General features: G+C 39.7%; 1 protein-coding gene, 1 non-coding gene and 2 pseudogenes across 5 annotated transcripts; 3 read left to right on the top strand and 1 right to left on the bottom strand.

The window, feature by feature from the left end:
- Positions 1-2,037: 2,037 nt before the first annotated feature.
- Positions 2,038-3,266, top strand: LOC142433984 (actin, cytoplasmic 1 pseudogene; annotated as a pseudogene).
- Positions 3,267-33,525: 30,259 nt separating this feature from the next.
- Positions 33,526-191,640, top strand: PHF8 (PHD finger protein 8). Of its 4 annotated transcripts, none has more exons than XM_075539672.1 (22): positions 33,526-33,747; positions 35,358-35,536; positions 70,683-70,768; positions 71,143-71,251; positions 73,892-74,052; positions 75,372-75,513; positions 77,534-77,720; positions 79,457-79,619; positions 113,023-113,110; positions 113,464-113,570; positions 114,644-114,735; positions 118,048-118,137; positions 120,536-120,838; positions 121,530-121,630; positions 142,183-142,361; positions 142,655-142,740; positions 143,225-143,355; positions 143,952-144,262; positions 166,929-167,024; positions 183,774-183,883; positions 187,869-188,196; positions 189,098-191,640. In XM_075539672.1, the coding sequence occupies exons 2-22, from the start codon at positions 35,439-35,441 to the stop codon at positions 189,184-189,186; spliced, it is 3,057 nt and encodes a 1,018-aa protein (XP_075395787.1). In that variant the 5' UTR covers positions 33,526-33,747; positions 35,358-35,438; the 3' UTR covers positions 189,187-191,640. The 4 variants fall into 4 exon arrangements, with proteins under 4 accessions (XP_075395787.1, XP_075395786.1, XP_075395789.1 ...); XM_075539671.1 differs by lacking the exon at positions 33,526-33,747 and adding an exon at positions 33,826-34,459; XM_075539673.1 differs by lacking the exon at positions 33,526-33,747 and adding an exon at positions 34,643-34,799.
- LOC142434681 (mortality factor 4-like protein 2) lies at positions 170,869-171,682 on the bottom strand (annotated as a pseudogene).
- A 23,950-nt stretch (positions 191,641-215,590) lies between the features above and the next one.
- Positions 215,591-215,717, top strand: LOC142435379 (small nucleolar RNA SNORA25). The gene has a single exon (XR_012781444.1). It is a non-coding gene; the product is annotated as a small nucleolar RNA SNORA25 (small nucleolar RNA).
- The last annotated feature ends 11,897 nt before the right edge of the window (positions 215,718-227,614 follow it).

Below are 227,614 nucleotides of genomic sequence, written 5' to 3'. Positions count from 1 at the left end.
GAGTCAGAATTTTCACTACTGCTTAGCAGTGACAAAGCCATCCTCCCCCATCACAGTACCAGTAGTGGCTACATGAAGATCAGTAACAAAGCAACCCTCCCCACCTCCAGCCACAGTGGTATCAATGGAAGCCTAATAGGGACTTTAAATTCTATTGCCATTTGGCAATAGTAAGGAGCACCTCACGATTGCCCAGTGTGAAAGGAAGCTAAGTGGGAAAACTTTGACTTCTACTCTCAGCTAGGAGCATTGATACAGTATCCCCCTTCACCAATCAAAGCAGCATCAGAAAATGTCTGTTAAAATATAATACATAAGTAGGAGCCAGAATCTTAAAAATTAACACCCCAAATGTGCAGGTTTCAATTGAAATAACCTTCATAATACCAACATCCAGAACAATCTCAGAGTGAGAAAAACTGTCAACAGATGGCAACTTAAGATGAAATAAATGTTTGCATTATTTTACAAGGATTTAAATAGCCATGATAAAAAATGCTCCAAAGGGCAGCATTGAACATGGATGAAACAATTTTAAAGTAGAAAGTCCCAGAAAAGCAATAAAAGATATAGAAGAACTGAACAATGTGGAGGAGGAAACAACGAGACTGACAGTTCCAGGGGGACATGGGAGAGGGGGAAGTTGGGGGAAAGGTAGTGGTGTTAACAAACCCAGGGACAAGGGAACAACAAGTGATCCAAAAAGGTGGTGAGGAGGGCATAGGAGGCCTGGTAGGGCGTGATGAAGGGTAATGTAACCAAGTGGAATTACTGAAACCCAAATGAAGGCTGAGCATGACAGTAGGACAAGAGGAAAGTCAAAGGAAAATAAAGGAAAGAGCTAGGAGGCAAAGGGCATTTATAGAGGCCTAAATAAAGGCATGTACATATACAAATATATTTATATATGAGGATGGGGAAATAGATCTATGTGTAAATATTTATAGTTTTAGTATTAAGATAGCAGAAGGACACTGGGCCTCCACTCAAGTACTCTCTCAATGCAAGAATACTTTCTTCTATTGAATTAGCATTCTATGATGCTCACCCTCCTGACACAACCACTGAAGACAAAGTGGGTGAATAAGCAAATGTGGTGAAGAAAGCTGATGGTGCCCAGCTATCAAAAGATATAGTGTCTAGGGTCTTAAAGGCTTGAAGGTAAACAAGCGGCCATCTAGTTCAGAAGCAACAAAGCCCACTTGCAAGAAGCACACCAGCCTGTGTGATCAAGAGATGTCAAAGGGATCAGGTATCAGGCATCATCAGAACAAAAAATTTTATCATAGTGAATGAGGGGAGGAGTGCGGAGTGGAGACCCAAAGTCCATTTGTAGGCCACTGGACATCCCCTTACAGAAGGGTTGAGGGGAGGAGAAGAGCCAGTCAGGGTGCGATATAGCAACAATGAAACAGACAACTTTCCTCTAGTTCCTAAATGCTTCCTCCTACCCCACTATCATGATCCTAATTCTACCTTGCAAATATGGCTAGACCAGAGGATGTACATTGGTACAGATATGAACTGAAAACACAGGGAATCCAAGGCAGATGATCCCTTGAGGACAAGTTGTGTGAGTGGCAATACTGGGAGGGTAGAGGGAGGGTGGGTAGGAAAGGGGGAACCGATTAGAAGGATCTACATGTGACCTCCTCCCTGGGGGATGGACAACAGAGAAGTGGGTGAAGGGAGACGTTTGACATTGCAAGATATGACAAAATAATAATTTATAAATTATCAAGGGCTCATGAGGGAGGGGGAGGGGAAGGGAGGGGGAAATGAGGAGCTGATGCCAGGGGCTTAGATGGAGAGCAAATGTTTTGAGAATGATGAGGGTAATGAATGTACAAATGTGCCTTACAAAATTGATGTATGTATGGATTGTGATAAGAGTTATATGAACCCATAATAAAATGATTAAACAAACAAACAAAAGATATAGAAGGACCAAATGCAATCAGAAATAAAATAATCAATGAATTAATTAAATAGTAGAATGGAGACAAGAGAAGCAATAATCTGTAAACTTCAGCCAAAACCGTGTCCCTCTCGCGAGCACAAGCTTCTCGCCGCCGCACAGTCACCGCCGCCAGTTCACACTCGCCACCCCCAAGCTCACCATGGATGATGATATCGCTGCGCTCGTGGTCGACAACGGCTCCTGCATGTGCAAAGCCGGCTTCGCGGGAGACGACGCCCCCCGGGCTGTCTTCCCCTCCATCGTGGGACGTCCCCGGCATCAGGGCGTGATGGTGGGCATGGGCCAGAAGGACTCCTACGTGGGCGACGAGGCCCAGAGCAAGAGAGGCATCCTGACCCTCAAGTATACCATTGAGCACGGCATTGTCACCAACTGGGACGACATGGAGAAGATCTGGCACCACACCTTCTACAACGAGCTCCGCGTGGCCCCCGAGGAGCACCCCGTGCTGCTGACCGAGGCCCCCCTGAACCCCAAGGCCAACCGAGAGAAGATGACCCAGATCATGTTCGAGACCTTCAACACCCCCGCCATGTACGTCGCCATCCAGGCTGTGCTGTCTCTCTATGCCTCTGGGCGTACCACTGGCATTGTGATGGATTCCGGCGATGGGGTCACCCACACTGTGCCCATCTATGAGGGGTATGCCCTCCCCCCCGCCATCCTGCGTCTGGACCTGGCTGGCCGGGGCCTGACCGACTACCTCATGAAGATCCTGACGGAGCGGGGCTACAGCTTCACCACCACGGCTGAGTGTGAAATTGTGCGTGACATCAAGGAGAAGCTCTGCTACATCGCCCTGGACTTCTAGCAGGAGATGGCCACCGCCGCCGCCTCCTCCTCGTCCCTGGAGAAGAGCTCCGAGCTGCCCGACAGCCAGGTCATCACCATTGGCAACGAGCGTTTCCGCTGACCCGAGGCCCTCTTCCAGCCCTCCTTCCTGGGAATGGAGTCCTGCGGCATCCACGAAACTACCTTTAACTCCATCGTGAAGTGTGACGTTGACATCCGTAAGGACCTCTACGCCAACACAGTCCTGTCCGGTGGCACCACCATGTACCCTGGCATTGCCGACAGAATGCAGAAGGAGATCACAGCGCTGGCACCCAGCACAATGAAGATCAAGATCATTGCTCCCCCTGAGCGCAAGTACTCTGTGTGGATCGGCGGCTCCATCCTGGCCTCGCTGTGCACCTTCCAGCAGATGTGGATCAGCAAGCTGGAGTACGACGAGTCTGGCCCCTCCATCGTCCACCGCAAATGCTTCTAGGCGGACTGTTCCTTAGCTGCATTACACCCTTTCTTGAGAAAAACCTAACGCGCAGAAAAAAAAAATAGATGAGATTGGCATGGCTTTATCTGTTTGGTTTTGTTTTCTTTCTTTTTTTTTTGTTTTGTTTTTGTTTTGGCGCTTGACTCAGGATTTAAAAACTGGAACGGTGAGGGTGACAGCAGAGGGAGCGAGCATCCCCAAGTTCTACAATGTGGCCAGGACTCTGATTGTACATGATTACGTTTTTCTTTTCTAAAATAGCCATTCCAAAAGCCGTGCGATGCCATGTGACGGGAGACTCTTGTCCTTCTCCAAAGCCGGCCCCACTCCACATTTCCCGAGAAGGGGTTCCAGCCCTTGTCCCCTCCCCTCCAGACCCATGTGAGGTTGCAAGGGACAAGAGCATTGGTTTTGTGTAAATTATGTAACCCAAGGTTTTAAAATAAAATAATTCCACCGCCTTAATGCTTTTTTTTTCTGTTTTTAACGTTTCCTTTTAAATGGTCAGCCATTGGGCACCCCCTCCTTTTCTGTCCCCCCAAATTTAGAAGGATATGAAGGCTTTGGGTCCCCTGGGTTGGTGAGATGTGGAGGAGCCAGGGCTTTACCTGTACACTGACTTGACCAGTTCAATAAAAGTGCACACCTTAAAGAAAAAACAAAAAAATAATAATGTGTAAACTTGAAAATTTTTTTTTCCAGTTGCCATCAAGTCAGTTGCTTGCTCATGGTAAACTCATGTGTATCAGACTACAAATGTTCCCAGGGATTTCATCAGCTGATTCTGAGATGTTACTGCATGTACTAAAACCACCAACTTTTGATTAGAAGCTGAGCATATACATGAAGCCTTTGCACTACCCAGGATCTCCAAACTTGAAGATAGAATAATAGAAATAATCTACTCTGAATAGCAGAGAAAAAAATAAACTCAAAGGGGAGAAAAATGAACAAGCATGTTCATGTAACTACTACATATATATAATCAGAGTTCAGTGAACAGGAGAAAAAATATACATGAAAGATTCTCAAATTTGAAAACAATATAAACCTACAGATTTAAATCTGCCTTAGTCTAGACAGAAAGAGCTATTTCTTAAAAATAATTTTTTTTACTAAGGAAAACCTTATGAATAGTGGTGGAACATTTTCCAATATAGTGCCAGAAGATAAGCCCCTTAGGTATGAAGCTACTCAAAATATGACTGGGAAAGAGTTGGCTCCTCAAAGCAAGACCTTAATGACTGGGTGGATAAAGGATTTCAGGACCTTTATATGCCAATGTGGCTCAACTCAATATTAACTGAAACAGGTTTAAACATCAAATACTAATAATGGAATTTATGAATCATAAACTAGGAAAAGTGGAAGTTGTATAAAGAAATGAGACATTTGAAGATCAATATCCTAGACATTAGTGAGCCGAAATGGACTGATGTTGACCATTTTGAATCAGAGAATCATATGAACTATAATCCTAGGAATGACAAATTGAAGAGAGACATTGTTGAAAAGAACATTTCATGATCTATCCTGAAGTACAACATTATGGGTGAGAGGATAATATCCATACACCTATAAGGAAGACCAGTTAATTAATCAATAAGTTTGCCATTGTTCAAATTTATACACCAAAAACTGTTGCCAGAGATGAAGACATTTACTAATTTCTACAGTCTGAAATTGATCAAACAAGCAGTCAAGATGCATTGACAATTACTGGTGATTGGAATGTAAAAGTTTAAATTAAAATGATCAGCAATTGAAAATATGACTAAATATCACATAACAGGGTTTTGCAAGACTAGACACCTATTCATTGTAAATACTATTTTTCAACAACATAAATAGTACATGCAAACAATACCAAAAATAATATGGAACACCTGAAGAACAGGAAATCTAACGGGTTCGAGAGGGGCACAATCTGCAATGAGAAAATGTAGAGATAAGAAAAAGGATAGATGCAATTGAAGCATATGGGGAGGCATTATAGAACTCAAGAGCCCCTAACTTTATTAGAGGCAGGGTTAAATACTTCTCCTGCATGTAGCCTGCAACTCTTGACAGGATTACACAATGAAACATTTCACAATTCTTTGAAGGTTTACAAAGAAGCATTAATACATCAACCAAGTTATTCACAGACGGACGGGGAGGATAAGGTTGGGAACATGAAGTGACTGATAAATTTGCAAAGTGCTGCCTTCTGCAGTTTTAGTCAGAAACAGGAGACAAGTATCCGTTTATCTAAGGCAGAGAGACGGGACAGCCACTGCTTCATCAGCTCCCATGGCTGAACCATCCAGATTCTCCCACAGGCTGTGAACCACGGAAGGTGATAATCCTGTCCGGTTTGACTACAGAGCAAACAACGTTACCTTTTTAATTTTCTAAACAGAGTCAAATTGATATGGGTTGCATTCACACTGATTGTACAATCCAATAGTCAAAATGACTTAAAACACATTTCAATAAAGATGCAAGTAATAAGTAAGAAAATTCATAAGAAAAATTCTTCAACAAAATCCAAAACATTAAACAAGAAACATTTTCAATTTCAGGTGGCCATCTTGACTGACTACGTTGCAGATGAGTTTTGGTTTTCCACTGTACTCCACAACTTTTCACAACTGGGTGTCTAAATTTTAACTTTGATACCTTTTGCTTTGACATATTCAGATAACACATGCTAGAGTACTTCTTCCATATGGACTTAGTTGGGTCCTTGCTAGATGGTCGCTTGTTTGAATAAAAGCCTTTAAGATCTCAGATACTATACTTATTGATAGCTATCTCCACCACATTCGCTTATGCACTCTTCTCTTCAGTGATCAATTCAAGAGGTTAGTATCATGTAAGGTCATGTTTTCAGAATAATTGTTCTTGTATTGAGGCTAGACTTAAGTAAGAACCCAGAGTCCATCCACTTCTTTATGGAACATGCATACTCAAAATAAGAATCTATCTGTATAAAAGTTTACACTCAAAGTACAGTTAGGACATGTATACACTCTACACTCCAAACAAATGACATTAAATGTGTTTATTTACTATAATGTTTTCAACAGCAAACTAAATTAAGATTTGTTACCCTCTAGTATATTCTTTTCTAATCAAATTTAAATTGATATGAACTGTTTGTTTGGCCTCCACATGATTTAATCTCTTCCAGGGGATCTGAATTTCTAGGAAAATAATAAACAATACAATTACTAATGCAATTTCAGATGAACCTATCCTTTGCACCAGGCTTTGCCACCGGTCATGAAGGTCGTGGTTCAGGGATAGAATTCTCGCCTGCCATGCAGGAGACCCGGGTAATTCTTCATCAGTCTGTAAAATCAAATTATTAGCAGGATCATTCTCAAGAATTTCACGAAAAGATTTAAAGACTTCATAATGTCTCAATGTCTAATGTTACATTATCTTTTACATTATTTAAATGAATCAAGTTCCAATCATATTTGCTTTTCTTGTATGAGTATGGTGTAATACAATAATCAGAAACATTCTAATCACATTTCAATGACCTTTGTTTTTGTAAATCCAAACGTTGATCTCCCAGCCATTTCACGGCTTGTTGCAGCTCAATGACTTTTCCATTTAGTTCATCATCTACTCTAGCTTGATTAGTCCACATTACATGAGAATCTTTTTGCCATTTCTGCACAAAATGTTAAGTTTTGATGGATTCTTGTGGTGCAGCCCCTGCTACGGCTGCAGCAGTGGTGATGACTATTAACCTTAAAAAAAGCAACAATTAACATCCCAATAAGCCTTTTATGTATTTTCAGGAGTTATCCCCAATACCTTAGTTAACACATTTGTAATGGGACCTTCTTCCCAAGGTCCAGACATTTGCAGTGGCAGCCACACTCCTAGATAAGACTTCAATATGATAAGACTTTCTTTGTTTAAAGTCACCTGCATAGAAGTGCTAATACAAGTATACAATCTACAATTGTTGCAAGTTCCTGTTCTCATTGACAAGTTAATATTTGAATGTCCAAACGCAATCACATAAAGCAGTTGTACACAAGAGAGTTTCATTTTAAGTGTAAAGTTGTATCTGGAAGGTGAGCAACTTGTGCCTCCAAATTCTCCAATATAAGAAATAAGCTATGTAGCTACAGGTAATTTCCACAAGTCCCACTGCTCAGGTCCAATAGATGGAAAGAAAAGATGAGGTTTAGGAGGCCTAACCCACTCTCATATCATGCCATCAATATGAATCCAATAAGAAGATCCTGTATAATTCAAGCTAGTATTGTGCACATAATTACAGAAAGTTGCATTTATATCCTCAGAAGAGTTTGAAAATTTCCATGAGAACTCCAATCAACAATAGTGACAGTAATTTTCCCATGGGCTCATTGATGACATAACCAACACAACTCCTTTTGTACAATTTTATGATAAGTGAAAAATTTGCAAAATCCATTATCCCCTTACCAAGTTGTATAGTGTTATTTTCATATTCAGCAAAAGTAATTCCTGCTAAGGAAAAAAAATCTATGATCCATCCAATGAACAGATATCAAACAGATAACCAAGACACCCACATTTGCATTTTAGATTTAAGATAACCTTTTGCAAATCTCACACACAATGCCTAAGAGTCATAACCCAAAGTAATGTTCAATGCACATCTTTCCTTATTGGGGACTTTTTCCCATCACCTCATGGTCCTAGAGTCCATTGAGTGTTATTGGAGAAAACCATAGTGCCTGGCAAATACCATTCAGCAAATTGTAGTAATTGTGGATGAGGGATGTAAGTCCAATAAGAGTGATCAACTCTTACTTCAGGGAAATAACAAGCACTGCCAACATGGCCAAAAACATGTGTTCAGGAGTCAAATCAACAATGGTGGATGGCAATAAATCAAATTGGCGCCTGCATTTCTTTGTAATGGCAGCTGCTAGGACAGCTCTCTGCAAATCCATGGAAACTCCATGCTATAAATTTTCTCTTTCTGTCTGCATCTCACCCTGTCCCTCCACTAGCCCACAAAGCATGGTGTTGCAGCTAATTGGAAGATGAGAGACGAGCCCTGTTCAGTATCATTCAATCGTCAGAAATAAGCCATTCCTTTTCATCTAAGGATTGCATCAGTATTAACACAAACAAATGTAACTCCAAAATTAACTAGTGCCTGTTTAATTTATATCAACAATTTTAAAGAAAAGTTATTATGTCTAACTCTCTTCATCCCTTGAGGGTTATTATTATTAGGTAAAGGTTAATAACAGTCACAGGAGACACAAAATATTTGTAAGACCTCTTCAACAAGAACTCTTTGTTTCACTGGATAACACCAATTCCTTCTGGCCTGGGTGTAAAATCTATATCTGTACAAAATGTGTCTCTAATATCTTTTCTTCACTGTCACACAATACTTGGTTTGTAAGACTCAAGGTTAAAACTTTAACTTGGATGGCTTCCAAAAATGAAGCCCTAGCTGTTTTTGATGGAAGAGAAAAAAATATCCAGGAGTGTCCTCCTTAGAAGATGTTCTTGTACTTTTTCTTAGTTTTCTGAAAAGTACTTTCATTTATTTCATAATGACAGAGAATTTTGTTCTGAATTATGCACAGATTTACCTTCACACTTTCCTTCTTCCAAGCGCAATGGCTCCAAAACTACTTTAACTAAAGTCTATAAAGACCAAGTGTTACAAGATACATGCTCTCCCTACAAATATGCAGCTTCCTTGTGAGAAAAAATTTGTTCTCTGCTTAGATAAGTCAGAAAAATGATTTAAAAATTAACTGTTGTACTACAACTATTCAGACACTGCAACACCCACTAAGTTAGCTTATCTGTTATAGCTAACAACCAGAGCAACTTTTTTCTTATATCAAGTAAAAAAAAATCTTTTAAGTTTCTTCATTGTGCTATACTTCCTTTCAGGGACCAATTATTATACTCCCTAAAAAAATGAAAGAAATTTTTATTCCTGCACTGTGTCCCCGCTTTGCCTAATCAAGAGAGAGAAAGAAAAAAATGCTGTACACTGCTATCTAGCTACTGTCTTGCATCATAACCCCGTGATATGCCCAAAAGTTCCCCTATTCCTCATTTCCCTTATTACTCACAGAGCTCCTTCCTGGGGGCTTGAGGACCACAATGTTTCTTCTAGTTACAGTTTCCTTAATTCAGTTTCACCTGGGTAAATTCCCCCCCTTTTATGGGGCCTTCCTCCTGCCCCACAATGAGCACCAAATTGTAAGATAATATACAGACCAGCTCTATCTTACAAACCTAACAGTTTACAATGTTTGGTAAAGTGGAAGGGTAGCAAAAAAGAAGACCCTTGATTGACACTGTAGCTGCAACAATGGGCTCAAACATAAGAACAATTGTGAGGATAGTGAAGATTAGGCTTGTTTTATTCTGCTGTACGTAGGGCTTCTTTTATTCTCAACAGTTTAATTGGCATATAGTTCACATGTCAGACAATTCAATAGATCGATCACATCAAGAAGAATTGAACAAGAGTCACCACAATCAGTTTTTGAACATTTCCTTCGTTCTGTACTCATCTTTATTAGCCCCCATTTACCCCCACTTCCCCTGCTACACCCCCAAAGAATCATAAATCCAGTTACTGTCCCTATAGATTCATCTATCCTGAATTTCAAATACAGAAGAACATTTTTTAAAAAACCTAAAAGTACCAAAGTAAAACAGTCAAAAACCTCAATCTAAAAGAAATAAAATATTAAAAACTAGAACATATTTAAATGGATCATAAGGGAGGTCAAAATGATAGGGTGCTAAATTTTAACGTAACTCCATCTTCAACAACCCACTTTCCAAAGCATTCTGCATAATAGCAAGGCTATTCACAAGTCCATCTGCTTGGTCATTCCACCTCCCCCCAAAAGAATTCACTTCAGAGACAGCACTGAAGCTACAGCTCAGGGAGAGGGACATGACTGATCAGAACACACAGGAACAAATGAAGGTAAAGTAAGAGACAGTAGAACACACCCTGGCCTGGCCCACCAAGCCCTGTGGACGATAGTCCCACTCGGCAGACAAAGCACAGAAAGGACCATAGGGTCGGCACCACTATGAGACTCGCTGTCCCTCACTGACCTATAGTGCTATGAGGGACAACACTGGAGACACAGTGCAGAAATTGTGCCTAATCTGACCCCACCACATTGAGGCTAAACACTAAGGGTGTGCAACAAAACAGCAAGGGGAACAGAGTAACAAAGTCCCCAGGGAATACCAAAGATAGACTTTGGGGCTAGGACATGGCAACCCATCAGACTCAACCAGAAAACACTCTTAAAGGTTTCTTTACTTTTTTTGGCGGTCTTTTTTGTTGTTCTGTTCCGTCTTGTTTTTTTGTAAATATTATTATCTCTGTGGGTCTATCTAGATAAGATGGGTGTGATAAACAATCTGGAGGAGAAAACAACAGGACCAACAGTTCCAGGGGAACATGGGAGAGGGAGAGGTGGGGGAAAGGAAGTGGGTATTAACAACTCCATGGACAAGGGAACAGCAAGTGATCCAAAATCGATAATGAGGAGGGTAGAGGAGGCCTCGTAGGGCTTGATCAAGGGCACTATAATCCAGAGGAATTACTGAAACCAAAATGAAGGCTGAACATGATAGTAGGAGAAGAAGTAAGTAAAAGGAAATAGAGGAAAGAACTAGGAGGCAAAGGGCATTATAGAGGCCTAAATACAGGCATGTACACATGTAAATATATTTTATATAGATCTATGTACATATATTTACAGGTTTCGTATTAAGGTAACAGACAGACATTGGGCAGCTAATCAAGTACTACCTCAAAATAAGAACACTTTGTTCTGTTAACCTGGAATTCCATGATGCTCACCTTCCAAACATGATTGCTGAAGACAAATGGGTGCATAAGCAAATGTGGTGAAGAAAGCTGATGGTGCCCAGCTATCAAAAGATATAGCATCTGGGATCTTAAAGACTTGAATATAAACAAGCGGCCATCTAGCTCAGAAGCAACAAAGTCCACATGGAAGAAGCACAGCAGCCTGTGTGATCATGAGGTGTCCATAGGATCAGGTATCAGACATCAAAGAACAAAAAAATCATAGCATTGTGAATGAGGGGGAATGTGGAGTGCAGACCCAAAACCCATCTGTAGCCAACTGGACATCACCTTACAGAAGGGTTGCGGGGAGAAGACGAGCCAGTCATAGAGCAGTATAGCACTGATGAAACACACAACTTTCCTCTAGTTCTTTAATGTTTTCTCCCTTCCCTCCACCTCCCCCATTATCATGATCCCCTGGACAAGATTGCTTCACAGGAGAGTTCTATTAAGCACTCAGGGAAAAATTAACACCAAGCCTACACAAACTCTTCCAGAATATATAAAAAGATGGCAAACAACCGAGCTCTTTCTATGAAGCTTGTATAACTCTGATAGCTAAACCAAGTGAGGATCCCCAAGAATTGAAAATTACAGACCAACATCCCTAATGAACATCAATGCAAAAACTCTTTAAAAATACTGGCCAAATTCATGGAGGTCTAGACAAAGACATGTACATGCAAATATATATAGGAGGATGGGGAAATAGATCTATGTGTCTATATTTATAGGTCACGTATTAAGGTGGCGGAAGGACCTTGGGCCTCTACTCAAACACTCCCTCAATGCATGAATACCTTCTTTTATTAAATTGGAACTCTATGATGCTCACTCTCCCGACACAACGGCTGGAGCCAAAGTGGGTAAACAAGTAAATGTGGTGAAGAAAGCTGATGGTGCCCGGCTATCAAAAGAGATAGTGACTGGGGTCTTAAAGGCTTGAAGATAAACAAGCGGCCATCTAGCTCAGAAGCAACAAAGTCCACATGGAAGAACACACCAGCCTGTGTGATCGAGTGGTCCCAAAGGGATCAGTTACCAGGCATCAAAGAACAAAAAATCATATCATTGACTGCACACCTCCATGATAGGATCGCTGAAGACAAATGGGTGCATAAGCAAATGTGGTAAAGAAAGCTGATGGTGCCCAGCTATCAAAAGAGATAGTGTCTGGGGTCTTAAAGGCTTGAAGGTGAACAAGCGGCCATCTAGCTCAGAAGCAAATAAGCCCACATGGAAGAAGCACACCGGCCAGTGCGATCACGAGGTGCCCAAGGGACCAGGTATAAGGCATCATGCAAAAAAAAAAAGATATAAGTGTGTGTATGTATGTGTATATATGTGTATATGTATATATGTATATATATATCATATTAAATGAAGGGAGAAGTGCAGAGTGGAGACCCAAGGCCCAAGTGTCGGCCAATGGAGATCCCCTCATAGAGGGGTTTAGGAGAGGAGATGGGTTAATTAGGGTGTGAGGTAGTATCGATGAAGAACACAGCTTTCCCCAAGATCCTGGATGCTTCCTCCCCCCAACTACCATGATCCGAATTCTACCTTGCAGGGCTGGATAGGACAGAGGCTGTACACTGGTACATATGAGGGTTGGAGGTACAGGGAATCCAGGGTGGATGATACCTTCAGGACCAAGGGTGTGAGGGACGATGCTGGGAGAGTGGAGGGTGAGTGGGTTGGAAAGGGGGAACTGATTACAAGGATCCACATGTGACCTCTTCCCTGGGAGAGGGACAGCAGAGAAGGGGGGAAGGGAGACTCCAGATAGGGCAAGATATGACAAAATAACGATGTATAAATTACCAAGGGCATATGAGGGAGGGGGGAATGGGGAGGGAGGGGTGGAAAAAAAAGAGGACCTGATGCAAGGGGCTTAAGGGGAGAGCAAATGCCTTGAGAATGATTGGGGCAGGGATTGTATGGATGTGCTTTATACAATTGATGTATGTATATGTATGGATTGTGTAAGAGTTGTTTGAGTCCCTAATAAAATGTAAAAGAAGAAAAGAGAAAAAAATGATTAGGGCAAAGACTGTACAGATGTGCTTTATACAATTGATGTATGTATATGTATGAACTGTGAAAAGAATTGTATCAGCCCCAATAAATTGTTTAAAAAAAATACTGGCCAATAAAATACCAATGTATAGAAAACAAATAGTTCACCATGACCAAGAAGGATTCATACCAAGGATGCAGGGATAATTCAACATATAAAAGACCAGGAGAGGGGAAAAAATGAAGAGCTGCTACCAAGGGCTCAAGTAGAAAGAAAATATTTTTTAAATGATGATGACAACAAATGTACAAATGTGCTTGATACAATGGATGAATGTATGGATTGTGATAAGAGTTGTACGAGCCCCAATAAAGTGATCTAAAAACAAAAACACACGAAGTACCATTAGTATCACTCACCACATTGACATGAAAAACTGTAAGCCCCACATGATAATATAGATAGGTGCAGAAAAAGCATTCGACAACATCCAACACCAATTCCTATTTAAGACACTCAAGAAGATAGGAATCAAAGGAAAAGTCCTCAAAATAATATGAGCTATATATAAAAAACCAACAGCCAACGTGGGAGTCAATGGAGAAAAGACCAAAAAAATCCCACTGAAAAAGGGGACCAGACAAGGATGATCCTTGTCCCCACTCTTATTTAACATCATACTGAAGGTCCTAGCTAACAGCGTAAGACAAAGAAAAGATATCAAAAATATTCGCTTGTGGAAGGAAGAGGTGAAACTATCGTTATTCACAGATGATATGATTTTATATATGGAAAATCCAAAAAAGCTCCACAAGCGGAGTACTGGAAGCAATAGAGGAATGGCAGAGGGGCAGCATACAACATCAACAAACAGAAGTCTGGACTTCTGTTGGACTGCTATACACATCAGACAAGATCCCAGAAGAGGGGATAAAAAAGGTGGTACTCTTCACAATAACCAAGCACAAATTCAAATATTTAGGGATATACCTGACTAAAAAACAAAAGATTTGTATGAGGAAAACTACAGAACACTTTAACAAGAAACCAAGAGTGACCTCAACAAATGGAAGAATATGCCATGCTCATGGAAAGGAAGTTATGTAAGGTCTCTCTCTCTCTCCGGGACTAGATTTCAGCCTCGGTCCTTGTCTCCACGCGAGAAAGATTTCACGCCAAAGCCGGGCTCGTGATCCAAGTGAGTTTAATGAGAGTTAAAAGAAGTTTCAGGTTTTACGCGGCACCCATTAGGATTCCTTTGACCATGCGGCCTGGCAGAGACTGCCCCAGGTCACGCAAGGATCTCTCCCCTCCCACGAAGACGACCAGACCGCCCAAACAAGACCCTCTCCCTCTCGGTTCCTGCCTTCTTAAGGGTTCCCAGGGGAGGCGTGGTGAACGACCCCAGGTCGATCCCATTGGCTGAATTGCAGTCACCTGGCCCAGGTGGGCTGCTCCAGGTGTAACGCCCATCTGGGCCCACGGGCGGGAAAATCCAGCTTTGTCCTTTGCTGGCTCTCCTGGGCATGCGTAAATGGACTTCCCAATTCCCTAAGCTAAGCTGCCTAACAGTTACAATGTAGTAAAGATGTCAGTTCTGCCCAAGGCACTATATAATTTTAATGCTATAACAAACCAAATACTTTCATCTTTCTTCAAAGAATTGGGAAAAACTGATTACCAACTTCATGTGGAAAAAATATGCTAAGTGAGGTAAGCCAAGCACAAAAGGACAAGTACAATATGAGTCTGCTGAGGGAAGCTTAAAAATGCAAAAGGGGCATAGGGAAAACTCTACTGTATGCATATATTCCTGGAATTAGGTCCAGGTAGTAAGGCAGGGGCCAGACCAAATCCAGGGATACATATAGTAGTCAACTAAAAAGGAGAGATTGGGGGGGGGGTGTTGGTAGCATGCTAACAGAACACTAACCCACCCAAGGGGAGGATGCTGTTTATATCTCCACAGGGAAAGAGGGAACAGACTTTAACCTGCTGCTCCAAGACATGAATTCAACATACTGGCAGGAAGCAGGGAACCAATAGAGAGGTCTGAGGTGCCGGCCTCAATCCCAACTACATGGACACCCCTCTTCCCACAGAAGAATTCACTTTAGAGGACATCACTGAAGCTACGGCTCAGGGAGAGGGACAAGTCTTATCAGAACACACAAGAACAAATGAAGGGGGAGGGAGAGAGAGAGAGTGGAGCACATCCTGGCCCACCGAACCATGAGGACTATATTCCTGCTCATAGAGTCGATGCACAGAAAGGACCGTAGGGCCGGCCTTACCACATGACATGATGTTCCTCACTGACTCATAGTGTTATGGGGACAACACTGGAGACACAGTGTGGGAATTGTGCCTGATCTGAACCCACCATACCGAAGAGAAACACTAAGGCTGACCATCCAAGCAAGCCACTAGGCATAGCCCATGAATCAGTATACAGTCTCACATCTGGCTATTTTTCCTTGCAGGCAAACTGAATGGCCAGGAGCACTGCTTGAAATTCTGCCCATTGGGAGGATTTCCCTTCACCACTGTCCTTCAGGGAGATCCCAGAAAGGGGCTGTAGTGCTGCTGCTGTCCACTTACCGGTGGCACCTGCATATAGTAAACCAAGCATAAATTTTTTTGGTCTTCAGTTAAAGTATGGTAAGGAACTCCCTAGGAGACCATAGGTTCAGACTGGGAAAAGGAAGGTAATGTGACAGGAGAGGATACTGTGGGCATTTTGGGCCACTTCTTCATGCAGTTTACTTGTACCTTCAGGCCCTGATTTGGCCCGATCTCGTATATACCACTTCCATTTAACAATGGAGTATTGCTGCACATGTCCAACTTTATGATTCTGTGCGTCAGATAATACCCAGTTCATGATGGGTAGTTCAGGCCTCATGGTGACTTGCTGGCCCATGGTGAGGCGTTCAGTCTCCACCAAGGCCCAGTAGCAGGCCAACAGCTGTTTTTTAAAGGGGGAGTAGTTGTCTGCAGAGGAAGGCAGGACTTCACTCCAAAATCCTAACGGTCTACACTGTGATTTACCAATAGGGGTCTGCCAAAACTCCACACTGCATCTTTATCTACAACTGACACCTCTAACACCATTGGGTCAGCTGGATCATATGGTCCCAGTGTCAAAGCAGCTTGCACGGCAGCCTGAACCTGTTGCAGAGCCTTTTCTTATTCTGGGTCCTAGTCAAAATTGGAGGCCTTTCATGTTACATGATAAATAGGTCAAAGTAGAACACCCAAGTGAGGGATATGTTGCCTCCAAAATCCGAAGAGGTCCACTAGGCATTGTGCCTACTGTTTAGTTGTTGTTTTGGGGAGGGGGGGTAGATGCAATAGCTTATTCTTCCCTTTAGGAGTATCTAGACATGCCCTATACCACTGAACCCATAGAAATTTTATTTAGGTGGAGGGTGCCTGAATCTTCGTTGGGTTTATTTCCCAACCTCTTGTACGCAGATGTTGTACCAATGAATCTAGAGTCTTTGATACATCCTCCTTAGTTGGTCCAATCAGCACAATGTCATCAATATAATGGACTAGTATCACATTTTGTGGAATAGACGGGCAATCGAGGTCCCTTCGGACTATGGCACAGGATGGAAGATTTGATGTACCTCTAGGAGAGAGTTGTGAAAGTGTATTGTTGCCCTTGCCAGCTGAAGGTAAACTGCTTCTGGTGGTCCTTTGAGACTGGTATCGAGAAGGTAGCATTGGACAGATCAATAGACCAAGTACCAGGAGAAGTATTAATTTGCTCACGCAATGAAATCACATCTGGAATGGCAGCTGCAATTGGAGTCACCACCTGGTTACGCTTACGATAATTCGCTGTCATTCTCCAGGATCCATCTGTCTTCTTTATAGGCCAAATAGGTGAGTTAAATGGGGATGGGGTAGGAATCACCACACCTGCATCTTTCAAGTCTTTGATGGTGGCACTGATCTCTGCAATCCCTCCAGGAATGCGGTACTGCTTTTTGGTTTACTATTTTCCTAGGCAATGGCAGTTCTAATTGTGTCCACTTGGCCTTTCCTACCATGATAGCCCTTATTCTACATTTCAGGGATCCAATATGAGGGTTCTGCCAGCTACTGTTTGTCTGTTCTACTGATGCATTCTGGAACTGGGGAAAGAAGCACAGGATGGGTTCAGGGGCCCACTGTATCCACAGTGAGGTGTACCTGAGCTAAAACTACATTGATAACTATATAAGCCCCAACTCCGACTGGTGGGACATCGAAACACTTTGGGTCTCCTGGAATTAGTGTCAGTTCAGAGCCAGTGTCCAGTAATCCCCCAAAAGTTTGATTATTTCCTTTCCCCCAATGAACAGTCACTCTTGTGTCCCTTTGGGGAAAACTAGAAGAAAGACCAACAGTATAAAACCTTCCGTGATGCAGCAGGGTCCTCCTTCAAAGGGACACAACCTCCCGCTCATAGAAGGGGTTGTGGGTCTGTAAACTGGCTCAGGTCTGGGAATTGATTGGGTGATCATGACTGTCATACTGCTGTTCACTTGATCTAGCATTCTTCCACCTGTATAGATCACATAACTATTTAGTATGTTTCCCATCTATTTCACTCCTAGGGACACTATTGCTAAGTAGCCAATGCCATAATTCCAGACAAGACAGGTTACTTTGATGACTACAGAAACCTTGCTGTCTATTATAACCATGTCCACCCTGTCTTGTTGATTCAATGCTGACACCTGCCCTCTACCACCATGGGGCCCAGTCAGCCCCATTGTGGGCAAATGTCGGGGTTTGCCTAAGGCAGTTCCCACTGTTAATCCTGGTGCACATAAAATAGCAATTAAGGGACTCTTCAGAGATGCTGGGGCCCACTTCACAAACTTTTTCCTTATGGTTGTGGTGAAGGGTATGTCCTTAGGACACCCCCTTTTTGTGTCTATGGGAATATCCTGATAGATCCAGTCCAACATACCAATTTCCCTAAGCTTTTGGATGCCTTCTTCTACAGTGTACCAAGGTAGGTCAGGTACCTCAAATTGGTCGAATCTGGGCCATATGGCAGTCCATGCTTCATCAAACCAACCAAATTAAAGAATTAGATCCTCTCTCCGCCTCTCTCGCTGAAACATTGAAAGAAGAATCTGTGGTTAGGGGTCCCATATCCAGAAACTCAGACTGGTCTAATATTACATTTCTTGCACCAGTATCCCTCACCCTCAGTAACCATTCCCACGGATATTCCCCAGGCTTCTGCTTGTACATATTTGAAAACTCAAGCAGATCTTTGTGAATATAGTTCACTTCTTCTTGGGTAATCATCTCAACCTCACTTTTAGGAGCTTTCTAAACCTTAATTTTAGTTACAGTTCTAGAGGAAATAATGGGTGGTGAGGGTGTTTCCTGGGTGCTCTCAACAATATCTTGTAATGCATCTCCCTCAGGCAATGCTACAGATGCACTCCCACCTGGCATCCCAGTCTGAACAGTTCGGCTAATCTGCTCAGATGTGGGTTGTTTTATTGATAGTGGATTAATACCCTCAGCTGGGAGGGGTGGATCCATTGACTAGGCTAGGTCAATTGCCTCTAGGGGCTCAATATCCTCCTCTTCTGGATCATCAGCACACATGTTCCTATCCCATGTTTTAGGGTCCCAACTTTTCCCTATCAATGCCATCACTTTGGTATCAGACACAACTCTAGATCTGCAATTCAGCTGATGTTGTAATTCAGCCACTCACATAATGAGACTCTGGACCTTGTTCTCAACAATGTAAGCTCTATTCCTAGAGGAGAGATGGCTCTCCTTTGTAGACCAGGCGGAAGCTTTCAAATCTGTTAGTCGGCACCTGAGGCATGCTTCTGAGGCTCTGAGACCATCCCTCTCCTTAATCACACTTTCCATTGTAAGAAGGACCAGCCAATCAGCTTCCTTATACTTCTCATCCTGACAAAACTGCTGGAAAATATCAAACATACAATCACCCAGAGTCTCTCCTCTAACCAGCACCTCATCTATCGGTGGTGATACTGTAGATATTAGCTTTGCTATTTCACACCATGGATTAGTAAGAGTGGCAGACTTACCCATGCCTTTGGGTGTAGAAATAGCATTATTAGTGCTGTTAAGACTAATAAGGCTGGAGAGCCAATTTAAGAAGCCCATATTTATGATTTTATTTCTCTAGAACCACTCTCAGTACCAATTATGTTAGACAGGGTTCTCTAGAGAAACAAAACCAGAATGCTAATAATTATATATATATGTATATATTTATATAGATAGATAAGAATTAAACAATCTATTAAGCAGTACAAATGGCTCAGTGCAACTCACTCCCATGAGACAGCTGTGAGATATTGGCAGTCCTTCAAGTTTTGAGGGCCACCATGTAGTCTTCTGTAGAGCAATTGAGGCAGATAGGTCACCAACAGTCAGATGACAGGATGCGACAGTCCCCAGCTCAAGAAATGTACATTCCAATAGTGTGGCAAAGTAGGTCTTGAAGGAACCTCAAATTACAATGACATAGTCTACAGGTTAGGTGTCTCACAGGTAGTGTAGCTTGCAAATTGAGGCACAGAACAAGCAAGGCAGCCGCACACTGGTCCTATGATCAAAGAGCAAGAGACAAGAAAGGCGAGGCTTGCCAACCCATTTATGTCTCTGCCCTTCAATTAATCCCACATGTGTTCATTGACCATGTGGGCACAATAAATGTTAACTATCTCATGCATATTTTAGGGTGTTAATAAGCCTTCTTCCAAACTTGACACCACATTCTGCTTCAAATAATATATATTCTCTGATTATTTGCTCAGATACAGACTGAATAAGTATGGTGAGAGGATACAACTTTGATGCACACCTTTCCTGATTTTAAGCCATATAATAAGCCTTTGTCCTGTTCTCACAACTGTATTAATCCAGTGTTCTGGAATTTCAATTCTTCTCAAGATAATCCATAGTTTAAGATCCACACAGTTGAATACCTTTGCATAGTCAATAACACAATTAAATATCTTTCTTGTATTCTCTTTGAGCCAAGATCTATCTGACATCAGCAATGATATCTCTTATCCCATATCCTCTTCTGAATCTGGCAGTTCCCTGTCAATGTACTCCTGCAAATGTTCTTGGATGACCTTTAGCAAAATATTACTTGTATGTGACATCAAAGATATTGTTCTATCATTTGGGCATTTTTTTGTCTTCTTTCTTTGGAATGGGTACAAATATGGATCTCTTCCAGTCAGTTGTCCAAGTAGCGGTCTTCCAAATTTCTGGCAATAGATAAGTTAGTAGTGCTTCCAGTGCATCATCAGTTTGTTGAAACATTTCCATGGTTTTTCCATCAATTCTTGGAATATTGGTTTTGGCTAATGCATTCAGTGTAGCTTGGACTTCTTTCTTCAGTACCATTCAGTTCTGATCATATGCTACTTCTTGAAATGGTTGAATGTCAGCTAATTACTTTTAATACAATGATTTGATCTATCTTTTTTGGATGTTCCTGCATTGTCCAACATTTTGTCCAAAGAATTTTGCAGTATTGCAAGTTTAGGCTTCTGTTTTTCTTGAATTCTTGAGCTTGTTCTTCCTTTTAGGTTTCCATATCTAGGTCTTTGCACATATCGTTATAATATTTTGTTTTCTTGAGCTGCATTTTGATATTTTATTTTAAGATCTTTATCATTTCTTCCATTTGTCTTTGCTATTCTCAAGAGTAAGTTTCAGAGTCTCTTCTGACATCTACTTTGATCTTTTCTTTCTTTACTGTTTTTAATGACTTTTGATTTCTTCATGTATGATGTTCTTGAAGTCATTCCACAGCTCATTTAAGCTTCTGCCATTAGTTCAATGTCTATCAAATTTGTTTTCAAAATTCAGGTAGGATAGACTCAAGGTTGTAGTTTGGTTCTTCTGGGCTTCTTTCATTTTCTTCAGCTTCACCTTGAATTTATATATGAGTAACCCGTCTGCTCCTGACCTCTTTGTATTCCATCTGGAGAAGCCTCTTATGCTGTTGAAAAAGGTACTGACAATGAAGTAGTCATTGGTCTCCCAAAATTCTATTATGCAATCTCCACCTTCATTTCTATCACCAAGATCATAGTTTCCAACTACTGCTTCTTCCTGTTTGCAACTTTTGCATTCTAATTGAAAATAATTATCAATACATCTTGATTGTATGTTTGATCAAGTTCAAACTGAAGACATATATACAATTTTCTTTTAAAAAATCATTTCATTAGGTGCTCATACAACTCTTAGCACAATCCATACATACATTAATTGTGTAAAGCACATTTGTACATTCATTGTCCTCATCATTCGCAAAACATCCGCTCTCCACCCAAGCCCCTGGCCTCAGCTCCTCATTTTTCTCCCTCCCACCCCGCTCCCCACTCCTTCATGAACCCTTGATAATTTACAAATTTTTATTTTGTCATATATTGCAATGTCTGGCGTCTCCCTTCACCCACTTTCCTGTTGTCCGTCCCCCAGGGAGGAGGTCACATGTAGATCCTTGTAATCGGTTCCCCCTTTCCAACCCACCCTCCCTCCACCCTTCCAGAATCGCCACTCACACCACTGGTCCTGAAGGGATCATCCGCCCTGGATTCCCTGTGTTTCCAGTTCCTATCTGTATCAGTGTACATCCTCTGGTCTAGCCATATTTGTAAGGTAGAATTAGGATCATGATAGTTGGGCGGGGGGAGCATTTAGGAACCAGAGGAAAGTTGTCTGTTTCATTGTTGCTACATCGCACCCTGACTGGCTCTTCTCCTCCCCTCAACCCTTCTGTAAGGGGATGTCCAGTGGCCTACAAATGGGCTTTGGGTCTCCACTCCGCTCTCACCCCCTCATTCACAATTACATGATTTTTTTGTTCTGATGATGCCTGATACCCGATCCCTTTGACACCTTGTGATCGCACAGGCTGGTGTGCGTCTTCCAGGTGGGCTTTGTTGTTTCTGAACTAGATGGCCGCTTGTTTACCTTCAAGCCTTAAGACCCCAGATACTATATCTTTTGATAGCTGGGCACCATCAGCTTTCTTCACCATATTTGCTTATTCACCCACTTTGTCTTCAACGATTGTGTCAGGAAGGTGAGCATTATATAATGCCAATTTAATATAAGAAAGTATTCTTGCATTGAGGGAGTACTTGCGTAGAGGCCCAATGTCCTTCTGCTACTTTATAATAGGAAGGTTTTAATGAAAACAACTGGGAATAGAAATACCACACAACACATCAATGTCTTTGCTGGGCATATAACCCCCCTCCCCAAATAAGAGACAGACAAGACCAGATATACACTCTCCCATGTTCATTGCAGCATAGTTCATAATAGAAAGAAGCTGGAAACAGCTCAAAGACCCATCAGTAGAAGAATGGATAAAGAAACTCTGGTACACACACAAAATGGAATAAGATGAATCCCTGAAAAACAGCAATGAACCACAAAACACTGGATGACATGGATTTAACTGGAATCCATTATACTGAGTGAAGTTAGTCAATTACAAAAGGACAAATATTGTATGAGTCTACTATAGTGGTTCTCAACCTGTGGGTCACGACCCCTTTGGGGGATCGAATGACACTTTCACAGGGGCTACCCAATTCATAACAGTAGCAAAATTATAGTGATGAAGTAGCAATGAAAAAAATCTTATTTTTGGGAGGTCACCACAACATGAGGGACTGTATTAAAGGGTTGCGGCATTAGGAAAGTTGAGAACCACTGGTCTACGATTATACCTTATCCCTTTGACACCTCATGATCACACAGACTGGTGTGCTACTTCTATTTGGGCTTTGTTGCTTCTGAGCTAGATGGCCGCTTGTTTACCTTCAAGGCTTTAAGACCCCAGACGCTATATATTTTGATAGCCAGGCACCATCAGCTTTCTTCACATTTGCTTATGTACTCATTTATCTTTAGCCATCATATCAGGGAGGTGAGCACACAAGGATATGATTGTTCATTCTTTGATGCCTGAAACTGATTCCGTTGGCACCTCATGAGCATGCAGGTTGGTGTGCTTCTTCCATGAGGACTTTGTTGCTTTTGAGCTAGATGGCTGCTTGTTTACCTTCAAGCCTTTACGACCCCAGATGCTATATCTTTTGATAGCTGGGCACCATCAGCTTTCTTCACCACATTTGCTTATATGCCGATCGTGTCGCAAAGGTGAGCTTCATGGAATGCCACTTTAATAGAAGAAAGTATTCTTGCATTGAGGGAGTACTTAAGTGGAGGCCCAATGTCCACCTGCTTCCTTAATACTAAATCTATACATATATGCATATAGATATATTTCCACATCCTCATATATAAATATATTTACATAAGTACATGCCTGTGTTTAGACCTCTATTAATGCCCTTTACCTCCTAGCTCTTTCCTCTATTTCCTTTGATTTTCCTCTTGTCCTACTATCATGCTCAGCCTTCATTTGGGTTTCAGTAATTCCTCTTGGTTACTGTACCCTTGGTCATGCACTACTAGGCCTCCTACACCCTCCTCACCACCGATTTGGATCCCCTGTTGTTCCCTTGTCCCTGGGTTTGTTAACACCACTACCTTTCCCCCACCCTCTCCCTCTCCCATGTCCCCCCGGAACTATTGGTCCCGTGGTTTTCTCCTCCAACTTGTTCATCCAGCCTATCTTATTTAGACAGACCTACGGAGATAGTAACATGCACAAAAACAAGACAGAGCAAAACCAATCAACAAAATAAAACAAAACAATAAGCCTATGACACAAAACAAAACACAACCAGAAAGAAAAGCTTGCAGTTAGTTCAAGGACTGTTTGCTGGCCTTTAGGAGTGTTTCCCGGTCGAGTCTGATGGGGTGCCAATCCCTGGCCCCAAAGTTTATTTTTGGTATTCCCTGGGGACTTCGTTGCTCTGTTCCCCTGGCTGTTCTGTTCCACACCCTTAGTGTTTTGCCTCGTTGTCATGGGATCAGATCGGGTGGAATTCCCACACTCTGTCTCCAGTATTGTAGGGTTATGTGTTGTAGGGTTATGTGTCAGTGAAGCATGTCGTGTCTCATACTGGGGCAGGCCATATGGTTTTTTTCTGTGAATTGGCTGCTCTGAGTGGAAATCTCTTCATCAAGAGTTGGTGGGCCACAAAGTGCTCTACACTCTCTTCTTCTCCCTTAATTTGCTCCCATTTGCTCTGTTCAGACATGTCCCTCTCCTGGAGCTGCAGCTTCAGTGCTGTCCTCTGAAATAAAATCTTCTGGGGTGAGGAACAGGTGTCCACATAGTTGGGATTGGCGTCAGCCCCTCAGACTTCTCCACTGGTTCCCTACTTCATGCTGACATGTTGCAGTCACATCTTGGAGCACTGGATTGAAGTCTGGTCCCTCTTTCCCTGTGGAGATATACACAATACCCTCCCCTTTGGTGGGTTAGTGCCCTGTGCCCCTGCTACCCTTTTCTTTTTTTATCCCCCCTCCCTCCTTTTTAGTTGGTTACCATATGTATCCATATATACAATTTTTCAATGTCTGTAGCATTAGCTTTCATGGTTGGTGCATAAATTTATATAATAGGTATATTATATTGACTGGATTTCCTTGTATGTGGATAGATATCCTATCACAGACAGTACTGTACCTTCAAGATATCTCTTAAAATATATTTTTGTTGATGAATGCAATGCTATTCCTCTTATGTAATTACCAGCATAGTAAACTATGATTTTTCTGATTCAAAATGGCCAAACCAGTCCATTTGAGGTCTATAACGCATAGAATATCAATCTTTATGAGGGCCATTTCATTTGTGACAACTTCCAATTTTCTTAGATTCATACTTTGTACATCCCAAGTTCCAATTATTAATGTAGGTTTGTAGCTATTTCTTCTCATTTTAAGTCATGGCCAATCAGCAGATGAAGGTCCTGAAAGCTTTATTCCCACAAGGCTTTACTCCATCAATGTCATTATGAGAAGGTGACTCTTCTTCAGCCATATTTTGAGTGCCTTTCAACCTGAGATGCTCATCTTCAGCACTATCTCTGACAGTGTACTGCAGTTATTCATTAGCTTTTCAGTATATGAACAATGTTTCACTATACATAAGGTTTTCAAGAATTAATTCTTCTGAAGTGGATAACCTAGTTTTTAAAATCATTTTATTGAGGGCTCTTAAATCCATATATCCATTGTGTCAAGCACAGTTGTACGTATGTTTTCATCGTCCTTTTCAAAACATTTTCTTTCTACTTGAGCCCTTGGTATCAGCTCATTTTTCCCCTCTCTCCCCGGCCCTCCCACCCTCATGAACCCTTGATAAATTACAAACTACTATTATATTTTACACCATCTGCTGTCTCCCTTCACCCATGTTTCTGTTGTTCATCAGCCTGGGTGGGTGGGGGGTTATACGTTGATCATTGTGATCAGTTCCTCCTTTCTCCCCCGACCTTCCCCCTACCTTTATGGTGTCACTACTCCCATTATTGTTCCTGAAGAGATTATCTGTCCTGGATTCCGTGTGTAGAGAGCTCTTATTTGTAACAGTGTGCATGCTCAGGTCTAGCCGGATTTGTAAGGTGTAGAACTGGGGTCATTATAGTGGGCAGAGGGGGCATTAAAGAACTAGAGGAATGTTGTATGTTTCATCGGTGCTATATTGTACCCTGGCAGGTTCCTCCTTTCTTTGTGACCCTACTGTGAGGTCTACAGAGGGGTTTGGAACTCCAATACATCCCCTTCCCTCATTTGCATTGATATGGTTGTCTTTTGAGTCTTCTGATGCCTGATACCTGATCCTGTCTACACCTCACGATCACACAAGCTGGTGTACTTCTTCCATGTGGGCTTGCTGCTTCCAAGCTACATGGCTGCTTATTTATCTTCAAGCCTTTAAGACTCTAGATGCTATATCTTTTAATAGCTGGGCACCATCAGCTTTCTTCACATTTACCTACGCACCCATTTTGTCTTCAGTGATCGTGTTGGGAAGGTGAGCATCACAGAATGCCAGGTTATATGTTCTTGCATTGAGGGAGAAAGTGAACAACCTATTACTTTTCCATAGTCTGTTCTTAGTCTGGAAGCTCTGCTAAAACCTATTCATTTTGGGTGACCCTGTTGGTATCTGAAAATACCGGTGACATAGCTTCCAGCATCACAGCAACATATAAGCTCCCATGGTACCACAAACTAACAGGTAAGTGGTGGAATTAGTTTAATATGTCATCAAAATTTATATTTTTAGCAACTTCATTTTCAATCAAATAAAAAAATAATAGTCACAATGTTATAAATAACATTTGATAACGTTGAGAGAAGGATGTTTGGGCTGATGCAACTGTTACTAGAGCTGATAATATATTTTCTAGGCAGTAATAGCATTGGTATGAATTTCTGATAAATTATTTTAAAAAACAAATTTTATAATATCTAGAATTGTTTATTCTTGTGAGAACTTTTTTAAGACATTTATTTTTTTTAAATTATCTTCTCATAAGAGTCAACTTCATCTAGGTCTGAGTTTAATTTTAATATAAAGTCAACAATAACATTTTAATATATCAACTGATTTTCCTATAATTTGTGGTAATCACAGTGACATCATGGTTTGTATATAATTAAAAATGCCTGCTTATGTATTCTTTCACTGTATCATTTTTCTATGTACAGGAAAAATAATTTTAAAATGCTCTTTCTTAGTAACTTGTTCATTCAAAGCCTTTCATCAAATGTGTCTGTGACAATCCTTAAATATAAAATCCATTTCTAAGCCTGTAGACAGTAATTTTGCAATGTTGTAGCTTATTTTAAAACCAGAGATCCTAAACTCTTGGTTTAGACATCTAGTAACTCCCTGATATACTCTAATGCAATATTTATGTGTATATTTTTATTTTGTAATTTATTATCAAAGTTTACTGCCTGAACATGGCATTTCCTGTTCATGTACTCAAGCCAAGGAGATATTTCGATAGACACTACAGGGATAGGCTCTGGTGACAGAAAGGCAAATGGACCTCTCACTGGGAATCCAACACTGCCCCACTACAGAGCCCCTCCTCCTCTTTCCCAGGACCACAACCACTGTTGTCATTGCTGCTGCTTCTGCTACTGCTGCCATTGTGATAATTGCCAACCTAGGTCCCAGCACTGGTCAGGCATCTCCCCCTCAGTTCCCCTAGACTAACCTACCTGTGTGGCAGGCAGTCTGATCAACTCCTCAGCCTGTACACTATCTGCTGTGCCAATGGGATGTGCGGATTGCCAACCAGTGTACTTTTGCTCATGTGCATGCTCCATTGTCTCATTAGACTATACTGAAAAATAAAATTATTAGGAAATTCAAGACAGCTGCAACATATCATGAAACCAACTCCCAAACCTCTCTGGGGTCATTGGCCATAGACCAATGGGGCATCGAACCCTGGATCATCAAAAGACACAACATACTCCAAAGATCATACCAGAGGAATGTGATGTGGAAAGTCCACTAGGTGAACTGGGGTGTACCTCAAACACAATTGTAGCCCAAAGACTTAAGGCCGAATTTACATGGAATGTGAAGAAGCAGAGAATAGCTATACCAAGATTATTGATCTGTCAGTAGGCAGACTAACTTACAAGTTCAATGCCCTACTTGTTTTATTAAGATATGCAGTATTCTGGCAGACACTGGATATTATTTTGTTTGACCGTCAACTCAGATTGTTTGTGTAAATAGCATACAGTCATGTAAAGATTTAATCTGTGCAATTCAGTAATTCATGTATTGTGATTTGTGGTTAACCTACACTTGATTAATCTCCCTTTCTCTATTCTGTTTTGAACACATTACCATGGACTAAGTCAGTGACACTATAAACAGAAGAAACGTAAGCTCCAGGGAGATGATCGATAAGATTCTCTACCAGTAGATGACAAAAATGTCTCTAAAGAAAACCAGAAGCAGATAGAAAACATAAATTTAGGTATGGATTTTTGGCTCCTACTTATTCCTAGCTCCTATCAAAAAACAATCAGTTCCTATGGCATGACCCTACCTTATATGTGCCCTCATGAAGGAAACATGTAAAATATGGGTGCTATAAGAAAATGTGAAGAAATTAGATGGTACCTGGCTATCAGAAAGAATAGCATCTGGGGTTTTAAAGGCTTGTTTTCAAACAAGCAGTCATCTTAGTTAGCCCCATAATGCCTGAATTTTTAATTTCAGGATAAAATATTTTTATTCTTTATTTTCATAGTTATCAATATATGTATATATATACACATTTAATTAAATGTTATGAAAACGTCACGCTCAGCATTATAGGGTTAGATGTCAATTAAATCCACATGGAAGAAGCACATCAACATCTGTGATCCAAGGTTTGTAAATGATATAATCCATATCTGAAGGAGGGTATCAGAGATTAAATTGTTAATTTCTGGTTTTCAGAAGGCTATGGAGGACAGTAGAAGCCCAAAATACATTGGCAGGATCTACACATGGAATAAGTCTGTGCTTATTAGATTAAAATGATAAAATCTGACTTGAGTGGTCAAAACCTTATAATTTGAGCTCTCTTTTGGTACATTTTGAGCTTGAACTGGTTTTTAATATTTCCTGCTTTGAGGGGTTTCTTTCATATTGGGCTTATCTCTATTGTCTTTTGTTATTGTTTGTAATGTTCTTGACTCTCTTTTATGTATCTTTCTATACTTTTTGACATAGGAAACCCAGGTTGGGTGAATCTATATAGACAATAACTAGAATAAGGTTCCCTGGGGGATATGGTTGGGGAGGAGGTGTAATGGGGAGCTGATATCAAGGAGTACACGAAGGAAAATGATTTGAAAATGATTGTGGTAGCGATTGTGCAATATTGCTTGTTATGACTGAATGGTATGATGTCTGGATTGTGTCATAATAAAGTGATTTGAAACATAAATAAAAGATAATGATATTTTACACACACACACACACAATGGGAGTAGAGCTCTGCATGAGTGGCACATTCATGAAGATGGCCCTCGAGGAGTGGGTAGGTATACCCAACTTCTTTGTTTGGTGCCTTGGGGATCATCCTTTCTATCCCAATGTTAGTTAATATTTTTTTCCAAGTGGGTATAAACCCTAATTTGCTTCTGTGATTCAAAATCTGCAAAGAACCATCAACTTTCTCAATTGCATTCATCTTAAAGATACCAGTTGCTGTTAAATCTACACTAGTGATACAGTGAAGTTAAGAACTTGCACTTTGAACTTGTGTCCTCAAGGAACTGCAGTTTACATATTTACCAGCTATATGACTTGAGAAAGTAATTTAAAGTTTCCACACTCAGTTTCCTTATCCATAAACCATAAAATAGGAATAGTGCTAGTACTTCCATCATAGGTTTGCTCTAATGATCAAGTGAATTAATGGATGTAGAGTTTAAGATGGTATTTGGCACACAGTACGTTCTTAGATGTTACTTATCATCATTATGCCTTTTAATTCCCACTGTCATTATATATTCAAGTCTGTTTTGGAGCAAGCCTCTCCTTTCACATATACTTACCCCCCTGCCCTTTTCCCTTCATTCTTTTTAATCTCATGTATTTTATACTCTACTGTATCCCTCATCATTTTTAATCTCAACAGTTCTATGTACATATACACAGAGAAACAAATTGGAAAGATACTGCTAAGGTTCTCTCTAAGGAGGTAAGCAGTGATTGAGTTGATAAGGGAGAACTTTACTTTTAACTGCTTGAATATTTGCAATACAAATGTGTTTGCTACTGCTTGCATACTAAAAGGATAAGCCCTGCTGGTATAGTGGGTTAAGTGCTAAGTTGTGAACATAAAGGTCAGCAGTTCAAACTCACCAACCAGGCTGTGGGAACAAGATAAGGCTGTTCCCATAGAGATTTCCAGTCTCAGAAAACCTATGGAGCATGGAGGGAGGGTGGGGTGGAAAGGGGGAACAGATTACAAGGATCTACATATAACCTCCTCTCTGGGGGATGGACCACAGAAAAGCGAGTGAAGGGAGATGTCGGACAGTGTTAAGATATGACAAAATAATAATTTATAAATTATCAAGGGTTCATGAGGGAGGGGGGAGCAGGGAGGGAGGGAGGGGAAAATGGAGAGCTGATACCAAGGGCTCAAGTAGAATGCAAATGTTTTGAGAATGATGATGGCAACAAATATACAAATGATGATGGCAACAAATATACAATGGATGTATGTATGGATTGTGATAAGAGTTGTACGACCCCCCCCCAATAAAATGATTTAAAAAAGAAAGAAAGAAAACCTATGGAGCAGTTACTATAGGGTCACTTAACTACAGTGGATGGGTGTAATAAAATAAAATTAAACAACCGTTAAGTAAAGGTTGTATGAAGGAAGGAAGCCAGGGTAGCTTTGTGCTGTGGTGGCCAGTCCAGATCATGTACTGTATCCTGTAAGAGACATGACCAAAGCACACATTTTCAAGGCAGCAGCTGGCTGCTTCTCATCCTTAGTAGTTCCTTGTTTACAAATCTGAGTGCCCAAGGTCCAGCCCCCTGACAGTTTTGCCATTCCCAGAAACTTCAGTTCCTCTTCCCTAAATTCCAGGAGCACTAAGATTTTCTAGGGTGAATGGGGTAGGCAACACAATGTCTAGGTCAAATGCCACCTCTTGCGAAGCTTTATCTGACATACCCACTAAAATAAACATATTTGAATTAACTATGGCTCCTTCTTTGAGATCCCCACCCCACCTCCCACAGCCTTGTTATTGCTTATTACATCTTTGTCTCTTTCATTAGACTGTATAATCTTAAAAGATACATATATCATGTGTGGAGCCTTCATTCCAACCCCTAGACCTGTACCCTGTCCAGTAAAGCTCAGAAAGTATTGCTGACAGACTTCTGCCATCATTTAAAGGTTTTTGCACTTTTTATTCCGTTTGCCTTTTGTGTTAGTTAACATCCTGTTACTCAGGTCTCAGCTCACGTCATCTTCTGAGTGGCTTTCCTTGACTATCCTATCTGAAGCAGAATGTCTTTCCTCCAAATCATTCCCTATCTCATAGCTTGCTTTATTTTCTACATGGCACTTATTACAATCTGAAATTCTTTCGACTCACTTCATTCTCTCTTTCTTACTGGAATCTGAGTCCAAGGAGAGCAGAGACCTTGTTAATAGGTATGTAAATGAAAATTTATCTGATTATTGATTGATTTTCCAATACCATGTCAGTTCTGTAAAAGCCAGGTTTGAGTCTACTATATTCCTAGCACACTTAGTACAATGCCTGGTGTATAGCAGCAGATGCTCAATAAAAATTATTGGGCAAGTAAATTTATGTGCTTAAGCATATGCCTCAATGTAACTCATCCAAATGAAATACCGTCTTCTTCCTGATCAAATCTGCTTTTGCTATTGTGTGTTTTGGCACAATGACAATATCATCTACCCTGAAACCCAACCCAGACATGAACTTATATTCATTTTCCTCATTTACCCATTCACTATCATTAGTCTCCAAACTTTGCTTATTCAACTTCCAAATTATCATACTTACCTGATCCTTTTCAACACCAAGCTACAGTTATTCTTATTAAGGCCTCATATATATCTTTTCCAGATTAGTGAAACAGCCTCTTGCCTATTTGTGAAACTAAGAAAGCTAGTTATAGGATCCATATAATAACTCTTGCCATGTGGTCTCATAGGCTTACAAAACACATTTAATCCAGAGTTGGTTAAAATTGCTCTTTCCACTGAGATTTTCCCTAGGTCACAATTTCCATTGTATTAGGTAATGTTGGAGATAACAGGGTGAGTCAAATATATTGCTTCAAAATAATAAAATTATTTATTAAACTAAAATAGCAAAATGTGAAGTTATTGTTTCTCAACATATCCCCCATTTAGGTTTATGCACTTCTGAAGGTGGTGTTTCCATTTCTCTAAACCTTCCCAGAGAATTTTGTGCTCTTTGATTAACCAGTGTTTTCCAAAGAGGGTGGTACCACTCCCTGTGGGGGGTGTGTGTGCTAGAATGAGTTGGGGAGGGGCTACAAAAGCAGATACCTATACTTTATTTTGGATTATGGGCTATAATACAAGTTTTTCACTGCCAGAGGAAGCTAAGTAACTTTGTCTCTTTCTGAAGAGAAGGCAGTAAGTAGGCCAAGTATGTTCGGGAACCTGTAATTTACATTATTTAAAGCAGCAGTTTTGGCATCCCTGAGGGACTCAAATTGTGTTTCTTTTAAGTATTCTTTGAATTTTAGGAAACAAAAATAAGTCTGAAGGGGAAAAAGCAGGTTGTAGGGTGGATGGGGTAAGGCTTCCCAACACAATTCTGACAGGACAGCTCTTGCTACCCTCAAAGACTGTACAGGTACATTGTGATGAAAAAAATTCCTTGGTACTTTACTGGCTTTTTTTTTCTCTCACCAATGCAGTTTTCAAGGAGCCTGGTGGCATTGTCAGGTTAACCACAGGTCCTTCAGCCACTCTGAGGGAGAAAAACGAGACTGTCTGCTCCTGTAAAGATTTACAAAGCCTCTGAAACTCTATATGGGTCGCTCTGAGATAGAACTTACTTGATGACAGTGGTTTTGGCAGTGGCATGCTGTTTTCAATTTTCTTATAACTTCCTAATAAACTTTTATGATCTGTGCCCTTTGAGACCTGTATAGGGCAGAGCAAAACTGTTGGGCGAGAATTTGAACCACCAACCCCTTCTGTTAGCAGTCCCATGCGTAACCCAGTGCAGCAGCAGGGCTCTTTCCTAAATGATAGGAAAGAGCAAATTGGGGATACATGATTGCCTTGGCGGAACTCATTTTGATTACATTCCTCAACTGTCATTTCTAAGCATGTGCATGTAACTCAATTAACCTGAAAGCTATTGTCAGAAAATCTTGGAACAGGTACATGTTAATATCGCAATTGTATTTGAAGTGAATCGGAGTGAAACAGTAGGATCAAAGAAGAGAGGGTCCCAAGCTTTGTGAAGAGTCAACAGCAGCTTTATAGAGAACTACAACTTAAGACATAGGGGTAGTAGCTGGCACAAGAATTCCCTAGTCCTGAAAACCAAGTCAGTTGGTTCCTCTTAACCTGTGTCCATATTTGACAAAGTGAGATAATAACAGAACCCTCCCACAAAGTAAGAAATATCACAGAAAACGAGTGAGAGTCTGCTGAAGGTGCTCGGCGAATGAGAACTAGTACGCACAAAGTCTCAAGCGCGCCTGAAACCCGCCCCCTCTGCCACTTAGTAATTACGCATTTTTGAGTCACAATGTTTACGTAGTCTCATTGGAGGAAAAGGCTGGGGAGGAGGAGGAGCTTGGAGAGCTTAACTCCATGCTGACCCGGAGGAGGGAAAAGCTAGGTAATTTCTGGCCCCACTCAAAATGGAGGCAGGAGACGGCCTCGCCTAAGATGGCGGCTTCTCGGCTCAAGGTTTTCAACTTCGATTGGTGCCTTAAAGCTCCAAGTTGGTCCCAAGATAGCTGAGCTCCGCCCTGGGATAAGAGATGTCCGCTCTTCCTTTCCCGGCCTAAGCCGTGTGGTAACCTCGAGAGCTCGGCCCTCCTAAGATGGCGGGTGAGTTCCCTGCCTCCGCCCTCCCCGCCTTCCCCGCCCCCGCTCGAGGCAGCGATGCCACTCTCAATATGGTAGCTGTTTACCCCGTATTTCCCCTCCTCTCGCCGCCTCAACTTCCTCATTGTTTTGAATAAACTTTATTGACTACCACCACCTCCACTGGGTTCCTCACGACCACTTTTCGGGTCGTTTACTGGAGACTGGCCGCCGGTTCACCTCGTTCCTCGTGGGCCGGCTCGCGGCTGTCTCCGGCTGGCCCGGCAACAACAGTGCTGGTTCGTTCGCGCGGTGGCCGCCGGCCTAGGCCGATGCCGATGCCGGCTCTCCAGTAGGCCTAAGGGCCAGGCCGCTGGGAACGCCGTGCAGAGAGCTCTGCTTACAGCACCTCCGGCGGCCTGAGCAGCGCCGCGGCGGGGGGTTCAAAGGGAAGGCGAGCTGGTTCGCAGGCGGACTCCGACGATCCCAGAATTCGGCGCGCGCCGCCGGCGGGGCCGGAACTGCCGGCTGAGCCTCTGCTGAGCGAGGCGCCGGGCGCCCCGAAGCTGCCTAGCGCTGTGGGGTTGTTGGTGCGAGTGAGACCTGCCGGCGCGAGGAGTCTCTGCAGCTTTGGGCATGAGGAGGTTCCTGTAGGGCTTGGAACTGAAGACATTGTCGTCAGGCTTGGGGCGTGAGGAGGTTCCTGACAGTTTAGGAGGCGTCAAGCGATATTCTCGTAAGTTTGGGGCGCTGCTGGGAGATTCCTGTCTGCTCTAAGCTCTATGATGAAATCGCTTGTCAGTGTCGGGGAACTGGGGAGTCCTCAGTTTGAGAAGACTGTAAGGAGATACCTACGAGTTTCCAAGCGGTGGGGGTGGGGTGGGGTTGCGGAATCCTTTAGTTTCAGGAGCGTGAGGAAATTCTAGTCTGTTTCGGGGGATTTGAAGAGGGTCACGAGAACCCGATATCTTTGAAGTAGAGGGAGATCTGTTTAGTTTTAAAATAGAGGTTTATTTCACTTGTGGGGATGACAAGACCCCTGATTTGGCGTGGAAGAAGTGAATTTGAGAGAGAAGGTAAACATCATTTAAACTCTCCAAACATGGCCCCAGACTGTGATTTGACTTGGACATTTGGTCTTGTCTACCTTGTCCCTGAATAGGTAGTTTTGGAGTAGGCTTACAGACTTTCCGGGATCCCTCATTTCGCTCTAGTTGCCCCTACTTTGGGATGAGGGAGACTTTGGTACCCCTAGCTCCCCCTCTAAGCTTAGGGTTTTCGTCATAATAGAGGGAGCCCTGGGAAGCAAGATAGTGTAAGCAAGGAAAAGGCTCAGTGAGGGATTAAAGTCGCTTCCCGAAAAGGCTTCAGCTATTTCTCTGAAACCCGGAAAGAACTTATTTCTGACTCTAGGGGCCAAAGAAGGGGCGGCGGCGGGGAGAGGAGCCTCAATAGCAGAACGCCATCCTTTATTTGTTAAAAAAAAAAAATTCTGAAGGCTGAGTGGACTCATGTTGCCCCCTAAGGCCCATTCGGTTGTGTTGCATCCTGGCCTTGATAACTCCTCATTTGTGAACTGAGGCTTAGTATCCCAGGGGACCTGATTCACTATAAAAAGTGTTGTTTGTGCACAGCCAACGTACGTGTCGCCACGGTCCACATCTTTTGATACCCCGAACCTGGCCCACCGCAGAACACTCCAAGGCCGGGCGAAGATGGCCTCTGTGCCTGTGTATTGCCTCTGCCGGCTGCCTTATGATGTGACCCGCTTCATGATCGAGTGTGATTTGTGCCAAGATTGGTTTCATGGCAGGTAAGGAGATCAGTAGCCAGCTGCTCACTGCTCTCTTTTTTTTGGCTTTATTTTGGGTTCCCACTTTGAAACTTTTTTATCCTCCTCTCATCAAGAATTAACTCTAACTCACCTCACAGACCCAAGTTCTTTCTTTCTTTGGTAAGCCTTTGCCTTTGCCTTCTCCATTTCACTCCCCCCCCAAATTTTTTTCTTTTCACCCTTCCTTGTAATTTAAAAGTTTATAATCCCCTTACTTTCCTATTACAAAAACTGTACAAGTTTTTATGTTCTGGCAGTTTTGTTCTGCCTTAGGTGCTGACTGGGGAAACCAGTACTGCATTTTTAGATATATGAGTTCAAGGGAGCACTATATTTTTGAGATATTTGAACCCAATACACATGGGTCAGAGTTTTGGCTTTGCAGCTTACTACCAGTGTGACCTTGAACATGTTGCTTTGCCTCTCTGAGCCTCATTGTCTTAATTTGTAAAATATAATAAATACTTACTCATTTTGCATACACTCAGTAAATAAGACAGAAATGCAATATTTCATTTATACAGTTTTTCTGCAGTGCCTTCCAATGAAATTAAATTAGTAAGAGAGAGATAAGTGAAATAGCAGAAGTAAAACAATTTAAGAATTTCCCCCAATTAACGATGTATGCACGTATTAACGATGTATGCACGTAAACAAACACAGGTCACCTAAGATTCCAGAGAGATTAGTGTATGAGATAAAACTATAATGACCTATTGAGATTCACATCCCTACTATTGAAAGACAATTATGGGGGAGATTTTAACACTGTAGTACAACAAAACAGTACAGGTGCCCTCCTCCTGTTTGTTACATGTTAAATTATAGAATTTTCAATGTCATTAGTCTCTTCCAAAGGAGTCATTCTTATTACTAAGCCCCAGATAAAACTGAAGGTAGTAGTGCTGCCAAAATTCTTCTCACAGCAGGCACTGCAGTTTGTCCACAAGAGAGTCAAATTCATATTCAATTGATTGTATTCAGTGTGTACTGTGGTCCTGATGCAAAATTACATTCATGGTCTCATGTTATTTCATATAAGGGGAGGCAGGACAAGAGGGTGAAACATTTTCTTTTTCTCTGGAAATTGGTAAGGATTAAGATGTCATCCAAGGAGTGTTGGTAGTGTACTGGGTTTTGCATTGGGTTGCTAACCACATGGTCAACGATTTGAACCCATCAGCTGCTTCATGTGAGAAAGATGAGGCTTTCTGCTCCCAAGAAGATGAGCAGCTATGGAAACCCACAAGGGCAGGCCTAGCCTGTACCATCTGGTCATTATGAGTCGGAATTGACTCGATTTCAGTGAGTTTGGTTTAAAGATGTCTTTCAGAATTCTTGGTATTTTTGCTTGTGCTGATAAAGTCATTCCTGGGCTTCCACTACTTCTTTCAGTAGTTCCAGGATAAAATTCAATTTCCTTTGTTTGACATATGAGACCGTTTGTGATCCATTTGTCTCATTTCTTGCTATTCCTCCTCTCTTGTTCTTTATGTCCCAGTAAGACTGAACTATTTTCTATTCTCATACCACTGAACTTTCCCTATACTATTCCCACTAACATATTCTCTTGTGCAGCTCAAGAATACTCTTCTCTGTAAAAGGCCTACTTCCTTCGGATTCCATTATACATTGGAATCTATCCTTACTAAACTAACAGTTTCATTTAATCACAGCCAGAGCTCAATGGTGGTAGAGATGTCATCTTTTCATTGTTGGTAACCTCAAAATTTAGTTCAATGTCAGTGATATAATAGATTCTTAATACATTTTTTGAAGGAATGATTGTTCTTGTTAAGAGCCATTGCCTATGACTCTTGCTTTGTATGGTTTGGCTGTGTGTAGTTTCAGACCTGGGAAATGGGCACCTACTCACAGTAAACTCACTGCCATTGAGTCATTTGTGACTCATAGTTACTCCATAGGATTGGATAGAACTTCCCCTGTGAGTTTCTTAGACTATACATTTTTATGGTAGTAGAAAGCCCTGTCTTTCTCTCATCCACAATATTGAGAGACCTATATTTTGTATTCTGGGAACAGGTAATAGGAATGACTGCTTCCTGACAGGGACTTTTTATAAATTATCTTATTTAACCCATACCCAAACTTACAAAAATCACCTGAGTTGTAGTGGGTTACGCATTGGGCTGCTAACCACAAGGTCAGTAGTTCAAGCTTACCAGCAGCTCCACTGGGGAAACAGATTTTCTACTCTTGTAAAGATTTGCAGACTTGAAAACCACAGGGCCAGTTCAGCTCTGACCTATAGGGTCTTTATGCATTAGAATCAGCTCTATAGCCATGAGTTTGTTTGGTTTAATGAGCCTTACTATCCAGCACAATTCACTGGTATATTTTTTTGTTACAATAAAGTTTGTGTATTTACTTTGAAAATAAACATATATGTACTTTTACAAAATGGGACTCTATTATATATATAATTTTTAAAATAAATATAATTTTATCACTGGTATTTCACCCCACTTAACACTAGAATGTATTTTCTCAGACCATTAACTGTTCATCAGAAAACTCATTTGATACTTTACCATTTGTATGTGTCATCAGTTACTTCATTTACTTCTATGTTTGTATGCTTAGGTTATTTGTACTTTCTGTGTTATAAATAATGTGATCTGAGAGAAAATTTAGGACTTCTGGAAATGTTTTGTATGTATTGTGGCAATTTCTTTCGTAAGAATGAATACCAGACTAGTTCTAAAGAGTTGGAGATTAAAGATGTCCCAAATGTCTAACTCTTCCAAGATGCTATTCTGCTCTAGTTTCCTCTCCACTCTCCTTTGAGTATATTCTGGGATTCAGTGACCCTCCCACAGAAACTCATAAAACATTGAGGAAATGTCTCGTGGTGGTGGGTGCTGTTCAGTCCAAAATCCAAGGGTCAAGCAGAGGCGACCAATGCAGGGTCTAGAGCCAGAAGCCAAAAATGCCTAAAAGCCACAGCAGATCTTCTGTCAGAGTGAAGCTAGGAAAGTAGCAGTCTGGTTTTTTAGGTGAGGCAGTGTGTGAAAAACTGTATGGTGGCACTATTGTACATCTAAAGAAAACAAAGGGTGTGACCTGGTTCACACTTTCTGTTAAGGTGGTGGGGTCTTAAGGATGTTATCAAGAAAAGAGAGTGTGGCATGGTTCACACCCAGGACTAAAGTGGGATCTTAAAGCTGTCCTCAAGGAAACAAAGGATGTGGCTCAAACTACACCCTCCACCAAGGTAAGGTCTCACTCCCACCCCAATTGTCTATTAGCATGGTAGAGAGTGCCAGGCAAAGTGGGGCCATAGCTATAAGCGTGTAAAATCCAGAACCATAATATATAAAGAACCATGGTTAGAAGGGCCACATTAATTGACCATAACTCAGTTGACAAAGGGTTATGTTTTAAATAACAAAAAATTTTTGAACAATTTTATGTAGTAGACCTTTGATATTTATAAGGAACACCACTAAGACCTTTAAGAATTTCAAATTTACCAAAAATGGACTTTGGTGCCAGGGCATGCCACCCCATTAGACTTGACTGGAAAACAGTCCTAAAGGTCAACAAACAGACCTTGATATTTATAGGCTTTTCTTTTTTTGTCGCTGGTTTTTGTTGTTGTTGTTTTATTTTCTCTTGTTGCTTTCTTTTGCTCTGTCTTGTTTTTTGTGTACATTATTATCTCTGCAGGTCTATCTAGATAAGATAGGCGGGATAAACAATCCAGAGGAGAAAACAATGGGACCGACAGTTCCAGGGGGACATGGGAGAGGGGGAGGCGGGGAAAAGGAAGTGGGCAACCCCAGGGACAAGGGAACAACAAGTGATCCAAAATTGATGTCGAGAAGGGTGTAGGAGGCCTAGTAGGGCTTAATCAAGGACAATGTAACCTAGAGGAATTACTGAAACCCAAATGAAGGTTGAACATGATAGTGGGACAATAGAAACCCAAATGAAGGTTGAACATGATAGTGGGACAATAGGAAAGTAAAAGGAAATAGAGGAAAGAACTAGGAGGCAAAGGGCATTTACAGAGGTCTAGCTACAGGCATGCACACATGTAAATATGTATATGACAATGGGGAAATAGATCTATGTGCATATATTTATAGATTTAGTATTAAGGAAGCAGATGGACATTGGGCCTCTACTCAAGTACTCCCTCAATGCAAGAACACTTTGTTCTGTTAAACTGGCATTCTATGATGCTCACCTTCCTGACATGATCTCTGAAGATAAAGTAGGTAGATAAGCAAATGTGGTGGAGAAAGCTGATGGTGCCCAGTTATCAAAAGATACAGCATCTGGGGTCTTAAAGGCTTGAAGATACACAAGCAGCCATCTAGCTGAGAAACAACAAAGCCCGCACGGAAGAAGTACACCAGGCTGTGTGATCACGAGGTGTTGATAGGGTCATGTGTCAGGCATCAAAGAACAAAAAATCATATCATAGTGAATGAGGGTGAGTGCAGAGTGGAGACCCAAAACCCATCTGTAGGCAACTAGACATTCCATCAGACTAGATCAGAGGATGTACACTGGTACAGATCAGAGCTGGAAACAGGGAATCCAGGACAGATAAAACCCTCAGGACCAATAATGAGAGTAGAGATACCAGGAAGGTAGAGGGAAGGTGGGGTAGAAAGGGGGAACCAATCACAACCATCTACATATAACCCCTTCCCTGGAGGACGGACAACAGAAAAGTGGGTGAAGGCAGACATCAGGCAGTGTAAGACATGAAAAAAAATTATAAATAATCAAGGGTTTGTGAGGGGGGGAGGAGTGAGAGGGAGGGGAAAAATGAGCTGATACAAAGGGCTCAAGTAGAAAGCAAACGTTTTGAGAAGGATGATGGCAATATATGTACAAATGTGCTTGACACAATGGGTGTAGGTATAGATTGTGATAAGAGTTGTATTAACCCCCAATAAAATGATTTATAAAAAAATTTCAAATTTTTAAATACAGGAGTATATGGGCCAGACCTCTCCTTAATCATTTTTCTGTGTAAGTCCAGTGTTTCAGTGCATACTCTAATGAAAATGTATCACTTTAATTTTTTTTCATGAAAAAACACAAGTTTTTATTAATTTTGATGTTTCTCTCTTTATATGGGCTGCCAGAGAACAAGGAAACTGGCTGAGAATTCTTTGGTTGGTGGTTGTTCTTTTACATTAAGTACATTATACATATGTATGCAAAGACAACATGTTCAGTCATAGTGCTTCATTTAAGTGTACTTCAGCATAATATAAAATCGCTAAATATTGCAGACTTTTCATGGTTGTTTATAATAGTTTAACTCACAAATTACAAATGCACAAGTGCCTGGTGTGATATAAACTTGGAAGAGTTATTCGAGGGAGGCAACTTTCATTTTGCTGATGAAAATCTATAACTCATGGAGGTTAAGTGACTTTATGAACATAGATACAAATTTAGCATTGTCACTTAGAGCTCAGGTTCTAAAAAATGGGTAAAATATAGCCCTATTCCTCTGTTAAAGGACTCGGTTCTACAAAATACTTTGATTTATTGAGCAATGGTTCTCTGACTTTTGAGTATATCAGAATTGCTCGGATGACCCAAGAAAACACAAGAATGGAAAGCCCCACTCATAGGTTTTCTGATTCAGTAGGTGAGTGGGGATTATCAAGAATAAAAGATTAAAAGCCGTATCCTGTCTTGATTCCTTCCTCTTCTGTGGAGTGTGACAATTTCTGATACTGGGAATGGGCTGCTAAGATATTACCATAGTGTGATATTTAACTGTCAACTTGTTCAAATGCAAAACCTTGGATTAGGTCTGGAATCTATCACTCTGTATTTTAATAAACGGGTAATGCTAATATAACCTAAAGTTTGAGTGTGCACTGTTAGAGAATGCTAGTTGGCAAGTGTTTATTGATGTCTGGGGCTTTGCACAACTGTTTAAGTGCTCAACTACTAACCTAAAGGTTGATGTTTTAGATTTTCCCAGAGATACCTTTGAATAAAAGCCTGGATATCTGCTTCTGAAACATAACAGCTGTGAAAATCTATGGAGTACAGTTTCATTTGCATTATATGGACTAGCCATGAGTCAGAATTGACTCAACAGTAACTGGTTAGGAGTTTTGTTATTTGTGTGTGTGTGTGTGTGTGTGTGTGTGTGAGAGAGAGAGAGAGAGAGAGAGAGAGAGAGAGAGAGAGAGAGAGAGAGAGAGAGAGAGAGGGCGGGGGAGGAGAGAAAGAAAGATTTTGGCAAAAACCAATAGTTTTCCGTTCTGTGAAAAATAATTGTTTGGCACATCGTTAAGTTTAAACTCTAAATTTTAGAGGATATAGCCCTGATTTCCTTTAAAAGATTTGGGCTCAAGTTCTGAATCTGCTACAGATTTTTAGTAAAGAATTTCATCTCTGAGAAGCCTCTGTTTTCCTGAGGATAGATATAAAGACTTAAATAAGATAGTAACAAATTACTCTGTTATGCATTTTGACAAATTATCTTTAACCTTTTTGAGGATTTTAGAATTATTATTTCAATTTATGTAATAGGTATAGGTTCATTTAAATTATGTACTGTATATTTCTTGTTGTTAAGTGCCATGGAGTGGATTCAAACAACCTCAGTCTTTTCTGCATTCATCATGGTGTCTATTGGTCCAGTTGTGAGGATTTTGGTTTTTATATTCAGTTGCAATCCATCCTAAAGGCTTCAATCTTTTATCTTCATCCTCAAGTGTTTGAAATTCTCTTGAGTTTTGAAAGATTTAATTGTGTTCCTGGGAAACCTGTAGGAGCGGACCTAAAAATATTAATGAAAACCCTCATATATAGACCAAGAGGCAGTAATTCTAATAGAACAAGGGGATACTTTAGGTCTCTGTGTCAGGGTCTTATCTTTTTAGCATTCTTTTTCATTTCGTGTGTATGATGAGCAAAGAATCCAAGAAACCAGACTATATGAAGAGGAATTTGGTATCAGGATTGAAAGAATACTGATTAACAACTTGTGATGTGCAGGTGAAACCCAAGAGAACTGAAAGCACTTGCTGATCAAAGACTACAACCTTCAGTATGGATTATATTTCAACATAAAGAAACCACCTCTCACAACTGGAACAATAGACACCATCATGAAAAATGGAGAAAAAATTGAAGTTGTCAGGAATTTCATTTTACTTGGATTCATAATCAATGCCCATGGAAGCAGCACCCAAGAAATCAAACAAATTGTTGTATTGAGCAAATTTAGTACAAAAGGCCTTTTTTTTAAAAAAATCATTTTATCAGGGGCTGATACAACTCTTATCACAATCCATATGTGTGTCAAGCGCATTTGTATATTTGTTGCTCTCTTCATTCTCAAAACATTTGCTTTCTACTTGAGCCTTTGATATCAGTTCCTCAATTTTCCCCTCGGACCCTGCTCCCCCTCCCTCATGAACCCTTGATAATTTATAAATTATTATTTTGTCATATCTTACACTCCGACGTCTCCTTTCCCCCACTTTTCTCTTGTCCATCCCCCAAGAAGGAGGTTATATGTAGATCCTTGTAATCGGTTCCCTCTTTCTTTCCCACCTTCCCTCCACCCTCCTGGTATTGCTACTCTCACCACTGGCCCTGAAGGGATCATCTGTCCTGGAGTCCCTGTGTTTGTAGTTCCTATCTGTACCAGTGTACATGCTGTGGTCTAGCGGGATTTGTATGGTAGAATTGGGATCGTGATAGTGAGGGGGAAGAAGCAATTAAGAACTAGAGGAACGTTCTATGCTTCATTGTTGTTACACTGCACCCTGACTGGCTCCTCTCCTCCCTGTGACCCTTCTGTAAGGGGATTTCCAGTTGCCTACAGGGCTTTGGGGCTCCAATCTTCACTCCCTGTCATTCACAATGATATGATTTTTTTGTTCTTTGATGCCTGATACCCGATCCCATTGACACCTTGTGATCACACAGGCTGCTGTTCTTCCATGTGGGCTTTGTTGCTTCTCAGTTAGATGGCCACTTGTTTACCCTCAAGCCTTTAAGACCCCAGATGCTGTATCTTTTGATAGCTGGGCACAAGGTCTTTTTAAAATGTTACGAAGCAAAGATGTCACTTTAAGGACTAAAGTGTATGCAACCCAGGGCATGGTATATTTAATAGCTTCATATGCATGTGAAAGCTGGACAGGGAATAAGGAAGACTAGAAAAGAATGTATGCCTTTGAATTATGGTGTTGGTGAAGAATATTGACTATACCATAAACTGCTAGAACAAACAAGTCTGTCTTGGAAGATGTAAAGCCAGGATGATCCTTAGAAGTGAAAATGGGAAAACTTCCTTTCTTTGACACTTTTGGCATGTTATCAGAAAGGACCTGTCCATGAACATTACCATGCTTGGTAGAGAGCCATTGAAAAAGTGGAAGCCCTTCCTTGTAATGGATTAACATAGTGGCTATAACATTGGGCCCAAACATAACAATGGTTTTGAGACTGGCAAAGGACAGGGAAGTGTTTTGTTATGTTGTACATCATTCTGTTGGAACCACATACTGTGGTTCAGAGCCACCTAATAACAACACCAGTATTATATATTGGGTGTGTTGTGGTAGTTTGTTGTAAAGTTCAAGGAATGCAGGATTCTAGTATTCTATATTTTTATTTTGTAGGCTCTATAGTGATATTTCATTTCTTATATTGATAATTCATGTCTTTTCCCCCTCTGTTAGTCTTGCTAGAAGTTTGTCTATTTTGTTGATAGTTTCAAAGAACGAAACCCCTCTGCCCTCATTGGAACAGTTAGGAACAGAGTTACAGGCATATTTTCTTTTTTTGATCAGTAAACATAATGTTAAGCATTTTTCTCAATGGTGAGGTGTCACCTATTTACCCATCAAAAGTGTAATGACCTTCTCTGAAATAGACATGTCCCCAAGCCCTCTCTCGATCCTAGTTCTCAGTAAGGTTCACTAGTTATTCTTGTATGAGTGTCTGTTGACACTACCAAAAGTTGTTAGGTGCTATCAAGTTGGTTCCAACCCATAGTGACCCTATACACACAGAATGCACAATCTTGCACCATCCTCTGTAATTGTTTCTGTATTTGAGCCTATTGTTACAGCCACTGAATCAATCCATATTGTGACATTCCTCTTTTTTGCTGCCTCTCTACTTTACCAAGCATGATGTTCTTCTCCAGGGAATGGTTTTTCCTGACAATATGTCCGCCCCATCCTTGCCTCTAGAAGTACTTTGTATTCTTCAAAGACAAGAGTTGTTTGTCCTTTTTGGCAGTCCATAGTACATTCAGTATTCATTACCAGCACCACAATTCAAAGGCATTGATTCTTCTTCAGTCTTCCTTATTCAGTGTCCAACTTTCACATGCTTATTAGGCAGTCAAAAATAACACAGCTTGGATAAGGCCCACCTTAGTCCTCAAAGTAACATTCTTGCTTTTCAGTACTCTTAATATGTGCCATATGTAGCAGATTTACCCAATACGATGGGTCTTTTGACCTCTTTACTGCTGCTTCCATGAGCATTGACTTTGGATGAAAGTAACATGAACTCCTTGACAACTTCAATCCTTTCTTTGTTTATCATGTATCTGTTGGTACAGTTGTGAGAATTTTGGTCTTTACATATTAAGGTATGCAACTTTTGTTCAGCAGCAGCCACCAGTGTTTCAAGTCCTCCTTACTTTCAGCAAGCAGTTTTTTTTTTGTTTTCTGCATATGCAGTTGTTAATAAGCCTTCCTCCAATCCTGATGTCACAGTCTTCATATAATCCAGCTTCTGTGATGATTTTTTTTCAGCATACAGATTGAATAATTATGCTGAGAGGATATAACCCTGACACATACCTTTTCTGATTTTAAGCCACGCAGTATTCCCTTGTCTGTTTGCACAGCTGCCTCTTGATCCATGTACAAGTTCTGAAGGTGCACAATGGAGTGTTCAGGAATTCCCATTCTTCTGAAGGTTATCTATACTTTGTTATGATCTATGTAATTAAATGTGTTGGCATAGTCCAGAAAAAAACAAGTAAACATCTTTCTTTGCATTCAGCCAAGTTCCTTCTGACATCAGCAATGATATCCCTTGTTCCATGCCTTCTGAATCAGACCTAAATGTCGGTCAGCTTGCTGGCAACTTCTACAACTGTTGTGGATGATCTTCACCAAAATTTTGTTTTCATGATATATTAATGGTATTGTTCTATTACCTGAGCCTTCTGTTGGATCATCTCTCTTGGGAATGGGTACAAACATGTATCTCTTCTAGTTAGTTGGCTAAGTAGCTGTCTTTCAGATTTCCTGGCACAGACAAATAAGTGCTTCCAGTGCTTCATCAGCTCGTTGAAACATTTCATTTGTTATTTCATCAATTCCTGGAGTGTTATTTTTGGCTAATGTTGCGTTTGATGTAGCTTGAACTTCTTTCAGTACCATTGGTCCTTGCTAATATACTACCTCTTGAAATGGTTGAATGTTGACTAAGTCCTTTTTGTACAGTGACTCTGTATTCTTACCAGCTTCTTTTGATACTTCTTGCATCATTCAATATTTGGCTCATAGAATATTTCAGTATTACAACTCAAGGCTTGATTTCTTATTATTTTTATATTTTAGTTCTTTCAGTTTAAAATATGCTGTGCCCTTTTTGGTTTTCTAACTCTAGGTTTTTGAACATTTCATTAAAATGTTTTACCATTTCTTCTTGAGGTGCTCTTTGAAATATTCTTTATTTGGTTTTTTCAATCACTTTATTGGGAACTCATACACCTCTTTTCAGAATCTATACATCCACCCATGTGTCAAGCACATTTGCTGCCATCATCATTTCAAAACATTTTCTTTCTACTTGAGCCCTTGGTATCAGCTCCTCATTTCTTCCCCTTCCTTCCCTCTCCCACCCTTCTTCCTCATGAACCCTTGATAATTTATAAATTATTATTTTTTCATGTCTTAAACTGTCTGATGTCTCCCTATACCCACTTTTCTGTTGTCCCTCCCATTTCTCCCCCACCTTCCCCTTCCCCTCCTGGTATGGCTACTCTCAGTATTGGTCCTGAGATGTTTATCTGTCCCGGATTCCCTGTTTCCTGCTCTTACCCATACCTGTGTACATGCTCTGATCTAGTCAGATTCGTAAGATAGAAGTGGGGTCATGTTAAGTGTGGGGCGGGGGGTGGTGGTGGTAAGAAGAATTAAGGAACTAGAAGAAAGTTGTGTGCTATACTGCACCCTGACTGACTCGTCTCCTCCCTGTGACCATTCTGCAAGGGGGATGTCCAGTTACCTACAGATGGGCTTTGGGTCTCTACTCTGTACTCCCCCTTATTAACAATGATATGATTTGTTTGTTTTGGGTCTTTGATGCCTGATACCCGATTCCATCGACATCTCATAATCACAAAGGCTGGTGTGCTTCTTCCATGTGGCTTTGTTGGGCTTTGTTGCTTCTCATCTAGATGGCCGCTTGTTTATCTTCAAGCCTTTAAGATCCCAGATGCTATATCTTTTGATAGTCGGGCACCATCAGCTTTCTTTACCACATTTGTTTATGTACCCACTTTGTCTTCAGTGATCGTGTTGGGAAGGTGAGCCTCATGGAATGCCAGATTAATAGAACAAAGTGTTATTGTGCTGAGGAAGTACTTGAGTAGAGACCCAATGTCCATACACTATCTTAATACTAAACCTATAAATATATGTTCATAGATCTATTTCCCTATCACTATATATATACATATATATATATTTTACATATGTATGTGCCTGTATTTAGACCTCTATAAATGCCCTTTGCCTCCTACTTTTTTCTTCTATTTCCTTTACTTTCCTCTTGTCCCACTATCATGTGCAGCCTTGATTTAGGTTTCAATAATTCCTCTTGGTTACATTGCTCTTGATCAAGCCCTACCAGGCCTCCTATACCCTCCCTCCTCACCATTGATTTTAGATCACTTGTTGTTCCCTTGTTCCTGGGTTTGTTAACACCCACTTCCTCCCCCCCCCCCCCGCCTGTGTCCCCCTGGAACCATCAGCCCCATTGTTTTCTCCTTTGGATTGTTTATCCTGCCTATCTTATCTAGATAAACCTGCAGAGATAATAATATTCACAAAACAAGACAGAGCAAAACAAAGCAACAAAAAGAAAAATCGACAAAAGCCAACAACAAAAAAAGAAAAGCCTATAAATAGTTCAAGATCTGTTTGTTGACCTTTAGGAGTGTTTTCTGGTCAAATCTGATGGGGTGCCATGCCTTGGACCCAACGTCTATTTTTGGTATTCCCCAGGGACTTGGTTGCACTGCAACCCTTGCTGTTCTGTTGCACGCCCTTAGTGTTTCTCCTCAGTGTGGTGGGGTCAGATCAGGGAAAATTCCCACAGTTTATCTCCAGTCCCTGTAGTGCTACGGGGCAGTGAGGGACATTGTGTCTCATGGTGGGGTTGGCCCTATGGTCCTCTCTCTGCATTGGTTGCTATGAGCAGGAATATAGTCCTCGGGTCTTGGGCCAGGATGTGCTCCACTCTCTCTCCCTCCCCCTTCATTTGCTCCTGTGTGCTCTGAACAGGCTTGTCCGTCTCCCTGAGCTGTAGCTTCAGTGCTGCCCTCTGAAGTGAATTCTGGGGAAAAGTGGGCTGTCCACATATTTGTGATTGTAGCTGGCCCCTCAGACAGCTCTATTGGGTCTGTACTTCATGCCGGTATGTTGCATTCACGTCTTGGTGTGCCAGGTTGAAGTCTGGTCCCTATTTCCCTGTAGAGCTATACACAACACCCTCGCCTTGGGTGGGTTGATGTCCTATTCTCCTGCTACCAATGTATTTTTTTTCTTTTTTTACATTTTATTAGGGACTCATACAACTCTTATCACAATCCATACATATATCAATTGTATAAAGCACATCCATACATTCCCTGCCCCAATCATTCTCAAAGCATTTGCTCTCCACTTAAGCCCTTTGTATCAGGTCCTCTTTTTTATTCCCCTCCCTCCCCGCTCCCCCTCCCTCATGTGCCCTTGGTAATTTATGCATCGGTATTTTGTCATATCTTGCCCTATCCGGAGTCTCCCTTCCCCGCCTTCTCTGCCGTCCATCTCCCAGGGTGGAGGTTACATGTGGATCCTTGTAATCAGTTCCCCCTTTCCAACGCACTCACCCTACACTCTCCCAGCATCACCCCTCACACCCCTGGTCCTGAAGGTATCATCCACCCTGGATTCCCTGTGCCTCTAGAACTCATATGTACCAGTGTACAACCTCTGCCCTATCCAGCCCTGCAACGTAGAATTCGGATCATGGTAGTTGTGGGGAGGAAGCATCCAGGATCTGGGGGAAAGCTGTGTTCTTCATCGGTACTAATTTGCACCCTGACTGACCCATCTCCTCTCCTAAACCCCTCTATGAGGGGATCTCCATTGGCTGACACTTGGGCCTTGGGTCTCCACTCTGCACTTCCCCCTTCATTCAATATGGTATATATATGTATATATACATACATATATTCTTTTTTTTTGCATGATGCCTTATACCTGGTCCCTTGGGCACCTCGTGATTGCACTGGCTGGCGTGCTTCTTCCATGTGGGCTTTTTTGCTTCTGAGCTAGATGGCTGCTTGTTCACCTTCAAGCCTTTAAGACCCCAGACACTATCTCTTTTGATAGCCGGGCACCATCCGCTTTCTTCGCCACATTTGCTTATGCACCCATTTGTCTTCAGCTATCCTATCATGGAGGTGTGCAGCCAATGATAGGATGATTTTTTGTTCCTTGATGCCTGATAACTGATCCCTTTGGGACCACTTGATCACCCAGGCTGGTGGGTTCTTCCATGTGGGCTTTGTTGTTTCTGAGCTAGATGGCCGCTCGTTTATCTTCAAGCCTTTAAGACCCCAGTCACTATCTCTTTTGATAGCCGGGCACCATCAGCTTTCTTCACCACATTTACTTGTTCACCCACTTTGGCTTCAGCAGTTGTGTCGGGAGAGTGAGCATCATAGAGTGCCAATTTAATAAATGAAAGTATTCATGCATTGAGGGAGTGCTTGAGTAGAGGCCCAAGGTCCTTCAGCCACCTTAATATTAAACCTATAAATGTAGTACACTTAGATCTATTTCCCCATCCTCATATATATGTTTGCATGTACATGTCTTTGTCTAGACCTCCATAAATGCCCCTTGACTCCCAGCTCCTTCCTCCATCTCCCTTGACTTTCCTCCTGCCCCACCACCATGCTCCGTCCCCACCTGGGCTACAGCTGTACCTCTTCTCTACTCAACCTTACCCTTGATCATTCCCCATCAGGCCTGCCACTCCCCCCCTCACTACCATTTTGGGTCCCATGTTGTTCCCTTGTCCCTGTGTTTATTAACACCACTTCCTTACCCTCATCCCCCTCCCCCACCCGGAACTGTCTGTTCCCCCGGAACTGTCTGTCCCATTGTTTTTCCTCCAGATAGTTCATCCAGCCTGTCCTATTCAGACAGTCCTGTGGAGACATAACATGCACGAAAACAAGACAGAGGAAAACAAAGCAACAGTATACAACCAGACAACAAAACAACAAAAACAAACCACTGACAAAGAACAGAACAAAACACTTCACAAAAGAAAGGCTTGTAGTTCGTTCAAGGATCGTTTGCTGGCCCTTAGGAGCGTTTTCCAGTCCATTCTGTTGGGGCACCACGCCCTGGCCCCAAAGTCCACTTTCAGCATTCCCTGGGGACCTTGCCACTCCATTCCCTTGCTGTTCCACTGCACTCCCCCAGTGCTTTGCCTCGGTGTGGTGGGATCAAGTCAGGTGCAATTCCCACACTGTGTCTCCGGTGCTGTCCCCTGTATCGCCCTTAGTCACTGAGGGGCATCATTTCTCATAGTAGGGCCAGCCATGTTGTTCTCTCTGTGGACTGGCTGCTCTAATCAGGAACATCATCCTCACGGCCTGGTGGGCCAGGCTGTGTTCCACTGTCTCCTCCTGCCCCTTCATCTGCTCCCGTGTGCTCTGATCAGATATGTCCATCTCCCGAGCTGCAGAATCAATGTCATCCTTTGAAACAAATTCTTTTCGTGGGGAGGGGCAGGAATCCACTTAATTTTTTCTACCAATGTATTTTTTTTTCACCTTTTTAGTTGGCTACCATATGTATCCCTGGGTTTGTTCTGGCCCCTGCCATACTATCTGGCCCTCACCCCAGGAATGTATGTATGCTGTAGGTTTTTCCTTATGCCCCTTTTACATTTTTAAGCTTAAATCAACAGACTCAGGTTGTACTTGTCCTTTTGTGCTTGATCTACTTCGCTTAGCATAATTTCCTGCAGTTCTTCCCATGCAGTGATATGCTTCAAGCATTCATTGCTGCTTTTTAGGGATGTGTAGTACTGCATTGCATGTATGTACCACAGTTTTTTAATCCATTCGTCTGTTGATGGAAATGTGGGTTGTTTCCAACTCCTTGCAATTGTGAACTGTGCTGTGATAAATATTGGAGCACAGATGTCTGGCCGTGGTTTGTGCAGAACTGACATCTTTACTATATTGAAACTTCCTTTCCAAAAGCATGGCATATTCTTCCATTTGTTGAGGTCACTCCCATTTCTTGTAATAGTGTTTTATAGTTTTCCTCGTACAGGTCTTTTGTGTTTTTAGTCAGGTGTTTGCCTCAATATTTCAATTTGTGCTTGGCTATTGTGAAGGGTACCACCTTTTTGATCCCCTCTTCTGTGGGCTTGTCTGGTGTCTGTAGCAGCCAGATAGACTTCTGTTTGTTGATCTTGTATCCTGCCACTCTGCCATATTCTTCTATTGCTTCCACTACTCTCCTTGTGGAACTTTAGGATTTTTTATATATACAATCATATCAGATGCGAATAATGCTAGTTTCACCTCTTCCTTCCCCAGGCGAATACCTTTGATGTCTTTTCTTTGCCTTATGCTGTTGCTAGGACCTCCAATACAATGTTAAATAAGAGTGGGGACAAGAGTCATCCTTTTCTGGCACCCTTTTCAGGGAAATTGTTTTCATCTTTCTCCATTGACTACCAGGTGGCTGTTGGTTTCTCATATATATCTTGTATTATAGTGAGGTATTTTCCTTCCATTCCTATCTTCATGAATTTCCTAAACAGGAATTGGTGTTGGATGTTGCCGAATGCTTTTCCCACATCTATTGATATTATCATGTGGTTCTTAAAATTTTTCATGTCATTGTGGTGAATAATAATAGTCTTTAGTATATTGAACCATCCCTGCATGCCTGGTATGAATCCCACTTGGTCATGGTATGTTATTTGTTTTATAAACTTTTGTATTCTATTGGCCAGTCTTTTGTTAAGGATTTTTACATCAAGGTTCATTAGGGATATCATTCTTAATTCTTGTGGTATTCTTGTCCGGTTTCATTATCTGAGTTATACACCTTATAGAAAGAGTTCGGGCGTTTGTCTTTTTTTCCCTTCTATGATCCGGGAGAGTTTGTGTAGAATTGGTGTCAGTTCTGCCATGAATGCTAGGTAGAATTCTCCTGTGAACCCATCTTGTCCAGGGGATTCTTTTGGTGGTAATCCCTTGATAACCTTTCTATTCTATTGCTGTGGGTCTGTTAAGATTATTGACGTCCATCTGGGATAGTCTCAGGAGGGACTGTTTTTCCAAGTATTTATCCATGTCTTCCAAGTTGTTGAATTCATTGGATTACAGGCCTTTGTAGCACCATGTAATTATCCTTTTTATTTCATTAGTGTCCATTGTAATGTGCCACGTTTCATCACTCATCCTGGCTATAGAAATTTGTTCCTTCCTTTCTTTGGTTCGGTTTGCCAGTGGTCTGTCTATTCCGTTAATCCTTTCAAAGAACCAGCTTTTAGCTGCATTTTCTCCATAGTTTTCTAGTTTTCCGTCTCATGAATGTCAGCCCTGCTGTTTATTATTTCTTTTCTTTTGCTTTTAGTAGTATTGTTGTGTTGACTCTGCTCTAAGTTATGTAAGTTTTGTGTCAGTATATCAACATAAGTCTCTTCCTTTTTCATGTGTGCCTGTATTGCTACCAAACTTCCTCTGATAACTTCCTTTACTGTGTCCTAAAGGTTTTGGTACGTTGTATTCTCCTTCTTGTTTGTTTCTAGAAACTTCCTAATTTCTTCTCTGATATGGTCCAGTTCCCACTCCTTTTCCAGTAGAGAGTTGTCATCCTCCAATTGTTTGCCCTTGTTTTCTTAATTTTCCTTTTGTTTATTTCCAGCCTTATGGCATAGTGGTCAGAGAGAGAAGTCTGTATGATCTCTATGTGGTGGAATTTAGAGTTTCAACTCATTTTCCAACATGTGGTCTATCATGGAGTATGTGCTATGTGGGCATGAAAAGAATGTTAATTTGTTTTCATTTGGGGAGAGCTCTAAAAATGTCTTATCATTTCAAGTCATCTGATTGTAATGTTTAGATCTGTAGCCTCCTTGTTAAGCATCTTTCCCTGTAATCTATCTTTCTTGGAGAGTGGTGTATTAAATTCACCTACTATAATTGTTGAGCCTTTAATTTCTTTTTTCCTCTTTTGGAGTGTTGATTGACAAATTTCATGGGTCTCTCGTTGGGTCCATATATATTTATTATGCTCCCTGGTTCTTGGTCTACTGTTAACTTTTGCATTATATAGTGCCCCTCCTCTTCTTGATATGGCTTGTACCTTGGTATCAATTTTGTGCAAGATTAGCATTTCATCCCCTGCTTTTTTTAAATTGCCATTTGCTTGGTATATTTTTCTCTAGCCTTTGATTCTCAGCCTATTTTTGTCTGTAATTCGGAGGTGTTTCTCCTGTAGGTAGCAGATTGACAGGTGTGTCCCAAGCTAGTCTTCTAACCTTATCCTTTTAATGCCCAAGTTCCTTAAATTGATATTCAGGGTTATTACATCCATCTGTGAACTCTATGATGTCATCTTATACCTTTTGTGGTGTTGGTGTTTTCTTATCAGTATGTTATGCATGTGTGCATCTTTGTGTTTTTGTGTGAGTGGTTTTTTCTTGACTTCTTTCCACCCTTAAGCCAATGCTACCTTGGGGGCTGATTTCTCTTTATTGACCTCTGGGTGGGGTTGTTCTATGTGACAGTCTCTTATTTGTGCTTGGTGAGTGCTGTTCTTCTGCCCATACTGGGACGGCAAGGATCTTTTCTAGGGCTGGGTTTCTTTTTATGTATTCTTTGAGTTTTTCATTTTCTGGGAAGACTCTTCCTTCTCCATCTATCTTGATAGATCATTTAGCTGGGTAGAGTATTCTTGGATTTGTGTTACTTTCCTTCAATTTTTGGAATCTGTTACTCTACTCTCTCTTCTTCCTCGTCGTGTCAGCTGATAGGTCTGAGCATATTCTTAATTAGGTTCCTTTATAGGTGACTGCTTGTTTTTCCATACCTGCTCTCCTGATTTTCTTTAAACTGTAAGTTGGGAAGTTTAACTATTGTGTGCCTTGGTGGCTTCTTGGAATTAATTCTAGCTGGTGTTCTTTCAGCCTCCTGAATGGTTGCCTGGTTTTCATTCATAAAGCTGAGGAAGTTTTCCTTCAAGAATTCTCTCGCTGTTTTTGCCCTTCAAGAATTCTCTTGCAATTTTTGCCATTGACTTCTTTTTTTGTGTCTTCCGCCAGTAATCCAATTATTCTGATGTTCTTCCTCTTCATAGCATCAGACATAGCTCTCAGGTTTTCTTTAGCTTCTCTCGTCATCTTATTGGACTTGTTTTCATGTTAAAGTCTGCTTGGCTGTCTTCTAGTTCACTGGTGCGATTATCTTTCTCCTCCAGTCAGTTGTCGAAGTCCATGAATTTGGTACTGCTTTTGTTATTTTGTCCCTAAGCTCTTGTTTATGGTCTTTATCTCCTTTATTATTTCATCTTTTTTTCTATATTGTTTTCCTCATATCCTGTATGACTCCAAGCAGCATTCTGAAAATTTCTTTCCACGGCAGATCAATGTCTGCTTCTATGCATGCCAGAGTCAGGATTTCTTCTGACATTGCCTTTTTTGGTCCTGTTTTTTCGTCGAGGTCATTGGGGCTGATTGCTGTTTGCATTGTGTTGTTTTAGAGGAGCCTGGCACCATTTTCCAGAGTTTCTGGAGAGTCATAGGAATGCTTCTTTGAACTGCCTGCAGCTAATTGCACTATGGGATTGGCCTACCACATTATCCTCTTGTGGCTTCACTCTTTCCCTAGCCTACCAGAATTCTGTTATTTGGAGGTCAAGTTGGATGATCCTCTCGGGATGCTGGTTAGCTGGTTATGGACCCACAATGATGGTGCTGCACTGTATGATGTCACAGTAAGCCATGGCCTTGTTGCCCATGGCAGTTTCAGGAGCCGCATAGGGCATGGGGGGGGGGGTGCCTGCTGCAATAGCAGCTTTTGTGTTGAGCAGAATTGCCCTAGTCAGCTAGATCACTATGGAGGTTGGGAAGAGGTTCCCACAGCTGTGTGGAGCACTGGAGAGTGTTGGTGGAGCTGCCTTAGGCAATGTGAGGCACTGTGGCATGCAGGAGGAACTTCCCTTTGTCACATGGGATCACAAAAGACAAGAGCTCCCCCTGCCACGCATGCAAGATTACCTCCGGAGTATGGTGTGTGGGCTTCCCTCAGCTGCGTGTTAAGCTGCAGAGAGTTGGCGGTGGGATTTCCCCTCGAGTAATGTGGTAGGGTTTTCCCCACCACTTGTTAACAGTGCAGAATACAGACGGGCAGGTGGGATTTCCCCCGGAAGAAAGTGGATGGACATTCCCTAGCCACGTGTTATGCTTTAGAGTGTGTAGCTCCCCTAGCTGTTTGGAAGGTGGGCATAACTTCCCTAGGCTAAGTGGAGTGGCCTGGAGTTAGGCAGTGGTATGTGAGAGAAAAGGGAAGAGGGGGAAAAAAACAACAACCAAAGTGTGAGCTTGCTGAGACTTGGAGGAAAGAGAGAGAAACAAAAATATATACCTGTGCCCTGATTGCCTGACGGTGGGGCTGGAGTGGTTTAAATCCTGTCCAGAGGTTGCAGCACACTGTGGCTGTGTTGAAGTAAAGGCTTTGAGTCAGCCAAAGAACCCCAGCTCTGGCCAAGACTGTATAGCAGGGCCACGATTAAATCTTAGCTCGCCTCCACACTGGTAAGACAAACCCCACAGCTCCTCACAACCTAGTGGATCTTTTCTACTTATCTTTATGGTGCTCCTCCGGTAACTCAGCAGCGTGGAATTTCCCTCTCAGTTGGTCTCCTGTGCTGTTTTCTGTGGAGTCCCTCAGTCACCATCTTGCCAGAAGTTCTGCTCTTTGAAATTTCCTATTCAGCTCTTTGACTTTATCCTTTCTTCCATTTGCTTTAGCTGTTCTACAAGAATGAGTTTCAGCCTCTTCTGACAATACCTTTTTTTCTCTTGTCTTTTAAATGATCTTTTGCTTTGTTTTTGATGTTCCCACAGCTTATCAGATGTTCTGTTATTACTGTTCAGTGAAGCAAATCTTCCTTGAGATATTTTTTTATTGAGGTGGGATAGACTCAAGGTGGTATATTGGCTCTCATGGACTTGTTTGAATATTCTTCAGCTTTTACCTGAACTCATACATGAACAAGTGATCGTCAGTTCCACAGTCAACCCCTGGCCTGGTTTTATCTGCTGACATTGAGCTTCAACAGCTTCTCTTCCCACAGATATATTCCATTTTATGTCCATGTATTCCATCTGGAAAAATCTCCTTTTGTCTTGTAAAAAGGTATTTGCAATATTTTATCATGTGATCTCCAGTTTTATTTCAATCACCAAGATCATAATTTCTAACTGTGTTTGTTCCTACTTTGTTTTCAACTTTTGCGTTCCAATTGCCAATAATTATCAATGCATCCTTATTGCATGTTTGATCAATTTCTGACTGAAATTACTGGTAGAATTCTTCAATTTCTTCATCACTAGCTTTTGGTTGGTGCAAAAATTTGAATAATAGCTATATTTATTGGATTTCATTGAAGATAGATAGTTGTAATTCTCTCAAACAGCATTGTACTTCAGGATAGACATTGAAATGCTGTTTCTTCTGATTGTTTCATTACTGGCATAGTAAATAATATGATTTTCTGATTGAAAAATTGTCAATACCAATGAAGTTCAATTCACTAGCACCTAGAATATTGATCTTTATGTGTTCCACTTCATTTTTGAAGACTTCCAACTTTCCTAGGTTTATACTTTGTATATTCCAGGTTCCAGTTATTAATTGATTTTTGCAGCTGTTTCCTATTCCCTTGAATTGTGCCACATCACCAAAGGAAGATCCTGAAGGCTTCACTCCCCCACTGACTTAACCTTTCATGTCACCATGATTGACTCTACTTTGTGAAAGCAGCTCCTCCTCAATCACATTTGAGTGCCTTCCTCCATTCTGTTTCCGACAATGTTCTCCTTCCATTTATTATCTGACAAAGTTTCTTAGCTACGTATATAACATTTTCAGTGGTTACTTCCTCTGAAATGGGCAGCCTAGTCCTTTTTAGTAGTTCTTATTCTGGAAGCTCTGCTGAAATCTGTTCACTTTGGGTGACCCTGCTGGCATTTGAAATATGAAGTGTCATAGCTTCCAGCATCACAGCAACACACAAGCCACCACAGTATGGCAAACTGCTAATTGGCAAGAATTATTTGATCTTCTCCTTCTCCCTACAACATTGGAAACTCACCCATTTGGAGTGAGGCCACCTCTCTTGAGCTGTTTTTTAAGATTTTCAAAGAAGGGGGAGATATAAAGCTAAGGGGACTAGGCAGGGACACTACTGTGTTGCTTGGGGGACCAGATTAGAAGTCTACATAACCTCAAAACAGAAATCTGCCTTGCTCTTGGTGTTTATTTTTATAGTAGTGGACTCAAACAATATTTGTCCTTTTGTGATTGATTAGCTTCACTCAGCATAATTGTTTTCAGGTCCATCCATGTTCTGGGGTCTTTTATGGTTTCATTACTGTTATTTAGTGATGCATGGTATTCCATTGTGTGATTGTACCAGAATTTCTTTTCCTTTTTTTTAAATATCAAACTTATTTTATTCAGGTTTGATTTTAACAAATGCATCTAGGAGAGGGCCTGCAGGAAAAAAATGAAGCCCATAGGGTCAGGGCCCTCCCCGATGCCTGAAGGGGGTGCAGGTCCCCTCCCTTCACCTCTTCTTCCTTCCTCATCTACAGGGGGCTTAGGGATATAGGCAGGGGAGGGGGCTGGTCTCCTGTGTGGGGGTGGTGTTTGGAGGGAAAGGGATACAGAGAACAGGGGACCAGGCCAGGGACAAGAGAAGGAAGGGCAGTGGAACATTTTCCAGAATCCATAGCATTCTGATTCTAGATTGAATTTAAAAACAAAACAGAAACTAAGCCATAAGCAGCACCTTCCCCCTTCCTCCATCCAGGGCTGTAGTGCAAGGGGAGAAGAGGGGGGCAGCTTCATCAATGCCGTTGCTTGCTCCTGGCCAAGGGTGATATGTAGGGGTTCCCCATCTAATGGGAGAGGGTGAGGAGAAAACAAACAAGCAAATTAAACATCAAATAAATCATGTAGGAGTCCAGCCAGGTACAAGGCCAGGGCTGTGTAAGGCTAGGGGATGGGGTGTCTGCAGGCTCCAGAATCACTGCTGCCACTACCGCCACTTATGGGACTAGTTATTTTGCTCTGTGTTGATTGCAGCAGCTGCCTCTGTCATGGCAGATTAGCACTGTGATCAGCATCTGTTTTCTACAGTCATACTTCTGCTGAACCTCCTTGCCACAGTCGCCCTTGAGCAGACAAGTCTTCCTGTACCTTCCACTGTCCTGGAGCAGTGAAAGATATCCATCCTGAATGCCAGTAAGATGGAAGTCATTCCTTTTGATGTGGAGACATCCATATTATAAGTTGAGGGGCAGATATCATCTTCTTTCTTCCCATTAAATATGTCAATACCAGCAAGGTAAACTTTGGTATAGCCATGGCTTGCCAGTCTTGGAAGCAGACAATCTTACACGGCCGACCTTTTAGCACCACAAAGCTATACTTATGTAATGCTGAGCCACTGCATTGGGAAGGTGACAGAGCCCCTTGCATCTCCTGTCTGGAAGTCCAAATCATTTGCCATTTTAAAAGGCTTTGATTCCACAAATGCCCTGACTTGCCCTGCTTGCTTCCAAACCCCCTGTTGCCACCACCACTGCTACTCCAGAATTTCTTATCCGTTCTTCAACTGATTGGCATTGAACTATTTTCAACTTCTTTTTATTGTGGACTGTATTGCAGTGATAGAGAGCATATGTCTGTTCATGTACTCTCTTGATTTCTTTAAGATATTGATATGATCTCTCAATCTCTCAGCAGAGATAATCAGCAGAGATGTTGATATGGTACTGATAGGTATTTCTATTCCCAGTTTCTTCAGGAAGCGCCATATTGCTTTCCACAATTGTAGTTGTGCTGACTTAATTAATGTTCTGTAATTTATCTCTCTAGTTTTTAGTATCCACTGCAATGGCTACACAGGAACTCACAGATAAAACTCATGATTTAAGCATTTATCGGGGAGTTAACAATTTGTAATGCCAAGAGAAACATTTACCAGGATAGTGAAAAAGTTTCAGCTCTGTTAATAAATGCCCAAAGGGGCATACCATTCTACTGGCCCCCTTAATCCAAAGGCATTCAGCTCAATCTCTGTGACTCAACAGACCCAGCTCCTTAAATTAAGTGTCTGAAGACCCTCCACTACAGTAAGCCTCAGCCCAAAGTTCTGTGGGTCAATAAGTCCAACTTCACCCAATTAAGTGCCCATAGGTATCCCACTCCAAAAACCGGCCTCTGGCACAAAAGCACTCGTGATTTGATCCGTGGATTGGGAAATCCATCACTGTGTATCATGCTCTGACTTCTGATACTGCTGCTGCTCCTGTGATGGATCCAGGAGGATCCAGGAGGTTCACTGTGCAGAGATCTTAGATCCAGAGGTCATGCTCCATGCCTTGCTCTTACTGGTAATGAGATCCCTCATCCTGATTCCAGAGGGCTCATTTCATACACAGCAAGATGCCACTCCAGAGAATCCTATTTGCAATTACTGATGAATTCTACCAATATTTTCCCCTCTTTCTTGTCAGAATTGGGAAAGGCTATTTGGTGGGAGTTAGAAACTGGCTAGAAGAGCCATATTAAATAATTTACTGCCCCTACAGTAATAATAAGTGGGCAGCTGTATAAGCCAACAGATTTGTAAAAAATAATAGGAAAATGTATTTTCTGAGGAATAATTGGAATTAATAAATTTCATGGAAAGATACTTCATGAGGATAAAGCGAGAGCTATGTGATCACGAGGTGTCAATGGGATCAGGTATCAGGCATCAGAAAACTCAAAGCAAGAAATCATATTGATGTGAACAAGGTGGGTCAGAGTGGAGACCCAAAGCCCATCTGTAGACAATTGGACATCCCCTCACAGATGGGTCACAAGGAAGGGACGTTCCAGGGTGCAGCATAGCACCGATGAAACAACATTCCTCTAGTTCTTTAGTGCTCCCTCCCCCCACCACTATCATGACCCCAGTTCTACCTTATAAATCGGACTACAGGGGAGCATGTACACTGGTATAGATAAGAGCTCTCCACACATGGAATTCAGGACAGATATATCCCTCAGGAACAATAATGGTAGTAACAATTGATACCATGAGGGTAGGGGGAAGGTGGGGGGAGAAAAGAGGGAGTGATCGCAATGATTGACGTATAACCACCACCACTCCCAGGGGGACAAACAACAGAAACATGGGTGAAAGAAGACAGTGGATGGTATAAGATATGAAAATAATAATTTATAATTTATTGAGGGGTCATGAGAATGAAGGGTGGGGGAGGGAGGAAAAAAGTTGATACCAAGGGCTCGAGTAGAAAGAAAATGTTTTGAAAAGGAAGATGGCAACAAAGGTGCTTGATGGTACAAAGGTGCTGGCACAATGAATGTATGATTATTGTAAGAACTGTAAGAACCCCCAGTAAAATGTTCTGATGATATCTGATCCCTTTGACACCTCGTGATTGCACATGCTGCTGTACTTCTTCCATGTGGGCTTTGTTGCTTCTTAACTAGATGGCTGCTTGTTTACCCTCAAGCCTTTAAGACCCCAGACACTAGATCTTTTGATAGGCAGACTCCATCAGCTTTCTTCACATTTGTTTATGTACCCGTTTGTCTTCAGCGATTGTATCGGGAGGTGAGCACACAATGTTATGATATTTTGTTCTTTGATGTCTGATCACTGATCCCTTTGGCACTGTGTGATCATGCAGGCTGGTGTGCTTCTTCCATGTTGGCTTTGTTGCGTCTGAGTTAGATGGCTGCTTGTTTACCTTCAAGCCTTTAAGACCCCAGATGCCACCCAGTGGATGAGAGTTCCTGTCTCCCCACAGCCCCTCCAACACTTGTTGCTTTCTGATTTTTTGAATTGGGCTATCGTTGAGTATGTTAGGTGTTTTAATTTGCATTTCTCATATGGCTAAAGATTGGGAACATTTTGTCATATGTTTATTGGCCATTTGGATTTCTGCCCCTCAGTGGGCAATTAGTTTTCTTTTTGGAAGCTAGCAGAATATTGTAGATTTTAGTAATAAGGCCTTTGTCTGATGTGTCATTGCTAAAGATGTTTTCCCAGTCTGTGGAATCTCTTGTTACTCTTGGTGAATTCTTTTGATGTACACAGATGTTTTATCTTCAGTATATCCCATTTGTCAATTTGTGCTTCCGGCTGCTTATTTAACTTCTAGCCTTTAAGACTCCTGAAGCTATACCCCTTATTATTTATTTATTTATTTTTAGTTTTTTTTAAAAAAATTATTTTATTGGGGGCTCATACAACTCTTATCACAATCCATACATACATCAGTTGTATAAAGCACATTTGTACATTCATTGCCCTCATCATTCTCAAAACATTTGCTCTCCACCTAAGCCCGTGGCATCAACTCCTCATTTTTCCCCTCCGTCCTTGCTCCCCTCTCCCTCATTAACCCTTGATTATTTATCTTATTATTTTGTCATGTCTTGCCCTGTCCAACGTCTTCCTTTACCCACTTTTCTGTTGTCTGTCCCCCAGGAGGAGGTTATATGTAGATCCTTGTAATTGATTCTCCCATCCTCCCCACCCTCCCTCCAACCTCCTGGTATCGCCATTCTCACTCACCGATGGTTCTGAAGGGATCATCCACCTTGGATTCCCTGTGTTTACAGTTCCTATCTGTACCAGTGTACATCCTCTGGTCTAGCCCTATTTGTAAAGTATAATTGGGAGAGGAAAATTGTATGTTTCATCATTGCTACACTGCACTCTGACTGGTTCATTTCCTCCTTGCGACCCTTCCAAAAGGGGATGTCCAGTTGCCTACAGATGGGCTTTGGGTACCCAATCTGCCTCACCCTCATTCACAATGATATGATTTCTTGTTCTGATGATACATGATACCTGATCCCTTCGACACCTCATGATCACATAGCCTGTTGTGCTTCTTCCATGTTGGCTTTGTTGCTTCTCAGCTAGATGGCCGCTTGTTTACCTTCAAGCCTTTAAGACCCCAGATGCCGCGCTTTTGATAGCCGGGCTTCATCACCTTTCTTCATCACATTTGCTTATGCACCTGTTTTGTCTTCAGCAATTGTGTTGGGAAGGTGAGCATCATGGAATGCCTATTTAATAGAACAAAGTATGTTTGCCTTGAGGGAGTACTTGAGTGGAGGCCCAGTGTCCATCTTCTACCTTAATACTAAACCTATAAATACATGCACAGATCTATTTCCCTATCCTCAAATATAAAAACATTTACATATGTACATGCCTTTATTTAGACCTCTATAAATGTCCTTTGCCTCTTAGCTCTTCCCTCTATTTCCTTTGACTTTCCTCTTGTCCCAGTATCATGCTCATCCTTATTTAGACAGACTTGAGGAGATAATAACATGCACAAAAACAAGACAGAGCAAAACCTAGCATCAAAAGAAAACAAAACAACAATAAAAAACCAATGACAAAGAAAACCCCACAACAGCAAAAAAGAGAGAAAATCTTGTAGTTAGTTCAATGACTGTTTTTTGGCCTTTAGGATTGTTTTCCGGTGGAGTCTGATGGGGTGCCAAACCTAGCTCCAAAGTCTATTTTTAGTTTTCCCTTGGGACTTTGTTGCTCTCTCACCCTTGCTTTTCTCTTGCGTGCCCTTAGTGTTTTGCCTCGATATGGTGCTATATCTTTTAATAGTTGGGCACTATCAGCTTTCCTCACCAAATTTGCTTGTGCACCCATTTTTTCTTCACTGATTGTGTTGGGAAGTTGAGTATCATACAGTACCAAGTTATTAGAACAGTGTTTTTATGTTAATGGAAGATTTAATGGCCCAGAGTTCTTCTGCTATCTTAATATTTTTAACATATAAATATATGTACATAGACCAATTCCCCTATCTTCATATATTAATATATTTACATATGTATATGTCTATATTTATAACCCTTATATAGTTTTAACCTCCCAGTTCATTCTTCTGTTTTCTTTACTTTCTCCCTGCCTCACTATCATGTTCACCCTTCATTTTACTCAGTAATTACTCTTTACTACATTACAGTTGATCACCACCACCAGATAATCTACACCCTCCTCGTTGTCGCTTTTAGATCCCTTATTGGTCCCCTGTTCCTGAGTTTTTTTGGATCATTGCTCCCTTCCCCTCACCTTTTCCTCTCCCATGCTCCCCAGGAACCATTACTCTTGTTGGTTTCTCCTCGGGATTAGTTATCCTGATATATATATGGTAAAAAAAATATATATATATGGTAAAATATATATATATGGTAAAATATATATATATGGTAAAAATAAAGAGAACAGTTAAGATTACCCATGAAAATTGCTTAAATTGTCCATAAAAAATATACATGAGTTTTATGTCTAAAACCCTGTAAGAATTCTACAGTGCTCCTGCTGGTGTGGCAGGCTGACTCTATCCCACCTTGCTAAGTATTGCCTATTGCTTTAAGGCTCCACCAAGAATGTCCTAGTTACTAGGAGGACTACTTGGATTGGGTGCTCAGGTTGGCCAATTGTAAGGCAATATGGCATGTCATTACTGTGCCATGTACCCAGAAGAGACTGGATACCTGCTTCCACTGGGTCTGGTAGAGACTTGCCCAGGCAGCCCTGCGATCCTCCATCTCAATCTAAGGGACAGATATGGATCCCATGGGGAGTGGGGTGCGGAAGATACCACATTCCCGAGGTCCTCAGTCCTGCTGGCCTAGGCAGGAATATATTGTCTGTGTAAGGCCAACACCCCCTCAGGAAAGGATCCCCAACCAAGCTGACTCACAGACCTGGTAACGACTCTAGGCTTGGCTACAACTGTCTTAGTGTCTTAGGACTGCCATGACAATGCTCCACAAACTTGTTAGGTGCCATTGAGTCGGTTCCATATATACAGCCCTGATCATATGTACAACAGAATGAAACACTTCCCGGTCCTGCGCCATCCTCACAACTGATCTTTTGTTTGAGCCCATTGTTACAGCCACTCTGTCCATCCACCTTGTCGAAGGTCTTTTATTCCCAATGCCCATCTACTTTACCCGGCATGATGGCCTTTTCCAGGGACTGGTCTCTCCTGATTGATTACACATGCAAAGTATGTGAGAAAAAGTCTCACCATCCTTGCATCTAAAAAGCATTTTGGTTGTACTTCTTCCATGACAGATTTGTTTGTACATCCATAGTGTATTCAATATTCTATACCGTTATAATTCAAAGGCATCAGTTCTTCTTTATTCATTGTCCACCTTTTGCGTACATGAGAGGTGATAGAATATACCATGGATTGAGTAATACAATGGCACCTGTATCTTCCACTCAACATATTTTCTTTCTAACACTTCAAGAAGATCTCTGGAAGTAGACTTGCCGAATGTTATTTGGTTTCTTTTTTGTTTTTAATCATTTCATTGGGGGCTCATATAATTCTTATCACAATCCATACATACATCCATTGTGTCAAACACATTTGTTGCCATCATTCTCAGAACATTTGCTTTCTACTTGAGCCTTTAATATCAATTCCTCATTTACCTCCTACTTCCCCATTCCCCCCTCCCTCATGAACCCTTCATAATTCATAAATTATTATTTTGTCATATCTTACACTGTCCAATGTCTCCCTTCACCAACTTTTATGTTGTCCATCCCCCAGGAGGAGGTTATATGTAGATTCCCATAATTGGTTCCCCCCTTCTATTCTACCTTCCCTCTACTCTCCAAGTATCGCCACTCTCACCGCTGGTCCTAAAGGGGTCATTTGTCCTGGATTCCCTGTGTTTCCAGTTCCTATCTGTACCAATGTACATCCTCTGGTCTATCCAGATTTGTAAGGTAGAATTGGGATCATGATAGTGGGTAGGGAGGAAACATTTAAGAACTAGAAGAAAGTTATATGTTTCATCGTTGCTATCCTGCACCCTGTCTGGCTCATCTCCTCTCCACAACCCTTCAGTAAGAGGGTTTCCAGTTGCCTAAAGTTGGGCTTTGAGTCTCCACTCTGCACTCACCCTCATTTACAAAGATAGGATTTTTTTGTTCTTTGATCCCTTTGACATCTCGTGATCGCACAGGCTGGTGTGCATCTTCCATGTGGGCTTTGTTGCTTCTAAGCTAGATGGCCACTTGTTTATCTTCAAGCCTTTAAGATCCCAGACACGATATCTTTTGATAGCCAGGCACCATGAGTTTTCTTCACTACATTTGTTTATGCACACATTTGTCTTCATTGATCATATTGGGAAGGTGGGCACCAACTGATAAGAATTTTTGTTCTTTGATATCTGATACCTGGTCCCTTCTACACCTCGTGGTCACCCAGGCTGGTGTGCTTCTTCTGTGTGGGCTTTGTTGCTTCTGAGCTAGATGGCCGCTTGTTTACCTTCAAGCCTTTCAGACAACAGGTGTTATATCTTTTGATAGCCAGGCACCATCACCTTTCTTCACCACATTTGCTTATGCACACATTTGTCTTCAGCGATCGTGTCAGGAAGGTGTGCATCATGGAATGCCAATTTAATAGAACAACGTGTTCTTGCATTGAATAAGTACTTGAGTGGAGATCCAATGTCCATCTGCTGCCTTAATACTAAACCTATAAATATATGCACATAGATCTATTTCTCTATTATCCTATATAAATATATTTACATATGTACATGGCTGTACTTAGACCTCTATAAATACCCTTTGTCTCCTAGTTCTTTCCTCTATTTCCTTTTACTTTCCTCTTGTCCCACTATCATGCTCAGCCTTCATTTGGGTTTCAGTAATTTCTTATGGTTACATTGCCCTTGCCTCTCACCCTCTCCTTGCCACTGGTTTTGGATCACTTGGTGCTCCCTTTTCCCTGCGTTGGCCAACACCACCTCCTTACTGTTATTTGGTTTCTTAACTGCTGCTTCCATGGGCTGCATTGTAGGCCCACACAAACTCAATTCATTGACAACTTCAACCTCTTCTTCATTGATTATGATGTTGCCTATTGGTCTGGTTTTCTTTACAGTGAGGTTTAATCCATACTGAAGGCTGTAATCCTTGCTCTTACTCAGGTTTCACATCCTCTTCACTTTCTTGTATGTGCTTATTCTTCCTCCTTTATTTTTTCTACTTAGCTTTTCTTGTTTATTCAAATTTAATCATTTTATTGGGGGCTCTTACAGCTCCTAAAACAATCCATACAGTCATCCATTGTGTCAAGAATATATGTATATTTGTTACTATCATCATTTTCAAGACATTTTCTTTCTACTTGATCCCTTGATCTCAGCTCATTTTCCCCTCCGTCTCTCAAGAACCCTTGATAATTTATAAGTTATTATTTTAATATCTTATACCGACCGCTGTCTCCCTTCACCTACTTTTCTGTTGTTCATCCCCCTGGGGGACGGTCATATGCTGAACATTGTGATCAGTTCCTCTGTCCTTCCCCCGTTTTCCCCTACCCTCTTGGTATTGCTACTCTCGTTATTGGTCCCAAGCAGTTTATCTATCCTGGATTCCCTGTGTTTTGAGCTCTTATCTGTACCAGTGTACATGCTCTGGTCTAGCCAGTTTTGTAAGGTAGAATTGGGGTCATGATAGTGGGGGTTAGGAAGCATTAAAGAGCTAGAGGAGTGTTGTGTTTTGTTGGTGGTATACTGCACCCCGGCTGGCTCATCCCTTCCTTGTGACCATGGACTTTGGGTTTTCACTCTGCCCTACCCTCGTTGACATCAATATAATTGTTTGTTCTGGGTGTTTTGATGCCTGATACCTGATCCCAATGACACCTCATGATCATACAGGTTGATGTGCTTCGTACATGTGGACTTTGTTGCTTCTCAGAACTTAACTATTCTTTTTTTTTTTTGGTGATCCAAATGGGTTTTTATTAAGGAGAGAAGGTGATAGAGAAGAGAAGAGAAAGAGAAGAGAGGAGAGGAGAGGAAAAAGAGGGGAGAGGGGGGAGGGGGAAGAAAGGATTGAGAGAGAGAGACCACAGCAAAAGTGAACTTAGCTATTCTTAACATCTCACATATTTCACTGGGTTTCCTTGTTTTACATCAGCATCCCCCACTAGAATGCCAGCTCTATGACCAGGTGTGGTAGATGCTCAATAAATGTTTGTTGAATGAATGTATATTGTTTACTGAATAAATAAATGTATGAAAAGTATTTATTGTGTGTATCAATAAGGAGGTTGTCATGACTTCAATGTTTTAGAAGAGGATGAAGACTGCAGCAGTTCTAAAAATAAAGATCTTTGTAGATTTGGCTCTTATCAAATATATCTGGATTCTACTAGGTGGCTAGAGATTGGAGGAAGACTTCTGAGTTTGTACCTTTTGAGTTTTGTACCATAGATGTTTTACCTATTATAATGAGAGTCATCATAAAGTCGTATTGGTTTAAACAAAGAGGATATCTGAGTGTAAGGAGCTGAGAGGAACAGACATACAAAAGCCACACAAAATAAAAGTTCTCATTTGTTATTATTAGAACAACAAAATACTACTCTGCCAAGTGCTGTGAAAGTTTGTAGACCTGTGAAAGTAAATAGTTCATGGACCAATGATCAATCTGAGGACCATACTTTGAGTAGCAATAATATAGAGGAAGTGGTTTTTTTTAATAGGAGAAGCTGGGTTCATTTAAGCCAAGAAGTGAAGGATGGACTTATTGAAGGTATTCAAATGTAGAGGCATTTATCTACTAGGGAACTGGATTGCTTAAGGTACAAAAGAAAGATTAAGGAAGGAGAACATATGTCCAAGGATAACATGGAAGTGAGATGGAAAGCATGTAGTCCATAAGTGAGTTGATGTTACAAAATTAGGGAGGACTGTATTTTTAAAAAGTTTTATCAGGTAAGGTCATAGCTAGAGAGGATGAAAGAATAATATTAGCTATCATTTATTGGTTATTTATTACTTACCAGACTCTTTAATACATTGCATGTGTGCATTATCTAATCAAATCATTCCTTTAAATTCTGAGTATGATTTTGGCTGAAACATTTTGAGATATGTATATCCTGGTTTTCGGGTGTATTAGTCTGAGTAGACTAGAGAAACAAATTCATAGGCACTCATATGTATAAGAAAGAGCTTTATGTCAAAGAGTAATTGTACATTAAGAAAAGGTCTCAGCCCAGTGCAGATCAAGTCCATAAGTCCAATATTAACCCACATGACCAGTACCAGTCTAAAAATTCTTCTTCAGACTCTCACAACACATGGAATCATGCCAAATGCAGGAAGATCACAGGCCAGTGAGAGGAAAGTCTTTTGGATCCAGTGGCAGTAGAGGCATCTCAGTGCTGGCGTGGGTCTCCATGTAGCTCCTCCAGCTCCAGGGCTCTCGCTCCATCAGCATAGCTCCATGTGGCTTGTCAACAGAAATATCAAGCAGAGATTGTGTCCTACCACCAGGGAGGAAGACAGGAGTTCCCAGAATCCTCAGGAGATGGCCATACCTACCAGTGTACCTGCACAGTATGACCTCATTGGCTGTGACCTGATTGACAGACTAGAGACCCTTCGCTCAAGTTGACAGATTATGTAACTGCCACAGTTGGGCTGTTAAGCTGTTCTGTAGAAGAAAGGTGAGGCTTTCTACTCCATAAATATGTAGTCTCAGAAATTCACACAGGCAATTCTACCCTGTATAGCAGTCGTTCTCAACTTTCCTAATGCTGCGTCCCTTTAGTACAGTTTCTCATGTTGTAGTGACCTCCCAATCATAAAATTATTTTCGTTGTTACTTCATAACTGTAATTTTGCTACTGTTATGAATTGAGCGACTCCCGTGACAGGGTTGTTCAACCCCCAAAGGGGGGTCAGAATTTGCTCCATGGCAGTGAGTTGGTTTTGTTTTTTTTTTAAACTATGAGTGATATGAGCAATTCATGATCTCAGCTGCTAACTAAATGACTAGAGGTTAGGTTTTCTTCATTCTTGTACTCATTGTTATTCACTCCCCATTTTCCCACAGTCTCCCCTGCCACACCCCCAAGAAAACATTAATCCAGTGTCTGTCTCTATAGATTTACCTATTCTGGATTTCAAATGAAGAAAAACGTTTTAAAAATGTAAAAACAACAAAGTAAAACCGAGAAAAACCTCAATAGAAAAGAAGGCAGAAAAATATTAACAACTAGAACAAACTTAAAATGGGTCAAAAGGGATACTCAATGATGAGACCTAATTTTAACCTAACTGCATCTGCCATAATCTACTTTCCAGTTATTTGTACATGATAGCAAGGCTGTTCACATCCCTGGTCTGTGGTCAAAAGGGATTCTGGCCCAATCCATGTGTATTTCCTCCACTTTTTTTTAACTGAAACAACTTTCAAATGAAGATCAAATGATAAGACAACATTTTAAACCTAACTACATGGGCCATAATCGAGTTTACAATGCTCTGTGTCTCTGAGGGGTCATCTACCCTGACTACCATGTACTGAGTGATCTTAAATGAACATACACAAGTCTAACATGACCAATGGGGAACACAATAGGAAAGGTAGGAAATCTTAAAGAACTAGAGGATAGTTAGGCAGTTCATCAGTGTCACATTGCATCCTGGATTTTTCTCTGCTCTTTGAGGCCCTACTAAGAGGGACTATCCAATTATCTTGCTTTGGGTCTCCACTACATCCATTAGATTTCTATTAGCCAGTTCTACTCTAAAGTCTTTTCCAGCTTTGACAATTCTGATTCTTAACACTAGATTTGTGGATATTTCTTATATACCTGTCTATACAAACATATGTCAAATTGACTCTTGAATAAAATGGCACGTTTTATTTTTAAAATGTTTCACTTATAAACAACATTATGACTATTAACTTTTAAGTGAAATTATTTTATACTATATATTTATATAAAATTTATATTATACAACATTTGAGATATTGGGTTTGACGTATACTAAGGGTCACTTTGGTCTGTCAGTATGACAATCTCCATGGCATTGATTGTCTTTACATTTGATGTTTACTTTCCAAGAACTTTTTTACTATGTTTTAATTTATTACTGAAGGAATACTTTCATGAATGAAATTGATTCACTGAGATTAATACTCAATTTAAGTTCTCATCAAATTGACACATATCCATGGAGATAGGTACATCACAGAGAATTTTGAGATTAGTAGACTTAGAAGAAAATTAATTTGGATATATATTTGTCACACTAAATGGATAAAAATCAGCATAAGTGGTAGGAGGTAAATGTAAATGATTTCTGTAATTTTTGTTGAGGAAATCAAAATGCGTCAAATGACACGTCCCATAAACCTAGTGTTAATGAAGCTTTATTGCACATATATATATTTAACATTGTCATAATTGTTTTAAACCAGTGTGGTCCATTCAGACTTTCTGCATTAATGAAATGTTCAAGTGGCACTTGAAATGATTAGGAACTGAATTTTAAGTTTTCTTTAATTTTAACTAATTTACATAAGAATATTCATGTGCCTAAAACTGCTGTACTAAACAGCATAATTCTAGATCCTATGAAAATTAAAATTCCCATAAACCTTGGACGATTTTTTTTCTTTTCCAGTTGTGTTGGTGTTGAAGAAGAGAAGGCTGCTGATATTGACCTCTACCACTGCCCCAACTGCGAGGTCTTGCATGGGCCCTCTGTTAGTAAGTAGATCTTGAGATTTACAAAAAAGGGGGATTTAGAGAGGCACAACAAAGGAAGCTTGATGATGTAATTATCTTTCCTGAGTCCTTGAGATTTGTCTCCCTTAGGAAATATCAAAAGCTTGGGAAGGCCTGCAGGCTAGTAGTTGCCTCAGTGAGAGAACAGTTTGTGGCTTTACTTTCATAGGGATTCCGTAGAGGAAGCATTCATCTTTACCAACCATTGTCTTGAGTCTGTAAGGGTCTTATTGACTTCAAATCTCTAAGGGAGGGTGTGAGATTAGAAGAGAAAAAGGTCTGCTGAGGCCTTTGCTTTTGGATCCATAGTACCTAACCATTTGACTCATGGTCTCATATCTCTTTACTTGACTTAGTGAAAAAACGCCGTGGATCTTCAAAAGGCCATGATACACACAAGGGAAAGCTAGTGAAGACTGGGAGCCCTACATTCATTCGAGAGCTCCGGAGTAGAACATTTGACAGGTGAGGACCTTTGTCCAGTGATTGATGGCTTCCCAGATTTCCACCTGGATGTCCCATTATGTGTCTTCTCCATTTGGGCACATTTTTTAGGGTTCTGCAAGTTCCTACTGTGGTGAGATGTTTTATTTTAGTCAATTTTGAGAATAGTCATAAGTTTTATTTGTTATGCAGAATATACTATGTGCAGAAACTTTTGGTAGGTTGGAAAGCAATATCTTTCTAATTTAGGAGAAGAGATATTCATGCACTTAAAGAATATTAGAACTATGGGGGAAAGATAGGAGAGCTTCCAAGACTTAGAGAAAAATGGACTTAGATGATAATTGAATTTTTCCTTAAAACTCTCTGAAGCCCCCTCATAGAAAGACTCTTAGCAAAAAATTTAACTCTCTCATTATAGAGAAGAGGAAACTTAAAATATTTAAAAAATTGAATGGTCATGTATTTATTTTATAATCACAAAAAACAATTCCTGTGCTTTTTAAAAACTTAAACTGACCTTATTAAGATAACTTACTTTTAAGTTATTAAGATAACTTACTTCAATGAGCAGAAATGATGAGTTAAAAAAATAAATGAATAAAGTACTCTCTTCTCCTTGTTTTTGAATTCACTGAACCATTTTCAGCTGTTCTATAATTAAAATGTTTTGATTTATGTGTTTCTTTTACTTTGTTAGTAAATTTAAGAAAGTAAGTCTCCTTTCTACTCCAGACTGTTCAAGTCCTTCCCCCAAATCAATTTCTTATGTACGTTTTTCCTTCTTAATAATGCTATGTTTTCAGTGAAGTTTTATGCAGCAGTTTAGTTTCACATTCAATAATTTCTACAAAAAATATTCAGTGACCTTGGTTACATTCTTCACATGTGTGAGTGTTCTCAGTATTTCTATTTGTGATTCTTTTCATTAATATAACTTCCCTACCTGTTAAACTTTCATCTTCATTTTAAAGTAATTGCTGGCCATTTGGTCTCAGATTCTTTTTAAAGAGCACAGTTCTTGTGCATTCTTTCAATAATAGTTATTGCATGTGGGTGTGTCCCTCTTTTATTTCACAAATGGTAACATTCCATATTTTTTACATCTTGCTTTAAAAAAAACCTTAAAGTATGATTACAGAAAGTCAGTCCTTGACAATAAATCAGTATATAAACATGTTCTTACTTTTTCATGGCTGTTTAGTGTCCCATTTTATAAATATATAATTAAAATAATTTATTTAACTATTTCTCTATTAATAAGCATTTGATTAGACTACTTTTATATTAGAAGAAAAAGCTGCAGTGGATATCTTTATGCTTAAATCTTTATACATGTGGGTAAGTATATCTTTAGATTTGCTGTTTAAAAATAAAATTAAAGAGTATGTATTTTAAAATGCTTGTAAATATTTCCAAATTGTTTCCAAAATGACTGCTCCGTTTCACACTCATATGAACAGTGTGTGAAGGTGCCTACTTCCCCGTATTCTGACTGAAAATATTTGCTATCAAACTCTTTGATAAGATAAAAAAAATCTTTTTTCTGTTTGCATTTCTTTTATTATGAAGGTGAGTTACTTTTGTATATTTGTAAACATTTGTTTTTCCTGTAAACTGCATGCTTGTGTTGTTTGACAATATTTTTATTGGAGTACTGACTTTTTATTACTGATTATTACCAGCTATTTTTATATTAAGGAGCCCTGGGGCATAAGTTGTAAAGCATTGGACTGTGATCTGCAAGCTCAGCAGTTCAAAAACACCAGCTGCTTCTCAGGGGAAAGATTAGGCTTTCTATTCCTGGAAAAAGTTAAGAGTATCAGAAACCCACTGGATGGCAATGAGTTTAGTGTGAGTTTTTTTTTCTTGGTTTGGGTTTTTTGTGTGGTATAGTAGGCTACACATTGAACTTTTAACCAGAACACAACAGCCTGTCTTTGGGAGAAAGAAAAGTGAGGCTGTCTACTCCTATAAATATTTAAAATCTTAGAAACCCTAGCGGGCAGTTCTACTCTATCTTACAGGGTTTCTATGAGTCAGAATTAACTCAATGGCAATGAATTTGGTTTTAGGTTTGGGCTTTTTTATGTTAAAGAAAATAATCCTTTGGCATACATGTAAGCATCTTTTTCCTAATTTGTGTCACCTTTTAAATTTCTTCATATTTTTCCTTATAGAAAATTTTAATTTTTATATAGTTTATTTATTTGATTTTAAACTCCAATTTTCTATTTAAATGCATGAGTTAAAGAAATTATCATAAAAATGCTTTTGCATTTTCAATCAGTCTTCTCTGTATTCACCAATTTTTTTAAATGTAGTGATTGCAGCTTAAATTGTCAGATACATCTTTTCCTCCTGGGTAGGCTGCTGACTTAGTCATCTAGAGAAGAGTATACTATTGATATCCTGGGTTGAATTTCACTCTTCTACTTCTGACAAAGAAAGCCTGTGGGCCTTGTACAGGTCATATCTTCTCTGACATATTAAGCTTATGCCCTTAATTGTCAGCCTAGTCTATGTCCCCTCAGTGAGGTCTTCTGTTCCCCACCTGTACTTCTACCACCACTATACCCCTTGGGTGAATTGGAGCATCAAGTGGGACCTTCAGTGTGCAGAACCTTTGAGGGCTCAAGATTTCTCTCTTGTACCCCACAGCTCAGATGAAGTGATTCTGAAGCCCACTGGAAGTCAGCTTACCGTGGAATTCCTGGAAGAGAATAGCTTTAGTGTACCTATCCTGGTCTTGAAGAAAGATGGGTTAGGGATGACATTGCCTTCATCATCATTCACTGTGAGGGATGTGGAACATTATGTTGGTAAGATACCATAGGGCCCTCTTTTTTAATACTTGTGTGTGTATGTGTGTTGAAAATATATACAGCAAAAGATATTTCTATATATGTATACAGCAAAAAAATTTCTACATGTATAATTAATGACATTGATTTATTCTTCAGTTTCTCTTATCAATCACTATTCTTTACCAAATTATTTCATCACCATCAACATAAAATCCTTAATCAAAACCTTCCCCATCCCTCTCCTTCCTCCTCCTGTTAAACATTAATTATTTAGAGGTTTTATATATTTGCTTATTTTGTGTAACTGAAACCATATAATGTTTATCCCTTAACTACTGACTTATTTCACTCGGCATGTTTTTCTGGCATTATTCATTCTTCTCAAGACCTGTGTCCCTTACCCTTCAAGCCACCTATTGGATTTCCTTTTGGCCATCTTAGGAATATGAGGTACAAATTCTTGCCTAAAGTCGTTTTTTGGGCAAAGCTAGAACCAAAATCTTGATCTCTTCCTCATCCTAATATACCATAAACCCCCCAGAAGGAATCCCATTATTTACCTGGAGAGCACTAAGGGAATATGGTCTCTCCTAGCCTTGGTAGCATAGTGGGTTATACATTTAGCTGCAAACTACAAGGTCAGCAGTTCAAAATCACCAGCCATTTGGTGGGAGAAAGATGAGGCTTTCTAATCCAATAAAGGGTTAGAGCCTTGGAAACCCACAGGGCAATTCTAGTCTGGCCTATAGGGTCACTATGAGTTAGAATAGACTCAATAGCAGTGAGTTTGGTTTTTCGTCCTCTGTTTGCGATGGTAAACCTTTGAGTCATGCCTTCGCATAACACTTATCTTTTGGGCATGGTTAAAGAGAGGAAAGCGGGCTTAAGAAGGTAGACCAGTGGTTCTCAACCATCCGTATACCGCAACCCTTTAATACAGTTCCTCATGTTGTGGTGACCCCCAATCATAAAATTATTTTCGTTGCTTTCATAACTAATTTTTCTACTGTTATGAACCAGGCGACCCCTGTGAAAGGGTCGTTCAACCACCAAAGCGGTCACAACCCACAGGTTGAGAACCGCTGAGGTAGACTATGCATCATTCTGTGTGTCAGCTAGTTCCATGGCCCTGGCAGACCTGGACCCATCAAATAGGTCTTAGGAACATGTGAACGGATTTCTACCCTTACCCGTAACCCCTGAAACATAAACATATACATATAGAATCTGAGGAGATGAGGTTAGAGGTTATTCTAGGGACTGGCGTGAAGATAAGACAATCTTTCCAATTACTGAAACCATTTGATATCGAACCCATTTCCCCCCCCCCCCAGGTTCTGACAAAGAGATTGATGTGATTGATGTGACCCGCCAGGCTGACTGCAAGATGAAGCTCGGTGATTTTGTGAAGTATTATTATAGCGGGAAGAGGGAGAAAGTTCTCAATGTCATTAGTTTGGAATTCTCTGATACCAGGTATGAGGACAGGGATAACTAAAGAGTCTAATAGTGCTTGGAATGTATGGGGATGGTATTAGTTGCCATTGATTTGATTTCAGTTCAAGGGACCTGAATATGTGCAGAGTAAAACCTGCTCCATGGGGTTTTCAAGGCTATAACATTTTAGAAGTAGATTGCCTGGGTTCAAACTGCTCATTTTTTTTGGCCAATAGTCAAACACTTAACCATTTTTGCTACTCAAAGACTACTCTAACTCAAACTGAGTATATATTAGTGTTTATTACCTTTCCTGATGATTTCTTTCTTTGGGATGGAGATCTGGTTTATACTTTCGAGGATAAATGCTCCCATCAAAGTAACTGAGTCATATTCTCCTCCCCAGTTCCTAGTATTGGACAGATTATAGAGTTTTACTATATTATTTTTTTTGGCCTCTTGAAGTCCTGGCACAGATTTCCTAGACCATTTTTTCTGGCAGTATAGTCACATTTTCACTACCATGGTGTGTCAGTCTGGATGGACTAGAGAAACAAATCTAGGGAGACTTGTGTGTATAAGAAAAAGCCTGATATACAAGAGCAATTGAATATTGAGAAAACATCCAAGTCCAGTCCAGATCAAATCCATAAGTCCAATATTAGCCCGTATGTCAGATACCAAGCCATACATTCCTTTTCAGACTCACAAAACACATGCAATGATGTCAAATTCAGGAAGATCACAGGCCAGTGGGTGGAAAGTCTTGGGGATCCAGTCATGGTAGAGGCATCTCAGCGCTGGCAGGGGTCTCCACATGACTCCTTCAGCTCCAGGGCTCTAGGGTAGCTCCATGTGTCTAGTCAGCTGCAATGTCTCCCAGGGAGTGAGCCCAGTGTCCCCTCTCCAGTGGGCTATTTAGCGCCTTAGCACCTCCAAATGGGGTCAAGCTGTGACTTGATTGACAGGCTAAACTCTACGCCTTCACTCTGAAGTCTCAAATTGAGAACAGATTATGTAACTACCACACAAGGTAAGTGCTCTGTCCCTAGAAATAGATTGATTAAAATTACTCCTATTCTAGTTTTTCTAAAAATAAACTGTTTTATATTAAACAATGACAGAAGGATAAAGGAAATGTTTATAACCTTTTAATGACTTCATTGTAATAACTTAATTGATTTTATCTGGACTACACTCAATAGATGTATAGTCTCCTTTGTGTTCAAAACTGTAGGATATACCAAGAAATTATATAATGTACCTTTTTTGCCCTTAGGAAGCTTACTGTCTTTGTTATCTACTGAATTAAAAATTATTTTCCATTAATTACAAATTCAAAGAAAATTGGGAGAGGTCCTATGTACTTTTTTAAAAAACAATTTTTAAACAGATTACATTTGTATTGCATCCTGAAGTACCATTTGAAGTAGCTTACAGGGATGAATAGAATACAAAATAGAGGAGAAAATAAAGGGAAAATTGGAACAAAAGAAGGATAAAGTTGGGGAAATAGAATGTCTATAGACAAAATGAGTAGTCTGGATGTTTGTTGTAGAGATTTTACTAAGGTTCTCCAAAATCAGAAAAAAGAGAGAAACATAATCTGTTGTAACTTTTGTGACTTTACATAGAACAAAAATAACCTGTACTGGACTATTTTGATGGTTCCTCATAAAGGAGACACTACAAGATAGGAACAGTAAAAAAAAAAGTGATAATTTGTTAGCGAATGAGTGGACTTCAGTGGGAGAGAAGGGAAGTATGCGCATTTAGTAGAGGAAATGGTCACCTTCAACTGGGGAAGGCTGTGGAGCTGGGCTTGGGAATTCTGGAGCAGAGTAGACTGAGGATATAGACTAAACTTAGGGAAATGTGTGCGATATACCTTTAGGAATTCTATAGAGAGAGTATTTTCTCTGCATTACCTGAATGTCTTTAAGCTATGGACATTTCATTTAGGCTTCAATTGAAGAAACTCTCAATATTCAGAAGTATTGGAAGCCGTTGAACTAAGTCTACTGCAGCATACTGACATCTGCTCTCCACCCCTTATTAGGCTTTCAAACCTTGTGGAAACACCCAAGATTGTTCGGAAGCTCTCATGGGTGGAAAACTTGTGGCCGGAGGAGTGTGTTTTTGAGAGGCCTAGTGTGCAGAAGTACTGCCTCATGAGTGTGCGGGATAGCTATACAGACTTTCACATTGACTTTGGCGGCACCTCAGTCTGGTACCATGTGCTCAAGGTAAGACTATATATGGCTTTTAGGCCTCTGAATTTTCATCAGATGACAGCACAAAACAGGCTGTTGCATCCTACCCACTTCCAAGATTCTATTTGGATGGCAGAGATGAATATTTTTACTTTGCAGTTTTGATTTTTGAATACCAACAGATGCCTAATGTTCCCAACTACTATCTTCATTGAAACAATTTATATTCCTACTTCCATGCATGGAAATGTGCATACTTAATTCAGAAATAACTGATAATATTATAAGAAGTTTCCCCTTCCCCAGCTTTATCAAAGAATAATTTATATGCCATAAAAAAATCACCCATTTTAAGCATACAATTTGATGAGTTTTAACTGTTTTATGTAGTCATGTGATTACAACCATACCAACCACTCCACCCTCCACCCCCACCCCCACCCCTGAAAATACAAACTCACTGCCATGAGTCAATTCTGATTTTATAATCAGCATAAAACATGAGGGTTTTTTTAATGTCAAACTTTCTATAGTTTGCATTCCATTGGTTGTTATAAATTTATAATTAACATACTGATTATCAATGAATATAAAGGAGTTTTGAGGTCTGGAAAACAGGTTTTAATAAGTGTAATTGTTTTTCATCTTTGTTCATACTATTTAATTTTGTTATCATAAGCTTGAAGAAAAGAGCAGAAAACTTGGGTATAACTCTTATCCAAATGATTACAATTCTTGAACTAGTAATATATTCATTATTATATCAGGAAGAAGTTAGAACATATGTAATAATCAGTGCTACTATATAAATGTTAGATTTAAATTTCTAAAAATAATTTTGTTACAGAAAAATAATAGGAATAATTCCGGTGTATTGTTCACCCAGATTCCTCACATTTTATTGCACCCTTTTTCTCTCCCTTTAAAGTTAATATAAGAAAATGATTATGTGTATTTTTTTTTCTGGAAACATTTGAAAGTAGCTATAAACATGGTATCTCTTAATAATTCATTGTATAATTCCTGAACACAACAAAATCATATCAAAATAATGAAGAAAACATTGCTAATACTATATGATCTGTAAACTTGATGCCAATTTCTACAACTGTTTATCAGATATTGTCAATATTATTGACTTTTTACATTGAAAATTCTTATTGTGAAATTTGGTTAAATCAAGCTATGGATTAGGGATATCTTTATACTAATGGTTTTTCATTTTTGATGGCAGCCCAGCTTATAACCACTATACCACCTGGGCTCCTTAATGGTTTTTTATTTTAAATTTTATATCCAAGCAAACATAATTAGGAAATAAAATAAAATATTTTTCCAACGTAACCCTGTCTTTAAGAAATCCTTGGGCAATTACTGAACTTTTAAACATGTATTGGCTTTGATTGCCGGTGTGAGAGGTAACATTTTGTGTATGATATTTAAAGGCAAATTAAATTTTCTTTTCATCTGTAATGTGACCTTAGATGCTCCTTAGATTATTATTGATCTACTCTTATATAGAAACCAGTTTTTATTTAGCATTTCATCTAAAATAGGAGCCCTCACTGTCCATTTATCCTAATTTGAAGGACAAAAGTACAGAAAGGCCTTTTGAAAATTTCTAAATCTATATGAAAATTGTTCTTAGATGGGCTTGTGGGGGAGATGACATACTAACATGGTCTTAGATTAGATGAGAGAATAATTACTTGTAATTTCCCTGGGAATTTTTTATGGAAATGCTTAAAACTTTTTTTTTTGCGTTTCAGGGTGAAAAGATTTTCTACTTAATCCGCCCAACCAATGCCAACCTGACTCTCTTTGAGTGCTGGAGCAGTTCCTCTAATCAGAATGAGATGTTCTTTGGGGACCAGGTGGAGAAATGCTATAAGTGTTCGGTGAAGCAAGGACAGACACTTTTCATTCCTACAGGTCTTCTTTTGGTTCTTCTGGGAAAATTTTGGGATGATGGAAAGAGAGCTTTTGGCACTTTAGTCAACTACTTCTTTTTTTAAATCTTATTTTTTATTTATTTATTGGGCTCTTACAGCTTTTGTCATGATCTATACATCGCTTACATCAGACGAATTTATACATATGTTGCCTTCATTCTTTTCTAGACATTTACTTTTCCTTTAAACCCTTGATAACAGCTCCTCTTTTCTGCTCCCTCCCTCGCCACCCCTCCCTCATAGCCCCTTGATAGATTGTACATTATTATTTTTATATCTCACACCGACCGCTGTTTCCCCCGTGTTTTCTGTTGTTCTTCCCCTTGGAGAGAGGTGTATGGTTATGTGTTGATCATTGCGATCGTTTCCCCTTTCTCCCTTCTTCTCCCTCACTTCCCCCTACCCTACTGGTATCACTATTCCCACTCCTGTTCCCGGAATCTGTGTTGTGAGCTCCCATCTCTTTTCTATACCTGTGTACATGGTCTGGTCTAATCTGAATTGAGAAGCAGCACTGGGGTCATGGTAGTGGGGGATGAAGAAGCCTCAAGAAACCAGAGAAATATAGTGTATTTCGTCAGTGCTTTACTGCACCTTGGTTGACTCATCCCTTCCCTGTGGCCCCTCTGTTGGGCGATTATTCCATTGTCTACAGATAGGCTTTGGATCTCTGCTCCACCCCTCCCCCCCTCGTTCTCAACAGTATGTTTTTGTTTCTTATGTGTCTGCTGATGCCTATTACCTGGTCCCTGTAACTCCTCATGATCGCACCAGCGATGTGCATCTTCCATGTGGACTTGTTTTTCTGCTTAAAGCGGCTTGTGTAACTTCAAGCCTTTAAGACCCCAGATGCTCTATCTTTTAATAGCTGGGTACCATCTGCCTTCACCACATTTGCTTTTGCACCTGTTTTGTCTTCAGTGATTGTGTAAGGAGTGCCGATTTGTTAGAACAAAGTGTTCTTATATTGAGGGAGGGTATGAGCAGAGGCCCAAAGTTCATCCCCTACCTCAGTATATTGCCATATAAATATATGTACATAGGCCAATACCTCTTTTTTATTAGTGTGTTTATATATGTACACCACTATGTTTATACCTCTATTCATTACTTTGCTTCCTAGGTCCTTTCTCTGTTTCCTTTTACCTTCCTCCTGCCCCACCATCACTTTCCCCTTATTTCCATCTCTTGGTACCTCCTCTTAGCTGGTTTGCTGTTGCTCTGGCACCCTCCCCCCACCCAGATCCCTATCTCCTCCTTGTTATTGACTCCAACCCCCCAGTTGTTCCCCTGTCCATGGTGCTGCCTGCTCACCTCCTGCTTCCCGCACCACCATTGCCCCCCAGGTCTCTCCAGGACCGTGGTCCCGCTGCTCTCTCCTTGGGTATGCGTCCCATGCCTATCCTACATAAGTTTCCCAAACTGATTTTTAAAAAAAGGAAAGAAAGAAAGATTGAAAATAGAAAAGGAGAAGAAACAAGAAAAAGAAAAGGGAGAAAACAGAAAAAAAAAACGAGAGAAGACATATATAAAAATCCTGGGTCTGTTCACTGGCTTTCAAGACTGTCCAGGAGCTGCCCCTTGGGGGCTCCTCAGGGGCTTCTTAGCTCTGCCTTGCTCCAGCTGCTGGTCTGGTATGCTCCCTTCTTGATTCACTCCGCTGTGGGGGTTTCAGACCGTACTATCTCCCCACCATGTAATCCCAGAAATATTCTCTGTCTCAGTCTGCTCTAATAAGGGGATGTAACATGAGGTATTGTAGCCGCACAGTCCTCTCTGTGTTCCATTAGCTTCCCTCAGGGACTTTATCCTCGGGGGCTGGTGTGCCAGCGTGGGGTCCAGGCCAGCTCTCTTTCTCTTCCTCTCTCCCAGTCTGCTTCCGTGTGGGTGTGGCATGCTGGCCCCTCTTCCCAACCTGTAAGTTCAGTGCTGCAGGGGGTCAGTTTGGCTCTGGTTGGCGCCAGTCCTGTAGCTCTCTTCATGTATTCCATGTGGCCACGTTGTCCTCATTGTTAGGTGTACTTTGGTAGGGTCTGCATGCCCACTCCCAATTCTGTGGAGACAAGACCAGCATCATCCCCCTGGATGGGTTAGTGTCCTGCTCTCTCCATCATGATTTCATTTTCACCGGTCCCCCTTTACTTCCTCCCCCTCCTCCCTCCTTTCCCCATTTTTGTGTTGGACCAAGATGTATCTCCTTGAGTTTCGTCCAACCTAACGCCCAACTCCCTGTATCTCAACCCAAATGTTGTGATGTAGGTGGCTTATTTTCTATACCTACCATGCTGATTACACTTATCTCAGTGGACTCATGCTATGCTTCTCCTTTTGTGATTGACTGGCTTTGCTTTAGCATAATTTGTTCTAAATCTTCCCATGAAAAGACCTGTTTCATGTGCTCATCAATGCTTTTTAGGGATGCGTAGTACTCCATTATGTGTCTTTGCCAGAGTTTATTGATCCACCCGTCTACTGATGAGAATTTAGGTTGTTTTCAACTCTTTGCAATTGTGAATTGTGCTTCAATAAACACTGGAGTGCATATGACTGGATGTGGTTTATTTCTTACCTCTTCTGAGTATATGCACAGTAGAGAGATGGCTGGGTAGCTCAATTCCATTTTTTTTAACTATTGCCAGATCACTTTCCATAGCAGCTGTACACATCTACAAAACCACCAGCAATGTAGGAGAGTTCATATCTTACCACATCCCCTCCAACAGTTGTTGCCCTCTGATTTTCTGATTTGAGCTAGCCTCAAAGGTGTTTGATAGTCTCTAATGGTTGTTTTGATTTGCATTTCTTTGATGGCTAATGATCAAGAGCATTTTATCATATGTTTATTGGCTGTATGGGTCTCCTCCCAAGTGAAACTTGTTTTTAGTTCTTTTGCTCACTTCTTAAAGGGGTTAACTATTTTCCTCTTTTTGTAGACTAGAAGGGTATTGTAGATTTTTGTAATAAGCCCTTTGTCTGTTCTGTCATTGTTAAAAATCCTCTCCCAGTCTGTGGGTTGCCTTGTTACCCTTTTGGTAAAGTCTTTTGATGTATACAGGTGTTTTATCCTTAGTAAATTCCACTTGTTGATTTCAGGCTCCCCTGTGTGTGAACCCTGCCCTATTGCAGTTATCCTTTGTATTCCCTGGACCAAGGTTCTTAGGTTTGTCCCGATTCCTTCACTAATGATACTTATGTTTTACGATTTTACTTCTAGGTCCATGATCTACCTTGAGTTTGGTCTTGTGCATGGGGTGAGGTAGACATCCAGTTTCATTTTTCTACTACATGTGGATTTCCATTGTTTCCAGTACCACTTGTACAATAGGGCATTGCCAGCCCACTTGATACTTTGGGGGCCCTTGTATATATGTTGATGGTTTTATTTCTGGGTTTTCTACTCTTTTCCATTAGTCTGTGTATCTGTCATTATGCCAGTACCATGCTGTTTTAATCACTGTGGCTGTGTAGTAGGTGTGCAAGTCAGGTAAAGCTGACTTTGTCCTTCTTGAGGCGTTCTCTGATAATTTGGGCTTCTTACCTCTCCATATGAAATTGGTGGTCAGTTTTACAATTCTTTGAAAAAGGTTGTTGGTATTTGAAGCGGGATAGCATTAAACTTATACAGTGCATTGAGTAGGATAGACAGCTTTACTATATTGAGTCTTCTGATTCATGAGCATGGGATATTTTTCCATTGTAGAGGTTGCTTTTGGTTTTCTGTAGTAGGGTTTTGTAGTTTTCCTTGTATGGGTTTTTTTTTGTTTGTTTGATAAATAAATGCCTAGATATTTCAAATTGTTGTTGGTTATTGTGAAGGGCACTGACTTCTTGATCTCGTTTTCCATGGTCTCATCCGATGTATATAGCAAAGCAATCGACTTCTGTTTGTTGACCTTGTATCCTGTCACTCTTCCACATTCCTCTATTGCTGTCAGCCCTACGATTGTAGAGCCTTTGGAATTTTCAATGCACAGGATTATGTCATCTGCAAATAGTGATAATTTCACCTCTTCTCCCAGTTGAATACCTTTGAAGTCCTTTCATTGTGTTATGTTATTAGCTAGAACCTCCAGTACAAAACTGAATAGAAGTGGGGCCAAAGGACACCCTTCTTTGGTCCCCTTTTTCAGTGGGATTGATAACATCTTTTCTCCATTTACTATGATGTTAGCTGTTAACTTTCTCGTAGATAGCTTGTATTAACTTGAGAAATTGACATTCCATTCCTGTCCTCTTGAGCATCTTAATCAGGAATGGGTGTTGGATGCTATGAAATGCTTTTTCTACATCTATGGATTTTATCATGTGCTTTTTCTTATCAATGTGGTATATAATATTGATGGATTTTCGGGTGTTAAACCATCCCTTTATCCCTGGGCTGAATCCTACCTGATCCTGATGGATGATGCGTTTTATATACTTTTGTATTCTATTGGCCAATATCTTCTTGATGATTTTTATATCTGTGTTCATTAGAGATAGTGGTCTATAGTTTTCTATTCCTGTGGGATCCTTGTCTTGTTTGGGTGTCAAAGTTATTCTGGCTTCATAAAATGAGTTTGGGAGTTTGCCGTCCTTTTCTACACTCTGGAATACTTTATGGAGGATTGGTGTCAGCTCTTCACTGAACGCTTTGTAGAATTCTCCTGTGAAGTCGTCTGGTCTGGGAGCTTTTTTGTTGGTAGCTTCTTGATAACCATATCTATTTCTTCTTTTGCTTCTTTAGGTTCTTGACCTCGATCTGGGATAGTCTGTGAAAGGATTGTTTTTCAAGTATTTGTCCATGTGTTCCACAGTGTTGAATTCATTAGAGTACAGACTTTCATAATACTTTATGATTATCATTTTAATCACATTAGGGTCTGTTTTGATTCCCCGTTTTATTCCTCAGCCTGGCTATTGTTGTTTGCACTTTCATTTCTTTGGTTGCTGTATTAATCTTCTGCATCGTTCTTTTATCTTCCCAGTGGTTCAACTCCACCCTTTTTCTTATTAATTCTTTTGCTATTGGAAGTACTGTTGTCTCTGTTCTAGTTGCTGGAGATTTTTGTGAGAGTATCTATCCTAAATCTCTCTTCCTTTTTCCTATATGCCCTTTTTGATATCAAGCTACCTCTAATGTCTGTTTTTACCGTATCCCATAGATTTTGATACATTGTATTCTCATTCTCATTAGCTTCTAGAATTTTTCTGATCTCCTCTCTAATCTGGGTCAGTACCCACTCATGTTGCAGAAAATCATTATGCATCCTCCAATTGTTTGTCCTTGTTTTTCTGGTTGTCCTTTGATCTTCAGTTTTATGGTATGGTTATCTGAGAAGGATGTTTGCATAATCTCTGTGTGTTTGAATTTACTCAAACATGACTTGTTTCCTAGCACATAGTTTAATTTTGAAAATGAGCCAGGCATGCTTGAGAATAATGTGATTTTCTTTTTGCATTTGGATGGAAAGCTCTAAATAAGTCTATCAGATCTAATTGCCTAATTGTTGTGCTTAGCTCTGTAGTCTCTTTGCTGAGCTTCCTTCCGAATGATCTACTTTTCTCTGAAAGCGGTGTATTAAAGTCACATATTATAATTGTTAAATCCGTGATATCTTTTTTTGTGTTTTGAACTTTGACAAATTTCATGGGTCTCTCATTTGGTGTATATATATATTCATTATGCTCACTGGTTCCTGGTTGACTGAGCCTTTGAGCATTATATATTGCCCCTCCTTATCTCTTTATGGTTTGAACCTTGAGATGAATTTTTTCTGAGATTAGGATTGGGACTCCTGCTGTTTTTGAGTTGCTGTTTGTCTGGTATATCTTCCGCCAACCTTTTATTCCTAGTTTATTCTTGTCTGTGAGCTTAATAAGTGTTTCCTGCAGGCAACAGATTGATGGGTTATGTTTTCCAAGCCATTCTGAAAGCCTTTTTATTTTAGTGATGGAGTTAAGGCTGTGGACATTTAGAGCTATCATGATCTGTGGATTCATTACTGACATCTCCTGCCTTTTGTTTTAGGTGTTTTCTTTAATACACCTTCATATCACTGTGTTGTGTCTTCATTGGGGGCTTTTTTATTGTCTTCTGTTTTCCCGCTGAGGCCATGTAATCATGGTGATTGTTATTGGTTCATTGGCTTCTGGTTGGAGTTGGGCTATATGGTATTCTCCTGTTAGTGTTTGGTGGATGTTGGTCTTATGGTTGTAGTGAGTCGGCAAAGATCTTCCTCAGGGTTGGGTGTCTTGCAGCATATTGTTTACATTTTTCCTTGTCCTGAAAGACCCTTATCTATCCTTCTCTCTTCATAGATAATTTGGCAGGGTAAAGGATTCTAAGGAAGGTGTTGTTTTCTTTCAGCTTTTGGAAGATGTTACTCCACTCTCTCTTCCTCTTCGTGGTTTCTGTTGATAGGTCTGAGCATATTCTTACCTGTGAGCCACTGGATGTGACTGTCATCTTTTGTTGCTCTTAGGATTTTTTCCCTCGAAGTTGGATAGTTTAACTGTTATATACCTTGGTAATTCTTCTTGGGATTTAGATTAATTGGTGTCCTCTCTGCTTTCTGTATGCGTTAGTGATTTTCATTCATAGGGTGCGGAAGTTTTTTTCCCAGAAATTCCCTTGTTAGTTTAGCTGTTGACTTCTCCGCTGTGGCTTTCTCCAGTAGGCCAGTAATTTGGATGTTGTTCCTCTTTGTAGCATCTGTCATTTGTCCCAGATTTTCTTCAGCCTCTTTTATTATCTTGTTTCATTGTCTTTCTCATTTGTTGAGGTCTGCCTGATTATCTTCAAGATCACTGGTACGGTTCTCAACCTCCTCTAGTCTGTTTGTGAGATCCATGATCTTGTGTGTAGCTTTGACTGCTTCATCTGTTAGCTCCTTACTGTATTTCCCTTTGGTGTATGGACTGCATCTCCTCTATTATGGACTTCTTACCCTCTATCATGGATTTTATCTCCTCTGATGCTGCACCCTTGGTCTCTGTTTCTTTCCTCATCTCCTGTATTATTCCAAGCAGCCTTCTGAAAATTTCTTTTTGTGACACATCCACGTCAGATTCTTCTGTGAATGTTAGTTCTGCTGTTGCATATTGTCTTTTGTGTTTTCTTGTTGGGAGTTATGTGATATGCTGTTGTTTACATGATGTTTTTGAAGAACTGGGTGCCATATTTCTGAGAGATCAAGAGGCCCTGCGTTCTTTCTCTGTGTGACTGGCAGTGGTGATTTCAAGGGCTGCCTATGGCCTGTGGAGGTGGACCAGGCTGCTGTTTGACGTTGCGAGCACACGTGCAGACAGCCCTTTGGGGAAATCAATTTGACTGATGGATAACTCCCAGTACAGTGATATGACTGTATTGGGCCAATGGGTGGGTAGTGGCCCCATTGGTGCCTAAGCTGGTTTGACCAGTGTAAGCTGGGGAGCTCCTAGAATTGGGTCGCTGGTTCCCTGGGTTCCAGATCTAGGCTACATTTTGGGGAAGTGTTTTTTCGACCAGGGATGTACGTTCTACTGTTCCACTCTCTGCGTGGGCTGGGAAAGGATGGGGCAGCGATCCCCAAGCTGGGATAGACCCAGGCAGTGTCTATCTGCGGCCCCTATGCCTCAGCACTTGCCACAAGGGCTTTCAAGGACCCACGCTGTGACTCCCTGTGGCTACGGGCAAGGCGGTGCGTGGTGGACCTGCAAGGCCCCAATCCATAACTCTGACTCCCCGTGGATCAGGTTGGGCAGCATGCAGCAGGCCTTCAAGGTCCTATTCCATGACCCCGACTCCCTGTATCTCAGGCCTCTGTGGCACAACATGTTCTGGGCCCGCCAGGCCCCAGTCTGCAACTATGACTCCCTGCGTGTCAGGCTGAGGCAGTACGTGGCGGGCACACAAGGCTCCAGTCTGTGACTCTGACTCCCTGTAGGTTAGGTCGACGTAGGGTGTGGCACAGTGTGCCAGGCTGGGAGGTGTGGGGGCCACCAGAAGCTCCAGTGCTGTGGAAATGGTGGACAGGAAGTGTGGGCGCCATTTCTTGTGGTCAGGGAGTGGCTGGGGCTACAATGAGCTAAGGTGCCTTGGAAGTGGCAGGGCCTGTGCCTTGTTGAAACAGTACACTCAACTTGTACAGTGGGTGAAGGCAACCCAGACACTGCTGATGGATTCCCCTAGCTGCAAGCATTCATACTTGCTGCAACTTGGGCCTTGGGGTCCTGGGTGGCTGTCAGGAGGGACCAGAGCTTGCAGACAGAATCGCCATGTATCGTGTAGGGAGGGGAACTATGAGAGACAGGAACAGCTCCCTCAAGTGAAAGCCGTGAGTGGACAGTTGCTATGTGGTGGTCAGGTCTGGCCTTGGGGAGCTCTACGTGATAGCCATCCCATTCCTTGGGTGGCAACCAGGCTAGGGGGTGGGGGTGGAGGGCATTGACTGATGTCAACCGAGGCACACAGAGGTTGCACAACCAGCTGGAAATCCCTGGTATAGGGACCCAGATCTCTGGGGCTTGGAACGAATCAGATGTTGGGCAGGGCCATCTCCCAGACAGGGAGGGCTCCTCATGGGGATTTTTCCACTTACCAGAACACTTCACTCACTGGAGCTCTTGGCTGCTTACCTGGGTGCCAACGTGAAGCCTAACTACTTCTAATAATATGAGCAAGTAGCAACAACAACAACAACAAAATTTTTTTCCCCAAAGCTGTGTATTTAAATTTTTTTCAAAACAACTTTATCATCTTCAAAGGACTCTCTGTTACGCTTAATACATTTGTCAAAGCTTTGATTCCATTCTTGGAAACATTTTTCACACTTATCTGTTTGGATGGCTGACAGCACCTCATTTTTTTCCTTCACCTCTTCTGTGTTGTCAAATCCCTGTCCTTTCATTTACCTCTTCATACCTGGATACAAAAAGAAGTCCCATGGGATGACATCAGTTGAGTAAGGTGCACAGGGCAAGAGAGGCATGCCATTTTTTGCTAAAAATTGGTGCACTGGGATGGTTATATGAGGAGGTACATTGTGGTGGAAAAATCAGTCCCCAGTCTGCCACAAATCAGGCCTTTTTTGTCACACACTGTTTCACTGTCTTTTCAGAACCTCTAAATCAGTGGTTCTCAACCTTCCTAATGCCATGACCCTTTAATGCAGTTCCTCATGTTGTGGTGACCCCCAACCATGAAATTATTTTGGTTCCTACTTCATCACTGTAATTTTGCTGCTATTATGAATGGGATGACCCTTGTGAGAGAGTCGTTCGACCTCCAAAGCGGTTGCAGCCCACAGGTTGAGAACCGCTGCTCTAAATAGAAAGCTTGATTAACAGTCTGATCTACAGGAACGATCTCCAAATGCACTACAAGTTGACATTTTCATCCATTTGGGAAGTTGATGGATGTACAGAACAAGGTTTGTCATCAGTTGACATTTCACCTTTTTGGAAATAAGAAAACCACTCCTACACTTGCTTTTTTTCCCACAGTGCTGTCCTTGTAAGTTGTGTTCAACATCACAAGTTTCTGTAGCATTTTTCCCAAGCAGGAGACACAATTTTACAGCTACACGCTGTTCTATTAAATCAGCCATCACTAAAACAAGGTTTGAGCAAAAGTCCTTTTACAAAAAAATTCAGTGTGTTGAGAGAAAACCTTCCTAGGTGACACCACTGGTAACACTTAAGGCAGCAAGTTGCTAGATGCTCCTCTAGTGGGAAAAATGTGTACTATGAAAGCTCCACCCATCGGAGCTTTTTTTCCATTTTTTTCTTGTGATATCCCCTCGTACATTAATCTGATTATGTGTTATAATCCCTCTTATCAAAAAGATTCATATGGTAACCTGTAGGTGGGAAAGTCTGGGAGGAGACTGATGGACTCCTTTGCACTGAGCTTATGTTAAGTTGTTGGACAGATAGAGTACAGGGCTTCCACCCCTATGTCTAAGGACAGTGGCAGGGAAGCTAGCTCTTGTAAAACCATATTCACTGTCATTGAAGCTATTTTATTGGGGGCTCATAACTCTTATCAAAATCCACACATATATCCATGTGTCAAACACATCTGTACATATATTGTTATCATCGTTTTCAAAACATTTTCTTTCTATTTGAGCCCTTGGTATCAGCTCCAAATACTTTTTCCCTCACTTCCTTCCCTACCCTCCCTCTGTCATGTCCCCTTGATAATTTATAAAACATTCTTTTTTTCCCCTGTCATACAGCTTTCTCTCTTCATCCACTTTTCTGCTGTCCACCCCCTTGGGACGGGTGCCATATATCAATTATTTTGATAGGTTGCCCCTTACTCCCTCCCCCACCCGCTTCCTTTACCCTACTAGTATTGCTGCTTTCCTTATTGGTCCTGAGTGGTTTATCTATCCTGGATTCCCTGTGTTGCTAGTTCTTATCTGTACCAGTATGCATGTTTTGGTCTAGCCAGATTTGTAAGGTAGCATTGGGGACATGATAGTGGGATGTGGGGATGAAGCATTGAAGACCTAGAGGAAGGTCATGTGTTTCATTGGTACTACATTGTACCCTGACTGGCTCATCGCTTCCTTGTGGCTGTTCTGACAGGGTATGTCCAATTGACTACTGATGGGCTTTGGGTCTCCACTCTGCCCTCCTCCACATTCCCATTGATATGGTTTTGTTTCATTTTGTTTTGTTTGGGGTCTTTGATGCCTGATACCCGATCTAAATACCTCATGATCACACAGGCTGGTGTGCTTCCATGTGGGCTTTTTTGCTTCTCACCTAGATGACTGCTTATTTATCTTCAAATTTTTTAAGACCCCAGATGCTATATGTTTTGATAGTCGGGTACCATCAGCTTTCTTTACCATATTAGTGTATGCACCCATATTGTTTTCAACGATTGTCAGAGAAGGTGATCATCACAGAGTGCTGTGTTGGTAGAACAAAGTGTTCTTGCTTTGTAGGAGTACTTGAGTGGAGGCCCAATGTCTATCTGCTGCCGTAATACTTTACAGATCAGAATTTGTACATTGATCTAATCCCCTATCATTATTTATAAATCTATTTACATATATACATGCCTGTATTTAGACCTTTACAAATGTCCTTTGGCTCCCAGTTCTTTCCCCTATTTCTTTTTATATTCCTCCTGTTCCACTATCATCTTCATCCTTCATTTGGATTTTGATAATTCCTCTCTGCTACATTGCCCTTGATCAAGCCCCTGCCCCCCAAGCATCTTATGCCCTCCTTACCATCAATTTTAGATTACTTATTCCTCCCTTGTCCCTGGGTTTGTTGGCACCCCTGTTCTTTTCCCCCACCTCCCCATCTCCCGTGTCCCCCCAGAACCATCGGTCCCATTATTCTCTCCTCTTGATTTTTCATCTTATCTGTCTTGTCCAGTAAGACATGCATAGATAATAATACATGCATAAGCAAAGCATACCAAAAAATAAAGCAACTAATACAACGAAATAAATAAATAAAACAGCAGCAACAAAGTGAAAAGTCCTCAAACAATTCCAGGTCTGTCTATTAACCTTTATGAGTGTTTTCCAGTTGAGTCCGCTGGGGTGCCACTCCCTGGGCCCAAAGCCCACTTTTGCATTTCTTGGGGACTTTGTTGCTTTGCTCCCCTTGCTGCTCTGCTTTAAGCGCTTAGTATTTCACCCTGGTGCAGTGAGGTCAGATCAGGCACATCTCCTACATTGTGTCCCTAGTGCTGTCTGCCTTAATGCTATGTGTCAGTGAGGGACGTCTTTGTGCCTCTTGGTGGGACTGGCCCTGTGATCATCTTCTCTGTGGATTGGCTTCTCTGAGCCACCGGAATATTGTCCTCAGGGACTTGATGGCCTGGATGTATTCCACTCTCTCTCCTACCCTCTTTGTTTGCTCCTGATCAGATGCACCCCTCTTCCTGAGTTGCAGCGTCATTGCTGTCCTCTGACGTGCATTCCTCTGGGGTGGGGGGTGCCCACATAGTTGAGATTGTTACTATTGTTTTGCGTCTTACACTGATGTCTCCCTTCACCCACCTTTCTGTTAATTGTCTCCTTTGGGGACTACGTGTCCAATCTTGTGATGGATTCTCCCTTTTTCCCTTCTTTGGCTATCCCCCTCCCCTCATGATATCACTGTTCGCACTACTGTTCCTGAGGGTTTTATCTGTTCTGAATTCCATGTTTTGAAAGTTCTTATCTGTGCCAATGTGTCTTCTCTGTTCTAGCCAGATTTGTATAGTAGAATTGGTTCATGGTTGTTGAGGGCAGATGCATTCAGGAATTAGAGGAATGATGTGGGATTCATCATTGCTATACAACACCTTTATTGAATCATCTCTTTCCTTATAACCCTCCTGTGGGTGGATATCCAATTATCTACAGATGGGGTTTGGGTCTCCACTCCAAACCCCCTTGTTTGCATCAATATAGTTGTTTATTTGGGATCTTTTGATAACTGATCCCATGGACACAGGTTGGTGTGCTTCTACCATGTGGGCTTATTTGCTTCCCTGCTAGAAGTTGCTTGGCTATCAAATGATTCTCTTATTTGAATGTCTTTCCTGTTTGTTGGTGTCTGCATGGTTGCTTGATGTCACTGGTACGATTCTCTGCTTCTTATCTCTTGGAGAAGTCTGTGAATTTATTTACTTTTGTTACTTCATCTCTTAACTTTGTATTTCCCTTTAGTGTGTGGCCTTTACCTCCTCTATCATTTAATCCTTTTCCGGTATTGCTTTCCTCATATCCTGTATGACTCCAAGCAGCATTCTGAATATTTCTTTCTATAGCAGCTCAACATCTGCTTCTTCTATGAATGTTCTTAGATTCAGGACTTCCTCTATCATTGCCTTTTGTTTTTCCAGATTTTTCATTCAGGTTGTTGAGGCAGTTTTCTGTCTGTCGTTTTGGAAGAGCTCGGTGCCATTTTCCTGGGAGTCAAAGAGGTCTAAGAAATCCTTGGGAGGTTGGTAGGAATGTTTCTGCGGGTTTCCTGTATTCAACTGCACTGGGGGGTCGGGCTACAGCTTTGTCCTTCTGGGGTTTCCCTCTCTCCCTACCTTTTTCTGTTGTTAGGCGGGCTTGTTGGATGGCCTTCTCTGGACACTATCCATACAATTGCAGGCCTCAAAGGTTGCACTGTGTAGTCTGACCAGCAAGGACCCGTCGTGGTTTGATGGAGAGCATGTGAGCAAGACCCCTGGGGACGGATTGAGCTTGTTTGTCATCCTCAGAGCCTAGTGCCAGTCCAGTTAGGACTGACAGTATAGCCATAGGTCCAGGGGCGGCCTGGTGGGGGCACTGTGAGCTCTGCACACTGGAGGTGACTTCATTCTGACCAGTGTAAGCAGCATTTTAAAGACTCTGTCATGCCCTAAACTTGTAGAACCTGTTTGGGGCCTAAGCTGGGGATTTCAGTAACTGTTGGCTTTTCCTGTTTTGTTATGTTAAAGTTATGTTAATGGACCAGGTTTCTGATGGCTTACATTCAAAGTTACACAAAGGAACATACTCTTGAATTGAAAGCATTTCAAAAGATTTTTGTAAATATATAGTGAATTTGTAGGGTACCCTGATATTGGAGCTGTGCTCTGCTGTCCCCCAAGGAATGTGGACCGGATTAGCCTATTGGGTTTGGGGCTTACTGGGTCTGAATTGTGTTGACTCCCTCCTGCCCAGCTCCACAGGCTGTGCTCCATGGATCTACACTCTACCAGGGGTAAATATACTAGGGGCTCTCCAATTTCAGCAAATTAGTGTCCAATTATTTGTTGTTACCCATGTTGGAATGCTGGGAGCTGAGCAGGAGGGGAAAGGGGATAGCCAATGCAATCACTCTGTTCCTGGCTGGGGAGAGGAACTGCAAAACCAGCAGTTGCAGGAGCTGGGAGAGTTGCAGAGAGGACACCTCGGTGTGAGCCCTTGTGACTACTTAGAGGCTTTTCAGAACCTGAGATTATTACCACCTTTAGACACCATTCTGCAGAAACTACTGTACACTGTGGGTCCTAGTTCTTGGGTGCAGGAAGTGGTGGCAGATGCCAGTCCTATTGGACCTGACAAGGGATTAGTGGAGTCTGCAGGCAGACTCAATAAACTGAGAGTGTTTCAGTGAGCCCTCGAATTGCTCGCAAGGGGAGGTCTGAACCACTGACCTCTTGAACTTGTACTCTTATTTCTGGCACCCTGCCTCTCACTATTGACATTCTTACCTCTTAATTTTTCGATCTAACAGTAGGAGCACTGGGCAGATGATTCTACCCGGGTGCCATCTTGGAACCTCCAATATTTATTTTATTTAGTTAAATGCACTTTTGAAAAAATTGAGATACAATTCATATATCCTAAATTTTGCCTAAACATTTAAAGGGTACAATTCAGTTATTTTTAGAATATCCATTAGGTTCTACTGTCTAATACAAGAAATTTTTCATCATCCCCCAAAAGAAATCTTACTAGCCAGTATTTTTGATTCCTTCCTCAAACAGTTGTTAAGCACTTTTGTGCTTATTTTTCCTCTATAGATTTGTCTATCCTTAGCATTTCCTATAAGTGGAATCACACATCTGGCTTTTACTTGGTTTCTGAAGTTGCCTTCAGGTCATCCCCAATTCATGACTATCCCATGTATAATGAAACAAAATGCTGTAAATCTTACACTATCTTCATGATCAATTGCTGATAGAACCATTGTGATCTATAGGGTTCTCATTGGCTTATTTTTGGAAATAGAGCTCCAGGCCTTTCTTCTCATGCTATCTTAATCTTGAAGCTACTATGAAATTTGTTCAATACCATAGCAACATGTAAAACTCCACCGACAGATGGATGGTGGATGTGCATGAGGTACATTGTTCAGAAATTGATAACAGATCTCCCACATGGAAGGCAAGAATTCTACCACTGAATGACCAATGCCTTTATTTTCAAGGGTTATGCATGTTCCAGTATGTGTCAGAGCATCATCATACCTTTTAATAGCTGAATAATATCCCTTTGTGCACATATACTTGTTTATCTATTCACTCATTGATGACCATTTGGTTTCCCCCCCCACATTTTAGCTATTATGAATAATGTCTCTGAACATTCATGTACAAGATTTGTATTCATGCACAACATATTTAATGTTTTTGGATATGGAATTACTGTGCTATATTGTAACTCTGTTTAACTTTTTTTCTCCTCCATCCTTAACTCTAAATTTTTAGGGAACTGCTAATTTGTTTTCCAAAGTGGCTACCTCATTTTATGTTCCCATCACAATTCTGGGGGCTCCAATTTTACCACATGCCCACCAGCACTTAATATTTTCCGTCTTTTATGATTGTGACCATCCTAGTGAATGTAAAGTGATATTATGATTTTAATTTATATTGCCTTAAATATCATGGGGTGATGATTTCAGCCATGAGCTGCTAGCCACAAAGTTGGTGGATAAAACCCACCAACATGGGAGAAACATAAGGCTTTACACTTATAAAGATTTACGGCCTCAGAAGTCCTATGGAGCAGTTCTACTCCGTACTATAAGTTGCTGTGAATTGGATTTAATGTTTTAATATTGGGTGTCTTTCTGGGTGCTTATTGGACATTTGTGTATCTTCTTTAGAGAAATGGCTGTTCAAATATTTTGTCCATTATTCAGATAGGCTATTTGTCTTTTCACTGTTGTGGTGTAAGATATATATACATATCTATATATATAATGCTAAAGTGATACATAACAAAACCTACACCATTCAAAATTTTCTATATGTACAATTCAGTGATGATTGCATTCTTTAAGTTGTGCCATTATTCTTGCTATTATTTTACAAATTATTCTACCACTATGAACGTAAACTCAAAAACAGCTAAGCAGAAACTCTTTCTTTTCACCCCCGTGCCCCCTAGTAGTCTTTGGCTTCTAGATATATGAGGGTAAATAAAGAAGTGTTGCCACTAAGATTTCCATTTATGCTTGCATATACATGTTTAAACATGTCTGCAACCAGTGGGTACTTCTAATCTTTATTTTTTATCTTCTGGTATCTGAAGACTTTTGTTGTTCTTTTTCTATTTAAGTTGTAGGGTAAAAGTTTCAATCTGAACTCCTCTCTTTCTCTCTCTCTCCAATATGTGTGAAATGAACTCAAAATGTCAGTAAAGACTCCAAATCCACGTCACTTTTCCTCCATTAGGTGCTCAAAAGAATATTTAGATCTGAGGGGTAAGGAATCTGGAGGGGGGGGTTGTTTTGTTTTTCCATGAATAGATTTTTATTTTTCCTGTTAAACCCTCACATTTATTTTTGGCCCTGTGCCTGCCTCACCCCTGTACCTCGCCTCCTTTTAGTCATCAAAGTCTTTGGCTATTGGTGTATAAACCACATTTCTTCTTTGTTTTTCCTTTAACAATGGTGATATTAAATAATTATCTTTGTAAGATCAACTGAGTTTGAGAAGTATAATGTTCTAAAGTTTTATTCATGTCTTGCAGTGTTTAAGGGAGTTCATTGTTTTTTATTGATACATAAATTCCATCGTATGAATATGCTAGTTTGTTTATCTATTCCGATGTAGTTTGGGTTTTTAGGTGTTTCTACATATTTGCTTTTGTGGAAATTTCTGTAATAAGCATAGGTGTTACGTATGTCTGTTCATGTTATATTATTAATTTCTTTAGGAAGATGCCCAGTAGAAAGATTGCTGAATCATAAATACTTGTTTAAGGAAGTAACATACTAATTTCCATAATGGCTATACAATTCTACAGTCACACCAGTAATGTAAAAGCATTCCTATCTCTCCATATCCCCTCCAGCATTTGTTACTGTCTGTTTTATTGAATTTTCCCAAACGTGTCTGTGTGAGGTGATATCTTGTTGTTTGTGTTTCTCTTAGTGTTGATATTGAACATTTCTTCATACGGTTGTCGGCCTCTTGTATGTTGTCTTTGGTAATTGTCTATTCATGTTTTGTGCCCATTTTTGATTGGATTATTTGTATTTTATTAAGATGCCATTTTCTATAGATTTTGGAGATTAGCCCTTTATCTGATTTATTCTTAATATATTTTTACCAACTCTGGGTTCTCTGATGACTCTTTTGATGGAGTTTTTTTGTATGCGTAAATGTCATTTAGTAGGTCCTACTTCTTTATTTTGTCTTCCATAGTTGGATATTTTTCATTGTGTGCATAGTGTTTATGCCATGTTTTAGAGTCTTTAAGTTTGTCCCTATTTTTTCGCTTCTGGGCTTTATAATTGTGTGGTTTATAATTAGATCTTGGATTCATTTTGAGTTTGTTTGTATACATGGTGTTAGGTGTGGGTCTTGTTTCATTCTTTTGCAGGTGAAGATCCAGTGTTTGCAACACCGTTTGTTGAAAAGGTCATCTTATGCTCATTTAATGTGTTTTAGTTCTTTATCAAAAATTAGATGTCTATAGCTACTTGGCTATTATTTCTGGATTTTCAATTCTAATCCATTGGTACCAGTACCAGATTTTTTTTATTACTGGGGCTATATAGTAGGTTTTAATGTACAGTATGCTCTGTAGAATGGTTTATGTTCATTGAGGAAAAATATGTATTGTGCTACTATTGAATGAAATGTTCTATATGTATGTATGTGGTCTAGTTCGTTGATTGTAATGTTAATTTCTTCAGTATCCTTGTTGACTTACTTTTTAGTTTCAGTCTTTATCAGAAGTGTGGTGTATTGAAATATTTTACTATCACTGTGAAATAGTTCATTACTCAAAGCTGATGAAATTTGTATTTTATATTTTGGAGTCTACCATTGGGTGTGTGGGAAACAGAAAGATTTCTCCCAAGTCATCTCCCCCAAATGTATGTTAGACTTAGGACACTGCTTGCAGCTAATGGTAAATGATTGTCAAGTTACCTCCCTGAAGGCAGTCAGTTGCCAGACTACTGTCTGGTCCCACCACAAGTAGGGCCCACTTCCTGTTGTTAAGGACAATGAGCTACTTCTCCCTAAAGGCATGTGGTCATCAGTCTGGTTCCTATAGGTGGGGTTTACACCCTGCTGATAATGGTTTCTACAGTGAGCCAGAGAACAGGTCAAACTGGCTCAGTGACATCCACAATTAGGCTGCCATCCTGAATCTAGGCTCCTCCCATCTTGTCACATGTGTACCCCATTGTCTCCCCTTCCTTTTACGGGTTACCCCTAGATCACTCCACTCCCATTACTGTATTACCTATAGCACAAGCCTTTCCTGTGAAGTATGCCCTCGCCTGTAAGGACGAGGGGGGCTTGCAGGTCCCCAGAGAATATAAAAGCCTTGGTTAGCAATAAATCTCTTTTTTTCTCTCTCTCCACATGGACCACCAAGCAAGGCTGAGGTGAGCATGCTACCATGAAATGTGTCTGATTCCATTATTTCAATCTCTCATGCTCTCTGTGACTTTACTATAATCTTTAATTATTTTTGCTGTACAATTGTGCCTATCGGACCCGTGATGATATGTTAGGGGATGGTTTTTCTCACAGGGTGTATAAATGTTTACTATGGTTATGTAATCTTAGTTAATTGACACTATAATCATTAAATATAATGCCCTTTCTTAACGTTTTTTGGGTAGTTTTCCCTTTAAAGTCGTTTGTCAGAGATTAATATTAATACTCCTGCTCCTTTTAGTGGTTGTTTGCTTGATACATATTTTTTCTAACCTTTGAGTTTTTAGTCTTTGTTTATACAAAAGTGAATTCAAAGGTACTGCTACTAGGGTTCTAGTTTATACACACACAGGTTTTGCCCAAGCAAAACATGTTTATACATGTCTCTACAATCAGCAAATGGCTGTGGTTCTCTCAGTAAGACTTTTTTTTAGTCACACATTATAGTGCCTTAAAAAAAAGTCCAATCTAATCAGTGGTTTCCAAGGGAATCTCCTGGGTCAGTTAAATTCAATGCAGAAATATCAGCTCAGAAGATTATGGCAATTTTTAAATCATTTCATTGGGGGCTCCTATAACGCTTACCACAATCCATCCATTGTGTCAAGCACATTTATACATTTGTTGCCATTATTTTAAAAACATTTTTTCTACTTGAGCCCTTGGTATCAGCGCCTCATGTTTTTCTCTCTCTCCCCCTCATGAACCCTTGATGATTTATAAATTATGATTATTTTTTCATGTCTTACACTGACCGATGTCTCCCTTCACCAACTTTTCATATGGCAATTATTTTTATTTGTTGTTTGACTTTTTTTTTAGGATTCCAAAGTGGTGATCTAGACAGATTTTCTTGAAGATACAGAACGATGATAGCAGCTTATTAGGAAGATTTAAGAAAATTGAAAACAGCAAGAAAGTAGTGGGGAGGGTTTTTCCCCATCATTTTTGCACTCTTCAAGAGTGTTCTACTAGAATGTTGTTGAAAAACCTTACCCTATCCATTCTATAGCCTTGATCTCGTCCCTGCAGGTTTCTTTTTAGTCCCCAACCCCCCCTCCAAAAAAAATTGAAAGAAACATGATTTGAATCCCCTGAGGTTGACAAAACTTGTGTTTTGACATGGCACCAATTGAAGAATGTACAATTCTTTTTCCTTTTAAACAGTTTTATTGACACATTTACATATAATACAATTCTATAGTTCAATCATATCCAGAAGAGTTGTACAATCATTATCACAGTCACTTTGAGAAAATTTTCTTTTTCTTATACTCATTGTTATTAATTCCCATTGCCCCTCAAACTCTGTTTTGTACCACCAAGAAACCATTAATCCATTTACTGTCTCTAGATTTACCTATCTTTAATTTTATATACAGAAAATTATACAAAACAAAAAAGCAAAAGAAACTAATAGTGATAACAAAGTAAAGCATGGAAGAACATCAATCTAAAAGAAAGTAAAAAATATTAAAACTAGAACAACTTTAATATGAGTCAAAGGGAAATCAAATGAAGGTGTTAAATTGAAACCTAATTTCATCTGCCATCATCCACTTTTTAATGCACTATACATTGATAGCAAGGCTATTCATATCCCTGGTCTGTGGTCAGAGGGAAGTCAGTGGAGGCTTACTTTACATCTATTTAGCCCTTCACTCTTTTTTTAAACTAATTATATTACCATAATTGTCTGTACAGTTCTCTCTCTCTGATAACAAGGCTATTCATACCCCTTGACTATAAGCAGAGGAAATTCACTGGAAGCTTAAACTATGTTGGGACTTTGCAAATGAATTTTGAGCTTCACTATCATCCATAGCTTTCTGCAAACCAGGTGTTCACCTGATACTATTCCCTCCTGTGGAGTTGGATTATATTATTTATAATCCTTGGATCACACAGACTGGTGTGCTTCTTTTGTACAGTTCTTTTTTTTAAGGGTGTCACATATCTTTTGATTTTTTTTCAAAACTATATTTTGGGAGCTAATACAGATATTATCTCATTACGTAGTTCAGTAACATCAAACAGTATTATATAGTTGCTACCACAATCAGTTTCAAACATTCTTTTTGAACTCCTTGATATCAGCTCCCATTTACCCCTCCCTCCCTCACTGTACCCTTCAGGAGCCGTTACTGTATTTGTTATCTCTATAGGTTCACCAATCCTAGGTTTCACATACCAAAAAATATATAACAAAATTTCAAGAATGTTACTTCCAATGACAAAATATAGCTGAGATAAAGCCCAGTATTAACAAGCAAACAATTTTAAAAAATACAGAAAATGTTGAATACCAGATTAGGCCTAACATGCATCAGAGGGGGGAATCAACTGACAAAGTGTTAACCGTTTGTCAGGTTTATCATTTTGATCTTCTGTAGTCATCTCTCCAATGCACTCTGGTAACTAACTACCATATATAATCGAATGTAAGCTGACCCGAGTACAAGCTGAGGTACCTAATTACCTGAGAAACCAGAAAAACTGATTGATGTGAGTATAAGCCTAGGGTGGAAAATGCAGAAGCTATTGGTGAGTTTCAATAATCAAAATAAATGAAAATGAAATTACTAAAAATTGAGACATCAGTGGGGTAATGTATTTAAATATTTATTTTAAATAAAAAACAAATAAAAGGACAAGTCATTTAACATTATTAATAAACCAGCACAGTAAGTGGAAAATAAGCTCAACAAAAACAATAATACCTTAAGAGTACTATTCCCTGAGCTCAATCAGCAACCAAGCTAAAATGTAAAGAGTTAAAATCCTTCAAAACTGGATTCCTCATCATCATCCGTATCCCAACGCAGAGCTTCAGCTGGTGTGAGGTCACCATAGACGCTGTCCTCACTGAGATCGCCGTCATCACCATCACTGCTGTCACTTTCATACAAAGCGTAGTCTTCACTGCCATCCGTAGCATTACTAATACTACATTTCTGGAAGGCACGTCTTCTGGAGTGTTTTTCCATGCCTCTTGAACCCACTTTGCTGGTAACTCTATGTCAGGCTTCATGATATTTCCTCCTTTTGTTAGTCGGGCTTGACCAGATGACATCCATTCATGCCACATCCTTCACACACGGTCTTTAAAAGGCTCATTCAAAGATACATCCAGAGTCTGCAGTACAGATGTAAGCCCACCTGGAATAACGGCCAAAGTAACTTTACTGGATTTTGCCAATTTTTTTAATGTCATCTGATAGGTGGGTTCTGAACACATCCCAAACAAGTAATGATGCCTTTCTCTTTAAGGCTGCTCCTGGTCGTCAGTTCCAAATTTCTTCCAGCCATTTTTTTTGTTCTGTCTTCATCCATCCAGCCTTTAACATGTGCACGCACATTAATTCTTGGTGGGAAATTGATCTTTTTAGTCAAGGTCTTTTAAAAATAATGACAGGACGCAGCTTAGTTCCATTAGCCAAACATGATAGAACAACGGTAAAGTGGTTTTTGTTTTTTCATTTCCTGTGATTCTGAAAAAAATGGTTTATTCTCCTAAACTTGCCACAGTTCTGTTGCTTGGAAGATCAAAAGTCATGACAGTTTCATCCATATTCTCAGTATCTTCCAGGTCATAATTATAAATCCTTGTTTTATAGTAAATGACTGGAATGACATAATTTTTTCTTCAAGGTCTTGTGGCAATTTCTGGGAAATCTTTGTTCTTTGTCTCAAACATAGTAGGCCAAACCTATTCATGAAGCAGGTACACCATCCTGCTGATGCAGCGAATTTTTCAGTGCCTGGTGCTTTATATTTATCATCCTTAGCCATTTGTAGAGCACGTATGCGGATTCCCATGCGTGTTACACAGTAACCATTTTGCATAACCCATTTATGCAGTTATGCAATTCACTCTCTAGAGCCCCATAAAAAGACGTTAAACCACGACGAGCTTTTTTAGCTTTTGGAATCTGTTCCAAGTCAGCCTTCATTTACCGCCACTCCCTCACTTGCTTTTCATCAACACAGAATTCCCTACTTGCAATACTGTTATTGCTCTCTTCTGCTCTTGACACAACCTTCATTTTGAAACCAGCCTCATATGACCGGTGTTTTTGTTTTGATTCAAGAGTATCCATTTCTAATAGGATAAAAAAAAACAAGACTTTGAAAAAGAACTTTCATGGTAATGCCCCCTCCCACCAAGACGTGTTAGCCAGAAGGAGGGGGAGGAGTCTGTGCGGGTGGGGGATGCAGGATGTGAATTGACACACAGACCAGAGGGGAGAGACAGGAGCGCACCCACAGACACATCCTACATCCTTACCAGTGCAGCTGCCGGCTTAAGTGAATCACTACAGGTGCTTCTGCAAATTGGAGCCGTCCACATCATAGGACTGCTCTGATTGGTTAGATGTGAGTAAACAAACATTCAAAGCCCTGCAGTGTCAGCCGGGCTTTGAATGAACAGCGGAGAAATGGCAATCACCCGCCAGATAACAGGTGCTTGTCCTGTTACCTAGGGGAGGAAGCAAGGTATAACATTTGTGGTACCAGTGACCCATGTATAAGCCAAACCCCAGTTTTTCAGCATACATTTTGTGCTGAAAAACTCAGCTTATACACGAGTATATATGGTAGTTTCTTTTTTAAAATTAATTTTATTTTATTGGGGGCTCTTACAGCTCTTTCACAGTCCATATATGTATCCATTGTGTCAAGCACATTTGTACATTTGTTGCTATCATCATTTTCAAAACATTTTCTTTCTACTTGAGCCCTTGGTATCAGCTCTTCATTTTCCCCCTCTGTCCCCTATAACCTTGATTTTATATATATACACACACACACACGCATTACATGTCTTATACTGTCTGCTATACTTTTCTGCTGTCCATCCCCCTGGGAGGGAACCATGCGTTGATCATTGTGATCAGTTTCCCCTTACTCCCCAACCCTTCACTTACCCTCCTAGTTTTGCTACTCCCTTTATTGGTCATGAGGAGTTTATCTGTCCTGGGTTTCCTGGGTTTTGAGCTCTTATCTGTACCAGTGTACATATTCTGGTCTAGCCTGATTTGTAAGGTAGAATCGGGGTCATGGTTGGGGGAGCCATTAAAGAATTAGAGGAAAGTTGTGTGTTTCATCGGTGCTATACTTACTGCACCCTGACTGGATCGTCTATTCCTTGTGGCCCTTCTTACAGAGGATATCCAATTGTATACAGGTGGGCATTGGGTCTCCATTCTGCCATCCCCCTCAGTCACATCAATGTGATTTTGTTTTGTTTGGGGTCTCTGATGCCTGATCCCATCGACACTTCATGTTCACACAGGCTGATGTGCTTCTTTCATGTGGGCTTTGGATAACCATTTTCTTTATATCCCTCTATTATGGATAGAGAGAAATCACCGGAGGTTTTTTTCCCTATGAAGTTCCTACAAATGTATCTTGGCCTCCCACTGTCATCCATAACCTGCAAACCAAATTCTCACTATTTAGGATGTGATGTTATTTCCTCCTTTGGCTTTAGATTATATGATTTACCCTTCTGTCTCTGATGTTGTGCTTCTTCCATGTGGACTTAGTTGGCATCTCACTTAGATGGCTGCTTATTTGGAAACAAGCCTTTAAGGCTCCAGATGCTATTCCATCCAGTAGCCTGGTACAGTCTAATTTCTTCATCACATTTTGCTATCACACCCAGATCTTCTGTGTCCCATTCCTGAGGTTGAGTTTTGAGCAGGGCCATGATATAAGAACTAATTGTTTATAATTTGGAGCTAGGATTTTAGTGAGAGTCCAAGACATATTCCTGGATCTATGTTTTTGTGTTTTTAATCTGCCTTTTGGCACCCTTTATGTTGTTTCCCTTTTGGCCCCCTTTAGAGCCTCCTTGTTAATTTATGGTAGAGTCTTATCGATCATCTCCCTGGAGCAAAAAAAAACTTCCATTAATATTGCTATTGATTAGCCCCTGGTTTTAAATTTTAAAACACTTCTGTGAGAGGGATATTAGGCCAATATAGGCTAACTACATATCGCAATACCGTATGTATTCACATTATACAGAATAAATCCTTTTGTGATTGGACAGTATTTACACAAATAATAGGAGTTGGTTGTCAGGTAAAATTTACAATAATATTCTTTGAGAATGTCAGTCACAGGTTTGCCAGAAAAATATATCTTAATACAGCGCATAGGTAATTGATTGATATAGTAAGTCAATGATTGACTACCTACTGACAGTTAAACACTCTTGGTCTTCTGCTTCTTCAAACACCAGGAATTTTTATTCTTAAGTCCGCAGGTTACAGGTGTGCTTGAGATAGAGTCCATTTCACCCTGTGGAGCCTCCATATCAGAGCTCTCTTTGACCCATTTGTTTTGGTTCTTTGTGCAATTTCAAGCCATCTGCTGTCTCTCTAATTAAAACAGTATGATATTTATTGATTGTATGTTTGCACCGTCCTGATTTTTTGTTTTGTGTTTGATTTATCCAGACAGATCAGTTGGGCGTGCTAATCTGATCACTAGTTTTGCAGCTTTGGGATACTTCTCACTTATCTCTGTCTGATTGCCATATAAATCTTCTCAGGGAAAGTTGGGCAAGTGTTGTCTGTTGTGGCTGTTTGTTGCTGATGTAATGGCAGAACAGGGTAGCAGGAAGTTGATGTGGATATGGCAGGTAAGTGGGGTACTTGACCTCTACTATTTGCGTGGGGTAGGGTAGATGGTGTTGGCTGGATGGTGGGTGGGCAAGTGTGCTAGTGTGCAGTTACACTGATTGCTAGATCAGGGAAATATAGATTGCAAGTTAATGCTTACAGTTGCATAATTGCTGCCGGACAAAGGATCAAGGGTAGATGTCACATGGGTGTGCACATGGTTACATGGTTGTAAGTAAGGAAGTGGTATAGCAGCCGTATGTGCTGATGATTATTTTAGTAAGTGTTTTATCCACAATCCCTAGGAGTGCACACCCACAAAAATCTGGGGACTGGATAGTGACAAGCTTACATGTGTATCACTAATTGCTAAGTTGATGGGGCGGGGGAGAGGTGCACGACACATGAGCTGTGGGAGTTTGTCTTTGGTCACCAGGGGAATGAAGTGAGTGTGAGCACACAGCATGCAGTCTTTGGGAGTGTGTGTCTTGAGCCACCTGGGGAGCAGGACAGAGGTGGGCATGAGCATACACCCCCACGTGCCTCGGTGGCAAGTTGTTGCAGTGCAACTCTCAGTCTGCTAAGGTGTATACTTTGAGTTCCTGAAATGCTGGGGTACCAAGGGCTTGGGATTGAGCTTAATGTGGGTACCACAGGCCAACTGTCAGCAGCACTGTAGAGAATCTCACCAGGTGCAGGTTGGGCAATAGAAGGAGATGTCACATATCACCAGGATGGTAGAAGTGGGAGGTCACAAATCTGGTTTTCAGGAGGGATAAGGGAAGGAAAAGCATTCTCCTCTGGTCTCTGACCTCTGGTATAAACACCAGTACATTCCAAGATGTTTGCTGTCAACCATCAGGTTCCTGTCTTGATCAAATGGTGGAATGAGAGGATTGTCCAGGGTCTATTGTCTCTAGCCATCACTCCATTGACACACACCCCTCCTTCATGTAGATCTTTAATCGAAATGACTAGAGAGCACTGCTGGCAAGTAATTCTGTCCCTTTTTTCTGGGTCTCCCCCTACCCTGTTTTCACTTGAGTCTCTGGAACTTTGACCCGCCTTCTTGCACTTTTCTAACTTAAATGTGTTTCATGTTCTTCTGTTCAACTTGCATCACTCAAAATTTGTCTACATTTCCCTGTTCTAGGGAGCCCTGGTGGCATAGTGGTTATGCATTGGACTACTAACCACAAGGTCATCAATTCAAAATATGTGGTTTTCTACTCCTGTAAACAGTTACAGTCTTGAAGACCCACAGAGGTAGTTCTACCCTGCCCTACAGGGTCGGCACGAGTCAGAATTCATTCACTATCTGTTGTTAATGACACGTTACTAGCTTGAGGCAAATATTGAAATCTTACCTCCATGTATTTTAAATATTTCAAAGTATATAGAAAACCACATTACACAACATTATAGTTTTTTAACATTATAGTTTTTGTTTCAATCATTAAACTTTGGAAAACTTACTAGAAGTAAAATATATTGTATTTGCCAATAGTTATATTTTCTTCCTTCCTGGTATTCTGTGATTCTTTTAATTATTTCCTTTATATTTAGAGAGCTTCCTTTAGCCTTTCATTTAGGATAGACCTGTTAACAAATTCTTTGTCTACCTTCATCTCAGAAAGTCTTGATTTTTCCCTTCATTCCTAAAGTTTATTTTTTGCTGACCATCAGATTCTAGTTTGATAGTTTGTTTTTTTTTCTTTCAGTTCTTGGAAGAGGTTGAGCCACTTCTCTTCTGGTCTTCCTGGTTTCTGATGAGACTTATGTTGTCAATTGAATTGTTTTTCTTTTGTAAATAATGTGTCATTTTAACCTGCTTTTTGTTTTTTCTTAATTTTTTAGCAGCTTAACTCTCATATGTCTTGTCCTGGATTTATTGGTGTCTATATATTATTTTAATAGTGTTATTGATATAAAATTCAGATAGCATACACTTCCATAGTTAAGTCACTTTAGAAACGTGTGTATACATCATCACAATGAGTTCTAGTGTTCCCTCCTGCTCTTGTATTTTTTGCTCCCTGATTCCCCTCCCTACCTCCCCGCTAAACTATTGCATCAATTATTGTCTCTATGTATCCACTCCTGTGCTTCATAAACTGGGAAACCTAACATTTGTGTTTATATTTTTCGGAATTCACTTAGCTTCTTGAATGTGTAGGTTTCTATGGTTTAGGGGGTGGTCATATTTGGTAAATTTTTATCTATTATCTTTGAATATTTCTTTAGCTGCATACCCTTTTCTTGTGTGTCTCTGATTATGTGAATGCTACATATTTATTATGGTCCCACAGGGCCCTGATTTTATTTTTCTTTGCATCTATTTTTTTCTGTTATGCAGATTGAGTAGTTTCTGTTCTGTTCTCAGTTTTTTTAATGCTACCTCTATAGTCTTTCATTCAATCCATCAATATGTCCTTTATCTTGGATATTATATTTTATTTTTCCCAGATAACCATTTGTTCTATCACTATAATCCATTGTTTTTATACTGAATTAAACAGCCTCCATTGCCATATATGGATTTGACACATGATCCTGAATTTTCTATTCTGTTGCACAGGTTTGTTTATTCATATGTGTGTCACTATCATTGATTTGATTACATTGGCTTTATAGAATGTTTAATATATAGTAAGGCAAATCGTAACCACCCCCCTCTCCATTCACAATTCACTTGCTTTTCTCTTTTACAGTTTTCCATTTCAAGACATTAATTTGCTTGTCTTTGAATCCTTTTCTGTTTCTAGCATAATGCCTTTTTCACAATGAGTATTTAGTAATTGGTGATTTGAATTTGCTTACTATAGGTTCAGAAAACCCAAACTCACTGCCATCAAATTGATGCCCCAAAAATGGTTACTTGTTACGGAAGTAGAAAGCCCTGTCTTTTTCAAGAGGAGCAGCTGGTGGTTTTGAACTGCTGGACTTTCAGTTAGCAGCTCAATTTGTAACCACTACACCACCAGGGCTCCTTTACTGTAGGTTCAAGTGAAGTTAATTTAAATCATGGTAGAAATGCCCATAAATGGGTGCATTTTACCTACCGTATATACTTGAATATAAGTCGACCCGAGTATAAGCTGAGGCACCTAATTATTACCTGGGAAACCATAAAAATTGATTGACTTGAGTATAAGCCTAGAGTGGGAAATGCAGGATGTCAATTAACACAGAGACCAGAGGGGAGAGACGGAGTGCAGCCACAGACACATCCTTACCAGTTCAGCTGCCGGCGTAAGTGAATCACTACGGGTGCTTCTGTGAATTGGAGCCGTCCACATCATAGGATTGCTCTGGTTGGTTAGATGTGAGTAAACAAACATTCAAAGCCCTGCAGTGTCAGCGGGACTCTGAATGAACAGCAGAGAAACGGCAATCACCCGCGAGGTGTTAAACCTCGCTGGGATACCACTGACCCATGTGTAAGCCGAACCCCAGTTTTTCAGCACATTTTTTGTGCTGAAAAACTCAGCTTATACATGAGTATATACGGTACTTCCAAATATAAGGAGTGTCTCCTGTTTACCCCAGCATTGGTGTATGTACTAAGGGCAAAAAGACCAATAGATCATTTCAGTATAATATTTCAATAGTTCACCAGAGGTTGTGGAAGTTTAGATGAGAGAACTTAGCCAGGTATATGAGAAAATCTTCCTGCTAGAAGAGTGATATTTAAAGGGTGAATAGGTGCTGACTGAGGGGAGAAAAAAGGAGGACAGATATTTCATGCATATGGAAAGGTATGAGCAAAGCAAGGTAGTGTGAAGCAGTATATGAATACTAACGCCTAAAGAACAAGTCTGGGTATAAATGAAACTGAAAAGCTATGCAGGCTGAACTCAGTTGACCCAAGATATTTGAATATAACCTAGAGGTAATTGGAGATCATTTAAAGTTTAATTGCCAATTAAATATTTCAGATGTAGTAAAAGATAGATATAAACAATAATATATAAATTATACATGTATTCCTTATCCAACCAGAAGTATAGATCCTGGATGCTTCCTCCCCCAACTACCATGATCCGAATTCTACCTTGCAGGGCTGGATAAGACAGAGGCCGTACACTGGTACATATGAGGGCTGGAGGTACAGGGAATCCAGGGTGGATGATACCTTCAGGACCAAGGGTGTGAGGGACGATGCTGGGAGAGTGGAGGGTGAGTGGGTTGGAAAGGGGGAACTGATTACAAGGATCCACATGTGACCTCTTCCCTGGGAGAGGGACAGCAGAGAAGGGGGGGAAGGGAGACTCCGGATAGGGCAAGATATGACAAAATAACGATGTATAAATTACCAAGGGCATATGAGGGAGGGGGGGAATGGGGAGGGAGGGGGGGAAAAAAAGAGGACCTGATGCAAGGGGCTTAAGTGGAGAGCAAATGCCTTGAGAATGATTGGGGCAGGGATTGTATGGATGTGCTTTATACAATTGATGTATGTATATGTATGGATTGTGGTAAGAGTTGTTTGAGTCCTTAATAAAATGTAAAAGAAGAAAAGAGAAAAAAATGATTAGGGCAAAGACTGTACAGATTTGCTTTATACAATTGATGTATGTATATGTATGAACTGTGATAAGAATTGTATGAGCCCCAATAAATTGTTAAAAAAAATATTACAAATGTATTTGAGGTTTCCTATATACCCCTTCTCAATTCTTTCTCATTCTTTGCTCTTAAACTAACCATTGTCCTAAAGTTTGTATTTATTATTCTTATACATTTTTGTGTTTTTGTTATATAGATATGCCTCACTAAACAATTCATGGTATTGTTTTACATGTTTTTGAGCGTTACATAAATGAAATCAGATGTAGCCTCAACTTAAATTTTTATCTGTAAATTGTGATCGAAAGATCCATATTGCTACTTATAGCTGTAGATCATTCATTTTGTTTTATTTTGACTGCTTTACACACTGCCATCGAGTTGGTTCTGACTCATATCAACTCTACAGAATAGGGTTGAACTCCCCTTGTGAGTTTCTGAGGCAGTTTACGTGAGTAGAAAAGCCTCATCTTTCTCCAGAGGAGCAGCTGGTGGTTTTGAACTACAGATCTTGAAAATTGCAGCTCAATGCATATATACTATACCACCATTGTTCTTTTTTGACTGCCTAGAATACTGTAAGCATACAGAATCCTAGCTAAGTTCCATGACTGATTTGTGAAGTCCTCCACAAGTGAGGAAAAAATATTGTACATATTTTTAGCTTTGCCAACTAGGTGTTATAAATTTCACAGAATTCTCATCATATAGTGTATTTAATCATTCTTAATTTTTAAAAATAATCTTATTGGGGACTCTTACAGATTTTATCACAATCCATACTTACATCCATTGTGTCAAGCACATTTGTACATCATTTTCAAAACATTTTCTTTCTACTTGAGACCTTGGTAGCAGCTCATTTCATCATCCCCCCTTCCTCATATACCCTTGATAATTTATAAATTATTATTTTTTCATATCTTATAATGACCGCTGTCTCCCTTTACCCACGTTTCTGTTGGTCTTCCCCCTGGGAGGGGGTTATATGTCGATCATTGTGATTGGTTCCTCCTTTCTCCCTGCACCTTCCCCTTACCCTCCTGGTATTGCTACTCACATTATTGGTCCTAAGGGGTTTATCTGTCCTGATTCCCTGAGTTGTGAGCTCTTATTGTAGCAGTGTATATGCTCTGGTCTAGCCAGATTTGTAAGGTAGAACTGAGGTCATGATTGTGTGTGGTGGGGAAGCATTAAAGAACTAGAGGAAAATTGTAAGTTTCATCAGTGCTATACTGCACACCAACTGGCTCATCTGTTCCTTGTAACCCTTCTGTGAGGGAATTTGCAATTGTCTACAGATGGACTTTGGGTCTCCACTCCACGTTCCCCCTCATTCACATTGATAAGATTTTTTGTTCTGGGCCTTTGATGCTTGCTACCTGATCCCATTGACACCTCATGATCACACAGGCTGGTGTGCTTCTTCCATCTTGGCTTTGTTGCTTCTCTGCTAGATGGCTGCTTGTTTACCTTCAAGCCTTTAAGACCCCAGGCACTATTTCTTTTGGTAGCCTGGCACCATAAGCTTTCTTCACTACATTTGCTTATGCACCCATTTTGTCTTCAGCAATCGTGTCAGGAAGGTGAGCATCACGGAATTCTGGGTTATTAGAACAAATTCTTCATGCATTGAGGGGGTACTTGAGTCTCTAGAGGCCCAATGTCCATCTGCTACCTTAATATTTAACATATAAATATATGTACATAGATCTATTTTCCTATCGTTATATAAAAATATATATATGTACATGCCTGTAGATTTAGTCTTTCTTAACAAATGTTTTTTTTGTTTTTTTTTAATAAAGAAAAGCTTGTAGTTAGTTCAAGGATTGTTTGTTGGCCTTTAGGAGTGTTTTCCAGTCCAGTCTGTTGGGGCACCCCGCCCTGGCCCCAAAGTCTACTTTCAGGATTCCCTGGGGACCTTGCCGCTCCATTCCCTTGCTGCTTAACAAATGTTTTTGATGTCCAACCTAAAATGAAAAGATAAAGAACCATTCTATTAATTAATATATTGACCCTAGTTCCTCAATTCCATGTTGTCATATATTTTAAGGTGTATAGAGGAAAACTTTAAAGTAAATATGAATTCTAAACATTTATCCATATATTCTTTTTAAAAATCATTTTATTGGGGCTCATACAACTCTTATCACAATCCATACATACATCAATTGTGTAAAGCACCCTTGTACATTCGTTGCCCTCATCATTCTCAAAATTCACTTTCCACTTGTGTTCTTGGAATCAGCTCATTTTTATCCATATATTCTTTTCAGTACCTCACTCAATGTTCGAGACCAAATCTCATTGATACTTAGATATAGATTCTACTGAATCATGTATGACTATCATGATTGTAAAATCCATGTTGATACTTATAACTGTACATTTATTTGCTGTCTAGCAGGGAATTGAGTATACCATAATTTGTCCATTCGCCTGTGGATACACACACACACACATTTAATTAAAGAGTTTGATCAGGAAGTGTCATAGACAGATTTGTAATATATACATAGTTCTTAGGGTAGGCTGTGTAGGTAGGGTTGATTTCAGGGGTCAAAATTGGTGTAGAGTCGTGGTTTAAAAACTCTTTAGACTTAGTACCCCCTTTATACTAAAAAATTATTGGAGGCTCCAAAGATCTTTTATGTGGTTTGTATTTATCATATTATAAACTTAGACTAAGAAAAACTGAAAATATTTACTAATTCGTTGAAAAATTAAGAATAACAACTATTTTAAAAACAAATGTAGTAGGATGAATGGCATCATTTTACATTTGTACAAATGTTTCTAATGAATGGGTTAACCGAAGATAGCTATGTCCTTACATTTGTTTCTGTATTCAGTCTGTGTGATACCAGTTCATGTATCTTCTGGGAAACTACACTGTACGTCTGTGAGAAAATTGAAAGTAAACAAGGCAAATAGCATGTTAGTATCATCGTGGACATAGTTTTGACCTCACCCATTCTCTGAAATCATCTCTGAAAGCCCCAGGTTTCCTGAACCACACCCTAAGAACCACTAGTGTACAGTTTGGATGCTATTGTAGTAGCCTAACTTGAAAAATACTGAGGGGTCTACACCAAGGTGGTAGGAGGATGAGGAGAAAAGGACTATAAGAGAGATTTAAGAAGAAAAGTCAGGAGGTTCCAGAAAGAGGTACTACATCAAAGACAAGGGGAATTACTTAGTTCCAGCTAGGTTCAAGCATCACAGCTAGCTTCTGAAGTGGATATTTAACTAGGAAATAACAGAATAAGAATTTGAACCAATACTATCTGTCATAAAAATATTTTGTTTTACCCAGGGCAGAGTTAGAAGGCAAGGAAGTGTGATACCCTTATTTATATGCAATAAAGAACAGCTATTTTGAAGTGGAAAGGAATGAAATGGAAGAAATTGGTGTAGTGGTTACATATTGGGCTGTGTGTGATCCAGATGGTTGACGGTTCAAAACCACCAGCAGCTCCGGGGGGGAAAGACTCGGCTCAGAAACCCCCAAAGGGATCACTGTGAGTCAGCACTGACTCGAAGGCAATAATTTTAGTTTGGTTTGGCTGGTCCAATTCAGGATTTTACTGATGGCAAATTAGACAAAAATGGGTGGTGGGATAGCAGAAGAACCTAGAATGTTTTGACTTACTGCCAGGCGAACTGCTCCAAGAAGTTAGGGTTAAAGTGAATGATCAGGGGAAATGTCCAGAGGAAGAAAGGCTCTCTTCCACACTTCCCATCCTTACCAGATCTTACCCCTTCTTTTCTACATACCAATGATATAATTTTGCCTATTGCTCTTACAGGATGGATCCATGCTGTGCTGACCCCTGTGGACTGCCTTGCGTTTGGAGGGAACTTCTTACACAGCCTTAACATAGAAATGCAGCTCAAGTGAGTCCTGAAGCTTTGGTGATCCTGAATTAGCCATTTGTGTCTGATGTGCTCCTTGAGTTCTCCCTTAAGGTGGGGAATACAGCATAAAAGGAAGCGATGCATTCAGAAAAGGATGGCTATTAGTTGTTACTGATTTTTAGTCTAAGAACAAACACCTGTTCCTTATTTTGCAGTTATATGACTAGGGACAAGTAACCTGTGAATGCAAATTTCCTAATCTGTAAATAGGATCTTATAGGGTGATTGTGAAGAATAAAGATAATGGACATAAAGTTGCTAGAACAGTACCTGAAACATAGTAGTTGCTCAGTAAATAATAGAAGCCCTGTTTTTATGCATACTTCTTCCAGAGCCTACGAGATTGAGAAGCGACTGAGCACAGCAGACCTCTTCAAATTCCCCAACTTTGAGACCATCTGTTGGTATGTGGGGAAACACATCCTTGATATCTTTCGAGGTATGGAACCCTTTGCCAACTGTCTCTTTTGTGAATATGTAGATAACCATCACTGCAATCAAAATATAGTACAAATCCATCACCACAAAGCTCTTGCTAGTGTTACCCCTTTATAGTATTAATTACTTCCAGCCCCAACCAAATCATCCCTAACTAATGGAAGCTATTCATCTATTTTTAATCTATAATTTCGTTATTTCAAAAATGTATATAAATGGAACCATACATTGTGTGGATTTTTGAGATTAGCTATTATTCAGTGAGAAACAGGGTGTGAATTACAAGTTTTTAAAAATTTAGTGAAGTTAGCTGAGAAAATTTTATCAGAGTCAATTGATCCCTATTTCCTTTCAATTAAGGTAAGGAACTCAATCTGGATAGTCTTAGAGTTTACTGGATGCTCTTCACATGGGGAGACCACCCTGTCCTGACCATCCTGGTCTAATCTCATTGATTCTTGGGTAGCAATCTAGATAGAAACCAATTTGCTGGCTTTCGTTTTCCTGTCTTTAAAACAGAGTTAAGTCCGTAACTCAGACCTAGGAGTCCTCAAGCTTAGTTGCCCAGAGGATTAGAAGTACTTATTAAATGTTCTGAAGAACTCAGTTTAGTGGAATAAGTTTGACTGTTATAATAGCCTACTCCTGGAATAACGCAGAATACAGCTATTCCCTTTTCTACTTTAATGGCCCTTCAAATATGTGCAGGTAGCTATCACAGTCCTCTTAACTGTTCTCATTTTTAACTTTGAGATACATTGTAGAAAAAAGAATGCAGGACTCATTCAGATAGGTATAGTTTTAGATAGAGAAGGCTCTGGCATTGTCAGGGTCTTGATTTCCTGAACTGTAGTAAGACCTGCCTCATAGAGTGGGATAATGATTAAATGATATAATGGATGTTAAATGACTGCTACACAGTAGATACTCAGTAAAGGAATACTATTATATTAATCTAGATCTACAGTTTTCCTTAGAACCCTGGACATTTTCTCTGGTTGCTTGACAAAGATAACAAGTCGTTACTGCCCCACATGGTTTCCTTGACACTGTGTCTTCCTCTTCCTCCTTTAGGTTTACGAGAGAACAGGAGACACCCTGCCTCCTACCTGGTCCATGGTGGCAAAGCCCTGAACTTGGCCTTTAGAGCATGGACAAGGAAAGAAGTAATACACTTATTTCTCTACCTTCTCTAGGGTTCTGCCTTCTGCAGGAACTGACTTTGGGTAGATACTTTAGGGAAACAGGAGAGACCAGAGAAGCCTGTGGACTATTGAGTTACAGTAGTAGACTGACCTAGGATTCCTGGGATTAACATTTCTAAACTTTTCTCCTTGATTTTAGAAGGTAATGCATATTAACTCTACAGAATTAGAAAAATACAGAAGAGTGTAAGTGAGAAAAATCTTAATACTCAGGGAAATACCGTTAACATTTTGGCATATTTCCTTCTGATCTTTTTTATCTAAATCTTAAAAATATAATTGTTGTCTCGTACTTACAATTTTATATTTGAATCTGTTGTCTTAAACATTTTCTAGTATCTCCAAAGTTATTCATAAATGCTTAATAATTACATGATATTCTTTTACAAGAATATAGCATTCCTTACCTAACTACCGTATATACTCAAGTATTAGCTGACCCAATATCAGCCAAGGCACCTAATTTTACCACAAAAACTGTATTAAAAATGTGCTGAAAAACTCAGTTTATGTACGAGTATATACAGTACTTGCGTATTGTTGATTCCTGTTTATCTGTTTATTTGGTGGGGAAAAGATAGTTGTGGGCACAATGGTTAAGCACGAAACTATTACAAAAAGATTGGCAGTTTAAACCTACCAGTAGCTCTGTAGATTTGGCATTCTGCTCCTGTACAGAGTACAGCCAAGAACATAGTATGGGACAGTTCTATTCTGTAACACGCACCCACAATGATTCAAAAATTGATTCAATGACACTGAATAACACAGATTGCTTCTTCAGGGTAGATTCCTAGAAGAACAATTACCATATATACTCGTGTATAAGCCGAGTTTTTCCAGCACATTTTTAATGCAGTTTTGTGGTAAAATTAGATGCCTCAGCTGATATTCTGATTGGCCTATACTCGAGTATATACGGTACTAGATACAAACATATATATGTAAGGCTCTTGATGCATACTGCCAAAATGGTTTTTTAGAAATATGCCAATATTCATGTTTTCAGTGGAATACTAACAGCTGTGAAAGAGAAAGAGATAGTTCTGTTACAGTCTAGAGAGAGCTACAGAATTTTTCAGGTAAAGGTACAGAACTGTGTATAGTGTGCTACCTAATATATAAAAAGTGAGAATACAAGAATGAGATATGTATGTACTAGTACAGGGGTGTTTGAAAAAGTTCATGGATATATAGAATTAAAATATATCGGGATTTTTGCACAGACTTTTTGAAGCTCCTTTTATCTTTCTAAAGATATAATGTGCAGGGATACATAAGAAACTTATAATAAAAGAAGGAATAAGATGGAAGTGATGACAAGGACAGGAGTAGAAGTGAGGCTATCAAAATAGGTTTGTTTTTTTGACTCGTGTAAATGAGTTGCTTAATTTAAATGTTGAATTTAGAAAAACTAATGGAAGAAAAAAAATTTCAGTATACACTCCTAGGCTTAAGATCATTCCTTCCTCTGCAAACAGTAGCCTAAGGAAATTTTTCAGCCAGTACAATTTCACCTGAACAATCTCACCATTTTGCCAAGCTTCCTCTCAGATATCCTTGGACTTCATGTTTTGGGCCTTTCCTTGCTTCCTGACACTCCTATACCTGGACCTTAGGCAGTGATCTATTTATTCACACCCTTCGGGTGTGGTTACCTTGAGTTTCATCTCTGACCCTTCCATAAAATAAACTTCTGGTTGACTGTGTCCCAGGGAGATCAAAAGAGAAGTAGGTGGGTAAAGGGGTCTCAAGAGAACTCATGTCCTCAGCCAGGATGGACTCAGAAACTTAGGGATAGGCCTAAGCATCTTGGCCAAAGAGATTTGGAGGAGAGTAAGACATAATCATAGAAGTGATATAAGTGTTGATGACTTACAGGAAGCATTGCTGCTCCTTCACCTTTTCAGAACCCCTGGGTAGGGAAGGAAAGAGCCATTAAAGTTATCCAGATATATCACATGGCTTTATTCGCCCCTCCCCCCTATTAAAGGAATAGAAAGGGGGAGGAAATGCCTAGGAATTTTTATCAGTTCTCTGGATACAGAAGTGAAGTGAAAGCAGTAGGAGAAATCACAAACAAAATTCTTGAGAGATCAACCTACCAAAATAGTACAAACAAATTAAAAAAAACACAACCAGAAAGGTGTCTCTCTGGGTTGCTCCTGAGACATCCATACACTTGTAGTTGATCAGCACTGAGTCTGTCCTCACAAATGGATAGGATAATTTGTCCCCATTAATTTCCCTGAGTTCTCTAATATTTATCCATCTAATCTATTTGTCTATTCGTCTACTTTGAGATTCTAAAATTTCAGAGTTTATTTATTGTGCCAGCTCTGTTTTTTGAAAAGTGAGAAATAATGTTTGATTGTTGGTCTGATTTCACATCAAATACCTTGGCTGTATTTTTTATATTTTAAAATAGTTTAATGAAATTAAATTACAGTTTTTATAATTAATTGATAATTTAATTGACCAAATTGCTTTGCTGTTCCAAATTACTTTGATCTTATTCTAAAACTTTATTTCCTTATAAGCTTTAGCATATTTGTACTCAAACAAGTTGAAATTGGGTTTATAGAAACTTTCCTTAGATAGAATAGCATTTGACAATAAATTCAACTTTGTGACACACTTTTCCATTCTACAAAGGCTTTAATTCAATGAAATCAATGCATTGACAAAGCACAAGCCTTGGAATCAGAAAAAGTTGTTTCAATTTTGTGATTTGTCCTTTATTAGCTGTGTAAGATCTGTGCACATATCTGAGTTCCTCATACCTTTTGATTCCTGTCCTTTACCCAGTTATATTTAGTAATAATAACCTCTCAGGTTATGACTTTTTTTTTTTGGTATTGGAGATTGGGATCTTTTTTTTTTTTACTTAACAGTGGTTTCCAATGAGAAGTTTTAATTTTTATTAAGTTCAATTTGTCATTTTTGTGGTTGTGTGGTTCATGCTCTTTCTGTTTTATTTAAGAAATTCTAGCCTAACTCAAGATCATAAAAACTTCCCCTCTATGTTTTCTTCTAGAAGATATTGAGGGTTTAGGTTTTACATTCCATTTTGAGGGCTTTTGTTTTTTGCTGTTATTTTTTAATATGACATGTATATATTGAGGATCTTGTTTTCATTCTTCATATAGATATTCAACTTGTATCATTTGTTGAAAAGGTTTTTTTTCTTTTCATTGAATTATCTTGATATTTTTGTCAAAGTCAATTTCTCATTGACACATGTGTCTATTCCTCATGCTTCTTGTTTGACAGGCTCTTCCAGATCATGAAGATGAGATTCCAGAGACAGTGCGGACCGTACAACTCATTAAAGATCTGGCTAGGGAGATTCGCCTGGTGGAAGTAAGAAGCAGGGCTAGAGGGAAGACACTGGGAAAGGGCTTGAGACGCATGTGGCAGGTCAGGCCTCTACATTTGGCATGAGAGCCTGGAGGAATGTTTGGGAAACCCTACCAAATAATGTGCCACAAATTGTGACTAGACCCTTAGTATACACAGCCCCTGCTCACAAAGAACTTACCAGTTTAGTACAAGACCCTGGGGAAAGTTAGCCTTTCTGAACCTGTTTCCTCATCTCTAAAGAAGGGAAAATTATACCTTCTAAGGGCTTATTAGAAGGATTAAATAAACTAATACACTATATTTGAACACCAGATACAGGGCTTGGAACATTAAAGAAGCTTAATAAATTCTGGTGTTGGAGTATGGTGGTGGTGCTAACGGTCATAGTAGCTGTTGATATTATTAATATTTTAACTCAACCTCTGCATTTTGCAAAATGACAGTTGTCTTATATTGAAGATGATTACAAAGCCACATTTAAGCAGGAGGCATGCACGACAAGGTAGTGAGGTATAGTGCTAAGAGACTTAGAAAAACCTGGGTTGTAGTTTCCACTGTCATTTTCAAGCCTTTCAGTTTCTCATTTATTTCACAAATGAGAATAATACCAACCTTTCAAATTTTTTTTAAGTTAAGAGCTAGTGTATATAGAGCTACTCAAACAGTGCCTGGCAGAGTAAGTACTCAATAAATGTAAGCCTTTGTTATTAATAGATTATGTAGTAAAGAGAGAACTCTAGTGTGGGCTGGTGAAGTAGCAGAGGCACCAAAGGAAAATTGGACTTCAGGGTATTTTAACTTGAGCTAAGAAGCTGCAATAGTCAGATAAGTACATAATGTTCTGTAATATTCGGTATATACATCCATGCTGAAGGGTGGTCAGAGTTAGCTACTCTAGTTCTACAGTTTGCAACATGTTGAGTGCCTGCACCAAAACCTGGGTTATCCGTTACTACCACATTTTGCTCCACTCCCACCTGTTAGAATCCTTCAGAGTTTGTTTAAAGGACCACCTTTTCCTTGACTCATCTCACTTAAACCAATCTTATTTACATTGAATTTAGGGCTGATTGGAAGAGGAGAGGACAAAAAGAGGTTTAATCTGGCTCAATGGCTTTCAGTGTTTTACAGCCATTCTTCAAATGAGATCTTATATGGAAGTCTAGTATACACAATCAATTAGAGTATAGCTGTTCAGAATGTGATGAAGGTGGGAAGTCTAGTGTTTCATGTGCTCCTGTTTGCCTTTTACCTACTTCTAGTCCCCAGGGCTCCTCCTGAGAAGCTCAAAGGAGCCACAGAACACCTTTAAATACACTTGTCAAGCTTAATTTTCATTTTACAGCTGAACGAACAGAGTCCTAAAAATGGTCAAATGTCTTTCCCGAGGTCATATATCTAGCTAGTAGCAGAATTAGAACTGAACCTCTTTCCTCTTAAATCATGTGGTCACTATAGTTTGAATATATGAGGGAGAATTTCGAAAAGTTCATAGGAAAATGCCATTTTTTTTACATTTTATTAGGGGTTCATACAACTCTTATCACAATCCATACATATACATACATCAATTGTATAAAGCACATCCGTGCATTCTTTGCCCTAATCATTTTCAAAGCATTTGCTCTCCACTTAAGCCCTTTGCATCAGGTCCTCTTTTTTTTCTTTCTTTTTTTTCCCCTCCCTCCCCGCTCCCCGACCCCTCACGAGTCCTTGATATTTTATAGATTGTTATTTTGTCATATCTTGCCCTATCCGGAGTCTCCCTTCCCCCCCTTCTCTGCCGTCCATCTCCCAGGGAGGAGGTCACATGTGGATCCTTATAATCAGTTCTCCCTTTTAAACAATATTTTTATTGGCATATACTTCACATATCATACAATTTGTCACTATTAATTGAGAGTGTGCAGTCATCAACACAACTTCAGAACACTTCTACTCGTAAGCTCCCCATTTCACTCCATCCTCCCCTTTATTTTTATAATTTATAATTACTCTTATAATTTATAATTATTTTTATAATTTTAATAATTATTATGCTTCTAGGTAATTATTAATCCATTATCTTTTCATTCCATTTTCCATGAAATTTTTGAAGCCCCTTTGCACTATTTAGCGCATAGTTATTTTTTTGTCTTACACCAACTACTTTTGGAGTCTTTTCTTCAGTTTTGACAGTTGAACCAGGGCTTTTCCTTTGCTCACTTTCTTTTCACTTGGGTAAATAAATATCATCCAATTAATTCTTGAGAACTCATTGTGCATAAGTCGTTTATATAGAGAGCATCTGCAAGCTATTTCTATGGCAGTACTGCCAATGGCTGGCAGATCTCTGCCCTTAACATAGAGATAACCCTTGAGTAAGCTCTAATCCCCTTGTGTACTAATACTCTCATAGGATATCTTCCAACAGAACGTTGGGAAGACGAGCAGTATCTTTGGGCTGCAGAGGATCTTCCCAGCTGGCTCCATTCCCTTAACCAGGCCAGCTCATTGCACTTCAGTATCCATGTCCAGGCTGTCACTGCCCTCCAAAAGTGGTTCAAAGAAGAAAGGCCTGAAGCCCACGGACCTCTTCAAGAAGGCAGAGCGAAAGGGCAAGGAGAGCTCAGCTTTGGGGCCTGCTGGCCAATTGAGCTATAATCTCATGGACACATACAATCATCAGGCACTGAAGACAGGCTCTTCCCAGAAAACAAAGGTGGGTGCTGGCCCATGGGCTCAGCCCAACTCTTTTGGGTCTCTCAGAAGAGCAAGGTATAAAAAGGATAGGCTATCCTGTCCTGCTCCCACCTCCCTTAGAGCCCATGGTGTTTGGCTACCAGTCCCACTCATTTATTAGGCATTTATTGAGACCTTTTCTATGCTGGGCACTGTGATAGGTGCTTTGGACACAGCCATCAAAAGACTTACAGGCTAGTGAGAAGTATAGGCAAAAAAACAAATGATGCCACAGTTAGGGGTGTGGTTTAGACCATGAGACACAGAGAGGATTAGTTCTATCTCTAAGGGAGATGGTCAGAAGTGACACTTGAATTTTGAAATGCTGGGAGGGGGGTAACAATTAACATGATGTATGAGTGTCAGGTTAGAAGAAAAGTCCTTCTCCAAGGATTCTAGCAAACTGTAAAAACTGCGGTGCCATTCATGGGTATCTAAAGATGCACCCCCTATACCTATTTTAGGGAACATGTTTCACAAGATCGATGGGTTTCCCCTGAGCCAGCCACATATTCTCAGGCTTTTGATCCTAAGATTACTTGGGAATGGGGTAGCAGAAGACCTGGGTTCAGGCGGTTTGAAGATGAAATAACCACAGAAACTGCAGAGAACTAGCCATCCTGATTCATGGAATACCAGACAGGTAACAACTGAGCATCCTCCTCCTGCAGTTCAACATGACTGGTACCTGCTTGAGTGACTCAGACGACTCACCAGACTTGGACTTTGATGGGAATGAGAGCCCGCTCGCCTTATTGATGTCTAATGGCAGGTGAGATGGGGATGTAGAGGTTGAGTGATATTGGTACTATCTGTAGCAACATACTACCAAGGCAGGACTCTGGCCAGGAAATGGGTAGAGAAGAAGTTGTGCATAGGGAAATAGAGGGAATCCTCAGAGTACTTACAGACAACTCCTTCTTGCCCTTTAATGTGATAGAAATATGCCCTCACTCTGAAATAATTGAACCAGTCCAAGAATTTAAAAGGTTTAGAGTCTTTTCTTGTACTGCATATTAAATGACAATTAAAAACTGGTACTATAGGCCATAGTCCAAAATAAAGTATAAATATCTACTATTATACCCCCCTGGATCATTTCAGCACCCCCCAGGGAGTGGTATCATTGACTTTGGGAAACTGCTAAAGTAAAGAACCTTATGCACCAATTCAAACTTAGCTGCAAGTTCAATTAAATTCACTTAGGAATGGATTTTATTCATAATTTAGGGGCTTGCCTGTACCTAGATATCAGATATCACTGCTTAATTCAGAAAACCATGGTGGGATTGGGGATAGATGGTGGGAGAGATTTGGAATCTAATTGGTAATCCTGAAAAAGTTCATTTTATAAATATTAGAAGTATCAACAAGGCAGTGGGTTAGAACCATTGACTAAAGTAAGAGATAATGTACCATGCTTATTAAGATCATTGATTTCTATGTACTCATTGACCTTGCAGTTTCATTTCTAGGAGTTTATTTTTAAAGTTATCCCTGCAAAGTGTACAGAGAGAAATATTCAATGTTCATTGTATTATTATTTATAATAACTGGAAACATCCAAATGTTTGTCAGTTAAGAGCTGGATAAATAGATTGCATCTATAGAATGGAAAACCATGTAGCTATTAAAAGGAATGAAACAGTTTATGGGCAAGGAAAGATGTTCAAGATATATTCTTAAGTTTAAAAAATCATGTTGGAAAATACGTAGATATAATGCTATTGTTTTAAGGCATGTGTATATATGTGTAGCTATAATATAAAAGTTCTCTTTATTTTTAATTTACTTTTTTAAAAGAAATAACATTTTGAGTTTTAAAGTTCAAAAAGTGTGAGACAATACATAGTGAAAAAATCTTGCTCCCACCCTTCCCATCTCCAGTTCCCCTCCCTGTGCGCAATAAATACTAATACTTCTAGAAGTATTTATACATATATAAGGAAATAAATATGTATTTAAATTCTATTATACTTGTCACGCCAAGCTATTAACACACTTATCTCTGGAAAGTAGCATAGCATAGAAGAGAGGAGATTGGCACTTCAGTAGTGTTTGAATTTAAAAGAATATAGCAAGAGCTTTTCACAGCAAAAGACATGGGCTTGGGAATCAGAATATCTTGAGTTTAAATACCGGCTTTGATATGTATTACATGTATGGCATTGGCAAATCAGTTAACCTCTCTGAGACTGTGATAATGCATGTTGTTTATATAAGGCCTGGCACATAATAAGTGATTAATAAGTAGCCCATATTAATGTGAGAAATATACTGCTGATGATGGTATGATTATAGGGTTATAGCAAGAAGTCAAATAGGTCATCAGAAACCCTGAAAGATGTAGGGAATCAGGCAGGGGGAGACAGTAAAATTGTTATTTTTATACTCACGACTTTAGACAGCAGTAGTCAAGCGGATGTACAATGAAATGAGTGAACAATGTAGGGATACAAGTAATAAGGATGCCTTCCTTCTTTGAAGGAAAGGATGATCTTCAATCCCTGAAAGATAGAAAAGCAAATGCAGTGCCATCGAGTAGATTCCAAATGATAGCAACCCAAATAGCTAAGGATCCCTGCTGGAGCAAACCAGTGTTGCCTGCTTAAACCTACCCTGCTGTTCCACAGGCAAAGTACCTGACGCTGTTCTCATAAAGATTATAGACTACAAAACTCTGCAGGACAGTTCTACTCTGTCACATATTGTCACTATGATTTGGAATCTACTAAATGGCACCTAGCACAAAAAACATAGCTATAGAACATATATGTATGTATGTGTGTATATATACACATAAATTATTTTCCATCACAGTATTTTGGGGGTAAGGAAGTATAGCTAAAGTAGGTTTGGCTGTATATTGATAATTGCTGAAAGTAAACTTGGTGACAGGTACTTGGGAGTTCATTATACTGTTATAATTTATATGTGGTTCATTTTTATTATATATAATCAAAACTTAATAAGAACCAAAAGCCTTTCTTGATAAAACTCTTAACATAATAGGAACAAAAGAAAAATTCCTCAACATGTATAAGGGCACTAATGCAAAACCAGCAACTAACATTATAGTAAAAGCACAGAGGTAAAACTATCCCAATTCATAGCTGACATGATCCTATATGTATAGAAAATTACAAAGAATTTACCAAAAAGCTTCTAGAAAGGATAGAGGAATTTTGTGAAACTGTAGGGTTTAAAGCCAGCAAACAAAACATTTGGTGTTCTATACACTAGAATAAACTAAGTAAAAGAATAACAATGGATGAATTGTATGGATTGTGGTAAGAGTTGTATGAGCCCCCAATAAAATGATTCATAAAAAATATGAAAACATTTCCATTTACAGTAACTTCTAAGATAATAAAACATGTAGGAATCATTCTTTAAAAAATCATTTTATTGGGGGCTCATACAACTCTTACTACAATCCATATATACATCAATTGTGTCAAGCACATTTGTACATTTGTTGCCATCATCCTTCTTAAAACATTTGCTTTCTACTTGAGCCCTTGGTATCAGCTCCTCAATTTTTCCCCTCCCTCCCTGTTCCCACCTCCCTCATGAACCCTTGATAATTTATAAATTATTATCATTTTGTCATATCTTACCTACTACCTTCACTCACTTTTCTGCTGTCTATCCCCCAGGGAGGAGGCTATATGAAGATCCTTGTAATCGGTTCCCCCTTTCCACCCCACCCTCCTAGTATGGCCACTCAGAACTGGTCTTGAGGGGTTCATCTATCCTGTATTCCCTGTATTTCCAGTTTTATCTGTACCAGTGTTCATCCTTTGGTCTAGCCAGATTCATAAGGTAGAATTGGGATCATGATAGTGGTGGGGGAGGAAGCATTTAGGAACTAGAGGAAAGTTGTATGTATCATCATTGCTACACTGCACCCTGACTGGCTGGTCTCCTCCCCATGACCCTTCTGTAAGGGGACGTCCAGTTGCCTACAGATGGGTCTTGGTTCCCCACTCCGAACTCCCCCTCATTCACAATGATTTAATGTTGTGTTCTTTGATGCCTGTGATCACACAGGCTGGTGTGCTTCTTCCATGTCGGCTTTGTTGCTTCTGCGCTAGTTGGCTGCATGTTTACCTTCAAGCCTTTAAGGCCCCCGATGCTATATCTTTTGATAGCCAGCCACCATCAGCCTTCTTCACCACTTTTGCTTATGCACCCATTTGTCTTCGGTGGTCGTATTGGGAAGGTGGGCAGACAGTGATATGATCTTTTATTCTTTGATGTGCGATACCTGATCCTTTTGACATCTCATGATCACATAGGCTGATGTGCTTCTTCCATGTGTGAGCTGTTGCTTCTGAGCTAGATGACCGCTTTTTAGCCTTCAAGCCTTTAAGATCCCAGATGCTATATCTTTTGATAGCCAGGCAGCATCAGCTTTCTTCACCTCATTTGCTTATGCACCCACTTTGTCTTCAGCGATCTTGTCGCAAAGGTGAGCATCATGGAATTCCAGTTTAATAGAAGAAAGTATTCTTGCATTGAGGGAATACTTAAGTGGAGGCCCAATGTCCTTCTGCTACCTTAATACTAAGCCTATAAATATATGCACATAGATCTATTTCCCCATCTTCATATATAAATATATTTACAAATGTACATGCCTTTCTTTAGACATCTATAAATGCCCATTTGCCTCCTAGTTCTTTCCTATATTTACTCTGACTTTCCTCTTGTCCCACTATCATGCTCAGCCTTCATTTGGGTTTCAGTAATTCCTCTCTATTACATTACCCTTGATCACACCCTATGAGGCCTCCATGTAGGAATAAATTTAACCAGGGATGTGAAAGACTTTTACAATGAAAATAATAAAATACTGCTCAATGAGATTGAAGAAGACCCAAATATATGGAAAGATGTTCTATACTCACGGATTGGAAGACTTACGTCCTCAAAATGTGAATACTACACAAAACAATCTACACATGTAACATAAGCCCATGCAAAATTCCAAAAGTATATTTTACAGAAATGGAAACACTAATCCTCAATTTTATGTGGAAAGAAAAGAGACCTTGAATACCAAAGCAATTTTGAAGAACAAAGTAGAACACCTCATAATTCCTGAGTTCAAATCATATTACACAGTTATAGTGCCAAAACATCCTGGTACTGTTTTAATGACAGACACCTAAACCAATGGACTAGAACTGAAATTCGAGAAAGAAATCCAAACAAGGCTGCTAAGCCATTCAGTGGGAAAGGAACAGTCTGTTCAACAAATATTTCTGGGAAGCTGGAAGGGGAAAAATGCATGAAAACATTCAGAAAAATATTCAAGAAAACTAATTCAAAATGTGTCAAGGCCCTAAGTGTTAAATCTAAAACCATGAAGTTCTTGTAAGACTATATAGGAGCAATACTTTGTGGCCTAATTTTTTTCAATGATAGATTATCAAATATAATGAAGGCACTAGAAAGCAAAACAAGTAACTGAGATCTCATAAAAATGAACACTTACGGCCATCACAAGACTTTATCAAAAGAATAAAAAGATAACTCACATACTATGAAAAAATCTTTGGGGATGATATCGCTGATAAGAGTCTAATATATAAAGTTTATAGAAAACTGTTACAACTTACCAATGAAAGAAAAAGTAACTCAATCAAAAACTGGGTGAAAGGAGATAGAATAAGACAGTGGACTGAGTACTTGTTTCCATTTATCTCCCAGCAATTACTCCACTGAAAGTAATAAAAAACATGCTCAGGCTGAGATCTCAGAGCCCTAGAAAATAGCCGAAATGTGACTCGAACAGTCAACAATGCAAACAACATAGAATGGGAGCTAAACTGAGGAAGCAGAAACCTAGATTTTAGGGCAGTGCAGATTGTGTGGAGAGTTCACCAGCTACATACTTGGGAAGGGACAAAGGAAGATTAAGATGATGAAAGTAAGCACTGTTGAATTTTATGGAAACCTGGGATAGACATGTTCTAGGACCTAAAATAATGGAATAATTCTATTAACACTTCAGCCAGGCAAGAAAAATACTTCAGGTAGGCAACAGAGAAACAACAAAATTCTTGCTTATAGCAGGACATCTGTGGGAGAGCCGGTACATGGTTCCTGTGAGGACAGGACATAAAGCTTCCCACGTTCACCTCAGGAAAGCTGAACCCCACTAATTCTGCTAGGAGAAACCAAAAAAGACTTAAGTAGATGAAAAGACATTCTATGCTCATGGATTAGAAGACTTATATACTGTATATACTCGTGTATAAGCCAAGTTTTTCAGCCCAAAAATGTGCTGAAAAACGGGTTCGGCTTATACATGGGTCAGTGGTACCCCAGCAAGATGTAACATCTCGTTGCCCCCCCTCCACCCGAGGCAACGGGATGAGTGCCCATTATCTCGCAGATGATTGCCGCTTCTCCACTATTCATTCAAAGCCCCGCTGACACTGCAGGACTTTGAATGTTTGTTTACTCACATCTAACCAATCAGAGCCGTCCTATGACGTGTATTTTTGAATAAGCCTTTTAAAGACCGTGTGCGGATGTGTCATGAATGGATGTCATCTGGTCAAGCCCGACTAACAAAAGGAGGAAATCTCATGAAGCCTGACATAGAGTTACTAGCAAAGTGGGTTCAAGAGGCATGGGAAGACATTCCAGAAGGTATGGTGCGACATGCCTTCCAGAAATGTAGTATTAGTAATACTACAGATGGCAGTGAAGACTGTGCTTTGTATGAAAATGACAGCAGTGATGGTGACGACAGGGATCTCAGTGAGGACAGCGTCTATGATGACCTCACACCAGCTGAAGCTCTGCGTTGGGATACGGATGATGATGAGGAATCCAGTTTTGAAGGATTTTAACTCTTTACGTTTTAGCTTGGTTGCTGATTGAGCTCAGGGAATAGTACTCTTAAGGTATCATTGTTGATACCTTATTGTTTTTGTTGAGCCTATTTTCCACTTACTGTGCTGGTTTACTAATGTTAAATGACTTGTCCTTTTATGTTTTTTATTTAAAATAAATATTTAAATACATTACCCCACTGATGTCTCAATTTTTAGTAATTTCATTTTCATTTGTTTTGATTATTGAAACTCACCAATAGCTTCTGCATTTTCCACCCTAGGCTTATACTTGAGTCAATCAGTTTTCCTGGTTACCTAGGTAATAATTAGGTACCTTGGCTTATATTTGAGTATATACGGTAATACAAATATGAATACTATACAAATACTACCACAAAAACACCCTTTCCCATGCTCATTCAGTTGCAGACTAAGACATTCGTAGTCCCACATAAGGGTTTATTTTAAAAAAAAACAAAACAAAAACAGCCTCGGGTACACTCAAGGCCTCAGCCAGAACCTCAAAAGATACACCAGCAAAATCCACCATCTTGGAAAAACAGAGACTTACACATTCAGATAAACCCCATAGATAAGAACTCCTGACTCAATGCTGAAAAAGTCTAAGGAGAAGAGTGTTCTTAGTAGAATATGTTGTTCTTAGGTACTTTCTGGTGGTTCCAACTCATAGCAAATTTGCGTACAATAGAATGAAACAGTTTTGCACAATCCTCAAAATCTTTGCTATTTTAGCTCATTGTTGCAGTAACTGTGCTAATCCATCTTATTGAGTCATTCTCTTTTTTGTATAACCCTCAAATTTATGTTAGGAGAATATAAAGAATCTAAATGTAACCATTATAATCAGTATATATTTTCATAAATTAGTATATATTTTAAAGATATCAAAACACGCCAAGTTTAACAAAAATTAATAAAACATACAAAATCCCAAGAAAAGGATCAATGGAGAAGAAAATGTGGGAAAATGAAAAACATTTCTGATTGGAATAAGTTTTCATGGAAAAAAAATCAAATTTTTAGATAGTAGTGCTAAATATGGTTAAAGAAAGCAAACTGCTAACAGCAAACTAATGGAGACCAGAAAACAAACTGAGGGAGCAGGTTACACATTGGTCTGCGAAGTGTAAGGTCAGAAATTTAAAACCACCATCCACTCTGAGGGAGAAAAATGTGGCTAACTACTCCCTTAAAGAGTTACAATCTCATAGATACCCACCAGGACAGTTCTTCCCTGCCAGTAGAGTCACTATGAGTTGGAATCAACTCAGTCCGTTGGTAGTGGGCTTGGTTTGATTTTTTTAAATTATTGTTTAAAACATACAAAACAAATAAACAAACACTGGAATCTAAAGGATAAGGCATCTAAATTAGGAAATGTAAGAGGCACTCATTAATAGAATAGAATTAGGCAAACACTTCCTACTTCATTATCAATAATAACCTTGAGTGTAAATAGTTTAGAACCCTCACACAAAAGGCAGTTTACAAAATGAACTTGAAATATAAAGCAAAACCTGATCTATCCTTTTGCTGTCTACGAGCAACATACCTTAGATATAAGGACACAAACAGAAAAGAGGAAAAATTCATGTAACCAATAAACAAAAAATAAAGCGGGGATGGCCATACCGATATCAACTAATACCCACCACCCACTGCCCTTGAGATGATTCCATCTCTTGATGACCCTACAGAGCAGAGTTGAATGGCTCCATAGGGTTTCTGTGACTTTAAATCTTTACAAGAGAAGAAAGCTCATCTTTCTCCCATGGGATACCTGGTAGGTTCAAACCACCAACCTAGTAGTTAGCAGCCCAATGCTTAACCCAGGGTCCCATGATACCAGATAGAGTAGACTTTTAATCATAATCTCTTACAGGAGATCAAGCAGGTCATTATATAAAAATAAATGGATCAATCCAGTGTGAAGACAATAGCAGTTCTATATATGCGCATAACAGCAGTGCTTTCAAATATATGAAACAAATACATGAAAGGAGAAATGGACAACTCCACATTAATAATTTATAATTGGGGATTTTAACAGGCTACTTTCGATACTAGACAGAACCGCTAAACAGAAGATCACTAAGGACATTGAAAATGTAAAGTTATAAACTAACCTAAGTGACAATTATAATGTAGAATACTCCACTCATTAGAATATGTACTTTTCTCCCGCACACACAGATTATTTTCAGAATAGATCATATATAATATTGAAATCACATAAAGCATCTTTTCGGACCATAATAGCAAAATGTTAATAACAGTACTTAGACTATTGAAATCAATACCAATAGATACATAGACCAATGTAATAGAATTGAGAGGCCAGAAATAAACCCACACATCTGTGGACAACTCTTGAATTTTGATTAGACTGTTAGGTCCATTTGATGAAGAAGTGTTTTTAGCAAATGGTATTGGGAAAATTGAATTTCCACATGCAGATAAATGAATAGGATCCATGTCTCACACCACACACCAAAACAAAACTGGTTTAAGGACCTAAATGTGAAAACTAAAACCATAAAATTCTTGCAAGAAAATGCTGGGATAGGAATGTTAGGCCTAGCTTTTAACCATGGATTGACAGAAGCACAAACAGCAATGAGTAAATATATGGGACCTTCTAAAAACTTAAAACTTGTTTAAAAAAACCCTCTCGAATCAAAATCATTGCCCTAGAGTTGATTTCACTCATAGCCACCCTTTAGAACAGAGTAGAGCTGCCCTGTGAGCAGAAAGAAAGCCTCAGCAAGTCTTAACTGGGGGAAAAACTGAAAAGCAAAGACAAGCCACTGACTGGAAGCCATGTACCCCACAAGAATCTACTAAAATCTGCGAAGGAGGCTTCCATAAGTTTGTCGGAAAGTTCCATTACCCTATAATTCCATTTTTCCATGAGTTTTTGAAACTCCTGCCTATATAAAAAATAGCTTGACAACAGAAAGACCCCAAAGATAAAATGAGCAAAGGGACTTGAATAGACATTTCAACAAAGAGGACATTCATATGGCCTACAAACGTGAAAAGATGCTGAAAGTCGATCCATTTAAATGCAAATTAAAACCATAATGCCATACCATTTCACTCCTACTACTAGGGTAACTAAGATTAAAAAACAAAGTAACCAATGTTGGGGAGGATGTGGGGGGATTGTAATCCTCATCCATTACTGATGGGTAGCCCTTTTGGAAAACAGTGTGGCAATTTCTTAAAAAACAAAATAGACCTACCATATGAGCTAGCAATTCCATTTGTAGGTATATATCTAGATCAGTATGTAACCAAAAGACTTGAAAGATTCAAAAAAAAAGGCTTGTACAACAATATTTATTATAACACTATTCACAGTAACCAAAGGTGAAAACAATTTGAATGTCCAATGCCCATCAGCAGATAAATAAACAAAATGTGATATACATATATTTGTACATTGGAATATTACTCAGCCAGAAGGAAAATGAAATCTTTATGCATGTTACAGTATGGATGTCATTTGAAGATATGAGTGAAATAAACCAATCAATCATAAAAGAACAACTATTGTCTCCTCATCCTTACTTCTAAGGAGTACTCTGCCGTACTTCTTCCAAAACAAATTTGTCCTTTTAGCAGTCCATGGTAGTTTCAATATTCTCCAGCTTAGGTTCTTTTTTGGGTCTTCCTTATTCAGAGTCAGCATGCATTCACTTTCACATGCATATGAAATTCAAATTTGACATGCATATGATGCAATTGAAAATACCATGGCTTGGGATGTGCCCCTTAGTCCTCAAAGTCCTCCTGCTTTTCAATACTCCAAACAGGTCTTTTGCAGCAGATTTACTTAATGCAACACATCTTTTGATCTTTTGACTGCTTTCCCCATGAGCATTGATTATGAGTCTAACTAAACAAGATCCTTGACAACTTCAACCTTTTCTCCATTTATCATGATGTCACTTATTGGTTCAGTAATGAGGATGTTGGTTTTCTCTACATTGAATTGCAATTGGTCTTCATCAGCAAGTGCCTCAAGTATTCCTCACTTTTAGCAAGCAAGGTAAGAACTATGGGTCTAGTTTAATTCTTTGGCAAACAGAAATTGAATTTTTCCAGCAAAATTTGTTGAAGAGATGATCTCTTCTCCATTTAATAATTTGGGCCCTTTGTCAAAAAACCAGTTGTGTGTAGCTTGATGGATTTATTTTGGGGTTCTCTGTTCTCTTCTGTTGGTCAACTACATATTTATTATACCAGGTTTTTACAACTGTGGCTATATAGGTTTTGAAGTCTGGCATGGTTGGTGACCTTCATTGTTGTTCTTTATTAATGCTTTGCTTATCCTGGGTCTCTTTCTTTTGCATGTAAAGTTGATTAGTTTTTTCTATCTTTGTAAGGAATAACATTGGGCTCTGAATCAGAATTGTATTATATTTATAGGTTGCTGTGGGTAGTGCTAACATTTTCACAATGTTAAGTTTCTCCATGAACACAGAACATTTCTCTATTTAAATATATATATTACAGTTTTATTAGCACTTCATCCACATGTCATATAATTCAATAGCTATAATAACATGAAGAGTTGTATAATTATCACATTCCGTTCTAGAACATTTTCTTCCTTGTACTCATTGTTACCCATGTTATCTACAAGAACAACAACAAAAACAAACAAGACAGAAAAACAAGGAAACATTGTCAGTCATCTCTCTGGGGTATAAGGCTATTATACTAATAACATCAATAATTTTTCCAGTGGCATTTAAGATACTGTTGCTATGAGGAGTTTATGTGCGTACAGTCCAACTGTGAGCTGCAATCCATGAGTTGTTGCTTTGTACAAATGGATTTCTTTTTTAGCATATTGTAGGATTTTAATACGTTTATTCACTGAATACATATATGCATATCAAGAGATCAATGATTTCTTAATTGATTGAGCTCTGATTACACTGAGCATGGAGATTGGTGCTAGGGGAAAATTTCCTATATCAATTAGTGCAGGTGTAGATCCTGGCCTAACAGATTAAACCCTTTCATATTAATGTAAGAGGAGCATTGAGGTATTACACACATGGTGGCTCTGCATCCCCTTCCATTGAACATACACTTCCATTGAACATACACCAGGGTGGCAACCCTTGGCTTCCTCTCCCATCAGAGTATTTCTGTCCAAAGGTATAGGTAATTTTGAGGTAGGGCTCAGTTCTTTTTGTTGGGCATCTATATTGAGTCCTTTTGGTGTGACCCTTGGAGGATGCTATGTTGCTTGTAAGTCACTGTTTTTTAGGGATAGATAGTGTTCTATTGTGTCTGTGTACCATAATATCTTTATCCAATCTTCCACTGTTGGACATTTATACTGCTTCTAGTTTCCTGCTATTGTCAACTTTGCTGTTATGAACATGGGAGAGTATACATCCACTCGTGTTGTGTCTCTTATTTCTTTAGGGTATGTGCCTAATATTAGTATTACTGGATCATATGAGATTTCAATTCCCAGTTGCTTTAAGTATTGCCAGATAATATTCCGTAAAGGTTTTAGTATTTCTAAGTCCACCAGCAGTGTATATGAGTTCCTATATCTCCACATCTTCTCCAGCATTTATTTTCCATTTTTTTAATTGGGCTAGCATGATGGGTATAAAGTGGTATCACATTGTGGCTTTACTTTGCATCTTCCAGATGGATAGTAATCGTGAACATTTTCTCCTGTGTTTTTAACCAATTGTACTTCACTTTTGGTGAACTCTCTATTCATGTCTTCTCCCATTTCTTAACTGGGTCATTTGTTATCTTCTTATTGAGCTGTTGAAGAGTTCTATATATTTTGGTAATTAGACCCTTGTCCCATGTGTCATTGTTAAACTTTTTCCCAAGTTGTGGGCTCGCCTTTTCCTCTCCTGATGAAGTCTTTTGACGTGCATAAGTGATTTAATTTCAGCATGTCCCAGTCATCTCTTGTCTTCGGCTGTATGTGCCTCCTTCATTATACTTGATAGACTTGATAGTCTATGTCTGCCCTGCAATCGGGCCCTTAAGTTTGTTCTAGCTTTCTCATTGATGATCCTGATAGCTTTGTGGCTTACATTTAGATCTTTAATCCACCTTGAGTTCATTTTTTTATACATGGGCAGAGATAGGAGTTCTTGTTTCATTCTTTTGCATATGGAAATTCAGTTTGTCCAACACCATTTGTTGAAGAACCTTTCTTTATCCTATTGGATATTTCTACATCCACTGTTGAAGATTAGTTGCCTTTAGGCTGATGCATTTATGTCTTGGTTTTCTGTTCTTTGCCATTGGTCTATATATCTTTCTTTGTACCTGTACCAGGCTGTCTTGACTACTGTGGCTATGCAGTAGGTTTTAAGGTCAGGTAGTGTGAGGCCTCCTAAGAAGTTCTTTGATTATCCTGGGTCTTTTCCCTGGCCATATGAAATTGGTAATTAATTTTCCATTTGTTTAAACAATGTATTTGGTATTTGGTTTGGGATTGGGTTGTTTCAATGTCAATTTAAGTAGTATTGACATTTTTACCATATTAAGTCTGCCTATTCATGAGCATGGAATATTCTTCCGTTTATGTAGGCCTTTTTTGGTTTTCTTGTAATGTTTTGTAGTTTTCTTTGTATAGGTCTTTTGTTTGTTTCTTTTGGTTTATTTCTAAGTATTTCATCTTTGGTGTGGTTATTGTAAATGGTATTGTTTTCTTAATGTCTTTCGTAGCTCTCTTCACTGGTATATGGAAATCTGATTGATTTCTGGTTGTTAATTTTATATCCTGCTACCTTTCCAAATCCCTTTTGTTTCCAGTAGGCTTTTTGTGGTGACTTTTGGGTTCCCTATATATAGATAGCATCATATCGTCTGCAAATAACAAAGAGTTTTACCTCTTCTTTGCTTATTTTTATTCCCTTTATTTCTTTTTATTGTCTGATGGTTCGACCTAAAACTTCTAGCACAATGTTGAATAAGAGTGGTGATAGGGGACATTTTTAAAAATCATTTGATTGGGGGCTCTTAAAGCTCTTATAACATCAATTGTATCAACCATATTTGTATATATGTTGCCATCATCATTTCCAAAACATTTTGTACTTGAGTGATGTATGTATGGATTGTGATGAGTTGTATGAGACCCAATAAAAAGATTTATTAATAAAATTTTTAAAAAGAGCCTTTCCTTTGAGGATAAGAGGAAGGCAAGAAAAAGTTATTAAAGGTATCCAAATGAGAAAAAAGAAGAAAAAATGTTTCTATTTTAAAAAAAAATTAAATAACAAAACAAAACTGCTGGAGAAAGGAAAACTTGGAACCCTTAGCTATTTCTGGTAGGAATATAAAATTGTACAGCTGAACTGTTTTGGAAAACAGTCTGGCAGTTTCTACAAATCTTAGATATAGAACTGCCATATGACCAAGTAGTTCCACTACTGTATATTCATTAAGGATCTAATAGACGTGACATGACCATATGTGTACACCTTTGTTCATCACAGCACTATTCATAATAGCAAAAATATAGAAATATCCTAAGTGCCAGTAAACAGTTAAAAAGTACTAAGTAAAATGTGCTACATACAAAAAATGGGATATTAGTAATAAAGAGACTGTAAATCTTTATAGGAACAGGTAGCCTCATATTTCTAACTTGGAGCAGATGGTGGGTTCAAACTGCCTTACCTTTTGTTTGGTACCTTATTGCTTAACCCACTTCATCACCAGGCATCCTTGAAATTCCCTTACCCAAAATATAAGACAACAAAAAGAAATAGAATGCATTCACATTAGAGAAGAAATACAGTTATCTCTATTTGGGATGACATGGTCCTATATTTAGAAAATCCTTAAGCAGTCCATGAAAAACTATGAGAATAAGCTACCTAGAAATAATTTTAAGCAGGGATGTCAAGGACTTACATAATGGAGAAAATTTAAGTAAATGAAAATATGTTCTGTGCTCATGGATTGGGAGACTTGATATGCTTAATATGTCAATACTACCCAAAATGATCTGTGGATTCAACACAATCCCAGTCAAAATCTCAACCGCCTCTGTGTGGTGGGATCAGATTGGGTGCAATTCCCACACTGTGTCTCCGGTGTTGTCCCCAGTAGGGCTATGGGTCAGTGAGGGGCGGGCATCATGTCTCATAGTGGGGCCAGCCATGTTGTCCTCTCTGTGGACTGGCTGCTCTAATCAGGAACATCGTCCTCAAGGCCTAGTGGGTCAGGATGTGCTCCACTCTCTCCTCCTCCTCGCTCATCTGTTCCTATGTTCTCCGATCAGATATGTCCCTCTCCTGGAGCTGCAGATTGTGTTGTCCTTTGAAATAAATTCTTCTAGGGGGAGGCCATAGGCTTTCTCTCCTGGAACCATGGCCCAATTTATCCGTAACCTGTTGGAGAAGGCTCCAGTGATGGTTAAACACTGCTGTAACTTATTTGCAGCCTCAATTTTGGCACTATGCCTAGGTGGAGCTGGTTCCTTCAACCCCTGCTGAGATCTCAACAGCTATTCAGAGCCTGAAAAAAGTAGTCAATAGTGCTCAAGCTAGTCACTTCAAACAGCTCACAATTAAGGAAGCTCCGCTAAATGATTTGGTGAACACTGAAATGTAGATGTGGATTTATATTGGTGAGATCATAGGCAAGCAAGACATCATTACTAACATCTGATTATATTTAGTCTTATTTGAATGTTTTTGGACCATGGGTGATCACACTGCTCTAATAAAATAGATAATTCTAAAATAGAATGAATTCCTAAAATATCTTGGAAAAAATCTGTTGAACACATAAGAATATGGAGATTAATGGAAACAAATACCCTTAGTGGAGTTAATGAAAATGGTGAAGAATATAATTAGTGTCACTTTTTAGAAATAGTTGAATAGGAACCTAAATTATAAACCTTGACTGCAAACACAATAAATTAATATTTATAAGTGTAAATAAGTCAAATATGGTTACTATTTATTGATCACCTCCTCTGTGTCAAAGTCTATCTTAGTTATATCTACCTACCCAAACCAAACTCACTACTATGGAGTCAATTGTGACTCATAGTGACTCCATAACAGAATAGAACTGCCCTGTTTCTAAGACAGTAACTATTGGAGTAAAAAGCCAAGTTTTTCTCCATATTACCTACTAGGGGGCTTCAAAAGGTTTGTTGAAAATTTCTGTTATCTTTTAATCCCATTTTCCACCAACTTTTTGAAGCTCCTCACAATAATGCTAAGTGTTATCCTCATTTTACTAATATGGAAATTTGAGTCTGAGAGATTAGTTACCATTGGTCACTTGCTATGTTAGGCTTTTTGATTTAGGATTACAAGGATTTCAATCCTTCCATGACTGATGATGGTATGCTTCTTCCATGTGGACTTAATTGACACCGTACTTAGTTGACATCAGATAAAATAGCATCTGGGGTCTTAAAGGCTTGTCTCCAAACAAGCAACCATCTAATAAAAAAATGAGACATCAGAGAAACATCTATACACACAAAAGTAGGGAGTACAAAAAAAACTCTCAGAAAGTTTCTAAGTAATCCTATTACAAATTGATAAATATTATTCGCCAGTACAAACTTCTGAAATAAACCTCATAAAGTTAAAACGGAATATGTTCTTGGTAAATAATTAGACTTGATAGCACTCAGCCAATGGGGAATTGGCTTTCAGCAAATTGTCACTGAAGTAGCCTGTTTTTTACCCTCAAATTGTTTTTGGGAGGAGCAAATGAGCCATCTAAATCCCCAGATGCTATTTTATCTACTAGCTGGGAACCACCTAAATTCTTTGCCAAATTTTGCTATATATTCGCCTGTATCTTCTGTTTTCCCTTCCTGAGGGTATCAAGCAGGGCCAGCAGGGCCAGCCATAATGTAAGAACTAATAGTTATTAAGTTGGAGCTAGGATTTAGTGCAAACCCAAAACTCATTCCTGGATCTATGCTTTTTTTCTCTCTTAATTTGTTGTAACTTGGGAGTTAGTACCTATGTCATATCATTCCATAGTTCAACCACATCAAACAATTATACATTTGCTTCCATAATCAGTCTCCAAACATACTTTTCCTTCCTGGACTCCTTGACTTCATCTCCCTTTGACATTATCTCCCTTTCATTTCCCCTACCCTTCTATATCCACCCTTTCCCCCCCAAACCCTGTTTCTATTGTTTTCCCTATAGGCTCAGCGTCCTTGGGTTTCATTTACAGAATAACGGAGAAACAAATAACACAACTTAAAGAGGGCGACCCCTAGTGATGATGCACCTCTGGGATACACCATAATATGAACAAGCATAAGCAACATATAACAATGATCTTCGCAGAATTGCTGATATAATATGTATCTTAGTACAGCATATTGATGTAGTAAGGCCTTCCTTGTTTGCCTGCCAACCAACAGTATACAACTCTTGGTATAGCTGTCTTCTGCTTCTTTAGACACCATGTATTTTTCGGCTTAAGTACTCAGGTTGCAAGTGCGTCTGAGATAAAATTCAGTTCATCCAGTGGAGTTCCCGCATAGGATCTCACAGATGCAGCCTCGGGGACATACCTTGTGTCCCGAAGATCCAGGATTCAGTGTCCCAGCATTCAAGGGCAATTCAGCCTGGGTTCCCAGGTTACCTCCAAATGCCCTAGTTCAATTTTCCCACCTGCTTAACACCACTAAAGACACTCCCCACCTTATGGTCCCAAAAGACTCTCAGTCACTGCTTCCCCCACTTGGAGGTCAGTCCTCCCCCCACCTGGAATTCAACTCTCCCCTCCCCTTAATAGACAAGCACCTATGTTCCCCCAAACGTGACTGTTCACTCTCCCCTACTTTTAATGAAAGAGTCTTGGCTACTAACCTAAAGGTCGGTGATTCAAACACAACAGGCACGCTATAGAAGAAGGAGTGACAGTTTGCTTTAATAAACATTTACAGCATAGCATGTAATTTTACATAGCATGTAAATTTTACATAGCATGTAAAAATTTTTTACAAAGACGGCTCTAAAGGCAAAGAAGGAAGCCCCTGCCCCTCCCCAAATGGAAGCCAAAGTAAAGGCATTATAAGCCAACATGGTCGTACTAAAAGATATCCATAGCGACAAAAAAAAGCATATCTGCACATCACCCACTTTCCAGTGGCCCAAGACTCTAAAAACTATGAAGGCAACCTCAATACCCTCCAGGAGAAACAGGCTGACCAGTATGCCATGAACAAGTTCCCCCTGACCACAGAGTCCACCAGGAAGAAGACCAAAGAAAACATACTTGTGTTCACTGTGGGTGTCAAGGCCAACAAGCACCAGATCAAACAAGCCGTGAAGAAGCTCTATGACATTGACATAACCAAGGCCCACATCTTGATCGGGTCTGACAACGAGAAGAAGGCATACATAAGAAGATGTCCAAAAAATTGCACTAGGCAGGGTGGAGTTTTCATAGTATGCATGTAGCCTGCTAGGTGAACATCCAGCAACTCTCTGAATTAGTGCACTCAGTGATATTGCCTGGGAAGGTTCTCTCTGGTCACAATGAATTTTTTAAGAAAGGCAGTTTTCACTCAAACCTTGTTTTTTGTGATGGCCAACTTAAGAGAACAGTATGTGGCTGTGTAATTTTGTTTCCTGCTCTGGAAAAATGCTGCAGAAACTGTTGTGATGTTGCACACAGCTTACAAGGACAACACTATGGAAAAACCTTGAGTGTGCAAAGTGATTTTCTTATTTCAAAAGAGATGAAATGTTGATCAATGACAAACCTCCTTCTGGACATCCGTCAACTTCCCAATGGACAAAAATGTCGACTCATAATGCATTTGGAGTTCATTCCACCAGGTCAGACTGATAATCAAGCTTTCTATTTAGAAGTTCTGAAAAGATTGTGTAACAGTGTGTGGCAAGAAAGGCCTGATTTGTGGCAGGCGGGGTACTGGTTTTGCACACCAACGGCAATGCACCTGCTCAGACAGCCATCTTAGTGTGCCAGTTTTTGGCGAAAAACAGCACGCCTCTCTTGCCCCACACACTTTCTTCACCTGATTTTGCTCCTTGCAACTCTTTCTGTTTCCACGAATGCAGAGGGACATGAAAGGACAGCAATTTGACAACATAGAAGAGGTGAAGAAAAAAATGAGTGAGCTGCTGTCAGCCATACAAACAGATGAGTTTGAAAAATGTTTCCAAGAATATAATCACAGATTTAACAAATGTATTAAGTGTAGTGGAGAGTACTTTGGAAGGTGATAAGGTTTTGTGAAAATTTTAAATACATGTCTTTGAGGGGAAAATTATGTGTTTGTTTTTTAGCAGCGGGGGGGGGGGGTTACCACCTCATATTCCACTGACTTCTGCCTATGAGGCTTTAGATCAGCGGTTCTTAACTTGTAGGTCATGACTCCTTTTGGGGTCAAACAACCCTTTCGCAGGTGTCACCTAGGACCATTGGAAGACATATTTTTGATGGTCTTAGGACCGAGACACCGCTCCTCTGTCTCCAGACGTGTCTGCTCACAGATGAGTACCTGGCAGGAAGACTGTTAACCATGCTGCACCATGCTTCAAGACAAAATTTCATTTATTTGTAATTAGAAATATTTCACAATACAAAATTACATATTGTTTTTATGATTGATTAATCACTATGCTTTAATTATGTTCAGATTTTAACAATGAAAATATATCCTGCATATCAGATATTTACATTACAATTCATAACAGTAGCAAAATTACAGTTATGAAGTAGCAACGAAAATAATTTAATGGTTGGGGCGTCACCATAACATGAGGAACTGTATTAAAGAGTCAAGATATTAAGAAGGTTGAGAGCCACTGCTTTAGATGTTGGCAACAAAATTCGGATCATCTAAATTGAATCCAACAGGCTAATGCTAAATATAAACTTTTTCAACATATGAAAATAAATGACAGCACAGAAAACCCTGTATCAGTGGTTCTCAACCTTCCTAGTGCTTTGACCCTTTAATACAGTTTCTCATGTTTTGGTAACCCCCCCAACCGTAAAATTATTTTCATTCTACTTCATAACTGTAATTTTGCCACTTTTATGAACCCCTGTGAAAGGGTCGTTTGACCCCCAAAGGGGTTGCGACCCACAGGTGGAGAACCGCTGCCCTATAGTATCACTATGAAATGGAATTGACTCAAAAGCAATGCGTTTGAGTTTTAATTTGGTTTCTTTTTTTTCCCCATTTTTTATTTATTTACTTTCCCAGCTTGATCAAAGGGTCTCCTTCTTTCCATTGTCTCTCCCCACTTAGCTGTGGGCCATGCATACTGTCAGCGGGCTGGGGCTGGGCCCACGGACTGCCCTCTGCTGTCTTTTCTTGAGCTCTTTGCCAAGGCAACTCGCACACCAGGTTTACCTCATTGATCCAATGCACACGCGCCTAATTTGGTTTCTTATAAGGTATAATTTACTTAGCACAAAGTTCATTTTAAGTCTGCAATTAAATGACTTTTAGTCAATTTATGAAATTTTAGAATCATTACAAAATCCAATTTTAGAATATTTCTATCACCCACCTGCCCCTCAAAAACAAAAATCCCTTATGCCCACTTGCAGTCAAGTATAATTCGCTTCTTCATGTTTAGACAGCTATTAATCTATTTTCTGTTTCTATAGATTTGTGTCTTCTGGAAATTTCATGAAAATGGGATCATACTATATGTAGTTGTTTGTGTTTGGCTTCTTTCAGTTGCATTTTTTGTGATTCATCCATGGTATAGCATGTATTAGCAGTTTTTCTCTCTTTATATCCATTTAGCAGTTCATGGTTATTTGTATTGATTCCGTTTCTTTTTTTTTTTTGCTTTTATGTATAATGTTGCCTTGAGCATGTTTCTATACTTGCTTTAGTTTTTCACCCATTAAAAAATTGAATTATATCGTGAATCTATATTTAACCTTTTAAAAATGCTCAAATTTTCTCCCCAGTAACTGCCCTATTTTTACATTTCCCACGGGCAATGTATGAATTTATCCATATGCTAGCCAACACTGTTACTATCTTTTTAAGTATAGCCACTGTAGTGCATAAAAAGTGAGAGCTCATTGTGGATTTGATTTCTATTTTAACTAATGACGTTGAGTATCTTACCATGTTATTATTAGCCATTTTTATCATCTTTGGAGAAATGTCTTCAAATCTCTTGTCCAGTTGTTAGTTTGGTTGCATGTCTTAATAAATTCTAAAATATACAATTTTCTGGGTAAAAATCCTTAGGTCCTTTGCATTGTAAGTTTTAGAATCAGCTCATCCATTTCTCACGCCCCCCCCAAAAAAAAACCCAACAAAAACCTGGGTGACTTTTAATAGGAATTGTGCTGAATGTGTAAGTCAATTTGAAGAGAATTATCATCTTAACAATATTGAGTTTGACTCTTTATGCTTTTATGTTCTCCTTTCTTTTTGTCCCAGTACCAAAAGGGTAAAGAACTTTTCCAAGTCTCGACGAACCAAGATTGCAAAGAAGGCAGACAAGGCCAGACTGGTGGCAGAACAGGTGATGGAGGAAGAATTTGACTTGGATTCAGAAGATGAACTGCACATCGATGAGAGATTGGGAAAGGAGAAGACAACCCTGATAATAAGATCAAGTGTGTCTGTTCTTTCTCTTACCTGCCCTGTTCACATTTGGTTTTGGTCCCCCTCTTAGTATAAAATCTCTTTTTCTTCTAACAAAAAAAACAAAACCTTAGGCCTGGACCTTGTTAACATCTGATCTATCAAACTCTTTAGTCCTCTCATTTCCATTATTCTAGAGTCTTAAACTTATCCCTGCTTTTCCAAATGAGTCATCGCTGTTTTACTTTTAGAAAAAAATCTTATTTTCTTTCCCCTGGGAGTGCTGATCTTAGCTTCTTAGTAAATTTATTCCACTGTTTCCTAGAATTCCCTCGGAAATTGCCCCGTGCAAAGCCTTGCTCTGACCCCAACAGAATTCGTGAACCAGGAGAAGTTGAGTTTGACATTGAGGTAAGAGCCTTTTATCTAGCCTTCTGTTCATTCTGGCCAAAGCCAAAAGTAGATTTCATTCTTGTTAGAAGAAAAGAGGTATTCTGTACATTTTATTTCTAAAATATATATTAAAGGACAGGTTGTATCCTGAATGCTTACTAAACATAAATGAAAAAATTACAAGTTGAAATGTTTTTAAAATCCTTCAATACAGTGCAAAATAAAAGGCAGTGTACTATAGTACAGAGTGTCTTACTTGGAGCTGTATGACTTACACAAATAACTTAACCTCATCAAAACTCAATTTCCTTCTCTTGTAAATTTGGAATTATGGTTACTATAAAGATGCTATGGAGATTAAAATGGAAAGATGAAAGAAGAGTAAATATTCTGCTGAGTAAGTGGTGCTTAGAATCTACTAGTATTATAAGTGAGTCAATCGTATTGGGAACTTAATAGACTAACCCTGAATAGATGAGGTGATATCCTTTCTTCCCAACAGGAGGACTATACAACAGATGAGGACATGGTGGAAGGGGTTGAAGATAAGCTTGGGAATGCTGGAGCTGGTGGAATTCTTGATCTGCTCAAGGCCAGCAGGCAGGTGGGGGGACCTGACTATGCTGCTCTCACGTGAGTACTATCTTTGAAGATATCTTCCCTTTCTGTATCATTGGCCAGCAACGTGTACCCTGAAAGGGCTAGATCAGTCAGTCCTCTATTTTAAAGTGACATATGAAGTGAAAAGAAATAAGGTAGACATGAAGGAATTTAAAAGATTTAACACTGATAAATTATATAGATTTCTTATAATATGAGGTCTTCTAGGGGGATTCTAGGTACTTTGAAAGTTGAAAGAGGGGCTGGAAGAGTCATAAAAGGAAAACTGGGCCTTTTCTGCATGATTTAAAAAGGAAAGAATGCAGCATGGGTGAACAAAATATTCAGTCAGAGCCAAGGTTTTGGCTTATATCTCTCTTTTTGCATTTTGACTGCTGTCTCAGGAGAGACATAAGGCAAGAAAGAACTGATTTCTTTCATTAAAACAATTTTTGATATAGTTTTGATCCTTTACCTTGATTTCTAGTTTTTTACTTTGAATCGTTCTCCCCTTCTTCTTTCCACCCTGACCCCTGAACTTGTTGTCCTTCTTCCCTGACTGTTCTGATAACTGATTTCCTTTGGCAATGAGAAAATCTCCCTCAGCATGTCTCCTCTCTCCCTTGCAGTGAGGCCCCTGCCTCTCCCAGCACTCAGGAGGCCATCCAGGGCATGCTGTGCATGGCTAACCTGCAGTCTTCATCATCCTCACCAGCTACCTCCAGCCTACAGGCCTGGTGGACTGGGGGGCAGGACCGAAGCAGCGGGAGCTCCAGCAGTGGGCTGGGAACAGTGTCTAACAGTCCTGCTTTCCAGCGCACCCCAGGGAAGCGGCCCATCAAACGGCCAGCATACTGGAGAACCGAGAGCGAGGAGGAGGAGAATGCCAGTCTGGATGAACAGGACAGCTTGGGAGCATGCTTCAAGGATGCAGAGTATAGTAAGGGCAACTGGGCCCTTGGGTTGTGGCCAGGAGGGCCCTAGGCACAATTTCAATCCCAAACCCCAAGAGAGTTGAGACCTAGCCAGTTTCTGATACTTAGTTTTGTGTACGCATATTTTCTTTCTAAAATTTTATAATGGTAAAGTATATATAACAAATATTTAAGGTATTTTTCTCTTAACCTATAAATGGAGTTATTTCACAAGTTGATTAAGAGCTCAGAAATGATGCTTGCAGAGCACCTTGCACAGTGCCTTTCTCATTAAATGTGCACAAGAAATGGTAGCTATTATAATTAGCTATTAACTATTTTTTAGCATTGTCCAACTTTAATTGCTGGTGACTCTTCCCTCTTGCCTGTTTTATTTTTATCACCTGTATTATTTGTGTCAGTGTTAGCTAGTTCATATCTTTCAAAGGTTATAGTGTCCTATCAGTAGGCGTTTTACATTTAAGAGATAATTCTTTTTTCAAAGTTAAGACTTATTGAATATGATAAATAAAGCATTATTATAGTATATGATTTTTTGTGGGTTATATTTTAATATTAACAATATGAATAAATGCTCATTGACCAAAATTATAACAACACAGAGAAAACAAAAATTTCCTTCCCCTTGTGAGCCATAAGGTAACCATTGTTACCGGTTTGATATGTACCTTTCATTTATTGTGTTGGCAGACACACACATAGTTTGGTTTGTGTACATGGTTTAGTTCCACATCAGTGCGTAGAAACCTACCTGTTTATATGGTGTTCTATCGCATAGATAGATTATCACATATGTGACTATTCCCTTCAGATCAACATTTAGGTTTTTCTACTTTTATTGTTACTAGCATTGTTGAAGTGAATAATCTCGTAAATATGTTAGCCCCTTTGTTTGCCAATTAATATTTATGTAGGGTAGACATACTTGCTGGGTTAAAGGCATAAATGCTGAGAGTGACAAATTCCCCCCCAAAAAAACAAGTAAATGAGCCATGTGTGAAAATACTTGTTTTCGTAGAGCCTTCATCCCAGTGAATATTATCTTTTGCCAGTCTAACAAAATAGTATCTCTGTTTTGTTTTTGTTTTTTCATATATTCACTGGCTATTTTTATTCCTTTCCTATAACTTATCTATTTAATATTTTGTGTGTTTCTACTGTGATACTTGTATCTATATGTGATGTTTGTGTTCTGCATATAAGTTAAGTTGAACACTTGCAACAAATCATGTAAACTCTTATATGAACAAAAATATCAAATTGTGAAGCTATCGTTTCTCGACATTCTCTATCTATGTATATATACTTCTGGCGACTGGGTCCATCTCTTTACCCTTCCCTAAAGAATTCTATGCTCTTCAATTTATAGCATGTCAAAATGACAGTTTTAGCTTCCTCAAGGGACTCAGTTTGTGTTCCTTTTCCATGTTCTTTTTTGGGTTTGTGGACAAAGAAATCTGAAGGGTCAAGATCAGGACTTTAGGGCAATGGGGTCAGGTTTCCTAATGAAAGTATCACAGGACAGTCTTTACTACTCTCATAGAATGAGCAGGTACATTATTGTGATGGAGAAAAAATTCCGTAGTAATAACTTTTCTGGTCTTTACCCTACCAGTGACATTTTCAGTTTTCTTGCAGCTTCTTCCTAATAAGACCTCATACCCATGCTGCATCCTTCAAGAAAGTCTATCAAAATTACCCCCGTCAGGATTGAAAAAAAAAAATCTCACCATAACTTTCTGAGCTGACCTCTCTACCCTTAAATTTAACTCGTCCAACAGTTCCCCTTGTAAGTACAAAGAGGGGAAGGGATGAAGGAATTGAGCATTTCCCTGGGAAGCCACTGTTTTGATTGGACCTCTTTTTTTTTAAGGCACCCTAGCAAGACTAAGACAAACATATTGCTTAAATTCTGGATATGTTAAAAAATAAGTCCTGATAATGTGTTTCTTGTGTTTTATTGATGTCTTTTAGCATGCAGATAGGAGAAGGACAAGCTTTCTACTCTTCTAAAGAGTTATAGTCTTGGAAACCCACAGGGGCAGTTCTAACCTGTCCTGAAGGGTCACTGTGACTCTGAATCGACTTGATAGCAGTGAATTAGTTCAGCATGTAGAAAGATTTCAATTTTCACATCATCCTTATCAATTTTCAACAGCTTTTGCATTTTTGTATTTTATGTCTTCTTTAAACTTTCTTAGTTATATTTCCATCTAATATCTATATGATTTAAAGTGTTAACTCTTTAATTGAATTTAAGTTTGATGAATTTGGGGAGGTAAGAATTTTTTCCCTGTAAATAATCATTTATACCATTAACTTATTTCTTAACTCATTCATCACTATCCACCTGATTTGAAGTCTGCTTTTCTTCATAAACTAACTTTTATATGAGGGAGTTTCAAAAAACGGGAGGGTGTGCCGGAAATACCGTTATATTTTAATTCCATTTTTTCCATAAACTTTTAAAAGCCTCCTCATATATATGTGGACTTATTTTTCTATTCTAAGTCCAGTTCTGTTCCTTAGTAGCTGTATCACCTTGGGCAAGCTTATTAACCTATCTATGTATCTCTCTGATTATAGTACCTGCTTTACCAGTTGGTTGTGAAAATTAGTAATTTAATATATGTGCGATACTTCTAGCAGTATCCAATATAGGAAAAATGCTGTATTTTTTATGTTGTTCTGTTCTATAAAATTTGTTTCTGTAGCAATACCATATAAATTAGTTACCATAATCTTTGCTTGAAATAGGGGAAATCATTTTGAAGAACTTGTTTAAGAGATCAGGAGGATGCAGCTGTTCAGCAAGCCCATCATTTCTGGACTAATCTCTGATTGCTCCTTAGTGACATTCCAGACTTCATTCCAGTTTATAACCAATGTAGCTGCACCTGGTTTAACAGTTTCCTTAGTACAAAAGGCTCACTCAGCCTCTGCTTTCCTCTTCTCTCTCCTTTGCCCAGCAACACTTGAAAGGACATTTAACAAGAAACACACACTTGTTCTTATTTTCTCAGATTTTTCTGAACTATGTTTGATCTTCTAGATAAATTTTAGAAATTGCTTATCAAATTTAATGAAAGAACCCAACTAGAATTTTAAAAATTAGGATTGCGTGACATTTGTAGAATAATTTATGGAGACTGAAATCCTTCCATCCAGGAACCTTTCTGCTATAATGAGATGTATCAATTCCTAGAAAATATTTGGTTCTGCAAATGTATACACTACAAATAAAAATAATAGGGTTACAATCAAAAGATATTTAGGGGCTGTTGTTTTTCATGTTTTATACTTGTCAGACCAAGTTATTAGCAGCAGCTCTCTCTGGAAAGTAGGTTAGGCTTTGAAACTAAAACTCTGACCCAAATTATGACAGTCCTCCTTTTAATCTTTGTCCATTGACATTCGCACTTGGAATCAGTTAGTATACTTAAATTCTGGGATGCAGGATTCCTATTTCCAGAGGTAGATCCTTAAGGTCATTTGCTAAAATAGGCACCAGATTCATCGAATTAAATTCCGGGCCTAGTCTCTTTCTTTCTCTCTTTCTCTCTTTCTCTCTTTCTCTCTTTCTCTCTTTCTTTCTTTCTATCTACAGTTGGTCTCCTTTCCCACCAACGCATAGCAACCCTATAGCACGAGGTAGAAGCAGATTGCTGCATCTTTCCCCACAGTGGGGCTGGTGAGTTCAAACCACCAATCTTTCAGTTAATCGTCAAGCACTTTAACTACTAGGTACCAGTGTTTCTTCCTTTCCCACTACAGCTTTAATTTCATAGAAAATAGAGTGCTACTGGCTCTTTCTCTGATGGAAAGCAGTATTTTGATCTTTTATCAGAAGGATTTTTATGTTTTATCTGAAGGTTTTTATACTTTGGAAAGGCTTTCTCAGTAATTGTGAGAAAGTTCACCACTGATTAGTTAAAAACAAAATTCCAGGTAACTTTATTTTGAGTACAACTACTGGATGGTAATGACATCATTCTGCTATTTGCCTGTTAAGTATGAATAGTCATAAATCCAGCCTGTTTATCTCCATTTATTCAGGTTTTCTTATATATCATTTGGTATATTTCTTCTTCAGTTTATTCCTAGGTATTTAACTTTATTACTTGCTTCCTATTCACAGTGATATTTCTTTTTATCTATTATGTTTTCTGATTGGTTATTGCTAATGTGGAGAAAAATAATTGATCTTTCTATGTTGAATCCTGTATTGCATTATCTTACTCTACTCTTACTAGTTCTATTAGTTTTTCAGTTAATTGTCCTACGTAAGTTAATTCTTTTCCTTCCTCCCTCCCTTTCTCCATTTCTCTTGCCCTTCCTCTCTTCTTTCCTTCATTCCTTTTAGTATTAATACCTCTAGGTTTTTCTAGTTTTATTGTAGTGTTCCGTAGTAGTGATGATAGAGACATCTTTGTGTTGTCTCTGACTTAAAGGGAATGATATGATTCTTGCTGTAGGTCTATTGTAGATAACTATCCTAAACTCAGGAGAGTTCTAGCTCTAGGTGGAGGTGTTTTTATTTGCGTATTTCAAAACCATGAGTGGTATTAGGCTTTATCTAATGGTTTTCTGGCAACTCTTGATATTAATACATAGTTTTTCTGTTCATTTGTTGATTTACATTAATAGAATTGCTAATTGTGAATCAACATTGCCATCTTGCAATTAGTTATACATAGTCATGATATGTAACAGTCTTTTCAGGAATGAGTTTTATATTTTACTGATCCTCTGTAACTTTTTTTTTAACAATTTATTAAGGGCTCATACAATTCTTATCACAGTTCATACATATACATACATCAATTGTATAAAGCTCATCGGTACAGTCTTTGCCCTAATCATTTTTTTCTCCTCTTTTCTTTTTTTACATTTTATTAGGGACTCATACAACTCTTATCACCATCCATACATATACATACATCAATTGTATAAAGCACATCCATACATTCCCTGCCCCAATCATTCTCAAGGCATTTGCTCTCCACTTAAACCCCTTGCATCAGGTCCTCTTTTTTTCCCCCTTCCTCCCCACTCCCCCCTCCCTCATGTGCCCTTGGTAATTTATACATCGTTATTTTGTCATATCTTGCCCTATACGGAGTCTCCCTTCCCCCCTTCTCTGCTGTCCCTCTCCCAGGGAAGAGGTCACATATGGATCCTTGTAATCAGTTCCCCCTTTCCAACCCACTCACCCTCCACTCTCCCAGCATCGTCCCTCACACCCTTGGTCCTGAAGGTATCATCCACCCTGGATTCCCTGTACCTCCAGCCCTCATATGTACCAGTGTACAGCCTCTGCACTATCCAGCCCTGCAAGGTAGAATTCGGATCATGGTAGTTGGGGGGAGGAAGCATCCAGGATCTGGGGGAAAGCTGTGTTCTTCATCGGTACTACCTCGCACCCTAATTAACCCATCTCCTCTCCTAAACGCCTCTATGAGGGGATCTCCATTGGCCGACACTTGGGCCTTGGGTCTCCACTCTGCACTTCCCCCTTCATTTAATATGGTATATATATACATATACATATACACATATATACACATACATACACACACTTATATTGTTTTTTTTTTTGCATGATGCCTTATACCTGGTCCCTTGGCACCTCGTGATCGCACTGGCCGGTGTGCTTCTTCCATGTGGGCTTTTTTGCTTCTGAGCTTGATGGCCGCTTGTTCACCTTCAAGCCTTTAAGACCCCAGACACTATCTCTTTTGATAGCCGGGCACAATCAGCTTTCTTTACCACATTTGCTTATGCACCCATTTGTCTTCAGCGATCCTATCATGGAGGTGTGCAGTCATTGATAAGATTTTTTGTTCTTTGATGCATTGTAACTGATCCCTTTGGGACCACTCGATCACACAGGCTGGTGTGTTCTTCCATGTGGACTTTGTTGCTTCTGAGCTAGATGGCTGCTTGTTTATCTTCAAGCCTTTAAGACCCCAGTCACTATCTCTTTTGATAGCCGGGCACCATCAGCTTTCTTCACCACATTTACTTGTTCACCCACTTTGGCTCCAGCCGTTGTGTCGGGAGAGTGAGCATCATAGAGTTCCAATTTAATAAAAGAAGGTATTCATGCATTGAGGGAGTGTTTGAGTAGAGGCCCAAGGTCCTTCCGCCACCTTAATACTTGACCTATAAATATAGACACACAGATCTATTTCCCCATCCTCCTATATATATTTGCATGTACATGTCTTTGTCTAGACCTCCATGAATGCCCTTTGACTCCTAGCTCTTTCCTCCATCTCCCTTGACTTTCCTCCTGCCCTACTACCATGCTTCATCGCCACCTGGGCTAGAGTATACCTCTTCTCTAAGCAACCTTACCCTAGATCATTTCCCACCAGGCCTGCCACTACCCCTTCTCTACCATTTGGGATCCCATGTTTTTCCCTTGTCCCTGGGTTTGTTAACACCACTTCCTTACCCTCCCTACCCCCCCACCCCAAGTCACCCCGGAACTGTGGGTCCCGTTGTTTTTCCTCCAGATAGTTCATCCAGCCTGTCCTATTCAGACAGACCTGTGGAGTCACTAACATGCACGAAAACAAGACAGAGGAAAACAAAGCAACAGTATACAACCAGACAACAAAACAACAAAAAGAAACCACTGACAAAGAACAGAACAAAACAGTTCACAAGAGAAAAGCTTGTAGTTAGTTCAGGGATCGTTTGCTGGCCCTTAGGAGCGTTTTCCAGTCCAGTCTGTTGGGGCACCACGCCCTGGCCCCAAAGTCCACTTTCAGCATTCCCTGGGGACCTTGCCACTCCATTCCCTTGCTGTTCCGCTGCACTCCCCCAGTGATTTGCCTCGGTGTGGTGGGATCAGGTCAGGTGCAATTCCCACACTGTGTCTCCGGTGCTGTCCCCTGTATCGCCCTTAGTCACTGAGGGGCATCATTTCTCATAGTGGGGCCAGCCATGTTGTTCTCTCTGTGGACTGGCTGCTCTACTCAGGAACATCATCATCACGGCCTGGTGGGCCAGGCTGTGCTCCACTCTCTCCTCCTGCCCCTTCATCTGCTCCCGTGTGCTCTGATCAGATATGTCCATCTCCCGGAGCTGCAGAGTCAATGTCGTCCTTTGGAACAAATTCTTTTCGGGGGAGGGGCATGAATCCACTTAATTTATGGTGCTGGGGCCAGCCTCCCAGACCTCTCCACTGGTTCCCTCCTCCACGCCGGGATATTGCATTCACACCTTGCGACACTGGGTTGAAGTCTGGTCCCACTTTCCCTGTGGAGATATAAACAATACCCTCCCCTTGGGTGGATTAATCCCCCATGACCCCACTACCCTTTTCTTCCTCATATTCATCCTTTTGTTTTCCTTTCCCCACCTCCTCCACCATTGTCTACCATGTATAAAACTTTTCTTTGTTTTTAAATTTGTATTCCTTTTTAATGTTCTCTGCCTACAACTAGAGGTGAAAGCTCTGGCCTCTTATTTTCAGCTTGTCAGCCCTTTTGATAGTTTTATATATTTTTTTAAATTAACATGAATAGACTGGCTTGGGTATGCGTGTGTTTAGAATTGTTTATCCATTACCCAAATCAAAATATAAAACAGTACCATCACCCCCTCAACTTCTCTATTTGCCTCTTTGTAGTCACGAGTTCCCCAGCCTCTGATAACCACTGCTCTGTTCACTATCTCTTATTTAGCCATTGCCAGAATGTCATATAAATAGATTATACTCTATGTAATATTTTGAGAGTAGCATCTTTCACTCAGCATAATGCTTTTAAGATTCATCCGTGTTGTTGCATATCAACACATTGCCCCTTATCATTACTGAGTAGTACTCCATTATACAGATGTCCCATTTTCTTTTAGCTATTTACTTACCGAAGGACATTTGGGTTGTTCCCAGTTTGGGAACAAGTTTTTGAGTGAACATGGTTTTTTATTTCTCTAGAGCAAATACTTAGGAGTAGGTTTCCTGGATAATATGGGAAGTGGATGTTTTAACTTTATTAGAAACTGCTAAACTGTTTTCCTGAGAGTTAGTGCCATTGTACATTTCTACCAGCAATATGTGTCAACTCTATTTGTTCTGTATATTTGTTGATTTGTTACTATATATATTTTTAGTTATCCTAATCGGTGTGCAATGATACCACACAAAATCGATTATATAACTGCTACTGTGGTTGAATAGCTTTTCATGTTCTTATTAGCTATTCATATACCTTGCCTTTTGAAATGTTTTTAAACAGACCCTTTTCAGTTGGGTTATCTTTGTTCTTATCTGTTGAATCTTTAAATTTCTTTATATATTCTGGATACCAGTCTCTTATCAGATACTTTATTCGAAAATGTCATTTTCCATTGTATGGACTATTTCATTTTCTTAAATCTCATCCATAATTTTATTTTCTTTAAATACCAATTTATCAGGTTTATCTTTTATGCATTATACTTTCAGTGTTTTGTTTACTCTGTATAACCCCAGGCCACAAAAATTTTCTCCATTTTTTTTTCATCTAAAATTTTAATAGTCTTAGATCTTACATTGTTATCCAGGACCATTTTGAGTAAACTTTTACATAAGATACACATTTTTTGCTAGTATATGAGCGGGCTTCCGGAAGTTACTATAAAATTGAAATGTAAAGATAATGGCATTTCCCCACACACTTTTTGAAGACCTTCTGTGTATAAATATGATTAATTTTTATGTGTTAATCTTGTATCTTGCAACATTGCTAAACTCAAATAGTTCTACAAACTTTTTTGTATATTTCTTGTGATTTTTCTGGATATATTTTCTATTTGCCACTTGTAATTAGGAACAGTTTTATTCCTTTGTTTCCAAACTGTATATTCTTTTTTCCCTTGACTTTTATGTCTTCGTTGAGTGAAATTAGTTGATCAAAAAAGGACAAGTGTAATATGAGACCACTACTATAAAAATAAGCACCAGGATAAAAGAAGACTCTCAGGTTATCTAATCTTCTATTGCAGTTTCCCAAACATGGTAGTATGCCTCACATTGTCAGATTCATTTCCCTTTTTAATGTAGTCATTGTCACAAATAACTTCTTTATAATAGTATGTTCCCATTGATAGTGATTTATGATTATTGTTTTGTGGATTTATCTTTTAATTGTATATCAGTAAAAGTTGCAACTTTTACTGCAATAATGCAATAATACTGACTTTTATGCTTATCTAATTACCTTCATGAACAATATACTAACCCCTTATTTGTACTTCTTAAAAATCACTTCAACAGGGGAGACCTCACCTCAACTGGGTAAATTTCCCATGGTGCAGGGATCAGGAGAAGACCCGACCAGTTCCTTCCATATACCATTACCCCAATTAACAGACACTCCTACAGGAGTGATTAGTGAGCCTTACTGGAAACACAAATTAATAAGTAGTAGGGTGAAGGGCATGTCTGTTTTGGAAAGTTTCTACTTCTTTATTGGTGAATTTAATACATTTAGATTTAAGGTTATCACTGATAAGGATCTACTTCTGCCAATTTGGGTATTTTCTGTATGCCTAATATAATTTTCACTCTTCATTTATTCTATTACTCTTCTTTGTGTTTAATTGATTATTTTCTAGTGATTTTTTAATAGTTTCTCATTTCTGTTCTCATTTTTTTCTTTGTATGTTTTAGTTTTGCTTGTGTTTTTCTAGTATTTGCCTGAGAATTGCAATTAGCACCTGCAATTTATAATGTGGTACTTTGATACCATTTAGCTTTATTTACATACAAAAGCTTTGTTCCTGTGCAGATTCAGTTCCCTTTTTTATGTAGCTATTGTCACAAATTACTTCTCAATTTATTCTGTTCCAAATGACATTGATTTATGGTTGTTTTATGGATTTATGTTTTAAATTATATATAAATAAGGGTTACAAATTTTAAATGCAATAATATTGACTTTTATGCTTATCTAATTACCTTTACTGGTTTTCTTTATTTGTGTTGCTTTGAGTTACACTCTAGTGTTCTCTCATTTCTACCCAGAAAACTTCAGCTTGTCTTGTAGGACAAATATACTAGCAACGGAATACCTCAACTTTTGTTTTTATCTGAACGTTTTCATTTCTCCTTCACTTTTGAAGGAGAGTTTTGCAAAATAAGAATTTTTGTTTCAGCACTTTTAATATGTCATCCTACTGCATTATTCTAAGGAAAAAAATCAGCTTTCTTTTGTTGGTGGTGTTTGAATTGTGCAAACTTTCTTAACCTTCCTTTTCTAAGTTGTTCCTCCTCGGTTAATATAAACTCACATCCCCTTAGGTTCCCTCCTATCAATTCTTTAGAGCTGCCATGTCAATTTGATTCCATATACATAGTTCTTAAGAAAGCATAATACTCAAGGCAAGACAATTTTTACTACTTAAGCTAAACTGTTGTTTGTTAAGACTACAGGAACATTTTTAGTTTAAAACTTAAAGATTATCTCAGGTCAACAGTTACAAGGGATTATCAAGCAAAGTTTGAAGTTCTTAAGAATTTGAAATTGTGTTCTGCATTACCCCATCATCCTATCAGTATTCTGCTATGGAATAGTTGATTAAAATGTTCATTAATTGTAGCCAGCTACCATCTAGTTATTTTGGTCAAAGGAGGCAGTTGTTGATGAAGAATTAGCTACACATTCTGGATTCTCCTCCTATTCCTGACTCTCCTTCCTATGTTATTCCAGGTGAATAGAGACAAATTGTTGTTCTTTGGATGCCCCTGTGCAAGTTTTTAAGACCCAAGGCATTACACAAAAAAACTAGGAGGTAGAAAAGAAACACTAACACATGTTACTAGGTCACTTAACTGGGATGTCCCATGAAAGGAATCAAATTTCATGAGGTATTTGGTTACATAAATAGCTTCAACAACTATTCTTTTTTTCCCCCAGTCATTGTTGTAAACATATCTACTACACAACTTTTACGAACTTGATATTTTTTTCACATGTACAACTTATTGACAGCAATTACAATAATCAGTTGTGCAACTTTATCCTTAATGCAATTTTTCTATCGCTATTAATCCTCCACCTACCCCCTTAATCCCATCATTAGTAGCCACTAATTAGTTGTAGCCTGTATATATTTGACTGTTTTTATCTTTTATATAACTGAAGTCATTCAATATTTGTCCATGGTTTACTTCACTCAGCATAATTTCTGTAAGCTCTATCCTTACTCTGTAGTATGTATCAAGACTTCATTTCTCCTACTGCTTGAATATTATTCTATTCTGTATATGCACCACGTTTAGGTTATTTCCCCCTTTTTTTAAATGGTAACATGAACATTGGTGTAGATGCCTTTGAGGCATGCTTTTTTGATATATATATATATATATGCAAATACATACATACATACATGCCTAGCTGTAGTATTGTTGGATCATGTGGTTGTTCTATTTTCAGATGTTCTGAGCAACTCACGCTGTTTTCTACAATGACTGCACCATTTTGTAATCTACCGGTAATGGATAAGGGTTCTAATTTCTTCACATCTTTACCACCACTTACAATTTTCTGGGTGCATTTCGCTGTTCTTGTTTGTTTTGATTGTAGCTGTCATAACCCACAAGGAACACTGGTGGTATAGTGGTTATGTGTTGGGCTGAAAGTTCAGCAGTTCGAAAACATCAACTGCTTCATGGGAGTAAGATGGGCCTTTTCTACTCCGGTAAATAGTTAAAGTCTCGGAAATTGTCAGGGTACTTCTACCCTGTTCTATAGGGTTGCTGTGAATTGGCATCACTCAATGGCAGTGAGATCATAACTCACTGCCATCAAATTAATTTCAGCTCATAATGAGATAGAGAGAGAGAGTACCCTGGTGACGTAGCGTTACTCATTGAACTGCAACCCACAAGGTCAACAGTTCAAAACCACAGGGTGCTCTGCTGGAGAATGACAGGGCTTTTCACTCCTGTGAAGAGTTAGTGTCTCACAAACCCACAGGGGTAGTAGGGTCACCGTGAGTCAGAATTGACTCAATAGCAGTACACTTATAGAGTGCTATAATTTATATATGAGAGGGTACCCCCCAAAAAAGGGCTACACTGGATGGAGCGTTTGTAGTATGCATTTTTTCCTGCTAGGCGAGCATCAAGCAACTCGCTGTGAGTGAGTGCACCCACTGGGGTCACCTGGGAAGGTTCTTTCTGGTCACTGTGAATTTTTTCGTAAAAGCAGTTTCGCTTGAACTTCATTTTTTGTGACGGCTGATTTAAGAGAACAGTGTGGGACTGTGAAATGTTGTTTCCTCCTCGGGAAAAATGCCACAGAAACTATTGTGATGTTGAACACAGCTTACAAGGACAGTGCTATGGAAAAAGCTCAAGTGTATGAGTGGTTATCTCGGTTCAAAAAAGGTGATATGTCAGTTGATGACAAACCTCGTTCTGGGCATCTGTCAACTTCCCAGACAGACAAAAATGTTGACTCATCGTACATTTGGAGCTTGTTCCACCAGTTCAGACTGTTAATCAAGCTTTCTATTTAAAGATTCTGGAAAGATTGCCTAACTGTGCAACGAAAAAGGCCTGATTTGTGGCAGATGGGGCCTGGTTTTGCCACCACAACAGTGCACCTGCTCTTTCACCATCCTCACAATTGTTATGTTTGAGCCCATTGTTGCAGCCACTATGTCAATCCATCTTTCAAGGGTCTTCCTTTTTTTCTGTGCCCTTGCCAACCGTGATGTCCTTTTTCCAGGCAATAGTCTTTCCTGATACTTTGCTTATAAGGAGCATTCTGGCTATACTTCTTCCAAGACAGATTTGTTGGTTGTTTTGGCAATCCATGGTACTTTGAATGTTTGCCAGCACCATAATTCATACACATCAAGTCTACTGCAGTCTTCCTGATTCAGCGTCCGACTTTCACATGCATATGAAGCAATTGAAAGTACTATTACTTGGGCCAGGTGCGTGAGGGTCAAGGTAAGCATCCCTGGTAGCATGTAGTGGGTTATCTCGAGCTGCTAATCACAAGGTCAATGATTAGCAGTGAGTTTGGTTTGGTTTGGATGAATAATGATGTTGAGATTTTTTTTCATGTGTTCAGTGGCCATTTGAATGCTTTCCTTGGCGAAATGTCTTTCTTTGTCTATTTTATGATCTGATTAATTTCTTTGTTGTTATTGATAGTTGCATTATATTTTGGCTCTTAGATTCTTATCAGATATACAGCTTCTGAAGATACTCTCCCAGTCAGTAGCATGTCTTTTTACATATTTTTATAGTCTTTTGAATTTATTTTTGCATAAAATATGAGACATGGATATGCTCTAGTTTTCTGTATGTGAAAATTCAATTTTCCCCACATAGGTGTTAATTATTTTGAGACTCGCTTATATGTCATGATTTATTTTTCTCTTGCTGCTTTCAAGATTTTCGCCTTTGTGAATCTTTTTGAGTTTATCCTACTTGGAGTTTATAGCACTTCTTGGATGGGTAGCTTGTGAGTTAACATTTGGAAATTTTGGGGTTTTTTTTTTAAGATCGTTTTATTGGGTGCTCTTATAGTTATAACAATCCATACATCAATTGTATCAAGCATATTTGTACATGTTACCATCATTTCCTAAGCATTTACATGCTACTTGAGCCTATAGTATCAGCTTTTCTTTTTTCCTTCCCTAACACTCTCATGGCCCCTTGATAAGTTATTATTTTCATATCTTACACCGACCTCTATATCCCTTCACCTGTGGTTTCTTCCCCCGTCCTCTTCCCACCTTCCCCCTCCTCTCCTGGTATTGTTACTCCCATTTCTGTTCCTGAGGGGTTTTTCTGACCTGGATTCTGCGTGTCCTGAGCTCTTATCTGTACCTATGGACATGCTCTGGCTTAGCCTGCAGTGAATAGCAAGATTGGGGTCATAATAGTAATGGTTGAGGAAGCCTCAAGGAACCAGAGGAATATTTTGTGTTTCATCAGTGCTATACTTCACCCTGGTTGACTCATCTCTTCCTTGTGACCCTTATTTGAGTGGATGTCATATCATTTACAGATGGATTGGGGTATCTGCTACAACTCCCCTCATTCTAAACAATATGTTCTTTGTTTGTTTGTTTGTTTGTTTGTTTTGGGTCTTCTGATGCCTGTTACCTGATTCTATCGACACCACATAATTGCACAGGCTGGTGTGTTTCTTCCATGTGGGCTTGTTGCTTCTCTCCTGGATGACCGTTAGTTTAACTTCAAGCCTTAAAGACCCCAGACAATATATCTTTTGGTAGCCGGGCACCATCCGCTTTCTTCACCACATTTGCTTGTGAACCCATTTTGTCTTCAGCAGTCATGCCAGGAGGGTGAGCTTCACAGAATTCCAGGTTGTTAAAACAAAGTGTTCTCGCATTGAAGGAGGGTATGAGCAGAGGCCCAAAGTTCATCCACTTCCTCAATATATTGCCTATGCCAATACCTCTATTTTTATGAATTAATATATTTATATAAGTGCACATCTATGTTTATACCGCTCTCCATAGCTTTACTTCCTAGATCTTTCCTCTGTTTCCTTCTACCTTCCTATTCTCCCACCATCACTCCTGCCCTTCTTCTGCCTCTTAGTAAGCTAGATTGCTATTGCTCTAATACCCCCAGGATCTCTACATCCTCCTCATTGTTGATTTTCATTCTCTAGTTGTTCCCCTGTCTATGGCGTGTTTTGATCAACACTCCCTTCCCACTAAATCCCTGCAGAACCTGCTGTCCCGATGCTTCTGCTTGGGCTTGCTTCCCATGTCTATCTTACATAGGTAGCCAAACCAACAATAATGTACACAATGCAAAAGGAAAACTAAAAATTGAATAAAAAGAAAAGAAATAGAAAAATGTATGAAGAAAAATAATAGTAACTAGGAAAAAAATGAAAATGCATATATCATTCCAGGTCTATCCACTGACCTTTATGACTATCTCCCCACTGGTCCTGGGAGATTCTGGGAACTGCCCCTCCTAGCCTGAAGTCTTATTGTAGGGGCTCCTCAGGGGCTTTGCGGCTTTGCTTTGTTCTTGTTGCAGATTTGTTATATTCCCTTCTTGGTTCACCCCACTGTGGGGGGTTCACACTGGACTCATTCTCCCCATGTGCCCCTAGTATTGTCCTCTGTCACAGTGTGCTCCAGCTGAGGGGGTCATCATGTCTCGAGGTATTGTCAACCCTACAGTCCTCTCTGTGCCTTAGTAGCTCCATGCAGGGACACTGTCCTGAGGACATTGTCCTGTGTGCCGATATGGGACCTCATTCTCTTTCCTTCGTGGTTTTCTTCTGTCTGGTTATGGCAGGCCATTCTCTCTCCCCAACCTATAGGTTTAGTGTTGTCCTCTGTAGCACATACTTGTAGCGAGGGGCCAGTTTGGCTCTGATTGGGGCCGCCCTGTAGCCCACTCTGTTCATGCATCATTCCATGTGGTTGCGTTGCCTTCAAGAATTGGTACTCTGTGGTGGGGTCTGCATGCACATTCCCAATTTTCTTAATTATCTGGTCTAACAACAGGTGGGTGATTCTACCTGGATGCCATCTTGACTCCCTTCTGCCTTTTAAAAAATTTTATATCCTCAGCTTTCTCTCATTCCTCTCCTTCTAGGACTCCCTATACATATATTTTTATGTTTGATGGTACCCCATACATATTTTAGACTTAATTTTTCTATAATATTTCTCTTTGTTCATCAGACTGAGTAATTTCAGTTGTACCATGTTCATCTTTACTGATTCTTAATTCTGCTTGTTCATATCTGCTGTTGAAGCCATATAATGAAATTTTCGTTTGAGCTAGTTTGCTTTTCTACTCTACAAAATCTGTTTGTTTCCTTTTTATCATTTCTATCTCTTAAATAATAATTGCTATTTATAGAAAGAGAGTCCTGGTGGTGTAGTAGGCTAAGCATTGGACTGCTAACCCAGAAATTTGAAATTATCAGCTGCTCCTAGGATAAAAAATGAGGCGTCTACTCTATCCTGGGTTTCATATCCCGGAAAACATAGAAAAACGGCATAATATAGAATCAAGAAAGCTACCAACAATGACAAATTACAACAGATAAACTCCCAATGTGAAAAGAAACAAGCATTAATGTTCTATAGTTTTCTTTGTAAACAGGTCTTTTATTTCTTTGGTTAGGGTTTTTTCCTAGGTACTTCAGCTTTTATGTGTTTGTTGTGAACGGTATTGTTTTCTTTATGCCATTTTCAGATCTCTCATCACCAATATATGAGTCCAATTGATTTCTTCATGTTAATCTTGCATTTTGCTACTTTAATAAACTCTTCCATTTTTTAAATAGCAATCCTATTGTAGAGACCTTGGGGTTCTCTCTATATAAAATCTATTGTTTTCAGATAGGGAGTTTCACTTCTTCTTTCCCCAATTGTACTCCCTTAATTTCCTGTTGCCTTATAATCTTGCTAGGACTTCCAGCACAATGTGTGACAATGGTTAGGGGCATCCTTGTTGGATTCCCATTTTCAATGGGAATATTTTCAGTATTTCCCCATAGAATATGATATTGGCCTTTGGTTTTACATAAATGGCCTTGATTGTGTTGACAAATTTCCTTTCTATTCCTATCTTGTTTAGTGCTTTCATTATGAATGGCTGTTGGATATTGTCAAATGCTTTTTCTGCATCAACTGATATGTACATCTAAGTTCTTATCCTTTATCTTGTTTATGTGGTAGATTACATTAATTATTTTTTGAATGTTGAACCATCCTTGCATCCTTGTTATGAATCCCATTTAGTCATGATGTGTTATTTTTTTTGGTATGTTGTTGAATTCCACTGGCCAAGATTTTGTTGAGAATTTTCGCATCTATAAGGGAGTACCTAAAAACACCTGGAAAAAATCTCTGCTGGACAGAGCTTTCATAGTATGCGTTTTTCCCACAAGGTGAACCTCAAGAAACTTGCTCTGAGTTAGAGCACCTAGTAACATCACCTGGGAAGGTTCTCTCTAGTCACAGTGAATTTTTTCAAAAAGGCAGTTTTGCTTGAATCTCGTTTTGTGATGGCCAATTTTATTTCCTGCTCCAGAAAAATGCCACAGAAACTGTTGTGATGTTGAACACAGCTTACAAGGATAACGCTATGGGGAAAACTCAAGTGTATGAGTGTTTTTCTTGTTTCAAAAAGGTGAAATATCAATTGATGGCAAACTTCGTTCTGGGTATCTGTCAACTTCCCAAACGGACAAAAATGTCGACTCATAATGCATTTGGAGTTCATTTCACCAGGTCAGACTGTAAGTCAAGCTTTCTATTTAAAGGTTCTGGAAAGATTGTGTAACAGTGTGTAACAAAAAAAGGCCTGATTTGTGGCAGATGGGGGACTGGTTTCACTACTACGCGACAGTGTACCTGCTCACACAGCCATCCCAGTATGCCAGATTTTAGCAAAAATCAGCATGCCTCTCTTGCCCCACACACCTTACTCACCTGACCTCACTCCATGCAACTTCTTTTTGTTTCCACAAATGAAAAAGGACATGAAAGGACAGTGATTTGACAATATAGAAGAGATGGGCAGGGAGAAAAAATGAGGTGCTGTCAGCCATTCAGATGAGTTTGAAAAATGTTTCCAAGAGTGGAATCCCATATTTGACAAATGCATTAAGTGTAATGGAGAGTCATTTGAAGGTAATAAGGTTGTTTTATTAAAAAATTTAAATACATAACTTTGGTAACCCCTTGAATTCATGTCTTCGTGTCCCCTCTAGAAAATATGTTGGTTTTTTTAGGTGCTGTTTTAAGTGTGTTGACTTCTGGGTGGTGTTATACGCTATGGTAGTCTCATGCTTGCATGCTGCAGTTGTTGATTTTCTGACCATAGAGATCTGGTTAATATTTTTTGTAATGCTTTTTTTTTTGATTTCTCTAAATATCTCCCTATTTGAGAATACTTTTATTTCTCCTTTATATTTGATAGATACCTGTGCTGGTTATAGGATTCTTGGTTTGGCAGTTTTTGTCTTTCAAAGTTTTATATATGTTATTCGAATTTTTCTTTCCTGCATGGTTTCTGTGGAGAGATCAGAGCATATTCGTAACTATTTACCTTTGTAGGTGACTATTTTTTTTTCTTGCTAACTACTCGCAGTTCTCTCCTTTTTATCTGTAGATTTATTTGTTTCTTCCTGTTCTGGCATTCCATTGAAGGGTATATTATTTCTCTTCATAATGTCCCTCTTCAGATTCTTTTGCTTTTTTGCTCGTTTCTCTTGTTTGCTAGTCTGCATGGTTATCTTCAAGTCCATTGATTCTGTTTTCCCCTTCTTTCATTTTTTTTGCTGTTCTTTTTTTTTTAATAATTAAATGTTTTATTGGGGGCTTGTACAACGCATCACAATCCACACATACATCCATTGTGTCAAGCACTTTTGTACATTTGTTTTCCTCACCGTTCTTCAAACATTTGCTTTCTACTTGAGCCTTTGGTATCAGCTCCTCTATTTTCCCCTCCCTCCCCACGCCCTCCTCCCTCGTGAACCCTTGAAAATTTATAAATTATTATTATTTTGTCATATCTTACACCGTCTGACGTATCCCTTCACCCACTTCTCTGCTGCCCATCCCCCAAGGAGGAGGTTATATGTAGATCCTTGTAATCTATTCCCCCTTTCTCCCTCACCTCTCCTGTTATTGCCACTCTCACCACTGGTCCTGAGGGTTTCATCTGTCCTGGATTCCCCGTATTTCCAGTTCCTATCTGTACCAGTGTACATCCTCCAGTCCACCCAGATTTGTAAGGTAGAATTGGGATCATGATAGTGGGAGGAAGGAAGCATTCAAGAGCTAGAGGAAAGTTGTATGTTTCATCTTTGCTACACGGCACCCTGACTGGCTCATCAACACCCCGCAACCCTTCTGCAAGGGGATGTCCAATTGCCCACAGATGGACCCTAGGTCCCCACTCTGCACTCCCTTTCACTCACAATGCTGTGTGGCCTTTGATGCCTGATAACTGATCCCTTCGATGCCTTGTGATCTCACAGGCTGGTGTGCTTCTTCCATGTGGGCTTTGTTGTTTCTCAGTTAGATAGCCACTTCAAGCCTATAGGACCCCAGACACTATATCTTTTGATAGCCGGGCACCATCCGCTTTCTTCACCACATTTGCTTATGCACCCGATTTGTCTTCAGCAATCGTGTCGGGATCGGCTGGTGTGCTTCTTCCATGTGGGTTTTATTGTTTCTCAGCTAGATGGCTGCTTGTTTATCTTCAGGCCTTTTTCAAGACCCCAGATGCTATATTTTTTGATAGCCAGGCACAATCAGCTTTCTTCACCACATTTGCTTGTTGTCTTCATGATCATGCCAGGAAGGTGAGCATCTTAGACTGCCAAATTGTTAGAACAGTGTTCATGGGAGTACTGGAGTAAAGGCCCACTGTTCATCTGTTTTCTTAGTACTAAACCTATAAATATATGTACATAGATCTATTTCCCCCTCGTATATAAATATATTTACATATTTATATGCCTGTATTTAGATCTCTATAAATGCCCTTTGCTTCCTAGTTCTTCTATTTCTTTGTACTTCCCTCTTGTCCCATTATCATGTTCAGCCTTCATTTGGGTTTCAGGAATTTCCTCTCAGTTACATTGTCCTTGATCACGCCCTGCCAGACCTCCTGCACCCTCCTGGCCACTGACTTTGGATAACTTGTTGTTCCCTTGTTCCTGGGTTTGTTAACACCCACTTCTTTTCCCCTTTCTCCCCTTCTCCCACGTCTCCCCAGAACTGTCATCCCATTGTGCTCACTTCCGGCTTGTTTATCCCGCCTATCCCTTCCAGGTAGACATTCAGCGACAACAATATGCACCAACACAAGACCGAGTACAACAAAGCACCAATAGAAAAGAAAACAACAGCAACTACTACAATAACAACACAAAGCAACAACGACAAAAAAACCCCCTATAAATAGTTCAAGGTCTACTAGTGCTTTCCAGTTGAGTCTGATGGGGTGCCATGCCCTGACCCCACATCTATCCTTGGCATTCCCTGGGGACTTCATTGCTCTGCTCCCCCCGCAGCTCTGCTACATACCCCCAGTGGCTGGCTTCTTCATAGTGGACTCAGGGCAGGCACAATTCACTCCATGTGTCTCTAGTGTTTTCCCCTGTGGTGCTATGGGTCAGTGTGTCCCATGGTGGGCCCGACCCTGTGGTTGTCTCTGTTCGTTGCTGCTCTGAGCAGAAACATTGTCCTCAGGGCTTGGTGAGCCTGGATGTGCCTCACTCTTTTTTTTCCCCCTTCCCCCTTTGTTGGCTCTTGTATGCTCTAATGAGACAAGTCCCTCTCCTAGAGCTGTAGCTTCAGTGCTGTCCTCTGAAGTGAATTCTTCTGGGCGGGAGGGTGGTGCTGTCCATTTAGTTGGTAATGGGGCCGGCCCCTCAGTCCTCTATATCAGTTCTCTGCTTCATGTCAGTGTGTTGCATTCTTGTCTTGGAGCACCGGATTGAAGTCGGGTTCCTCTTTCTCTATGGAGACACAATTAACTCCCTCCCCTGTGTGAGTTAATGCCCTGTTCCCCTGGCTCCCCATGTCTCCCTCCCCACCCTCCTTTTTAGTGGCTACCATATGTGCCCCTGAGTTTAGTCTGTCCTCTGCCATATTACCTGTACCTCACCCCAGGGATGTATGTATACAGTTATTGCTCAGTTCTTATACCGTGTTTTTTATTTCTCTTATTTCATTGTTGGGTTTCTGGGTTTCTTTTGGGTGTGAGGTTTTTAGTATCTCACTTTCTTCCTTTGTTTTTAGGATTGATTCCCAAATCTCTTGTATGGTCCTAAACACTCTCCTGCATTCACTTTCTGGTAGTTCCAGGACTCCCTTTTTGTGTATGTTCCATTGGGTAATCTTCAGTTGTTGACCTTAGCTTATCTTGTCTTTTGCTTCACAGCATTGTGATCCAGCTATAGATGGTATGTAGGTTTCTGAGCTGTGTGTTAGTGGGGGGTTGGCTCTTTGGATTAGTGGACAGATAGGGACTGGAAATTGTACTGTGTAGAGATGAGGAAGAAATGGAAGGGTAGGTTGCAGAAATAGGATATGCGAGCATGAGAGTAGGATTTAAGTGATGATATTAATCATAAGTGGTCTTTTAATTAAATACCATATATACTCGAGTGTCAGCCAAGGCACTTAATTTCACCACAAAATACTGCATTAAAAACGTGCTGAAAAACTCGGCTTATACACGAATATATATATAGTAGTAATTTTTGATAAATTAGAAAAGATGTTAAAAAGTGTTCTAGTACTGGTTAATTTATGTGAAAGTTTGTCTTACTGGGTAGTGGTGGAGAATATATCCAGTAATCCACTGGGGTCACTTATCAACCCACTATATAATATAGGGAGAACACAGCAGATAGATGTTATTGTGTTTATAACAAAGGGCCCTTGGTTTGGCAGCACTCGACTTCCTGCTCTCATGGAGCTGACTGTCAGTGTAGGAAGTGCACCCCTATAAGAAGGGTCACAAAGGGAAAAGTAAAAAGATATGGAGATTCTGTACTTTTCTATGCTATCTTCCTACCACACAGGGGCCCCAGGTAGTAAATAGGCAGTAAGAATGGAGATATGAGGTGAAGGGGGATTTCTAATCAGAGGGAGGTGTGGAGGAGGTTAAGTCCCAGCACTGTGGCAGGTCTCCAAGTGTGGGAGGAGCCACTGAGACTCACTGGTATACCACGTTCCAAGTACCCTGAAGGGAAAAGGGGTTTTGTGGGGTTTTTACCCCCAACAAAGGAAAAAAATCAAAAATAATCTTTAAGCACCCAAAATTCAGGTCATGTATCTAATTTGCCAGGTCACAGGTCCTCTACCTGTTAGATTCTGGCTGAGACTAGTCGAGTTCACTATGAGGCTCTATCTGGTGGCCATGTTTTCTCAAGAAACCTCTTCACTTTGTTTTCTCAGTTTGCAGAGTATACCCCATCAGTAGGACCTTTCTTGACCATCTTCCCATTACATCTTAAATTTCATATGTGGATTGTAATGAGTGTGTAATAAAACCGTATATGTATATTTTCTGTAGTATGATATTTTCATATGTGTATTTTCAACAGAACATTCAGTCCTGGTAATGGTGTTTCGAATTCAACCAAAATAGTCGTTCTATTCCCTTTGTATGAATGTGTGTACCATTCCTTTATCCATTCTTTCAGTACACATTTCCTGAACACCTCCTAAGCATTGTGTATGAAAGAAAATAATACCTATCTCTGCCCTCACAGTAAATTGGGTCAACTGACTTATTAGTCAACTCTTAATACTATATGACACAGGATGCTGTCGAGACAGGCATCTGAATCTGATTAGGGGAATGAGATAAGACTTGCGTAGTAGTTGAATCTAGGACTGATTTTTAAAGGGTGAGCTAACTCATGAGGTTACTCATTAAATGGTATGCTGGGTGAATGAATTGGAGTTAATTAGGTGAAGCTGAAATAAAGGCCTTTGAAGCAGAGCTCACAAAGTCATGAAAAGCAGACATATTCAAGGACACCTGCCATTTAAAATGGATTAAGTAAAGGGTATATTTATAGGAGAGTAGGAGGTGCTGACGAAGGTAGCATTCTGTCTTCACCATTTCGATTGAGATCTCAGAAACTCTACTTTTCCCTTTCTCTACAGTCTATCCATCCCTGGAATCTGATGATGATGACCCTGCTTTAAAATCTCGACACAAAAAAAAGAAGAATTCAGATGATGCTCCATGGAGCCCTAAAGGTGATTCAATATTCTGTACTTTAAACAGAGGGTGTAAGAGAAAAAACTACCCTGAGGAGTAGGAAAGACTTTTAAGATAGGATGTCTGAGTCAGCCATTGATTCATTTATTTAACAATACATTTCTTGACCTAAAATTATCATTAAGATACAACGTTCAGGCCCTCAAACTGCAACATAATCAGAACTAAAGGAGTGTGTTGCTTCTGATATTTTATGACTTGAGATGAAAGGAGGAATTGTGCCAATTTCAGCAAGCAGCCTAATGCTTTGGAAAACATTCTAATACCATCATCCTAGCTGTTAAAGTAGGGAAATTCTATCAACTATGGAGCTCCACAAAGTACAATACTAGCAGAGAAACCATTTCTGAGGAAGAAGGGAAAACTGATCATTGAACAGAGAACATTTGCATTTAGAGCAGTGCTTCTCAACCTTCCTAATGCCACGACCCTTTCCTACAGTTCCTCATGTTGTGGGGACCCCTCCACCCCAACCATAAAATTGTTTTTGTTGCTACTTTATAACTGTAATTTTGCTTCTGTTATAAATACTACTGTTATGACCCCAAGGGGGTTGCGACCCACAGGTTGAGATCCGCTGATTTAGAGGGTGATAAGAGTATTTTCCTCATTTCATTAACAAAACGACCCAAAATTTTGTGGCTTATAACAACAACTCTCCTGATTCTGTAGGTTAGTTGAGCTGTTTTTCTAATTTGGAACAGTTAGACTAGGACTGCATAGTCTAAAAAGATCTCGCTTGGGTAGCTGGGACCTAAAACAGGGTGCCTAGGCTTTTTCACATGATGGCCAAAAGGTTTCCAACAGCAAGAGAAAACAGGCCCCAAATGTGCAAGTACTTTTCAAATCTCTGATGGTGTCATGTTTGCTATCTTTCCATTGGCCAGAGCAACTTACATGGCCATGTCTATATTCCAAAGGTGGAGAAACAGAGTCCATCTTTTGAGGCAAGAACCTACAAAGTCACATTGCAAAGGGACATGCAAACAAGGAAGTATTAGCAAATTGAGGGCTCTTATTGTAATAGTCTACCACAGCAGTGCTGGGATCTCATTACCCATGTTTCCCCAAGAAATGAAGGGCCTGCTGCTATACCTGTCCTTATTTTGGCCTTTTTCTGGAGTTTGCTTGAGTTTAGGGAGCTATACGTCTGCATTGGAAAGTATTCTCTTAGTAAACCGATGAACTTGTTTCTCCTTTTCTTCCTCAGTTTCCTTTGAGCCTATTTTCTGATAGTTTTCCTCCCTTCTATGCTTTCTGGCATTATTTTTTCCTTTCAGATAGATTTTTTATTATTATAAAAAATTTTTGGAAAATATGAGGGGGTACCTTACAGAAAAACGTTCTGCTGGGCAGAGCCTCATAGTATACATTTTTTGCCCACTAGGTGAGCATCTAACAACTCACTCTGGGTTTGTGCACCCAGTGGCATTACAAGGGAAGGTTCCCTCTGGTCACAGTGAATTTTTTCAGAAAGGCAGTTTCACTTGAATCATGTTTTTGTAATGCCTATTTAAGAGAACATTGTCCGGCTGTGAAATTTTGTTTCCTGCTATGGGAAAATGCCATAGAAACTGTTGTGATGTTGAACACAGATTACCAGGAAAGCACTTAGAAAAACTCAAGTGTAAGGGTGTTTTTCTCATTTCAAAAAAGGTGAAATGTTGGTTGATGACAAACCTCATTCTGGACATCTGTCAATTTCCCAAACTGACAAAAGTGTCAACTAATTCATTTGGAGTTCATTCCACCAGGTCAAGCTTTCTATTTAGAGGTTCTGGAAAGATTGCATAACGGTGTGCAACAAAAAAGGCCTGATTTGTGGCAGATGGGGGACTGGTTTTGCCACCACAGCAATGCACCTGCTCATGCAGTGATCTCAGTGCCACTTTTTGGCAAACACAGCATATGGAGAGTACTTTGAAAGTAATAAGGATGTTTTGTAAAAAAAACAAAAAATTTAAATACATAGCTTCGAAAAATAATTCTGGGTTTTTGAGGGTATCCCCTCATACAGAGGGTAGAGAAAAGCATAAAAAAGAAACCACCCATAATTCTGCCACCCATACGTGACAAATACTAATACTTTGACATATTTCCCTCTAGCCCATTTTTCGTGTGTATTTTTTCTTTTTATAGTCTTATATTCCTGCTTTTTAAGTTTTCAATCTTCAAAGTAGTGTTTAGCTCTATCTAATACATGAAGTCACCATGAGTCGAAGTTGATTCGATAGCAGATAATTTACTAATTTACTAGTGTTAGTGTGTGTAGCAAATAAAGTAGTACAGAGGCATTTGTGATAAAAAGCTATGGTCTCTCCCTACATTCAATCCCATGCCTGAGAAACCTCTCATAATTTTCATTTTTCTCATCATTACCCCGAAATTCAAGATAATATAACAGGGTCTTTTTAAAATCATTTCTTGATTTGTTAATTTAAACTCTCTAATGGGGCTTTAAAATTTTCATGTAAAAATGGAATTAAAACATAATGGAATTTTTCCATGAACTTTTGAAACACCCTTTTATTTTCCTTATCAACCATCCCTGGAAAAGGATATCGTTAGTGTCTAAATTTCACATACATATGAGGGGCTTGAAAATACCATGGTCAGGCGCACTTTGCTTTTCAACACTTTTTTTTTTTTTGCTTTGAAAGTTAGAAAAAAAAATTTTTATTTAAGATCTGAAATACAATTCCTAAAATAGCAACTTTTCAGAAAACCACACTATAAAATAATGCACTGCATCTATCATGCTACAATGTGTATTAGACTCAAATACAAGAACCATGAAACAAACTGTCCTTCAACAATTTCAACAAAGATAGAATGCCTAAGGAACAACATAGATGGCTTGCTGTAGATGGGCTGTTTTCCTTCAAGCACCATTAGCACCATTTAAAAAAAAGAACACAAATGCATGTGTTTTCAGGTATATACATTGAGTTGAACTTTGGCACTAGGAATCAGGGCATTTTGTCATGTGGCATTAATACATATTAGAAAATTTTTTTCTTTTTTTTTAAACATTTTATTAGGGGCTCATACAACTCTTATCACAGTCCATACATATACATACATCAATTGTATAAAGCACATCTGTACATTCTTTGCCCTAATCATTTTCTTTTTTTTTCCTCCTCTTTTCTTTTTTTACATTTTATTAGGGGCTCATACAACTCTTATCACAATCCATACATATACATACAACAATTGTATAAAGCACATCCATACATTCCCTGCCCCAATCATTCTCAAAGCATTTGCTCTCCACTTAAGCCCTTTGCATCAGGTCCTCTATTTTTTCCCCTCCCTCCCCGCTCCCCCCTCCCTCAGGTAGCCTTGGTAATTTATACATTGTTATTTTGTCATATCTTGCCCTATCCGGGGTCTCCCTTCTCCCCCTTCTCTGCCATTCGTCTCCCAGGGAGGAGGTCACATGTGGATCCTTGTAATCAGTTCCCCCTTTCCAAACCACTCACCCTCCACTCTCCCAGCATCACCCCTCACACCCTTGGTCCTGAAGGTATCATCCACCCTGGATTCCCTGTGTTTCTATGGTTTAGAGAGAACTACCAGCATTCAAGCAATGTTATCAGCTAGGCAATAAAATATTATACTGAAAGTTTCTTCTTTGTCTAGTTTCTGTGCACACTGGTAGCATCTTTGAAATGAGAAAAGGAATTTATATTTCCTTTCTGTTTGAAACAAACTTAAAAGTCATCCCTGTGATATATTAACAATTTTAGAGAACATCAGTTGTATAAGAAAAAGGTTTACAGATAGCCAGACATTAACAGTGAGTTACCAGTAAGACCCTCACAGGGCTTTGCAGCAATACTTGGCTGAAGCCATTTTGTAGTCACTTGCTGTGATTAGGGCTTCAGAATTCTTTGCCAGGTATTTTAGGAAATAATGCAGATAATCCAATAGTAATGCCAGTTTTTTTCTTATCAAGGGGCAGCAGTATGCCAATTCTTACAAATAATCTCAGTAGGCAGGGTGGACCAAAAACATGGGACATTGGTGTGTCAGAATGAGCCATGAAGATCTGAGCATACTGGGGCCTCTCAAATTTGTAAAACAGCTGAGTGCCCAACATCACATTGAAATTTATTCATGCCACAATTCCTTGTTGACGTTTCCTTGAGATCTCTTGCAATTTACATACTCTTCCAGAATAGCATCTACGTTCTTCTTTGCCAGGAGATGAAACAACTGCTTCTGCCTGGTAACTAAGCAAGTCCCAGTCCTCAACAAGCCATGGTTTTAATTCTTCAGGAATCTTCATCTTAACCCCCACATGTTTGTTGAATGCTTCTTCACTTTCCACAATAGGATCTGCCTGGGCCCTTTTCTTCCAAGATGACTGAGGTGCTTCACTGATACTACCACCATCTGCATTTCCAGAGAAGTCTTCTGCTTGTTCTTTCTGGTCTTCCTCACATATCCTGATGGGGAATTCTCTGCAGAGTGACACACCCCCTCAATTCCCCCCATCTCCCCAGAAGAGCTGACTCTAGATTCGTCTTCTGAGGACCTGCTGCCATCTTTCTTGAGGCAGTCCCTCTCTCATCTTACTTCTCTGCATGTTGCTTCTAGGTGGTTTTTTGAAGTTGTCTTCTTCTGCAGAGTGTTAGAGAGCCCGCTTTCTGTAACTTGTGCAACCCTGTTTTTATTCCAACCAAAAATCCTCCGCCCCCTTCCAAAAACTCCTAGTGCTTTGTCAGATGGAACTTTCTTGTAGAGTTTCAGGGGTGGTTTGAAAGGATGAGGTGTGGATATCTCAAATTCTGTAATGAAGGGTAGTTCTGTAGGCAGGATCAGGTCTTCTAATGCTTAGTGCACAACAAACTCCGTTTTTTGATGCTGACTTGTGGGAACAAGCTTCAGCAGCTTCCTGATTCTGAGTAGGTTTTTCAAATTTGCAGCTTAACAACTCTCTTCACAGTCTGTTTCAGTTGGAAGTGAAAGATGGCTTTGGTTAAAAGTGGTTTGGCTCCCGCTTTTCACCACTTTCAAGAGGTCTTAGGGAGCAGATTAACCCACTGTAGTATGTTGTCCGATTTCTTGACTCCTTCCATGAGCATTGATTGTGAAGCCAAGCAAAATAAAATCCTTGGCAACTTCAATCTTTTCTCCATTAATTATGATGTCTATTGGTCCAGTGGTGAGAATTTTTGTTTTCTTTCGATTGAGCTGTAATCCACACTGAAGACAGTAGTTTTTTATTTTCATCAGCAAATGCTTTACATCATCTCCTTCAACGCAGGTTGTTAATAAGCTTTCTTTGTATGTCACGGATTGTTAATAAGTCTTCTTTCAATCCTGGTGCCATGTTCTTCATATAGTCCAGTTTCTTAGGTTTTTTTGTTCAGCGTACAGATTGACCAAATTTGATACTGTCTTTCCTTTCAATTTTTTTTCCTTTTACTGTACATAAAAGCCTAGAAGGGCCAAGTTATGTGAGGGTGCTCTGAAAAATCTCCTTCCTACCCCGTTCTACAGCTTTCTAGTTTTCCTCCTGAAACCAAACACGGTTTTCAGTTTCTTGGGTATTCTTTCAGAGATAGTTTTCACATATATGAGCAAATATGCGTGCCCTTCAAGTAATTTGTGAAAAAATTCCATTATCATTTAATAACATTTTTTCAGGAAATTTTTGTTTCCCCCCTTGTGTATATTATATTTGTTCTTTACTCTTTTATTTAGTTGTAAACATATTTGATACAAGGGTAAATCCAAAAGTATTGCTATAGAAATTAAACAGAAATATAAAAATGTGAGGTTATTATTTGTCAACATATTCTCCATCTTGGTCTATATACTTTCGAAGGCACTGTTTCTATCACTAACCTTTCCCTGAAGAATTTTGCACTCACATCTATATTTCGCCAAAATCATGGATTTACCATAACGGTGGGATTAAAATTTTGTTCCTTTTTCATATACTTTTGAGTTTGGGAACACAACAAAGTTTAAAGTGAAAGATTAGGGTTGTAGTATGGATGGGGGTAAGGTTTCCCAAAGAAATTCTGATAGCACAGCCCTTGCTGCCCTTCCTTAAAAAATAAGCAAGTGCTTGGTCATAACAGGGGTGGGGAGATCCCTCAGCAAAATTTCTTGAACATTTTCTCACCAATACAACTTTTCTTAAAACTTCTTCATAATAAGCCTCCATGATCAATTTTTGTCCTTTGACAAAATCCATCAATACTTACTCTTTAGGAATAAAAAATTTTAAAAACCAGTCACTATAACCTTCTGAGTGAACTTATTTACCTTGAGTTTAACTGGCCCAACAGCATATCCCTTTGGAAGCCACTGTTTTTTGTTTATGTTTTAAAATGGTTTTATTGACATATAATTCATATATCATGCAATTTAATAGTTTGATCATATTAAGAGTTGTACAATCATCACCACAAGCAATTTCAGAACATTTCTTTCTTTCTCACGCTCATTGTTAGCTCCCCATTTCCCCCCAACTTTCCCTGCCATGTCGGTAGGTAATTATTAATCCAGTTACTCTCTCTGTAAATTTATCTATCCTGGATTCATATACAGAAAACCATACAAAACAGAAAAACCTCAAAAAAGAAAATATTTAAAACTGAAATAACTTTTAAATGGGTCGAAGGGAGATCAAATGAGAAATTGTTATAATATACTTTATAATCTCTCTGTCTGATAGTAAGTCTATTAACATTCCTGGACTGTGGTGAAAGCGAATTTACCATAGGCGGACCCTGCAAATAGATCTTGGGCTTCTGTTGACATTCAAACTAGTCTTCAGAACTTAAGTTCTGATACCATTCCTACCTCTGGATTTGGATTTTATTATTTATCATCCTGATCACACAGGCTAGTGTGCTTCTTCCATGTGGATTTAGTTGACACCTCACTGATAGCCTTTTTTTAAGACATGCCTTTAAGATCCCAGATTCAATTCTTCCTGATGGCAGAGCACCATCTGATTTCTTCACCACACTTAGCTATAGCACCATATCTTCAGCAATCTCTTCATGAGGGCAAATGTTGAGTAAAGCCATGTCATATGAACTAATTGTTAGTAATTAGGGCAACAATTAAGTGTGAGCCCTAAATCCATTCATATATCTATGGTTTGTATGTCTCTGGTTCACTTTAGAAGACATCATTATCATTTATGATAGAAAACATAAATCATCTCCAAAAGGTAATTCTGTATATCATTAATTTAACCAGTAGTATAGAATTTATTTTTTTGTCTTAAAATTATTTCATCCTTAATGATCTCTAACATTGATCGGGTATTCCTTTTTGTGTCTATTCAATTTTGTAGGGGTTTTTTTGGTATAGAATTTAAAACTGTTGAGAAAAGGAAATTATGTAACCTTTTAGGCTATCTATCTATATACTATGTCAGCTTTTCATACCATAATACATGAATTGTTGACTAGCAGATTAAAAAATTGAGTGGATACTATTTACATGAAAAATAAGGGTTAGTTATAGGGAAGCTACTGTTTTGATTGGACCTTATTGTTGAAGTACTAAAACAAGTATATGACCAAGAGAACTTGCGACCATCTTTTTATCATAGAGGTGTGGTTATAAACTTGTTTTATTTGAAATAAAACCATGCATGTATAAACTAGAACTCTAGTAGATACTTTTCTCCAAGTATTAAATAGATCTATCAATTATTAGTATGATTTCCTATAAGTAACAGCAACTTCTTAATGATTCACTATCCTCTTAGGGTCACAATGTGCTTGCTTTTCCTCCAGCAACAGGTGAAGTTATAGTCAGGAAGAAGGTAAAGAACAAAAGGAAGCAGGAACAAACATGCTAAGACCTCTCACCCCCATGTTCCACTTGTTTTTACATTTCTTTGGCCAAAATTGTGTCACATGACCACAACTATCTGCTAGAGAAGCCACAAAATGTCATTTTTAGCTAGGCACATTGCTGTCTTCAGAGTCCCTTGGTGATCCATTTGGTTAAGCACACAACTATTAAACAAAAGGTTGGCATTTAGAACCAGCTCAAAAGACAGATGTGGCGATCTGCTTTGAAAGATCACAGCCTTAGAAATGTGTAGAGCAATTCTACTTTACACACATGAGCTTGCCATGAATTAGAATCCACTGGACTATAACTAAAAGCAGCAACAGCACTAACAACCTTGCTGCCTCAAAATCAGTTCTGGTAGTAAGCAAGAAAGGGAGAATGATTCTGGGTTAACAATGAACAGTCTTTACCACAATAATCTGTGGTAATTTATTTGTAAACAATAGTATCATATTGATTTAATTTGCATTTCATTAAATACTTCCTATATTGGTATAGGCATTAGAAATTATTTTCTCTTGTAAAGTTTATTTCTGATTTTTGCTTATTTATATGGGTCTAAATTTTTTTAATTGCCATTTTTACATAATAAGGAAATAGTTATTCTTGTTATATATGTATATATTTTACCTTCAATATTTTTTTCTTCATTTTACATGGAGAATATGAGTATTTCTGGATCATATGTTGCTCTTTTCCATTATGTCCCTATTCAGAGCAGATCTTTATCATCTTTGTATTTTTTAAGCTCATTTTTTACCATTTTAAATCTAAATTTTTAATCTTTAGCATATGGCACTAAGAAAAAGGTTTAGGTTTTCCTTGCCTACTTACAAAAATCACATATGGAACAATTGTCCTTCTCACTAAGCTGGTTTTTTCCTTATCATGGACTATTGAGAATAATTTATTTTGCTTTATGAATATTATATCTATTTTTGTGTTGGTGTTCACCTCTTATTCATTCAATGCATATTTGTAATTGGAAAAAAACAAAATACAGAAAAAGCTCTGAAGGTGACTTTTAATTGTCAAATGGGAACCTAGTTTTAGAGTGTAAAACTTTCATGGAAAAATGAAATTTTTTTTGAGAAATATTTTAGGTTAGCCAAAAATAAAAGGATGTTACCATAATATGATGAACACCTACTTTAAACTAATAGGTTGAAACACTAACATAGAGCTTTTTTAGTTGGTGTCCCTGGAGTTTTGAATCTTTGGATCCTCTCAACTTGTATATAAATTTTACATGAATATATGAATATATTTGGCTATTTCTTTAGATAAAAAGCTAATAACTTTTTCTACCCACGTTAAATATAACCCACATTTTGAGTTCTAAAACCTGAAAACAGGAATTCTACTAAATCAGGAACAAAACAAATATGCCCCTTGTCACTATAATAAGCATGATTCTAGAAGTACTGACCAGCCCAATTAGGGCTGAAATATGAACTGTATTTATTGGAAATTAGAAGGCAAAATTTTCATATGAGGTTCCCTAAGTATAGGAATCCTGTTTATTTTTTTTCCATCACTCTATTCAGCTCCTTACATAGTACTTGACACATGAAAGATGTTCACTAAGTATTTGTTGAATTAATACAGTGGTTCTCAACCTTCCTAATGCACAACCCTTTAATACAGTTCCTCATGTTGTGGTGACCACCCCCAACCATAAAATTATTTTTATTGCTACTTCACAACTGTAATTTTGCTACTGTTGTGAATCGGGCAACCCCTGTGAAAGGATCGTTCGCCCCCAAAGGGGTCACAACCCACAGGTTGAGAACTGCTGAATTAAAACTTTGATATAATTCTTCCCAATATTTTGTTTGTGGTTTTTATGGTTGAGTGAATTTTTATTGGTCCTTAAAACTCATTGTGTTGAGTTGATTCTGACTCTCATCAAAACTGTAGGACAGAATATAACTCCCCCATAGGGTTTTCATGACTATAAGTCTTCATGAAAACAGACCATCACATCATTCTCCTGCATAGTGGTTGGTGGATTTGAATTGTTGAACTTCAGGATTAGCAGTTAAGCGCTTAACTACTGTACTACCAAGGTTCTTCTGGAGGTCCTTCCTCTGCCATTTTCACTGACATCACTCTTTATAACATCTTTGTAGCATCTTTGTAACGCTTCACTATAGATCTCTAAAATAATGGCATTTTCTTCTATAAAGAGTACCATTACATTTTACCAAAGTATATTAATATTTTTCCTAATATCATTTAATACCAATTCATTATTCATATTTCCACCAATTTCACCAAAAGTAACTTTTACAATTGGTTTATGCATACCAGGATCCATTCAAGAACTGCACATTGGTCATTATCTCAGTTTTTTCTTTTTTTATTGTAATGCTTTTCAAATATACATAAAGAAGCCTAGTACATAAATACCCATATTCTCAATACCTAGGTTATATTTTTCTGTATTTGTTTCATGTATGTATTTTTGTCAATTCTTGCTAGGCCACTTTAATATAATATGCAGCCATCATAACATATTTTATCCTTTAGTACTTTATTATCTCCTAAAGTTAGATAACCTTCTATATAACCATAGAGCCCTATTGGCACTATATATTACACATGGGGCTGCTAATGGCATGTCAGCAGTTCAAACACACCAGCTGGTTCACAAAAGAAAGATGAGTCTTAGCTACTCCTATAACGGTTTAGTTCCACAGACCTAGTATAGAGTCACTATGAATCAGAATCAGCTCAATGACAATGGGTTTTTGGCTTTTATTATAGTTCGCACATTCAACTTACTAATGGATATTCTTAGTTGTTTTCATTTCCAGTTTTACCATATGAACAAATGAAAGTTCCAAAAACTTTACTTCATCTATACTATTTAAGTCAACTACTTTGAAGAGACAATTCTTTTCTGGTGATATTTTTAGTGCCTTCCAACACTATTATCAGACAATATTCTGTAAAGTATTCACTGGTTATTTTTTTTTAGGAATAGATCGTTAATCTGTCTTAGTCTGGAAGCTGTGGCAAATCCATAGCTTCTAGCATCACAGTAACACACAAAGCCACCACTGTATGATAAACTGACAGGTCGTCTATGAGGATGGTGTAGGCCCAAGCAACGTTTTGTTCTGTTATATATAGGATTACTATGAGTAGAAACCAAGTCAGTATTACCTAGTAATACCACCTCTCTACACCTAAATACACACACACACTACTGCCATTGAGTTGACTCTGACTCAGGACTTTACTACCCATGTGCCCTCAGGGCTCCTTAACAATAACAGCTCTAATTATACCTAACAAATTAATAGTAGCCCTGGTGGCATGGTGGTACTCATTGGACCATTCACTGCAAGGTCAACAGTTCGAAACCACCAGCCATTCTACAAGAGAAGGATAAGACTTTCTGCTCACATATAAAGTTACAGTTTTAGAAACCCACAGGGGCAGTTCTACTCTGTACTATAGGTTTGCTATGAGTTAGAATCCACTTATGGCAGTGAGTTTGGTTTTGGTAACATGTTAATAATAGGTACTTAATATCTTCTCATAAACGAAACCAGATCTTCTGCCATAAAGTCAATTCTAACTAAAAGCCATCTTATATAGGGTTTCTGAAGTTGTAAATCTTCAGAATCTTTGTAGAAGCTGATCATTTCCTCTTTCTCCCTTAGAGCCACTGATGAGTTGGAACTGTTGAGGTTGCAGTTAACAGTGAAATACTTACCCAACAGTGCCATTAGGGCTCTGATTACTATCTTTTCAAAGCTAGTCCATAATTTAAAACTTTCCAATTGTTCCCTCAAAATGTGTTTTCATACTTTTTTCTTTCCTCAAATTCCAGGTCCAGTCAAGGAATTCAGGTGTTGTTCTTTTTTTCCCCACATATTTTAATGTCCATCAGTTTCTCATATACACTGTAGGTCAGAAACTACAAAGGACACCATGAGGACATCTTATCCCTGCCTCAATTAAGAAAACTGGAGAGTGAAGGTTGACTTTATAGCTAGAGGTTTAGTCATCTGTAGTTTCATTTATTCCCATGTCTGGTGCCTAGACTGAGAAGACTTAGACTTGAAGTGCCATCCAGAATGCCAACATGTAGATTTTGCATGAGTCTTCTTATCTAGTGACCTCAGGATAGTCAAACTTTGTACATGGCAGCTCAAGGATCTAAGCATGAGTGTTCTAGTGAGCAAAATGGAAACTAAAATCACCTTTTCTGATCTAAGATTATAAATCATACATTATCACTTCCGTTATCATTGGTTACAAAGAACCTGCCCGGATTCAAAGACAAGGCATAGATCCTCCTTATTAGTAGGAAACGTGTACAAGAATTTTGACAGCATTTGTTTCTAATCATTATTTATTTAAAGCAAAATGTCACTTTAAAAGAAGGACGTCAGCCAGTTCTAGTACATACAGGCTTATCTAGAAATTGTCCTTTTAATAGTAAAAATATCTAACATACTAATAAAATTTTTAAATCTAGATCATTATCACCACTACCTGTTTTTTCTGTGATGTTTATTCGTTTAAAAAATAGAGATTAGTACAGTGAAATTCTTGCCTACCTGCTACTGAGACACAATTATCAAGATAATACCCTATTTCCTTTATCACTCTCTCCCTTAAAAAAATCATTTTGCTGAAATGTTTAAAGCAAACTCTATGTATGACAGTATGTAATTTCTAAATATTATAGACTTTATATAAAGCCTGCTTTCATACATAACTAAATTACTTGTAAGTCCTTAATGTCATCTAATAACAAGTCTACAATCAATTCTAATTGTCTAACAAAAGAAAAATGGTATTTTTACCATTAATTTGTTCAAATCAGAATCCAAAGAGGATTCGTATGGCAGTTGTTGTCAGGATTTTTGTTGTTGTTGTTGTTGTTGGGTGCCATCAAGTTGGTTGCAAGCCTGTGCACAACAAAATGACGCACTGCGCGACCCGCTCTATTCTTGAAATTGTTCCTATGCTAGAGCCCATTGCAGCCATGGTGTCAATCCTCTTTTTCGCTGCCCTTTGCCTTTACCAACGCTGATGTCCTTCTCCAAGGACTGGGTCACTTCTGACAGAGTACTCTAAGGAGCGCTCTGGCCATACTTCTTCCAAGATAGATCAGTTTGGCCTTTTAGCAATCCATGGCACTTGCAATATTCTTTTTTAACATCATCATTCAAATACACCAATTCTTCTTATCTTCCTTATTCAATGTCCAACTTTTTTTTAAAAAATCATTTTGTTGGGAGCTTGTACAACTCTTACCACAATCCATATATGAATCCATTGTGTTAAATATATATGTACATTTGTTTCCCTCATCTTTCTCAAAATATTTGCTTTCTACTTGAGCCCTTGGTATCAGCTCCTCATTTCCCCTCCCTCCCCGCTCCCTCTCTCTCATGAATCCTTCCTAATTTATAAATTATTATTTTGTTATGTCTTAGACTGTCCAATGACTCCCTTTACCCACTTATCTGTCTCCCAGGGAGGGGGTTATATGTAGATCCTTATAATCAGTTCCCCTTTTCAATGTCCCACTTTCACATGCATTTGAGGCAGTAGGAAACACCATGACTTAGGATCAGGTGCACCTCAAACCTCAAAGTAACATCCTTACTTTTCAATACTCCGAAGAGGTCTTGTGCAGCAGATTTGCCTAATGCAAGGCTTCTTTTGATCTCTTGACTGCTGCTTCCAAGAATATTGATTGTGGATCCAAGCAAGACAACATCCTTGACAACTTTAATCTTTCCTCCTATTATCATGATGTTCCCTATTGGTCCGGTTGTGAGGATCTGGATCTTTCTGTTGAGCTGTATCCATACAAGAAGGCTACAATTCTTGATCTTCGTCAGCAAGTGCTACAAGTCCTCATTTTCAGCAGTGTCATCTGCATATGAAGGTTGTTTATAAGCCTTCCTCCAATTTTTGTACCACATTTTTCTTCATGTAATCCAGATTCTCTGATTATTTGCTCAGCACAAAGATTGAACGCGTATGGTAAAAGGATACAATCCCGACACAAACCCTTACTGATTTTAAACCCTGCAGTATTCCCTTGTTCTGCTCCTACAGCTGCTTCTTGATCCAAGTTCCAAATGAGCAAAATGAAGTATTTTTGAATCCCCATTCTTCTCAAGGTTATCCATATCCAAGCAGTTGAATGTCTTGGCGTAGTCAATAAAGCATAATTATACATCTCTCTGGTACTCTCTGCTTTGAGTTATGATCCATCTGACATGAGCAATTATATCCCTTGTTCCCCAACCTCTTCTGAATCTGGCCTGAACCTCTGGCAGCTCCCTGTGAATGTACTGCTGCAACCATGGCTTGATGACCTTCAGCAAAATTTTACTTAAGCGCAAATCAGTGATATTGTTTTGTAATTTGAGCTTTCTGTTGGGTCCCCTTTCTTTGGAATGAAAGAGATTCTTTGGACCTCTTTAGTCGGTTGGCCAAGTAGCTGTCCTCTCAATTTTTTGGCATAAACAAGTGAGTGCTTCCAGTGTTTCATCATGTAGTATTCTATCAATTCTTGCAGCCTTGCTTTTGACTGACATCTTCGGGGAAGCTTGAACTTCTTCCTTCAAGACCATTGGTTCTTGGTCATATGCTACCTTCTGAAATTGTTGAGCATTGACTAGTTTGATGCTTCCTGTATCATTCAATATTTTGCCCATAGAATCTTCCACAATTGCAGTCGGGGCTTCATTTTTTTCTTGAGTTCTTTCCGTTTCAGATATTCTTAGCGTGATCTTCCCTTTTAAATTTCCCTTTAGGTCTTTGCACATTTAATTATAATACTTGACTTTGTCTTGTCAAGCTACCCTTTGAATTTTTCTATTCAACTTGATTACTTCATCTTTTCTTCTATTTCCTGTCTTTTTAATGACCTTTTGCTTTCTTCCTGGATGGTGGTCTTGATGAGGTCTTTTGTCATTTGTGTTCAATGTGTCAAAGCTGTACTTGAGATGTTCTCAAAATTCAGGTAGTATAGACTCAAGGTGATATTTTGGCTCTAGTGTATTTGTTTAATTTTCTTCTGTTTTATCCTGAACTTACATAAGTGCAATTGATGGTCTGTTCCAGTCAGCCCTGGTCTGGTTTATTTGTTGATATTGAGCTTCTCCATGGTGTCTTACAACAGATGTAGTCAATTTAGTATCTGTATTCCTTGTGGGGCAGCCTTTCATGTAGTTGAAAAAAGATATTTGCTATAAAAAAGTCATTGATCTTACAAACTTATGTCATATAATCTCATTTCATTTCTATCACCAAGTCCATATTTTCCAACTACCTTTCCTTCCTCTGTTTCCAGGTTTTGCATTCCAATCACCAAAGATTATCTATCAGTGCATCTTTATTGCATGTTTGAGCAATTTCTGTCTGAAGATGTCATCCATAGAATTCTTCTCGTTTGCTTTTGTGGTTGTTGCATAAATTTGAATAATAGTTGCATTGATTGGATTTTCTTGAAGGTAGATATAATCCTCTATCACAGCATCGTACTTCATGATGGATTTTACAATGTCCTTTTTAACAGTGACTGTTATTCCATTCCCGGTGATTGTGTTATTTTCATATGATTGTCTGATTCATAATGACCAGAACCAGTCCATTTCGGTTCAGTAATGCCTAGGATACCCATCTTTCTGTGTTACATTTCATTTTTGAAAACTTCCAATTTTGCTAGATTCCTACTTGTCACATTTCAAGTTCCTGTCATTAGCAGTTTTACAGTTGTTTCTCCTACCTTTGAGTTGTGATCCATCAGCAAATGAAGATCCCACAGTCTTTACCTGACTCATGTCACCATGGTTGACTCCCCTTTGAGAAATCAGGTCCTCCTCAGTCACAATTCAAGTACCTTTAGACCTGAGGGTCCCATCATATCCTCTATCTCCACCAATAGTCTGCTTCCATTCTTTAAGCCTTCAATATCTGACAGTGTTTTGAAGGTATGCATAAGGTTTTCAGTGACTCCTTTCTCCAAAATGGGGAACCAAGTTTTCTGTTCTTAATCTGGATGCTCTACTGAAATCTCTTCACTTTGTGTAACCCTGCTGACATTTGAAATACCAGTGACAGCTTCCAGCACGACAGCAACACACGCCATCACTGTACAATAAACTGACAAGTGGTGGCATTTGAGTATCTGTTCATTCAGAGATTTATTTGCTATAGAGAGTGGTATAATTGTCCTATACCTTGTCGTGCCTTCTAGCTTTGTAGGTCTACTTTGTGACATATTATTTTTAAGAGTCAGGTATTTTGTAGATCATTTTCTCATGGTATCACTGTTTTTTTTTGTCCTTGTGTTTTCTAAAAACTGGAAGCAATATCAGAAGATTGCTTCATTTGATGTCTTTGACAAAACTACTTCCCAAATGATGCCATGAATTTTCTATTTCATCAGGAGGCATATGAAATTGGACTTTCCCATTATCATTTAACGAAGTTTAGTAATGAGTTCAAGATGATGATCCCCTGATTTCACTATTGTAGGGTTTTTCTTCTTATAACTAGCAAATTATGTATCTGGAAGGAAATTATGTGAGCATGTATTTCCCTAGCATGAAATGCTTCAGGAGATTTTACAAACTATTAAATATGCCATTCCTTTTCTATTTATTAGGTGGCAATCTCCTATAATGAAGAACTTTCTCTCACCAACTGGGGCTATTTTTGGTTTTCTTGAAATATACTTCCTACTGAAAGGCCATTCTTAATTCAAGGTCTTTGTAAAAGAACTAAAAGCACGAAGACCAATCAGATCACCTTGTGGGGAGCTAGGAGGTGTGGAACATGATTATTTTTTCAACTAGACTCATGAAAGAATATGATACCTTCTCATTCTGTTTCTCATGCAGCCCGTGTGACCCCAACCTTACCAAAGCAGGACCGCCCTGTACGTGAGGGAACCCGGGTAGCCTCCATTGAAACAGGCTTGGCTGCAGCAGCTGCAAAGCTTGCCCAGCAGGTAGGTGCTAGTTTGACTTAGACCTCAAAATCCTGACTTTAGGGCTAATCAAATCCCATTGTTACCCTATTGTGAAGTGGATGACCTTTGATCTTTACCCATGGGAGTGTCCCAGACCACCTCTACATGTTTCACACCCCAATATAATAAACTACTTCCATAGATTACACAGTTAGTATGATTTAGATAAAATAAAATATAGGACCAGAGAAAGACCCTTCTAATACCATTTGCCTTCTTGGGTATGTATAATCATCTCAGATGGGATAGACCAGGTCTGTCCATGGGTGAGAGCATTTGCCTTCCAATGAAGCCTCGAGAAAGTGACTGAGCTGAATACATGCCATGCCTCAGCCACCCATTATTAATGTAATTTTGTTAGATTACTCCGGTGGAAATACCTCAGTTCTTGGCTTCACACAAGAAAGAAATTCATAGCAAAGCCTGGTTTATGATCCAAGTGGGTTTTTTTATAAAGGATAGAAGTTGTTTCAGGTTTTGCAGTCACTGAACACAGGAGTACACCCCCACACATAGTGACCTGAGACCCGAGAGACCACCGAATGTAAGGCCAAGGAGCAGCTGGTAAAAGAGGGTAGTCTCCAAGTTCCGGCCTTATGGGGTCTTCCGCTGGAAGACTGGTTGACTCCATTGGCTGAATTGGCGCATGCCCCTTAGCCTGCATTGGCTTCCAACCTCCTGTAGGGGCCCCTAGGCATGGAGAAGAACAACCCCCTATCCTACTACCTACTAATTTTTTCTATTGAAGAGAAGTTTTTCTTGTTTTCTTTATCAGGGTGTTCATCCTCTGCTTCCCAAGAAATCTCAACCACTACTTTATGTCCTAAAGGACTAGAATCAAGTTCACCTAGCATTACAGTTTGCAAAGCGAGCTCAGCAACCCTATGAGCAATTGGAGATGAATCTTCTAGTTTCCCCTTTCACAATATCTCCTTAGCTCTTTACATCACATCTTGCACCTTAGAGCACTTACTGAGTATCTGCTGTATGCTAGGTGCTTCCATTTACAATGTATCGTGTAATATGCCCATTAATCCTGTTCAAAAGATGATATTTTCATCATTTTACATGTGAAGAAAATGAGACTCTCTTCAAGTGACAAGTCCAAGATAATACAGATTAAACCAGATTAAATGGAGATTTCCATTCAAGCTTGTATCCTAACTTCAAATTTCATGTTACTTGCTATTTAAATATAATGAAATAGTTAAATGCTTATATAAAACCATAATTAAGTCCTATTTAAAGGAAACATAATAGAATGATTTTTCATATAATGTTCCGTGGAGCTCTAGAATTGCTTAGAAGTGTCTCAGAGACTTGGTTGCTCAAAAGCAACCAACCTGGCCAGGTGACCCTTCTTTGACCAAAATTTCTCTGTGTTGTGTAAATGCCAGTGCTATGTAAGATGTAATTTAATAAGAGGGGCTTAAATAAACCTAAGTTAATTAAAAGTGTGAGAAATACTGTCAGTGCATTATAAGGTGTGTACTTCTATTTGGGTTCATCAAGGATGACTTTAATGAAGAGGTTTTGAAGTTGGGGGTGGGGTGGGGGTGCAGTGGGTTAAAGGTTGAGCTTGTGGTATGGAACAAAGAGGCATCCCAGGAAAAAGGAATTTCTTTATATAGTACACAAGGAAGGCCTTCTTGATTTGTTTTTCACTAACCTCTCACCTGCCAGTCCCTCAAGGATTACTTTATAACTATACTGCAGTGTGGTATTCATGTCAGTGTGTCAGATTATCTCATACCTCCGTATCTGTACACAATCTTCTGCCCATTGGACAGATATTTTATCTTCTACCCATTTAAAATGGTTACTAATTTATTTCCATGATCATCTTTTCTGCTTTTATAACATTCACTCATGGTACTTAAAATCATAAATATACTATATTGTGACCCTTATTAAACTTTTAAGCACCTTCAAAAAAAACCCAAACACATTGCCATCAAGTCAGTGCCAATTCAGAATAACCCTCGAGGACAGAATAAAACTGCCCCTGTGAGTTTCCAAGGCTATAACTCTTTATAGGAGTAGAAAGCCTGTCTTTCTCCAGTGGAGCAGCTGGTGGTTTTGAACTGCTAACCTGCAGTTAACAGCCTAATACACAACCACTATGCCACCAGGGCTCCTTATGGGTGAAGATATATCCCACTTAATTTGATAGTACCACTATGCTAAGCAATGTTGGAGGGAGGGAGGGAGTGAAGGTATGGTCAAGTATTTCTGGATTGGAAGCTTCATGTTGAGAGATGGGGTAAGATAAATAGTGGTTAAAAGCACCGATTCTGGAGCTAACTTTCCTGGCTTCAAATCCTAAAGTTACTTAACATCTCTCTGCCTCAGTTTCCTCATTGACTTTATATGAATTTTAAATGAGGTGATATATTAAACATCACTTGACACAAAGTAAATACCATAGCTATATTAACTTTCCATCATTATCAGCATGGATTGGCTAGACTGTGGAAAGCAATATATGTTAGGACTCTGGACTTTGGTGGGAACCTGCTGACAGTTTTTAAGTAAGGGAATTAGCATGATAAAACTGGTCCTGTCATAGAAGAGACTAGTCTTCTGTGAGCGTATGTGGATGAGAAAGAAATTGGTGGCAAAAGTAGAAAAGCAGACTGCAAGATCTTGATCTGAAGAGATAAATTCCAGATTAGAATTAGAGAAATGGGAACAGAAATGCCGTTCTTGGCATGGGTGGAATGGCCATGGGATTGAAAGCAAGGATTATGGAGCTATATGACTTAGGTCTGAATCCTGAATTGGCCGTTTATTGGTTTTATAACCTCAAGTAAAAAAATTAGCTTCTCTGTGTCACAATTTTTGTCATTCTTAAACTTGGGTTATAAGTCTACTCACGTTTTATGAGTATTAAATGAATAAGTATAGAAGACTGTCTGGCATATATTGTTGATGCTACTATTCTTATCCCTCAGAAATTCTTATGGTAGCCACAGCCTGTCATATCTTTCAAATGGCAGGATTAGGCACGTGTTGCCAAGAGAAGGCAAAGAAATATAATCACTGAATTGGTTTGTGTGGCTTTGTAGCATTTGAGGTGAAGTTGTTCACATGTACTCAAGCACCACCTTTGCAGGTTCTCAGAGCTTCAGATGCCCACTGTATAGGTACCCACTATGCAGTGGATAGTAGAGTCTTAGAACAATGAATGGAAGCTAACACATTGGAAGGAGTGACACAACTCCCATCCAAAAGTGAGGTTTTATGACCAGGTAACCTGGAAAATTGTCAAGTTCTCTTAAAGAAAAATATCAGCAAAAGAAAATGAAGCCATTATAAAAGATGAAAATAGAATAATAGTTTATCACTTGTTGAGTTCCTACTTAGTTCTATGTGTTTTGCACTATTATTTTGCTTAATATTTCCAACAACCGGAAAAAACAGCTATTATTTTCCCCATTTATAGATGAGGAACTGAGATGTAAACTTAGATTTATCTCATTCCAAAGTTAATCCTTTCACATTCTCAGATGTTCTATCTTGATGTAGATTCTGTGTTTAATAGATCTGAGCTGATTACTGAACTTAACTGTTTTAAAATATGAAACCTTGGCCTCTGTTACTTAGTACCCTTGCCCCTCAGTTTTCTCATTTATAATATAAATAATTTTCTTTCCCAGGGCTGCCATGATCATCAAATGATATATAGTATATAAAATGCCTCATCTACTGGCGTAAATTTAGCTATTATTAATAGAAATATCCATGTTCTCCATCATTAGTGGCAATGCTGATACTAAAACATACATTTCCTAACTCATTTATCAAGGAGATGACCTTGTGTATTAGAAGACTTGTGTGTAGTATATACTTTCAGGCTAGACTAAAGGGATGGGTTACAGAACCATATTGACCATTGTCTAATTCCTTTTCTGGTCAATTTTCTTTTCCCCATTCATGAGCTTCCATTTGACTTGTGTTTCAGGAACTGCAGAAGACCCAGAAGAAAAAATATGTCAAGAAGAAACCTTTGCTAAAGGAGATAGAACAGCCTCGCCCTCAAGACTCCAATCTCAACCTGGCAACACCAGCCCCAACTCTGGCCACTACCCCCCAGCTTTTCAACCCACTGCCTCCTCCTGAGCCTAAACAAGAGGCCCTCTCAGGAAGCCTTGCTGACCACGAGTATACTGCTCGTCCCAATGCCTTTGGCATGGCCCAGGCAAACCGCAGCACCACACCTATGGCCCCCGGTGTCTTCTTGACCCAGCGGCGCCCTTCAGTTGGCTCCCAGAGCAATCAATCAGGACAAGGTACAATTACCATAGGGTTTTAGATCTGAGAAGAACTTTGAGGCCACTCATTCCACACTTTTAAGTGCTTTGATAGGTGAGAACACCAGGGAGGGAAACTGAAGGCTAGTGGAAAGAGGACTTAATTCCATAGGCCATGTAGTGACATTGACTGGATTTTAGCAGAAAGAAAGTTTGGATTTAGTAAGATCCTTCTAGTGGCCAGAGTGGAGGGTGGACTAAAGATGGGAATTCTATGGAGTATACAAGTAGGCAGGTTCAAGAAGGAATGAAGAAATGCTACGGGACACTGGCAGAGGACATAGGTAGAAAAAACTTATCAAATATTGAAGAACTCAATTAGGACATGGGGGAAAATACTATAAGAGAAGGAGTAAGTCAAGCCCCTTCTTTTCCTCACTTGGACCCTCAAAGCCCAGCCCCTAGATTGTTCAGCTCATGGGTGGTGAGGTTGGTATGGCATTAGAGTGATGGGGATGAGAATTTCTACTTAAAGCTTTGGGGATGATAATTTCAGGGACATTGAGCTATAGTCATTAACCAGGCACATATCTAATCCTGGTGGTCAGGATAAGAGGACACAGACGCACAATAATCACATTTTTGTCAAATTAGGAAGATAAAATGATTAAGGCTAAAACATGGAGGAAAGGGAACTAGATAATCTGTAATATGAGCAGTTAGTTCATAGCTGCTACAGGAAGAAATATAAAGACATGTAAAGTTAGACAAGTCATTAAGGAGGACTTCTTGCTCAAATCAGGCCTAAGGATGGGACAACTTATGAGGCAGAGGAAAGAAGGGGAGGTGACCTGAATACATTTGGTACTGGAATTGCTACTTGCCAAAGCTGGTGGGGAGGGGGCAGGAGGACCTTGCTTACTTCTCCCTTCCCCCACAGGAAAGCGTCCCAAAAAAGGCCTGGCCACAGCAAAGCAGAGACTCGGACGTATCCTGAAAATCCACAGAAATGGCAAACTCCTTTTGTGAGCCCCCTGTGCACCACTCCCCACCCACACCCTTTCAACCCCATTGCCTTCTCCATTGTTGACTCGGGGCATTCCTGGATCCTGTCTGCCCCAGGCAAGGTGCTGGGGTGCATTGTCCTGCTTTCCTGGGACTGACCAAAGGCATGGACTCCCCTACAAATTCCTCTATGGACTCCCCAACTTCCTCCCCCATTTCCACTAAAGCATCCTGTCTTCAATACTCCTGAGTAGCAGGTAATTGGAAGTAGTGTCTAGCTGACAAGAACCTCTTCTGCTGCTCCAACTCATTTTCCTTTTACCTGCCTTGTCTGCCTTTTACTCTTGTTCCACCTAGAGCTGGAAGGCAGGATGAAGAGAGATATTAAGAGAGCCTGGGACCTGCCATATTCCCCTGGTCATGAAGTGGGAGGCCCAGTGCTTGACACTATAGCTCTAGCCCTGTCTCCAGAAGCCTGCCCACTTGTGTCTACTCTTCCTTTCTCATCTTCCTCCCAATCTGGTAGACATGCCCCACACATACACACACTTATACCTGGGAGAAGTGTCTGGCCTCTGCTCCCTCATGTCAAATATTTCATGGAAACGAGGAAGACTTGGTCTCCTTACTGCCCCACTGCAGATCATTTTCAGACATGTCATAGAAAGGCCATGGGCTGACTTCACTCATTTTGGGGTAGAAAGAAAAATCCTGTCACTTCTCAAGGATGCCCATAACTTTGTAGTCTGTTGGAGGAAGCTGTGTTTGGGTGGCTATATGTGAAAGTCCTTTGTGTCAAGGTTAGCTCATGGATTTACCTGGACTTTGAGGTCTTGCAGAACATTATCCATGTGGTTGTGGCTGGACCCCAGCAGGTGAAAAACCACCTTCCTGAAAGTACTGTCACTAAAGCAGATAACCCTGGCCCTATGACCTGCTACCTTCACCTGTATCACACAACACAGCCTAGACCTTCTAGAGGGAGTGTAGCAGGAAAGCTTACCCTGTACCCCTATTGACAACCTCTGTACTTTCTCCCCATCTGAGGTCTTGAGCTGAAGACCTCAGGACTCACATCTTCATTCCTGGTCCTGTGCACTTCCATGTGTCAGTTCAATGCTCAAGTAAGGTGCAGATGGAATACTCAAGATCCCAAGCGTAGGAGAGGAGACACCCTTATGTGAAGGAGCAGATCATCCAATCCTCCCTTTTCCCCTCTCATTCCCTCTATGTATCTTCTCCATTGTCCTTGCCCTCACCCTCACCTCCAGCTCCCTGCCTCTTATCTCTTTTGCTTCACTGGAGATCTGGACTTGATGGAGAATGTTCCCCTCTTTCTATTTTGCCTTTGCCCCCATGGAGTTTCTTTGGGCCATCTAATCTGCTCAAACCTCACTCCAACTTGCCCATTGCTTCTGGGGAATTTAATCGTGTAAGGCGACAGGGAATATATGAGACTTTCCTTGTGTTCTTTGTATTCCTTGTTTGTCTTTATTTTCTCCACTGCCCTGCCTCTATTATTCTTGGGATCAGGGGTCCCTTAGCTCCATTTGCTTTTTCTATCTTGGGGACTGGAGGGCCTAAACAGTCCTCCATCTAGTCACACCAAAGGCAAAACGCCTGGCTACCTCCCCCCAGCACATGAAGTCCCCTACTCTCCTCGCCTGTTTTCACCCAGTTTTGCTTACCTAAGTGATTTGAAGGCAACAGAGAGAAGAGTCCCTGTGAAGGCATCTGCCTGAAGAGGCCTGACGAGGCCCTGACTGCCCCTGTGTTCACTAATACTCCTTTTGATATTTCAAAGGCAGCTAATTGCTAGCAAAATCTCCCTGGTTCCAGGGACTTCTTTCCCCTTGTTTCTTTGTTAAAAGTTTCTGAGGAGCTAAAGCCCAACCTCAATGTGAGTAGGTCTTATATAGTTTGGTTGGGTTCTCTGAGCTTCCTATTTGTTGTTTTGTGTTGTTTCAATGAAAAGCAAGTTTACCCTCAGAGTTAATGCTTTTCCAAAGAGACTAATAGGCTTTTTTTTTTCTATTTCATGTTCTATGTGTTTGAAGTGAATTGGGGAGGGGTTTGAGATGACAGTAACCAAGGTTTAGAACATGATAAGAGAGTTACCTCTGGTCCCCACTCCCTAGCAGAGAGCCGGGGATTTGATAAGGGACAGATAGAGAGGATTTCTATTCGCCTTTAATATATTTTTACAAAAAAGAAAAAAGCAAACAATTTTAAAACAGGCCCACCACTTCTGTACATGTCTATATTTTTAGAAGTGGATAGAATTGTGAATTTCTGATGCAGGACCTTTTTATAAACAGGTTAGAATAAGCATCATCCAGGTTTCTCTGTTGGGTTGGGGTTTTTTTTTTTGTTTTGTTATGTTTTTTGTTTCCCCTGCATTTTTCTTATGTTGTGTTACTAATGTAATTTATATATTTTTTTAGACCCTCCCTTTCCTATAGAGATAAAATGATTTATCTTGGCATGCTTTGTGTGGTCTTCATTTTTTTGTATGATGGTGGTGGGGATGGTGATGGGCGAGGAACAGGAATACCTTCTTGGTTTTAAACATTATCTCGTCCTCCCTCCCATCAATTCAACAGGTTGTCAGCAAGTTGGTCCCCAACTTCATGACTGGTGTGGGGAGGGGAGGGGATCCCAGCCCTCAAGAGGAATAAAGTCCACACACCTGAAACATATAATTAGAATACAGTAGGAAAATAATTCAAAGAGGCCTAACAGGTTCCTTGGGGAAGCTTTCCAAAGCTTCTACATATTACTTTTAATGTCTCTACTTGTGTTCTCGTTCTATGAATATAGTTTTTTCTTTTGTTTTTAATCTCTCTCTCTCTCTCTCTCTCTCTCTCTCTCTCTCTCTGACATGCAACTCCAATACAATCTGGTCTTCATCACTGTGCAGGGTCAATACAGTATAGAATATAATTTTATACAATATAATTATCAGAACTAGCACTTAACACTCTTCATTGTGCTAGGCAGTTCTCTAAGTACTTTTTGAATATTAACTCATTCTATCCACGTGATTAGGAAACAGAGGTAAAATAACCTTTCAGGATCATAGTAAGACCAACCAGGTTCCAGAGGCTGTATTATTATCATTCTGTTCTACCACCTCTCACTAAAAAATCACTGCCATTTATTAAGTGCCTTTTGTATATCAGGCATTGGGCCAGGTGTTTTACTTAAGATATCTAATTTAATCCTGATTGACAACCCAGTGAAATAGCTACTAGCCTTATTTTACAGATGAAGCCTAAGCGTCACTCCTATCATATCCAGTGGTTCCCTCCTAGAGCACTGATCGCTGGAGTTGTTTGCCACTAGGAACCTGTTTGCCTGAGTTAGACCTTGAGTGCAGAGGACCCCCTGCTGTGGTTTTCTTGTTTTGGGTAAGGAGGGTGCTTCAACTGTTGTCCCTGCAGAAAATAAAACTGAGCTGCAGCCCCTCACCCTGATATTGAAGGGGGTCTCTGGGACTCTGATTTCCAACTAATTCAATAGAATTGAGGACCATTGGAAAAGCAAAGTTCTTTTTTTTTTCCTCAGTGGTGTTCTGTCATTCACCACTCACTACCATAAACATTTTGGAATTGATTTTTCCTTGTATATTTGCATGTATATATAAGTGCATGCACCGATGTAGGAAGTATAAAGTTTTCAGGAGGTTAAGATTAAAATTTGCTTGTGCACATTGGATTTTTTAATGAATTTTTATTTCACTTGTAAGTCTTTCCTGTTACTAAAACCTCTTCAAAAAGACGCCATTGGAGGTGTGCATAAAAGATACCCAATATGTACCAAAGACAGTGTGAAATAAAGTAGACTAATTCAGTGTATTCAGGAAAGACTTCAGTAGGAATTTCATCTTTGGGCATGGGTCGTGGTGCAGAGACTTTCTTTAATGAACAGTGAAATACCTACTGCAGAAATTTTCACCATCTATGGTTTGCAAGACTGTTATAAAAATGATACTACATAGATTCTTCATTGTAAAAAAATTATTTAAAACCTCCCATAAAGGCCTCACACTTCTCCCCTCTGGTTTAGCAAACTAGGTAAATAACCATGGCATCCATGTGAGTTTGAAGAGAGCTCTTCTCTGTTGGGTTTTCAAAGGCTGACTTTCTATAAGGAAAGTGTCAGCCTTTTCTTTGAGGCACGTGTGAGTGGACCAGAACCACTAATTTTTACGTTCACAGAGAGCGAGTTAACTGTTTACATCTCTCCTGTGTATCAAAGGAGAAGGATTTTCTTTTGGATTGAAGGGCAAATTTTTTGGAAGTAGATTTCTAAGGCTTCTAAGGGAATTTAATTACCAGATGTTTCTTTTATGGTGCCTCTAATTGGAATCAAATGTATAACCATTTAGTGAAGAGACTAGCATATTAACTGATTGTTCACCTCTGTATATCATAAGAGACTTCTGATGGCTATTCAAAGACAGATATTTTGGAAGTGGGTTTTCAGGCCTTTCTTGAGGCATCTCAGTAGATTCAAACTTCAGACCTATGGGCATATATTAATAGTTTTAGTATTCAGGCAGCAGATGGACATTGGACCTCCATTCAAGTATTCCCTCAATGCAAGAATACTTTGTTCTAAATTGGCATTCTATGATGCTCACCTTCCCGACACAATCACTGAAGGCAGGTGCATAACCAAATGTGAAGAAGGTTGATGGTGCCCGGCTATGAAAAGATACAGCGGCTGGGGTCTTAAAGGCTTGAAGGTAAACAAGCAACCATCTAGCTCAGAAGCAACAAAGGTCACATGGAAGAAGTACACTAGCCTGTGCAATCATAGGTGTCAAAGGGATCAGGTATTCTTATTAATGTCTCTCCTGAATACATTAAATTAACGTACTTTAATTCAATGGGACTTGGTGTACATTGTACCTTTGCATTTACATAATAATGCCCCTTTTATGAATATACTCAATAAACTAATTTTGAGGAAGTTTCAGCAGTAGGAAGGGCTAACGTGTAAAATACAAATTCTGGGGGGGGAAATCTAATGTGCACAAAATCTAATGTGCTTAACTACACGTCAAGCATAGATGCAAGTATACAATGAAAAATCAAATCTCATTGTTTGCAGTCCTGAATGCTGAATAACAACACAATGGAGAAGAAAATAAAGTTCCATTGTTTTAATTGACCTCTATTTTATTTAATTAATTGAAAATCTGAGCCCCAGAAAGTCCCCTCCAGTACCAGTATAATGGGTTGCCTCTCGGCTTTATTTTCTGCAGTGACAAACAATGAAGCCCCTTCCTCCCCCAGAAATAAGAAAACCAAAGCTGTGGGTACACGGAGCTCAAGGATTAGGCCCCTCTTGGCAAACTGTTCCAGAGCATTCAGGGCCCCGGGAAGGATCCACGGGCTTGGATGGGAGCGAAGTTTAGATATTGCCCCTCCTTTGTCTGCTTAGAGTTCGCACATACAGAAACCTAGAGGCAGGAATGTTGTGGATCACCAGGTCCAGTTGTTCCAGGAAAGGGTTGGTGGAAGTGTGTAAGAGGGTCTTCTTCAGTCCATCTGCTAAAGTGAGGGGAAAGGGAAACACTCCACATGGAAAATGCCATCCATGTTCAGTGCACCCCATTTCTTCCTTAGGCCAAAGAGTCTGGTTCCCCTTGTGGGGTAGAGATGAACGCCTGGCATTGCTAAAGGACAGGGCACTGTGAAGATCCACCAGTGCTCCACTGGAGAGAGGTCAAGCTGTCTGACCTCATAAGATAGCAGTGGGTTTGCATTTTGTGTCCACGACAACGCCCCTGTGACTGATACTCGTCCGAGCACCTGCCACCCATGCCCACTTAGGCTCCACTAGAACTTACATAGTCATGATGCTGCCCTGAATCGTGCCAACCATGCCATAGCTCTGAGAAGTTAGGCTCAGGATATGTTGAAAGTTTTCTGCCAGGGAGGACTCGAACGGGATGTCCAGAGTACTGCAGGTACGTGGTTAAGGGACCACTGGACACTGGTTTACTGCCTGAGCCTCCTTGTCATCTCAGGACAACCTGAAGCAAGGCATGCCCTCTACACAGCCCCCTCCACCAAGCCATGTCCAGCTCAAGCGCCCTTTGACTTCTTCCCTCCCCCTTTCTCGGGGTTTTTGCACCACCCTCAAATACCACACACTGCCCATATCCTGCAATTCTGTCAGATCTTCCTTGCATACTGTCCTCAGCACCCCAGTTCTTGCACTTTGTCCCACTGACCACGGCCTCCTTGAAGTGGTCATACTAGAACTCGACCCCCAACCACCAACAGTCATAGTCCCGGGCTGGGCAGGGGAAATGTCTGTCCTTGAAAAGGATACCACACCCGCATTCGGTTTTCCGGGGCTCTGGGTGCAGGCACCACATCTTCATGCGGCTCGTGTTTGTCCTCAGCCAGCACGACCCGTGGAGCTGGAGAGGCAGAGATGGTTAGTGGCTCCTGGACACTCTGACGACCAGGATTTTCACGCACAACTCCACCTACATCCTCACCAGAGCCAACGTGCCCCCGCGTCCCCCAACACCCACAACAGGGCTACCCTGATGGCTACAGCTATGGCTACACAGGTCTAGATCTAGGGGACCCTCCGGGTCACTGAGCACCGTGAGGGCGCACTCTGGCACCATCCTGGCCTGCACGGCCTTGAGCGCCATCAGGGACTGCCCTGCTCACCGGGGTCATCAACTCTACCGTGACCAGACTGGCCATAAGGGCGGGGCGGACCTTCTGCCCCTGCTCCTTCAGGGCTCACCCCACCAGCGCCATCACCTGCGGCCAACAAGTCTTCTCCTCAGCCTTCAACTCTGCTCAAAGGCCAGGGGAGCCAGTGACCTCATCCGGGACCTTGTCAGCTTGCCCAGCAGCCCAATTTAGTGCGCACGCGCCAACTCCCCTTTCCTGCGCAAAGGTGCAGGCTCCAACCCCGAAAAGGAGCTGTGGGCTAGCTCTGCCCCCAAGCGCCTGCTGTGATCTCGGGATGCCTGTGCTGACAGCCCCCTGTTGCTTATCCAGGCGCCATTACATCCTCACCAGAATGCTGAGTTGCTTTGTGGCGCAGAGCCCAACCTGCTCCCATTATAAAGGGTTCGGCCACAGAGCGCCTGAGCCACTCTGGTGGACCTTGTGTACTCTACACCCAAGCCTTCCCAAGGTTCAATGCACTACCCCACAAGGGGCAGGCCTGCCCTGGTGCACACATCTCGTGGTCAGCTCTGAATATGGCAGGGGAGAGATCCCTGGGCCTGGATAGTGTGGGCCAGGAGTTTGGGGCTGTCACCAGAGCCCACACCACTATCCCTGGTGCAACAAGCAGTGAGGACAAGATGGAGGTCCCTGTAGGCAAGGCCATGGTTTCCTTCTGTCCCAAAGCTCTGCAGGCCCTGTCTCAGCTGGTGGAACACCCCTCCTCCCACATCCTAGAGTAATAGCTCAGGATTTGGACATCAGCAGCTGACCACCTTGGCCCCAGGGTTAGAGAGTGTCATGTGACAGGGGTCCCCTGTGCTCAGCTGGCCAGCTCTCACCAATGACGCCTATGAGGCAGCAGAACAGGAAATAGGAATTTGGCCCTCCACAGGCTAAGGCCTCTCTACCCCCTTTACAGGAAGTTGGAAGCTGACACAAGCTAGAGGGCACGCACAAATTCAGGACTTTGGGACTGGAAGCCAGTATACCTGGGCAAGCCCCAATCTAGGACAGATGAGCTTAACTCAGCCAATGGGGTCAACCAGTACCATTGCTGTGGAAGGCCCTGAAAAGCCAGAATCAGGAACCCACCTCCCTCTTTTTCCAGCTGCTCCTCGGCCATCCTGCGGTTTCTCTGAACTCAGGTGTGGGTGTGAAGTGCCCTGAGGGTGCGTGTAAAAAACTGGAAACTTCTGTTCTTTATAAAAACTCACTTGGGTCACAAACCATGTTTCAGTGTGAATTCTCTCTCTCGAAAAGCCAAGGACCACGTATTTCTCACCTAAGGAATCTCACACTCCCTTTCTGTATCCTTAGCAGTCCATCCCCTGGGCTTGGTCCCTGGCTCCGGGGTGTGAGCAACCTCTCTTGGGCATTTTCGCATCGTCCAAGGCAAGGCGGTGCGGAGGTGTGCAGGGCCAGGCAGTGTTTCTTTCTGATCAAGTCCCTGTAGATTAGAAATGGCACAAGAACACGTAACAACAACAACCAAAGTATGACACTTGTTGTGAGGTGCCTTCAAGTCGGTTATGAACCACAGGAACTATGCACTACAGAATGAAACACTTCTGGACCTCAGATATACTCACACTTGTTCTTAATTGTGAGCTCATTGCTACAGCCATTGTGTTCATCCATCCATCCACCACCACCCACAAATTTGTGGAACTTTTCCTTTACCAAGCATGATATACTTCTGTGACTGGTTTCTCCGGATAACATGTCCAAAAGTACATGAAGCAAGGCCTGGCCAGCCTCACCCCTGAGATGCTTTCTGGATATACTTCTAAGGTAGATTTGTTTGTTATTTTGGCAGTCCAGGATCCTTTCAGTAATCTTCTCAAGTACCACAATTGAAAGGTAGATTTTTCTACTTCTGTCTTCTTTATTCAATGTCCATCTTTCACACGCACATGAGGAAATTTAAAAAGTTATCACATGCATCAGGTGTACCTTCATCCTCAAAGAAATACGCTTGCCTTTCAACACTCTAAAGAGGTCTTGTGCAGCAAGTTTACCCAGTGCAAGGCAAACTTTGCTTTCTTGACTGCTTCTTCCATGGCCACTGGTTGGAAGTCCAAGGAAAACAAAATGTATGCAGTATTCATCTTGCTGTTACCCGTTTTTCCAGTTGTGAAGCTTTTGGTCTTGTTAACATAGACGAGTTATTGTCCATAATGAAAAATGCAGGTGTTGATCTTCACCAGCAAATGCTTCAAATCCTGCTCACTTTCAGCAACCAAGGTTGTTAATAAACCTTCCTCAAATCTTGATGCCACATTCTTTTTCATATAATTCAGGTTCTCATTATTTTCTCAGCACAGAGATTGAATAAGTTGGATGAAGATAGAATCTTTTCCACACCTTCCCTAATTTTAAACCATGCAGTGTTGCCTTGTCCAGTTCCAACAACTAACTCCTTTTGGATCCATCCATGCAAAGGTTCCCCATCAACACAACGAGGTGATCTGGAATTCCCACTTTTGCCAAGTGTGGTAGTTACATAGTCAGTTGTCAGTTTGACAGGATTATGAGTGAAAGGTTGAGGTATAGAGGGTCAATCCTTGGTTAGCCAACGAGGCCTCTGTGTGAGCATGGCCTTCCCCCAGAGGATTCTGGGAACTCCTCATTTTCCTCCTTGGAGTGGAGACTCTCCCTCTCTCTCCTCACTCATTTGGAAACTCTCTACTGACAAAACTTGATCCCTGAGAGATGCTCTACTGGCAAGAAACATGGCACTACACTGACAGACCCCGTTGGCCTGGGAAATGGAGGATCCGCCTGGAGATCCCTGCCATCGCTGAGATACTTACAACACCACTGGATCCACAAGGCTTCCCACCCACTTGCCTGTGATCTTCCTGCATTCAGCATCATTGCAGGTGTTCATTGAGTCTGAAGAGGACTTTATAGATTGGTATTGGAAATATGGGCAAATATAGGACTTATGGACTTGATATGCACCAGGCTAGGATGTTTTCTCAATATTCAACTTCTCTTGTACATAAACCTCTTTCTTATACAAATATGTGTCTCAATGAATTTGTTTCTCTAGTCTACCCAGAACAACACAGTTGTCTTTTATTTCTTACTCTCTATTTTTATTTTAAAAAATATTATCATTATTACTTTCTTCTTCCTGTTTGTGTTAGTTTTTCCAGGTTGTGAAACAGAAGGAGTGGATGCACTGAGAAAATATCTGAGACAATGATGCATCAGGGAGGAAGGTGGAAAGAGTGAGGGGAATGGGGGAGCACTCAATGAGTATGAAATGTGGGATGGAGCACAAAAACAGGTTGTGGTGATGCATAAAAAACCTTTTATCAGTGGGACTTAGCTGTGGATGTGTATGTTATGTGAATTTTGCATCAAGAAAATTTCTAAGAAAAAATTTAAACCAAAATTGACCACTAGTTCGCAAGTGTGAAGGAGTGTGTTAGTCTGGGTAGACTAGAGAAACAAATCCATAGACATTCACATGTGTATAAGATAAAGCTTTATATATAAGAGCAGTTGAATATTGAGAAAACCTTCCAGCCCGTAGGTTGTGCTCTGGGGATCTGCGTTCTGTCGCAGGTATCTATCCCAACATCTCTTCAATTGCTGAAAAGTAGTGTCTATTTATCGGTACACGCGCTGGCAGTTGTGGAGTTGGGGAAACGTGTAAGGGAGATGGCCAATGTCATCACTCCATTCTTGGCTGGTGAGGTCTTAGCTAACAGCATAAGGCAAAGAAAAGAAATCAAAGGCATTCTGGGTTTCTTCCACCTCCATATGAAGCTAGGAATCAGATTTTCCAATTCTTTGTAGAAAGATGATGGTATTTATATTGAAATAGCACTGAACTTATATAGTGCCTAGGGCAGAACTGACATCTTTACTATATTGAGTCTTCCGATCAGTGAGCACGGGATATCCTTCCATGTGTTGAGGTCACTCTTGGTATATCCTTAGACATTCCAATTTGTGTTTGACTATTGTGATGGGTACTACCTTTTTGATCCCCTCTTCCATAGTCTGATCTGTATAGCAGTCTGGTAGATCTTGTTGATCTTGTATCTCGCCACTCTGCATTATTCCTCTTATCGCTTCCAGCATTCCCGTTGTGGCGTTTTGGGAATTTTCCATATATGAATTCATATCATCTGTGGATAATGGTAGTTTCACCTCCTCTTTCCCCAAGTGAATACCTTTATGTAGGATTGGTGTAAATTCTTCCCTGAATGCTTGGTAGAATTCTCCTGTGAAGCCATTTGGCCCAGGGGATATTTTTTGTGGTTAATCCTTTGATTACCTTGTATATTTCTTCTATTGCTATGGGTCTATTGAGGCGCTGGATGTCCATCTGTGATAGTCTAGGGAGGGAGTGTTTTTGCAAGTATTTGTCCATGTCTTCTAAATTGTTAAATTCATTAGAGGACAGACTTTCGCAGTATTGTGTGATTATCCTTTTTATTTCATTGGGTTCCGTTGTAATGTCCCGTTTCATCCCTCATCCTAGCTATTGAAATTTGTTTCTTCCTTTTTATCGTTAGATTTACCATTGGTCTGTTGATTCTGTAAATCCTTTCAAAGAACCAACGTTTACCTACATTAATTTTTTCCCTGGTTTTCTTGTTTTCCCTCTCCTGTATCTCAGGTCTGATTTTTATTATTTCTTTTCTTTTGCTATTAGTATGATTGTCTGTTGACTCTGCTCTAATTGCTCTAAGATTTGTGCCAGCATATATAAGTCTCTCTTCCTTTATCATGTGTGCATGCATTGCTATCAAACTTTCTCTGATAGCTGTCTTTGCAGTGTCCCAAAGGTTTGGGTGCATTGTATTTTCATTTTATTGGTTTCTAGAAACTTCCTAATTTCACCTATGATCTCAGCCAATACCCACTCTTTTTGCAATAGAGAATTATTCATCCTCAAATTGTTTGTCCTTGTTTTTTTAATCATCTTATTCATTGATAAATAAGTAAATCATACTTATTGATTTCCATATTTGTGATTTCCAGCCATAGTGGTCACAGAGAGAACTCTGTATGATCTCTATGAATTTACACAGATTCGACTTCTGTCCCAGCATATGGTCTGCCTTCGAGTATGTGCCATGTGGGCCTGAGAATAATGTGAATTTTTTTGCATTTGGGTGGAAACCTCTAAAAATATCCACCAGGTCAAGTCGTCCAATTGTAATGTTTACATCAGTAGCCTCCTTGTTAAATTTCTTTCCCTGTGATGTCTTTTTAGGAAAACGATGTATTAAAGTCATCTGCTGTAATTGATGAGCCTATGATTTCTTTTTTCATCATTTAGAGTTTTGGGGTTTCCGAATTTCACAGGTCTCGTTAAGCGCATATATATTTCTTATGTTCACTGGTTCTTGGTCTACTGTTCCCTCATGCATTATATAATTCCCCTCCTTATCTTTTATTATGACATTCACTTTAAGATCAATTTTGCCCAAGATTAGGATTGCCACCCCTGATTTTTTTTTTAATTGCCATTTGCTTGGTCTGTTTTTCTCAAGTCTGTACTCTTGATATGTGTCTCCTTTAGGCAGTAGATCGATGGGTTATGTTTTCAAAGCCAGTGTGCTAGCTTCTGCCTTTTAATGCCTGAGTTCCATTGATATTTTGGATTATTAGATCTGTCTGTGAACTCTGTGATGTCATCCTGCACCTTTTGTGTTGGGTGTTTTCTTACCTAGCATTCTTATCAGTGTGTTTTGCATGTGTGATTCATTCTTGCTTTCTTTTCACAATTGAGCTAGTGCTATCTTGGGGGCTGTCTTCACTGTGTTGCCCTCTGGGTGGAGTTGTTTTATATGATAGTCTCCTATTTGTGCCTGGTGAGTGTCATTCTTCTGCCCATACTGGGTCGGCAAGGATCTTTTGTGGGGCTGTTTCTTTTTACGTATTCTCTGAGTTTTTCCTTGTCTGGGAAGACTCTTACTTCTCGATCTATCTTAACACATTAAAGACTGGATTTTTTTTACCAACTCACCCAAGTGGCCGGGTATTTTTCGGCTGTTAAGTTTTTTTGCATTAAACCATAAATGGGTTTACATCTCATCAACTTTTTATCATATTCATTTGTAACTTTCAGTTTTTTAATATAAATTGTTGTCTCACATTATGAAACAATATTTTGCAATGTATGTGGAACATTATTACTTTTATGAACTATAATCTTCATGAAGTTATAAACTTCTTGTGAAAATAATCAACATAATCTATATTACTTTGAAAAAAGTAAAAATGAATACAATATATCAAAGAAAAATACTTTTTTTCCCAAGTGTTCATTTGTTGATATGTTCCTTTGTTATACAATGTACCATTGTTACTATACAACTATACTATACAACTACATTGAGAAACAAAGACAGTGTGAAATTTTATCCCTGAAACACTGTGCAAAAAATATTTCCTAGCCCATTGGTTTGATTAGTTGTGGAGACCTTATCCTAAACAGATACAATTATTTAATATATTATAGTTAGCATAGGACCTATACATAAACAAAGGTTCCTAGTACTTTTTTAAGGTATGCTGCTTTGTATAACATTTTTCTCTGTGAAGTGGTGCCTTACAGAATTTGAAAGTATACCTGGTTTCACTTCTTTTTCCATGGGCAGCGCAAACTCTACAGGCTCTCATAGAAAATTTCTTAATTCCATTGCTTGAACTGAACACAGGTTCATGCTGCTTCACGAGTTATCTCTTGATCCATCTGTAACAGATGGTGCACGAAACATGAGTAAACTCGAGATCCGTCCACAATGTGTTAACAGATAATTTAGCTGGATAGAGTATTCTAGGGTCTGCGTTATTTTCCTTCAATTTTTGGAATACGATACTCCACTCTCTCTTCATTGTGTCAGCTGATAGGTCTGAACATATTCTTATTTTGGTATCTTTATAGGTGACTGCTCAATTTTCCATAGTTACCCTTATGATGTTCTCCTTTCCCTCAAACTTGGATAGTTGCACTATTATATGCCATGGTTGCTTCTTTGGGGGATTTAGTCTATCTGGTGTTCTTTCATCCTTCTGAATGTTTCCCTGATTTTTATTCATTAGTCTGGGGAAGTGTTCTAAGAATTCCCTCGATATTTTTGTCATTGGCTGCTTCGTTGTGTCTTGTTCTGGTAGTCCAATTATTCTGATATTGTTCCTATTCAAAATATCAGGTATGGTTCTCAGACTTTCTTCAACTTCTCTGATTTTCTTATTTGACTTCCTTTCCCATTTGTTGAAGTCTGCTTGATATCCTCTAGGTTATTGGTTTGATACTCTGCCTTCTCACGTCTATTGGTGAAGTCTATGAATTTGCTACTGGATTTTGTTCTCGTCCCTTGGGTTTTGCATTTCCCTTTATTGTGTCGCCTTTTTCTCCTTTTGTTTCTGGGAGTTCCCCTAGTCATGTATTGGACCTTAGGGGACAGGCAGGAGTTCCCTCAGCCATTTGTAGTGCAATAGATGGTGCATGGGATTTCCCCAGCCATGTGTAAGGCCACTGAGGGCTGGTGCGAGCTTCCCCATATGGGTGGGTGGAGTTTCCCTAAGCAGAGTGGAGTGGCCTGGAGACCAGCAGTGGCATGTGAAAGGAAAGAGAGGGAAAAAAGAAGAAAAAGAGAGAACGGAAAAAACAAAGAGAAAAAAAAACAGAAACAAAACAAACAAACAAAAACTGAGCTCAATGAGACTGTGACAGTAAAGGAAACAGAAGAACTAAAAAGAATTTGAGGGTGAAGGGAGACGTTGGAAAGGGCAGGATATGACAAAATAATAATTTATAAATTATCAAGGGCTCATGAGGGAGTGGGAAGCGGGGAGGGAGGGGGAAAAAAAGAGGACCTGATGCCAAGGGCTTAAGTGGAGAGCAAATACTTTGAAAACGATGAGGGCAATGAATGGACATATGTGCTTTACACAATTGATGTATGTATGGATTGTGATAAGAGTTGTAAGAGCCCCTAATAAAACGTTAAAAAAAGAGAAAAAATTTTAAAAGTTAACAGATAGCCGAGCCCTGATCGCCTAACCATGGGGCTGGAGGGGTTTAAAGCCTACCTCAAGCTAGTAGTTGGATATGGCCACTTTGATGTAGATAACCGTGGATGCTGGGCAAAATTTCTCTCATTGGCAAGATCGCTGCAGAGGTCAGACAGAGGTTCCCACAGTAGTGTGTAACTGTCTTGTGCCTTATCCAGAACTGCACCAGTTGGGAGGAAGTTCCCTCAGCCATGTGTAGGTCTGTGGAGGATAGGCAAGGGACCCCCCAGCCATGAGAAGCACCAGAAAGGGTACGCAGGAGTTCCTCCCAGTCGCTCAAAGGGCCTTGGAGAAAGGCAGGAGTTCCCCAGCCATTTGGGTCACGGGGGAAGGCAGCCAGCATTTCCCCAGCAGCGTACAAGGCCATTGAGGGTGGCTTGGAACTCTCCCAGCTGGGCCTGTGGAGTTGCCCTAGTTTGTGCTCACTGAAACTGGTAAATGCCCTAGCAGCTCAAAGAGTTGGGGTGTGTTTGTTTGTTTGTTTGTTTCCCAGCCAACTGTAAGTGAATTCAACTCCCAGATATGGGCTATCCATTTGTGTTCTGTGAAACTGTTCAGAGACTGGTAAATGCCTGAGAGGTTCTGTGTTATGTTGAAAGCCAGTTACTTCTGCCTTCCTTAGCTCTGTTATGTTAATGTACTATGCTAAAGGGAAGTGTTCTTCAGGTTTGCATTGAAATTTACACAGAGGGCCACAGCCTGGAATTGGAAGTTTTACCAAGAAAATATTTTTCCCCTATTTATTTTGGGCTTGTGGGATGCCCTGATTTCAGGGCTGTCATGGTAACACCTAGGGGAGGAAGATTAGCTTATCTAAAAGGTGGGTATTTTTTCTGGCCGACTGGAACTGAATTTGCCCCCCAGATATTGCTATCCATTTGTGCCATGTGAAACTGTGATCTAACACAAGTAAATATCACAGCAGCTCTTTGATGGCTTCAAACTATTATCCAACTATCTATCACTACCCGTGCTGGCAGACATAAAACTGGGGAGAGGCAGGAGTGGATGACTAATGTACCATATCCATTCCTGGCTTGTTGGGAGGGGAGTCGCCAACCCCTAGACTGAAAGCTCAGGGTGACTAGCAGTGTGGGGAACTCTGGTGTGGGGTCTTGTGACTAACTCTCAAAGGCTCTCTTCAACCCTGGGATTATGACTATTTTTATACAGCAGTCTGGGGTAATTGTTGCTCACTGCAGGGCTAGGGCACATGGAGGGGTCACTGATGCCATCCTTCTAGACCTGGCGCAAGGCTAGCGGAGCCTGTAGGCAGGCACAATGAACCAAGAGCATTTCAGTGCATTTTTGATTCACCTTGTGAGTGAAAAATTTTAAAAATTGGGGGGGTGTTCTGGGCTGGACCCTAGTATATATTCTGTTTTAGCACTTGGCCTCCAAGTCTTGGCCTCCTTACCTCTTAATTTTTCTGGTCTGTCTGGAGGAGTGTCAGGTGGGTAATTCTACCTGGATGCCATCTTGTCCCCAGGTCTCTAGAAAGATATTCTATGTCAGGGGTTCTCAACCTTCCTAATACTGCAACCCTTTAATATAGTTCCTCATGTTGTGGTGACCCCAACCATGAAATTATTTTCATTTCACAACTACAATTTTGCTACTGTTATGAATGGTTATGTAAATATCTGATATGCAGGATGTATTTTCATTGTTAAAAATTTAACATAATTAAACATAGCTATAGTATAGTGATTAAATACAAAACAATATGTAATTATATATTATGAAATATGTGTTTTCTGATGGCCTTAGGTGACCCCTGTGAAAGGGTCATTCGACCTGCAAAAGGGTCATGACCCACAGGTTGAGAACCACTGTTTTATATTTATAACTTGAGAGACAATATTTTTAAGAAGTCAATACTACCCAAAGCAACCTACAGCTTCAAGAAAAGCTTGATTAAATTTCAAGTCTTTACAGAAATTTTAAAAAATCAGTCCTCAAATCTATATAGATTGCAAAAGGCCCTGAATAATTAACATAATTTTTAAAGAAAAGAACAAATTTGGAGGACTCACCCATGGTTTAAAAAATTACATTATATATATATATATATATATATATATATATATATATATATATATATATATATACATACATACAGCTGCAGTAATCAAAACAGCTTTGTATTGGCATAAAAATAGAATAGAACATAATCTAATGGAATGAAATTGAGACTCTGAAAGTAAACCCACGTATCTATGGTCTACTTATGTTTGGCAAGGTTGCTAAATCTATTCAATGAGGAAAGAATAAAATTATATTGTGAAATGGGATTTCCACATGCAGAAAATTGAAAAGGCATGCATGCCTCACACCACACACCAAAACCAATTCAAAAGGGAGTAAGGATTAAACATGCAAAATGCTGTTTGTTGTTAGAAACAATCCAATTACTTCTTTTTTTTTTCAGAAACATTGGCATTTATTTTAATCATCAATGTATATGTATTACGATAATATTATGATAATACCGTGATAGTATTGTGATGATAGATACACTGCACAATTATACGGCTGGTATGGAAATTACTTTATATACAAGAGACATGAGATATCCAATTACTTCTAACTCATGGTATCCTATTTCACTGTTTTGTCCTACACCATTCTCAAAATCTCACAATGTTTGAGTCCCTGTTGCAACCACTGTGTAAATCTATCTCCTCAAGGGTCTTCCTCTCTTTTGGCTGACCTTACCATGCATGATGTACTTATCCAGATACTTACGTTGTCTCCTGATAACGTGTCCTCACTACATGAATCAAAATCCTCACCTTTAAGAAGTATTTCTTAAAAAAAAAAAGAAAGAAATATTTCTTCCAACACTGATTTGTTCATTATTCTCTCAGGTCATCGAATATTTAGTATTCTTCCCAATAGCATAAAACACAGGTATAAATTCTGCAAGCTTCCTTATTTATTCATTGCATGTATTCTCTTGCTTATGAGGTATTAACATCATGGCTGGAGTCCCACAAACTTCTTCAAATCGATTCTGCCTCATAGAAACTCTAAATAGGATTTTGTGTGCCATTAAACTTTACAGGAGCAGATAGCTGATGTCTGTTGGTTTGAACCATTGACCTTTCAGTTAATAGTCAATTGTTTACCTGGCAGCTTTGTCACTGGACAGTGCCACCAGGTGCAGCTCAGTCCTCAAAGTAACTTTAAAGAGCTATTTTGCAACAAATCTGCCCCAATGTAATATGTTGCTTCATTTCCTTCCTTCTGCTTCCATTGACATTGATTATAAATCCAAGTAAAACAAGATCCTTGATAGCTTCAGTCTTTTCTCTCTCATGATGTTGCTTTTTTGGTCCATTTGAGAAGATTTTTGTTTTATTTATGTTGAAGTGCAGTCCATATTGAAGGCTGTATTCTTTGATCATCATTATTAAAGGTTTCAAGTTCTCTCTGCTTTCAGCAAGCAATGTTGTGTCAACTGCATACCACAGGTTGTCACTGAGTCTTCCTCTAAACTTGATGATGTATTTATTCATATGGTCCAGCTTCTAGGATTATTTGTTCAGCACACAGATTGCATAAAATACAAGTCGGATACACACCTTTACTGATTTTAAAACATGCAATATCTCATTGTTCTAATCTAATCTAATGACTGCCTCTGAGTCTATGTACACATGCTAATGTTAGCACAATTAAGCATTCTGGAATTCCCATTCTTCCCATTGATATCCATAACTTGATCCACACAGTTGAATGCCTTTGAATAGTCAGGGAAACACAGGTAAATATCTTTCTGGTATTCTCTGCTTTCAACCAAGACCCATCTGATGTCAGCAATATTATCCTTCATGCCAGGTCCTATTCTGAATCCAGCTTGAACTTCTAGCAGTTCCCTGTGGGTGCACTGGAACAACTGTTTGGTTTTTTTTTAATTATCTTCAGCACAATTTCACTTGTTTGTGATATAAATGATGTTGTTTAACAATATCCACATTCTACGGAGTCACCTTTCTTTAGAATGAGGACAAATATGGATCTTTCCCAGTAGGTTGGCCAATTAGTGACTTCTAATTTTTTTTGTATAGGCAAGGGTACCTACTGTGCTGTCAGTTTATTGAATCATTTCAATTGGTAGTCAGGCAATTCCTGGAGCTTTGTTTTTTGCCAAATATTCACTGTAGCTTAGACCTCTTCCTTCAGATCATACACCATATCTTGAAAAGGATAAACATTGACCAATTCATTTTGATATAGTGACTATGTATTCTAACCACCTTCTTTTGGTGCTTTCTGTCCTGTTCATGAAATCCTTCAGAACTGCAACTCTAGTTTTGAATTGTTTCATTAATTCTTCTCAAGTCACCCTTTGAAACCTTCTATTCAGCTCTTTTACTTAATCATTTCTTCCTTTTGCTTTAGCTATTCTACATTCAAGAGTAAGTTTCAGAGTTTCTTCTCACAACCATTTTGGTCTTTTTAATGACCTTTTGGCGTTAGTGTATGAAATAAAACCATGAAATTCTTAGAGACAAACATAGAGAAAATGCTGTCAGGCCTGTCTTTTGACAACAGATTATCTAATTAATAAAAGTAGGAACCTGTCAGGTTTTTTTTCATACTGTGGTGGCTTGTATGGTGCTGTGATGTTGGAAGCTGTGTTGCTAGTATTTAAAATGCCAGCAGGGTCACCCAAAGTGAACAGGTTTCCATGGAACTTCCAGACTAAGAACAAGCAATGAAGGACTCAGCTTCTCACTTTGGAGGAAGGAGCCACTGAAAACCTTATGCCTGGCTTTAAAACATTGTCAGATATTGAAGGCTTAATGAATAAAAGCAGAACATTGTTGGAGATTGTGTTAGTCTGGGTAGACTAGAGAAACAAACTCATGGACACACTCATCTACCTATAAGAGAGAGTGTTACATAAAGGGTTATTGTACATTAAGAAAGTATCCCATTCCAGTCCAGATCAAGTCCATAAGTCCCAGTCCAGATACTAGCCCATATGTCTGATACCAATCTATAAAGTCCTCTTCAGACTCATGAAACTCATGCAATGATACTGAATGCAGGAAGATCACAGCCTAGTGGGTTGGAAGTCTTCTGGAGCCAGGGGTGTTGTAAGCATCTCAGCGCTGGCAGAGGGTGGCTTCTCTGACTTCAGAGTTCTGGTTGCATAAGAGTAGGTCCATGTGGCTTCTCCAACTCCCAGGGCATAACGCCATGTGTCTTGTCAATAGAGCATCTCTCAGGGAGGGATGAGAGAGAGAGAGAAGTGTCTCCCCGCTTTGAGGAGGAAAACTACAAGAGTTCCCAGAATTCTCAGGAGAAGGCCATTCCCACAAAGAGGCCTCATTTGCTATGATCTGATTGACAGACTAGACTCCACCTCTTCACTCTTAATCCTCTCAAGTCCCAAATTGACACCAGATTATGTAACTACCACAAAGATAGTGCTGGAGGATGGGCCCCTCAGGTCAGAAGGCAGTCAAAATGTGACTGAGAAGGCACTGCTTTCTTGGAGAAGAGTCGGCCATGGTGACAGGAGTCAGGGAAGAGCCTGTGGGAGCTGGACCTTCTGGATCTTCATTAGCTGATGGGGCATGACTCAAGGTAAGGAGAAACAGCTGCAAAAATCTGCTAATGATCCAAATTTGGAATGTGTGAAGTATGAATGTAGGAAAACTGCAAGTCATCAAAAATGAAATGGAATGCATAAATGTCAATAGTCTATGCATTAGTGAGTTGCAGTGAACTGGAATTGGCCATTTTGAATCAGAAAATCATATTATTTACTATACTGAGAATGACATAACCAAGGGAAATGTCATTGTATTCATATCAAAAGGACATTGCAAAATCAATCATGAAGTATAATGCTGTCTGTGATAGGATTACATCTATCCACCTTCAAGAAAATATAATCAATACAACTATTATTCAATTTTTTCACCAACCACAAAAGCTAATGATGAAGAAACTGAAGAATTCTATGGGCATTTTCAGTTAGAAATTGATTAAACATTCATTGATAATTATTAGCTATTGAAATGCAGAAATTGGAAACAAAGAGGAAATAACAGTAGTTGGAAAATAGTACTTGATGAAAGAAATGAAGCTGGAGATCAAATGATACAATTTTGCAAAATAAATTTGTGTATAGAAAATATCTTTTTTTTCAGTAACACAAAAGGCAACTATACACATAGATTTCTCAAGATAGTATACACAGAAAAAAATTGACACATCAGTGGGAAGAGAAGATGGAGAAGCTCAATGTCAGCAGCCAAAACCAGGCTAGGAGCTGACCATCAATTTCTCTTATGTAAGACCACGTTAAAGCTGAAGAAAATTAAGTCCATATGAGCCAAAATATGACCTTGAGACCATCAACACCTGAATTTCTAGAACATCTCAAGAACAGTTTTCCTGCATTCAACCCTAATGATCTGATGAGCTGCAGGAGGATATCAAGAACATCATTCATGAAGAAAGCAAAAGGTCATTAAAAAGAAAGGAGACAGAGAACGATCAAAGTGGATGTCAGAAGAGACTGAAGTTTACTCTTAACTGTAGAGTAACTAAAAAATGGAGGAAAAATAGATGAAGTCAAGAGCTGAATAGAAAATTTCAAAGAACAGCTCTGGAAGACAACGCTTAATATAATGTAATGTGCAAAGACCTAGAATTAGAAAACCCAATGGGAAGAACATGCTCAGCATTATCTGAAACTGAAAAATCTCAAGAAAAAAAATAAGCCTTAAGTTGCAATCTTGAAAGGTTTTATGGGCAAAATATTGAATGATGCAAGATGTATCAAGAGAAGATGGAGAGGAGGGGGGAGACCAGATGGCCAAAAAAAAAAAAGAAGATGGAAACAATACACAGAGTCACTGTGCCAAACAGAACTAGTCAACATTCCCACATTTCAGAAGGTAGCATGTGAGGGAGAATCAATGGTAATGAAGAAAGCAGTTCAAGCTGCATTAAAAGCATTAGTCAAAAATAAGGTACCCAGAATTGAAAGGTTTCAATAAGCTGATGGATCACTGAAAGCACTTACTCATCTCTGCCAAGAAATTTGGAAAATAGTAACTTGGTCAACTGACTAAAAGAGATTCATATTTGTACACACTCCAAAGAAAGGTGACTCAACAGGATGCACAAACTGTTGATTAATGTCATTGATATCGCATGCAAGTAAAATTTTGCTGAGGATCATACAACAATGGTTGAAACAGTAAATTGACAGGGAGCTTCCAGGAGTTGAAGTCAGATTCAGAAGAGGACATAGAACAAGGGATATCATTGCTGATGTCAGATGGATCTTGACTCAAAGCAGAGGATACCAGAAAGATGTTTACTTGTATTTTATTGACTATGCCAAGGCATTAGACTGTGTGGATCATAAAAAATGCTATGGATAACCTTGAGAAGAATGGTAATTTCCAAACACTGCATTGTGCTCCTGCAGAACTTGTACATGGATCAAGAAGCAGCTATGCAAGCAGAACAAAAGAAAAATACTTCATGTTTTAAAATCAGGAAATGTATTTGTCAGGGTTGTATCCCCTCACCATAGTTATTCAATCTTTGTGCTGAGCAAATCATCAGAGAAACTGGCTTATATGAAGAAGAATGGGGCCTCAGGAATGCAGTAGGTCCCCGGACCTCGACGCTAATCTGTTCTAGAAGGAGCGTTGAGATGTGATGCAGTCGAGTTCTGAATCAATTTTTACCATAAGAAATAACTAAAAATGGATTAATCCATTCTCGACCACAAAGTTTTTACCCTAACTTTGCCTTTTTATACAAAACACTACACAGAAATTTCAAAGTAAATAAGTTCAGAGTTAAATAATATTATTTAAATAAGAAACATTAAAAAAGTTTTAACAACTACAGTGTGGCCCATATCTTGAGATTGATAAGGATCTGGATCTGTGGACATGGATGTGGAGCGGAGGTATGGAGAGGGAGTCGTTGTTTGGAAAGGTAATACCCTTCCATAAAAATAACTGGTAGCTGCTTTTCAGGAGCTTTTATTCCCTTTGCCTTTTTTCTGTAAGACCTGGCTGGCTTCTGTAAAAAAATATCTGTCTAACATGGTCCGCTGTTTGCGTTTCCTTAGCTGTTTTCTAAAAGGGTTTATTAAATAATCATCAACAAATATCGATAACATGATTAACCAGTTCCTTAACATGGTGATTCTTTTCAAAAATTCTTTCTTAGGGCCCATGTTTCTTTTATCTATAAACAGTACAAAAAGCCACAAAAACTAAGAAAACTATAACAAAACGCTTGGAACACAGCTGAAAAAGGTTTAAACAACATGTACTAACAATACCAACTAACACCGAGCAACCAAAACATGAACTGCTTTTGTTTACAAAAATCACGTGCATCGAGTCAGAGTCCAATAATTTGTTCGAGCTCCGATGCAAAATTTTCTTGACATTTCCTGTCAAAATCCGAGTGTTGATGTGGTTGAGTACCAGGGTTCTACTGTATTAACAATATGCCATATGCATATGACACAACCTTGTTTGCCGAAAATAAGGACTTGAAACACTTGTTGATAAAGATGAAGGATTTCAGCCTTCAGGATGCACTGCAACCCAATGTAAAGAAGACCAACATCCTCACAATTTGACCAATAGGTAACATGATAAATGGAGAAAAGGTTGAAGTCAAGAATGTTGTCTTGCTTGGATCCACAATCAATCTTATGGAAGCAGCAGATCAATAGACGTGTTGCATTAGATAAATCTGCTGCACAAGATCTTTTTAGAGTAATGAAAAGTGTATGGTATTTTCCATTGTGTCATATGCTTGTTGGACCTTGAATAAAGAAGACTGAAGACGAATCGATGAATTTGAATTGTGGTGCTGGAGAAGAATATTGAAAGTACTATGAATTGCTGAAAGGACAAACTGATCTGTCTCAGAAGTATAGCCAGAGTGCTTTTTAGAGGCAAGGATGGTGAGACCTTGTGGAGAAGGACATCATGTTTGGTAATGAAGAGGGGCAGTGAAAGAGAGGAAGGCCCTCAAGGAGATGGATTGACACCATGACTGTAACAATGGGCTCTAGCATAAGAACGATTGGTAGGATAGCACAGGATTAGGCAGTATTTTGTTCTGTTTTGCATGAGGTCACTATGGTTCAGAACCAACTTGATGGCACCCAACAACAACAAAAGCATGAACAACAAAACGACACCTCATAAATATTTAAAACTTCTATTCAAAAAACTTTACTAACCAGTGAGTAGCGATGCCTGGAGGGTGGAGGGAATGCGGGATAGAAAGAGGGAACTGATCACAAGAATCTAAGTATAGCCTCCTCCCTGGGTGATGGACAGCAGAGAAGAGGGCAGGGGGAGACGTCGGACAGTGTAACATATGACAAAATAATAACAATTTATGAATTATGAGGGGTTCATGAGGTAGGGGTAGTGGGGAGAAAGGGGGGAAATGAGCAGCTGATATTAAGGGCTCAAGTGGAAGGCAAATGTTTTGAGAATGATGATCGCAACAAATGTACATATGCGCTTGACACAATGGATGTATGTATGGATAGTGATAAGAATTATATGAGCCCCCAATAAAATGATTTACAAAAAAAAAAACTTTACCAAAAGCATGAAAAGAAAAGCTACCTGTTTGGAGAATATGTTTGGAAACCGTATACCCTATCAGAATCTAATAGTCAATACGTATTTAAAACTTCAACAACCTAACAACAACAAAAAGCTAATAAAATCAAGACAACGGGCAAACACTTGAATAGATATTTCACCAAAGAAGACATCTAAATAGACAGTGTGATAGACTTAGTTCTCTAGAGAAGCAAAACCAGTGATGATATAGCTCTAGATAGACATAGATGACATAGATATATTGATATATAAAGAGAATTTTAAATTAAAAAGTAGCTCACAATTGTATAAGCAGCTAAATAAGTCTGGTTGAAGTTCATGGGTCAGATGTTAAACTTGAGGTTTTTCCTGACTCAAGTAGCTGCCAGGGCCAATGAACCTGGAATCAGGAAGACCCCAGGTTGCTGGAGGTAAAAGCAGGTAAATCTAAGGTCAGAAAGTCAGGTTCATGGCTTCAGAGTTGGATGAATCCAAGGTTGGCAGGCAATATAGCAGGCCACTAATAGCTCCTAGGGCCAGTGGGCTAATAAGCCAGATTCAGGATCCAGACCAGCAAGAAGTGAGGTAGCTTCCTTATTGTATCAACTTATATAAAAGTAGGCCACAACCCTTGTGAAATTTCCTTTCAATTCTATCAAGGCTGTGACCAGATTAAGGGAGTATCATTCCACCCTATTCTTCCCAAAATTACTGGGCTGTTCACAAAAGATCCCATTATAGAGCTGATTACATTGTGTTAGATCATATCATGGGAGAATTCTGGCCTAGCCAAGTTGACATAAAACCTAACAATCACAGTCACTCTTTGTTAACTTGGCACCTGTACATATCCCTTTTGAAGTCTATACAATCTCAAAAAAACCCCAATATAATAAAAGTCATCTAAAAAACTCATTGCCATTGAGTTGATATTTACTCATAGAGACTCTATTGGACAGGGTAGGACTGCCCCTGTAAGTTTCCAAGACTGTTACTTTCTAGCAATAGAAAGTCTCATTTTTCTCCCTTAACATGACTAGTGGTTACGAACTGCAGACCTTTTAGTTAGACTAGTGGTTACGAACTGCAGACCTTTTTTTAGTTAACAGTCCAACGCATAACCACTATGCCACTAGAGCTTCTGAATGAAGTCATACTTGTACCTAATACCGCATTCTTCTTCATATAATCCAGATTCTCTGATTATTAGCTCAGCATACAGATTGAATAAGTGTGGTATTTACATAATTTCATGTCAACTTTGCCTGATGATGAATCCTTATGGACGTGACCTCATGAGGATTCTGAGAATTGTCTCTCTTGATTCTGCCATCAAAAGAGGCAAGTCTCTCTCTCTCTCTCTCTCTCTCTCTCTCTCTCTCTCTCTCTCTCTCTCTCTCTCTCTGCTATTCAGCATCATTGCAAGTGGGAACATGAGTCTGAAGAGGACTTTATGAACGAGTATTGGACATATGGGCTAATATCAAACTTATGGACTTGATCTGGACTGGGTTGGGATGTTTTCTCAATATACAATTGCTCTTTGATATAAAGGTCTTTCTTATGCATATATGAGTGTTTCTGAATTTGTTTCTCTAGTCAACCCAGTCTTACAAAATAAGTATGGTCTTACAAAATAAGTATGGTGAGGGGAGATAATCCTGATGCACACCTTTCTTGCACAACTGCCTCTTGATCCATGAGCACAAAGAAGTGTTCTGGAATTCCCATTCTTCTCAAAGATATCCATAGTTATGATCCACACAGTCTAATGCCTTGGCATAGTCAATAAAACACAAGTAAATATCTTTCTGGTAGTCTCTGTTTCCACCAAGATCCATCTGACATCAGCAGTGATATTTCTTGTTTCATACCCTATTATGAATCAGAGAAGTTCAATTATACGAAGAGGAATCCAGAACCTGGATTATATGAAGAAGCTTTTGGATGAAAGCTTATTACTATGCAGATGACAAAATCTTGCTCGCTAAAAGTTAGAATGACTTGAAGCACTTGCTGATGAAAATGGAGTATTGCAGGTCATCTCAAAGAGAGCTTGTGGCTCTGAGACCAAGAACTCTTAATGCTGTGACCAGAGATGAAGGTTCTCCATGGAATGCCGTAGTCACTCCATAGTGCTGTTTTCTCCTGTGGAGATACAATGAAAAAATAGAAAAGAAAGTGGAGTATTGTAGCTTTCAGTGTGGATTGCAATTCACTGTAAAGAAAACCAAAATCTTCACAACTGGACCAATAAATAAAATCACTATAGACAGAGAAACGTTTGAAGTTGTGAAGGATTTCATCTTACTTGGATCCACAATCAATGCTCATGGAAAAAGTGGTCAAGAGATGAAAAGACATGGTGCTTTAGGGAAATCTGCTGCAGACGACCCCTTTAGAGTGTTAAAAAGCAAAGATGTTAGTTTGAGGACTAGGGTGTGCCTGATCCAAACATGGTATTTTCAGTTATCTTATATGTATGTGAAAGTTGAATATTGAATAAAGACCAAAGAAAAATTGATGCAATGGTGCAGAATATTGAAAGTAGCATGGACTGCTAAAAGAACAAACAGATCTGTTTTCAAAGAAGTACAACCAGAAGGCTCCTCAGAGGCAAGGATGGTGAGACATCATCTCACATACTTTGCACTAGTTATCAGAAGAGACCAGTCTTTGGAATAAGACATCATGCTTGGTAAAGTAGAGACGCAGTGAAAAAGAGGAAGCCCCTTGATGAGATGGATTGACACAGTGGCTGCAACTATGGGCTGAAACATAAAAACAATTTTGAGGATTGTGCAGGACCGGGTGGTGTTTTATTCTGTTATACATAGGGTTGCTATGAGTCTGAACTGATTCAAGGGCACCTAACATAATACAACTAATACCCATGCAACTAAAAATGCACTAACCTTATTTTCATATTGCATTTTATAAGTGATTAAAAACAACAAAAAGTATTTGATGCATGTATGCAAAGGGAAAAAACCCTCATTTCTGCAACTGGTCATGTGGTCTTAGATGATACTTCAAACTACATTTTTACACCACTCATTCCACATTCTCTTTGCCTTCAACCACTACCTCAGTTGGTCATAGCTTTTTGCCTGGCAGTGTGATCTAAATCTTCATGCCTGAAGAATCTAGGCTGTTAGAATTCATGTCAGAATTGGGTACTTTATCATTGACTTTAGTCACAGGAATGGTCGTACTAAGAGATAGCCTAAGGAATCTCCCAAATTCCAGGCATATTATTCTCTGATTCCAGTATGTAATATCAATCCAATTTCTCTTTGGTAATCAGGATTGATTACAGTACTCAATATAATAACGCCCTTCTTTGTCTTTTGATCCAGAGCCATGAGGATCCTAGAATCGGCCAGGAAGCATTCTTAACTGTCAGTGGAATCAGTGGTGCATCTCCAGGTGGGAGTATTCCTTCCTTTTGGAATAATATCTCCCTACTTGAAGAGCTCAGGTAAAGGTAGAAAAAAATGCTACCAGTGGGTCACTAGGAGTAATAGTGCATGGAGCCACTCCCATTTCCACCCCTTGGTTCCTTGATTTGTGATTTTGGATATTGGAGATATAGGACCATAGATCAGATGCTGGTTTAGAACATACACAGCCTCCTGGGGAATATTGCCGCCGAATTGCAAGGTGTTGCCAACTAGCTGGATGTGTGATTGTGTTTCTAGAAAACCATTCCATCATTCTATGAAGCCATCTGCTTCAGAATGATAAGGAACTTGTCAAGACCAATAAATTCCATGAGTATGAGTCCATTGCTGCACTTTCTTCTCTATGAAGTGAGTCCCTGCATCTGAGACAATGCCGTGTAAGATCCATGCTGGTGGATAAGGCATACTATAAGCCTGCAAATTGTTGCATGTAGTAAAGGCAAATATGTATCCAGAATACGTGTCTTTCCAGTAAGAATGAAACACCATCCTTTCCATGATGGGTGTGGTCCTATGTAATCAACATGCCAACATGTTGCTGGTTGATCTTCCCAAGAATGAGTTCATATCTCAAGTCAGTGTTATTCTCTATAGCAGACAGATTGGGCACTCAACAGTGGCAGTATCAAGTCAACCTTGGTGAGTGGAAATCCATGTTGCTGAGCCTATACATAACCTCCAGTCTTGTCACCATGGCCATTTTGTTCATGAGCCCATTTGGGCAATGACAAGAGTAGTAAGTATTCACATAAGACACAAATATCTTCACTTTTCTGGCCTATTCAGAGAAGTCTACTCACATACCTCTTCCCCACACCTCCTTGTCACCAATTTTCTAATCATGCTCCTTCCAAGTCCCTGATCATACAGCCAAACCATTGGCCACTGGTCGTGAATCAATATACAGCCACAATTTTGGCCATTTCTCCTTCCAATCAAATAAACAAATCAGGTGTACTGTGTGAAATTTTTCCCATTGGGAGGATTTTCCTTCACCACTGTCCTTCAGGGAGATCCTAGATAGGGATCATAGTGCTGCTACTCTCTACTTGTGAGTGTACCTGCATATTCATGTTGAAGCATTTGGAAACCAAGCATGAGTTTTCTTTTCCTCAGCCAACTGGTCATAAGGAATTCTTCATCTCCTTATAAGGGCATAGGTGAAGACTGAGAGAAGGACCAAAATGTGACAGGAGTGGAGACTCAAGCCACTTCTCCATGCAGGTTACTTGTATTTTCAGGTCCTGATCTATCCTGATATTGTATATACCACTTGCATTTAATGATGGAGTGCTACAGAGCATGCCCAACTTTAGGATTCTGTGGGTCAGACAACATCCAATTCATGATGGACAGCTCAAGCCTCATGGTGATTTGATGGCTAATGGTAAGGTGTCCAGTCCCCACTACAGTTCAGTAACAGGACAAAAGCTGTTTTTCAAAAGGCAAATAGTTGTATGGAGAGATTGGCAAAGATTTCCTTCAACGTGCTAAGAGTCTACACTGTGATTCACCAATAGAGGCCTACCACAGACTCCAAACTGCATTTCTATCTGTTACAGATACTTTAAGCACCATTTGTTCATCTGGATCATCTGGCCCAAGTGGCAGAGTAGTTTTCATGATAACTTGAACCTGTTGAAGAACCATCTCTTATTCTGAGCCCCACTCAAAGCTAGCAGCTTTTCGAGTCACTTAATAAGTAGGCTACACATTGAGCTGTAAAGTTAGTAGTTCAAAAACACCAGCCTCTTTGAGGGAGAAAATGAGGCTTTCTATTTCCATAAAGATTTACATTCTAAGCGACCCACAAAGGCAATTCTATCCTGTCCTATAGGGTTGCTATGAATTGAAATGGACTTGATGGCAGTGAATTATTTATTGATAAATAAGCTAGAGTAGCACACCCAAATGAAGAATGTGTTGCTTTTACAATACATGAGATAGTGTATCGTTCCAGCCTGGCCAATAAACACAAGTGGGATTAATTGAAGGGCAGAGAGATAAATGGCTCCGTGAGCCTCACCTTTCTTATCTCTCACTCTGATCATTGGACCAGTGTGTGGCTGCCTTGCTTGTTCTGTGCCTCAATTTACAGGCTACACTACCTGTGGGATGCCTAGCCTGTGGACTGTGTCAGTGTCACAGTAAGTTGAGGTCCCTTTAAGACCACATGATTGGAATGTACATCTCTTGAGTTGGGGACTGACTATTGGTGACCTGGCTGACAGTTGGTGACCTGCCTTGCTGTTTGCTGCCTGTGCTGTGATAGCCTAGCTCCCTCTACAGAGGATTACCTGGTGGCCCTCAAGACTTGAAGGACTGCCAGTGTCTCACAACTCTCTCACGGGAGTGAGTTGCACTGAGCCATTTGTACTGCTTTATAATTTAACTGTTCATTTCTTGTGTTATCTATCTTTATAAATATAAATATAAATAAATATATATAAAGTTATCAGAAATCTGGTTTTATCTCTCTAGAAAACCCTGGCTAACACAATACAAAGAGTACGAGCAAGCATTTTACTTCCTTTTAGTTGTGGTAGGGAACAGATGTGGGATGGAATATCTCAACATACCTCACACTATTGGACTACTAGAAATTTCACTAAAGGGGGAGGTACCTGAATTTTTGTTGTGTTAATTCCCACCCTGTAGTATGCAGATGTTTTATCATTACATCTAGAGCTATAGATATGTCTTCCTTATTAGGTATAATCAACATAATATCATTAATTGGATATACCATTGCGACATTTTTGTGGAAGAGAAAGGCAATACTAAATTATGACATAATGCTGGAGAGAAGACATAATCCTAAGGTTGAAAAGTGAAAGTGTATTTTTCCCCTTGCCAACTGAAAGGAAATGCCTTCTGGTGCTCCTTGGAAATTGGAATAGAGAAAAATACATTGGACAGATCAATAACTACATATCAGGTACCAGGATAACTGTTAATTGTGTCAAGCAATGAAGCCACACCTAGAAAAGCATCTGCAATTGGTCAGCACCTGGTTATGTTTATAATAATCTGCTTCTGTAATGAACACTGGGTCATTACTTTTCTGGATTGGGCAAATTCTTTCCTGGATCTAATATCTTTCTTTCTTAGTTTATCCTCTTGTAATGGACATTGTGGTCATTCTCCAACATCCATTCTATTCCTTCTCCATGGTATAACAACTATGTAATTTCAGTGAAATTGACCCCATCAACAGCTCTAACTGTAAGCCTTGATGGGCATAAATCACTCTGAATAATTTCATCTCTTTCCTTGGTGATGGTTGGTTTAGGGGTGATCCAATTACAATAAGGCTTAGGACTTTTATTTTTGAGGGACTAGGTGGTCTATATTCCCTTGGATATAAACAAATAGGCAGGTAGCTTGGTTGCTGCTGTTAGTCACTGTGTGAATGTGTAGAAGGCCTACCTTAGGATGAAACTGATACATGTTGTTGTTAGGTGTCCTTGGGATTTTTCTGACTCGCAGCGACCTTGTGTACAACAGAATGAAAATCATCTGGGCCTGTGTTATCATCACAATTATTTTTATGTTTGAGTTCATTTTTGTAGCCACTGTATTAATCTTTCTTTTTTTTACACCATCCCTATACTTTACCAAAAATGTGTCCTTTTTCCAGGGCCTGGCCTCTCCTGATAACATGTCCAAAGTACATGAGATGAAGTCTTGCTATCTTTGCCTCTAAGGAGCATGCTGACTGTACTTCTAAGACAGATTTATTTGTTCTTTTAGGAATCCGTGGTACTTTTAATATTATTTACCAGCACCATAACTCAAGTGAATCAATTCTTCTTTGGTCTTCCTTATTCAACATACAACTTTCACATCCATATGACACAATTAAAACCACCATGGCTGGGGTCAAGCATACCTTAGTCCCCAAAGTAACATACTTGCTTTTCAACATTCACTAATAGATAATTTCTGCATTTACAATGCAATTACATTGGTTATATTTTTTATGTTATACATCCTTTATCACTATCCTTTTCCAAGTACTCTACAACTATTCACAAAAACTCAATGCCCCCCACCCAAAATTTCCTCTCTCCCTTGTCCTCTCACCTTGGTAACCTCTAATAATTTAGCATGTATATATGCTTATGTGAGATCATCCAGTATTTATCTTTTTGCAAATGACTTATTCTTCTCAGCATGATATTTTCAATGTTCATATTTTTCACATTTCAGCATGAACCAGGATTTATTTTCTCTTTATGGTTATGTAATATTTGATTGTATGCTCACATACCACCATTTTGCTTATTCTTTCAGCTGTTGTTGATGAACGTTTTCATTATCTATACCTGTTGACTATTGTTCATCTGCAATGAACAGATGTCAGTGTACATGAAATCAGTGTACAATGAACAGTGTACAAATTTCTGTTTGCATCACCATTTTCATGTCTTATAAATATATATCTAATAGTAAAATTTCTGGGTGATATGATTGTTCTATGTTCAAATATTTAAGGAACCACCAAGACAATAGGTTTTGACATTTCATTATGGAAAAATAGAATTTTATCCACCCACTTTATATCAGTTTCTTCAAATATGTTATGTCACAATTCATAGTAAATCAGTAGCCGCTACAGACTAAAAAAGTTTAACTAAATTATCCGTCTTCTCCCACTTAACCTCACTGGATTTAATAATTGTTCAAGGAGGTTGGCAGTTCAAACTCACCCAGAGTACTCAATCTGCTATCAAGTTGATTCTGACTCATAGTGACCTTGTAGGACAGAGTAGACCTACCTTTGTGGGTTTCTGAGACTGTAACTCTTTATGGGAGTAGAAAGTTTCATCTTTCTCCCAAGGAGCAGCTGGTGGTTTCTAACTGGTGACCTTATGGTTAGTATCCCAATGAATAACCCACACTTCCACCAGCACTCCTGCATTTATCAGAACTCTCTGGGGGGAGGAGGAAGACCTAGTGATCTGTTCCCATAAATATCACAGCCTAGGAAACCCTATGGGGGCAGTACTATAAATCAGAATTAACAGTACACAACAACAGTAATTTTATGGGGATTGGTTGGCCTTTTTTCTGCTTCAACATGCCTAGCCTTGGTTTTCAATTTGTTTTATCAATATATTTGTAAAACTATTAGCTTTGTGTGTGTGTGTGCGCAGATGTTCAAATATATATATCAGCTCATTATTTAAGAGCAAAGAAAAAGAAGATTGGTTGGGAGGCCTAAGTAAGGGGTAAGATTTGTCAAGTCCACTGTTAGACTTCCCTTTAAGGTTACTAAAATAACAACAACAATAAAAAAACAGCAACCAAACACTGCCATCGAGTCAATTCCAAGTCATCTCGACCTTACAGGACTGGATAGAACTGCCCTTGTGAGTTTACAAGAACCTAACTTTTTACAGGAATAGAAAGCCAAGTCTTTCTCTTGTAGAACAGCTAGTTGTTTTGAAATACTCAAAACCAGCTCAATTGCAAACTATTACTGGTAGAGACTTTAGCTTGAAATTGTTTAATTTCCTTGGAGAACACTTAGATGCCTTGTGTGACTGCTTGGCTACTGGGATTTCTACACATGATCATGGGAGATCATAGGTAAATTGTTGGGGACACAAATTGACAAGTGGGATATACTGAAAATAAAATACCTGTGTACATTGAAAGAATTTACCAAGAGAGTCCACAGACTGGGAAAACATCTTTAGCAATGACACATCAGACAAAGGCCTTATTACTAAAATCTATAATACTCTAGTAGCTTCCAAAAAGAAAAAAAAACAATTGTACACTAAGGAGGTGGGCAGAGGACCTGAACAGAAGTTTCACAGGGGCAGAAATCCAAATGGCCAACAAACATATGAGAATATGTTCCCAATCTTTAGCCATAAGAGAAATGGAAATTAAAACAACTATGAGATACTACCTAACACCCTCAAAGATAGCCCAATTCAAAAAATCAGAAAGCAACAAGTGTTGGAGGGGTTGTGGGGAGACAGGAACTCTCATCCACTGCTGGTGGACTTGTAAGTATGTACAGCCACTATGGAAATCGATCTGGCAATATCTACAACAGATTGAAATCGAGCTACCATACAACCGAGCAATCCCCCTACTGGGTATATGCCCAGAAGAGTCAAGAAAAAAAACCACGGCCAGACATCCATGATCCAATGGTCATTGCAAGGAGTTGGAAACAACCCAAATTCCCATAAACTGATGAGTGGATTAAAAAACTGTGGTACATACATACAATGAAATACTATGCATCACTAAAAAGCAGTGATGAACGTATGAAGCACATTGCCACATGGGAAAAACTGGAGGAAATCATGCTAAGCAAAGTAAGCCAGGCACAAAAGGACAAGTACAACATGAGTCTTCTGAGGTAAATTTTAAAAAGATGCAAAAGGGGCATAGGGAATATGTTACTGTATACAAACATTCCTGGGGTAAGGACAAGGTAGTATGGTAGGGGCCAAACAAAATCCAAGGATACATATGGTAGCCAACTAAAAATGAAGAAGGGAAAGGGAAAAAAAAGAAATGGGTAGCAGAGGAACAGAGCACTAACCCACCCAAAGGGAGGATATTGTTTATATCTTCACAGGGAAAGAGGGACCAGACTTCAACCGGTGCTCCAAGATGTGAATGCGACATGCCGGCATGGAGTAGGGAACCAGCGGAGAGGTCTGAGGGGCCCGCCCCAATCCCAACTACATGGACAGCTGCCCCTCCCCACCAGAAGATTTTATTTCAGTGGACAGCACTGAAGCTGCAGCTTAGGGAGAGGGACATCTCTGATCAGAGCACAGGAAGCAAATGAAGGGGGAGGAAGAGAGAGTGGAGCAAATCCTGACCCACCAAGCCTTGACAGCGATATTCCGTCTCAGAGCAGCCAATCCACAGAGAAGACCATATGACCACAGAGAAGACCATATGAGACACGACATCCCTCACTGACCCATAACCCTACAGGGGACAACACTGGAGACACAGTGTAGGAATTGCACCCAATCTGATCCCACTACACAGAAGCAAAACACTAACAGTGTGCAATAGAACAGCAAGGGGAACAGAGAAAGAAGTCCCCAGGGAATACTAAAAATGGACTTTGGGGCCAGGGCTTGGTACTCCATCAGACTCGACCAGAAAACACTCCTAAATGCAAAACAAAAAAACCCAGTCATTGAACTAACTACAAACTTTTCTTTTCTGGTTGTTGTTGTGTTAGGGTTTTTTGTTTTGACATATGCTTTTTGCTGTTGTTGTTTTGTTGTTTTTTGTTGTTGCTTGGTTTTACTCTGTCTTGTTCTGTGCATATTACTATCTCCCCAGGTCTGTCTAAATAAGGTAGGCTGGAATAACAATCTGGAGGAGAAAGCAACGAGACCGACAGTTCCAGGGGGACATGGGAGGGGGGGAGGGGGGGGAAAGGAAGTGGTGTTAACAAACCCAAGGACAAGGGAACAACAAGTGATCCAAATCGGTTGGGAGGAGAGTGTAGGTCTGATAAGACGTGATCAAGGGTAATGTATCTGAGAGGAATTATTGTAACCCTAACAAAGGCTGAGCATGATAGTGAGACAAGAGGAAAGTAAAAGGAAATAGAGGAAAGAGCTTGGAGGCAAAGGGCATTTATAGAGATCTAAATACAGGCATGTACATATGTAAATATATTTATATATGTGGATGGGGAAATAGATTTATGTGAATATATATATATATATATGTTTAGTATTAAGGTAGCAGATGGACATTGGACCTCCACTCAAATACTCCTTCAATGCAAGAATACTTGGGTCTATTAAACTGGCATTCCATGATGCTCACCTTCCCGACATGATCACTGAAGACATAAGCAAATATGGTGAAGAAAGCTAATGGAGCCCAACTATCAAAAGATATAGCATCTGGGGTCTTAAAGGCTTGAAGGTAAATAAGTGACCATCTAACTTGGAAGCAACAAAGCCCACATGGAAGAAGCACACCAGCCTGTGTGATCACGAGGTGTCAAAGGGATAAGGTTTCAGGCATTAAATAACAAAATATCATATTGTGAATGAGGGGGAGTGCGGAGTGAGGACCCCATACCCATCTGTAGGCTACTGGACATCACCTTATGGAAGGGTCTCAGGGAGGAGACAGGAGACAAGCCAGTCAGGGTGCATTATAGCAACGATGAAACATAGAACTTTCCTCTGTTTCCTAAATGTTCCCCCCCCAACTATCATGATCCCAATTCGACCTTACAAATCTGGCTAGACCAGAGGGTATACTCTGGTACAGATAGGAACTGGAAACACAGGGAATCCGGGAATGATGATCCCTTCAGGACCAGTGGTAAGCATGGCAATACCATGAGGGTGGAAGGATGGTGGGGTAAAGAGGGGAAACCTATTACAAGGATCCACATATAGCCTCCTCCCTGGGGCCAGACAGCAGAAAAGTGTGTGAAGGGAGATGTCGGACAGGACAAACTATGACAAAACAATAATTTATAAATGATCAAGGTTTCATGAGGGAGAGGGGAGGGGAGGAAGGGGGAAAATAAGGAGCTGATGCCAGGGGCTTAATTCGAGAGCAAATTTTTGAGAATGAAGAGGATAGCGAACGTACAAATTTGCTTTTCACAACTGATGATGTATGGATTGTGATAAGAGTTGTATGAGCCCCCAATCAAATGTTTTTTTCAAAAAGAGAGATAAAGTGTTGGGGAGCCGACAGATCTAGCACAATTTTCAATTACCCCTTTGTCTCTCCTAGGTGCATGCCCTCCTAAGTGTGGACTATGCCTTGTCTTAATTTTTCAATTATCATCCCTCCAGGCCCTTTCTACTTACCAGAAAAAGTTTTACATTTCTCTGCAATTGATAGTCCCTGCTTCAGTTTTCTTTGGCATTATGGATGCGTACACTTATTTTGTAGGGTCACAGGAGGAAGAGAGCCAAATACATTCTACCTTTCTTGAATAGAATTCAAAATCTGAATAGTGCCTTGGATTATTTGGATATGCCAAGTCTGTAGACCAACATTTGTAAATCCTTGACAGTGACAAACGTCTGGGTCTGGAAGTCTGATGGATTTGAGTTTCTTGAATTCTGACTTACTCAAATTATTTTCATCCATGTACTTTAATTTTCTTCTCTGTAAAATGACAGTAGATGTTCAATAAAAGAAAATGATCACTTTTATATTTATAAATTAATAAATGTGATTTCAAAGGTTTCAAAGAGGATTTGAAAAGACCTTGAATGCTTGAACTTATTTTATTGACTTATGCGTAGCTGCAGAGGTTTGTGAGCAGGGAAGTAATTTGACCACCATGAATCTATCTTTTTTGTATGGGAAGGAAGCAGAAAGTCCTTGCCCCAGCAGCTCTTGAGTTAAAATTTTCATCTCTTCTGAGTAATTTGTAATTCATTGTCATGAAAACAAGTTTATCAAGGGATCTAGTGTTGGAAGCTCTGGATAGTAGAAAGGGCAGTTGGACAGGATTGAAAGGTGGGGTGTTCAACTAGGTGGTCACCCCACCCCTCACCCCAGAGTAATGCACTTCAGAGGATAGCACTGAAGCTGCAGCTCAGTAAGAGGGGCACTTCTGATAAGGTGCAAACAAAAAGGGAAGGAGAGAGAGTGGAATACATCCTGGCCCACCAAGCTCTGAGGACAATATTCCAGCTCAGAGCAGCCAATGCATAGGGAGGATCACAGGGCCGGCCCCACCAGGAGACACTTTTCTCCCTCACTAATCCATTGCGCTGTGAGGGACAGCACTGGGAACATAGTGTGGGAGATGTGCCTGATCCAACCCCACTGCACCGGGGCGGAACACTAAGGATGTGCAGAGGAGCGGCAGTGGGAGCAAAGCAACAAAGTCCCCAAGGAATGCCAAAGGAGGACTTTGAAGCCAGGACGTGGCACCCCAGCAGACTCAACCAGAAAAAACTCAAAGTCTAACAGACAGACCTAGAACTATTTGAGGGCTTTTCTCTTTTTTTTGCCTTTTTATTCAGTTGTTGTTTTCTTTTCTTTTCTTGTTCTGTTTTGCTTTGCTTTATTTTTGCGTGTATTATTGTCTCTGCATGTCTATCTGGACAAGATAGGTGGGATGAACAATCTGGAGGAGAGAACAATGGGACTGACAGTTCTGGGGGAGGAATGGGATAAGGGAAGGTAGGGGAAAGGAATAGGGGTGCCAACCAACCCAGGGACAAGGGAAGAACAGGTGATCTAAAATCGATGGTGAGGAGAGCATAGGATGCCTGCAAGGGCTTGATCAAGGGCACTGTAGCCAAGAGGAATTACCAAAACCCAAACAAAGGCCAAACATGATAGTGGGACAAAAGGAACGTAAAAATAAATAGAGGAAAGAATTAGGAGGCAAAGGACATTTATAGAGGTCTAAATATAGGCATGCATATATGTAAATACATTTATATTTACTGGTACAGGTAAGAGCTCACAACACAGGGTATCCAGGACAGATAAACCCCTCAGGACCAATAATGGGAGTAGTGATACCATGAGGGTAAGGGAAGGCAGGGGTCAGTGGAGTAAGAGGGAACCGATCACAGTCATCGACATATGGCCCCCATAT

The sequence above is a fragment of the Tenrec ecaudatus genome, chromosome X (genome assembly GCF_050624435.1).
Source record: "Tenrec ecaudatus isolate mTenEca1 chromosome X, mTenEca1.hap1, whole genome shotgun sequence".
Lineage (NCBI taxonomy): Eukaryota > Metazoa > Chordata > Mammalia > Afrosoricida > Tenrecidae > Tenrec > Tenrec ecaudatus.
Note: the sequence above shows the minus strand (reverse complement) of the source record. Positions and strands in the feature narration are given on the sequence as shown.

What these genes read in the sequence shown, in the direction of transcription:
- PHF8 (XM_075539672.1), top strand. Translation starts at nt 35,439, where the DNA reads ATGGCCTCTGTGCCTGTGTATTGCCTCTGCCGGCTGCCTTATGATGTG. An exon ending in CTTGCATGGGCCCTCTGTTA is followed by an intron (nt 70,769 to 71,142) that starts GTAAGTAGATCT and finishes TACTTGACTTAG; the next exon opens with TGAAAAAACGCCGTGGATCT. An exon ending in GAGCAATCAATCAGGACAAG is followed by an intron (nt 188,197 to 189,097) that starts GTACAATTACCA and finishes CTTCCCCCACAG; the next exon opens with GAAAGCGTCCCAAAAAAGGC.